The following is a 252,544-nucleotide window of genomic DNA, read 5'->3' as shown; positions in this document are numbered from 1 at the left end:
TTGAAATCGCCATGGGACAGGTTGGCATTTTCTCAAAAAACACACAGTCGAAAGAACATCTGATACTTTTTTTGAAAACCTGTATTCAGGATGGGTTTGTAAAACGTGCTAATTTTGACGGATTTTCAGGCATTTGCATCCTTTACGCTGATGCTCCCGGCAAACTCGTAATTTGCCAATTGAGAAATTCCAACGGTTTCGATTCAATTAATCAGACTTAAAATTTTCCTTGTGAGGTATTTTTCAATTGATCATAAAAGACACCTTTCACTACGCGTAACGAAACGTTTAATATCGTTTAGAAGGCAAATGTTTAAGCTTCCTGTATGTTCTGGAGTTTATTCTGCCGAAATTCTTCTGTGACGTAATTTCTCACTGAAAAAAAAATTTCGGGGGACACGCGCTTTTCTGAGAAGTCAAAAAAGCGCGCAAATGAAATGTCCGTTTCAATTTGGTGCAAGGTGAACGCATTGAGTCTAGTCCAGCCATTCAGTGTAGCAGATTACGGGTGCGAATTGGCCATTAACCGGCTGCTAATTCGATTGGCGGGAAACGCGGGGAGAAAACCCGGCCATAAACAGATCACTTGACGTGCGACGAGTTATCCCGTGTCTTCAATCTATTTACCATTCAATTTAATGTGGGAATAAAATATGTATATTTCGATTAAATAACTGGAGCGAAATTAAAGGAATTCCGAATCAAGGGGTGGGCAAAACGTCCTCCCCGGGGATTCGATTCCACGTGATGTCACCGTGTTGCCCCTCTCTTGAATTTTAGAAATTGGCGGCGGGATAATTATTTCGTACTCCGCAATCAAAGCTGTGGAAAGCCGATGGGGTTCGGTTTTTTGTGTCCGTCGCTATGCTTCTGGCAAATGTTAAAGCTCTCGGGCGATAATACTGGAAGATACGGTGTCGCTTTGAAACTTCATTACGTCAAGAGTGCTCGTTGAACTGAGGTGTTGTGAAAGAAAATGAACGCATCGCCATCTACAGTATTGGCGGACCTCTTGAACGTCGAAGTACTTATGGCATGAGCGCGTGTGGCCCCTTTTAAGACAAGTTAAAGCTGACTGGCAATTAGACCCAAGATCGAGAACAATTTGGCAACGTTAACTGACCAAAACTGCCGACGGGCACAACACGGGAGAGAGAACATACTCGGGTTAGCCTCGTTATCGTTGCATGAATAATATTGCAAATGTCTAGTTGAGGGGAGTGACTTCATCATCTGCAATTGTCAAATGTGCTCGGGTGTCCTGAGTGATCGACCGCCTCGGTGAAATACAAATTAATTGCCTTCTTGTCAATCCACGCTAATTCCTCGGATCGTCGCCGTTAGTGGGCTTTTCTTCGGGCCCCGCTTGGCCACTTTACCCGGCAACCTTATCATTTTCGACGCTAGACGTCTAGCCCTTTTTTCCCTCGCTCATCAGCGCCAGGTTCTGACGTTTAATGAAAGTCATCAGGATGTTAAGATTCATCAGATCGGGGGGATGGCTTTACCACCCGGCGTCGGGGGACTTCTCCGCTGAAGTGATCATTAGTGCGCTCGCTGTATCTCTCTCTCTCTCCAGACCCCGATTGTACACGAGCCTTAATGGTCACTGAATGCGTCCTCTAATAGCAGACCCCGGTAACTCACAAAATGAGAGGTTGCCAACTTTCGCTATTTTTCCCCGAGTCGCTCTCACGGCTCCTGTAACAGCTTGGCCTCTATTTGTAATGCTAATCTGCCGACGATTATCAAGAGATGTCGGCGAAAATCATAGACAAGCCACGCTGATGTCTTTTCTTTCCTCTTTAGAATTCTCTCCTCCCCCATCGATATTTCTCTCTGTGTTCTCCATCCTAGCAGGCAACTCGTTTCCCGGACAACGCTCTCGAGATGCGTTCAAAAGAGAGAGGAGCAGAGCGCACGCCCTGTCACTCATCCCTGGCCGGCGTTTTTCTTTATCAACTCCGTGGTTTGGTTTGAAACTGTCAGAAATGTCAATAATAAGTTTCTTTTTGTCATCAGTCTCTCGCTACAGAAGCTTTCTGTCTCCGTCAGTTCAACTTTTGAATCTTTCATGATCTAGTGCCTCAGTCAGACTGGAGCAGATTAAATGGATCTTGCTTGATTCCTGTTAGTTTTTCTGCAGATCGCGAGGAATCTCAAACGATTTCCTATATTTTTTCCCTACTCAGTCCGCTACGAGCCCAGGCCCCGCTCAATCACATCCAGCGCCCTGACACGGAGCAGTATCAAATTTCCTCTACGTCTCTCCCGGTACATCAGTCGCAGGAAGTTGATCACTAGTCCCTTCCCTGTTCCTACCTGTTTTATGGGAATTTAACCGTGAGTGCTTCCCGCTTGTAATAGACATTTAAATGACGCTGTTACCAATATGTATTTTGTATATTTCCACTTCGCAACACCCGACCCATGTACATTAACCCCGGCTGGTCCAACCGCATGTGCAGGTATGCCTTATTTGGCAGTTGAAAAAAAACGTAATAGCTTCACGACTAACAGAGGTTGGGGACTCTGAGAAAACACACAATCAAGCTATTCTCATTTTCATTTATTTTGTTCCAAACTGACGCGTTTTAAATTACAGACTCGGTCACGTGGCTCTGGAAATCTAGTCGCGGAACAAAAGTAAAAAGAAATTGGGAATTTCTGCAGATAGTCTCGGCTATTGTACGCCTCTTCAAATTCGCTCGCTATCGGCCACGGCGGTCGGAACTTGATCAAAATTTCTACGAGGCGATTTCGTCAAAATAAGCCCTTTCGCTGGACTTCACAAAGAAAGTCAATATCTTGAGTTTATTTGAAGTAAACACTGCTCCGGTCTCCTAGGCTTAGGGGACTGACGTGGTGTCAAGCCTAGTGGTGTGCTTATATTCTAGTGAATAACTTTGAAACTGCGTAATCCTATCAAAATTCAGAAATCTCCCAGAAATTCCCCGTATTGAGTTTTATTTTCATTTCATTTCAGATTTAACCTCGCAAGTAATGCACGAACCCCGGCTATATCGGCAGGCTACGTTCGTTTAACGATGGAAATCGTTCAACGGATGAACATTGGAAAGAAAAAACCCGCAACGATATCCTACATGGCAACATGGTGTACATCGATATACTGACTCGAACACCCCATTCCTAGCTTTCGGACAGTTAAGAAGAATAATGGCAAATGAGACATCCTCGTCCGGTGATATCTAGGCTTTACATCCTGCTAATAGCCAGTTATCATCTTCACACCTCGTTCACGGAGATATTTTTTCGGCGGTAATATAGAGAGGTTGCATGTATAGAAACGTTACATTGCCATTGCCCTTGTTCTTGTAGGCACATTCTTGAAATGGTTTCAGTAAACGTAAATAAAACCCGTTAAAACATTTTTTACTTCTCTTACTGTTTATTTGTATCTCAAACTGTATGGATGGAATGGCTATTCAACTTAGTTGTAAGACTTTTTGTTTTTACTGTTACATGTCGTTTGGTTCCCCATTCTTTACTCCAATTCACACCGACACAACAAATAGCTCGAATGCTTCCCTCCTTTGACGCGAAAATATTCAGCAAATACTTCAAAATCACTTTCTGGGCAAGAACATCCAACTTCAAACACTAAACAATGCAGCAGCCCGCCTTATATTGTAATCTGTTGAAAGTCGCGGCGTAGTCACTACAGAAATATGCAAATTACGATGGCGGCGGGTTCTGGTTAGTGGCAAATATATCTGGGTATATAAAAAGCAAACCAAAAGTGATAAAGAAGGGCAAAAATTAGAAAATTCGCACAAGAATAATTTGTTCTATTCCTACACGTTAAGCCCTCTTGGTTTGTATAATAAAAGGGTTGTGAACTTTAGGTAGCTATAACCCGTACTTAGCTGGCTTTGATTAACTGCCCGTAATGGGCATTATAACGTTAAGAACAATTTCTATTGATGAGATGTGTTGTGATACTCTGTCAACGAGGCACAGATCCGACCGCATGTCGTCATCCTCTTCTCAGCTACAAACTTTGCGTCGGGTAGATTATTTCTATGCTTGCCAACCCTAACAAGCGTACAATTTTTGAACCTGGCGGCATTTCCGAGCACATGAACGTCCATCGGACCAAAAAAAGAAAGGTTTTTGCGAAGAATTTTGGAATTTTGCCAATTTAGGCTGATTTTTTTATCGCCATTTTAACAATCGTCTGATTGACCCGGGCTATGTTTACTGCGTTACTATTATAGTAACGTCGAACTTGTGGTGACTTTTAATCAATTGGACCTTTAACACGCACAAAAAATGTAGATAAAAATAATAGGGTAAACACCTGCGAAAGTAGAAGGTAAATAAAGTGGTGGGCATATACGGTATTCCGTTATGGTATGATCGGTTTGTGGACAGTAGGCGGGCCGACTAAACGGTGTTCTATCGTCGAATATGCTCATGAAATTATTTGTCCTGTGTTTTAAGCCACACATTCTATTGTGTATTGTGTTCATATACGTCGCTCTGAATTACGCCTTTTCATAAGTTACTCCCAGATGCGTGTTAGTAGCCTACAGCATGTGTTATAATTTGTGTATTCCATTTGTTCCAGTGATAGCCGTGTTGGCAGACAAACCCCAACAAAAAACCATTAGACGTCCACTTTGGCATCTTGACTCGACATCCACCTGGCACAGGTGAAAAAAAGCGAGCTTTTATAGCCCACAGGCCTCAAGTTATTTTTCTCCGGCGCAGCCATTTTGCGTTTTTTCTTTCTCCATATTGTCTCTTCAGTTTTTTTCTTAAGCGTTGAAATCCACCATAATACACCGCATTCACCGCGGGCAATACACACTAGCTCACATGGCCATCCATCCATCAAGCACTCGCACTGACTAAAGAATGCTCTCTCTCGCTTTCTTACCTCGGGTTACTCTCAGACAGTATTCTCAGTTGGAATTTTCCTTTTTTTCATTTTATACTTTCCCTTAATTAATGATCTCATACAGGCTATTTGCGCGAGGTTAAATGTTGTTTATTTTAGACATTGAAAGTACGAACCATTTTCGCTCCTTTGTGCCGAGGGTGCTGTTTTGTGTATCACAGACGATTGGCTGTCTCCGTGCGAAATTGACATGCTCGGATAAATAGTTCGCGGTTGATTTTTTGAACAGACGGCAATTTCTGAATCTGCCTCCTTGACGTTGATCACAACTGTCTGGTTTTCATTTTAGAGCGAATATCACGCGCTCTGTTTTTACCGTCGGTTCTGATCAAAACTGATTCAAAGTTAAGTCAAAATTACGACAAATATGATTTGTTTTAGCAAAATTTGCCGACGGTGATAATCTCTGATCTGAAGTAGATACGAAACTCGACTCCTCCGTCCGGGGGCAACATTGTCCTCTATAATCCGGCATCTTGTCTCCATCAATTTTACCTGCTCCCTAACCTTTGCATTACGCCTTCATGTAAAAATGGACGGCCTTGTATGCGCCACAGTCGGCTTTCATTTTCTATACTTCAGGGAGAAAAGTGGTTTTTAAGCGATGTTTTTTGTTTGCTTTATTGAGTTAGCCAATTTCTAGGAATATTCCTAAAATACAAAATCTTCCAACATCATACTTTAAACTGCGATCACGCTAGTTCATGGTAAATTAAAAGAATACCCTAAAACTGTAAGATACGTCACTGACAAGCTATGTACATCTAAAGTTAGGTATGTCTAAAAACGGTATTATTACCTTGTTATTACAAAGGATTAAAGTAACCGGTGTACATAACTTTGTCAGGGAAAACGTCACCGAAGCTTTGGCAATGGAGAGAATGAAAACTGGTGACATTGACAGTTAATGGATTAAAAGAGCGCCATGTCATCAAAACTAAACAATTTCTTGTCTTGGAACTGCAGTCGCATAAGTTGTGATTCGCCGACTGGCTTTCGCCGATCTGGAAACTTTTCACCCAAAATAGTGAGAGAGCGACACATCTGACATACGGGTACTGAAAATTAGAAAGACATGCCATCTGGCTTGGGATGCAAGTCTCCTGGTTTCGAATCGAGTGGCCCAAAATTATCCCATTCTCAACTGGAAAGATAGATATCACACAAATCCCAGTGTCCCTTGCAAGAGATGTCACGTCAGTTATAGGACACAGGGCACTGTTCTGGCAAAACAAGCCGCTACGACCAGGGGCGGCTAAGTAAATACCCCCATTGTTCGTACTTCTTGGGCCACATCAAAATGTCAGCTTATTTCTGACATGAGGTCAGTATGTTGAAACCGACGTGTCACGAGAGCTTTCTGTGTGACTGGTGCGCCTTTCAAAAAATGGAATTCAGCCTCAAAGGAAGATGAGCCTTTCAGATTAGCCCGTGCCTGCAACTCGCCTTGTCTCATCAATGATTGGCGGTGGCATGAGGAGAAAGGAAAATCACATGTAGGGGAGGTGAGAATTGTGCTCGGTGGACGAAGACCTTGGTGAGCAGCGTTGCAGCAAAGTGGTGAAGTGAGACCCCAATCGTCAACAAGTAAGCTATGTTCAAAGAAAATAAAATTCTTCGAATTATGACCGTAGATTTTGCGCCGAGCGAAGAAATTCGTTTGCTTTGTCTTGATAAAAGTCGCCGAAGAAAGTTGTTATGTCTTAAAAATTATGCAAATCTAGTGACATCAAATTTGAATATCCAGGTACAATGTTTGAAGCCCACAGTAAAAAATATGATATCGTTTCTTCATTTCAGGTTGGCATACATTTTGCTCTTGAAGTACCTTTAAATCACTTGGAAGCACTCAAGTCTCATTCCTCGCAAAGAGACAAAACTCTTATGTAATAGACCTCCAGGATGGATTCCTTAAGAAATCAATGAGTGGATCACTGGAGTGTCTGTATCCCTTGGAGATGCATCCAACAATTTTTTAACAATCTAAACTCTTTGTGTGTTTGTTTGCGATATCTTTAATTCAATTGTGAATAGTCAAATTTAAAAAAAAACCTAGAAATTCATGATGTTTCTAAGATCGTTTAATTGGATAACACGCTAAATCAGGACAATTGAGCCCAGCTTACAAGTCTTCATTCACCGGATGCTGATTGCACATGACAGTTTGATTCCCGTCCTACTTTGAAATTCAAATCAGCCGAAAGCGACTGAAAATTCCCGCCATTTGAATTTCGAAAGCAGCTTTTGAATATTTCATATCGGTCGCTTCCTCGGCGGTGTACAGTAGCTGATGTTCTTTTAAAAGTCAAGTATTTTTCCTATCAAAATCCACCTTGTAAACAGCGAGATTCCTTTCAAATTCGAGAGTACTTGCGAACACAAATGCATTACTGCACACATGCTATGTTTTTAAAGAGACATTTTAATGGGGGAATTGGTATGACCTAACGCCAGTTCCGTTTCCCAACTGTTTTGTTTGAATTTGGAGTCACCATTTTCTGCGAAGTGTTATTCAACTCTTGTGGAAACGTTAGAAAACACCAGCAATGAGCCGGGCCTGTCACTTTAAGTGACATTGAGTGGGTACACCGTGTTATTCCCCCCTTCCTTTGTTCTCGGTACTAAATATAGCGCGCAAAAATTCGACCACATTTGGTCGCTTCCTCAACAATTTCTTTCAAAATTCGTCAAAATTTTCGATCGACATCGATCACGTTCCTTCATGATGTCGAATCAATCTAAAATGAACGTATCTGTCATTGTGCCGAGCTCGGGGAAGACTTTGTGTAAGAGTTTGGTACAATAATAAGGTGAAATGAATGCCCTATAATCGATTGCACAAAAATCACCACCTTTCACATGGCGCTGTTTTGCACACAGCTGACATAGCTCGTAAATTCACTCAAGTTTGAAACCCTCCCAAAAAACGTCCCGAAATGCACCCAACACGTTCTGAGAGAGGCGCTTACCTGAACTCCTATTGGATGGCGCGCAGTGTCCGCCATTACGGACGAGCGACAAAGTGACTTCATCACTGACTTTCTGACAAGTTTGGCAATCTGCGCCCCGTGAATGACTCCAGAAGAGCTGGTGTCTTGCTTACAGAACATAGGGGATAAAAACAGGAATACAAACAAGCCATCAAATAGGGACGCTTGAACGCCTTTGTTCCATACATGGCCAGCAGAATTGTTCTTTTCCGTTCGGCATAAAGTACACTCAAAAACCAGACTAAGAGATTTGCCAATAGACTTTTCTGCCTTTTTGAAAAGGTTTTAATAGCAGCCAAGCATTGCCCTTTGAAAAGAGGCGAAGCAAGGGTTATAATCTCTCAGCCCCAAAAAGTTTGAAGTTAAAAAACTCGGCTTCCGAACGTCTAGTTTGGTATTCCAGCGTAAGCTACACTTCGTAAGACTCATGCAAGATGCATGTAGCCAGGGTGCATTCCATTTATTCTAAGTGCCGTTTTCTCTATATCGCTGCTATGAATGCGTCCCAGTATAACATTACTGGCTGCTTTGCATTAGAAGGGAACCGTTGTGCTGGCTATACCGACCTGAGTCACAGCAGTCAATGGGCGCACACACAATTCCCCCTCTCGCTCTCTTTGGCTGCGCCTTTGACCATTTTTTGTTCTGCCTTTTTTTCGCGAAGAGACACCCGACACAATCGCTCGCTTTGTGCTCAGTGAGAGAGGGTCCTCGGCTGGAGAGGAGCGATCTGCAAACAGGCTGTCGATCTGTCAAAAAAAAAATACTCAACGAACCGACTGTCGGTTTGTGGAGTCCTATCCGGCATAGCCCCACTGCCAGCGGACTTTTTTACACCGGACAGCATTATGTGATCCACACTGGAGATTTACAAGGTAAAGTAAGTTATATTCCCCTAAGAAACGAACACAATGGGAAATGGGAATCTTGTCAATTTCGCCCGGATGAAATCTACTCAGAAACTGAAGAAGTGGTTGTACTGACATCGTGCCTCATCTTTTGTGCATGCTGACCGCCGGCAATTCAGTTCATGCGGCCTGTACCAGAAACAAACAATACGCCCTGCTAAGACGCGAGCCTTGCAAATTTTTTATGTACAAATGTCGTCTTCTTTCCTCAAAGGTTAGAGTTCACTCCCTCGCTAAGTTCTCCTCTACCTTCGTGTGGTGTTTTATGAGTGCGGTTCTCTATATTTTATCGTCACTGGGATGGGCTAATCTTCGCGTTAGTGCGATGCATTGTTCAGAAGTAGGTGAATAGCACCCCAGTGTGTATTAAAGTATTACAACAACACCGTACAAGCAGTTAACTTTAGAGTAACTTCGAATCAGGATTTTGTTTTCAACATCCTTAACAGGGTATAGCGCAATGACGACCCTCCCCCCCCCTCCCCACCAACTACCTTTGAGTCGGAACTGAAGGGTGAAATTCGATGTCGGGTCGCTTGCTGCCTGTCGATCCGTCGACTCCTTTCTTTTTCATGAATTTTTCATCAGCTTTTCTGTGAAGTCGCCGGTTGTCAGGAGAGGTGTGACGGGGAACCGTGGTTTTGTGAATATTACATCTGCGTGACATGTCCATATTGCACGGAAATTTACAGCACTCAGACGAGGCGTTGGCCTTTGCCCCGAGTTCAAACTCGTTAGACGCACCTTCATCTTTGCGGAATACACGTCACTGTAGTGCAGGCTCACTTTTTTTTTAGTAGAGCATACACACGACCCACGACATAAATTCCATTCTTGTCAGTCCCACTAAAACTCCCCTCGGTGTCATCTATGTAAATTAGCGTACTCATTCCTCCCCAATGGCAGATTTTTGCTAATTTCAAACTTAAACTTGTCAAAGGGCAACCTTGACATCATTGACAGAAAACACAAGCATTCCAGTTGCCATGGCGATAGCTAGACGTTCAAAAAGTTACCCATTCTTTCTAGCTTATTGTCATTATATGAGCAAGTTTACTTTTCGGTGAATTGTTTTTTTTTATTCTGTCCTTGTAGAAAAGATTTAAATATACACTTACTACTATTTTAGAATATATTTTCAAATTCAAGTCATTACTGACAGTGCAGAAACCAAAGTTCCAGAAACGGAACTTCAAAAGATAATGTGCAGATCATCCAAATGCAGACTTTTAGCTGCTATTGTTTTGCTTAAAAAATGCAGGTACTCATAGATTTAGTAAGCGACACCCCAAGATTGCAAGCCGTTAAAAATAACCACCGCGCTCTGTACACCTCTCCACGGTGTGAACCAATAGTTTACTCGGATTCAATTCGAAAATATCCACTTGCTTTCGGATTTATCGTTAATTTTTCAGTGAAAGTATAGTAAAACGTGAATTTCGTTGCAATACCATCCTGTACTGTGTTTATTTCGTTAAATATACTTCCAGTGATCATATTAATTCCAAATGTGTTTATCATAGAATTATTGAAAATAAGACACTCTGATGAAGAAATATTCATTCTTTAGGATTAAAATTTACTTGGTCACCTTGTAAAGCAAACGTGGCGTTTCTTCATAAATTATTGCTGCGGACTTCTTCGGCGTCTGAATCCGGCTAGGTTGAAACGGTACGACCTACATACTTCTAGATTTTTTGACGGTTTTACGATATTTAAAATAAAAAAAAAGCGACACAAGTTTATGGTATCATGTGTCTATGACGAGCAGTGCCCGTATCTGACTTTTTTTAAATCTCTTGCTAAACATTAGCAGCAGTATTTTTAACCGGTGCAATTATGAACAACAGAGTAAATATGCCTGGCATGACCTCGTTCGCAGTCGTGAAAACACCAACCCTCATCGACCTCAGCAAAACACCGAGCGATGAATTACCATCAGCCACCGTATCATCGAATGGTGATACCCGTCGCAAGACGTCCGTCGGTATCTCCATCGTTGGGGATATTACATCGGTGCTTGACATTATATGCCCGCTCAAGCGTTTTTCTTAGCGACTTTCTTTGGGTGTAAACAAATCGCGCGGTTCCATCAACGAAGGGCTCTGTCACCATACTGCATTGATATCCTAATATCGACCTGACCGACTAGCCCATTGTGTGCCTCCTTCAAGTGAAAAAAAAACCCAAACAATACCTGCATGTTAAATGAAAATATGGAAGTTCATAGTTATTTGTTTAAAACAGAATTTCTTATTAAAATGCATCTTGCTTCGATGCAGGTTGCTTCTGACAACGCCATCGTTCGTGCGTTCCGACGTTTGACGGATTTGCAGGTATACTTGCGTTATGTAATAAACCGGAGATATTAAGCAATTAGTTAAAAAAAAGAGTGCACCGGTCCCCGCTACTCAGCGGCTGCCGCTGCAGTTGAGAACATTACAACTTGCGGAAATCAATTGAGATCGTTTACCGTTCAGTCCACGCAATCGAATTTTAATTCCACTAAACGTTGAAAATTATGATATATATCGCACATATATTTCCATCAGTGGCATAAACGCTTTCAGATTGAAGTAAAACCTGCGAATATCGCTGCAAATCTCCCCGAATGATAAACTGAACCAACTTGATAAATGAGCGGCAGTTGCAGGACTTTCCCCCTTCTATCTGTCGAGCTTTCTTTTTTTTTATTTTTAGTGTAGAATCTGTTTTGTTTTATTTCGAGTGATAAGAGATTGGTGATGGGTTCGTCCCTGTGTGGTGGGCAGCGGACATTTGTGTCTATTTCTGGCTGCCGTACTGTTAAAATTAAAACCTGCACCTAATTGTGGTTTAGGGCTGATCACAGCCTCGCTACATCAAAATGTTTGTTTTCCAATTGGTTGTGATTTTCTTATTTTTAATGAGAAATGGTCAAAAAAAATTCTAGCACCGCCTTTTTAGAGGTTTGCGCTTGAAAACACGGTCGTCTTTCCTCGCTTTTATCTCATTTTCACACTGCATAAAATATCTCTCCATCCTGGAAATTTACAACCAGCGATAAGAGCTCAAAATGTCGACAAGGTGTCGGAAAATATACGACAATATATCGACATAAGAACATCTCTCTCTACCTGGCTTTCATTTTAAAACTGCGTTACTTGGTCGTGAATTTGGCGGTCTGTCACTTTAAAACTTTACTCACCAAACCAACAATGTTTTAAAAAAATATGCCAGAAAAATATGCTTTGATTCGATAGAGTTGAAAACGATCGGATCGAGAAAAAAAGATAGAATCGAAAATGCCCCGCGGATGTGGCGGGGCGTTTGGAAATGCAACAGTGAGGGATTATTTTTTACCAATATTATTTTCCGAAATTGTTGAACTTTGTTCATCGGAACATAAACTAGAGATCATGCGAGTAGACGTTGTGACGAGTTAAGTCTCCTATATTAGATTGCCAGTGGAGGATAGTGTGTGATGCATTACATAGCCGAGCACCGCCATGCCTTGGGGCGTTCGCTGTATATATTTTACACGCCGATTACTGTTCTTCAACCAATTTAAAATCATCCGAAAAAAATCGAAATTTCAATAATTCTCGCGAAAAGAACAAAAAGGATTCGTGCTTACTGGAACAACAATGCGACCATTCATCATAAACGGGGCTGTGATTCCGGGCAATAAAAAAAACCTGCTTGTTTTCGTGCGAATTCCGCTGCAAGCCAAACTCATTGCCCAATCTTTCCATCTTCACCTTCTCCCCCGAAAAATTGAACACTCTGATTTTAAAAATCACACGCTGGAATCGGAACAATAAAACAAAGGAAATCGGGAGCCGGAGACGGCGAGTCTGATGAGCGGGTAGTCGGTGCTGTCTTAGCTGCAGGGAGAGAGAGTGAGTGAGTGAGAGAGAGAGACAGAGAGCCTTCTGGTCGGGGTTGTTTGTATGTAATAGACAAAGCGTGAAACGAACACGGCAAAAGGGTGGTGTTGTCGGTAGTTATTTCAAGCCGGTGTGGTTGTCCAGTCATGCATGCCAAACTGCAAACACATCGCCTTCTATTGTGCTGGCATTTTCACGGATCTCAAAAGAGGGAAGAATAAAAGGGCCAAATCTGCGTGCAAAATGTCTTAAATAACAGGCAAAGTCATCACAAACGCCTGCTAAATTCATTGAAATTTGTCCCGCTGTACACATCAAAATATGATCGCAGCGAAAAAAACAAGCCTCGGGTAGTGTATTTGAACAATAACGCTGTGATGGTGTCAGTAATGGTGTAAATTTCATCTCCAGTTCCAGTGCTGATATGTCTCCGTGAGACAAGATTATGTGGCGATTTCGCCCGCGTTATAGCTTCTGAAGGCGTCTCTGTCTTCACGCATCCACGCTTCTCAGGTAATTCTGCCTACGATTAAGATGCAGGGGCCTTGGTGAGTGTACAGCCCCGTGCCACCGCAGTTTGCCCATACACCCCGTCGCATTACACAGTGCCTGTGCTCTGTGTGCTGCAAAAATCGCAGAGAGAAAATCAAGATGGCTGCCAAGTTTCCGGGTCAGCGGTGCTTGTCAACGGCGAGCCTGTCGCAATCTGTAAGCAGAACCGCGTTAGACAAGGGCAGTCCATGTTCAACAAATCGAACGTGTCTGGGAAAAGCGCGAGGCCTACCCCGAAAAAGTGTAAGGCGTCCCACAGAAGATGTCTTCAACGAACTAGACAATTGAAGTCGCCGGCAGAGCGGCATCCTGCATCTGCCCGTCTACCCTACTACATCCCTATGACAAACTTTTGAAATATTCATGTCAACCTTAACGAATGGGATAGATCGTTACTGATTTATAGCTCCCTGGAACACCACGGATTCCCATCATTTTTCACTGCTCCGTGGAATAACTCCTTGTCAATTTCCGAAGAGAAAAAACAAACCTAAACTGAAAAGGTTCCACTCCCTCCTCTTTCAATACATTATATGTGTGTCCCCCATTATTTCCAAGCATCTGCACTGAGAACACACACCAGGCGTATTTCTGCGACTTGTGGTGTCAGGAGTTGTGCAGAAACCTGCGAAGATAAACTGCAGGCTTCGAGAAAATAGCAAAATAATTACCAGGAGACACTATCTCGTTTTTAAAAGAGCATTTTTTTATGCCCCACGAATCGGATGATCTCTGGCGTGATTCAGAATAAGCTGTCATTCCTGCAATTGCAAACCCCGCGATCCATATCATCATATAAGCCATCATGTCTCATTTCCGTTTGTTGTCGTCGTCGTGTCGATTGTTTTCTTTTCTAGTTTTGCATCCGTTGTTTTTGTTGTTGTTGTTGTTGTTGCTTGATAATTATGATTTATTGATATGATTGGAAAGGTGGATTTTTTGTCGCACTAAAATGTCACCGCGCTTTCCAACCTTTTTACGATCGTCGTCATAGATGTCCAATGCGTTAATCGAGCATTTTTGCAAACGCAGTACTTACTACATTCTGTTTTGTCATTTCTTGTAAACTTGCGGACGCGTCATTTTGCTGATATACATGACGAGCTACACGTACATCTTGTTTCTTTTGAGATACCGTTGCAGATCTCCCACGCTTGCACACGCCTGACGATTTTTTTTATTTCAATTATGGCCCGACAACCTTGTATGGCCGTAAAATGTAAATATCGCATTTGCATCTACAAAAAATCAACAACAACATACAAAAGTAATTGTTAGTTTGGTGGTCACATTTTTTGTGGGGAAAAGACTCCGGATAACATATGCTTGATCAAACTCCTGCCTGAAATTGTCAATACAACACAACAAAATCAAGCCTCAATATGCATCTGTGCCAATGAAAGCCATGTGTAAATGTATGCATATTCATTGTTCCTCGAGTGTTGAATCTGTGGTGATCGTAGTGAGTGCTGACAAACGACTTTATCATCCGTTTAAAATAATACTCCTGTGGAAATACACACGGCCTTGTCAATTCGACTACCCAAGTTTTTTATGACATTTTCAATTTCTTTATTTTACGTTCGTATGTGTATGTTTCTATGCTAATTTCAGAGATACACAGACATGAAGCCGAAGTTAAACATTCGCCGGGATGAAATGCGGAATGGAGTAGGGATGACGCCCATATTTCTGGATTTCGGTGTGTGTAACTCTCACCCGGGGCTGAAACCAGCAAAATCATCAGACAACGCGAATACAGCAGCTTCTCCGGCCAAAGGTCAAAGACCTTTCTCTAAGGTTTAAATTTTATTATTTTGAAGACTTAAATACTTACGTAGTATTATTTTCCGACCACCAGATGTTGGTCACCGTGCCGGCTTCAGATATAGCATTCAAGTCGTTTTCAAAAGAAAACAACGCAAATATTCATGAGGGATAGTCCATCAACAAGTACAAGATATTGTATGTCCATTTTTGATTTTGCTTAAATAGAAATAAATAATTTAGGAATATTAATTTTGAGTCCCCAAAAGGCTTTGAATTATTTATCATCGAAAAGTTGTGTGTTTTTTATTTTCTGAAATGGTGTAATAGTTTCACAGGCCTTTGGATTATAGAGAGTGTAGGGATGGGTTTTTTTTGTAACGTAACGTTGCAGCCGTCAGGCGTGTTGATTTGTCACTTCGAAGCTGGCTGGTTGATTCTTCACTCAAATTGGGTTTTAGCCCAGCCATTGAATGAAAGGTCAGCATCTCTGAGTGGCATTCCCGTGGGGGTGGGGCGCAACCTTGGACTAATTGTAAACGTTTTCAATCGGCCTTTTCATCTTTGCAGTTCCTAATTCTTCGATTCCAAATTCTTGCAGTGTAAAAAGACATCGCAAAAAATACCCCCTTTTTGAGGGGAGGGTCACTCTCTCGCAGAACAGAGTGCACGTCAAAATGGCTGTGGCATGCAGAACTGATCGTCTACGTTTCCGATTGTGATGTCTGGGACTTCGCTATACACACAAAAGCCCTGTTTGACACCCACTTATCCTTCGCGATATTTACTGCCAAACACTGAGTTATAAAACGGTGTACACATCAGCTTGTGAGGGGCATTGTCCGCACATCAAAACCACACTCCCTCCATCCACTATACAAGCTCTCACCCACTTTGCCTGACCACATAATTCACACATCTTGACGTTTCAATCTCGCAGGAACATTCCTCAGATGATGACATTTCGCTTTCATAAAAAAATAGAGTTCAGCAATTTCGCTTTCGCCTTTAGAATGTCTAGATCAGATAGGAATAGCTAAAGAATATAATAACAGCCATATGGAACTATTACTGTATAGACTTGATAATGAGATGGACGTTGGCGCTTTACACCGCTGTCTCAAGGCCTTTACGCAAGTGTTTCAAGTCGACAATCTCTTTCTCGCGATGCGAATGGTATAATACACAAATTAAACAATTATGCGCTTTTAAGACGTTTTAAAACTCGCGAATTTTCGTCCAACCGTTGGCTTAGATGTGTGTATCTGCTAATTTGCTGACACAAAAACAAGAACCCATTTCAAATATAATGCATGTATAATTCGAGCTTCCGTTCTTTCGGTGTTGTGTGTGTGTTTGTAAACACAACCTGTTGTGTACCACATTTTGTCCATAAGACAGTCCAGCTGAAAAGCAACCAACGTTTCACACTTGGGTGGCTCTGTCTTTCATTGACAAAACAGCCCCAGGAATGGCATCCAGCATTCCGGGGTAACTCTGTGAATACCTTATAAGGACTGGCAACTGCAACCGTTGATGATTATTTTATCATTTTACTTGTTGACGTCAACAAGATTGTTTTGTTCTACTCGCCAATAACATGTCAACTCACAGTCTGTACATGTCCTGTAAACTGCAAGATCAATGTTGACAGGAGAATGAATTCTGGTCCGGACTAGAATTCAAATGTAAACAATAACTGTGCATTTTTCACGAGTTGCTGTGTTGACAAGCTAAATAATGGATATTTAAGCATGCTTTGAGGGCAGAACAAGAACTTGAATTTGGCATTAATGTCAACTAGTGAAAAAAAATATCAATTGTTATAGCTATTTATCCTTTAATTTACAAATCTTCCATCCTAGGTCACTAAGTTTGTATAGTTAGTTCAAATAGTATTCCACACTCGGTGTAAGCCAATAAATGTATTGATCAGCATCGCAGTAGCACACCTCAGAATTTCTTAGCATCAGAGTCTGTAAACCCCCTATACAGCTGTGTCTCTAAGTAAGCCGATCATAAGCAATTAAGCCAGATGTCAAACAGAAGGAAATAAAATATGTTTGATGACGATGTGGCAACGAAAATTAACATATTTTAATCGATGTTTACGAATGCATCAAAATTATCTTCAAATTGTTCACCATCAATTTAAATTTTTCACACAGCAGATAACTTTTACTGAAACTGCCATCTAACAAAAATGTTCATCTTCAATCTCTTCCCCCCCCCCCCTCCGCCCCCAATCCGAAAGTGTGAATAACGTGTCGGGGAGAACTTGCCGTTTCTAAGCAACCAGAGCGAGTCGATTGTCACGAAGTGTAAACAAAACACATTTTACCACATACCAGTAAAGGCGCGAAAATGAGGAGAATGTTGATTTCAGCGACATAAAACGCACACAATACAGTGGAAGCCGTACCCGTGATGCCTTTATTCCAACGTGTTACAAGACTCCCCGGTAAAAACAAACCTCGGCGAACCTAAAACGACTCTTGTGTCAGGTCCACCTTTCATCTTTCTTATTTAATTCACGCTATTATAACAAACCTAAAAAATTGGCGCATAACAAAGATAAATTTCATCATCATTTATTTTTATTCGGCTGAGTTTAATCTACTTTTGGCACCTATTTAAATAATTCGCAGAATTTTTGCAACGCTATGTGTCACATTTTCTCAATAACCATTAAAAATGATAAAATCTGTTTCTCAAAGGAGATCATTGACGTGGAGACAAGACTTCAACGCTGTGACGGTTTCAAACTTTTTTTCTCTCCCAAGCTGATAAATAATGCATGAATTTCGATACAGCGTGCATTTTACAACCATCGGAAATATTGTCCTTAATATTATCGCCGCTAAAAAGGGTTCCGCTCTGATTACAGCAAATCTCTCAAAAGCCCCGTTTATTCTTGATTTTTTGAAGATTTCGTTAGACTTATAGAAGTGTCACAGATTGAACCCCAGCATACAAACTCTTACTTAGTACCACCGTATATGCCAAATCATATGTACAACGAAAATAAGTTAATATTCTTTACAGTGGAAATCCCCTTCGCGGTAAATTCGACTCTGTAATTAAATTCGGAGTTTACGCTTGGTAAATTCGCCACGTTTTTTTGTATTATGATCACATTCTGAGTCTGATAGTCTTCTCCGGAAGTTTCTGCGAAACAAAAAAAAAATCCGACAAAATTATTAGTGAAGATTTTTTTTGTTTGTTTGTTCAATTCCAGCTTTATTCCAAGACTTCTGCGTGACTTGGTATGGCGTCATTCTGTGCTTTGAGATGTTCCGCGTTGGCACTGCAGGTTCGGCCTCTGACCGAGGCTCGCCGAGACTTTGCCAAATGACATGGCGTTGTCTGTGAGGGTGTAAAATGTATGCATATCTCGCTAGTATAACAAAACGGTGATGGGTACTGGCTCAGAATTTAGCCGAACTTCAAACTTCTAGCTTGACTCAGACTTCTCCGAAGTTCATCTCGGTTCGACTCGGTTTAGATAAGTCTCGTTCAATGTCGAAAGCTGGTTTATAACCTTGATTAAAATGTTGTCACCACATCGCTTGTTTGTACTGCATTGCCCAACCAATGCTGAGGGGTTGTTTCTGTCCATTTTTAATCGCGGTGTATTCCTTGGACGTTCGCCGGCAAGAACACTCCCGCTATCAATTTACCGAGACGACACCACCGCTGCCGGATGTGAGCTCTTCCATTGAGGGTGACTGCACTTCGACACTTTGTGGTCCAAAGTTCGCACGAAGCCCGGCCTGAATATGGACCTGTGTAACAAATGAAGAAGAAGATGTCCAAACGTGAGTGTACCATCATTCAAATCGGCACAATCTAAAAGACTCCTAAATGTTTAAGTCGCAGTTTTGCACACTAAAAGTTTCCTTGTCTTAATCTAAACTTTTTCTAATCACAACGAACTTGAACTACACAAGACAAAAGACTCCCTCACAAATTGCCCCAAAGTAATAAAACGCATGCATTGTTTTGGGGACTGCTCGACAGCGACGCAAAACGAGCTGCGCGTTTTTACCTTGGTTTGAATATTAGCATGTTATCCCTGAACGCAAAGGAATACTTACTGTCAAATAAAGAACAACATTCTTAGCCCCATACGCTGTAACTCACAATCTATTTCCATGATATTTATGTTCTGTTTATGAAATACATTTTCATGTCAGACTCCCAAAAACATCGCAAAGTGCCCAGCATTCAGCTTTTCAAAAAAAAATTCTGCATATGTATGATAGTATGACAAGTGTTATTGAAGGCGACTGAATTTTAGTTGGGAGTAGAATTTATTTGTGAACTGTTGTACATAGTATACAGCGCACTGCGTTGCTTGTACTTGTCCTTCAAGAAACGTTAGGTGGAAGGAGCGGGGAAATGTACACGTTTTCGTAGAACACACAAAAAAGAGGAAATGTCATCGAAATTTACATCCTTCGTTTCTCCGAGGCATTGTGTGCTTCGAGGTCTGAAACCCGTCCTAATGTGTTTATGAAAAGTGGTCGTGGTTCAGGCTCGTGAGGGGGGAAGGAGGAATTCTGAAACGAACAAAGCGATATGCAAAGAATATTAATGAGAAATAGGATGCGAAGACGCCGATGTTAAAAGTCGTTGCAATGCAACACGGGAAGGCTACGTTCCATTCCCCCCTGAACCCAAGCGCCCACTTATAAAAAAAAATGACAACTCGGGCTGTTTGTTTTGTTCTGTGACCGAGACACTCGTCTCCTGGTCTGTTTTCCCTTTCTGATCGCGTCGGCCGATGACTCGTCCTGGGAATACGCCGAGCCAGCGAGTTCGCTGGAAATTTTCGGCTGACTGAAGTTTGGAGGGGTCCTCACCTTCCCGTGTGCGATGTCCGTCAGCCTCCTGTATTAGCCGTAGTTGTATGGTCCCATCACTAATTCATGCAGCTCACCATCAGCACCCAGTATTCATCAAACCCTAGATTAATCTTTTATTTCAAACTTGTAATAAAGCGACACGAGTTTTACTAATTAAAAGGGGTCGGTAAGTGGATGACACGACGGTCGTTCTGTCCCTGGCTTAGCTCTGTCATGCTTCTGTTTTCGATCTCGCTCTTGGATATTGAAATGTTATTCGTGCGGAAAGGATAATAACGACTATTTTGCTGTCATGGACGTCATAATTGAAAAATGTCCAGCCAGTCACTAATATTTTGCAGCTGATATCTATAGTCACATTTCTGTTGTCTTGTTTTCTACAGTCATTGAAACCACTGGAGTATTTTTTGCTATGGGGTTTTTTTTATTAAACAGAAAAAAAAACGAAGTTTGCAAAATTATTTCTCTGAAAGATAGCAGATGATTGATAAATGATATTTTTGTATGCCACGAAATATAAAAGGAAGCCCTTTTAAAACACCAATTACGTACATCTGGTATGTAATGATACTTTTGTTTTTTGATCAGTGGAAACCAACGCCAAAAACCTGCAACGATGTTCTGTTTCACACTCCACGACACATATCAAGCCCCAAAGAAATATTTCAAATTTTTATGACTCTGTACATTTCATAATATTTAATTGGTCATAATGGATCCTGCCGCAAGGTGCGAAATCCATGCGCGTTTTGCCACTCGAGGGGGAAAGGGAATTTTTCTCGAAACGAATTGTCATGAAAACCCGTAATGTAACAGCTTCGGGGGTACGCTTTAAAGATTTAATGAGTGCATCTTGTAAAGATAGTGTTTGTAACAGCTCGGATGAAAGAGCACAATGGACGCATATTCAATAATTCAAACTGTTATGCTGCATCGGAAATTATCGCAGCACGTTAACACGATCTTGTTTCTGTGATCAACGCCCCACCGCCTGACCAGGAAACGGTTTCGTCGTTTTTGTTGTTTGTTTTTTTTTTATTATTGAAACGGTTGGCTTCCGCGATGAAATACGACAAGAGCGGAACCATGTCAACAACGAAATTTGGACCACCATTTTGAAGCCAAGGTGAAACTGGTATCAGCGACTTGTAACAAGAATCAATGAATTTGTCGATTTCACTATGATAAGCACAAGTTGACTAAGTCCTTCACAGACTTACATATTTATTTATTTTTATCTATTGTGTTTGATTTTTATTTGTTGACTTTTAAAATAAAACGTCGATGTGCTTTGCATTTCTCTGGCTGTACCGCCCTCTACAATCAAGACGGGAGGACCATCTTTACTATTCACGAGAGCAGGTCTCTCTGGATGCAAGAAACATGCCCGCACACATTGTCTTAGGAAATGAGCAAAAGTTTTTGACGATATTAACGCTGAAATGGACATGGCGGAAATTCCCGAGTGTTGTCGCACGCGAGTTAAGTTCATATTAACAACTCGATGCTCAATCATACGTGTGAACATGATACACATTGAATTACGGCACAAACTCCATTGATTTTTAAGCATGGGTACGCGTACAACTGCACACTGCCTGATGAACAGACAATGAAGTGTGATGCATTTCCCATGTCAATTTCAACTCATGTTTTGAAATCGTTCTCTTGTAATGAGGTCGACCGGTTACACAGGTGACACCACTATCTACAAACACCAAAATTTCAAATCCCGGTATTTAAGAATGAGTTTTGTTTCAGACACTTCCGGTTCCGTGGTTTCATGTCGCCGATCTGTACACATCTAGTCGTGGAATGTATTTTTATGAATTTTTGCTCTATGTTGTGGAACGAGGTTTGAGATGCTCTCTCTTTGACGTAAGCAGAACTATGAAGGGCACATGACATCGCTGTACACATGCTAAGTGGAAATTCTAGTTCAGCCATGTCAGACTTGGCAACGACATCGGTTCGCATCCGAAGTGAACATTGTAGTACAACCGTGTTCACATGCGACGGCGGCAGTGTCGATCAAACATCGCGAAACGAAAGCACGTGGGATGATGCGGAGCAAGAGCCGAGATCCCTTCCCTGACATATCGCCCGAAGCGGCGGAGAATTTCCTCCGCGGGAACAAATGGAGACCATCCACCGAGGTTTAGTTCCCCAGGAAATGGGAGGTCTCAAATATTTTAGGCTACTGAGCTGAAAACGCATTAAGGGATTGAATTTGACTAAACACAGGTTGGCCACTGTTCGCTGACCCCTTTGGTCGCTGGAGAGAGTTCTATTGTGCGCCGATATGCATTGGAGAGATGGTGGTGTTGGGCCCCGCTGCCTGTAGATTGTACCTGCTCAAGCATGCATGCAGCCAGGGTTTTGTGATCGACTGAAGCATGAGTGATTTCTATCAAAGCGTATAGGGTTAGAAAAGCAGAAGACGAGACCGGGCAGTCGTCTGTTTTTGAAATGAGTCATACCTCTGTCATGCCACTCTCTATCCATTTGGAAATTTTCACCCAAGCAAGAGCTTTTCCCCCCATCGATGTTGTTCTCTGTTTCTTATCTCCAGTGTGCCAGCCGACTCCCCCGAGGTGCGCGGTGACGATTTGATTACTTAACGTGCGCTCGTACGTTTTGTCGTTTTTCGCCCTCCAGGTTCGACTTCTTTTCAATGGCTCGGCTGTTTGCGTTCGCCTTTGTTCGCAAGTGTCGGCAGATTTTTTGTGTGGTCTTCTGGACTTACAGGAGGCTGAACGCTATTTTAACAGGGCCGCTGTTGTTCGCTCCTGCCCCCCCCCCCTCCCCCCCCCCCACTCTTCCTCAAAAAGAGCACCTTTCAAACGGGACGGAAGCAGACGATCTTTCAAACCATAGTTCATCAATTCGAGACCAAGCATACCTTGAAAGAAATAGACCATGATTTTTTATAAGCCTATAAAAACTGCCTCATTTATTTTTACTCCCCGATGTTGTTATTTCGAACTTGGGTGAGAAAAACGGTGAATAAAAGCAACATTACGTCACGGCGGACATCGCTGAAGACAGCGACTGGCAGCATATTCAATATCCGAGAGGTTTATTACGGCACACCGGCCATACCGCCTGTGTGCAAAGCCTTTCAGGCTTGGAATTTGAGCCCCCTCCGACTCAACAGAGCATGTCCAGTTGAAGTATGTCAGCACAAATACATCTTTTTGTTTTCTCTACTTTCTGATAACAAACCGTGTCTACGGCGCCCTTTGTTTCTAATTTCAGGCTTTATTTCACTTTCTAAAAAACAATGTCTGCGCAAGCATTGTGGGCGCAACACAGAACACACAGATCCAGAAGTCAATGCCCCGGCTCGTCTCGTCTCAACAGCCCAGTTCGGAATGATTTACGACCTCATCTCGGCGTCGTGAAATTATCATCTCACATCGACGACGCTCGGTCTTTGTCGCCCAACAAATTTGGATGCTTTATGATGTTTGTTTGTTCGTAATTTGAAGGGAAAACAGCCATGCCCCTTCTAACTTCCCAGTTCAAAGTTCCCAAACTCACAATAGCGAGTTCCAAACGAAGCTAAGTCTCGTCAAACTTTATCTTTTCGACCGTAATTGAGATGTAAACGGCAAGTTTACATTCACTTTTTACAAATCATATGATCGATCACGTGACTCTCTTGGCGCGCGGGGGGGGGGGGTGTACCAAAACGTATACCCCCTCCTTCGAGTATCATAGTTATAACCTACTAACCAGTGTCCGTGTAAACTTGAAAAGCCACCATATTACGCGCTCATCCATGGATTTTGACGGTTTTGAACCTGGATACATGACAACCTCTGTTAAAAAGTAATTCTGGTTCGATATGAAAATCCCAAGTTTCATATTTCTTCTCCTGTGGTTTGGTCATGCGATCTTGCAACAGTCGCGCAGAGACCGATTCAACTGAGTAAAATAACGAGGTGAGAAAGAAAAGTTTCTTTTGTCAGAAATATCCCGTATCATTGAAAACACTGGGTGCATTAACACTAGTGTGTTTTCCAGTATTTGCCAACTTTATATTTGTTTGCAAGGTCATAAAATCTCTATATTTGCATGCTTTAATGATTGTTGGTAACATTCGATTTTTGCTGGCGTTTTGTAGTTATCTGCAGAGATGTGCCACTCTTTCTGAAAAAAACAAGAAATTCATCTATACTTCTGCTTTCCTTTTTTTCCAGGCCTGAACTAACTCTTTCAACTTCATTACTTTAAAAGCATTTCACAGGGTCAAGTTGTGTTGTTGTTGTTTTTTCCTTTCACCGGGGCCAAATACAAAATGTCTAACCAAATGTTTTGACGGGACAGGGAAAACAGGAAAGAGAGATAAGTAAAGACCAAAGCCAAATGCTCTCGTTGTCACATGTTCAATCATGTGTTCGATGTTTTCGCCGTGAAGGCCGTATGGTCATTCAGCGTTCATCGTTTCTCACACTCACAGTTGTTGTTCAATTCTTGTCAAATGATACGTAACCAGATTCTGATCGATTGCACTTTTATATTGGCACAACACTTGAATACCTCATATCTCTCTCTCTCCTCTCTCTCTCTCTCTCTCTCTCTCTCTCTCTCTCTCTCTCTCTCTCTCTCTCTCTCTCTCTCTCTCTCTCTCTCTCCCCTATAAGTTGGGCCAATACCCTTATTCAAAGCGATTACTTCAGCCGAAAGTCCCCAGTGCGGGGATTAAATGCAAGATTTAAAGCCCTGCCATAACCATCGAAGGTATATAAGTGACTTATCGCGGAGTCAACGACTCACGAAAATCAACAAGTATGACTAGTAAATATTACATAGCATCTTCACCTACTATGACATACATACATACATACATACATACATACATACATACATACATACATACATACATACATACATACATACATACATACATACATACATACATACATACATACATACATACATACATACATACATACATACATACATACATACATACATACATACATACATACATACATACATACATACATACATACATACATACATACATACATACATACATACATACATACATACATACATACATACATACATACGTACATACACACACACATACATACATACATACATACATACATACATACATACATACATACATACATACATACATACATACATACATACATACATACATACATACATACATACATACATACATACATACATACATACATACAGACAGACAGACAGACAGACAGACAGACAGACAGACAGACACACAGACAGACCGACAGACAGACAGACAGACAGACAGACATCTTTGATATAGCAGAGAGACATACAGATATGTAACTAGATATGTCTAGGGCGAGGAAAGAAAAAGTAGCATACATAGACAGACGTGCAAACAGAAAAAACAGACAGAGTAAACAGATTACTGGTCTATGGACGGTGTTCAGATATAAATGGACAGATAGCTGCGCTCTCATCAACACTTGACCATTATATTCCGAATAACTTGGGTGGGATGCTCGCTTTCATCCTTGAGGGGCTCACGTGATGCACATCAGAGTTAATCCACTTGACACTTGTGTACAGTCCTATAGACTCGGGGATTACACTTCCTCTTCGACCAGGCCAATGAAAAGAATCTCCTCGGTGGAAGGGTGCCACCAATTGGTGCGGTTTCCTTTCTTATGTCCCGCAAGTTACGAGTCACGCACGGTTGTCTTATAAAAAACACGAGAGGTGGAAAACTGTCCCAGGCTCGATCAATCAGCTGTAATCGGGACATTAATCGAGCCAATCAGGGCTGGTGATGGATGCGAGTCTTGAGACGAAATTGATAGGCGTATTCTGATTGACGGAGGAGGAGAATGTGTGAACGCGCGCTCAGCAGTGTTACTGTACTCAGTTCATTTTATCTGTCTGTACTTGGAAAGATAGATGCTAATTAATATTCGACATCCATGAACGAACTTGACATTTCGTTTGTTGATGTATGCGCGTAGATATATACGCTGCACACAATGTCAATGTTAATTCTATATATTTTTCTCAAACCCGGGAATGCTCTCTGTGTTTCTGTACGAAAGAGAGTTTTTCGACGTGACTGCGATTTTTTTAGACTAAATTGCGATATGTAATCAACTTTCTGAACATCGCTGCAATGTAACGATATATTTTGAAAAGTAGAACTTTCTCAAAGGATATTTGTTTCCGTTCGCTTTTACCCTCAAAGTTATTGTCTGGCCTATGCTCATATCATATCCGTTTCCATCAGATTTAAAGACAACCAATTACTATGCGTACATCAAAACTGAAAAAGTCTGTCTTAAAATTAGCACGGCGTTCCTAATCCAAGATGGCCACCACATTGATTTTGTATCGATGAAGACACGACAGTTAGTACATACAAATAGTATGTGATTGGATGTCTGTTCAAGTAAGTTTCTCTGGTCACTAAGCACGAGAGAAAAGTCACAATACCACTGATGTAGTGAAGGTCAAGTTTTGGTATTCAATGGCATGAGAGTTAAAATTATGAAACAATCGAGGAAGTAACAGTAAAAGCATCAGCATCAACTATTTAAAAATAACCTAACTTTAGCCTCGATATAGCTGTCATAGAAGAACTTTCGTCTTTCATTCAATGTGAAAGAAAATTACTCTGAAACACTCTTTCACAATCCTTAAAGGTCTTAAATGGGCCAGTAGCTTGATGATTTTTCCACTATTTTTGATTTCGTGTAAATGAAAGTTTTTTGTTCCCCTCTCTCAGATCATGGTGAGATTCACAGTATTCAGATAATCAACTCAGCCTGTACACGTGTAGACTGTGTTGTTATTGTTGACAAGTGCATTCTGGTCCGGACTACAATTCCAATGCAAACAATAACGGTGCATTTTACACATGATGGCCCTGTGTTGACAAGGTAAATGGTTGGTGTTTCAAAAATGATTTGGAGAGTAGAACAAGAACTTGCAATCGACATAAGAAACAAAAATCGTGGAAAAATTTCATCAAAAGTAACAAGTAATGGTCCTTTAACCCATGTATCTAGAAAAAGAAATGCCGTTGACTTGGTTTCGTATTTTCTTGATGTTTTTTGTTTTGTTTCTGTTTTGTTTTGTTTCGAGGGGGTTAATATAGCAACAATACAGCTTCTTCGGGCGATAAACGGATTATGTTATTATAGCTTTCCCTCAGAGTTAATCTCTGTGTATCAATGTCTGTCTGTCTGTCTGTCTGTATGTCTGTATGTATGTCTGTCTGTCTGTCTGTCTGTCTGTCTGTCTGTCTGTCTGTCTGTCTGTATGTATGTATGTATGTATGTATGTATGTATGTATGTATGTATGTATGTATGTATGTATGTATGTATGTATGTATGTGTGCGTGCCAGTGTTTATATTGTGAATTGTGAGTAGCTTGATAGATAGACGGGCGGAAAGGTTTCACAATGAATAGACGTAGAACGTATGTATGTAGGCATACATGTAATGCGTATCCATGTGTAGCCACTTTACCGATGTTCAAGTTTTACCGTATCTATGTCACGGGTGTATGTATGTTAGTACATGTATGTGACGCATATTTGTTCAAACCTGTTTCAGAAATGTTTGTCTTCTGGAGTTGCACAGACAGTCTCAGTGCCTCATTTACATATTAATTCATGCCCGCTGATTGACGGAGAACGCTTCGGTGGCACATGAAAGCTCCCGATACCGCGTGATATTACAGAGAAATTGCGATGTTTTTAATATCATTGTTGTCGCCAATGTCGTCACACCATACGGCGCAATAATCGATAGCATGTGTCGTAAATAGAGTTTTAAGACTCGATGTCGACACCGTATTTCAGACTTCTTCGATAACTTCTCTTTGATGACAGACGGGGGACATGCACGTTCCGTCGTCTTGTCGCAGAGTGTCTATTTCCACTTGTAACAATTCCTGTGCGTGGGCATACACCATGTTCGAAAAACACAAATATCAAACATCAAGCTTGTCCGGTTACTTGTTAACAGCTGTCAAATTACAATTTTATACAGCGTACTGTATCAGTAGTGGCAATTTGTTTTATGTGTTTTACTTCATGTTTGTGTGTGTATGTATGTATGTATGTATGTATGTATGTATGTATGTATGTATGTATGTATGTATGTATGTATGTATGTATGTATGTATGTATGTATGTATGTATGTATGTATGTATGTATGTATGTGTAAGTGTATATGGTTGTTTGTTTGTATGTTTGTTTGTTCGTTCGTTCGTTCGTTTATTTGCCAACTATGCGTTTGGTGATGTCGTATTTTCTTCTTATCCACCCTTTCTCCCTTTCAGTAATTTAAGCTTGCGACCATAATATCATTTCCACGCGTTTTGATACAAGAATGTTTACAGAATATGTGTGTCTCTGTATCACTTTGATTTGACTAACACAGGAGCTATGAAGACAACACAAATGTGTCTGTCTCTGTCTGTCTGTTTGTCTGTCTGTCTGTTTTTCTGTCAGTCACTAAGTCTGACTTACTGTCTATCCATCTATCTGTCTATCTTTATATCTATCTATCTATCTATCTATCTATCTATCTATCTATCTATCTATCTATCTATCTATCTATCTATCTCACTCCATATCCATTAAGGCTGTTTCCATCTTTCTGCTCTCTCTGCCTCTCTCTCTCTCTCTCTCTCTCTCTCTCTCTCTCTCTCTCTCTCTCTCTCTCTCTCTCTCTCTCTCTCTCTCTCTCTCTCTCTCTAGTACACACATATTTGTTCTACGTAACAGCCCTTGAATATCTTCACTGGCGCGTCTGTGAGCTCGGCTCGTTTACTATTAAACCTGACCTAATTCACCCCGTCTCTATTAGGTCACTATTTGAAATGTAAATACAATGTTTACTATGCGTTGCTCCTAGTCGTTGAATATTTCATCAAATTTACTCGAGACAGACACCACACAGACGACACTCACCGTACCGCTTCGGTCGAAATCAAACACGGGTAAGTGTTTACAATTAAGTGGGCCACTTGAGTTGGACTGCGTAGCTGAAGCCACGTGATTTTGCTCTATAATGCGCCTATTCTCTTTTAGGACAGCTAACAACGTTCCCAAGGACTTTTGAAGAAGGAATTTATTGCCGGTTTGTGAGCTGGGGGTGTTTGCTGACAAAACGGTAGGGGTTAACATTGTCGATTGGAGTTTTTTTTATATGGAGCCGTTTGGCTAGGCTTTCCTGTCTACTCGCCTGCTCTTGATGACTTTTGGCTTCAGATCTGCGTTTCTACGATTTGTTACTCATGCTACGTTCAATTTTATGTCGTCTTTTATGGCTTTATCGCCCGGCGTGCCTGCGACGGAAATTTGGCGGCAACGAGCTTGTTCGAGAGTGTTCTCGGCGGGGTTTGCTCGCTCCTCGTGGATGTGGAGAGTTGAACTTACGTCATGCCACGTCACCCTTTTCTCGTTTTTTTGGGTTTTTTTTGTTTTTGACATTGAACGCTTTAAAACCCTGTTGGCTGTACCTTTGTGAATTTTCCTCCAATTTTTGTTGTGTTTTAGAGGTAAAGTTTCTAGTTCCATTCCCAAATTTATACCGAAATGCCCAACGTTTATCTTGTCAACATAACCTATATACGATATCCAATATTATTGTTGACAACTGAATTCTAGTCCGAGGTAGAACTCAATTGCCTAAAAAAATGACATTGTATAATGTCCCTGCAAACTACCACAATTTTCTGTTATAGTATATACAGTGGGTTATGCTGGAAAGGCATCTTTGGGGATAATAACAAGAAAATTTACTTGTTTAATAGAAATTAATGATAGTACGGCCACACTCTTTTATACAACAAAAATGCAAAACCTTGAGATTATATCGCTAATGAAGATTACGGTACAATTGCGAGTACAGGGAACAATTATTACAGAATGGCTAATTTGACTTTAAAAATTTGAATATGATTAACCAACATCTGTTTGTCCATGTACAAAATTATCATACCTAAACACAAAGGTTGAAATATTCTCTATAGCTGAGCTACGACCTTTCTTTCGCACATGAAGTCATGTATGTATGTATGTATGTATGTATGTATGTATGTATGTATGTATGTATGTATGTATGTACGTATGTATGTATGTATGTATGTATGTATGTATGTATGTATGTATGTATGTGTGTATGTATGTATGAGTGCATCCGTGTATGTACTTATTATACAAGTGTAAGCGTTGATATAAATGTGTGAGGGTATTCGAAAGAATAGTGTATGGCACCTGTGTTTTATGGGTTTCTAATATTTATTCTTCCGATACCCGTCCTGGTTTTGCGGTACATTCTACTGACCTGTGACAGATAGTCTTAAAGGTGGGACATGGTGCGCACTCTGTGCGCGGCAGTGGCTCAACTGGTGATCAAGGTAATGACCAAATAATCGCAGACCACACTGGGTAACCAGGGTCAAAGGTCACTCGAGCACTTCACCTTTGTGACCGGTTCTGTTTAGCATACCAAGAGAACCCCTTAAAAGCATTTGTATTTCCACGTGGCATTGACGGGATTGGACATATTTTCGTAACCATGCTCTGATTTTCAAAGTTGCATGGACAACAAGCGTGTCCTCCCAACTCCTGTTCAAATGTTTAATAATCACTACCTTCTGTTGAAGAAGACCGTAGCACGTACATGTGATTCATTCTGTTTTTATTATTTTTACGGAGAGGAGCTCTAAATGCCAATTTTGCCTCCGTCTGCACCATTTCCATTGCCATGGAGACAGAATACGAGTGAAAATGAACATGATGTTAAAGTCTGCACGCAGAGACTTGTCCGGCCGCCTTCGCTGTTGAAATGCTACGCACTGGCGTATGTCACGATCTGATCATACGATACAGAATTCTCGACCGGCAGGTATCGAATCGTCGTTCGTCTCCCGCCATTCTCCCAAGCTGTTACTGACGTATTACACTGGCGACACCTCTGTACGGTGTACCCGGAATGTCCACTGAAGATGATATATAGGGCTTAGTGATCGGTCGTTTCACAGTGCAGTGTCTCGGCTCAAAACTTGCGAAAATTTTTTGAATGGAAATAATACTGCCTGCTAACTTCGAATAGACGGATACTTAAAGGAAAAGCCCAAAATTTGTGAAATATATAAACTGACGATGGCAGCAGTTTCATTTATTTATACTACAGGTGAATAATAACACGGGATTTTTCTGTCAACATTAGAATATATTACTCATTAGTTTACGTGTAGCACACTTTTGATAGTCCCTTAGATTTACACATTTTTAAAAATTATTTTGATTTGCTAATAATTTTCAACTACTGATCGAAGAGAAAATTGACTTGTATTTTCTAGTGATGTTTTCTTTCGTTATGTCAGAATTTCTTCTTTAAAGTCGTCGAACTCATCACTTGAGTCATTTTGTTTAGCCACGCCATGAGTGGAGTGCCAGTCTAGTCGTTTTGGATCCCTGAAAAAATCGTACTTGACCTTGATCAATGTGTGCATGGATAAGTGAGTGCGAGTTTGCCTGAATTGACCGCCGACTACGACGTCGGCGCCTTCATCACGAGTAGCCTTGGCTCGTAGAGGAAACTGGTGCCGCAACACACAGTCAATCTGAGAACACTCTCATAGCGTATCGGGTAACCCAACCTACCCCATATGAAGAGTAATAACCCTAAAGAAATCGTCCACACACGAAATGAAAGCTCAAACAAACAAACAAAGGAAACTTACCAAATTTTGTTAAAGGTTGTAGATCAGAAAGAACAAGTGGCAGAGAAAATCTCTTAACCCACTAACCTTACTTCCAGAAGCCATCTTATTGAAAATATATAGACTTTCCAGTTTTGTTTTGTTTTGGGTTGTTGTTTGTTTGTTTGTTTGTTGTTGCTTTCCGATACCGATACTTGACTGGAGCTATAAAACAGGGTAACGTAATGAATCGTCACACCAACGCCTTCCAATAAGCACTTCATCCTTGATGCTAATCACAAAATCCTCTCTCTGTCATTTATACTATTAAGCTTCTCATATAACTTCTCTTATTTGCATATTGCTATGACGCTCACCATCGCGGCTCAATGACTCCACTGTGACTCATCACCTGACCGTTTCACAAACCGTTCTTTGATGTTTGGCTTTTATCGCATCGACACCCGGGAGGTCAATCGACATTTAGTCCTGCTCCTGCTGCAGTTACGACTTCTGGTCCCCTGCTTGTTATTCTGTAGGAGCGTCACATTGGCCGGGGTCAGCACACCCTGAGGGAAGGTCAGGCTAGACTCAAAATCGACTAGATCATTTTTATTCTGTTGTTTACGAAATCCCATCTATCGTTCTTCATACTTTTTCCGTACATGTTCTAATTTTCAATGTTCGACTCTGCGACATAAAACAACTCCCGATCTTTCTCCGAAAAGAACCTCACCTGTACAGTTAGAGTGCGAATTCCACAGTCGGACGTAACCATGGAAATGGCACGCAGTTTCGTCATCGACCACTGCCAAATCAAAATAGACTTAATTACCGGACGCTCCGCATCGAGCGATTACTGAAGTTACAGTTTCTTGTACAAAAAGAGGTCTGCTGGTTATTTGTCCGCGACTTTTGATGAAAAATAAAACTTTTAGACGCCAGATGACTTCATATTTTCTTTTGTCTGTACAGCTGTAACTGACAGTTGAAGGAAATGAGTCAATTAAAATTAATATAACCATTTCACTTTCCTAATAAACTGAACTTGAAATGAGAATGCGCCATGTCAAAGGTCATTGCCCTAACTTTTAGGTTTTTCCACATATCTCTCCAGTTAGGTAATTTTCTTGTATGTATGTGATTTGTGCGTGCATTTTAGTGACTATATAACATAAATTACTTATATATAATATAATATACAAATATTTAACATATATATATATATATATATATATATATATATATATATATATATGTATGTATACAAATATATTAATTACAAGTGTACGTGTACATCAGCTCTAATAAATGAGAACATCAAATATGCAAAACGTAATTATAATACATAAATTATGTAATTTAATGTCAATATTGCGTTTATGATTTATTATTGGCATGCCATGTTTCCTGCAGCCTATGTTGCACAATAGCACATTATGTAATTCCGTATCTGTGTATGTTATCTTGTGGTATTTCATTAAAATCTGGCGTCTTAACACGCGTATGTTAAGCCTCTTGGTAATGCCATAATGGCTTGTAAATTTCGAATTCACCACCCCGACGCGATCTAATTTGTAATATTGAATTGTTTCGCGTCTCACTTTTAACCGTGCATCGGCGGTCTTAGCTTACTAAGAGTAGACGCTTTTGCATCGGTTACTGAGAGAACACAACGTGATGTGTCCCTGGCATGATCTCGTAACCCTTCTTTAAAACTCCCTAGGCCGTTGACGAATTGCACACCAGCAAACCAAGTACGGAGGAACTAGCTATCGCCGCGGGTAGCGTTGAACTGAAATCACCGCAACCCGTTCAACTGTGCCGCCATTTCAATAAATCTTCCATCGTATGTCATTTGCCAGATTACGTTCCCGTGTACTTGTTATAAAGCTTTATGCCCCTTGATTTTTCCCCACAAGGTGTTATTTTCTTAATACTTATATTTCGATATCTTTGTCTCGAGGAGTCTCCAATTATATTTTTCCTTTGGCATGTCCTTACTTGTTTGACACGAACGAGAAAAATAAGGTAGCTATAAAACAGAGAATGTTTGAATGGGTGCGAAGGGGGAGGAGAGAGATAGAGAGACAGACAGAGACAGAGACACAAGAACAGAACAGAGTCCCAAATCGCACACATTTGAATGATAATGTTGAGTCTCAAACCCATGCACCGCTTTCGAAGCATGCTTATGTCTATTACATATACAGTTTCAGCTTTTTTTCAAAGGTTCGAGATCTTAAAAGATCAAAGAAAAGTATCAGCCACACAGCTCCATCTGACGACACGCGGAATGAAAGGTCTTGATTTTTTGCGAAATGTGTTCCTTAAGGCGGACAATTCCCATTTCATAGATACGCGTCATTGGAGATAAGTAGATACAAACAAGGAGACGGGATATTTTCAGTCTGGGACGAGGTAAGTGTGATAAGTGTGATGTGAAGACCAATCAGAAATGACAGAACGATTAGAGCACGACAGTTTGTTCCACTCTAACAATTTCAGTATTTCTGCTTGGTTGATCCGAGCCTGGTATCTTAACGAAGACGGGGACTGCAAGAACTTGCAAACCACTCAATAAACTTTCGGTCTCATCAACATGGCCGCTTGCAATCATGGACCGACCTGCACATTACACACCGCATTAGGTAGGGGTTAATATATGCAAATGAGACGAGGGGAAAAGGCCTCGAGGAACGCGATCCATCAGGTCGAACGCCGTCGTTGTTAGGGTTACTCAGACGCTGAGAGTCGGTGAGAGGGGGAAGGGACTTCAAGGGCCTGACAAATGCATGACCGGTTGCTGGGCTACAAATATGCCATGCACGAGAGGAGAGAAATAGGTCGCCCTCAAATCGGTCATAAGTCTTTGCCAAATTTATGAAGATAGGCGAGAGTTTTGAGGCTCATTGCTGAGAAACTTTGGGCGCCAATATTAATCGTAAAAGGAGAAAATCCGACGATTTCCTGTGTGCCAGGACGTAGAGAACTCCTTTTCCATGGAAACCGCAGTAAAATGTGAAAAGATTCCAACTCAAGAAAAGGCATATAGGAGAGGTTGTTGTGAATCATCGAATTTAACAGCGAATCTTTGGCGCCAAAACGGGAAATAAAAATTGTCATCAATTTTATGTTGTCCGCGTTCACTTTGCAGCTGAGAATGACACAATAGTGACTATATCGCGATACAAATTAAAGGTGATCGCACCTGAATATACGCAGGATAAGTTACACTAACATCGAACTATTAAACTAAAACGTGGTATTACATTTACTCAAGTAGCAACTAGATAAATTTTGATTTACTGCGTCAGGGGTCAGAGGTCAACGATAGGCTAAGTTAAGACTGTATCAATAACTCTATGCCATTATATGACAACATCAATCTTTCACGACGACCGTAACGATATCCAGCAGTTTGATATTATCAGCGATGATAGATATACCGTTTTTGCTACATACAGTCTATTGTCGTTTGCTGCATCTTGGCGCCAAAAGACAAAAGTAGACGATGTTAACTACTGCGTTCAGTGCTTTACCTTATCTGAGCAACATATTTTCGTGAACTGAATCAATTGTCGTTCACTGAGATTTTGGCGCCAAACGTGGGGTCAGACAATTTTTACGGTTTCGAACAGTCGGTGATGGCAACAGACAAAATATCTATCACATCAATCTTCAGGATGCGATTTTACCTTTTCGTCATTAGTCGCTCTCACCCGTCCAGTTGATCTATATGTCTTTAATTCCTAGCCAGATTTTACCGGCTGTCAGAAAAGCCAATCTCCGTATTTTTACACACTCGTGAAGATTTTTAAAAGAGCATTAATGTTTCTTTAAAATGATCGACTTTATGCTAATTGGATTGCTATCTATCATCAGTTTTGTAGATAGGATGATTTGGTTATAGGTCGCTAAGACTCGACGTCATTTGAATCGTGGAGAAATAGACGTCAAAATACAGTAAAACTTTTGAAGTGATTTCCCAAAAGTTTCCAATTAAACTGGTGAACTTATCACAGACATTGTTATATAACTTCAACCAAGATCATATATTCTGAAAGATTGAAATCTTGTCAGAATTCTCGTCATTTTGTGAATATTAAAAACAGCAGCCGTTCTTTTCTTGTATTATTGGCACACACCAAAATCGGCGAAAGAGTTGTTCTAGATGGATGACAGACCAAGTGACCCATCGAAAGTAAACGACTTTCTCGCTATGCAAAAATACGTTACCCCTTTCCAAAATATGCAAATGAGTGAATGTGATCCCGGGTGTATCCTTTGCTTAGTTTAGGAGTTCAAAGTTATTGAAGTACGTTCGATAATTTCTACTGGGACCCCCTTACTGGGAATCGTGTGTCCTAGTCTTGTTTGCGGTAATTAGAAATGTAAACACAAACAACAACACTTTTCATTCACATTTGTTTTCAAGGGACTGATCTTCTGTTGAGGCCAAATATCTCCAACGAGAAGCATCTGTTGTAGTTGAGGATGATTTCTTCTACTTTTCCCAGTCACCAATGCTTGTTTTTCCGCTCTGCAAAATAAATCGAATTACATAGATCGGGTGTCAAAAGCACCACCGTCATTCAGCTACCTAATCGGCGCACGCGTACTATTCTTGTCGATCATCCCGTTGAGAGTTTGCATAGCAGCCCTGTGAGCAGGTGTTGCCGAGTCCCGGGTCAAAGGTCGCGACGTCGTATTCAAATCATGCCGCTTTAATTCTCGTCAGATACGAGATCATATCGGATCAGATTACGAGTGGTACACTTCACTTCCAAGTGGAAAACGGAAAATTTTGTCGCCTGCGATATCAAATGCTGGGCGCTCGCCGATAACAAGACGGAGAAGACGGCCGCATCTGAAACGATGAACGTCGCACGAAATATCGGAGTTTGACACTGCAAAGAAATCTGTATCGTTTATAAGATACTTTGTAACAACTAATTGAACCTGATTGGGTAGTGACAGGTCGTTACCATGACACAACTCCCAAGACCAATGGGACTGCTGATTACTCTTTTATTTCCCGATGAGATTTCCTTGTTTCAATTTCGAGCCAACGGTGAATCAACTCACCCGTCAATCAAAGCCCAAAACCAGCAAATCGCATTTCGCCGTTTTCCAATCAAGTGGAAGTGACACTGACATTTTCAACCGCATACTCGTCTACCCGATATTGATCGATGAACCGAGTTAGAAAATCACTTAAAATAGGGAATGTCCCAGCTTTCTGATTAACTTTGTCTCTTGATTACTTGAAGATAGTTTTCAATCGTTGCTGATCGCTCGAATATGCGTCTACAAAGTTCCCGTTGACGACATTCCCGGATTAAATGATGTCGGCGGATGGGGTGTTTTGCCTCGGGCAGTGTCTGTGAATCAAGTCTAATGACGATGTGTCAAAAAATAACAACGGGGTATTGTATCGTTGTTGTGTGTAACGCTGGAGACAAGTTATTCAGAAACCTGCGCTAATACAGGCCTTGTAATTAAGCACATGCATACATACGTAACAGATAGCTGATTTGCTACGATTTATTCCAAAAGTCACATGTCTTCCATTCTTCACGTCAACCCCAAAAATGGTGCAACTAGACCGAGCTATTCAACACCCAAGCCGGCCACATTTTCGGAGCACATATTGTCGTAAGAAAAGAGCTCGAGTGCGCACATTAATCGACAGGAAACGACACTCATAATGATGGCTGGGGCGAGGCAAAAGTTGGACAGTTTTTGTTCGCCAACAATGAAAACAAAACGCGCGACTTTGTAGAGTAGTGGAGATAGTCGGAAATCGATTACAATGCTTAACCCTGAAATATGATGGAAAAGATTATCACCACCCTCAAAAACTTTTAAAATGGCGTCGAATTTAATGTATCCTAGATTTTACGGTCTCTTTTGTCGTTTTGCTCCGGGCGATTTTTATAGCACACACGCTGGCCTTTTGACAGCTGGGCCTCAAGGGCTCTAATGCGCTCAGTATTGGACAATTGGCCCAGCAGGACAAAACTAACGCAGACTATTCCGAAACGTAAAAAGAGGAAATCCAGGGTCGTAGTTCCATGATTACTAGAGTAAATCATTTCATCCGTTAACGTTTCCTTCAAAAGTTACGAACTGGAAAAAAATTGAAGAAGTATGGGTGAATATTTTTAATGCTTTCGCATATGACACCGCGACAGGAAATTAAACAACAAGCGAAACTCAATGTTTTGATCACGAGTGATTTTTGTCTGTCACAAATGAAAAATTGTGTGAGTTTTGGCGGGACGCGTTTTGGTGACGTTGGATATACAGCGTGTCGTCAACAAGGCGACGAAATAGTGTACGCACACTGGTAGTGTATGCCGCCTGCTCCACTCTCTCTATTTCAGGCTCAAAGCCATAATATCGTTGGGTCTAATGAGTCAATTATCCAAACACGTTTATTGTGCGACTCCAATAGTTCGTACTCGGCGTAAAAGACGAGAGCTATTCATTGGGCTCGACCGGGAGAGGCATTATTTCACTTCTAACAATACGCTGACCCGTGGCACACGACATTTGTTTTTGAGCAAATAGCAACCTCCACCCCTCGCCAGCTGCATGCCTCGGTTGTATTAGCCGCGCTACAGCGCAAACGGTAGCAACCTTCCCTCCTTTTTAAAGCGAACGCACGGGACCGAGGGATGGTTGAGCCCGACGTGTGCGTTGAAAATGGGTTTGAAATTTCATTTAGGATATCGATACCGACCTAATGGTTCCAATCGCTTGTTTAATACAGTTTTAATAAACAATTTTCAAACTACAAAAAAGCGCGCAAATACATTCGACTAACTCGACGAGATGCCTATGTCTTTTCTAGCTATTAACATATTTTTCTCTGCGTGTACCAGAAGCTCTTTAAAATGGGAAAACCGACCATGAGCGCGAGATTTTCGCTCCAATTATACTATTTCGTTCGACATTATTCGGTAACAAAACGACAAAGTTGTCGACGTGTCTGTTGGCGGGAAAAGCTTGGACAAGAGATCAGTTTCATTTTTTGAAAGTTCAACATCCCAATCACCCCGGACAGTCCGAACACAACCCAGGATGCCGTAAAACGGCATCCCTCGACTCTCTCAAGTATTGACATGGCGGAACCTTCTTGACACGCGAAAAATAACCGCAAAATCACACCGCCAGTGTCATAAATGTAGAAATGTGGCAGAGTCTTCCCCATCTCCCAAGCTTATAAATAATGAATACCTAATTACCAAATTTACATAACGTTTGAACTGATAGAACTACTCGGAGAGGCAAATTCTATGTCTATATAATGAAAGGGTCTTGCGAGAAGTGAAACGACTGACCTACTTGTTTGATCTACAGTAGGGGACAGTGTTTGAAGACTGGCCCGGTAGTAAAGTGGTAAACGCTCTGGAACTGTTTACAACAAAGTAGAATTTGACAGACATGATTAGGTTAAACTCGCTGTCGTACAGAAATTTTCAACGATTTCTTGTTGACGTCTTTCAAATGAAACAGGCTCAGTAATTTGCTCTTAAAAATTACGCGCAATTGTTTTCGAAATGTGGGGCTAGGAAGTTATGTAACATTTCATTTTTAGAATAATTTATGATGTTTTTTGATCTATTTTTAGATTTGACACGCGTGCTGAGTAGCAAATGTTTTCAGTGACTGGAAACGTGGCGTTTTCAGTGAGATTTTCCTATTGCAATTTTGTGTGTGAGTTTCATGAGAAATTTTGCCAAGCGATCGATATTATGCCGGCCACCATTCGAAAATTAATTTTACAATAACTTGAATGTAGATGTGTGCGCGAGCTGTTTTCAACTATTAAAAGCCCTGTTCACTGAGTAGCCACTTACAAATGGCCTGGTCCTATCTCTAGGGCAATCGGGTTTTAAAGTCAACGCTAAACAGTTCTCCAAGAAGTGCGAGGCTTGAAAGTATTAAACGAAAGAAGAAAAAGCCCCGCCTACAGGCACTTCACCCAAACGACTCTCTCGAATGTGCGGAGCGAGCGTGTTTGAAATCACATCAGCACTGTGACGTCACCGCTCGTGGATTCTAGCCTGAGGTAAGTTTTTCCTAAACAAAATTTTCCCGCCAAATTGGATTTGGTTGTGTGTAAATTGCCCACTTAGCTCGGGATGTCCCAATTGGTGGTAAAGCGTCGCGAGGCCAGTAAGTGACGGGTTGATTATTCCAATTTAGAGAAAACAAGCTGTTCGCCCCACTGGGGGCAACATATCACGAACACATAGACTTGATTTCTCAGGTGTAGTCTCAGGCGACTAGAAATCAAAGAAACTCGGGCAATGTATGATTGTGCCCACCGCAAGCTGCCTCCTCTCTCTCTCTCTCTCTCTCTCTCTCTCTCTCTCTCTCTCTCTCTCTCTCTCTCTCTCTCTCTCTCTCTCTCTGCAAGTCAGCCTGAATGTTGTAGCCACCGCTGAAAAAGAAGCAAGACAAAATGCACAAATTAAGTCGGTTTTCTTGCATTGCCACGTTTGGGTACACTTCTGAATGATTGGAAGGCTGGTACAAAGCAAAAGATGACGGGATTGTCGATTGATGGGAGGGAGCCTTATTAAAAGCAACGGAAAACGACCCCGCGTTATCAATCAATTATGCAACGCTATTAGCAGAGACGACAAAAGCGACGAATATGTTGCCATGACAACGTCAACAATGATAACGCGCTCTTTAATGCGACAAGGGTGTCTCTTTCACGGATACGGCTGAAGGAGAGCATGCGCTACAAGGGGAGAAAAAGAAAGTGAAAGATAACGGCAGTGGTAGCACCCGGTGAAAGCGGAATGCCAGCCGGAGCTCTATAAACTGCCTCGTGTTTATAATAATCACGGTTTTACTGTACAATGGGAGATCCAGAAAGTTAACGGTTTAACGTTGCATAAAGTCTTTTGTGTCGTGTTAACAGTAAAAAATTTACCAGTCACTTTCTCTGGTTTCACAATTGTTGAGGAAGTAAAAATAGGAGAAGTACCAAGACCAGATGGTGTACTGTTAATAGCAGCGCCCGTACGGTTATGGGTATACCGAGTCGATAATCGAGGCTGCCACATCCAAGCCGCGACAGTTTACCAGTCTTGTCGGCCGATATTTATTTGTTAATTGTCTCAACGGCAGAAAAAAGTTATTGACCAGGTGCATACCAGGTGCAACAATTCTTTAAACACGTGATTTGAGGCTCTTTAAGGACTGGCAAGGTTACCCTCTTCCCGGGTCTTTGATGGTCTCGCGTCGGAGCGGATTCGTCACGTGACCTTGCCGCATCGCGTGTATCCGTAGCGCGATGCACGCGTTTCAATAACTTCCCCTCGGAGCGATCGGCCAGGAAGACGAATTAACTTGGATAGGTCCGAACTCTCGCGAGATAACGTCGCTAAATCCATTTTTAAATGGGGCGGCAGACACTGCGAAAGTGCATTAAAAGCTTGGCAGGTTGCGCCTGTGGTGCGGTCCGAGCGTTAGGGCATTCACAGTGATTCAGCTTAGCAATCCATTATAACCGTTAAACTGTCACATGACATCTCAATACGGTCCTTTCTAAACACAGATGCCTGGTTACCAGATAAGTGGAAATAAATTTGCCATCAAAAGCACATGTCTTGCACCAAAAATACAGCGCACCTGCTCGTTGACCAATCAGCTGATGAACTGCAAGTGGTTTCGACTACAACTCGGATTGCAATCTTGGATTAGCTGTTTGAAAAATTTTGCTTTTGAACAGCAAGAAAGTACAACTTGTCTCAACAAAGCCACTTCCTGTCTTGCGCACTCAGAAACAGTGGTCCGCACCTTCATAAATGCACAATTCACGAAAGTTTTCTCAAAAATTTCGGAAATAGCCAACTTGGCGGGAAGTGTTGTATTTGTCTTCTCTCACGTGACCTTCCCCTTTCAGTCGTTGTTGACTGTTGTTTTTTTTCCCATCGCTCATTGACGTCAAATATAGATTGTAACGGGTAGAGTTAAAATGTTAGCAAGTTTGAAGTTATCGGGAAAAAAAATATTTCCTTTAAATGTAGTCGGTTAAATGAAGAGGTCATTACACAACCGATATTCGTCATGCGGAATGATGTGTGTCTAACCATCTCTTGAACTACTTCACTGTCACTACCGTGGTATTATTACGCACAAAATGGCGCAACAACAAAATTACAGCGACAGTTGAACTTAATCTGAAGAGTCAGTGACGTGTAACATTGGACAACATTTGAACCTTTGAAAAGACTTCTAAGAGAAATATTTTGCGATTTCTCTTCAAAGCTATAAGTCTTGAAAATTCTTCATGCTCAAAACACAAAAAAATTGTAGTTAGAGCCTGTGCAACAAATTTATGATTAATCACAGATTTTCTCTGTATTCTATGGGTTTATGGCTGTTTTATCTCAGTGAATATATTATTATGATCTTGTATTGATTTTTTTTTGTTTTGCTAATAGTTTTGGCTAGTGAGTATACGTTCCAATAGCAGTAATGTTACGGACTCAGTTAATTGGCAGTTGAACTTTGTTCAGACAAAATAGGCGAGCGATTTTCTTTTAGAATTCATTCAGAAAATTGTTGATTAGCTTAAAATCGGATATGACGTCATTCTTCGCAATGATGGTTGTGTATAATGAGGCAGACGATCTGGACACGCTGCAGGTGCTGTCTTTTGTTAAAAGTTGCCACTACCTGTATTTACACCGATTGTGGGAGAGCGCATGCGCAGTGTTTGAACCACGGTCCCATGAACTTGTCCGCGGCCTAGATGACAGGCACACATATGCTTCAAATATTGTTGACACATTTGTGAGCGTTGCGTCATCGTAATGTGAGAAACATCTCGAGTAGCCACGACGCCCCTTAAAACTTCAAGAAAAGGGGCTTTGAACAGTCCCATTGAACATTATGGATTTGATATACAATATCATTCTATTGCTGACTTTGAATTTCAAAATGGTTGCAAACGTGTGGCGCAGTGACTCAATTGATTTTATGAAAACCTAATTATTCATAACATTATTCATAAATACATCGAGACCAACGACTACATTACATAAAAATTTGTTCTTAAGGCCTTTTTCTATCTCGATTAATTTCAAACTCAAGTGTTGGCGCCAAGTTACAAGAATTTTACCGGCGCTTGTCAAGCCTTCAGACATCGACGATTGTTCTGAAAGTCAAAAGTGATAAAAAAATACAATTGCAAAGGTGACGAAAATGGTTCACATTATTGTAAACAGAGAAAGAGAAAGCACTTGACGTAACTGTCATGTCTTGGAGTAGAAGACTCGATAACCCTTGTCAAAAACAAGGAACATTTCTCGTACAAAAGAGCTTGTTCACGTCTGTTCGTTCCACGCACGGGGATTCGTCAAAAGAGCAGTGGAAATGATTCCGAGTCAATTACTCTTGTGAGGCGGTCTGTTATCGATACCTCGTTGGGGAGAGGGCTTGACTCGCGGCTCAGAACTCCTCTCGCGGAACACTTGAAGACGGCGCATGGCGCCATGCGGAAATCCTTCAGCGAGGTCTTCAAAACCCGATTGATCGACTTGTCAGTTTCCCGCGATCTGAATTGCATGGAAAATGTGACTTTGTTTTAGTGGATTTGATGAATTGAGCGCTAGGTTACCGTCTGTAGGCATGTATCTGCCTCCTGGACCATACAGCATTAAAAAGTCACTGACCTGTGAGCAGACGACACATATTGAATGATTTTGTTCTTGTTCTAGCTATCACAGTCAATATGCTTAGTATAAGAAAATCAAACACGATAGCTCCATACCTACATAGGTCGATTAAAATACCAAATATTTCATCTTGAATATTTTTTATTCATCTCCGTAAACTTGCACTTTGCCCGACCTCTCTGTCTCCCCACGCCCCGTTTCACAATGGTTGCCCAGCAAACGGATGAAGGGCACCGTGTCGTTTCGAAAATTGACATATTCAATGAAAAATGTGTTATGTAATTGTGTTCCACTGTCTTGATAGCTTAAGGTAACGTGGCGATTTTTTATTCAACAAGGGGTTTTTTTTCAGAGATACTGAAAGACAGGGATTCTCTGAGTCGATATGACTTCTACAAACTTTCGACAGTACATGAGTCCCGCTACTGTCTTCAAACGCCCCTGAATTCTTCTTGAGTTGACAACGACATCGTTGTTCGCATGAAATAATAGCATCCTTTTGTCAGAGAGGAAACTCCTGCTTGCTACACTGCTGGACAACTGGCGATGAACTGTCTAAAAGATGATCAGATGTGTGCTTATTTGATGCGGCGCTTCGATAGCGAATCGAGCTTTGCATATTAATTGGAAGACGGACAGCCACCTAAAAGGGAACCGAAAAATTCTCACGACTTTAGAAAATTTACAGTAAACACCGAAAAGAAACGAAATAGTATTACATCGTTTTCTAGCTCGTGTATCTTCCTTCTAAATCCTGTCAAAGCCAAGTTCAAAATGGCCGTCCAGGATAATTAATTATTGGCGTGTAAGACTGAGAACGAAAGCTCAAGTTCACAGTTGTCAGCCGATCTCATGATGACCCGGATGAATACAGTGAATGGGGTGTCGTAGACTAGGACGACGCAAAGCATCTACACCTCATTTGTATGGAGTTGTAGTGCAACCCGTCGTTTCATCCCTGAGAAATAAGGATGTCTTCATGCCGAAAGAGGCTTACGCGAAATCACTCCGATTACTTGTAGGCCTAATCGGCAGGACCTCGTGAGATTCGCCCTAAAACGCTTCCCGCAAATAAACGCTAAATGTGACTCAACGTGGGCCTAAATTATTGATGAAGGGAAAGTCATATCACAAAAAGCGACATGTATTTAAAGAGAGTCGGTCGCTTACTAGCTTTTTTCTACATCATAAAAACGCCTTCCCAAAATCTGGAGTCGAGCAGCGATCATATAATGCACGATATACACACAGCTGAACTGTATACTTAGGTTTAACCCTATCATCACCATATTTAGGCCCAGACTTATATTGCCATCACTGTTCGATGTGGGCCTGTTTATAGGCAATTGGGGGGGGGGGAGGAGAAGGTTGGACTTGTGACTAAAACCTTTAGCTTGTTGGCAAATGGGTCTACCTCTAGCGGAAACAAATATGATACCTGGTTCATCACCTTCTTTATTGGGCCTTTCCGTAATTTCTTGGATTATTTTCGTTTTATAAAACAAGTGTATTTTGTATTCTTCTTCCTATCTGGAGCCTGTTTAAATGACAAGTACTAGCTTCGCCAGCTTCGTGTAATAAACGGATTCCACTCTGGACTGAAATGCGTTTTTCGTGCATAATTTTGTAAATTACCCGCACACGACGTGTACATTACTCACATTGTAGGCTTGAATACAGGGTATTTCGACATGGTTCTGGAGGGAAGAAAAAAGAAACCAACGTACAAACAGAACACAAATACTGACGATACATATGACAAGTTAAACCTGATGGAGTTTCAATGCCTCCTCACTGTTGGCGAAAGGAGAACGGTAGTTCCCGTTATGCTTTGGAACATCCAAACGTATCGGCCGGTATTGTTGACTTACCGAAACACACATGGCGAAAATAATCTCTAACGACAGCTACTTTGACCTTTTGACCTGTAGCAGGTTGACCCTATCAACAAAGCATATTGGAAGAACAAGTTTACCTCTTACCGTGAGGCTGGTGTCATTCCTGAAAATTTATATTTAGTATATTATCTCTATTTCCGCCCTCTTCACACAGATTGCTAAAAAATTCTCAGATTTGTTAAACAAAACACAACAAATTATCCTGCCCGTGTTTTCAGAGTGTTGCTTCAGTCGCATCATAAATATTGCATCTTCGTTTATTCTTGCATTCCGAGGATTTTCAATGAATAGAATATGTCAATTATTTATGCAGAGTCACAACGCCTCATTGTCAAAATCAAATCCGTGGATTCGCCGTTCATTAAAATGCAAAGCAACTTCTTGGAAATCTAGGACCGTGAAGTTTCGATGTCAAATAACACGATTGAACGATTACTTGTAGAAATTTACGGTAATGACTTTTTCTGGTCCGCCTCGCTTTGAATCAATCGCTTATCTCTACTCCCCCGCGCTCGCACTTCCTGCACACTTGGATAGTTCTACGCTATATCTCGGTCAATGTACAGAAATTGAAAAGTTTAGAATTTTTCGGTGGATTTTCTGAGTCATAGCTATCGGTGGCTACGGTTTAGCATCAGTCAGTTTGCTCTCCTAAATTAAGCACAGAAGCATTGCCATGACTTAGTGAAATAAATGTGCTACACGTACCATAACCGAAGTTATCCCTCAGTCATATCACATCATATCATATCATATCACGTCATGTCATGTCATATCATGAAGTGTCGTATCGTATTATATCGTATTATATCATATCATCTCGTCTCATATTATATCATGTCATGTCATGTCATATCATATCGTATCGTATCATATCGTATCGTATCATATCATATTATATCATATCATGTCATATCACATCATATTATATTATGTCTTGTCGTATCGCATTATATCACGTCATCTCGGATCATATTATACCATATTATACCATGTTATGTCATATCATATCGTATCATATCATACATATCATATCATATCGTACCATATCATATCATTTTATGTTATGTAATGTAACATAAACTTATGTTACATCACGCAATTATATCATGTCATGTCAGTTTGTGTTTTATTATGTCTTTTTAAATTTCTTTACATTATGGCATATTATTCCATTATATCTAATTATGTTGAAGTAGGTTATGTAATCCCCTGTTAAACATGTAATGTCATGTTATGTCGTGTGATGTTATTGTTGTTGTTTTGTTGTTATTATTGCTTGTTTGATTTGTTTGTTTGTTTGTTTGTTGAGTACACAAGTTGGATAGTCTTATGTATGAACATTATCGTTTTCAAAGTTTAACGTTTTTTGTTCTCTTCTGGCACGTCCGTGTGATAGTACACAAGTTGGATAGTCTTATTATGAACATTATCGTTTTCAAAGTTTAACGTTTTTTGTTCTCTTCTGGTACGTCCGTGTGATAATTATCAAAATAAATGTGGATGAACATACAATGAAAATAAACAGTTCCGCACGAGACAGACTTCAAACCATCCTCTATCTTCGTATTTGTAGTAACAGCTGCTCGTTGAAGAGTTGACATAAAATCTCGATAAATTGTGATGCACGCCGTTCGCCAGATCTTCAGCGAGATTACTCAATATACGAGACGCCTGGGACGAGGATATGTACAATTTTTAGGAACTACAGCATCTCGCGCGTGAGGGGAAGGAATTTCTCGTGCCGTCGAGATTGTCGCAGACTTGTTAGCTATTAAAACGGTCCGCGTCTTAGGTGTTGACCGATGCACGTACGTTCCATCAATTTTTCCTTCGTTACTTTTACGATCGGGGAAAATATACAACGTCTCGTCTCTGCGCGGAGGGATTTTTATCGGGCAACAAATCGAAAAACGTGACGTTTCAAGTGGCGCAGTCGTATGCATTGAGCGTGTCAGTTTTGATTTGGGGAATCTATGGATGAAAACAGGGAAGAAATTTCCCGGTTTTGATGTGTCGGAATCTGACATATGGAAGCGATTTTTTTTTACAAAACCAGAACAATAGATATAATAATTATAGCTGTAAAGTTTAACATACGTTAATAAAGTGGCCTTTCCTTTCGGTAAGAACTAAAAATTAGGGGAAACATAAAGATTAAGGAGACGACTCAAATCCGATTGTTTGAGTCGAAAATGCACAAAACAGCATTGAAAGTTAAACACAGAAGATCATCAAGAGGTGCCACATCGGAAATGTCACCGGCACGCACGCGCTTTCTTGAAAATCCGCGGCTGTAAAAACATCGCCGGCAATTCAGATGAGATAAAAACACACCATTTATCAGACAGATGTCACTCTCTGAGAACTTGCAAGTTTTTGAAGGTTTTTGCGGTCGTGTTGTGCCTGGCAGACGACACCGAAGGCGCCACCCCATAGCTGAGTCTGAGCCGAAACATATTTCTAACCAACTGGAACCTGCTGTGGTTTGTATATCTGCGACTGGCGATCTGCGAGAATTCGTCACGCTTTCGTAACTAGGCTTTTTTTTTCATTTCTGCGCACTTGTTGACGGAAAAAATTTTATCCTGTAATGCTTAAAGTTAACGGTGTGTTGTCAAACGCGGAAGGGTCGATGTCCCTTTATTTTGACACAATCCTGGTTCTGTGTTGGTAACATACCAAAGCTAGATTTCTGCTAACCGATTTGCCATGTTTTTCTGTCAAGGAAGCATTTCTTATGCATTCCACTCGGCATAACCAGTGATGTAATATTGCATTAATTATCTGATAGTCGGTGTAATCAAACCAATACGAATAATTTCTTCTGGCTGTGAAAAATGACCTAAACAAAGTCATTAAACTGCGCCTAAACATGTCTGCAGAAAGCACGCGTCCTTTTAAGGTTAAACGGATTCTTTGATAAATGAAAAAGAGTTTTGAAAGATCAAAAGCACCTGCATCAATCAAAGAAATCGCGGTTATTTCTAGGCGACCGTAGAGTCTTGAAAGTGATGTCATCAATTAAACGACGACACAAAAGAACATTTGCATAATAATAACATAAAAATGGCCGCCGACACCCTATCATTAACGGTGCTTTCCGACCCCCTGTCTGCAGAGCGCCAATGGTGTTTTGAGCACAGGAACTTTATGGATGTTCGATGAACACATTTCTTTTTCCTAAAGTGTTAGTTGGCGTCGTTTTGACTTGGTTGGTCTTTCATTTGATGAAAGAAATGATGGCGTGACGTCTGCGGATCGACTTTTCAACGCTATGCACATTTTTGTTCGACTTTTTTTTCTCGACAGAGAAACAGACCGACGACATCACGTTTATCTCCGTGATTCCCATCTTCCGCCTCAATGTGTTGGCTTCCAAAAACGCTGGGAATTAGAAGAATAGTAAAGACAGGCGGTAGAGAAAGAAAATTAACTCGCTAGGATCCGGCAGGAAGTAAACGTATTTGCCGTTCGCGCCTCAAATTCACCGCATCTGCCGTTGGTGTCCGTTGCCATGGTAATTAGAGGGCCTTGTCGCTAATAAGCCGACGTGGATATGTTTCGAAAGTATGTCACAATATTGCAAGTAATGTTGCAAAGATGTATTCAATGAAAATATCATGTAAATTTCTCAAAAAATATATTTAACCAAACATATATAAGTAATTGAATTAGTGCGTACTTTTAAGATGCATGTACAACATAATGTTCTTGGAAAGAGATTTATTGCTTTTTCTAATTTCGGAAATTTTGATAGCGCATGTTCGAAAATGGATTCGTAATGACTCGAAGCGCGGTAAAATATGATCTTTTTTCGTCGTTGATGTGTTTATTTCGCAAATCCATAATATTGTATGATGACGAATGGGAGAAGAGATAACAGGATACACAGTTGCATTAGCGCAGTTGTTGAAGCAGTCACACATGCACGAATCTGAGGCAATCTACAACTTCTCTCGCATTGTGCCAACAATCATTTTAATTTAATGTAATCCTTATTTTCCTATTATAGATATATCTCCCTTTCCAAATGTGACGGTATTTCATGACAAGGGAAATAAATTCTTCCAAGAAAGGTAAGCGCACGACTAAAGTTTTGCCAAGGAGATGTTGCCTGTACACTCGACAAAACCGCCGAGAGTGGTATGCAAATGAAGGCATGACCATATAAAAATACAACCGTGTTTAATACTGACTCGTCCGTCCACAAACGAAGGCGCGGTTTTTAAGTACTCCGTATGTCTACCAGATGCCTGAGTGACAGTATCAAGGTTACCTTGACAACGACACAGAGCGGTGACGAAGTGACTGATTTAGAAGCCATCAATTTAAGGACTCCCCGTTAAAACAAACTAGTCTTTATGTTGTTCTTGGCATTCGCTCTGTGCAATGAAGGTTTTGATAAAAGTTGAATGATCTAGTGATGGCTTGATTGATTGGTTTTGTGACTCGTGAAAATATTGTCAAATATTCTGTTGCAGTTATGCTCTGTTTAATCCTTCATTGACTAATATTGTTTATGCCTTCGTTCTCTCTTGTGTTTGTTTGTTTGTTTGTTGTTCAGCTTGTCTATCCTCTTCATGCCGCTGGTCAGTCAGTATTCCTCTTGTTTGGTAAGCATCATCTTCCCTGCAGTATCCAATTGCAACTTATCCACTGTCAGCCCATCGACTGGCTTTCTTTTCAACACTTGCTATTTTCTTTTCTAATATCTGTTTAATTTTTTTTTGTCTGTCTCTGTCTCTCTCTGTCTGTCTCTCTCTCTCTCTCTCACACACACACACACACACACACACACACACACACATATATATATATATATATATATATATATATATATATATATATATATATATATATATACATACATATATATGAAACTTAAGTAACAGATATACAGATATAATTACTTTGTACTTGAAGTAATTTGTATTATTATTTATAACACTATCTAGCACTGTAATTTCCCACGAGGACATCTGTATACTTCGAGGTATATATATATATATATATATATATATATATATATATATATATATATATATATATATATATACACACACACACACACACACACACACACACACACACACACACACACACACACCAAGTGCTTAGTCGCATTATTAATTCTAATAGTTTGTATTTCGATTTACTCACGGAAGATGAATAGATTATTATGTGTCTGTTTTACAGAACAAAATCATCAAATGTTGTCAAAAGTTGTAAGTATTGTTCTTTTAAACTAAATCCTCCACCTAACTATATACCTACCTGCCAGTCTACCTAACTACCTAGTAGCTTGTTATCTATCTATCTATCTATCTATCTATCTATCTATCTATCTATCTATCTATCTATCTATCTATCTATCTATCTGTCTGTCTGTCTGTCTGTCTGTCTGTCTGTCTGTCTGTCTGTCTGTCTTTCTGTCCATGTATCTTTTAGCTAACTGTACGTCTTTGTGCATACTTCCTTCTTTGCTGTCTATAAAACAATCAATCAATCAATCAACCAATCTATCTATTTGTCTATCAACCCAAGTCGCTTATCCGTCCATCCATCCATCCATAACCGACCTATCTCATTTATCCGTCCATCGATCAATCCGTATTCCCTATCCATTCACTTTATCTATTCGTCGATCTGTCACCAAATCTGTCCCGTGACTTGCTGACTAAAAACACAGCGCCGCGTACTTTCCAGTTCACACAACATCATTACTCTGAAAAAAAGTGCGACTTCCACCGAAGAGTTGCTCGCAACATTCGTCATTTCCCGCCATCAACTCTTCAATCCCATTCACCGTTCTCACGGTACTCGATATGAAATCATCCACAAACCTCTTACACTGCGTGACTTTGACAAGCTTTTCATAAGCAGACGATAATTTTACGGAAATGTCCCGCGCAAAGCTGATTTGTCACACTCCCCACACTTCGAGATGCCGTTGGTATTAAGGAACGACTTTTCGTGTCTTTCATCGGCGCAGCGTTGTAAGACAGAATGAAAAAACAGTTAGAATGAGGATTATGGGCAAATTATTATGTGCTTTAGAAGATTTTGCTTTTTTTCGGGATTTTTTTCGGTGAGATTTCATCGGACTTTGGCTTAGAAGTTTGCCGCTTTCAATAAGCGACAACTTGGTATTAGTCATGGTTTAAGATTAAATCGATATTTTCAAACGGAAAAAAGGGGAGTCTGTCGAATACCTAGTATTAAACATGTACCACGATTCGTTACTGCGCTAATTATGTTCCTGGCAACGCGAGAGAACAGACCTCGGCATTTCCCATCAGTGCTTCCTCTACGTGCGGAATCCTGATCAGAAATTTCGTGATACGCGACAAAAGTCAACGAGACAGTGAAAAAAGGACTGACAACTGACAACTGCTTATACTTTTCCCTTGTCGAGGATTCTGACCGATGTTTTGAATCTCAAGAGAAAGTACCAGTTCTAAGCGATCCAAGATGGTTTACACACAGACATACGCTTGCACGGGCCTGTTGCTCGATGCGTCTACTCAAAATCGATTTCTCCGGCCTTTCAGCCGCATTCGTGCGTTCGTCATTATGTAGATTACCCGCTATTGCGCCTCTGGTCGTCTGCTCCTTCAGACTTTAAGCTGGCGACTGCGGCGAGACGAAAGCGCATATTTACACAAAAGCCAGTTCACTGACGTCGAGGTGGCAAAAAAAACCCTCCACATTCCCCGGGGATGTCGCAGGAAACTCGAATTGGCACAATTACAATTGTCTAATCAGTGGACATTAACGTCGCTAATGACCATCACAGTCAAGTTAATTTTGATCAGAAATTTCTGACAATTCTTAATAGCACTGACGGCAAAGCCTAATCCGTTCTGATAGAGCTTGAGGTAATTAAAGCTGTCTTGAGAGTTGTCTTTTCACACTGATAAATACTACAATTAAAACAATAATGGCGGTCGGTGTCACAATTTGCCATAATTTTTCACCGTCCTCTTCGAAACAGCAATCACATCAAAGTTGATTGATGTGATCACATATCAATCACAGTTTTAAGGATTGTGTGGATACCTAACATGTATTATGTACAGATCTGGACATGTAAATGGTCATAACTGATATAACTATTCTTCGTGTTTTGTGAGGAAATTACACAGAAGGCCTATACCTATCTACATGCCTTCATACCTATATACCTTCACCTACCTACATAACTACCAACCCACATACATACATACATACATACATACATACATACATACATACATACATACATACATACATACATACATACATACATACATACATACATACATACATACATACATACATACATACATACATACATACATACATACATACTCTTGCATAGAGGGGATCGCATGTTAAGGGATGGAAATTTAAGCAAACTGCAATTTAACAGTCTCTTTGAGTTAATAAGAGATCTCGTCGAGTGATGTATGAAACCGAGTCGCTTGCTCGGTGAGTTAATGCTGTAGGTTGCGATTTCAAATCCGATGGAAATATTACTGAATAAACACATACTGTACATCCAATACAATTCGCACTCAATCAACAAACGCAAAGTGCTCATATCTCTTCGATTCACCAAAGTTTATCTGGAATCCGTGAGAGGTTATGTTGTTTATTTCAAAAGGTCACCGCGTCAGATTATTGTCCGCTGCAAGCCCCTTTCCCGTGGGCATTTGCTAATCAGTGCGCGATATCGCAATAATTATAATTTTCTGGTAAAATATGCTCATTGAAATGGACAGAACTGATAGAGAAATTAATCAATTTAATTGGGAATGTTTTTTGTCGGCTGGTGTTCGTTTCATAACGGTAATTAAAATCTGAGATTGCAACATCGCGCTGATGCCGGACGACGAACCGGGGTGACCTTTCACCCCGAGGTAAACGATGCCGACAATAGAACGACGCTCCTTTAATTAAGTCGAACGGTAGGGAAGTAATTGTAATCTAGTCGGAAGGTAGGGTTCCCATGCACCCCATGGATGTATTTTTTTAACCTACATTTTTGTAATCCTTAGGGTCTATATTTAATGAATTTTGATGTTCCCAAAATCAAATCGTGTCCCATGGGGTTCATTTGGCGCCATCTTTGCCGCCATCTTGGCCGCCATCTTGGATTTCAACAATGGGGTAGGGGTCACGTATCTACCGCTCGACGGAAACAGAAACAATAAAATACTATAAACGTTACATTTTTAGAAAGCCAAGATCATGGCCTTTTCATTGATATATAACTTAATAGGGATTAATTAATATTCGAACGTCGATTAGACTTTATATCGGCCATTGGCCGTAAATCGTAAAATTTGCTAAATTTCACACCCAATAATTAAGTTCCCGTTCCTCCAAACAATTTTTCATAAGGTATTTATATATTTTTTGGAAGAACTCAGTGCATTAAACAAGAAAAAACAAGATTAAAAGTATGTGTCTTGAGATTTAGTGGGTGCATGAGCTTGTTTTCTTATTACGCGGTATGCCACATATCCGTGTGTAACATAAGGGGTAGGGGTAATGTTTCCCTTTCTGTTTCGAATCATGAATGATGAAACCATAAAAATGTTACATTTTTTGAAAGTGCTGCATCAGACCTTTCTAAAAAATATATAGATTTATGGGGAAAAGTTGCATATTTAAAAGTTACAAAGCTTAAACCTTTCGGTTTGTGTCGATTTTAAGTGATTTTTTAAGAACGAAATTACAACATATGGGGTAGGGGTAATGTTTCCCTTTCTGCCTCGAACCATGAATTACGAAACCATATAAATGTTATACTGTTTGAAAGCTCTGAAATGGGCCTTTCCAAACATGTATAGTTTTATTGGGAAAAGTCCATATTTTAAACTTACAAAGCTTATGCCTTTCAGTTTGTGTCAATTTTAAGTGATTTTTTAAGGACGAAAATTACAACATATGGGGTAGGGGTAATGTTTCCCTTTCTGCCTCGAACCATGAATTATGAAACCATATAAATGTTATACTGTTTGAAAGCTCTGAAATGGGCCTTTCCAAACATGTATAGTTTCATTAGGGAAAGTTGCATATTTGAAAGTTACAAAGCTTAAGCCTTTCAGTTTGTGTCAATTTTAAGTCATTTTTTTCAACAAAATTTTAATATAAGGGGTAGGGATAATGTTTCCCGTTCTGCCTTGAACCATGAATTATGAAACCATATAAATGTTATACCGTTTGAAAGCTCTGAAAAGGGCCTTTCCAAACATGTATAGTTTTATTGGGAAAAGTCCATATTTTAAAGTTACAAAGCTTATGACTTTCAGTTTGTGTCAATTTTAAGTGATTTTTTAAACAAAATTATAATATAAGGGGTAGGGGTAATGTTTCCCGTTCTGCCTTGAACCATGAATTATGAAACCATATAAATGTTATACTGTTTGAAAGCTCTGAAATGGGCCTTTCCAAACATGTATAGTTTTATTGGGAAAGTTGCATATTTGAAAGTTACAAAGCTTAAGCCTTCAGTTTGTGTCAATTTTAAGTGATTTTTTTAAGGACGAAATTACAACACATGGGGTAGGGGTAATGTTTCCCTTTCTGCCTCGAACCATGAATTATGAAACCATATAAATGTTACACTGTTTGAAAGCTCTGAAATGGGCCTTTCCAAACATGTATAGTCTTATTGGGAAAAGTCCATATTTGAAAGTTACAAAGCTTAAACCTTTCAGTTTGTGTCAATTTTAAGTCATTTTTAAGAACGAAATTACAACATATGGGGTAGGGGTAATGTTTCCCTTTCTGCCTCGAATTATGAATTATGAAACCATATAAATGTTATACTGTTTGAAAACTCTGAAATGGGCCTTTCCAAACATGTATAGTTTCATTGGGGAAAGTTGCATATTTGAAAGTTACAAAGCTTATGCCTTTCAGTTTGTGTCAATTTTAAGTGATTTTTTGAATAATATGCAAAAAACAGTTAGTCCGTTGGCCAGGTATCGAAATCATCCCCCTCTAAGGCATTTTACCCACTATGATTTTCTGTTAGCTAGTATTCTCAGCTGTCATAATCTGCTTATTTTCCATTTAACTGATGGTGTGTGAGTGTAACGACTTGTTTGTGAAGGGCTGTCACGCCCTCAGTAGTAAAATAGGAATGGGTTAGGGGTAACATATTTACCGCTAGTCGGAAACAAAAACAAAAAAAACCCCATAAACAATACATTCTTAGAAAGCCCAGATAATCCCCTTACCATTGGTATACAAATGGGGATAAATCGATATTCAAACATCGATTAGATTTTATATCGGACATGAAATGTAAATTGTAAAATTTGCTTAATTTCAAACCCAATAATTAAGTTCATGTTCCTCCAAACAATTTTTACAAGGTATTTATATATCAGTTGAAAGAACTTAATGCAATAGAGAAGTAAAAAACATTAAAGAGTGTATCTTCTTGAGACTTATGGGGTGCGTCGATTGTTTACCTAATATATGGTATGCCGTACATCCTCTATAATATACATTTAAGGGATAGGGGTATGGGTAATGTTTCCTCTCCTACAAAACGCAGCGAATAAGAAGCCACATAAATATCATATCTCTGAAACACTAACGCAGCTGTTTTTCCAACAAGATATGGCTTGATGGGGTAAACTCAAAAATTATGCAGTGACAATGCCTAAACTCAAAAGTTTGTGTTACTTTACTGACATTTACTTGTTAAAAGGAACATAGAAAAATACTCTATAGGCATTAAATAGCACTAAAAAGCTAAATGGTGGTTAATAAAAGACATTTTACTCATTTCAATAACTCAAATTAGGGAAAGAAAGTTAACAGCTATAATATGTCAAAAATTATATATTCCAACCCGCAAACACTAAATTGGATGTCATAGTCGTCATGCAAAGTTGATATGACAGCAGCAACAAATCAATCCCTTTTCTTTAATTGTATCGCAAGAGATCTATAAGCAATAAAGCACCACTTTGAAAGGATACCACACGGTTTCGACCGGTAAACAACATATACGCACGAACTTCAGTCGTGTGTATAAGGAGTGAAATGGTCAAAACCGAGCTCGAGTGGTGTACCCAACTTATAGGGGTTGTTTATCGCTATATTATATCAGTATATTGAAACTTGTGATGAAAATACAAACAATGTGAAAGAAACCCACTTTGGAGATAGGAATGGCAAACTTTACAGTATATCGTAAATACATGCACAGTCACGTGACCGTCTGGGCAAATCAGAGCTCACTATTAATAGTGTTACTTTTAAGGTGGTTGGAAAGGCTAGAGCGTCAGTTATAAATTTCATCAAAACTATTAAAATGTAAAAGTAGTCAACATTCTCTGTGGAATAAAAAAAATAGACATTTGGTCACAAAGGCATTGCAGAGTTATAGCCTGTTAAAACTTCTGAAAAACTGACCAAATAAGAAGAAGTTGGGGAGTCCTTAGTGTATTAACTATGGTAGAGGTCCCCTAGCTTTTAATAAAATGTTTGAAAAGGGAAAGTCATTATTTGCTGTTTTTCAGGAAAGTTTGACAAGGCGGTGCTGGCATTCAGAGTGAGTGACTGCTATTGTAAATGCATTTTTAGATTCTTTGAGTGTCAAAGAGGTGTCAAAAGTGAGATTAACCAAAAAAACTGCTCCATGACTTCAAAAGAGGGGTGCAAATATGGCTTGTTTTCAACATTTTTGACAGAATAACAGTTTTCCTACATAATTGTATACCAATTTAATCCAACTTTGAAATAAGATATGGACATGGAATTTTTACAGCCTATTAACAAGCATACAGATAAGATTTGTACGGCACAATTTTCCTGTATTTGAGGTACTTTTTGAAAAATCACATTTTGAAATTTGAAAGAAATTTAATAATTTTTTGATATATAAACCCATGTAAAATCATAAAAACAAATTTTATTTACAAATCCTGCCGTACAAATCTTACAATAAATAGTGTCAACATATTTATAACTAATTTGGTAATATTAAATACTATCCAATTATTAAATTCAAATATGTAAAAAAAAATATGAAAAATTAAATTTTAATATTTACTGGTGCCATGTTTCAAAATCATGGCTGCAAATATACAATTTTTATATTCTTTGGAGAAAATATTAACTAATGGAGTTATCCTGAAAATTTGAACTAAATATCTTGATTCTAACACTTGAAACTTGACATTAACTCTGAGAAAAGAATTGGTGCAAAAATAGCCTTTCCAACCACCTTAATACCACACGGGAACACAAGAGAATCTTTTATCGCTGAAAACCAATCACCATTAATCCACAATATAGCTTCTCCATAATAAGATAATATGGATCGACAACACTTTACCTTCCTTACCAGAAACAAGAGATCATAACCAATTTTTCGAAATTATTTTACAACGCAGAACACTATATACTCCCAATGAGGATTACATTTTCGACTTGGTACTAAAATTCAATAGCAAAATAATTCTGGAACTAAAACCCGAAAAGCCAAATGTCACAGAACGCATTCAAATTACGCAACTAAATAGTAAACAGAAGGCGAACAAACACTCTCTACACCAAGCAATAAGAAGGCGAGACAAACCTCAGAAAATGACTAAAAAGGCTTATATTCCCATTGACACCTCAATGTTTAAAATGCCTTGTGAGTGAATCTATCATGAATGACATTTAACCAATGTTAGACCCTGACGTCTTTGAAGCAAAGACCCTACAAACGGACGTTTTAGGGTCAATGCTTGAAGATACCACTCCCACCAGCATGATCGAATCAGAGAGACTAGATTGATCTAACTTTCGAGCTATAGATCAGCCACCAGCAGCTGAGAAAAAATAAGTCAACATAATCATCAGAGTCAAGCGAGCTAGACAACGGCTTCACACATTATACACCACAGAGAGGACATTCTTACACAATTCACAAAAAGCGTTCAAAAGCTTCGTTAAAGGCATTGTTCGCGATCCCAGGGACGGGCATGGCTGGTTGCGTGGCAAATGCAAAATGTTAGTCATGCTGAATCAAGGTGTAATCAAGTAATAGCTTATTTATAGATTGGGAAAATCCTAATCCTGATAGTAATGATTGAATATAAACTTTGTGAAAAGTTGAGAAAATTTGCCACTTCTTTGATTTGTATGTTTTACATTCCATGTTGTACTAGCCTGTACTGTACATGAACAGTCAATACATCCGGCAAGTATTCCGTGCTGTTCTTTTATAGTTAGGTCCCCGCAATCCGAGATAAGTCTTTCTATAGTATGAACCATTCTCTTCGATTACTGTAATCTACTCCAATAAATTCCCATTTAACTCATTTGTATGATTACAGGGAAGCCTAAGCCTATCTCTTACAATCTAAGATTTGAGATATTTGACAACAATATGTATGCAATTTTCATATTTTTCATAGGCCTAAATAACACACAGAAGAAAGTCATACTCAATGTTTTGTCCAATTGAAAGTCAAATTTTCACCGAAACAAGTAGAGGTGGCAATCTGTAAGCCAAACGAGAATTAATATTAGCAAAGATGGATATTAATTAAGCCTTTCCTATTTCCGATCCCAGTTACTCATACAACGGGGTATAAGCGAAAGCCAAGAGTATCGAATGTGTTGAAACCTAAGTGGCCCCTATTCAGTACCACGTAGCCTACAGGTACACCTTAAAGAATACTTACCAGGCCAAAATACCGAGTGTTGAATTTTCTTCAAAAGTGGCAACACCTGGAAAGACACTGCGGCAACCAATATATCACCCTGATCTCTAAATATTTACCTCTACACCCAATAAAGCACCGGGACTCAAGACAGTTGTACATCACAAACTTAAGAGAGCGATCGAAGACACTCGCTACACAGAACGCAGGATGGAAGGCTGCAAAGACGATTCTTCAAATAGGCAAAAAAGAGGCTAAAAACAACACAACATTCACAGCAACGACGACAGGTCGGGTTTTCTTCCTATACTACTGTACAAAACCAAACCAAAGGGTCTTTCAAAGGCCACCGCACTTCCCTTAAAGCCGGCTCGAAATGGACTGGGATCATGATTAGTGCCCAGTTTGGTTGGGCGTTTTGGGGCATGGCTCTGCATAATGAGTCTGGTGGTAACGGTTGCGATCGTTCGCATTATCTGCGGATCTGTTTGCTCTCAGATCACGCTCAGGCTCGGACTAATATAGATACGTACAGCCTTCGTTTCAAGGTTCGTTTCAGTCATGCCATGGTAAATACTCGAAATAAAAAGAAAGGAAAACTATCAACTTAATCAAACAAGAGTTTGCTTGAATGAATTTACCGAAGTTTCAGGCCATATCAACGTTCGTTATGTTAATGATTCAGCTGCTGACCGCCATGTACATACGGAATATTGGCGCCATCTAAAGTCGAATAATTATCAAAAAAGTAAAAAGCTTATATCTGGGCTTTCTAAGAATGTATTGTTTATGGTACTTTTTTGTTTTTGTTTCCGACTAGCGGTAAATATGTTACCCCTAACCCATTCCTATTTTACTACCGAGGGCATGACAGCCCTTCACAAACAAGTCGTTACACTCTCACACACCATCAGTTAAATGGAAAATAAGCAGATTATGACAGCTGAGAATACTAGCTAACAGAAAATCATAGTGGGTAAAATGCCTTAGAGGGGATGATTTCGATACCTGGCCAACGGACTAACTGTTTTGTGCATATTGTTCAAAAAATCACTTAAAATTGACACAAACTGAAAGGCTTAAGCTTTGTAACTTTCAAATATGCAACTTTCCCCAATAAAACTATACATGTTTGGAAAGGCCCATTTCAGAGCTTTCAAACAGTATAGCATTTATATGGTTTCATAATTCATGGTTCAAGGCAGAACGGGAAACATTACCCCTACCCCTTATATTATAATTTTGTTTAAAAAATCACTTAAAATTGACACAAACTGAAAGGCATAAGCTTTGTAACTTTAAAATATGGACTTTTCCCAATAAAACTATACATGTTTGGAAAGGCCCATTTCAGAGCTTGCAAACGGTATAACATTTATATGGTTTCATAATTCATGGTTCGAGGCAGAAAGGGAAACATTACCCCTACCCCATATGTTGTAATTTTGTTCTTAAAAATGACTTAAAATTGACACAAACTGAAAGGCTTAAGCTTTGTAACTTTCAAATATGGACTTTTTCCAATAAAACTATACATGTTTTGGAAAGGCCCATTTCAGAGCTTTCAAACAGTATAACATTTATATGGTTCATAATTCATGGTCGAGGCAGAAAGGGAAACATTACCCCTACCCCATATGTTGTAATTTCGTCCTTAAAAAATCACTTAAAATTGACACAACTGAAAGGCATAAGCTTTGTAAGTTTAAAATATGGACTTTTCCCAATAAAACTATACATGTTTGGAAAGGCCCATTTCAGAGCTTTCAAACAGTATAACATTTATATGGTTTCGTAATTCATGGTTCGAAGCAGAAAGGGAAACATTACCCCTACCCCATATGTTGTAATTTCGTTCTTAAAAAATCACTTAAAATCGACACAAACTGAAAGGTTTAAGCTTTGTAACTTTTAAATATGCAATTTTTCCCCATAAATCTATATATTTTTAGAAAGGTCTGATGCAGCACTTTCAAAAAATGTAACATTTTATGGTTTCATCATTCATGATTCGAAACAGAAAGGGAAACATTACCCCTACCCCTTATGTTACACACGGATATGTGGCATACCGCGTAATAAGAAAACAAGCTCATGCACCCACTAAATCTCAAGACACATACTTTTAATCTTGTTTTTCTTGTTTATTGCACTGAGTTCTTCCAAAAAATATATAAATACCTTATGAAAATTGTTTGGAGGAACGGGAACTTAATTATTGGGTGTGAAATTTAGCAAATTTTACGATTTACGGCCAATGGCCGATATAAAGTCTAATCGACGTTCGAATATTAATTAATCCCTATTAAGTTATATATCAATGAAAAGGCCATGATCTTGGCTTTCTAAAAATGTAACGTTTATAGTATTTTATTGTTTCTGTTTCCGTCGAGCGGTAGATACGTGACCCCTACCCCATCGTTGAAATCCAAGATGGCGGCCAAGATGGCGACAAAGATGGCGCCAAATGAACCCCATGGGACACGATTTGATTTTGGGAACATCAAAATTCATTAAATATAGACCCTAAGGATTACAAAAATGTAGGTTAAAAAAATACATCCATGGGGTGCATGGGAACCCTACCTTCCGACCCGTAGGGAACTAATTGTAATATGGTACAAACAGATGAGCTGGTGTCAACTTTTTATGTTACTTTTGAGTCATTTATCTGACGTATTAGCGGAAAGATTTATCGCTATCTTACGACAAATGACAGATATTTAATTTCGACTGTTTGAGCTTTGCCACATTGTCATAATTTTTATATTCTTTCCCGCTCTATGCCAATAGAGAATAAAATAGGTTTCTTGTTTTTCGGAAATTAGAGTGATTTAGGGTCAGGCGGTGTATATTGAACTTTTCGGTTTGTTGGAAGAGCGAATCAGAGACTTGGTTTCATGAACCTGATGTTTGTTGCAAGTATTCGGCTTTAAGTATAGATAGATAGATATTGCCTTTTTTACGATTCCTTCCAAACCAGACATGTCGTTTAAAATTGTGTCGTCAAAAATCGTTACTGACCAAACGGCTCATTGTAAAAATGCCCAAATCAGTATTTTAAAACAAGGATTTTCACTCGCATGTTTACGAGTATCAAAACTTTGCAACCTAAAAAAGACTATGACACTTTTAATAGACTGACAGACGGGCACAAGCAAATGTGGATAGAATTAGGAAGGGAGAATAGAAGGTTGGAAACGAGTGGGCGGACAGGTAGACACACAGACAGACAGACAAACAGACAGACAGAAAAAAGAACACCGTTCAGTCTTATACTAAAATACACAGCTACAAATATACTAAGATTGTTACCCTCAACAAAATTATCAAATACGCAGGTAGTGATTGATGTAGAAAATTTGCATGTGGCAAAAAATTTACATATGGCTGAAAAAAGTGGCAATTGTCAACATTGAACAATGCATGCGCCACGTGCGAAATTAATATTTTTTCGATTCCCATATGTGACAGTCTTGACGTAAGATATAAGTTTTCTCTCTATCAACGATAACAGGTATCCAAAAGTCTATCTCTTTAAATCAAAACAGGGTGTGTCTTTTATCGTCGTACAAAAATTTACTGAAAAGATATTTTCACTCATGAGAGCAGTACTAACATATTATAGGCAGACGGTCGCTGTCATGTGATCGTGGCCGCGTCGTCTGGTGAAATATAGCCAAACCAGTGCATTGTTTCGTGTGATTGAGTGACGTTGCCATGGTTATTTGTAAAGGATAAATATTTCCGCGATAAGATAGAAAAGGTGAAGTTATTGACACTGTAGGAGATAATTGCGATAAAGCCCTCGTATTCGAGTTCAGTTTCGAATTCGAGCAGAGAGTGAGAGAAAAAAAATCCTTTACGGATTGGAGAATGTTTTTTGTGCGATTTCATCTGAATGTCTTGTTATCGTACTGAGCATCAGTTTCATTTTGAAATACAGCTATGAATTTTGAAGACGAGTTTTCAATTGAAAAAAAAATGCTGACAGACGACGGTGCAACCCTTGGGTTTCCTCAGATGATACGAATGATAGGGATGATAAAAAAAACCCACTTGAAAATATTTACAATAGTATCTTGACCGCCAGCTGTAAGGGTCGTTCCATCAAACGACAGTCACTGTTCACATCTTTCTCTCGAGTTTTTGAATGCCTGGTATCGGTCACGTGACAAATATCCACATCATCCTATTCGAAGGATTTGACGTTTTTTTCAAAGTTAACGACCACTGACTCGGAACACAGTATTCGCAAATTTGTGGGGGCAGCATTTTGAACATGTCTAAAATCATGATGCGCTGGTTACATATTTAAAACAATCGCAGGGCACCCATCAACTATCGTATATTTCTCGAATATGGTGTAAACAATTAGAGTGGATTAAAATTAGAATCTACCCGCAAATATGAACAGTATTGTGGATCTTTTTTGTCCTATGTCTATATTTGACTATTGAATTGTAAGAACTGCTTCACCTACCCATAGAGCGGCAGCACTTCCATGGTTTGTGAGAGAAAATTAACTCTCTCAGCGAATCGCAGCGTCCGTTACATAATTCAAACCCGAGGTTTTCACGTTCTTGGCTGAAAAAGCTGAGATGGGCAAGATGTTGACGGTGGAAACTGGATAATTGTTCGTCACGAAAAAGCAAGGTAGCATCCACCGGCACATTTGTGCGATTATACTCACATTGAAGCGCGTGATCATTTTTTTTTCTTTTCCATTGCGAATCGGCGGTGTCGGCAATAGGTCGGGACACAGATCCAGCCGCCGACTGCAGGGGAATTTCGAATCCCCAGACATCACGATAAAACACGCCATGCTGAACCCCACTTCGGGACAACTTGAACGTCGCAGATAAACTTGTGCAAGTCCCGATTTTACAAGTCCTTGCAATATTTCGGTGTACAAGGCTTACGTTTTCCGCATCGAGGAAACAGGGGGCCTCCCGTCTTTTCTTCCACCCAGCTCGTGTCTTTTCCGAGATTCCTGCCGCGTTTCAAATCGTCTGTGTAATATCCATGTCGATTTCTCCAGATTTCAGCCACGTCAAGACAGCGCGCGGAGTGACCTTTCGCGCGGCCACCTCGGCAATTTCAGCGTCTGCCGGCGAGGACAGCCGCCGTGGACAGCTTTACCTCGGCGCAACGGCATCGCTCGACTGTACCTCGCCCAGGCCGTTACATATGGAACGGCAATCCAGTATCTCTGTTGTTTTATTTATAAAGGTGTATTTACATTTCTATCAATTGGATCTACTATATTACTGTTGATTTCAAATTCCCCGTCTCTTTCTTTCAGATTTTACTGTCGTTTGGCGATTCTATTTGCAAGATAATGATCGTGGCCGGCAATAGGGGTCAGGGGTCGGCGCGAGTTTCGTGATGTACATTTCAAACATCCTACGCTATCACAGTGTAAGCAAGAATGACATGAAAATTTCATGATCTGTCTTTTTTCAAATAATTGCCGTGTTTCAATAAAACACCATTTTCTCTTTCATGTCATGTAAATGTGTCTTCTTTGTCGAAACCTTGTTCAACATATTTGAAAGTAATTTTCATTGGAAGATATTTTTTTTGTCTCGAGGTAGGTGAAAAATAACATGCACGCTGGTAAAAATAGCGGCATATTCTGATGCGTTGTTCAACATTCCTGCGCTCAATTGAGTGATGCTTGCGTACACTCATTTCCCTGGGTAAGACCGACTACTACCCTCGCTCTATTGCTCTCTTTCGCTCCATATTTTCAGACATGCTGCCCCGGCAAAATGTACCTGACACAGAAGTACAGATGTATGCCGTTCTATGTTGTGAGCTACCCTTGAGAGATAATCTTGACACTGACAAAACCATGTTTCATTGTCACCCCGTGGCAACGTCAGGTTTAGGAAGCACCGCCACGGACGAGTTCGGTCAACAGAAAGCATAACCTCAGGGGGAGTGAGCGAGGGAAAGACTATAATGCATGGCAGCTTTAGGAGGAACGGTGTTTTACGGTGTTCGGCATTCTCCCCTGACCTCAAAACTTCACCTTCCCCCTCCTGCCCCGAGGTATCTGTTGTGACTCTGAGGGGTGGGGTCAAACCCGACATCGTAGCGATTGAAAATTCCGACATGAAGACATATCAGCTCATTTTCTGAAAAAACTCGCGAAAATAAACGTCTAATGTCCGTACACTTGATGAAGTATCTAGCTTTGTAGCGTTGCCATCGAAATCGCGGCTGTTGTCCTGGTGATAAGGCGCGCTCGCGTGATGGTTAATTTCAGACATTTATTTAAAAGATTACGGCGCCTCGTCAGAAGTACAAAAACGAGAGAGAAAACGCAACGCCGATATATGGCTCTCCTAGGAAACGCTTATTTGGAATGATAAAACTATCAAGTGACTAAGAAATTGGACGTCGACGAATTGGTCTAAGTACGCCACACAGCCCTATCGCTATCGCTAATTTATGCGGCATTCAGCGACTTATTTGCCGAGATGAAATGAACGATACCTGTAAGTTTGGGCGATTAAGCATAGGGGGTCGTGACCCCCGTCGTCTGAGAGATGTGAAATTTGCGAGATTTTCAGGGAAGACTGAAAAGAGTAGCAGGAGCGACAATGAGTGGATCCTTTATGCGCATCTTGCAGTGATGCAGTATGGAATTCTGCTAACGATGTTTTGTGCAGTGTACAAGAATGAGACACAGCCTTGGCAATTAGTTCCGCGGACGAGAGTACTAGCGTTTTGTCCCTCAATGCATGAATTAATCACACCCTTTGTTACGTCTAGATAATTCAAAAAAAAAAACGCAAGCCGAAGCGAGATAAAAGAAAGATCTTGATTTTTTTTTTCATTTTTTTCCATTCTCAGTCTTGTGAATACGACACTATCGATTCAGGATAGCCGGGGACAAGGGGGAACAGGTCTTTCTCAAAACGCCAAGAAGGGATCTGGTTTTTTTTGTACCATTCACGCGCCTCGTCAAAAATTAATAAACAAAGTCACGTGGGCATATCTAAAACTCACAATCGCTGGCGAGGTCACGTGAATCTTTTTCAGAGAGAGGCGTGTGCATATTAATTGATTACTCCCGAGAGGGTGTTATTGTCGCTGGGCTCTAATTTCTCACTGAGAAGAATACTCCCTCTTTGGAAAGATTAGCGTGGAGTATTCTCCGCTGAAACTCCCATCTAAGTGCAAGAGAAGCAATCCGAGTGTATTTGACCGTTTCTTTGACGAATTTTAAGCGCACTCTTAAAGCTGATTTGTCAGGGTCGGTGTCGTGAATTTGTAGATGTACCGTGTCAAGCAGTTGATTTAAATACTGTGTTTAAATCTTGAAGAAGGCAGTGATTAACAGATTTACCCATGAATCAGCTAAATAGGCGCAGAGTATGAATGGAAAACACTGACTATAATTCCAAGAAATTTCAGAACAGTTTTACTCGTTTTTGTGTGTCAGTATTTTTGATTCGCTTGTTTTGAGCCGTTCTCCTGTTTTCGACGACTTCTGCAGTGACCCGTGCCAACGACACATTTCCTCGCACAAGGAAATCTTGATTTGCAGTCGTTAAGACTAGAAATTGACACGGAACTGAAATGAGCAATGCGTGATAAAGATCAGATGTTGAAGAAAGAGATGGATAACTAGCATTCCTCTGGGAAAGAATGATCGACCCAGATGAAATGTGTCATCGTGTCGTTTTCACATCAAAGTTAAAGAGCGTGGTTGGATTTGAAATGAACTCAGGGACGTAACATATCAGTAAAAATACAGATGACATCGATAGATTACCGGCGACTACAATAGAAAAGATACACGGTATAGCAGAGCATGAAAGCGTGAAAAATTATAACTAGCGTAACAAAGACTGAAACGAACCAAGGTTTTCATTTCATCAAGGAAAGTATAATTCTCGCTGATCGTGTTTCATTACTGAAAATGTAATTAATTTGAAGGCCTGTAGCCGCCAATCGAAATTGACAACACCGAAATGTACAAATCCTGGCAACCGAGCGAATATTATGGGTTATTTGGTTCCACCTGACTAGATATAACCATAAAGTTTAGACAATATTATTTTACAGCGGTTTTTGTGACGTTGAGGTCTCTGTGGTTGTCAAAACAAAACAAATGAAATGACACTAAAACTGAAAATATTATTTCAAGGACATCAATCGACCGATTCGGATAACGCAAATAATCCAAAGTATCTCTCTGTCTCTGTAATTCTCTCTTCCTCTCGTCTCTTGTCTTTCTCAGTCTCTGTCTCTCTGTCTGGCTCGCTCTCTGAAAATTTGTGCCTGAGTTTGAGACCCAAAAACTGTCATTCAACTGTGTGCCATTTGGCTCTGTCTCTGTCTCTGTCTGTCTGTCTGTCTGTCTGTCTGTCTGTCTGTCTGTCTCTCTGTCTCTCTGTCTCTCTGTCTCTCTCTCTCTCTCTCTCTCTCTCTCTCTCTCTCTCTCTCTCTCTCTCTCTCTCTCTCTCTCTCTCTCTCTCTCTCTCTCTCTCTCTCTCTCTCTCTCTCTCTCTCTCATGTTAGGACGTTCAATCACGAGACCTACTGTTGAGTAATGTACCATTTTTAACGTAAAGAAATTGTCAAAAGTGAACGTTCACATGAAGCTGTGTTGTTCCGGAGTAAACTGAACCCTCTGAGTGTTGTAATTTTTCTCATCAAAATTTTAGTGTAACATTTTACCCATTTTTATGAATTTTTCTATCATTTTTTCGATAATTTTGGACCACATGCACATAACTTTTCAATTACTACAATTTCTCACCAAAAGTTTGTGGGAAATCTGAAAAAATATTTTCTAAATCTTAAAAATGTTGCTGGCTATGTGATAATCTATTTATAAAGGCATCGAAAGTTGACTTTGGCGTTCAATGTGTTTATGACAGCAGCGTTTGCTGAGGGTAAGAAACTTGACTGTACAGTACGTGTAATGTGTTAATTGCCACGTTCCAGGCCATAATTAGCTAGAAGAAAGAACCGAATTGAAAGCGGAAATAAACAGACGTCCGTTACAATCTATCTTACTCTTTTGTTGAACGTACAACTATGAGGTATTCGGCAACATTAACAATTTTGTGAGCTTAACATTCTAATTTTTACGAATTAAAATTTGCATATTGAAGTTCCGTTAGAAAGCAAAATTCCCTACTCATTACTCACAACACTGATTTCGAGGAGATTTTGATATATTTGGAATCATCCATCATTATCTGTCACGTGTACCCCCCTCTCAAGCGAAAATGAAGTCGGCCCAGATGGAGTCTTTGAGACGCAATTAGACACAGGCTCTCCACTTTATCTCAGGCCCCCATCTCCGAATTGAAACGCAAGAGAGATTTCTCGGCGGCCATTGGGGAAAGATTTCAAGGCCGCAAATAATGACGACAGGTACTCCCGTAGAGAAGCCGGTTCTGTAATCTTAGTTTCGCTCATTCCGATCTCCATCCCCAAGCTCGCCAGGCACGATGGGTAAACAACCCGAAGCGACACTAGCTGAGTGTTGACATTGGCAAAAAAACCCAGTTGTATAAAGTCCTGAAATGGTCAATAGCAAGCGCTACAACTCTTTGGACTTTCAGTTTGTTTGCAAAAAAAAGTTAGTATGGAGATTTGAGCGGAACTTAAGAAAACAAGCTGCAATTCAGGTTACTACCACAGGGAAAACCTGGAGAGCGGGACCGCTCGGTCATTAGAGACTGCCGCAAAACGGTATATTTCCTTGCGCGAGTCCCAAATCAGCACAATTAATCTTGAGTCCGTATCTGCTTAATCAGAGATAAGGCAGAAACAAAACTGCGTGCCGGATCTCTCCTAATGAACTGGCCGCTTTTTTTCTTTTATACGACGATTCGTTACTCGCTTCGCGCTCAACTTATCTTTTAAATGACACGTTCTTGATGAGGTCGATTGCCTCGATGGGTTCCAGACATTTCCTTATTAACCTGCAACGGTTCGGTGTAAGCCAATTACGTCACTGGGTGAGAAGCTGATTCCCGGGGAAATTCGGTGACCTTTGACGTCTGCTAGTTTTTTGGGGAGGGCGGGAGAAAATGTAGAGGAGGATATCGGTGTGAAAGAGAGTCCCGGGAGATGGCCCCAGGCATATACATGTTATTGTGAACTCTAAAAAATTGCAAGAAAAATACAAACGTTAAAAGTAACAGGTATTAAGTAGAAGAGGTTATGCGCAAGCGCAGAGCGGGCCGAAGGTGGATTTATATGCAAATTCTCCCGCCTATAAGATGTAAATGTTGTTGCAAACAATATAAGAATGAAAAGTTCTCCGCTGAAAGCTAGTGGAAAATACAAAACAGATTCCATTGGTCATACAACATATAAAAACTGTTAGAAATTACAATGGACGTCAGAATATCGTATGGTACAATTTCTCTGGCACTTGAAACACACCAATTGATAATAAGGGACAGGAATTCAACTCTTGCACGGAGAGCGAGTAGTTGTGAGATTTTCCACTATTCTTTTCATACAGATATAAACCTAGGATTGATAGCTTGACTAACTATGTCGTGTTGCCGTTGATTAAAGGGATTACGGACGAGGCTGTCCCTGCCCCGCCTACGGTGAGTAACAAAGAACAGGGGATCGAAGTTCCGGCCTATCTCCTAAACAACCTTGACAGCTTGTCATGTAGCTACATTTGGCTAATAACGATTGAAAACAATACATGGTGCGTTGTACACTAATTTGTGATCGAAATTAAGCTAATTTTTAAACTTTTTATACTTAGATGATATACAGGCTGACGTCCTATTTCTCAGGACTGAGAAAAGTGAAGACAGTCGGTGATTTTTTTTTCATGTGGGGATCAAAAATTTAAAAAGGATGTGCCCGACACAGATCTTTCATTAGATCAGATTAGTCCTGCGCAATCCGATCGGGAAAGACTGATTTGTCTACCGAATCCCTTGCATGTTTTTTAAGTTGCATCTCAACCAAGGACAGTGTCTACTTTATTTAAAAACCAGCGACACAATTATCCTTCACCGATCTTGAACACAGCGATTCTGAGGCCGATTTTTATCCGGATAGGAAAAAAAAAAAGAAAAGTCTTCGATGCACACGTGCGTGTGTTAGACAGTGATGAACGCGTTGGATATCTCACCAAGGTTGGCTCGACTGAAGTGGACAGGCGGGGGAAGTCCCTCTGAAGAAGGGAAACAGGTCGTTGAAGTGTGTTGACTGTAGAGCAAGCGGATGGTGTCACGACGCGCAGAGGAACACTTTATATGCCAAGAGCTTTTTGAATGCATTCAGTATGTGAATTTCCCGCCTATATCACTCACAAACGACAGCAAGAACGCAAGATACTTTAATACCTTGTTCTACGCTGCCTCCCCTTCCACCGACAACCCTCTTTCCTTTCAAGATACTTTTGTTAATTTTGCTTACTTTCGTTTATTTTGTCCGTTTTTGCTTTGTATATTGTCATGATGCAGGTTGGACACATATATTATTATCATGCAATATTGCTCCTAGCCCTGTAGCATCTTGTTCAGATTGATTTCAAACGGAGCAAACCGAGGTTTGTCTCTCTTCCACTTAAAAATTACTTTGTGTGTTAGAAAGATAGCTATTACTATTTTGACTGACAGTGTCGAGTTTTTGGTTTGTTTTGTTTTTTTTCTGAGAGTATCGCCACAAAATAGACATCTCTTTCTGTAGGTTCGCGCGCGCATTTCAAAACCTACCCAACGAAACCCGTTATTAAGCCTCACATTTTTGAATTCAGAAATTATAGTGCCTAGCCGAGGATTTTGACAATTTTACCGAGCAAATGAAGTAACGCCGTTATCTTCACGGGTTATTTCACATATTACAATGCATCTGTTTATCAAACTCACGCTCAATCTACCAGTCGAATAAAACAACGAATCAAGAGAGATAGCTTGGTCCAATTCAAACCATTTTCAGGACAACTGAATGACCTACTTTACGTAAAAGGTAATTTTTGCTGCAAAGTGAGTGTTTTGTTCAAATGATACATTGAGCGAGGAAAGTCCCGTCCGCGTCCTAAGATATCTGAAATGAGGGCGCCACCACCGCCCCGCGAATGCCTTGCGTGTGCCCTATACCTTGCCTCGCCCTTCTCCGCGCTGGTTCGATGTTTATGGAATCCATCACATTTTCACTGTTATCATCCATCGCCCATCTCTTATTTTAAGTTTTTCTCAACCTCAGTAAATTTATCACGTGACTAAACCGAACAGAAAGGCCTTGAAGGACATTCTGAATGGTTGTCAAGTACAACTTTTTGTTGCATGACAGGACGTCACAGCCTGTGTCACTCCCGGATGGACAGGAAGACTTAATTCCACGAGATTAATCTTACGTACTCAAAAAATTCCGGCAATGTTTTTCTTATTTTCTTTTGCGTTGTTCAGACTGTTTTGTAGACTGTTTCAGTGCCATATTTTTGTCAGCCAAGCATGGCACCAATTATGACCAAGTCAGCAAACTTTGCAGGCTAACAAAGGGTACAAACGTCATATGCAGTACTGAACATTTCAAAGATAATGTGCTTTTTCATACTTGCTCAAAAGTCTTTGAACCTCCATTGGTAGGAATTTTTCATGTACTCTTTTCTATCAAATGACGTCATGCGCGCATTTTGGATTTCCGGCTGACGGGCAACGTGCGCGTGCCGCGTGCAGTGTGCAGTGCTATAGTGCAGACGACAATGCTATGCAATGCCTGACAATGCTATGCAATGCCTGGCAAATGTTACATGTATGGCTGTAATAATCGATCACATAGGGAAGATGGAAGGACGTGTTTTGGGATGCCGAAGGAAGTTGTACACAAGGAAGAAATGTCAAGAAAGTTGAGAAGACTTCGACGTGAAAAAGGCTTGTCAACCTGTAAACATCTGGTACCATGTTGTTTTGCCCGTCACTTGGTAACATCAATGTCGCGGATCGCATGTCAAGGTCACGTAATTGATAGAAAAGAATTTTATAATGTTTTTATTCTTCTTGTAAATGTACTACGTATACATTTTTTGATGAATTACATTGTACATTGTCCTCAAATCATTGAGTTTGCATGGCTTACACTTCGCATTTCAAGTTGACATACTTTCGCTAGAAGAATAGGAAGATTCACATACTATCGGAGACAAAGCTAGAGAAAATATTATGAAAACGCTACAGCTATTGCCGCATTTAAGCTATGATCTTTCAGACTACGGAATATCAGAAGGATAAAAGAAGCGAATGTACTCACCCACACTTACAAATGCCCTAAAAGTCAAAACGGCTGCAATTCACTACGGGAGAAATCATATTTTGGATTTTTCACAGAATAGGACTTATTGTTACCTTGGTTTTCTCCTTAGTTTGACAACTCACCGAAACAAACTGTGTACCAACGAAGATTTTGAAGAGTTCGAGTGATAAGGGTATATATCCCCGAGGCGAATCGCGACTAGCAGTACTACTATAAGATCAAAATTTAAACTTCTCTGTTTTGTCATTATTTAGATAATATCCTTTGATTGCTTATCTCAGAGATATAAAACAGACAAGTCTATAACTCATTCAAATAACAAAGCACTGCCCACAATGTAGCGTATAGCGATCATCTGATGGTTTAAAGTCCAGGATACAATATAATATCCTGGATTAATATTTATATTTCCTGTGGTTCATTGTTATGTGAAATGCTCTATTTTTACATGAATATCTATAGCCAGAAAATAGCGTTCCTCAAGTTCAAAGGTCAAAATGCACGATTCCTTAAAAGAAGCAGGTATGCGAAACGAATTGTCGCAAATTTGAAACGTATACGATCTTAATTTTATTGCTACAGTATTCTTAGTGTGGTCTATGGTATAAGCTTAACTGCCATTGAAAAGATAGTTTATTATATGGAGGTTTTGACTCTATGGTATGCCGCAGCAGCCGCTATAGTGTATTCTGAGAATTTAGATTTCATTGCTTTTATTATTTTAACCTTGAACTCAAATGTGTCGGGTTTATCAAAAACCATCGCCTACATCGCGGTGCGTTCGCCATTGGCAGTATTTGTGTTCCTTGAGAAACGAGCGTATTTCTTACTTTTCCTTCTGTCGATTTCATGACAGAGGCTGTTTCAAACCTTTGTCCGTGCCTAAGAACTCCAAACGGGCATGATTTACAAGCTTGTTGCTGGTACGATTGTCAGATATTTATTTATCGACACAACGAAGGATTTAATCACGATTTGAAGTTATTGATCGCCTAGGTCGACCATGGCGATCCAAATTACACCATCGATTTGCTTGTTATCGGTCAGTTCTGCCAGTGATTGCACCAATCACAGCTGGAGTGTTGAAAACAAGGTACAAAAAGTGTAATAATGATGTGCTCTTGGAACTCTCTGAGAGTGATTTGAATAAAACCATTTGATAGGAAGCATCAAGGTAATCTTGATGCCCGAGGATGATTGAACAATTAGTTTTTTTATTTAATCTGTTTTATTATGTTTCATTGTGATGTTCTGACGCTTTACTTTTCTCAGGAGCTGAAGGAGTTACGTTATCATGAATGTGAAACTGTGTGTTCATCATCATCATCATCATCATCATCATCAGCAGCAGCAGCAGCAGCAGCAGCAGCAGCAGCAGCAGCAGCAGCAGCAGCAGCAGCAGCAACATCATCATCATCATCATCATCATCATCATCATCATCATCATCATTCTCATCATCATCATCATCATCATCATCATCATCATCATCATCATCATCATCATCATCATCATCATCATCATCATCATCATCATCATCATCGTTTTCATCGTCATCATTACCGTCGTCGTCATCAATATCGTCATCATCATCAATGTCGTCGCCGTCGTCACGATCATGATCATCGTCATTATCATCATCATCATCACGTTGTCAAAGGACGATGCACACAATTGGAACAATTTTGATAACAAATAAGTATCGATCAAAAAGAATTACCTATTTTTGCAAAAATGTTACGAGAATCTAGCAGCAAGTTGCGAACAAACAAGAAAAAGCATAATAAAATGCAATTACGTATGTACAGATTTGTCGAACACGTTACAAATGTCAAGTAAATCAGACAATAGTTGATATTGTGATGATCATCGTCACTGACGTCCAGTTTTATCAACTGAAAGTTTGCATTTCCTTGTCTTCCGTGCAATGAGCAAATGACACTGTGCGCATGCGTTGTCCATCCAAGTGCATTTCCATTTTTCGTGCGCGGCAGTTTATCCACCGATTAAATAACGGAAATTACATCATCAAAGAAAGAATCAGAAAATGAAAATTATTGATGTTGAGGCTGTGCGTACAGTAGTGCTATCAGAGCTCAGGCTATGATATATGATGTCATGGTTTTTCATTAAAAGCCATGGCAACGAAAGGTTTACAAAAAATGCCCACTTAATTATCTGAATCAGAGAAGATTACGTTGGCTAATGTGTAAAGCCTGTAATTTTTTTATGTTTCGCGCCTTTTGGACCTTTTTGTGACTTCCTCTGTGTATGTCGTTTGCTTCGTTCCAGGGCATCGCAAAAGTACTACGCTTGCAAGGTTGCAGCCGTAAGGGAAAAGCTCGAAAAAAAGTGTGATTAAAGCTCAAAAGCGACAGGATTTTGTAAAGATTAGGTGGAACACTTACTGCTGTACACGGCGTATCTTGGAGGAACACACGCGTGATAAATATCACACCTTTGGTGATGCCAACGCGGTTGTGATCGTAGAACCCATCTCGTGAAAACAAGCTACTGTCGATGCAAGCTATCACCGATCAAAGAGACGAAGGAGATGCTTCTTGACGATGCGTAATATTCTCTCAGGTGCAGACGATCAGACAACGATAGACTACGTAAGCCAGTACACACATTTAATATTACTCGCAGGGGGAAAAATCCTGAATTTCATCGCATGAAACTTAAAACTCAAGTCATTATAAGAATATATTCAGCCGTTCCATTTAGATTCTGTCTCACTCGAGAAAATTTTATTATCCGTGGGCTTGTATGTATTTTAGAGGGAGTTGGATGAGGCACAACTCAAAGCGAGTCTTATTTTACCGCCTAACGCGTGGGTTGCTTGTTCTTTCTAACTTTTGTTTACACAATGTTACGTCACAGATTCGAAGTTTTATAATTACCTTATACGGAGCACTTTTTCTGCAGACTACAGCGGACAATTGTCCGACACTCGGTGTCATAAAAATCATTTATTTTTCAGCTTTTTGGAAAATATTGACGCTGTTTAAAATAGACCTGAGAAATGCACACAAAGCCGAACGCGCTCTCCACAAGTTCAAAACTGGATGGACTTGATGAAGTTGGCGAGAGGGAGGCTACAGCATTCAATCACGTGATTGGCAGTGTGTGCGAAATTCTGTTCGCATGGTTTTGAACACTAAGTTCATGACTTGAGCAGTTGATATTATACAAAACATAATAAAAACCGTGATATAGTTGTTCCGAATATTGCTGTCTAAACTTGAAAATGGCTTCATTTTTTAATAACCTCGCCCACTTTATTTCATATCTTCTAAACTTTCACTAGCGGTAATTCTCATCTCGTTCTATTATTTCAATGTCGGTTTCTTAAACTTATTACCGACCAATTTATATTTCTTGTTTGGAGGGCTAAATCAGTGACTGTAAGTCATGGGGAGGAATAAAATAGCCTTTTACACAGGGTGGCAGTAATTTTTGTCTGGGTGATGGACGTTTAATCGTCTGCGGGAAATTGGCTCGGGCTACCACGTCAGCGGAGCGGTAAGCAGGTGCGTCTGACGGCCGTGCGGTACGGCCAACAGCTGAGAACTACCCCCGCCCTCAGCATTTTTCTGTCACCGGATCTCCCGGTCCACGTCGTTCATCAAATTAAACTAATTCCGCCTTTGTTCGTGCTAATGGAATTACGCTTCCCCGGTACAACTTCATTTCTGCCCGTGGTGTTGAGTTACTTGTTCCATTTGATGGAAACCAGAAAGTGTGTTTTCCTTTCGTGATAGTCCGCCGTTCCAAGTTTTTGATAAACAAGAGGCATAGAAACGGCGAACGAAAGCATTACCTTGACTTTTCCGTATTTCAAGGCGTTTTGAGACCAACAGGGACCATTCACTATCGTGATATTTTAACACTCGATGCCTCTTCTAAAAGAACGCCTGGGAATTCTTTTGAATTTTACAACATTCTGCAGGTCTTAATGAAAAAAGTGACAGACCCTCTCATTGCTCACATATTTCGTTTTTCATCCTTTTTTTGCAGGACACGCAACAGTCTGTAACTGCCGTTCGAGCTTCGCCAATTCTCGTTTCGATTCTTACGCACCACACCCCTCGCCTTATCATTGTTTTACCCGTATTATGTTCGATGCTGGTGATACGAAGCGATATCAAACCATTAGCGACGTCTTCCCCGTTTTTGCGCTTTATAACGTCACGTGCAGGCGAGGACGAGAATGACTAGATCGAGCGAGAGCTTGAAAAATTCTCCTTTCAGCAAAGCAACGTTCCCCTTTTTCAATTGACATATTCACGTTCTGCCCGCTATTATCTTTCCTAAACCCCACCTGATTTGAAAAAAAAAACGCGATGGCATGGCATTTTTGTTGAGTTTACCGCGCTCGGCGGCGTGAAGAAAAGTACTGCGCACGATCTTTCTGTGTACGAGGGTAAAAGTCCGTGATTCTGCATGCAAAACAGACTTCAGGATGACAGCGCCCCTTGTATATACATGCCCGACGTAGTTGTGTGATCCCATAAAGAAATAACTGTAACAATTTCTCCATAAAACGCGGCGACATTGACACGCAGCTTCTTTTTGAAAAAAAAAACCCGACTTAATGCGCAGTCCCGGTAATTCATAAATTTTGCCCGTTTCAGTGCTACACGAACCCCCTCTAATAACATCTGCATCTTTAGCAGGGAAGGCCAGAATGCGTGTCTGCAAACAATTGGCGCGGAAAAATACGTCACGCCAGATCCAATGATCATCAAAACCGATTTGCATTTAATTTGTCAAAATGGGCGGTCTGTAACACCAAGGAGCCGAGACTTCCTATTGTGTCTTGTGCAACCTCGAAATCCAATATTTTAGGCATGATAAAAGTAACATGCACGTGCCTTTAATAAATCGGGCCCTCCAGCTTTTTATTTGTTTTCCATTATACCCCAATCCCGCAGGCTGTTTATACAGCTCCAATAGTAGATTTAAAGATGGCGGCGGGGCATGCCCCCAGGTGTTGGTCCGAACGCGTGTTGGCGGCTTTGTTCGTAAACTACCGTTCGGCGACACAATCGCATCTTATTGAAGGAAAGGAGCGTATTTCAACAACGCCTAGGGAGTGTTTGACTCGTGTATTGCCTGAAAAGACTAAAAATCACTCACATTTCCGCTGAAGTGTTTAATTCTGTGTTTCTACATAGGATATTCCTTGCGCAAATATCTTGTGTTCCGACCAAACAACAAAATGCATTGTAGCGTCAATATAACTTGATAGCTGCACGAGTTTCTAGCAAGAAGAAAAGAGTATAAAATAGAAGCGTTTTCGAAGTTGCAAATGTTATGATCGATAACGAGATAGCCACTGGCAACTTTCATGTCAAAATTTTTCAAAGTATTTTACATATGGTATGGCTCTCGCTTTCGTCACTGTGTGAAACATCAACTTCGAAACGAGAAGCGACTTTCACACAAAATTGGTGAAAGTCACCGAGAGAATTTAGAGACGTAGAGGGCGCTATCGTATCGATTACGCTATAGGGAGTGTGAAAGCGCGCCAGCGAATAATCACACTCGAGAGTTGTGTCAATATTAACAAACGGGTTTGTTATGAAGAAGTTGGAATGATAAATGCAAACACTGGAAAAAATATGTCATTTAAAAACAGAAACGTTCAGTTTCTGAAAGAAAATATTTTTTGAACAAAATCGCAGTGAAACCAAACAATTTTAAAGTTTGAAAACTTACATTAATACTGTGAAAGAATAGGAGTACGGTTTTTGGTATAACCTTTTTCATGATTTTGTCAGATAACTTCTTTTTGAAAACCTGAAAATGCGATCCTGAATATGATGCATGCAGGTACATTTTCACACAATTTGGAAGTTAAAACTTTTATTAATATTCTCTCCAAAAAAAACCTTGGTAAAAAACGATACTAATCCAACGGCGCCAAATCAATACGAACTATTGATATTATGCAAATTACCAATTACGAGACGTTGAAGTGACTATTACATCACTGCAGACGACCACATCTGGTGGCGATGACCTACTTTTCAAAGATCCAAATGGAACAATTCCCCCTTTTTTGATTAGAATTTGACTCGAGATTAGTATACCTTTATTTAGATAATACACATTATTGAACTAAGAAGAAAGGCTGCTCGATTACTCCGCAGACGATCAGCAAAATGTCAAATTTCTTTTCAATTTCGATTAATAGTTTGTAATTTTCCCGCCAAGTGCTGTCAACGACATTTCCCGCTTTCATTTCGAGAATCCTTGTGACAATTCTGCTCAAGGTGCGTGCGGTGGAAACACAACGAGATTTCAAATACCCCGGCGCAGAATATAAAAAGGGGCCATCCAGTATCGCCACCCAAATCAAAGTAATCACTTTAAAGCAATCTAGATGCGTCATCATGAAATGTGAACTTTCCGATAACAGTGGGATAGACTGGCGAACGTGATAAATACGAGGTACTCTCATTGCGTCGACGATCAGGTGTGCGCGTGAGCTCCAGAGGTTATCGGTAAAAAACGCACCGAACCCGAGAAAACTCAAAGCAATCAAGACGCCGAGAAAAACGAGGCTAACGTGATCAAATCGCCGCACGCGGCGACGCACTACGACTCAAAGTAATGAAAACTTGAAACGGCCCACGAGTTGTGTGATATGTCATTTCTCAACTAATTTGGGACCGCTTTCGACTACGTTACCTAATCAACAATCTCCAAAACATGCTTATTTTTGCCTAGCGTCGGTTTCGATAATGGTGAAGCAAGCACACGGCGACTTAAGTACACTGTGTGAAACGGGGCTTTATCGGAGACATGGAGCCGCGGAGATAACATTTTCAGACACACCCGTTGAATTCGACGCTTGTAGAGTTTTTGTTCACTGTGATTTAATTTCCACCGCCGATGACTTTTCCTTTGTTGACCCTCTGCGAAGAAAACTATCATACTCTCTAAGTTAATAAGAACAGTGCAAGGTTTTTTTGAGAAATACTTTTAAGGAACGTTGTACAAAATCAGAGTCCCTGCTTAGGTTATCAAGTTAGACACCGGAGATTCAATATCGAGTCATCAGTGCAATGGAGCAAGCTAAAAAAATGATTTATCACTCTCATTGCAACAATCAACAGAAGTTATTCTTCAGCCTGCTTTTGCCGCCATTTGTTTTGATAGCATATTTTTACGACATGCTGAGAATGTGCCTAGGGGATATAAATAGACATATTTCATGTCGGATCACCCAAGGACAAAGATTGCAAAAAATTAATATTTGACCTCAGTGGACTTGCGCGTTCAACAACACGCGCACATCCCCCCCCCCTACGACACATATACGCACACACACTGTAAACATACAAACACTTCGGTGTAGCAAAGTTCTTGTCAAATGGTAAGCACTTTCAGGACACATTTGCAAAAGATTCTGGACTTCTAATCTGAAAACAGCAAATCGCCACCCAGACCTTACATCCTGTAATTTCTATGACCGGGAAATGGCCAAACGTGAAACTTTGAGGGGAACCAATTTCAGGCCCCCACTCAGCTGCTCGCCAAAAAAAATAAGGCGAAGTACGCTCCCTCGTTATTTTAATTAAACTGGACACAAAGAACAGAGGGTGTTTTACTCTGGCCATTAATCTAATGTGAAATACGAAACTTGCAGACAAACGAAGGCAGCGAAGGCGACACTAATCCAATTACTCATAACAATAGTCAACACTATATCCAGATCCGTTTTTCGAAGACACTGCGGTTTCCAATATCAAAATTGTCCAGGCCACACTGGTTATAAGATTCTCACGACGAAACGTTACAGTCACACAGAGCTCATGCTGAAATTGACAACCTTGCTGCATGTTAGCGGTCATGGACGGGAAAAGAGACACGCGCAGACCCACCGACAGACAAACCGGCGGCTTACTGACTGACAGGCAGACAGACCGAAAGACGACGTAAGGGTCGACGGGGGAAATGCTATATGGGTTGTAGACTGATAAAGATAGGCACGTAAGTAGATAGATAGATAAATAGATAGATAGATAAATAGATAGATAGATAAATAGATAGATAGATAGATAGATTGATAGGCAGACAGACAGACAGACAGACAGACAGACAGACAGATAGATAGACTGACTGACTGACTGACTGACTTATTGGTTGATTGATTGATTGATTGACTGACTGACTGGCTGAAAGAAAGAAAGAAAGGAAGGGGAGGAAAGGAATATGCGACCAGAAAGACAGATGGGTAGACAGACAGACTGACTGCTGACAGATCATTGTGTGAATGGCTTATTGATCGATCGATCGATTGATTGATTGATTAAATTTTCGTCAAAGACAGTGCGAACGAAGCGACATTTTGACCGTTGTCAGTTTCATTTTCTTTGATCTTTATTTGTGTGTGTGTGTGTTTTCAATACGATCGGTCTTTCTCCAAGTTGTCTCCGATTATATTATCTTTGTTCAGACACATCTTATTGTTCTGCTGTGTGGGGGTTATTGAGTGGGGAAATAGGCATGGCGGAAAACGAGTAAATAAACCAATAACTGACTAAATACATAATTAATCAATTGTTATCTGACTCTTTACAACAGTATTTCTCTCGCAACGATAGTCGGAGCACCTTTCCGGCACGCTGAGTTTGGCGAGAGTCGTGTATTTGAGATAAGGCGGAGAAAGTGCCCCTGTTGCCATCATAGGCAATGTTAGTGTGAGGCAGCTTGCTTGTAAATCTATGAAGCCCAATATTCGTCTTGAGGCGCCTTGATGACTCTCGTTTGTTTCAGCAGGATTTCAAACAAATGCTTATCATTTCAGTTGCTAAAACCAATAAATTATTTTATTGACTTTTTTCTTCTGCTAGCTGCAAGAATAACTCTAAACTTGTATATTGGCAAGATTTATTTGCTCTCGAAATTTCACGGTGAAAAAATAGACGTCAATAATTCTGCTGTCTGTGACGTCACAGCAGTGTTCAAGACGAGACTCTTGCGTGTGCAAGTTGTCTACCTCGTTAAGATGAAATGCGCTCCATGGTGACTCATTGGAGACTAAAAGCATCCCTTTTCCCCAGTTGAAAGGTTTCTTCAGTTGACGCTAAATAAATTCACTTCAAACTTTACAGTAGCGGTAGGGCGGACGTTGCCACGGTAGGCTGGAATATCCATGGCCCCGGAAATACAATAAAGCCTTGGGAAATGCTATGCAGGTGCTGGACGTGTTTCTGTTTGCCGCCTTGAATCTTGGGATCGTCGAGATCTCACGAGATAATGAAGGGAAATTGTCAACGCTAAAACGCTTTCATCTTAAAGACAACCAAGTAGTTTGATTACAGCTTCTCAAATGCAGAGTTACAGACAAAGTTCAAATTCATTGCTATCAAAAGTAGATCATTAATATAGGTTATACACAAACTCTACGTTCATGTTCTTTTTCTGCCCTGCCTGACGCCCTCCCCTCCCCAGGAAGCAATGTTTTGCAGAGTTAGACGCAGCGGTTTCCAGAAACTTTTGGAGCGTTGATGCTTTAAAATGTCTCATATTACTACTTATCTGTGAGAAAAACTGACCGTGAAAGGTACGTTTCTAGCTTACTTTCTGAATATTGTTCATTTTGATTTGTGCACACTTGCTCTTTATGATTTAAAATTTATCGATAGATTTCATCCGAGTCTGTAATTGGCACAATCTACCTGTAAATAATTAAATAAGTAACACAAACTGAACCAAACAACACGTTTACGCCCCCTCCTAGCGTCTGTCCTGTCCGGTTATTGTGTCTTTGCAATAAAGTAACTATTTCAAAAAAAACTAATAAGATAGAGAATTGTTGCATTGTACACGGGCTTCTCAGAACATTTTATTGGTTTCTTTGATGTCCTTAGCCGAAAAGGCCTCGGCATTGTTTCGCTGATGTTTGAACGCGGTCATTGTCGGTAACTTCAATCGAGCGGCTGAAACGAACATGACTGTGATAAATTTAGGAAAAAAAATAACTTGAACAAGATACACCAGAGTGACAACTGATAAAGCAATGTAGTGGACTGAATGGCAATATTTATTATAGGTGGGCAACAAGGAGTGTGACAAGACGGTAGGTCGACGATGGTGTAGGTAGTGAAGGTGATGCCGTTGTTGTTGTTGGTGTCGTTGTTGTTGTTGTTGCTGCTGCTGCTGCCACTGATGATGATGATGATGATGATGATGATGATGATGATGATGATGATGATGATGATGATGATGAAGTTGGTAGTGGTGGTGGTGATGATGATGATGATGATGATAATGATGATGATGCTGTTGGTGGTGGTGGTGATGATGATGATGATGATGATGATGATGATGATGATGATGATGATGATGATGATGTTGATAGTGGTTGTGGTGGTGGTGATGATCATGATGATCCTGATGATGATTATGATGGGGTTGATGTTGATAGTTGTGGTGTTGGTGGTCTTGAGAATGACATTGATCATTCTTATGATGATGATGATGATGATGATGATGATGCTGATGCTGATGATGATGCTGATGATGATGATGATGATGATGATGATGATGATGATGATGATGATAATGATGATGACGACGACGACGACGATAAATATTTATCTTTTGAAATTTAAAATGAACATACTGAAAACGAAGTTGAGTCTGTTGAAAGAAAAAGCTCCAGTCTGTTGTTTTGCAGGAAAAACACAAAGACAGACATACCATGTAACAACTTCTTTCATAGAATACGGGGAGAGAAACGACATGCCGTCAGACAGACGGACAGAATGTTCGGTATATTACAAGCAGACTACCAAACAGACAGAGAGAGACTAAACGGCAACTTTTTTCCAAAAGTGGACGAAAACAAGAGAAGATTTTAGATATTTATGTGAGAAAAACTGGAAACCAGGACAACTGAAGAATCTAACGCCTCAACACTGTGATGGAAGAAAGAGAAGGGAGGAGTGGCATCATTTTATCGTTGTCGTCACAGCAAGCATCACGCACTTCATCGCAGGGAAATAAACTCCAATATAAACGTTTAAGAGATAATATGAGATCACGAACTGTTTCATCTTACTCACTTTATCGGCACTTGTGATGGCAAAATTACCCGCAGCGCGACAATACGTTTCCATGGCGACAGGGATGGGAGGATATATTTCGATTTTCCCTGACTGAATCGCGGGCTAATTACTGCCAACGTTCGGTATATTACAATTTAATGAAATGGCGTTGTCCGTAGTTGCTCCGTGCCAACAGGGGGTAAGGTAGTGCGGATAATTTATTCGGGTCAGCTTAGCGGCACGGACGAGATGATAAGTGCAGATTTATCTTTTATTTTTCCCCCGCCAACTATGGTATTGCTCGACATGCTACCCCTCAGATTAGCTTATGAGGTCAAAGGTCAGTCCTGAGTATCCTGTGAGTGGGATATGTCGGTTATTTCCGATCACAACTGAGCCGTTGACATCGAAATGACAATAATGGAATGTTATACTTTTGCTCAATGAGACAGGGCATCTGATCTCGAACAATCTCTCAACAAAAAAAGCTGAAGTGTTGCAAGCACTCTCCGAATAGCTGATAAGCATTCGTTTATTCCAATGACCTTTGAACTCTATATTTGAATAATATTGTAATAGTAAAAGTGTGAATTGCACAAAATGGCCGAGGGAGTTACTAAAGTCCGCGACACTGCAACTCTTCCAGTAGCCCGGTATATTCGCCTTGGGAACAAATATTCGGACTCTTATATTTTTACAATATTTTTCATAATCAACCGCTCGTGGAGACTCGTTTTGATGTTCTTTGAATAAATAAACTTTTCACCGTCTTATGTTTGTGAAAATTGAGTTTGATTTTCCATAGAGTTGCCACAGGGATGGCGGCCATTTTGAATTTCAAATCTTTGTAAATTTTTAAGGAAATTTGTTCCCATAGTAAAGAAATTTACACGGTAGCTCTGGGATTTTTATTCATGATTCTTAAAGAGAATCACCGAAAATTTTATCGTGGAAAGTTTGGGCAAAATCCTCGATCTCCATGAAAAGAAGTTTTCCAAAAAATACTGAATAACTTAAGGTAGTATACGCCTAGAAAATGAAACACTGAGATTTTTGTTCAAACTTTCCTCAAAGAATGTTTCAACTATTCTCTTTCAAAATCAATATAAAAATCGGGGGGTCACCGTGCAAACTTTGGTACTAGAGAAACAAATATCCAAGATTTGCCGATATCTAAAATTCAAAATGGCCGCCATAGTCAGAAATATTTTCTTACTCAGTATTGCAATGGATCTTGTTAATTTTGTTCGGTTTTTGCCATTTCTGTTCTTCAATTTAGTGCATTGTTTCTCGTTTCTTGTCTTCATATTTAATGCCAATTCATGCTGTACCTCGTTTTCCTTTAGGGCTGATCGTTCAGATTTCTATCTTTGTGAGTCGACTTTCATGAGGCCCTTGTAGCTTTACTGGTTATCGAGATGTTTATCTTTGCATTATGATATCGCTTTTTTCTCTGAAACTGCAAGGCAGAATCTCTCGGCGTATAATTTCCTTCCTGACATCCTTCCTTTCCTGTGTGTCGCAGTCCCGTTGTTTGTTTCTACTCCTTGATATATCCGGGGTTTTTTTCTAAAGTCTGATCAAAATACGTCAATTTTAGGGCGTGCAGCTTTGGAACGGCGAGCCATGCGCTCAGTTCTCGCTCTTAAAAATGCTGAAATTAACCAGCGTTGCCTATACGGGTGAAACCATCAGTATTTTAAAGGGGTTTCAGATCACGTGATGTATTGATCAATCATCGATCGTTATTGAGGTTTTGTTGATAAGGAAACTCGGTTTGACTCTCATGCGAAAGTTGAAATTGTGGAATAAAATTAAACATATCAAAGGATACATGTTTTGGAACAATAACTTCGGAGATGTATACCCCTAGAGTCGTCCCTCCGATATCCAAAGTGTAACTATTTTTGAAAGCCGACGCTGTATTTCAAATATGTTATCTGCCTCTTATATCGACAGTGCAATTCCCAGGGGGCGTCACAGTTGACAGTCTCAGTATATATGAAATTGATGAGGTACCATCAGCAGACAAAGGACGATGCGCACCTATAGCATCTATCACTGTATATTGTTTGCTCAAAGCCGCACCAGATTCAAGTTCTGTTTGAAAAAATATTCTACAGAACGGGCAGGAAAAGAATGCATCAAATCTCTCTGTCATGCTAAATCTTGGAAAATGCTAAATTTCAAAGATCGATTAATACTACCCATAATGTAAGCGCTATTTTTTTCCATTGATCATCATGGAGGTACGGGCGAGGAGAGTCCTCGCTGCTACCTCAGCTGTATTCGTCGCCCTTTCTTTCAATATTTCATCAGTTTGCCCTAAACTTGACGGTTTTTGGAGACACTGTTAATGGCGAGATACAAGTAAGGCTCCTCTCCACCAATCTGTCATTACACGTCTATGTTACTCTGTGCAACAATATGAAAACAAAAAAATATTAAAGCTCCGAAGATACTTTTATGGACATTTTTGAGTCCATAGTGTTGAAAACGTTCATCCAATCAACATTCTTTGACAATACACGTAAAATCACATGCCCATTACCTCATTGAGAGTTATGCTATCGAATGTTAACTTGACACTAGACTAGTCCACAGGTCGCTTGGCGATTGTGAACATTCTCAGGTAATTCAGTTTTTCGCAATATCTCAATCATGTCAACCATTTTTATCTTTTGTTACTGTTCCAGTGTTTGCTGTGGCTGTGTTCACGTTTGTGCTCGCCGAGCACGATTCCGTGATCACAGCAATCTGAGCATGTTCACTCCACTCACGCTGAAATTTAGTTATTTCATTGTGACGTAATCAATCTCACACACGTGGATGGGGCAAGTTCAACTTGACATGAAAGTATAGGTGTTAATCCTCAACGCACAATACATGGACTTTATCTACTTGTTATGCAGCCTTCTCCAATTCAGTGACATCATCTAAGTCAAAGTACTTGTCCATGTAATTATACTCACTTGATAGAAATTTTAATTGTTGAAAAGTGATGACGTTGATGCCGTTTGATAATGATCAAGATGGTAGTGATGATGATGATGATGATGATGATGATGATGATGATGATGATGATGATGATGATGATAGTGACTAAAGAAATAGTGACGACAGCGAAGACCATGACAATAATAAAAATGATGATGATGAAGTGATTGTGATGATGATGATGACAACGACGACGACGACGACGACGATGATGATGATGATGATGATGATGATGATGATGATGACCACCTAAAAACATCACTGTACCCACCACCACTACCGCCACCATCACCGCCACCACCACTACCACCACCACTACCACCATCATCATCATCATCATCATCATCATCATCATCATCATCATCATCATCATCTCCATCTCAAACATCGTCATCGTCACAGTTTTTGAACTCAAAGTAATGACGATAACTATGAAAAACGAGAGTGAAGATAAAGAGCATTGATTTATAGTCATATTTCATCATTACGTTCCTACATATCCTTATTGAATACTTATCGCCTTTCTTGAAAAAAGCGGGCTCTGCCTATTCTGAGGTACTTATAGTTCTCAAACCCAGAAGAGCTACATTTGAGAGAAGCTTAGACGATTTCCTTTGGTTTGACGTCTGTGAAACGGAGTTTATTTGACCGAAAGTCCCCCAAGTGTAAAATGTACATAATTTTCACTCAATCGGAACCACATCATTTCATTTCCTGCCTGCTTCGAGGATTTGTACATTTCGTTGTTGTCAATTTCGATTGGCCGCTACAGGCCTTCGAATTAATAACATTTTCTGTAATGAAACACGATCAGCGAGAATTATACTTTCCTTGATGAAATGAAAACCTTGGTTCGTTTCAGTCTTTGTTACGCTAGTTATAATTTTTCACGCTTTCATGCTCTGCTATACCGTGTATCTTTTCTATTGTAGTCGCCGGTAATCTATCGATGTCATCTGTATTTTTACTGATATGTTACGTCCCTGAGTTCATTTCAAATCCAACCACGCTCTTTAACTTTGATGTGAAAACGACACGATGACACATTTCATCTGGGTCGATCATTCTTTCCCAGAGGAATGCTAGTTATCCATCTCTTTCTTCAACATCTGATCTTTATCACGCATTGCTCATTTCAGTTCCGTGTCAATTTCTAGTCTTAACGACTGCAAATCAAGATTTCCTTGTGCGAGGAAATGTGTCGTTGGCACGGGTCACTGCAGAATACCACAATACAAAGTAGTTCCCTCGTATGTGGGGCTTAACACCTGAGTAAAATCCTTCCCAGTTTTTATACTGCCTACTGGCGTCGTGTACAACAAGGGCCTCGCTACCATTAACGAAAACGTCATTTTGTGCAAATCGCTTTTCCATACGTGCGTATATATGTACGTAGCTATGAGTTTACATGTATGTATGTATGTATGTATGTATGTATGTATGTATGTATGTATGTATGTATGTATGTATGTATGTATGTATGTATGTATGTATGTATCCCTCTATATATGTAAATATATATATATATATATATATATATATATATATATATATATATATATATATATATATATATATATGCATATTTTTAATCTATCCCCCTTACTGTGTATGCCTTTAATCATCGTTAGATGTCTGACGATGATTGCTAAGGATTCATAGTCTCACTTCAAACCTGTGTGTAAACACCAATGTGTACATTCCTTTATACAAGCGTCTATATATTGTATAATGCTCAGTATTTACATGAACGAAGTTCTCCTTCATTCCAAAGGACCGTGGATGCCTTTGAACATGGTAAGTCGAATTCAAAAATATTTGGCTGGCGATGCACGAGGTATCATGTTATCTTTATTTGTCAAAACGCCGTCACCGGGTTCACACCGCCGCTTTGATTAAGTCGGCACTCTCGGAGAAACGGCGTTCTTGCGATGGAGGTTTACAGCTTGGCCCATTTTATCATTTTCATATGGTTGTCGCTAAATATGTTCCCTTTGCGTCCCGTGACACCTCGCGGCAATAAAGCATTCACGGTGCCGCTACATTGCCGGCTAATTGCGCATTCTATATTCGAAAGCTGTTCAGCCCAAAACAGCTCGTTAACAGACATTTCCCGGCACTGTGCAACACCTACGTGAAAGATTTACTCTCCCTGTGTCCCTGTGCTTTTCACGCTCCAAGGAAAACCGTCACAATCACGAATCTCGCTGTCGATAAGGTCACGACCCCACGGTCAATCGGGAAAATCTACAACAGTAGTTTATTTCCATCGTCTGAAGTAGCGCTGTGGCAGATAAATCTTCAATGGTCGGATGTCCTCGCTCCATTGATGGTTTTTCTGATATTTCACTTACAATCGGTCTTTCAACAGAATGACACGATGACCGAGTATGAAAAACAGAAAATACATATGTTGTACTTAAACGCAACGTTTACATATAGTTTACATTTAAACTTGTCATCGACTTTCTGTGTTTAAAAGAGGCCCATTACACAGACTCCGCCTCTATATGAAAACCCCTTCGTGTAAAATGAAGATGGTTTTCCACGTACTTCCTAAATATCGATTTTGCAGTTTGTTCATTCCCTGTTGAGGGGAGCTTCAGAACGCTCTCTAGCACTGTCAAGAAAAAAGTCATCGATCACTTTTTGGATTAGCCAATCACCTGATGAGTATTTGAAATTCAAAATGGCCGGCATTCATGTTTACCCTTTGAGAAAATTACTCTTTTATTTTCGCCTTTTTACGAATAAGACCGCAGAAAGAAGGTTCCAAAAGCCCGAACGTCTTTCCCCAAAGGTTATTTTGCCCTAATCTTCATTTTACGAGCCGGAACCGATAAACAATAGCACAGTTTTAGGTCTACTTGCCGAATGAAAACTGATCAGAATTTCAACGCTATACAGCAATCCTTTATCGGGAGGTGCCTAACTATTTTTGAAAATGCTAACTTTACAGACGATCAAAATAGTTTCTACCATGCACAATGATTGAACATTGGACAGGTGCTTAAATGAGTAGGATAGATACCGTATGACGCTGTGTGCTAGAAGAATAATCATACCATCGCAATTTGGAGAATCATATAGATAGTTTATGTCAGCAAAGCTCTTTATAGAATAATTTTCAAAATACTATCAAAGGATGTTGTCTGAAATTAGTAAGCCACCAAGCACTTTGATAAGTGGGGGGGGGGGTTGTCAATTTGAAAGCAAATGGTCATTTTCCAATGGTAAAAGGCATTGAAACATAATTATTGCACTCTTGTGTTAAACACATGCGAACCGAAGTTCATTAAAGTAACAATTCAGAATGAAATAATAGCCTGGAGAGTGACTGTGTGAGGTATTTAATACCTTGTTCATGCGGGTAAACGCTCAGACCCAAAATGATACTCAACACTGGGGGGGGGGGGGAGATAGTCCGATCGTTCTCTCGAGTTTTATGCAAATTAGATGGTATACGTTGCAACAAAGGCACCCTTGACATACCAAAAAAGACACAAAACAAGTGGAAATAATCGAAAAACGTATTCACTTACAAGGAAATGAATTTCACAAAAGACACAAACATTATTAACTATTAAATAATAATGTTTTGATTCACTGAATAAATATTTGTATGTCGAAATTGACAAGACCGAATAAGATATTTTCTTCGCGTACATTTCGAACCCAACCAAACTTTTTGAGTCAAGTGACTGTCCGTCAAGTTATCTCATTTGCATACAGGAAGGTATACCATTGCGACTGCGATATAAAACAGACGGAAAACTGCTTTTCATTGGCTATGCCTTTCGAGGAGAATTTTATAACGTTAGGGACCGAGCACAATTAACGGCGGGGGGGGCCGGAAGAGAAAATGGGGGGGGCCACGAAAAAAATGAGTGTTCTTGGGGTGGGCCATGAAAATTCCAAGGAAGGTAAGGGGTGGCCACCAAAATTTTTACACCATGACAGACAGAGAATATTTTTCAGCATTTTTGTTCCTTGTTGAAGTTGGAGTTCCTTGTTAAACTTCTTGTAGCGTGATGAAATACCAAGTCTTGAACCTCACAATGCAGTTGTTCTGTGTAAATCAGCAATATTATGATTAAAATAGCACAACACAATATTGACAAGTATATTCCCTTACAAAACTGAACTGCCTATTAGCCAGTCCACATAACTGTGTGGAACAGGTGGCATGGCTATTTGAGGGAAAATAGGCAGTCCATAGCAGCCCAACCTGCCACATGCCAGTATTGGAAATACGACATGTTAAAATTTGAACATTCATCACAAGCTATGCATGTGAAATCAGGCTCAGCCATGTGAAGTAACCATTCATTAGCAGTCCTATTGAATTCATGACAGAAGGGAAGATTGTCAATGGATTGAATGGTAGCTTACACATGTGGCAGTAAAAATTTAGACATGCATTAATAAACTCCAAGGACTGACTTGTTTGTCAATTCTCATGTTTTCATATCCCTATTGTCTATTTAATTTAAATAAATTAGGCAGCACTCATGTGTAGAGTTGTTTTTACTTGAGTTAAGTTTTTCAGGTGAAATTACTCATGTTTGCACAATAGAAATGTCACATGGGTCACATGCACTGGTTACCAGTTAAATTGTTCTCAGACTTAAATATTTAGTGGATACAGAAGCAACGGTTTGCCATTTTAAAGTGACAGTGTAAAGCTGTAAGTTTTGATTTTGTTAATATTTTTGTTATGTATTACTTTATTGGTTCACAAATTTAAGTTGAATTAGCTCGTTGATATTATCAATACAACCAACATACACTTTGTGTGCATGTATATTATAAAAGTCCACGTGTTATTGTGTTCAATTAAAGTTTAGTCCAGACCAAAATGTGTTTACCAACAATAACAATGCTGACTTTACATAATACAGGTTGTGAACACTGGACATTTGAACGTGTTTTAGAAAATAGAATAACATTTGCAATACTGGCTAACATGATTTTGAAAAGAGAGAAAAACCTGTAGTCGATGTACGAAGAACAAAATTTCTGCCAAAATTATGAAGTTACAGACTATCCCTTAAATATAGTTAGAATTAATTTAATTCATCTCCATTCAAAAAAAAGAGACCAGGATTTTCAGCATAAACCAATGAATATGACAAGAGGGGAGTAATGCAGATGGCTGCGAACGTCTGTGAGTAGTAAATTAAATTAGATAAATCAGCACAGATCAAATTTTAAACATCGTTTATTTTTATTTTCAAAATGTGAAATAATTAACACATGTTCACCGCTAAATATTCAATATGATCGGAACCTGCATTCTATTGAAAGGTACTCACATGGTTGGATCTGTCAATAAATTTTGTCAGATCATCACACAACGACGAACACACTTGCGACGGTTCTGCATCTGCCATTGTAAAACTTTCGCGATCACAACTTACATAAACTTAATGGAAACGCAGTACAGGTACTGTTCATCCCCAAACCGTTCAAAAATCGAGCCGGATCGACTAACGGTTCTGACGATGTATGATGTCGTGACTTTGGAAAGAGTTGCGTTTCCGAGAGTGGACGGCACGCAACAGGGTATGAACGTAAGGGTCCCGTAAATGAGTATGCTGGAATTTAACAAGGCTGATCAGTATTGCAACGGGGTTCACTTAGTGTGCTGGCTTAGTGTGCTGGACTTCCGTATTTTAACTGATCTCTTCATATAAAGTCATTTTTTGCTTATTAGAAAAATCTAAAAGAACAGTTTACGCGTACTTGAAATGTCAAAATTTTGCGACGGTCACGACCCTTGACCTTTCGAATTTGACCAATGCTTTGTGTTCCCACGCGATCGTTATCGGACACATTATGCGTTGCATCTCTCAAATGAGATAACGCATAGTTTTTTCAAGTATTAACGGCTGTTCAAATCTCCAGCTGAATCTTACGAATTATGGCTGATTTCTCAGTCATTTCTTCCCCAGTGACGACACATTTTTAGTCAAAACAGCAAGTGAGTTAGGTCTATGTATGTTTCGGTGGACATTTCCCCGCGACATTGTTGGATGCAGTGACCGAGATAGCAAGTCGCCGTGGACGATAATTTTCATTGATCCGGTAAGTATTTGAAATGCATATTTATAAAGGGCAATTACGAAATTAGTATGCCTTATAGAGAGGCTTTTCTCTGCACATCGATGTTTCCCTGGGAAGCTTGGCTTTGTATATGGCCCGACATTTTTAACCTGAGCTTGAGGGCCAGTGGCAACAACTAGTCAAGTCAATACAACTTACACAAGCCCAATACATTTCTAGATATGTTACACTTTTAATGTGTTAATTTGCACTCGCAAAGATGCATGTAAAAATTCCTCTATGTGTATGTAACAAATCACACCATGTTCTGAAACTGTATTGTAAATTTGTTGTCTTAATAAATGTTGCTAAGTTCATTCTCTTCTTTCTGTTTCATTTCAGTGTGCATATCAGCCAAGGCCCAAGAGAAATTCGGCAAGAATAATCATGACCTACCTAAAGAAGTCTTCAATATCAAATTTCAAAACAAAATAGGACATGAAAGACGAGACTTGGCCAGAGCTAAATGAACTCTTTTAAAAACTAATCTTTGACTAAATCACTTTTCACTGTGTCTATGAAATTTGTTGAAGCCAAAAATTTATTAAATTGGTCATCAGACTTACAGATATAGGCCTATTTTGTGCTTTTTATTTTGAACGTTTGGAAAGGTGAGTCTGCTTGTGTTTGCTGTGATCAGGTGAGTCTGAGTTGCTTTTAACTCTGTTTGGCCTGTCTTAGTTTTAGGCCAAATATGGTTAAATTACATCTCTAACCAATTGTATCATATAATACATGTACACTAAAAGAGCCTGTGTAAAAAGTACTTGATTTCACTGGAATTTGATTTCACTTATTTGATATTTGCTTACACCTTGCAAACATGCAAATGTAACAATGTTTACCAAATTCGTAACAGCAACATCAATAAAAGTAAAATCAGGTGTCAAATCAGTACTTTTCATGGTGCTCTTTTTCTGCCAGGATGACCCTGTCATTCATATGTGCATTCAAAATAACCGTTCGTTCACATACATGTGAACAGTTCAAAATAACCATTCGTTATTCAAAATAACCATTCGTTCACATTTATGTGAATGGCTAGCTGAAATGAATGTGTACTGCCTAACTGCCTATTCCCTATGCACATACAGTTAGCCATGCCAACTAGCCATGTGAATGCTAATTTCACATGGTACTGACAGGCATTCCTGTTCTATAAGCTAGCTGTAGGTGTTACAAGTAGTAAAGCTTGAACATATGTTATTTTGTTTATTATTTATATATTTATTGTTTATTATTTATTTCAAGAATGCAAGAATGTTGTTTTCACTAAAGCATATATTAAAAGTTATAAGGATTATATATATGTGTACAACTTTGTACCCATGTAATCTTTCTTTTTTTTCGGGGGGGGGGGCCACAAAAATTTTGTTGCCGGTGATGGGGGGGCCACTAAATTTTTGCTGGTGTTAGGGGGGGGGCCTGTAAAAAATTTTTGCACCACATATTTTCTCTTCCAGCCCCCCCCCCCGCCGTTAATTGTGCTCGTTCCGTTATCACGTTATCAATTTTATAACGTGTATGCTGTGAAAGCCAGTAAAGAAGAAATATGCTAAAGACTTGGGTTAGAAAGCTTACATAATGATCACTAAGCCTGTCTGTATATCTGAACTTTAGAAAATATTTTTTTTCATTATTGGGGTATCAACGAACAAAATAATAGTAAAGCCACAAAAATATAATATCATATGCTACCAACCTATCTACTCTATCTTTCGTATCCACGTTACCTTAAATGTTCTTTTTACGGGAAAAGTCGTGTATTCTGTTTTAAAGCATTTCCCAATAAGAAAAATAAACAAAGTCATGATATAGAGATATCCTACTAGTCTTCGAAAGTCCATTTAAATTATTAAGTCCCTGTTGTGGCAAGGTGACTGCGTGTCGAATTAATTGACAGAATTACAAAGGAGACATTTCATGATAAAGTGATATATCTTCTAATCGATGCTCACTTGTACAAGATAGGGAAGAATGTATTATGATAGAATTATGAATTTGCATTACATGCCATATTTGAGCAATAACTACAACAGTGTTGGAGTGACTAGTATGGGACTCAGTAGCAGTTCTCTTAAATGACTCGTGGTACATGAACGAATCAAGCTACATTTCACCAGTGTATTAATTTAATGGGCGTGAGTTTTAAGCCTTGGAGCCTGAGTCTGTTACGACACTCATCACAGCGACGCCCTTCTTGGGCATCTGTGCACGCCTTTCGTAAGTCAGCCCATCTAAAGTGGATTTCCGGTTTGCCACAAGAGAGATGCGATGGCGGGGCACAGCTTGTAAATAGGCGGAGATGGGCTACATTTTGATACGAGAGCGGACGAGAATCAAATCCCTGACCGGAAATGAATCTTGTAAGTGTCTGGGGTAAGCCTTTCGATTTTGTATTCAGTGCAAGACCCGGGTTCAAGACTCATTTCGCCCTTCATACGTCCACTATCAAATATGGTCATCACAAGATCGATAATATTATGTTTGTATAATGTTAGGCAGGTTGATCGGTCGATCTGTTTGGCCGTCTTTCATCCTGTCTATCTGCCAATATGTATGTATGTATGTATGTATGTATGTATGTATGTATGTATGTATGTATGTATGTATGTATGTATGTATGTACTCACATGCATATATATATATATATATATATATATATATATATATATATATATATATATATATATATATATATATATATATATATATATATATATATATCTTAGAGTACATTTGAGTTCTCTACCGTAGTGTTTGCGAATAAAAAGGAAAACATAGTGCTCGCAAAATACTGGAATAACATACGAGTATCCCTTCAAGACCCATCAGAAGTGAAATGCCCAGTTAGGACTGTCATGCATGGTAGAGTAACATCGAACATAGCAAGAATGCAACAGGGACTTCTACGAGCTATTAACCGATCTGTCAAGTTTACGATGCGTCACTCTAAAGTGGACAACCGAAACCTTATTTTATTAATGACGCTCTCTGTTGTTCATCGTCAGTCGTCGTTGATCAAGAGAGAACGAAACATAATATTAGTCTGCTGATTTTATCATCGCGTCAGTGTTGTTTGTTTAACTTCGCGCTTTGTTCAAATGTCAAACTTAAGCGCTGAAAGAATAACAATGAACAGAGAAGAAAAAATTTTGAGAGGTATAAATGTTTATCTGTTTTCCACTATTCTAGTTTTGCGTGTGAAATAAACATTTCTTGTTCTAGTGTCCAAACGTCTTGGGTTCAACATTATGTTATCATAGTCCAAAAGTGTTGCTAAAGTTTAGAATTTAGAATTTATTTCTTAACCATAAAGTTGCCTGTTTTACAAATTGTATTTGTCGGCAGGGTTAAAAAATCTGTTTCATAGCTGACACTGGAAGTAGAAGAAAACATGCTTGTTTTGTGGATCAGAAATGATGAAATATTATCGAGCGTTACAGCGATGGTGATGATATGGGTGGATATAAAGTCGATATCGCAATGTCCAGTTAATGACTAAAGTTGACAGTGATGATATAGGTCAAGTCCCGTTTGTTTTACTTCAGCTAATTCATGGCTTAATTTGATTTACAGACACGTAAATTATCCAATCGAATGTGTCTAAGCGATGCGATGTTCTCTTCTCCCGGGAGACCTATTTGTCAAGTGACGGTCACCGGGAGATTAGCTCGACGGATACATGGGAGAGGAGAGGGAGGGAGGGAGGGAGAGAGAGAGAGAGAGAGAGAGAGAGAGAGAGAGAGAGAGAGAGAGAGAGAGAGAGAGAGACAGACAGAGAGAGAGACAGACAGACAAACAGACAGACAGACAGACAGACAGACAGACAGAGATGGAGATGACTGGCACAGACGGAAAGATATCGAGACACAGACACACAGTTACAAGGAGACTGGTCATAGATACAAAGATGATTTGATAGTGATAGACGGACAAACAATTTATAACGGTAACCTTACATTTGCATGAAGATCAGGCCAAGTAAAGAAGGGCAGACATACACTTGCTCGCCCTTTTCTGCGAGAAACTTTAGGACATATTCTCTTAGGAAAAACTCTACCTATCAAAACCTTGTCTTGTGCAAGCTACTTAAAAACAAGAGTTACCTTCGATATTGAACCTATTGGTTATGCAGCTCTTTATGGACAATGTTGGGGCAGTGCTACATTTCCACATTGTAGGGCAATATAAGCTGTAACATCTCTAGCAATCACAGTAATGGAGTCATGCGTACAAAGGTACATGCGAACAATTGTCGGAAAGTGCCATATCTGATTTTAAGCACTAGAGGGCGGATTTCGGGTGAATGCTATACATCAACTTCAGTCCTTCGTATAAGCTTAAATGTATTTATTGAGCTGTTTTTCGCTATGATCCTTTGTAATGTTTTCTTTTTGGTCATAATCCTGTTCTCCTTTTCTTTGTTAAGAGTGTTTCCTCTGTCGTCTGTAACTCTTTTGTTGTGCTGTAATAAATGTGTCAAAAGAATACTCCAGTCTTCTAGTGTAAAATATCCATACAAATCATACTTTATGCAAAGCAGATATTAAGAATTTTGACTTACTGTCATCGACACGACTGCACATATTTGAAGAATGATTTAATAAATTGCCCACTAGTATACCGACACTTCAGAAATCTCAGAACAAATGCCACTGAACTGTGAAGGTAACATTCAGCTGATACATGTATTTTAATATTTCACCGCGTGACTTGACATTTTCCCAGCGAAGTTTATCTCGATCAATACAGCACCTTTTATCGACATGATAAAGAACTTAAATAACTATAAATTGATATTGATAATCATACGTATTTACTATGCGTCGTGTTCCGTTTTGTGTTTATGTTTCTCTCTCTCTCTCTCTCTCTCTCTCTCTCTCTCTCTCTCTCTCTCTCTCTCTCTCTCTCTCTCTCTCTCTCTCTTTTGTGTTTTCCCTTTGTTTTTGGTCGTCTTTTAAGGAGGTATTTTGTTACCTAACCGGGCCTACAGTGTTCGTGCACCAGAAGCATTATCAAGATTTCGTTAATAATCCTACAGTATTGTGCGCCCTTTACGAACGCGCCACGCTTCTGAAGTCTGATCCGATTTCTCTCGGCGCATGACAAGAAACCAGAGTCATGTCAACTCTAAATCAAATGAAACGCGATAAAGGAGCATCAGTTTATCATCGAGATTTCCCAAGGGACGGAGCTAATTTTGGCCAGACAGACACAAATTTAATATTTCCCCGAAAGAAGTTTAATGGCAAATGTTTTCACTGTTAGAGATAAATGCGAAAAGGAGTGGAAAAAAACAGGTTATACTGCGAATTAGCAATCGATCCCACTCACCTTTGACCCCGCGGGGACAGAAAACGCTCGAAGGGCAAACAGATCTATTCTGGTAAGCTCGACTTCACAGAAATCGAAACGTGACAATTGCTAATGACCTGTATCGCGCGGAGGTCAAAGGTCATATGGACTGCCGTATCTATGGCGATCTTGATTGTCACTGTAGGGAGTACACCAACGGATAAAAGCAGGGCGCGAATAACAGGTTAGGTGTAATTCATTTTGTACTCGCAAAATCAGTTTTAATTAGCGCTTATCAGGCTACGTTTAATTACGCTGATAGACGATCGTAATTACCTTGGTAATATCGATGGTCGTAAGAGTGACATCATATCGAAATCTGAGACATGCAATTGACGTCGACACCCTCACCGTATTAGTGACATATATCGATCAGTGGACAACGGTATTACACATGCCCGGATTCTCCACCAAAGTCGCACGAATGAAAGAGAATTTAAGACAATTATTTAGTGGCGAAACAAAATCTTTACGGTGATTGAGTATCAAGCATATATACAGTTTCCATGGTGTAACCATGGCACATAGCTAGTCTCAATTTGCGCACAGCATTCGAAATAGAGCTGAATCCCCTCCCACCGAATGCAATGAGCGTCATTTGTCATGAATTGGTTTTAATTACCTACGGAACTGAGAGAGAGAGAGAGAGAGAGAGAGAGAGAGAGAGAGAGAGAGAGAGAGAGAGGAGAGAGAGAGAGAGAGAGAGAGAGAGAGAGAGAGAGAGAGAGAGAGAGAGAGAGAGAGAGAGAGAGAGAGAGAGAGAGAGAGAGAGAGAGAGGGGGGGGAGGGAGGGAGGGGGAGGGGGAAGGGAGGGAGGGGGAGGGGGAAAGTTGTAAACCGACTAGGCTAATGGGAGATTATGGCTGCTTTACATGCATTAAAACCAGTGCTTTGAAAAATGTAGGCACTTGCCACGTGATGCGTGCTCTTTGACCGCTGGCTTTCGTCCACTTGTGTGTAGGGTCTGAATGCAACAGCTTGGAGTATGTGTAGTCTTGTATATGACGATTTTAAATTTTCATAGTATATTACATTCCACAAGAAAACACTGAGCCATTCTTATTTTAAATCAAGACCCCAAAATCATTCATTTGTATATAATGGTGGAATCGTTTAAAATACACCGGCATTATAAATAAAATGACAGCCGTTTTGTGCCCCGCACATGTCACTATAGGAATAATATTGTGTCTTTTTATTATTAAATGTGCAGAATCCTATTCTTCCTTATTTTCCAAGGAACTCAAAACCTCTAGGGTATGCATCTCTATGATCAGTTTTTTTTTCGAATTTTTCGATTTTTCTAAAAGTTTACTTCAAAGAAATCTAGTAGATGTACGTAAAATGCTAGTAAGTGTTGAAAAGAGTATATGCTAATACTTGGCTTTTAACTCTCCTGAACGGCATTGTTTATCGATAAACTCAATTGATCATTTTATTATCGAACCTAACTTAGTCACAGTGATATAGCTTTAATGTATTTAAATTGATTTCAACATTTGACAACTTAAGGAAACTAACATGGTGAAATTTGATTTACTGTCCACCTGAGCATCAGGAAAGTTGACTAAAGCAAATCTCTTTACCTTCATACTAATTGCCCAGCTGAATTCATCCATACAACTTATTTGGTGAAACTGACAAAAACGATCCCTATTTGGCAAACCTGCACTGGGACCTAATTTGAGTCGTGTTGACATATGAAAACGATACTATGTACACATTACTGACTACAAGAAGTCATGTAAGGATGGATATCAGTAAGCGCTAAAACCTCTGAGAATCTGTCGATTTTCCTTCAACGATGTGAACGCGCATCATGCATCAGCCGTCTAATTCACCGACCCAATATTTATTTGAGCGTGATGGCCATTCCAATAAAGGTATTAGATTTATAGACAAGTCAAGCCCCCGATTATTTGCCAAGCCCCCAATTGATTCAAGCCTTTCGAAGTATTTAATAATAAGCCGTTTTGAAGACTGCTTTCGAATAGCAAGAAAACAACAACAACAACAACAATAATAACAACAACAACTATAACTACTATAACAGCAACAACAACAACAACAACAACAATAATAATAATAATAATAATAATAATAATAATAATAATAATAATAATAATAATAATAATAATGTCTAAATGCAGAAAAGAGATCGATCTAGCCTAGAGTGAAAGATCATCGGTTTTCTCACTAGACTTTTTAAATGATACTTTGATTGATAGGGCATCATTAACGAAAAAAGCAATACTTTTAGTCTAGCGTTTCAGAAGTAATTCATTTACGTAGTACGCGTCTCGACATTGAAAACCTTGTCCTGTTGCTTCAATTTTGCTTTTTATTTTATCAAAAATAAAAGTCGAGGGTCACCTTGCAAAATCTGGAACGAGAAAAACAAATGACATTGTATTTACAAAAATGCTTAAAATTCAATGAGGCACAGGAATATCGATGCCAGGGATTATGCAGAGTTATGATATTGAGTTGGCCACGTGGCAATCAGCCAACCCGGTGGCGCTTCAAGGATCACCAAAAACAACCCGGAAAAAACCTTTTGGGAAGATCTCACTAGTTTATAACCTATTATAATTGCTCTGTCACTCTTGAAATAACACTCTATCTTCAGATGAAAAATCACTATGAACTATCTATAAGAGATTGTTGGGTACATACCCGAATGAATACTCCCATTTCCTTAAATTGCTCAATTTTCTCATGATAATTTATAGTACCTTTTTGAAGTCATAACTAAATATACCTTCACGTTTCACTAAAATTCATCAACATATCCTTGGTCTCTCTCAGTGGCAAAACAATCGAAAGAGAATAGCTAGTTATGATAGAAGCATTTTAACTGTCACCCTGTAAATAATGGTCGGTCTTCTTGTATACGCTATTTTTATCAGCCTTCGACATTCTACAAATTTCCGTTGCCTGGCGTTCAGTACGTCAAATGTTAACAAATGGTCGACTCTGTGACATGTCTCAGCTTAAAATAGAAGACCTGGGTTGTCAGGTGATCGTGGTCAGTTTTTGCACACCTGAGTTAGGTCGTCTCGAGTCATCCGGATTAAAAGTGTACCAAATAATCATTCACTTCGAGAGAAGAAAAAAAAAGTCTGTAGACACAAGGTTTTGGAATCATTTTGATAAATAGAAGTAGTGAGAAAGATGGTAGATGCTTGTACATTTGCTCTCAGCACTAGACGTCAGCAGCCGTGGACGTCGGCGAAATCCCCTACACAACGTTCCGTCAGGCAAGGGTGTGGTGTCAGGCACGTCGAGTGGTGTTACAGCATGTGGCAGAGCACGTTCCAACATGAAGTATGGGGCACCTTCAGAAAGTAAGTAAAGGTGACACTAGTTTGAAGAAATTAGTGTTTTTACTTCCTTCCGTCTTGAAAATGGATTTTCAAGGAAAACAAATGCCTGCATTAATTAAGCTACCACCTGCGACTAACCAGGACAGGTCTCTGCTTTTATTGCGGTGAACATTTTTAAGCTTTTAAGCGTTTTATCTCGGCGCGGCGCGAACAGACTTTCAGCTGTTTTCACGTACCCTACATTATTCACACTTTGCATCCATTGCCGTTTGCGCAAGGTCACGACACAGCGGCAATTCTGGTGTCAATTATTGGGGACGCAAAAGAAACAGATCGCGAGTCGTAAACGTGATAAAACGAGAAAGTAGATGAGTGAGACGTGAGGCAAGGTGGGGTTTTTATTACCCTATGTATAAAAAATTTGAAACATTGTGTTGCAATGCGTCCTTATTTGTCCAGGCCACTATAGCGATTTTCAGAAAACGTGTATACAGATCTGTAACCTCTTCCTAAAAATATTTAAATGCAAAAATTGAAACACTTCACGTCACCTCGTCCCAGGATGAATAAAGGACAGCGGCTGTTAATGAAATACATGCATTGTGTTACCGAAATCATTAGAACACTGTTCTTAAGATTCACAAAGTAGATAATGATCTGTATATCTTTGAAGATGCTCCAGATGTCTTTCGTTTTAATGACACTGAACAACGCTCAGTCATAAATGTATATTCCCGGAGGAATTTCTCCAGCAATAAGTGGCATAAACGTTTTCAGTCTTTGGGTTCTATACCTCACTCTGCCATGTCAATTCTTCCCCTTCTTTGGCGTCCAACAGAAATTTGGTGTTAGTACATATATCCAATGTCAAGTTTGAAACATTCGCAGTTCAGACTTACGAGCAAGTTATCAGTGTATCCATATCTGGATATGTGTGACTGATGCCTTTTTACTCATAAATCCTATGATTGTCTGAAAACTTTCATGATGTTATCATATGGCAAGTGTAACCCCCTCCCCGCCCAAATACCCACCATTAAGCTCACTCCACTTCACCCGTTGTGTCTGGGTGATTTTCGTTGGAAATAATGCAAGACTTCGCTGGCACGTCGGCTATTCACTTAACACGTGGGTGTGCATAAACAGAGTCGTATATTAAACCTTCTTTCAGAACGTGCGAGAAAGTCCCCGGGGAAAAATTTAAAAGTCACGGCCTGGAAACCTTCTCGTCCAGAGCCCTACTAAGGACCCATGCCGACCAACACTAATCTCCCCGGTCATCTGTTCATCAAACAACGAATTGCAGAACGACAGTTTAACATTCATAGGTCGCTCAAAGATTCGCCAAGCCAGGATTTCCGTCACCAAGTTCATGCCAAGTTCGACACCGAAACCTAAATATCTGTCTCCATCGCAAGTTAACTTTTTAAAATGTGTGCCACCAAAGTTTCGGTTTCATCAAAAAGCCAAATATATTATGTGTATACCGTCGAGTTAAGGAAAGACTATTTACGAAGTTATTCGACAATACACGTTTATTGATCAGATTTCTGGACAGTAGCGCTCAGATGCGATTTGACGATGTCTGACTTGTCGTTGATCATCATGGCTACATATGCCAGACAAAAAATTACCTTACGCATCAAAATTTACCCATTTCCAGCATATCTGTAACCCAAAAGGGCAAAAGAAATGGCCATATCGTAGAAAATAAATATTGGGATTACATACTAAAACGCGGGTAATTCAGAATAACACTTGAAAGTGCTTATATTGACTCAAATTTGGAACAACAAAAGGCAGAAAATTCTGACATGCATGGGAGGCGATGTATGGTTCGAAGTAAGAACCCCTTGCCTCGAGCATCTACAACAAAAAGAAATTTACGCTTTTCATGACACTTTACTGGTCAGGAATTTCTCGTACTCAATAATGTCTTTGCAGGCAGTTAAATTTAAACACGGCGGAAGCACCTGGCGTCTTTCACAAGGACCCCGCAGGTACACGCTATCTGTGTTGTGTTACCCTTATGCCGCGCGAGGGCGCCATTCATAATATTTGCACAACTCGCAGCCGGCGACAAAGTTGCCCTTCGAACAAATACCTGTTTATTAATATTGGTATTCTTTTTTTTTTCTTTTCGTCCCCGATATTGTGTTCAGGGAGAAAACTGCTAATACCCCAGCGTTTTATCTCAATGTCGATTTGAGCGTTTTTGAAATGCTGATAAAATATCGATCAAATGAAAATTATAGGAATGTTAAAAGCGACGTGATTTGGTCGTCTGTGTGGTTTTGTGTTCTGAAGACACCCACTGATGTGACTCACAATTTGCAATTGAACGAATTTTTAAACGCGCTATTTACCACATACAGCTTGCCGTATTTGTCACGTCGACAGCCTTATTTTCCCATTTTCATGAAGCGCGGAGTTTTTCTGACTATTTTCACTCGCTATTTTGTCATTGATTTTTACTCCTCAAACTCTGCCATCCGTTTTAACTAGCAGCTGCGACAGGTCACTTTTTCACGGAGAACTTAAAATCTCGGGGACAAAGGTTGCGACACTTTGCTCCGTAAAGACCGTTCCTTCAAAAGGGGAGATTTTCCTAAAAGTACTCGTTAGTAGAGGCAATTGACGCGCCGAGGGCGTCCTTTGAAGAGACCGAGTGTCAGTTTAATACGCCTCTGATGACCAATCTGACACGTGTCGTCTGTCAAATTGGCGGGAAAATAGCTATAAAATCTTGAGAGGTTAGGACTTTATTCTAAACATCGCAGACAACTGAAAGCGCTATAGGATTCTCTTTACTACTAAATGGTTGCAAAATCCCCCGTAAAGTTAACCGTGTAAACGAAATTATAGTTTTAATATGAGGCGCACACAATGCATAATTATGGCCGGCTACGTTTGAATAATATGGCCCTGTACCGACAGACTTTGCAAATACGTGATTTATTGTAACAATTACACGTTAATACTGCCTTCGCTTTAATATTTTACAAGATAAGGTACAATACTTGTTCTAAATTCCGCTGGGTGAATAGCAGCGCGACGCGACCCTTTTCGACTGGGACAGCTGCCTGTGAAAAGGCCAGTGTGTATAGACGATAGCGCCCTCCGGCGAAAAACGACTTGCACAAAGGCGAGCGTGAGTAAGCCGTTGCGTTCATCTGCCCCGACAGGATACAGTCGACACTATGCACGGCATAGAAAAAAAAAGTTGTGTGATAAATTCTTGAGCATAAATGAACAGCTGAAAGACAGTAAAATGACTTTATAGAAATCAGTCAACCTATATCGTGTCAAGCAATAAAGGGCAGTGTCCTAGCATGCCGTGATCTCCACGCCTTATATCGGGGCATTCTGTGTCAAGCTAGCGCTAACCCCGAATCTGCTCGTTCAGCCTTTTATGAACTTCGGAAATATATCATTTTCCAAAGAAGCCAAGTTTATGAGTGTATCCGACAGATAAATATTCAAAGTAGTCTTGCTGAACTGATCGGACGATTATAAAATCTGAATTAAAATTATTAACCCTTCGAGCGCTGTAATTTTTTCAAGTCAAAATTTACCAATTTTTATGAATTTTTCTGTAAAATTTTTGATAAGTTTGGATCAAATGGACATCACATTTCATTAGCTAGAGTTTTTTCTCAAAATTTTGGCAAAAATCTGAGAAAAATTGACTTGGGTTTATTTTATACAGGAAAGAAAAATTGACTTTGGCGCTCAAAGGTAACATTTGCTTTATAATTAATTCTCGGGAATAACGAAATTGACGAAGTATAATACGTAACATTTATCACGTAAGTAATTATCGTTGTGTCACAGCACATATTAATTATTTATTGCTACATGGCATGTTATGTTTACTGAACATACCTATTTTTCAAATATTGATAATCGCGAATTAAATTTTCCATTTGTCAATGTGCAACGTTTCGTATAATTATATATATCTGCGGGATATTTCACATACTTATGCCGTATTTCAAATTACTACCAGATATTTTGCTACTAGTATTTCGGTGTTATAGAATAAATGAATATATGTCTCTACGTTGATCTCTTAAGGCGCCTGATTTGGAAGTGAAGAGATGACTAAAATTCCTCGACCGAACCTTCATCAAGGTAACGGAAACGAGAAGCACGGAAAACCGAAATAGGTGCTGGAGCAGGATTGAGTTGGAACAACCCCTTATTCGAGGTATGTAATTGACGGCGATGACTGTCACGCCACGCAGCGTTGCCGATAGAAAGGGGGAATTGTGGTCGATCCTGTGTTGTTTTGATTGCTACGGCTAGTGGTAGTGGCCCTAAACTCCGTGATTTGAGATATTTTGTCAGTAATAGTTACTAATTTTACCGTCATTTGGTACATACACTTACTTTGCATATTCATGAGGGAACTGCGTACCAGCCTAAGTTTTTAGGAAGGCGTTGTCACTCAAACTTGTTCGAAAAGTCGTCGGGAACAAATATTACTCCGTTTTCTGCTCGTTGAAGCCCCAATAGCTACAAATGTGTAATAAACCGATCTCAAAATCTCCTGTTTTCCAAGAGTTTTCTTTGAATAAGATCCATTAAAGACTGAGAAAGTGTATAACACTGTCGTCGAAAGTGGCATGTAAATTCAAACGTTTTAATCATTTTAGATTTCCTGCCATTTTCAAAAACTAATCATGTGACAGAGAAAATAAAGATTACAACATCAAAAGGTTGTTCATCATGTGTTGTGCATTCAAGTAAACGGTATCATACTTGTTTCTTTTATGATCACGATATGTATGTGCAGGACATACTGCATTTTTGTTCTTTTCCTTGGGGGCGCCATTTTATGAGTGAGACACCCGTTTATTATTTAACCTGTTAAAACGCATAGTCCAAATCAGCGTGCTGTGATACTTCTATACATGTCCTTCAATTGGCACATTTACACGAACCAACTTTGGTTTGATTATAAAATCATGAAAATAATGCATAAAATTTGCAGCTATTGGGGCTTTAAAATTGCGTTTCACTATTTCCCCCAAAGCACTGAAATAATCATATGAAGAATCAATATAACAGAATTGTATTGTGCTTCAAATGATACTGCATTGTATTTCCAATAGAGAGAGGCATAGCTTTCCAGCTCATATGACCAAACTCGGTGGGGGGGGGAGAGAGAGAGAGAGAGAGAGAGAGAGAGAGAGAGAGAGGATAGAGAGAGAGAGAGAGAGGAGAGAGAGAGAGAGAGAGAGAGAGAGAGAGAGAGAGAGAGAGAGGCAGAGAGAGAAAGAGAGAGACGCAGAGTGAGGCAGACAGATAGACGCGGGGATTGACGGAAACAGAGGGGATAGTCAGAAGCGGAAGGGGAGTGCGAACCTTTAAGTTAGCTTAAGAAAAAGAAGAATAGAAAGAGAAAGTGTATCATGACAAATTTTCAACCTAATGCTACCTATTTCGCTTTGTGATACAATCATATTGTCAATTTGCCGTCTACAGTCCCTTGTTTTGCAATCTTTTCATTCGACAGTAATTGACAACATGGGTAAATTAAGAACACGGCAAGGATATCTAGAATTTTTTGCACGGTCGAATAGAATGGCCCGAGGAAAGAAGCGGAAAAACACAATATTATCATAAATTGTGATGGTAATGATTTATGTGAGCACAAAAACTTTGTCGAAAGGATTCTGCATATTCTTTTATGTTCGTTGTTGTTTTTGTTGTTTTTTGTGTCCGTTCAAAAGAATGCATAAAGTGGTAAAGCTGTCCCGTTTAGCAAACGCTTACAACGAGACTAGACGACAGTCTTTCGGATAGAGCGTGGAAGCGCGCACTCATCAGCGGCAATAATATTTTCACTCATTCAAAGTCCGAACCCGAATCGAAATTTGCGTTTTCACTGCGAAAGTATGCACACGGTGTCACACTACGATAGTTGGCTTTCGATGTTGAGCTAACAAGTTCTGAGAACAATGTTTTTGAGAAAAATACGTGCTTGAAAGGTCAATACGCCATGGAAAAGTGTCCTATGTCACAAATAATGATATATGAGGTAATTAATATGAAGGTCGAGCTTATTATTTGGCAATTTTATGTGTGAATAGACTTCGTAATTTAATATTTTGACACTGAAAATATATATTTGTTTCCAATTGCCGTTGGCTTTTTTGTGTTTCCATCACAGGGAAATATAGATTTTGACCTTGACATAGCGGACTGATGACAATACGAACATATTCATTGGGTTTTACCGCGTTCTTCGTTTTCACTTCTAAATTCTCGGCAACCAAGTGCAGCGTGTAGCGTGACAACAACTATTGCATCTCAGATTGCAATGGATATTTCAAACTACCGAACTCGATGGGTATTTTTTTTTTGATGCGCTGAACTTTCTTGGATAAATATGAAGGCCAAATGGGCATTGTAAGGAAGGGTGAATGACCGCTGGCAAACCCTCCTTGAAATCACTTTAATTGAACTGTAGCGATCTGTCACCGGCGGCAGGTCTGCATATGGCAATTAAATGACACTGTTTAAATGACACTAATTACCTCTTTTTGAATCTGAAATTGTTTTGTTAACTACTATTTTGTGTTATTTTGAGTGAAATGCGCCAGTACCGGTATGTGAGTCGATGGTCAAAGCGGCGATACGTAGCTCAGCTCCCTGCACTGCGCCAAATCTGAAAACCCGCTGAACCTCTTGACGGAGTTGGTCACTGCAAATCAACAGCGAAGCTTTTTTCTGATAATCTGCCGGCCTCCGAGAATGGCTAAACAATCTTCAGCCAAGTGCGGTGTCGGAAAGCAGAATTTCATCACAACGCTAGCTCTGTTTCTTCTGATGCTTTTCTATCTCCTCTTCGGCGCCTGGCTCTTCCACTTCATCGAAAGACCGCACGAGGTCGTACACGTGCGCAACATGTCGGACATCGAGTCGCAGTTCCGAAGAGACTTGGAGGAAATAGCAACCTCCGGGGACAACGTTACCCCGAGAATCATGGATAAGACGTCAATCTACATCGAAAAGCTGGTGGAAGAGATGGGGTGTGGACACTCCGTGTTCGTCAAACAGGTCAAGACTAAGGGAACGAGCACAATTAACGGGGGGGGGGGGGGCTGGAAGAGAAAATATGTGGTGCAAAAATTTTTTACAGGCCCCCCCTAACACCAGCAAAAAATTTAGTGGCCCCCCCATCACCGGCAACAAAATTTTTGTGGCCCCCCCCCCCCCGAAAAAAAAGAAAGATTACATGGGTACAAAGTTGTACACATATATATAATCCTTATAACTTTTAATATATGCTTTAGTGAAAACAACATTCTTGCATTCTTGAAATAAATAATAAACAAATAAATATATAAATAATAAACAAAATAACATATGTTCAAGCTTTACTACTTGTAACACCTACAGCTAGCTTATAGAACAGGAATGCCTGTCAGTACCATGTGAAATTAGCATTCACATGGCTAGTTGGCATGGCTAACTGTATGTGCATAGGGATAGGCAGTTAGGCAGTACACATTCATTTCAGCTAGCCATTCACATAAATGTGAACGAATGGTTATTTTGAATAACGAATGGTTATTTTGAACTGTTCACATGTATGTGAACGAACGGTTATTTTGAATGCACATATGAATGACAGGGTCATCCTGGCAGAAAAAGAGCACCATGAAAAGTACTGATTTGACACCAGATTTTACTTTTATTGATGTTGCTGTTACGAATTTGGTAAACATTGTTACATTTGCATGTTTGCAAGCACTACGGCCCAAAAGTATGCCTCAGTGTACGGTATTCCGCGAAGCATTATTTCTATGGAACAGCGCTTTCAGCCGGTCGCTATTGACAACGGCGAACATTGTATCAATTTATTTTCAATAGATTATCGATCGAAAATCTGTTTGGGTGCCGCTCGTGCCGGGCGCTCGTGTGTTGAGGTCACGTCATAAACATTTCCACAATTACCCGTATATTGACTTATACACTTTAACATCAAGGTATCCGTTGGTTTCCTGTACTGAAAGTATATCGACGACACTTTTGTCAGTTTTGGTGATAGTTTTACGTACGTTTCAGCACATTTTGGCGCACTTCGGCGTAGTTTGGCGCCATTGTGAACGGGGAACTACACGCGAGTGAGTGAGACAACAATGTAACAATTTCGGACAAAAGAATATCGATCGATAACGTTCACTGCACGATTACAGTGGAAACTCTACGCCCGTTCGCCTCTGTTCTGTGTTATTTTTGCAGTTTACAGGAATTTTCATAGTTGATATTCGCCAAAATTTGGTGTAAGTTACAACAACCTGACAGGTTTTTGGTGTGTACAATTTAAGAGACGCTAACCGATTAAAATGCGTCAATATAAGACCCTGATTCTGCATATGCAAACGCCGTAAGATCGCCATTTTATTGAGGGCAAGAGCAAAAATTCAGCGATCGAAAAAATAAAATGCAACTAAAACATGTTTCGTGGAGAAATTCAAAAAACTAAAACGACAGGAATTTTGTATATAAATCAAAGAAACACTGTGCCGTTTTTCACTATCATTGGTTCAGAATTGAGAAATTTGAACGAGCGAGAGTTGTACGGTCTGTTCAATACATTAAACGCCATTGTTTTCTATGGGAAATCGAGCTGATTAGGGACATCGTAAAATGGAAAATACATCTGAAAAAAACCGTTGGTTTAACTTTTTCATTTCGCTGTTATTTTTTATAATATTTGGTATGACAGATATCATGAAGGGTGACTAAAACTCTATGGTTTTATTTTTTTGAGTTTCCCTCTTATTTTTATGAAATAACGAGTTGAAGATCGTTTTGCTGTTGACGGTGTTTTTACTTAATTTTGCATATGGCTGTTATCGCTTACGTATTTTTGGAATTCCCATATGAAATTCTTCCCAAAATATTGTAATTGTAAGGGCAGCATATACGGGAAATAGGACCTGTTACTCTTTCATTAATATTTAGCTGTGCAGCAAGGAAATACGGCGAAATTTTCAACATGACGCGGGAGGTGAAATTTACTCTGTGAACGCGCACTCCACGCATGTGTGGCGAAAAATCGGGACGCTAATACCGTACAAAATGGGGCGCCTTTGGGCCGTAGTGAAGGTGTAAGCAAATATCAAATAAGTGAAATCAAATTCCAGTGAAATCAAGTACTTTTTACACAGGCTCTTTTAGTGTACATGTATTATATGATACAATTGGTTAGAGATGTAATTTAACCATATTTGGCCTAAAACTAAGACAGGCCAAACAGAGTTAAAAGCAACTCAGACTCACCTGATCACAGCAAACACAAGCAGACTCACCTTTCCAAACGTTCAAAATAAAAAGCACAAAATAGGCCTATATCTGTAAGTCTGATGACCAATTTAATAAATTTTTGGCTTCAACAAATTTCATAGACACAGTGAAAAGTGATTTAGTCAAAGATTAGTTTTTAAAAGAGTTCATTTAGCTCTGGCCAAGTCTCGTCTTTCATGTCCTATTTTGTTTTGAAATTTGATATTGAAGACTTCTTTAGGTAGGTCATGATTATTCTTGCCGAATTCTCTTGGGCCTTGGCTGATATGCACACTGAAATGAAACAGAAAGAAGAGAATGAACTTAGCAACATTTATTAAGACAACAAATTTACAATACAGTTTCAGAACATGTGTGTGATTTGTTACATACACATAGAGGAATTTTTTACATGCATCTTTGCGAGTGCAAAATTAACACATTAAAAGTGTAACATATCTAGAAATGTATTGGGCTTGTGTAAGTTGTATTGACTTGACTAGTTGTTGCCACTGGCCCTCAAGCTCAGGTTAAAAATGTCGGGCCATATACAAAGCCAAGCTTCCCAGGGAAACATCGATGTGCAGAGAAAAGCCTCTCTATAAGGCATACTAATTTCGTAATTGCCCTTTATAAATATGCATTTCAAATACTTACCGGATCAATGGAAAATTATCGTCCACGGCGACTTGCTATCTCGGTCACTGCATCCAACAATGTCGCGGGGAAATGTCCACCGAAACATACATAGACCTAACTCACTTGCTGTTTTGACTAAAATGTGTCGTCACTGGGGAAGAAATGACTGAGAAATCAGCCATAATTCGTAAGATTCAGCTGGAGATTTGAACAGCCGTTAATACTTGAAAAAACTATGCGTTATCTCATTTGAGAGATGCAACGCATAATGTGTCCGATAACGATCGCGTGGGAACACAAAGCATTGGTCAAATTCGAAAGGTCAAGGGTCGTGACCGTCGCAAAATTTTGACATTTCAAGTACGCGTAAACTGTTCTTTTAGATTTTTCTAATAAGCAAAAAATGACTTTATATGAAGAGATCAGTTAAAATACGGAAGTCCAGCACACTAAGCCAGCACACTAAGTGAACCCCGTTGCAATACTGATCAGCCTTGTTAAATTCCAGCATACTCATTTACGGGACCCTTACGTTCATACCCTGTTGCGTGCCGTCCACTCTCGGAAACGCAACTCTTTCCAAAGTCACGACATCATACATCGTCAGAACCGTTAGTCGATCCGGCTCGATTTTTGAACGGTTTGGGGATGAACAGTACCTGTACTGCGTTTCCATTAAGTTTTATGTAAGTTGTGATCGCGAAAGTTTTACAATGGCAGATGCAGAACCGTCGCAAGTGTGTTCGTCGTTGTGTGATGATCTGACAAAATTTATTGACAGATCCAACCATGTGAGTACCTTTCAATAGAATGCAGGTTCCGATCATATTGAATATTTAGCGGTGAACATGTGTTAATTATTTCACATTTTGAAAATAAAAATAAACGATGTTTAAAATTTGATCTGTGCTGATTTATCTAATTTAATTTACTACTCACAGACGTTCGCAGCCATCTGCATTACTCCCCTCTTGTCATATTCATTGGTTTATGCTGAAAATCCTGGTCTCTTTTTTTGAATGGAGATGAATTAAATTAATTCTAACTATATTTAAGGGATAGTCTGTAACTTCATAATTTTGGCAGAAATTTTGTTCTTCGTACATCGACTACAGGTTTTTCTCTCTTTTCAAAATCATGTTAGCCAGTATTGCAAATGTTATTCTATTTTCTAAAACACGTTCAAATGTCCAGTGTTCACAACCTGTATTATGTAAAGTCAGCATTGTTATTGTTGGTAAACACATTTTGGTCTGGACTAAACTTTAATTGAACACAATAACACGTGGACTTTTATAATATACATGCACACAAAGTGTATGTTGGTTGTATTGATAATATCAACGAGCTAATTCAACTTAAATTTGTGAACCAATAAAGTAATACATAACAAAAATATTAACAAAATCAAAAACTTACAGCTTTACACTGTCACTTTAAAATGGCAAACCGTTGCTTCTGTATCCACTAAATATTTAAGTCTGAGAACAATTTAACTGGTAACCAGTGCATGTGACCCATGTGACATTTCTATTGTGCAAACATGAGTAATTTCACCTGAAAAACTTAACTCAAGTAAAAACAACTCTACACATGAGTGCTGCCTAATTTATTTAAATTAAATAGACAATAGGGATATGAAAACATGAGAATTGACAAACAAGTCAGTCCTTGGAGTTTATTAATGCATGTCTAAATTTTTACTGCCACATGTGTAAGCTACCATTCAATCCATTGACAATCTTCCCTTCTGTCATGAATTCAATAGGACTGCTAATGAATGGTTACTTCACATGGCTGAGCCTGATTTCACATGCATAGCTTGTGATGAATGTTCAAATTTTAACATGTCGTATTTCCAATACTGGCATGTGGCAGGTTGGGCTGCTATGGACTGCCTATTTTCCCTCAAATAGCCATGCCACCTGTTCCACACAGTTATGTGGACTGGCTAATAGGCAGTTCAGTTTTGTAAGGGAATATACTTGTCAATATTGTGTTGTGCTATTTTAATCATAATATTGCTGATTTTACACAGAACAACTGCATTGTGAGGTTCAAGACTTGGTATTTCATCACGCTACAAGAAGTTTAACAAGGAACTCCAACTTCAACAAGGAACAAAAATGCTGAAAAATATTCTCTGTCTGTCATGGTGTAAAAAATTTTGGTGGCCCACCCCTTACCTTCCTTGGAATTTTCATGGCCCACCCCAAGAACACTCATTTTTTTTCGTGGCCCCCCCATTTTCTCTTCCGCCCCCCCCCGCCGTTAATTGTGCTCGGTCCCTAAGTACAAATGGGATATGACGTCATCAATCGTCTTCTGCCTGACCGTGATCAGCACCATAGGTAACGTAACAAACGCTAATAATGTATAAGCCCCAATTGCTGTATCTTTTTGCATTCTGTTTTTTTGCCTTATCAAAAATACCATCCAACCTTGGGAGAGATGTTTTCGATATCCGTTATTAAGCTACATTTTCTTTGAAAATGTCGGTCCGTTATTCGCAGTTTTGTCACGTGCACTCACTCGCGGCAGCCACATGACTTGCAAGTCAACATGTTTGTAGCTGTGAAAATCTAACTTGTACGTTCATCGCCAATGTAACGTTTGACAAACATTCCGTAGTCACGCTTCGGTCAGCATTTTTACCTGAGTTTTCTATTGATTTCAAACCATCTTATCGAAAAAGATACTGCACGATACAGCTAGTGGGGATTTAAGGTAGTATGCGCCTCGAAAGTGAAAGACTTAAACTTTTGCTCAAACTTTCCTCAAGGTATATTTCAACCATTCTCTTTCAAAATCAAGAATAAAAATCGGGGGTCACGGTGCAAATTTTGATACTAGAGACAAATTACATGACATTTACCAATATCTAAATTCAAAATGGCCGTCGTCCCTGTGTTGACTCTATAAAGAAAAATAAAATTTTCGATTTTCGAAAAACTAAGACGGTGAAAAGTTTTCTTTCACCAAGAGCTCTAAAATGAATCCCCACAAGTGGTCGATCAGAATAGAATTGATAAAGTTTGAAAGCCCAAATATCTATCTTCGAGGCGCAATCCCACCTTAAGAGGTGCAATTTCTTGTATGCAGGTTGGCAAACTGTTGCGTCATTTCTATACGCAAGTATGTGACAAAGCACCATCGTCGACAGGTCGGGCATATTTGTGTTTTGACTTCGTTTATCAAGGGGGGTAGATGTAAGATGGAAGATCTTCATATGAGATAACCTGAATGAGGAAAGTTTTAAAATTGGATATCTTTACTTCTTTACGAAATTTTAAAGCTCCATTCTTTTATGAATTGTCTAGTATTTATGTAAATGCTGTTTCTTACTCTATTATAAAACCCATGTCAATGTGCTTCTTGTCTAATTTCTCTCTCTCTCTCTCTCTCTCTCTCTCTCTCTCTCTCTCTCTCTCTCTCTCTCTCTCTCTCTCTCTCTGTTGACGACGGAATTTTAGTCCGGACTGAAATTTCTTTTGTCAACAACTTTACAACAACATACATCGCAAAAGGTTAAAACTTTTGATTTTAATCCACTGTCGTTCTGGAGAAGACTGAGTAAATGTAGTTGTTTAAAAAACAGTAACAATGAAAGTGTTATAAGTTTTGGCTAGTGCACCTTTAAAAAGTTCCTTTTCAGTGGAGGAAAATATCACATCCCTTGTCTTCAACTCTACGGACTTGGATTATGTGCTGTACGCCCGCCCGCCCCGTCCTTGGCATAGGGTACTCGCGCGAATTTCCCTTTCCTTGCCTTTCCACGTCTTCAGAGGGGTTCGAACAGACACATTACAGACTGTCATGAGTGAATATTACCTGTGACTTATTTTTTTTCGTCGCCAGGATATGGTCACGTGGTTCCGGTGACAGAAACGGGGAAGATTGCGTGCATCTTCTATTCTCTCTTCGGAATACCGCTGTTTTTAGTCTTCCTGGCCAAGACTGGGCTGTTGCTTGCCGTGCCACTGCAAGCTTCCCACAAATATTTCTGTCATCTTTGCAAGATGGTTTCCTTGAGACTGCGCAGAGCCAGGTGTACCGCAAAACGGTGTTGGCGTAAAAATCGAGCACCCCAAATCGACCTTTGGATGAACAATACCACTGAGTGGTTCATCCTGCGTTCAATTGCCAGCGCTGATTTTGGTCTGGTGGACCCGAAAATTGAGAGTGACAAAGACGCTGCGGCTGAAGCTAGAAATCTTCGAAGGTGGACGCCGTATCCGATCGAGAATCTCGGACATAACGGGACCTCAACTTCGAGAAACTGTCAGGATGTCACCGAAACTTGGTGCCAATCAGGCGCCACGCTGGTATCATCTCCCGACGTTGGAGATCTCATGCTATCAAAAGGCACCCAAACTGTCGATGAAAGACGAGTTCCAGTTGGTGGAAACGATGGGACCCAAACCACCGCTTCTCCAATAAAATCTGGGTATTGCAAGATCGATCATCCGCGGACCAATAACGAGTGCCCAGACATGAAACCGAAACCAAGTCAGTCGGATTCAACTCGCAGGGTCAAGAAGTCGTGTAAGAATGCCATGAAACAACAGCGAGAGGTTTCGTTGGTGTTCCTCTTGTTTATAGTTGTTGCCTACATTCTCGGTGGCTCGGCCATCTTTGTGTGGGAAGAGAGTTGGTCCTATCTGGACTCTGTCTACTTCTCGGTGATCACGTTCACGACGATAGGTTTTGGCGATCTCATACCCATTTACGGGTCCGGTGACTCGCCCAGACTAAACGTCATCGTTCTTTGCAGCTATATATTGGTCGGACTGGTTCTCATGAGCGCCTGCCTGAACTTGTCACAGAACAAAATATCCTGCGTTGGAAGGAAGCTGCTGTCGGGTAAAATTGCTACGGCTATTAAGAAAACGGCGACTTTGAAGTCGAAAGTGGACAATCGTAGTGACAGAGAGACAGGGGAGACTGGCTAGGAAGAATTTTAGGAGGGGGGGGTCACAGCAAAAAGAAGGGGTGTACCGTATCTACCGCGACTTTGCCCCCGCCTTTTTTGCACCTCTAGTGGACTTTTGACAATGGAAAATTCAGTTGTGATACGGTATAAAATTTTTGAGCCCTGGTTTTGACCATTGCACAACTTTAGACCCCGATCAGCAATTGACCCCGGTCAGCAATTTTGACCATGTCGCAGAAAATTCAGCGTTCCTCCATTTAAGATACAATGCGCCTCGGGGGTATTTGCACGCTTAAACTTTTTAATATATACTTGTTCTGTCTACCACTTTTAGGGGCTCCATTTTAAAGCTGATGACGGGGGTAACTAAAATTTTCACAGGCTTACTTGAAAATCAAATCATATTTTGTCATCTTGCAAAAGTAAAAAGTAAAAGTGCAGTGTCATTCATTCCAGCGTGGTTGCCATACGGAGTCATATTGTGAAATAACGGAATATGAAAACTACAATTTGAAGAAGTATTGTAATTAGAGAGTAGAATTCAAGTCCTGAATCCCCCCGGGGGGGGGGGGTTTTTTATTCTCAGATATTTACAATACGTTCCTGTTCTGCTGTTGTCGTGAAGTCTATGAAGCTAAAGTGAATGGAACTTTCTCTGCCTTGTTTTGTGAAAATCGAAAAATTCAAATCCCCTACAGAGTTAACACGGGGTGTAGCGGACGCTTTTAAAGTAATATCAAATAGCAGTATTATATATATATATATATATATTATATATATATATATATATATATATATATATATACATATATTTTGCCGGTATTTTAGTTATAATATTTTAGTTTAAAAGTATTTGATGTAACCAAGGTAATTTTCTGTGCTCAGGGATATTTTGGTATATTTTGTTAAGTATCAGATAACTATCTATGTTGTAAGGGATTTATTTTTTGGGAGATTTATTATAACAGTGAATGTAGTTGTCTGTTACTGATAGGCTTTCATAGCAATAGGCCTACAGTAAAATACAATTAAAGTTGTGGCTTACAAGGTGATGTTTTGTTTTTATTTGCGTGCCGGTTTAACCTGTTTATCCAAAATTTCCAATAAAGTGGCCCACAATCCCCATAGATAAGGATAGGTTTGGATAAACTGTGCTGGTGAAAGTTATAAAGTTCTGAGTTTCTGAAATGCTGGCCCAGTGACACTGGAGGCCCTATGTCGGCCACGGGGAGGGTGCCACTGGGAGGGTGGGGGTGATTTCGTCATTCAAGACCGCAACTGCTCTGTTGTGAAAAACATCGATAAAATATCTGTAAATCATTTGTTCATAACGCGGGTGAAAGTACATCAAAACGGAGTCTGTTCAATTTACGTCGAGGCCTGTCTTCTTGCATAGAGGATACGGCTAGCTGGTTTGGAAATGTCCCGAAGAGAAAAGTAAAGTGAGCTCAATTTCAGATCTCAATTCAGGGCGGATATGTGGATTGACAAAAAATGTGAATACAATGAAATCACGTGCCACGTGATTTCTCTTCTCCAAATCGTAGACCAGGAAGGATAGAAGACGTATTCTTATATATATATACATATATATATATATATATATGTTTGTGTATATATATATATATATATATATATATATATATATATATATTATTATATATATATATACTGAGAATCTAGGAACTTGTAGTTGTCACTCTACAGGCTGTTTCATGCGCTAAGCAATCATCAGGAGTGAAGGTTTGGCGGCAATAGAACTGTTTATATTGTGTTGCAGGTGGGCATGCATATTCAAATAAGCGGTTGTGGCCAATGGCAAGTCAGTTATTACAGAGGAGGAATTTGCTGCGGTGTCTGCATTTTGAGAGGAATTCAGCACGTTTGTTGAGGGTTGATTTGCTATCTGAATAAATTATATGGAGTTTTTTCTGTTATGCAAAGGTTGCAGCGTTTGGTTTTATTTGAATAGGGGGGGAGCTCTGTCGATGATTGACCATTTGATGTCGTAGTTTATGTTGTTGCCTTTGAGCTTCCATATGAATTTTGAGAGCTCTGTGCTATTTCTGTGCTTGGGAGTTTTGAAAGTGTACTTGTGATACGTGTATCTTTGTTTGAAGGTTGAGTCCGTGAGTCCAATGTAGTGTTTCTGATCGTTGCTTGTGGTGACAGTGGCTTTGTATATTACTGAAGAGGTGAGGCAGTTTCCTGAAAGTGGACAATCGTCTTTTTTGCGGCAGTTGCACCACTTCTCTTGCTCCCTGTCTTTATGTAGTATTTGGTTGTTGTGGGCTTTGATTATACTTCCCATGTTTCTGGAGCAACTGTAGCTTACTTTACGTTGTTTTTATTGAAGAGCTTGTGTAGACGGTGGCCTTCTGGAAAGTGGGTCTTAATCAAGTTCAGGAATGTTCTGCCGATGTTGGTTTTCACTGCCTTGTTGAACGGGGGATTGTACCAAATGATTCGTCTGCTGCGTTTTCTTTTGTTTTCGTTGCTTGGTGACGGGGGCTCGTACTTCATTTTGTATGTGTATCCACTTTGTTTCAGCGCCTTTTCGAAGTCGGGGGCAGCTTTCTTGAATGTTGTTTCACAATCTGAGATGTTGATATTCTGCTGTTGAGATAGGTATTTGTTCCAGGATTGGCGGGGGGTGGTTGGATTGTCTATCGACGTAGAGAAGCTGGTTGTTTGGTTTGCTGTATGGTTGGTAAGAAGCATTTTCCAGATTGAATGTTACGTCAAGGAAGTTAGTGGTCTTGATATTTGCTTGGATAGTTATGCGGAGATCAAATGCGTGGAAAATGGAAGTGAGTTCCTTTTTTAGTTTTTCACATTGCCTTGCTGATTTACTGCTTGTGATGGCGAGCCCGTCGTTTCGGTAAAGACCGGTGTTTTCTTTGCCGAGTTTCTTGCTGAGGTGGGAGAGGATGTACAATCCGACGAGCTCACATATCTCAGCTCCGTCAAAACTTCCCATGGTTATGTCAAACATGTCTTCTGAGTTTCTCTTGGTCCATACGGAATCATTGTTGAACAGTGCGGATTTTCTTGAGTGCATTATGATTTCTTCTTCTTCGTCGGAGATGTCGGTGTGTTTCCGTGCGTGATGGATGGCTTCTGTTAGCAATTTCTTTGTGATTGACGGGTAGAATTCTATAATGTCAAAGGCGATGAAACTTTTGCTTGCTTTCCGTTGAATTCTTTTGAACCAGTTTATGACATTTGACGTGTTTTTCCATTGATTTAGATTGGTTTTGGAGAGTACATCCTGGTTAATGCGGTCAAGAAATGTCTTGCTTATGGTGCCGATTTCTGTTTTGGATGGATTGATGAGTCTGCAGGTTGGCTTGTTTATGAAATTGTCCTTGTGGTCTTTTAGGGTGATGAAGGCTTCTTTCTTTGCTATTGTTTCAACCCTGTCTTCGATGTGTAGCTTTTCGGTGATGGATTTGGCTGTCTTGTTGATTTCTTGGATGCTATCATCGTTCACTTTTTTGTATGATTTGGTGATGTTCTCGTGCAGGAGTTTATCGTAATGTTCCTTGGATGTTTTGTAGAAGTTAGTGGTTTTGTCGGCCGGGATGATAAGTTTATCATTTTCAGGTCTTGTTTGAGTCGCTTTTGGAAATCACACTTGACATCACGGAATTCTACAGTTTCTACCATTTTCTGGACATCGTCTTCAAAGGCCTTCATCTCGTCGATTTGGGGTGGGTACTTACTGGTTTTGAAACCGAATGTTTCCCTCCTCTCTTCGGTGTCTTCTGTTTTTTTGAGAAAGTGTAGTAGTTTCCATCTCATGCGCTTCAGGACGCTCTCTGTTTTCTCGATCAACCACTTCTTGTATTCCTTCATAGATGGTATAGGGATGTTTTTCATTGAATATCCGAAGTTTACTCGTTCCATGTGTGATGCCAGTTTTGACTATAGTGCTCGACACTAATGGGAGCAGTTTACGAAAATGGTTTGCTTGTCAATGCAGGCAAAGTATAGTGCTCAATGCATTTCTGCAGGGCGGTAATACTGAGAATCTAGGAACTTGTAGTTGTCACTCTACAGGCTGTTTCATGCGCTAAGCAATCATCAGGAGTGAAGGTTTGGCGGCAATAGAACTGTTTATATTGTGTTGCAGGTGGGCATGCATATTCAAATAAGCGGTTGTGGCCAATGGCAAGTCAGTTATTACAGAGGAGGAATTTGCTGCGGTGTCTGCATTTTGAGAGGAATTCAGCACGTTTGTTGAGGGTTGATTTGCTATCTGAATAAATATATAAATATATATATATATATATATAATATATATATATATATATATATATATATATATATATATATATATAAGTATACAGATGTCCTCGTGGGAAATTACAGTGCTCGATACGGAAAGCAGTGCGTTGTAAATAACAACAAAAATTACTTCAATACAAAGTAATTATATCTATGCCTTTTATAGGATCGGGACGTACCATTGTGTTCTAGGTGTCGTGGTGTTGAAATTCGATAAATATTATTTGTTTTAATGACGACAATTTGAGACCAAATATCAGAGTGTTTATTCAACAGCGAAGATTTGTTAACATTGATAATGCGTAGCTTTTCTGATATGCAAAGATTACACCGCTTGCTTATATTAGAGTAATTCGATGCTTTGTCGATAACTGACCATGACACGTCAGAGATCTGATCCTTAGAGACCAAATATGTTCTCATATTTTTTGTTACGGAACGATTACATGTGACTGGCGAAGTGCGTCATGAAGGTGTTATCAGTCAGGCCGATGTAGACCTCCTTATCGACCCCGTTGATACTTTTGCTTTTTAAACGACAACCACCTTTTAACGGGCATGTAGTTTGTTTGGTGGTTTTTTGTTTGTTTGTTTGTTTGTTTGTTTGTTTGAGAGAGAGGGGGGAGGGAGGGAGAGTGGTTTATATATCATGTATTGAGTACTAGGCTATTAAACAAAGTATCTTATGCACATTTTCTTGATATGTGACTGGAAATAAACTATTTTAAGCATCCTCTTCATAAAAAGTGAAATTATCTTTGCCACATGAGTGTCAAATGAAAGTGCTGCAACGGAAACTTCCATTATTTTGAGACGAAGAGTCTCATTGCCAGACTGACAGAAGCAGATTGGTGATGAATGAAGTTCTACTGATGCCTCTGGATCATGGACTGGGAGGGCGGGTCTTCGCGATAGGTGTATATATTAGTCGAACGTGTTTCATGGTAAAGATTTAGCTTTGCCAAGACTTAGCTTGGCCATGAGACAGGACTTTGTGCTTGTTTTGTTTTATGTAAACATTGTGACTGGCGAAAAGTCATGTCCCTTATATCATGTAAAAACTTTGAATTATGAAATTTGCAAATGAAAGTAACTAATTTACTGCGTTGTCGGCGATGTGCTTGAGGATTTTTTGCGACGTTCATGCTGTACCAGTTTCAAAAGATTAGGATGATAGAATTATATGTTATGAAGTCGACTTTGAGCTGCGTCACTTTATAAACTGGAACGTGAACTACATGTAAACGGAAAATAAAATTTGAAAACAAAACAAAACCCGAAAAATGTAACACTTGCCGGATTGTATAGAGAGGAAACGCATCCACTCCAGCTTTGAGATTTTTTACCATATTTCATTACCATCTGTTTCGACTTTTGTCCTTATCAAAGATCGCTCTTGCTTTCACTTTCGATGCGATGGCAGGGTTGGATAACATTATAATAATCTATTCAACGTTTTCCATTAAATTTGCCGGCCGCCCTCAACGTTCAAATTTAAACCCGAATCTGAATATGATAATAGCCGCATTGTCGTGTTTGCTGTCAAGTTCGTCGTCTCCTTCCAGCCTTATGTGATTCCCCAAGGGACGGGCTTTCGCGGACCAGTCATGGAAACAATTCAGCGATTAGCTCGTTCCCTGAGAAGTGCTAGGACAGTGGAGCTACCCGAAGGTAAGACCGCATTATTATGAACTCTTTCGGGAGACGAAATCGATGAAATCCACGCTGTTATGTCGGGCCGGCAAAGTAATAAGCTATCCGTGATCGTGCGGCAGAGATCAGATGCTAAACATATTACAGAACGTCAGCCTTGGTACAATCGAAAGATGGCTTACATTTAGGAGATTTTCCCTTTAACACACGAAGGTACAGTTTAATAGACAGTTGGCGAATGATTCGTATATTATAATTATCGTGTGACAGTTTGTACCCGGAAGTAAATACAGTCATCAGAGGTTGTTTGTGGTTGTAAATCGTGTATGGCGATCACACCGTTGGTGACCGGGTCGTCGACCGCAAGTTACCCTAATTGTGCACCGTTTGTTTGTAGTTTTCTTAGATGTTAGAGATGGGAAAACTTGGGGAAAAAACTCAAATTCATAGCAATTTTGAAAATTGGATTGTTGAAAATACCCTTAAATTATGATAGTGTTAATATGTACTGGCTTCCCAGACATGCTCTGCAGAGCATGATACTATGATAGAGCTAAAAACATCTAGATAATAGATATTTTTAACATCTGTACCGGGCTATGTCTGTATTCTACTTGTACCACGTTTATCCAAGACAGTCGAAACACCTCTTCAACTTAAACTCAGGTTTATCTCAACACAATTTGTCTACTACTGGAACATTTCAAAAAAAAAAAAGCTTTCTTTCAGAGAACATTTTTAATCTGTTTGAGAGGAGTTTATAATTTCTTTAAATATCAGTTCAGGCAGGGAGAATCCCTGTGCACCATCGAGAACTAAACAGAGTAGGGTAAGACCTTATAAGAAAGTTAAAAGCTTTGGACTTTAACAAGGTCATAATGACCTCCATCAAGTACAATCGATCAACCATATACTGTTTTGTATAAATTTTTTTCTCTTTGAATATCAAATCTTCTTCCCAGGCCTGTACTGACAGCTGCCTCTCATCACACGATTATTAAATAGATGCCTGATGGAAATGCCAATATTTCAATCCAGACAAGGACATGTAGTTTTGTTAAACTTCATGAAACAAAATTAAATGTTGACTACTGTATTTTGTTCTGGCCAGAAGATATCAAAAGAAATTGTTTTGAGGCATAGAAATTGAGTTATCTTAACATTATTTTTTTTCTCATCTGGTATTGTACTTTTGATCCAATTCCAGACAACACAGCTGCGGCATTTGTACTTATGCCAATGGTAATAGCCAATCAACACAGGTATGTATAACTAATATGATGGTTTAATATAGCATCGAAGACATTGAAAGTATCTATCATTGTATGCAATATCATGTTCCTTGAAAAGACAGTGATCGTTCATTCTTATCAAACTTTTTAAAAATTCCTGTCTGTATGAAATTGTATCCTTTCGATTGATAATTAGTATTTTTTCACTTGTTTTGACAGGTCCGTGGCAGAACTGTTAGCCAACTCATCATTCGATGTCAACTTTCCGTTTGGAAGAGCTCAGAGAAACCTTGTCCACATTGCAGCAAAGTAAGTCATGTTTAGCTGATTCCCTAGGGACCGTCTCAGATTGTCGCATAAGTTCAAGAAATGAAATTTCTTCGTTTACATCAAACCCCCTCACCCTCCCCTAAACGAAAGTTCAAAAGTACAAAATGTTGATGTCTACCTTAGAGTACAATGTAGCATTTTGCTCTAGCTACTGAAGAATATGTATCCACTGACAGCATTACATTGTCAAGTAATCAATCAAATTTGTACTGACCATAGCATGACAGGATCGAGCTGGAAACAGTTACAGCAAACTTTGCTGGTACAAGTGTGTAGTTTTTGCTTATTTTTATACACAATGTAAACAGTACTTAAAATCACAAAATAAAAGAGTGAAAGTGAAGTTTGCTAATTGAATGGAGGTAAAACCCTCCTCCCCCATTAATGAACGAATTTTGTGTTTTGAACTTATGCGACAGTTTGAGATGGTCCCTTAGGGTTCATTCATTGAAAAACCACCCGACTACAGCCGCACCTTTCATGAACTGAGCAATCATCATCAGTTGTTGTTATTAGGAAGAAATTTGGGACAAGTGTTGTAGAGATTATACGATGAGTATGCAAATTCCCAATTTCACTGATATCACTAATAAAGCTGTGAATACAGTTGATAACAAATAGAAATTTTCCCCATCGACAGTTGTGGTTCATATGAATGTATGAGTATACTGTTGAAGAAGGGAGCCGATGTGAACTACCAGGATATGTCTGGATGTACAGCGCTACATCTTGCGGCAAGGAATGGGTGAGTTGCTCACTTACTATTTAATCAGAAAACTTTAATTGTAAAGTTCATCACTTTATCAGTACTGAGCCCATCGTGAACTCATTCTGAACCCACCCTACACCCATACTACACCCATCCTGATCCCATCCTACACCCATCCTGAACTCGTCCCGAACTCATGCTACACCCATCCTACACCCGTCCTGAACCCATCCTGAACATATTGTTAACTCATATGACGCCATACTGAATCCATCCTGAACATATTCTTATAAACTCACCTTGACCCAGCCTGAACCCATCCTGAACATATCCTTAACTGAGACCCATCTGTTCTGTATGAACATCTTCACTCAAGTTTCAGTTATGTAGGCTTTTTACTGTTTGAATATGATCGTTCCCGTTTTAAACAGAGTTTTAAAACCCATCTTACTACAGTATTACTTGTTATTTTTATTTACTTTCCTGATTTGTACAAATGTGCGTTTTCATGATAATAGTTGTGTTCTCTTTTGGTGCAATTGTAATTGTTGTGGGCAGGTCATCAAACTCTTTCAGCTGAAGTCTGTGTTGTAACTTTATCCATGTTCTAACTAATTTGTCAATTTTCTCACATGATCAATCACTGCAGGCCGTCAGAGCTTCTAATTTCAATTTGTACTTGAACTTCCAGTGAAGAGTGGCACTGTTTGATTTTTGAGTTTGTACAATGGCGGTGCTTCATTTTGTGTCAAGCCAAATTACTTCTTTGAAAATTCCTTTTAGTATTGTAATGCACACGGGTGTAAATTAATTACCGTATTGTTTTCAGACAGAAGAAATGCATTTCAAAACTACTGGAATACAAAGCTGATGTAAATATCAGAAATAATGAAGGTCTAACCACAGTAAGTACGGCCGTGAGTCGGTTTGTCACAAGGACAGATCCTTGTGAATAAGCATACATGTATCTGTTGCTGTGTCATTGGAAAATGGCCCTTTGTTGTTCTAATAAAGGCACTCATCTCTATTAGGGCAAACCTTAAGAACAGTGGGCCCAGCCTCCATAAAGGCTCCCATAGCTTTTCGAAACAACTTGACCCCCTAGCATGATGTTGAGTTGTGAAATTGTTCATTGTGGGCATAAATCTGCTTCAATCCTGCTTTTATTAGTCATCGATGTACCATGGTGACCAACGACTTTGTATTCCAAGAGTTCACAGTCATGTGTACTTTACACGCAGGTTGTAAAACATGGATACCATATATCTCTGGGCAAAATTGAAAAATTCTATTCCAAAACTGGACAACTTCACCCGAATACACCACCGCAAATACTCATGTAGCTTGTGGATAAAATATTCCCAATATTTATCACACTGTGGTACACATTTATACTGCTTTTCATTGAACTCATTGCTATGGCATAACACACAGATTTCATTCAGTTTGTTAAACAGTGGTTAAAGTCAAGCCAAAATGCATCGTCTGTTATTAAAACAATTTCCAAGCTTATAAAAAAGTCATCAATAACTTACATAAGTGAAATAAATCTGGTTCTTTTTCCCGGTAAAATTTTCAGTTTATGTTCAATGAATTTTAATATAGAATATGTTGCTTTTTACTAGATTCACTATGTGGTTAAATTTGCAGTTTGTATTCAGTGAGCTTAAATTTCACAATATATGATGTTTTAACAGATTCACTGGTTAGCTGTCAACGGAAGAACTGAACTTTTACACGACTTGCTGCAGCATGTTACTGACGTTGATGTAGAGGTATGTAAAAATCTGCTCTTTGACTCTTCCAGTGAAATTTTTTTCAAGTTTTTTTCCCCAGAGTACTTCCTGGTACCATGACATCAAAAAAACCAAAGCTCATATTTTATCATACACAGAGTTTACGACTATTCCTCAACATTTTTGTCAACATTTGCAGAAAATTACAATTTTTTTGTTTATACACAAATACATTTCCTGCTTAGTTTCCTAAATTATATATTCATTTATGCAGAAATGAACATTTTTTGAGTATGCAAATTGACTTACAGTATAGTCATTATCAACAGAGGACATTCATTGGTCGAATCAAATGCCATGCATTATCTTGATAAAAATGTAAATCGATAATACTGAGATCCGAGTTGAGCTCGACCATAATCAGTTAGATAAATATTGTCACTGGTTCTATTGACTTTCCAAAACTGTTACCACAAATCGTAAAATGATAATCTGGTTGCTGTGTGGGCGTATCCCTGTATTCTGCATTTGTGTCATTCTAGGACGGAGAGACATACACAACAGAGGAACAGCTGTGCATGAATACAATGCTGCAATGAGATGCATTGAACATAGGGGAATTCATACCTTCATCATGAACATTATTTTAAACATCTTCGTTCTATCATACAAAATGTATGCAAAATAACTAAATGACAGAAATTTTCAATAAGATTTTGCAATATTTCATGGACAATGGCCATATTTTGTAGTACCAATATTTTGACGAAATCTTTGAAAATATCTTTCAGGGTATTTGTCAGTGATCCACAGCAGTAAATACGGACATGGAAAGAAAAAAAACTGCCTGAAATTCTGTCTACAGTTGCTAATTTTTATGCATATATTTCTATATTTAGAAATACAGCTAATAATAATGATCAGCTCCTGTTTATCCGTGTCCAATTCAATTTTTCATGGTAAAAATTTCGATACTAAAATATCTTCATATTTGTGCAACGTATGCGTTAGTTTAGTTTTACAACAACTCATAAACCTCAGCTCCGATAATAGATCTTCTCAAAGTCCCCAGAGTTATGAAGGAAATTCAATCATTTTTGTGAAAACAATTGTTTCTATGATTTACAAACTTACACCAGATAATTTTATTGTCATGCCTGTAGGATGGGCAAGGGCAAACTGCTCTTCACGTTGCATGTCAAAACGGTCACAAAAGTGTAAGTATTTTATATGAAACTTAGTAGATTTACTCGATAATGGGCAGGCAGGAGCTGAAAATATGTGTCACAGTTTGGGCAAATTGTATTATGTGAACGTAAACAGAAACGCCGAGTCAAACACTGAGTCAAACTTCAAGGAGAACAAAAGCCATATGCAAATATTTTACAATGTGTTGTATTCATGAATATAGTCTCTACGAATAGCTTCTGTCAGAACAAATGATTTCATTGTCGGCAGAGGTCACAACAACAATTATTCACAGATTATTTCATTACGTTATCATTTATTCTGTATTTTTTATGGTATGAGGTATTCAGTCTTCGTTATTTTGCTTCAAAAATGTAAATTTTGCTGACATCAACAATTTGGTTTAGAATTCAGTGCATGGGGTTAACTGTTACACAATGTTTCATCAAAAGAGTATGAACAAACTAGCAGGGTGGAAGGTCATTTAGGGGTCGTGAAAATGGCCCGCTTAACTATCCACAACCTTCCAGTTTCTTCATATCTGTATAAAATTTCATTACCCCATTGTCAGAGTATCATTTTATCAAACTCAAAAGGATTACAGAACACTTGAATGGATATAAATCAGGAAAATTTTTATGATCTTGTTTTTCTGTGTTTCAGACCGTTGTGTGTTTGTTGGATAACGGAGCCGATGTGAATAGGCCGAACATATGCGGCGCTACGCCGTTGTTCTTTGCTTGCAGGTAATTTGGGAAAATGAATCATTCTCAGAGAAAAGTACAAAAAAATCAAAGGATGTAAATGCCACGCGGTTGGTTCTGTTGTCAGCACTGCGTGTGACATACCAGGTGGTAGGGCACACCTGTGTCCATACATTTCAAAATGTCGGCGTGGGAACCAAGTTTCCAAAGAGCCCAGTTTTTTTTTTTGAAACCGCAAAAAAGTCATTCAAATTGCTCGTCTCAGTGAGGTACCGTATAAGATTGATGCATTCAATGCGGTATTATTAATGTGCGACCATTGTGAACGCATTCTGCAACAGTAGCTTCATAGCGTGTACTCACTGATTTATTCAACGGATAGCAATAATTGGCAGATGGGAATATCTGATTGAAGGTACTTTTTTCCATAGTTTGTCTTCACAGGCTATTTTCAACAACATTTACATAAATCTATATAGGTATAGCCAATCTGACGTTTTTTCCAGAAACCTTCTATTCTTTTAAAGTTTTTAATTTTAAGAGCGATATCAACATTTCCATACAATTTCATCAATTATGACCTTGTTTCCAAACCAATATGTGTACTCAGTGATCTGTCATATAAAATTGACCGAGGGGAATTGTAGTTGAACCTTTGAAAATGGTTTGGCCCACGCCCATTAACCCTTTGAGTGCTGTAATTTTCTCCCTCCAAAATTTTAGCGCGACATTTTTTTTTTCCCGTAATTTTTTTTGTAATTTTGGATTGAATGGACATCACTTTTCATTGGATACATTTTTTTATCAAAATTTTTAGGAAAACTGAAAAAAATTCACTGGGTTATATTTTTATGCAGCTAGGCAACAAAAATTGACTTTGGTGATTGTGGAGCTGTTTACAGAGAATTTGGGTTTAACTGAATTAAAGTACCTAAAGTACCCCAATTTCCTGTATACAGGTCCAAAATCACCATTAATAACAATGGGTTTGGGCTAAACCATTGTGATGAAAAGGTTAAGATCACGACTCACAAGCCCTGCTCTCATGTAGAAACTATCAGCTACTCAAAAAGATCTACAATACTGTACTCTCATAGTTTTTTACTTTTTCCATGCAACAGCCATGGCCAGAGAGATACGGCGCAGATACTGTTATCAAGGTCAGCCAAGTATTTACCGGACAACAATGGCCACACTCCCCTTGATATCTGTGTTCAGGTAGGATTTGAGCGCCTGTACCAACCTTTTCAGTATCTTTGTAACAATCAAGAAAAGCTAGATAGAAAAACAAAGCAATGATGCAATATTTAAAGAATCTGTTGATGCCGACGTCAGGCTTTTCTCAGCATTTTCCAGACATAACACAAAATATTGTAGATATACGTACAGTGACAGTACAAATATCTAGTCAGGTCCTCATGACTGAAGCCATCTGAAATCCAGTGCTAACTTTTACCCTATGCAACACTGATCACATAGATCAGTTTTACATTGTAACATGCAGTGATGAGTGAAAGTCAAATTAATGAACAAGCAAATTTCAGAAAAATCAATGACTGGTTGTAGAAAAGTTCAGAAGTTGTTGTTTCCAAAATAACACGTACAAAAAATTCATATTTCTGCATTGTTTTTGTTTCAAATTTTTCCACTGTCAGCACTTAGTGAAAGTATATGTACATGAAAATATAGTTGTTTGTTTCTGAGAGGGGATGTGGATTTTTTACAGATGGTGAAATTGATCCTTGCTCACAAACAATCACTTTAACTGTTATTGCCAATACTTAATGAGTGCAGATTGGTGGATGCAGATCTCTAGATATGAATTAAAAAGTTTGCTAAGGGGTCTCAAGCTGTGTACTCCATCCTATGACTCCCTAGAATACTTGTGATTGATGAAAATGCTGTCTTTACCCGCTAGTCTTAACAATTTTGTCATTTATATATTTATTGATAAGTCTATGGTATGTTTTTTCCTCAAATCATAGGGTGGTTACAGTGAGACATGTGAGGTATTGCTGCAGTTTATTCCCAGATTATTCGATGCAGTGATACAAATGGCAGCTGATGAAAAATTCAGAGAAAATACAGTAAGAGAAAGTTCTTTTTCACAATTGGAGAAATTTTTACAAAAATGTCATAAACGAAGTGTCAAATACTTTTAAAAATATGGCTGCTTCTTGAAACAGTTTTTCTGCATGAATAAATAACAAATTTATTGGTGATATGATATAATATTTCTCTTAAACATAATAATAATAAAGCGCATAATAATTGTAAAGCGCCTTGAGCACATGTACTTGTGGATATGTGCGCTATATAAGAACCCAATATTATTGTTATTATTATTATTAAACAAGAACTTCCCCTATAAAAGCCGGATTATCGTAAATCTATGCAAATGTTAAAAAAGCCACGCTACTGATGGGATGTGCCGTGTTTGGTCCCAGAATCCCATAATTTTGCCATGTTTCAGGCGTTCATTGTCATTGAATCTTGCATATGATGTTTGTGACTATAGAGTGACTAGACTTGAGGCGAAAATAAACTGAAAAAATGTTCCGTTTTTTGTTTGAGAACTCAGATGTTTCAAGATGTGTTCCCTGTACAACCATTTGACCTCTCTTTGCGTATGTCACGAAAGTGCCCATCATGATTATTCAAATTCATCACACGGTCAAAGAGATGCTATGAGAATTCATAAACTCCCGCCGAGTGTATGCAAATGTCTGCGTCATCAGTAATTCACCTATTGTGCACCCACAGTTCTGTAACTTCCAATTCAAAGCAATGCCCTGCAGTGGTTCAATCTTCACTCTGTACTCATTTTCTATGTCATAACTCTGGTCCTCTCATATGAATGTACATGTATATGGGATTTATTGTCCCCATTTTTCATTGGTATGTATCCCTTGCTCTTTCACCAGTTGTACAGAGTTCTTGAATACTTAAGCCAGGCAAGCGAAGGCCAGCACCACAGAATAATGGTTAGCCTAGGGGAGCTTGCCACCTCAGCTGGACACAAATTGTTAAGGTAAAGTGAGATTTCCTCGGCATGGTACCGTACATGTACATTAAAATGCAGGATTCGGTGTTCTGTTGCACCAAATTTTATAGTTAGTAGCAGCGCCCTCTAGTGGTAGAGAACAACAAAGCCTTGATTTTTGCCATTTACTCTGCTGGTTGAAACTGAATTATTTCATGTTATTATCAGTGAAATGTATTTTTCTTTAACATGTGAAAAGTATGCACCTTTGATAAGAACAGAATATAGAATTTGTCCCAATCTCTCCAAGTCGCCAATATACCTAATGTGTTCTATTCCTATTTACAGCGTTTCCAGTAATTTCAACACCCAGGTCAACAGTCTGTTACGATGTGTACGGATGTTATGCCGACTACACAATATGGTGTCGACCGACAACAAAGACCTGACCATCTACATGACACCAAACCCTAACAACACAACTTCACCATTTAAGGTACAGTGTCTTTAAACTCCAGAAATTAGAATTTTTTTGCAAAAAACATTATAGACAAATAGCTGTGCTTGGAGACACAATCTCCCCTCAATATCAGTCTTTGCGGAATGAGGTTTCTTGTTCTACTCCCAAACTCATATTGAAATGCGTTACATCACATGTTTCACTCCATGAATTTGTTTTTTAAAAGGCTTATACAGTAGTATTTAATTTAACATACTAACAGGAGAAGACATAGAGGATGTTCTTATTTTATAGAACAAAAGTAGTGAGAGTATTATGCCAGTTACAGCTATTGCCTCTCTTAACCTCACTGAACAGTCAAAAAACAACAAAATTAAATCATATCAGTGCTTGTCTGGTGTTATATCTGTGTTACAATATCACGTGAAAAAAAGAAGACCGCAGTTGGTTCTTCAGCCGCTTAATGATTTTCTGTCTGTACAATCCAAATATTTATTCCAAGAATTCAGATGAGCAGAACAAAAAATTAAGTTGTATATTAAGTCAAGAAAGATAAATGATTGTTTTAAGTGTATCTTTACATAAACAACTTTATCCAATAGCATGCGATGTGAGGTCTAAAGTTTGAACTCCATCCGTATACGCCCAGTGCCAGATTTGCAAGTAGACATTAAGGTAGTACGCACGTCAAAACTTGGAGATTTAAACATTTCATCAAACTTTTCTCAAGGGTTCTTTAAACCACTCTCTTTCAAAATCATGAATAAAAACGTAGCTGTACAAATTTTGGAACTAGAGAAAAAAATGTGTTACCCAAAATTTACCTATATTTGAAATTCAAAATGGCAGCCATCCCTAACTTAACTCTATGAGGAAAAAAATTTTTAATGTTTTCTCAAAAACGTGATAATGAAAATTGAATTTACTCCACAAGCTTCAAAATGAGTTGTCAAAAGCAGCATACAGGCAAAGTATTGTAAAAATTCAGGGATACAAGTAGCTATCTCCCAGGCGTATTCTACCTATGTCATACATGTGCACATCAATTTGTTTGATGATATGATCCAATATGACTGCTCTGCTAGTTTCTTTCTGTTTCATTGATAGCCCCTTGAACTGCTGTGGAACTCTCTGGAAGAATGGCTGTTCCTCATCGGTTCAGAGTTGAAGAGAGCTGAACAGGCCAAAGCCAGGGCATCAGAAGTTGCCAAATCAGTTGTCGACGGGGCACTTGAGGCTGCGCTGGACAAGCTAGCTTTTGACAAAGAGCACAGAGCCAGAACACTACGGAGGCTGAGCAGTGGAGGGAGTAAAACCGAACAAACAAATTCTGACAGGACATTGTCGGAGACCGATAACAATATTATGAGGTTGGTGATGTCTCATGGATCTGAGGCTGGCATGTTGAGCACAGAAAAAGAATCTAAATCTAGTGCTGGCCAGACAGCACCTGTACCCAAAAAGGACAGTGAGCAAACTAAATCTCCCAGTGAATCACAGCCATCGTCCAATCAACAACAGCAGACAGAACGTACATCGCAACAGATGCCAAACAGTTCTCATTCCAACGGATCGCAGTCTTCATTTATCGATAACTTGATTTCAGCGAGTTCCCTGACAGCTGTGGCTGAGGATAGGGAAAGTGCTGGAACGCCGCCTACAGCAGCTGTTCTGGAAAGGCGGAATAATCTGCTCACGGAGAGCGATAAGCAGAATGATAATATGCACAGTGCGCATGACATGGTGTCCGCAACAGCTGACAGACTCTGTGCCGTGACTCAGGCCTTCTACATGTGTTGCTCGTGTCAGTTTAAAGAGAGGTTTGTAGAAACTCCATTCCAGAATAAATAGATTAGTTTAATCTGTACTGTTGTGTATCAGCTACATGGCAATTATACTACTCCGGAATAAAAAGGACGCGATGCGTTCTACACACTCAGTACGCCCAAATATCACGTGACGCCGGTACAAACAAGCCCACATGTGTACGAACGCGTATGGAAATACACGTACGTCTATGCGCGTTTTCGCACATGGCTTTGTTTGTACCGTGGTCGATTCGAATTCCGGGTTTGGCCTATTATACCACATGGGGTTGGAAGAAGAAAGAAACACAAATATGTAACGTGCAGATCAAATTGCTATGTTCCTCACAAACACTTTCAAAAAATTCATTTTCAAAAATTCAGTTTTATCTGAAGTTTTAATTTATAATATACTTACAACGGGTAGAGAAAGTGCTGTTTCCCCTAAATCTATATTTCTTTACTCAAAATATCAGAATGTATTCTAGTTTGGTTTTTTGTCAGCAAATGTTGAAACAGTCTTAAGTTTACTAAAGCTACAAATGGTTATTGGATTATTTTTACCTGCAGGATGACATCGCCAAGGTTTATAGAGTTTGTTTGCCGCCATGATGCAGTGTTGAAATTCTTGGTCACAAGGTGTGTAAATTTGACATAATCCCCATCATTAACAAAGTTCTGTCAGAATTTCAAACCAATGGTTTTATTCCAGTTCTATTAAAAGAATATGGTGTTTGTTTATATGTCTTCCTATCAAGAATGCTTTGAAATTTGTATGCTTTTTCTTTTTGAAAAAAATTTGTCTGAGATCAAGACTTTCAAAAGATGCTGATTTTTCTCGTGTTGAAGAGAGCATCAGAAGTCTATAAGTGCATTGTGTTTGCTAAGTACACATTACTTTTGCCTACCCACTGCCTTCCACCGCCAATTTTGCAGAATTTTCACCTTGTCAGGATCCCCCCTTATGAAGAAGTATACTGCTACAAATTATCATAACTTTGTAGTGGTGCAGATAATGCATGCTTTAAATCAGTTGTGAAATGTTTTGCAAAATGACAAAGTTTGCAAAGTTTCCCTGTATTTTCAGAAAAAGAGCCGAACAAGATAATAACAAACCACTCATGATTAACCCTCTGAGTACTGTAATTTATCCCACCAAAATTTTACTACAACATCTTACCAGGTTTTATGAATTTTTATGTATTTTTTTATAATTTTGGACCAAATGGACATCACATTTCATTGGCTACAGTTTTTCATCAAAATTTTGGCAAAAATCTTAAAAATTTGACTGGGGTACATTTTGTAAAGGTGTTGAAAATTGACTTTGGCGCTCAAAGGGTTAACTTACAGGATCCATGCAAAAATGATTTATGTCGTAATATGTTTTCTGATTTTCATTTCAAATATTGTGATATGTTTTCTTATCAGCATAATATCATTCTCCCATAAATCGATGACAGAGTGTTTCATCACTTTGTTTTACAGAAATCCCATGATTATCTTCGACTACTTTGACTTCTTACTGGAATGCCCAGAACTGATGTCAAGGTTCATGCATATCATTAAATCTCAGGTAAGCTCTGTGCATTAATCATCCCCTTAACTTTGTGTCAGTCCATTTGATTGGCTGAGAGAGAGTCACATGATTTATCTTCATAACAAGTCTTTTTGCATCAGTGAATCCGATTGGTCAAAGGGTCTCGCATGCTTGAATCAAACAAATATGTCCATGTGAGAACAAAATTGTCCAATCGAATGGAGTTGAAGGGTAAAGCAGACAACTTATAATCTAAAATGTCCTGTTTTATATTCTGATATTCTTTCAGCCATTCCATTTAAGAAGAGAATGGTTCTATGATAATTTACATCCACTGGAAGATGAGGCTTCAGTACACCGACCACCAATAGATGATGATGTGCTTTTAATACACAGAGGTATGTCTAAGATAATTCAGAGACACTCCAAAGGGACCATCATATGCCTTCGATAATGAGTTCAGTTTTGTTTCAGGAAGATTCCTTATAAGAAAATGGTATTTCTACTTGCAGAATGTTGGGCCCAATTTTCCTCATAGCTGTAATGCACTTATGGAGCCTCTTTTAATGAATAAATCAGTTTGTACTCTTAGGATAGTGATGAATTGTAATATGGCTGTGCATGATGCTGAAATTCTTCACCCTTGCCACCTTGAATGGTTTACCACTTGCAAGAGTGTTTGACAAATCCTCAGCCTTGACCTCGAAGCTCAAAGATGCTACTGTCAATTTTTGAATTCAAAATTTGAGCTTAACTAGGGTAGGAGCGTATACATGGATATATCAAAATATGCTCAACATGTATGAGACGGGTTCATACACATAAGCAGAGTTTAATACTTGGAGGAATACGGTATTTGGCGAACTGTGATGGCCACTGATTAAATAATCCAGAAACAACAATTGTCATCTATTTTCTAGTGACAGAGAATAAACCAACATTTGTTTCTAGGTTAAATGTCAAATACTGGTAAGAATAAATCTGTGAACAAAGGATGACCTGACTTAACAATCTCAAATCTTTGACTAAAGTCTATTTTATATTTTGGTAGAATTCTAACTATGAATGAATTGAATTGACCATCAAGTGTATGTTTTTTACGACAGAGTCCGTCTTCAACAGTAGCTGTGCAGTGGTCACGCAAGCCAGCACTCACAAACTGAAACAGGGTATTGCTGTCAGGTTTTCTGGAGAAGACGGCATGGTAAGAAACAAGTCTGCACTTCCTGAACCCTTTGACACCCCTACACTTTGCTTTGGTATAACCCAGCACATGTGGTATGCAAAATAGTAAGAACATAACTACCGTACTCGTCCGAGTATAAGCCCCCGGTTCGGCACACTAAACAGCTGCAAAACTAGGGGAGGGCTTATACTCGAGCAACCCCATGTTATCTGGCATGGACGCATAATTTATGCTAATTTTATGCACGATTTTTTCAACACCACTCGATCTTTCTATCGTTTTCAAAATCGACTTACACATCCAAGAAACTGATTGTACAATCTCTGAACACAGAAGTGACATTTTGGTGAAATTCAGCGTCAAAAAACCCCCAAACTTGAAACAAAGACGTCATGTATGCTGCTGATCAACAGTAATGTGAACAGGCATGCATTGCTTACACGGAAAGGCAACTCAATATTCCAGTATCAAACTGTCTACATCTTGTGAAAACAACAACATAGCAGTGAAAATTGTAATAGTCACCAGGGAAAAGTCTTCACAAATAAGGGTTAATTGCTTCAAACAAAAGAAACTGCATGTTTCAAGCATGAAAACATCGTGGCTGTGAATGAAAATGAACAATGGCCGACGTGAGTGAGACTATTCTATTTAGCTACGGGGGTGAGTAGGTCAAAGAATCAAGATAGTACTGGGAAAACGTGTCATTTTCCTTACGATGCTGTCAAGGGAACTCCAGTTTCCCATTGTTTTAACATCATTTAATGGTTTCTTTATTATCTAAAAGTAATTTGCCAAGTTAAATGACCAAATATACTCTCCTAACCTTTCTGTATTTGAGTTACACTAGGGTAGGGGCTTATACACGGATGTAATGCATTTTCTAAAATCCTCTGAAATCAGTAGGGGGCTTATACACGAGCAGGGGCTTATACTCGGACGAGTACGGTATATCATTTTTTTTACAAGATTGCCGACACCACTGTTTTATAACAGATATTCCAAATTTCCCAACCAAACATATATGCATCTAACAGATTGTTTTTGTTAAAAGTGTTCAAGTCACTCATACATGTGTGTCCCCTTAAAATTTTTTACACAAAAACAAAATTTTATCATCAATCGAATTAATTCTGATTTCATTTCTTTATTATTCACAGGGTCAAGGTGTGGTACGGGAATGGTTTGATATTTTGTCCAAGGAAATTTTGAACCCAGACTACGCTCTGTTCACCCAGTCTGCCGATGGTAAGTTTTCACCGCCGCCCATTTACCATAATAAAGGTCCATCCGCCCTATTGAAAACAATTGGAATGTACCCAAGCCTGGTGGTGAAAAGATTAATAACCTGTTCATCCCCGATTCCCTGTATACAGGTCCACAATCACCATTGATAACAATGGGTTTGGGCCAAAACAATGTGGTGAAGGGGTTCAATATTTGTGGAGATCAAGATAGAGACAATAAAATATTCAACACATGAGCATTTTAACTGTATCTACATCGCACAAGGAGCATTAAAACAGTGTTTGTGAGCTACCGTACTTGCATTCTATGTGAAAAAGTACTTAGTGTGTATCAACAAATACAAAATACAACGAATACAAAAACTGGCTACAAATACTTGCATTCTATGTGAAAAAGTACTTAGTGTGTATCAACAAATACAAAATACAACGAATACAAAAACTGGCTACAAATAAAGTAATGTGATCACAGAACAATTAATTTAGCATAAAAAAACTATTCAGCACATTCCACCGTACAAAATTCATGATACAATGAGTTCTTTAATATTATATTACTAACTCTATAAAATTGTGGTATTGCAGAAACAAGTTTTCGAATTTTGTAACTCATGACATGAGTGGACTAATTTGTCACATGACTTTGTTGTGTATCTCTGTCAATAGGTTCCACATTCCAGCCAAATAGTAACTCCTCCATCAACCCGGACCACCTCAATTATTTCCGTTTTGCCGGTCAACTGATGGGACTGGCACTCTATCACAAGCATTTACTTTCGGTCTACTTCACGAGGTCTTTTTACAAACACATCCTGGGTAAGTCCACAGATTTGAGGCATTAAACTACTTATACATAAGGGATATGAAAGAAAACAATCCCTAGCTCTGATGAACAGTAATGAATTTCAATGATTTTCTTCCTGAGTCAAGAATAAATCATCAGGGGTCACCGTGCAAAGTTTGAAACCATAGAAACAAATTACCTAACATGTACCCATACTTGAAATTCAAAATGGCCGCCATCCCTGTTTTAACTCTATGGGGAAAAATCGAATTTCAAAAAATTTAGATGGTGAAAATATTTATTAGTCCAAGGACTTTAAAATAAGCTATCACAAGTGGTAGATCAGAAGAGAATTGCCAAAATTTGAGCGTCTGAATATCTGCCCCAAGGCGCATTCTACCTGAATGGAAACATTTGACGGACGTGCAGCTTTCATTCTATGGAGTTCAGGGGTTAGAGAAGTCTCACAGAAAAAATGCAAAATGTTCAACGATAGTATAATCGTTTATAATACAACGTAATTATCTTGCCTTAATCAGAGTACATGTATTATCAGGTAATGTTTGTATGAAAGTCTATCTACGGACAGACTAGACATCAGACGATAGGGCACTCTGTGTAAGGGCCGTGTCAATTTTTAGCATTCTTGTCCACCATCATCAAATGCAGAAAAAAAGGAAAAAAAGACACCAATCTGTATGGACAACAAACTTTTCAGTGTACCCAAATATTTACCATGAGAGTTTTTGCACCTTGTTCTCCAGGTTTATACAGAGAAACACTATCAATGGAAGTCTTTTTCAATGAGATTGATTTTAACACACACACTTTTCTTTCCTCCAAAGTCCCAACTCTTGTATGTAATGTACTGTACAGTTAGTTGCTTAGCCCATCTTTTCTCACCAGGCATCGTTTGCAAATTTGTTCTTGCTCTCAAAAACCTCACCGAATCATCTTATTTTCCGTTATTTTTGTGGATCAGGTATTCCCGTGAACTACCATGATGTGGCGTCCATTGACCCGGAGTATGCTAAAAATTTACAGGTAAATTATGTGCTGCTAGTTGTCAACCAAATATAATGAACGACCTCCATCTAGATGTGCCCTACTTTATCCTATTGTGTATTATAGGGTTTACATTAACGTAGTATGTACCCAGAAGCTGAAATTTTTTAATCAAATTTGTCTGAAATAAACTTTGGATCACTCTCTTTTAAAGTCAAGAATAACCCTTTTCCTGCCAGACAGTAACAACTGTATCACTTCCCCATCAGCCAAGTCAGTAAAAAGCGGTATTGAGCCAAAACATGACGTATTTTCACCCACTTGGCTTGGTATGTTATAGCATCTTTTGTCCAAAAAAAAATCAACTTTACAGTATTATGTTTTCAACAGCCTTCAAATGTACAGTATTGTGTTAAAATACACCATATGGAATACGTTGTGTTTCATTGATTTTAACCATCTTGACCTGGTGGTGAAATATGGACTTGGCAGGAAAAGGGATAAAAAATCAGGGGTCACTGTGCAAATTTTAGAATTAATGAAACAAACTATCTAAGATTTACCTGCATTTGGTATACATAATGGCCACTGTCCGTGTCTGGAATATATGGGGGAAGTAAAATTTGATTTTCACAAAAATAAGCATGTGAAAACTTTATATACTCTGTGAGGTTCAAAGTGAGTCCCCAGAAGTGGTAGGCCTAAAAAGGTATTGTATTTGTCCCTTGGGCACATTTTAACCTAAAGGATTTTTGTGAAAGTTGTTTCACAGTCATGTCACAGCTATTGAAAGATAGCGCTTGTCGTGTGTTTTATGTGTGTTTTTTTTATTTAGCTAATGTGCTATGTATGTATAACTGTACTGTGTACTGTATTTCAATGTTTTCAATTTTTGAGAATTGTGTATGTGCATGCAAAAGTGTGTACTTTGCACAATAATGTATGCAAAGTGCAGATACTCAAAAATTCAAAAATTTCCAGCAATCCTGAAAGAAGTTGACTTAGTCTATGAATATGTACAGTGTGTATTTTTTCTTTGCAATCACATCTTTCCGTTCATTTCATCAGTGGATCTTAGATCACGACATCACAGACATCGGATTAGAGCTGACTTTTTCCGTGGAGACGGATGTATTCGGTGCAATGCAGGAAGTGGAATTAAAGCCAGGGGGTGCCAATATCCATGTGTCCAATGAAAACAAAGTAAGGATAATAACATATGATAATATATGATAATATATGATAATGTATGATAATATATGCAGACACTGAAATGAAACTACACTCACCTGTAAACCAGCTTGGTTTTTGTGCAGTTCCCAAATTGTTTCTATCATTAAATTTATAGTGAAAATATTCATCTCTGCTTTTGTCTTCTATTCTTGCTTGATCAAAGTTCACAAAACCAACTTTGCATTTGCAAAAGCAGCAAACTTCAGGCCTGTAATAATACACCCTTACCAACTGTGAGAGAAGGTTTCTTGGATGAACTTATATATCTCTTTCTAGTTCAATTGGCAACATGTAAGGCAATCTTTGTAATTACTTTTCTTTTCCATACGCACAAAATGTAAAAGTTCTTGTTCAAGTTATCAATTTTCAATCACTGCCATATTTTTCTGCATACATTACATGAATTTACCGTTTTCAAAAGTCACACCGTCTGTTGTTTTTCATCTTCCACAAAATTCTCATGCTAAAGAATGATTTTGTTACTTTTCAGCATTGTAAGCTTTTCACCTGTTCACACCCAAATCCCAGTAGGCAGGTCTACCTTCACCATTGATAACAAGTGATTTAAAAAAAAAAATTTGGGTCAAAACATTGTGGTAAAAAGGGCTATATCATTGTAAAATGTACAAAAGTCAGCATAAGAGACTCCAAATCAATCTCACTTTTCTCCAAAGATTCTTTTATAGTCGGAGTACATGAGTCTGTTACTGTGCTATTCATTATGTATAGAAGTGTAAATTTCTTTATTCATAAAACTCATTTTGCTTCCTTTTCCTGTTTTGCAGGCAGAGTACGTACAGTTGGTAACTGAACTGAGAATGACCCGAGCCATCCAGCCACAGATTGACAGCTTCCTGAAGGGTTTCCATGACTACATACCCCCGGCATTGGTCCAACTATTTGATGAGTATGAGTTGGTAAGACACAGCATGTATCGGTCAAATGGTAATAGAGTTGTGTATACGATTCTTGCATTTATTAAGGTAGTATGAGCCTCGAAAGTGAAAGACTTAAACTTTTGCTCAAACTTTCCCCAGTGAAAATTTTAACTATAGTTGACTAAATCAAGAATAAAAACCAGGGTATTTGCGCAAATTTTGGTACTGGAGAAACAAATTATCAAACATTTGCCAATGTTTCAAATTCAAAATGGCCACCATCCCGGTGTTAAAACTACAGGGAAAAGTAAAATTTTCGATTTTCAAAAAAACTAAGAGAATAAAAATTTTTTTACTTCAATATCTTTAAAATGAGCCCCTTCAAGAAGTAGATCAGAAAAGAATTTGTTAAAAATTTGAAAGTTGGAGTGTCCGCCCCAAGGCACTATTTCCATTTGGTACTCTAGCTTACCCGTGCTGTAGAGGGTGTATATATTTACAGGTTAATGTTGCAGTAATTCATTGAAGCTTTGCCTTCACTGATCATCATTTTTTATGAGTATTTAGGCAAGACACTTTAGCTCATAAATTTATTTCTATTTTCAGCCCCCGTACATTTCCCTTTAACGTATTCAGACATTTTCTTATGAGCCATTATGTCAAGACTTTGTGAACACAACGTATTTTTTAAAAGTTACGAAATCGGTGATGAATACTGAAATAATCGTGATGCTACATCCATTCCGTCTGTCTGTCTGTCTGTCTCTGTGTCTGTCTGTCTCTGTCTGTCTGTCTGTCTCTATTTATGTGCTTTTCATGCCATATATGATATTTGCTACTACCAACAGGAACTGATGTTGTCCGGACTACCGGAGATAGACGTCCAGGATTGGATGGATAACTCAGAATACAACAGTGGAGTCACTGTGGATGAACCTCTCATCAAGGTAGTGTAAAACATCATACAAACAGATTTTTCCGTCGCTGACAGTACCCCAATGATCAGAGTTGTCTCACAATTGATGACTACGGTCTACAAACCATGTGGCTGTGTTCATAAAATTTTTGCAAACTTTTGAATGCTTTGAAAAATTAAGATTGAGAGCAGACCTAATATGTGCTCACTGTATTGAAGACGCTTGACATCTTCGGAAATCATGTGACTTAGTAGCTAGGCCAGCCTCGATTTTCATAGAAACAACTCACAATAAATGCAATTTGTAAAGAACTTCAAAATTGGTGTACGCATGGTTCCAGGAATTAATGTTTCTTGGTCGCCCAAAATTTGTAACATATAGTGTTACATAGTCACATAGTTATGTCGGTACTAATATTTACCGATGGGAACATTAATAGCACTACTCAGGTATTGCAGTGTACTTTTTTGCTGCTTACCAAAGTGAAAATCAATGATTGAAAACATTAATACACAGTGACTGATTTCCTTGAATATTTTCACCCGTATTCCTTGCAAACACGTCTGCAATCACCATTGGTAACACTGGTTTTGGGCCAAACCATTGTGGTGTAAGGGTTCAGTCTTAGGTTTATTTTATATCACTCTGATATTGCATTCACTGTGTCCTTCCAATTTCCATCTGAATCTTACTGCAGTGGTTCTGGGAAGTGGTCAATGAGTTCAGCCAAGAGGAGAGAGTGTTGCTCCTTCAGTTTGTCACCGGAAGGTAAGCCCAGATGATTGGAGTAGAGTGAGAAATAGAACCGAATACAGTAGTTTTGACAACATTGCTCCCCACTTGCGACTTTTTCAGTGCAATAGCGACATTGAATCCCTTCGCCCAAATGAGTCCATGTATTAAACTCCATTAGCTCAGAAATCATGTCAGTATTTCTACTGGTCGACTAGTCATTGCAACCTGTATCTTTCTAGTGTACAATGTTATTGTTGACAACTGACCTTAGGTCGGATCTAGACTTCATTCATCAACAACGACGTTGCATGCTGTATATTAGGCTTTGTCTTTGTCACGCTAACAATTGTATCTCAACATGCTTTAGGGAGAAGGACTAGAACATGTACTTGTTTTCCTGAAAAAAAATAAAACATTCTCAAAAGTTAAAGCTGTTGTCCCAATAATATTACATACAATCACATTCATTTTTTTCTCAGAACACCAACCATAGATAGACTGTAAGTTACCTGGAGGTCTTTCAACATTCCTATTTTGTCAACTTGTTCTTTCTTCACAGTTCCAGAGTTCCCCATGGTGGGTTTGGTTATTTATCTGGAGGCAGTGGAGTCCAACGGTTCAACATTTCACCAGTCCGTTATGTGCCAAACTTACTTCCAACAGCTAGTACTTGGTAAGTCAGGAGGTACATGCAGCGCTAGTATAGCCTTTTTTCCCACCAAAATTTCAGTGCAACATTTTACCAATTTTTATGAACTTTTCTGTAATTTTTCTGATAATTTTGGACAAAATGAACACAGCATTTCATCGGCCACAGTTTTTTATCAAAATTTTGGCAAAAATCTGACAAAAATTGACTTCGGTATATTTTACCGTACTCGTCCGAGTATAAGCCCCCGGTTCGGCAACACTAAACAGCTGTAAAACTAGGGGAGGGGCTTATACTCGAGCAACCCCATGTTGTCTGGCATGGACGCTTAATTTATGCTAATTTTATGCACGATTTTTTTCAACACCACTCGATCTTTCTATCGCTTTCAAAATAGACTTACACATCCAAAGAAACTGATTGTACAATCTCTGAATACACAAGTGACATTTCGGTGAAATTCAGCGTCAAAAAAACCCCCCAAACTTGAAAAAAGACGTCATGTATGCTGCTAGTGCTAGCTGATCAACAGTGAACAGGCATGCATTGCCTACACGGAAAGGCAACTAAGTATTCCAGTATCAAACTGTCTACATCTTGTGAAAACAACAACATAGAAGTGAAAATTGTAATAGTCACCAGGAAAAGTCTTCACAAATGAAAGGATAAATTGCTTCAAACAAAAGAAACTGCATGTTTCAAGCATGAAAACATCGTGGCTGTGAATGAAAATGAACAATGGCCGACGTGAGTGAGACTATTCTATTTAGGCGACGGGGGTGAGCAGGGTCAAAGAATCAAGATAGTAATGGGAAAACGTGTCATTTTTCTTACGATGCTGTCAAGGGAACTCCAGTTTCCCATTGTTCTAACATCTTTTAATAGTTTTTTTATTATCTAAAAGTAATTTTACCAAGTTAAGTAACTAAATATACTCTCCTAACCTTTCTGTATTGGAGTTACACTAGGGTAGGGGCTTATACACGGATGTAATGCATTTTCTAAAATCCTCTGAAATCAGAAGGGGGGCTTATATACGAGCAGGGGCTTATACTCGGACGAGTACGGTATAAGGGTGACGAAAATTGATTTTGGCGCTCAAAGGGTTAAATCATGAGATGTCTGAATGTTAGAGTCAGGTGTCAATTCTATAATGAGCTGATCATTCCTTTGATGTTTTGTATCGGCAAGCTGCTAAGATACCAATATTTTTGTAACATTTGATGCTACTACTAGTCAAATTAAAGTACTACACCCTCTAGAGTGAAAGAATAAATTTTTGCTCAAACTTTCCTCAATGAAAGTTTCAACCATTCCCTTACCAAATCAAGAATAAAAATCAGGGGTCTCCGTGAAAAAATTTGGTACAAGAGGAACAAATTACCTGAAATTTACCGTTATTTGAAATTCAAAATAGCTGTTATCCCTGCCTTAACTCTATGGGAAAAAAATAAATTTGTCAATTTTTGAAAAAGTGAGACGCAGAAAATTTCGTATGCTTCATGAACTTTCAAATGAGTCCCCATGAAAGGTACCGGTAGATGAGAAGAGAATTTAAGAATTTAAATAAAGAGTCTGAATATCTGTTCCCGGGGTGCATTCTACCTTGGGGGCAGTGACTCTGAGAGAGATTTGAAAAATCATCAATGCATTTCATTTCCCCTTCACTGTAAGCTCAGTATGGAATAAAGAAATGGTTCTCACCTGCAGACTTTAACCCTTTGAGCGCTGTAATTTTCTCCCGCCAAAATTTTAGTGCAAAATTTTACCAATTTTTATGAATTCTTCAGTAAGTTTTTGATAATTTTGGACCAAATGGACATCACATTTCTTTGGCTACACTTTGTAATCAAAATTTTGGCAAAAATCTGAGAAAAATTGACTGGAGTTCATTTTATAAAAGGGACAAAAATAGACTTTAGCACTCAAAGGGTTAATGTGATTATGACAGGTACAGCGGAAGAGGAAAACTGGAAAGGTCATTTTGATAGTGGTCACACACAATCTACCTTATGTGTGTGAACATGATTCTGTAAGAACTGGCTTGATATCATTGGATGAGATGATGACTATACTTTAACCCTTTCCCCACCATGATTTGGCCAAACCATTATTATCACGGGTAATTGTGGACGTGCTCACTGGGAATAGGGGTGGAAGGGCTATAATGTGCACATATCACTGCACCATTAACAACCGCATATTATCATTATAAGCTTTCAAGTATCATTGCTAATGTTTGCAAAATATGCGTAATGCCTTGCAAGATATGACGCATAATGTTACAAAAGTAAATATAATCTCTTACCTGTTTCTTTCAATCTTGCTTTGCAGTATCAATTTATTGAAGCTGCCCGAATATCCAACCAAAGAGGAACTGAAGAACAGGTTGCTGGTGGCTCTGCAGTGTGGTAGTCAGGGATACGCCTTAGCTTAAATGCCCAACTTAGGGGAGCTGAACCAGAATTCTGCAATCTTATTGGTCAGAAATCAGCCTAGTTTATTTAACAGTAATAACATATTTGCATATAGAGGCCCCCTAGTAGTATGCTACATTTTATGTTGCAACATTGTAAACATATGTGTTAAAGACCCCCTAGTGATGTGTTCTTCCATAAAGTAGACCCCCTTTCTCGCTTGCAAGAGTGAGATCTGATATGAATATGAATGGCTGTCCTATTTTATGTAGTTCTGTTTTGTATAATTTGTATAATTGGTTCTTTTAATATTGTCATGCTTCCTTGAAACTGAATAACGTAACAAGACAAAATGATGTCGACCTCACGACTTTCTACAAACACCAGCCTTATTCAAGTCAAGGCTTGTACAGGTGCCAAGCAATGTCCTGGTATGGGACTGTCCCATGTACATAAACGCTAATAGCTTTTCAACGCCAACTGTCTGTGCCATCAAAGGGTTGCCACTTTGATAGTTCTCTGTCTGATTTATGTCATATATTTTCAAACTAGATGTAAAATGTACAGATTGTCCATGATCTCGTCGTTGTCCAAGTCAATGCCAGTTTGTGTAGTGTTCAAACTCTTGGCTGTGTGCACCTATTAATCCCTGTATTTGCAATGCTTTCTCTGCATCGTTTGGTAATCTTTCTCCGTTCAACCACCTTTTCTGTCAAAAAAGTATACTTTGTGGGAATCATTCATAGTTGACTGGACACAAATAGTGACAAAGAAGGGTTCTCCACACACAGGTTTCACTTTTTTCAGAAAGTGTAATCGCATACAAAAGTTTAACTAGTTCTTCCCTTGAGGGCGCCATCACATAGAGTGAGCCACCCCTTCCACATCAACAAAAATGAAAGAAGAGCTACAGCAGGTATTGCGCAAATTTTGACGACGCTGAACAAAATGCTCTAATGAGAAAGCACCTGGTTAAAAGTCAGGATTTACAGGCGAAAACCTTTCAGTGAACTTTCAACTCTAAATCTCCCCAAAAATCTTCCGTGAATTTTTACAAAAAGGTCAGGATTCCATTGTTTTTCTACACACAAGGATCTTTATAAATTTGGACAATACTTTTGCAGTTACACCAAAGGTAGATTCAAATCATTGGTCAGAGTACAATCTAGCATTTTATCAGTCACTCCTGAAAAGTCTACCAACACAGATGTTAATGTGCACTTCCATTTTCCCCTAGACTATTAATACTCCTTCAACAAAAAAATTATTGATAAATCATAGACAGATAAATTTTAGAGCGCTTTTTGCAGAGAATAAACCGTCTAAAACGTATCAAATGTGTTCCTTTGTTTTTATATACAGTTGATGTACTTATTTTTTCAAGAACCCAGTCTATGTCATCTAACTGTTTAGAACGAAATAAAAATATTTATGTTTACATGCTTTCGTCTGATTTCAATCAAATCAGTTATGATTTCAAGGAAATGGATTTGATATTTTTTGTGTCAGGGACAGTTATTATTCCAGATTAGTGTAAAACCATTGTTCCCTTCTTTCAATTTTTGCCATCGACTGTAAATTGAGAATCAATTTCTGTATACTTTGCCATTAGTGACAAGCCATTATAAATGGTACTTACGAACAGAGCATGGCTGTATACGTTGGACTGTCTGCAACTGGTAAAAGAAACATACTGTAATGAGATTACAAAGATTTCCCCAAGCTTTTTCAGCCATAGTGGGGCCTCTTTGTGCGAGAGATCTATCTCAAAATGTAAATGGCAGGTGTACGTATGTGTGAACGAAAAATACATAGCGGTGTGAGAATGTCTGGATCTCAAGAAACGTTACATAGATCATAGGTGTAATTTTTAAAGGGGAAGTTCACCAAGGATGATTTTTACATATGTGGTAGCTCTGTGGTCATTTACCTCAGAAAAGCTATTTTCACCATTTATAACTCGCCTGATTTTTTACGAAAATGATAAAAATAGTACAGGAAGTTGCCCATGTAATTTGAATCATGGGAAAAAAGCCCCAAGCTTGGAGCTTGCATCATGTGATATGGAAGGGACCATCTTTGGATGGGTATGGCTCCCACATTGTCCACTCACAGTAACACAGTAGTAAACAGCAACACAAAATCTGACAGTGGACAGTTTATTATAAGTGATTCATCGTTTATGCAAGGATACTCAGTATAAACAAAAGTTATGTAAATACGCACAGCCTGGTTAAAGGCGGAGCCTCCCTTTAAAAGGGCGCCAAGCTATGGCGGCGTTCATTGTGTAAGTGGACACCATACAGGCAGCATGAGGGCACAGGCTCCAGAAAATGCCACTTTTTAGTTTTTTTCCGACCGCTAAAACACTGACAGACTGCCAAGCGGTCAGCACGAAGCTGCTGCCGATCGAACCCTGTGGTTATATTCAAATTCTAACGTGACTCTAAGACGTTTTTTAAGGAAATTCGAGTGTGGTGCTGGGGAATAAAATGACCATTGGCAATTTGAACCGACCATCAATCAAACGGTTATATAAGCTCTGTTTGCAGGATTAGCAAAATGTGACAAAAGATTGAGATCAGTTTGTGTAATTAATGTTATAGAAATCAAACATCGTACTGGCCAAGTGTTTGACTGGGAGGAGAACTGCACTAATGCGAGAACCTGGGATTGAAAAGTGCGGCTTTAAACATGGGTCAGTGGACAATGCCATACCCATGGGAAAATGGTGCCTTCCATATCACATTATGCAAGCTCCAAGCTTGGCGCTTTTTCCCATGATTCAAATTACATGGGCAACTTCCTGTACTATTTCTATCTGTTTTTGTAAAAATCATGTAAGTTATAAATGGCGAAAATAGCTTTTCCGGGGTAAGTGACCACAAAGCTAGCACATATGTAAAAATCATCCTTGGTGAACTTTTTAAGGTCATGCCTTTTTGTGTGGCACGCTATCACAATGTGAAGAATGGTCTCAGTGTGTTGTATGAGGAAAAACGACTGTATTTGTGGAAATGACTGCATGTCGATGTATAAACATTCTCTGCACGATGTAAGTGTACCTGGGTACAGTATAGCATACAGCAATCTCTGAATTGCTTCTCATGCACACAAAGTTTGAGTGAATCACGAGGTGTTAACTAAAAACAAGACAGAAATTGTTCCCATCTGCTGAAGTTTAATAGACCATAAAACCAAATGAAGGCACTGTTCTCACTCAATAGTACAGTTAAATGTGACTTCCAAATTCTACATATATTCCTTCGAAAATCCCTGAACTCTAAACAGGCGTCCCCGTTTTCAAATACATTGATACAGTACCTGAATCTGAAGCAAAATATGCTGTGGTTTTGACAAAACAGGGTTTATCAAACAGATAACCGCTTAATTGTCGTGAAGTGTCAACTTCCACTGACTTGCTAGTTAAAACTTTAATTAAACGTATTCGGTCACCTGTTTTTAATAGCCAATCATAGGTTTTGCGCAGGTGGCCGCTTTTTAAAAAGGACGCCCCCACACGACCAGCCTTGGCATACTTAGTAGCGTCATCTGCATGAACTTTGACGTATCAAATATGGAGAACCGACAGCTACAGGTGTTACCGGGTAGTACACTAAGCCCCGCCCCTTTACCATATGTGGAATATGCAAATTTATGGTGACTGTGTACCTTTTACTCCATGGGCTTCAAAATGAGTCCCCATGCACAAGTGATAGACTGAAGGGATATTTTATAAGTTTGAGTTTGGAATATCTGTTCCCGAGGCTCATTCTACCTTTAAGCTAATGGATGGAAGACAGGTCAATTTCTAAAGTGTATAGTTTGTCCTACTGCCTTGGAATACCGCACTTATGATATTCTAATCAACTGGCTTATTATTGTGAAATGGGAAATTTAATTTTCCCCTCAAGGATGGTGGCCATTTTGAATTTTAAGTGTCGGTTAATATTAGGTAATTTGTTTCACATGTATCAAATTTTGCATGGTGACCCCTGATTTTTTATTCTTGATTTAGAAAGGAACGGTTATTAAGTTTCCAACAAGTAGTTTGAGCAGAAGTTTTCTTCTTTCAATTTCATAGTATACACTGCCTTAACAGCTGGCTTGGTTTCAACATTCCCACTCCAGTTTTCATGTACATGTATCCTGGTGCTACAACACCATTGAAAATAAAGGATTGCCCCATCACTTGCTTTATCCTGTTCATCCCCAATGTCCAGTAAACAGGTCCACACTCACTATTGAAAATGATGGCTTTGGGCAAAACCACTAGGGCGAAAGAGTAAGAATACCATTTAATAGTGGATTTTATCCACCATGTCCATGTGCCCATACATGTACCTTTAATATTCTTCTTTTGTAAAACCACAGCTGTCTCAAAGATAATACAGTTCATAGAAAAATAAAGACATCTACGAGAGAAAACAACGAATGCATTAAATAATTCTACCTTGGAGAGAAAAAAGAAAAAGTTGCTCATCAAACAATGCTGTGTTCACAAATTGAACGTGATGTCAATATTCCACAGGGTACTTCACACAACTGCCATTTGCAATCTTGAAGGATATACCCCATGAGTAAAGCAACATGGCTGACACATCTCTTTTGCCATATATGGAAATATGCAAATTTGCTGTTGCTGCGTGATTCTGACAGCATTACAATCTTTGTTGCCATGGTTTCATGAAATTTAGGCAGAGGATTACAGAAGATTTGATATGTCACAATTGGTCTAGCAAATGTAAATGCAGCCAGTTGAACCCCAAAATCAAAAGATGCCTCAACATCAAAAGAAATTTGAGCATACTAGTATTATCGTTTCTTAAAATATCTATCTTCCAAAGATGATTATGATGGTAAGTGAAGTACCTCCAGAATGCGCACACATCTGATAATTATAAAGATTTATAATTTCCCAAATTATATACAGATATTTTCCCTAATAGAGGAAGACATTTCTTTTATAACACTTAAGTTTTCTAAACCTCTTCAGATTGATCGTTCATCATTTGAATTAAAAACTATATTTAAAAGAAATATTTCTTTGTTCAGCTATCCCCTTTTTCTCTGGTTGAAATTTTTTTGCTCTCTCCCTGTGATTTTGCACACATCTCTTCTGTCTCTTTTGCTTCAAAGCATCAAGGATTGTCAATTAGCATAACATCAGTTCATTTGCATCTAATTTGCATGTAAATGAAAAGAACATAATCATGTCTCTGTTGGTTGATTTCTCTATTGATATGACGTAAATGATTCACTGCCAAGTACATGGAAAAGATGCAAACCATATTGTGTGTACATTCGTTCCAATTTTTCATTCTCTTCACAACACCACCTGAGGGCAGCATTCAATCAAAAGTGCATGATCACTAATGGCAACCACTCAGACATGGCACAGCTATTATCAAAGCATGATCCCTCAATCATGCGATAGAGGGACTGTGCTCAAAGCAATCTTTAACTCCATTTCTTATTCTTAACAATGCTCATGACTACCTTGAAGGAGTTTAAAAATCAGACTGAATGACAAGAACCATCACTATGAACACAATCAAAGGATAGACATACTGCAATTGGCACTGGAGGTATACGTACACAGAAACAAGTTGAACTTATATAATATATGGCCACGGTGAGGTTAACTGAGGCCACGAGTACACTATAGGCAGTGTATTTTAAACTAAATGTAAATAGCATCAGACTATTTCTTTCCAGAAAGAAAAATAGAAACTATACAAGTAGGATTGATCATATCCAAGTTTGAAAAAGACATGTTACGATTCATTTGAGTTGATGAAATAATCACTGTCCATAGCTAAGGCTACATCATTTGTACTGTACGTTCTTGTAAAGACAGAAAATTTTCCTGATGAAGAAAAAAGATTGAAAAAAACTGTTTGTGCAAGATTTACAGTCATGATCTTGACTAGTTTGCATTTTAAAGCATCCACCACATCAAAATAATACCAATAAATCTAATAAAAATCATCCGTTGAAAATGCAGTCGTCTCAATTTATTTTTTATATATGAATGTATTAAATGCTTCACTTTGAGGTGTGGAAACAATATTTTTCCCCCGACGACATGATTTCGATTACAGATACTGTATTGTTGCAGTAATTAAAGCATACATTAACAGCTTGAAATGTAAATCCTGCTAATTAGGTTCACAGATCTTTAGTACTGCAACAGTGTGTTGAAATATGCCGTAACAGAACTGCTATATCCAATGAGCACAGCACGCTGATACATCAATACGAAACATGATGTTTGATCGGTCAGTGACACACAGTTCTGTTTACCAACCAATCATAGCAGCTGTCTCTTAACAAGATACAACTGTACCTGATTTGCAATATGAAACATGACGTTTGATTGGTCAGTGACATACAGTTCTGCCTTTACCAACCAATCATAGCAGCTGTCTCTTAACAAGATATTGTACTGTTTGGTGGATCACTTCCAGGCACAGAATATTACTACTCTGAGATTCTGGGACAGTATATCTAAGGTTAAAACAGAATACTATCAAGCTGTATTGATCGATGTCACTTTGCATATGGAAGTGACACTTACCATCAAAACCAGATTGTTTTTTTATATTTCAGTGTCTAGATTGAAAATTGGCCATCAAAATCTTGCAAAACAATAAGGTTCATGCTATAAATTTGAAAGATATTATAAAGCACAGTTTTCTTGATTTGTTTTCATGGTTGGATCACCCGTAAAATATATGAGCCGGTTCACATGTGATGCATCTTTGCACTGGAGTAGGATAATTAACAAACAAATAACATGATGCCATAGCAACAAATGTGTTTGTTTCATCTCATAATAACTCTCCATAGTTGCTGTGAGACATCTTATTGATGAATAATTCACTATGTAACAATTTCACCTGAACTTTCAACTTTTTATGAATCAGACACTACGAAAATGTTTTGCAAGATTTTGATGACTGCAATATCATTGTCAATATTGTGGTTAATCCCTACTATTGAGATAGTCTCTGATGAGTTTCTCCTTTTCAAGTCGTCTCTTCTTGGCTTCAAATTCTTTTCGCTGTTGCAATATTTTCAACGCCATAATTTCTTCCTTGGCTCTGCGAATTACCTGATCTTCGTTGGTGTACTCTTCGGGTTGTGTGTTGTGATTGTAGTAACCGTCTTTCACAGAATATCTGCTGGACTCATCTCTGCTTGCAAAAGAGTTTCGCCGTGCCAGGATGGTTTTGATGATGAGCTCCCGTAGTTTTGGGTCCAGTGCTTCGTTAAAGAGAGGGTCAGGGTCCCCTTTGTAGAAATCATGGTTGTTGAGTCTCGAATCGGGGCCCACGTCGTCGTTGTACGGGATTTCGTTGCCGTCAGCATCAATAACAACACCATTGAAGCCTTCGTCTGTGTTGATCTCATCCCCCACTATGTTATTGTCCATGTTTGGCGGCAAGTTGACACCAGCTGCCAGGTTTTGCAATTCAATGACGATCTCTTCGTTAGATGCCTGTTCACCATTGTAGATATTCGCGATCGTGTCAGGATCACCTTTCTCTGCGTCTTCCGGGTGAACTGCCGTGTTGTCCAGAGGCGTACTTGTCTGCTTGCTGTCTTCGTCTGACTTCTCACCAGATTTGCCCCCGGCATCAGCATCAGATTCTGGCCTCACTGGATCTTTGGTTCCGTAGAAGGTCAGGCCCCATTCGGTCAACTTGGCTTTCGGTTGCTTTTGACCTCTCGGCATTGTTTCCGGCTTGATAGGCGGCATGTACATTTGGATCTCGGGATCCGGAACATATCGGACTTCCAAAGTCCACTCTCCGATGGGATTCTCTCCCCAGTTGTGAACAGTCATGAAGGGCCAGTCTGTAACCCCTTTGTCGTCCTCATCCCACTTACGGGTGGACAATAACGAGGATATCGTTCCACTCGGCGAGTAGAGAAACAAGCTGATGTCGCCACGACGCGGTGATTCAAAACTGATGTGAGCTTGCGTGTGTTCAAGGTAGACCACAGAGCAGGCGTCTACCTGCATTGTGATATTTGTAGAATCACCCCTGGCCACCTCACTGAAATGATATGGTAGGAAAAAAAGAAATATTTTATTACCAAAAATCAAATGTAAGAAAGATTAAAAGACAATGCCAGTAATGGCAACACTTTCTGCCAAAAAGATGCCTTAAGTAACGTTAAAGAGCCTTGGTCATTGGCCAATTCCTCCTGTAGTTAGCTTGTCTTTTGTGTGCCTTTGACTCTTTTAACTTCTTTTCATTGAAATATGATACACCGTGTGCTTAAGGTAGTATGTGCCTCGAAAGTGAAAGACTTAAAACTTTGGCTCAAACTTTCCTCGAGAATCTTTCAACCATTTTCTTTCAAAATCAAGAATAAAAATCGGGGGTCACTGTACAAATTTTGGTACTAGAGAAACAAATTCCCCAACATTTACCGAAATTTAGAATTCAAAATGGCCGCCATCCCTGTGTTAACTCTATGGTGAAAAACAAAATTTTTGATTTTCAAAAAAAACTATGACGGTGAAAGTTTTCCTTTCTCCAGAGGGTTCAAAATGAGCCCCCACAAGTGGTACATCAGAAAAGAATTGGAATGGTTTGAGAGTCTGAATATCTGTCCCCAAGGCACGTTCTACCTTAATGGAAGAGTGAGATCAGATATCTGTTGAACACTATGGTAGACACAGCCTTCATTACAACTGATTTATGTAATTAAAATAAAAACTTCCCATTACAATCTTTGTTAAAACATGACACGTACACTGTGTAATAATGGGAGCGTGAAATCAGATATATCCCTTAGAACACTGATGTTGGACACATCTTCATGCCCGCTCATTTATGTAATTTAAAAACTTCCCAATGACAATCTTTGGTAAAGTACTACCTGTTGGCAATTAAGTTAAACAAAAATTTCTGCTGTGTGCATATATATTCATCTACTTCACACAGACAACAACTATGGGTAGACTTCTGGTGGAGGTACAATAGACTAAGACAGCAGATACAGCCTGGCAAAGGTGTATGCTACAAAGTTATAAAGTTGTAATGTCAAGACTGCAGAAGAAAGCCTTTACGTCCATGGTGTTTTGGCGGTGTGACCAGGAATTGTTTTAGGTAGGTAGATATTTCCAATGCTTTCAATATCATGTTTCAACTATTAAAGTTACTTCAGCTGCCTCTTGAGAGAGGAAATATTTCTTTAACCCATTCACCACCGTGGTTTGGTCCAAACCCATTGTTTTCCATGGTAAATCTGGACCTCTATACAGGGAAATGGGGGTGACAGGTTTAAACTGTATCAAGAGGAAACTATAGCAAGAATCGGCAAAATTACCCAAAATTTCCAAACAACTTCCAACACTATCGACAGTAGTCTTGCAACACTTAACCTTTTCACCACTATGGTTTGGCCCAAACCCACTGTTATCAATGGTGAGTGTGGACCTATTTACAGGGAATTGGGGGTGAACAGGTTAAACAAAGCATTGGCTTTAACACAACAGCTGTAATACTTACATGTTAAATTTCTTCCTGGGAGCTTCACAGGTTAGCTGGGGACCGACCTTTTCCCATGTGAGGGCCAGCTCAACCATCTTGCTGACGTCCAACAATCCAAAGCCAAATTTGTGATTCAGGTGAAAGCCAGCCCCGTTGATGTACCAGCCTTCTTGGGTCGGGTTAGGGATGTTACAGCCACGGGTGACGATGTGTTGAAGATCCCGCCATGTCAAGTTGGGACTGTGGAAACAAATTTCGAGGTGATTACGTAAAAGCTATTCACAATGGAGGCATTCACAAATATTTGGAAGCTACATAAAATTTTTTCCTCTTCATTAGAAATATAGAATATTTACATCTGATCAAAAATCATCTGTTCATGATTTCTCAAAGCACATTATGCAAAACCTCAGTATTATATGCACAAAAATACCAAACACTGAAATGTAAAAAAAAATTTCTGACTTTATCAACTCCCAAGATGATCCAAAATTTTCATTTGAGGATCACTAATGGTACAATACTACTGATGGTGATATGAAAACATTTAGTCATCAGGTCATAAACGGTTGTTTTAATACTTTGCTGTGGACCTTGGAAATCTTTGACAAAGACATGTATGGCAAATGACGTTCCAATGCTGTAAATCATGTCTTTTTGGCTAGCATCCATTTTTAGCACATTTAGCTAAGTCTGTCAATTTGTTGAATCAAGATGCTGCTCATTTAAGGTATACTGTCACCTGTTCCAATTTTGCCACCAGTTACCATGGAAAGAGAAAATCTAACCAATCACAGATTTTAAGCGTGTGGCCATGTTTTAAAAAACAGCGCTCTCACATGGGCATTTTGAATACCAAGGAACGCTCCTTTGACCATATACGGGCATATTTAGATTACAGGTGACTGTACACCTTTAACCCATTCACCCCTAATTCCCAGTAGACAGGTCCACAATTACCATTGATGACAATGGGTTTGGGCTAAACCATGGTGGTGAAAGGGTTAAACTTTTCCCTGTATTATGGTTCGGATATCTTTTGCGCTAACTTAAAGACCTGCTGATTGCTATGCAAATCCGAAAATGCCAAAAAAAAGCCTGCAGCTAATTCAAAGAGTTTTGACAGAATGTCAGACAGAGAGATGACTGATTGATGCGGATATTTCAGTCTGGGAAGGCACACCTATCTCGACACCTCCAGATTAAACTGTCGCTGACACCATGATGACCAAAAATAACTAATGAACAACGATACCTTTTTAATTTTTAGCTCGGTATGTAGGAGAAAAGAAAATTTAGAAAATAACAAGTTTGGAAGATTTATTCTTACTTTGCTTCCAGGACGACGGCAAAAGATCCGGATGCAAATGGCGCTGCACTGGAAGTTCCTGTGAAATGCTCTGTGCATTCATGATTCAGGTCTGTGGTTACCTTGTACATTTAACAATAAAATAAAGTGTATCAGATTGGCCAGAATAACATTAAAATTTTAAAGAGAAAACCAGTCATTTTAACTACTGCGTAAATATACACCGTTATGATATATTCACAAGCATTTTGACAAGTTCAATATATAGTTTGACAGTATCATGTACAGTGGACTTTTGTAGGAAGTAGTAATTGATCCTACCAGTTGCAAACAAGGAATTTTCAAAACATTTTTTAACTTTGTTTGCTTTGCCATAATACCTTATGAACTTTAGCAAAGCATGCATAATATTAATATTGGAATAAACAGTGGGAGTAAAGCAACTTAATAAGTACATACATGAACTTTGAACTTACCACCCAGTTCTCAGCTGACATGGTCAGGGCTCCTTCAGGTGGATTGTGGGTAGAGCCTACTAAAGTGACAGCCATGACTGGGGAGCAAGACTCTATGAAGAAAGCACTATGTCCCTGGCCAGTGATGGCACCGATAGCAATGGTGTAGATACTGCTGACGTAGCCATCAGCAGCACAGTCGTCATCTGTCAAACCACCATTGCCAGATGCCCAGACAAAGATACTACCTAGTCCACCACGACCCTGTAAAAAATTATGAATTAATAGTTATACAGAGAACAGGCAACAGATATTGAGACTCAAAATTTTCCAGTTCTTTTCTGATGTACCGCTTAAAGATTACAGCTCTTGAATTGAGAATTGGATATAGTTTTTTGAAAATCGAAAAATTAAATTTTCCCCCTGGAGTTAACAGAGGGACGGCAGTCATTTTGAATTTCAAATATCGGTAAATATTACATAATTTGTATCTTTAGTGCAAAACTTTGCATGATGAGCCCTGATTCTTATTGTTTATTTTGTGACAGAATAATTAAAAGTTATTTTGAGGAAAGTTCAAGCAAAAGTTTCAGTCTTTCACTTTCAAGGCACATGCTACCTTAGCGAGCAACATTTACACGTTACATAAGCTAAGAAATGCATGGTTGTGCTTATTAATCATCGGTTTGTCTTGTTACATGAGAAAATCTTACCTTCTTTCTATTTAATACTTACTTAAAAAGTGTGATGTAGACCTTTATTTACAAGAAAGCATTACACTCAAAGTTACTTAAAATTCAAGAAATTTCAGCAATTAGCCATGAACTTTTAGGTCCAAAATATCATTTTCACAATATCCATTTTACAATATATAATTTTAACAACGTAGTATTTTCATGATATCAAAGTATCTTGTCACTTTGAAAATTGTGGGCGGATTATCAATTTTCCAGGCCTTTCCAGGGTTCAGTTTCATTTTCAATGACTCTTCCAGGATATTCCAGAAATGTACAGACCCTGTTATTATTATTTATTATCCATTTATGTACATATTATAATGCAAATACATCTGAATGATGAGATGTCTGCACAAAACCTACCTTCATAGCGCCATCCTTCAGAGTCTCTGCTGTCATTTCACTGGGTCCTTCAAATGTTTCGCCATCGTCTTGCGGGCCCCAGCAACAGTTATAGATGTCCACATACTGGTAGTTGTAGCTCAGGGCTGACGATTCAAGAGCATCTGTGATTGGTCCGTCCAGAAGTCGGATACCTAAATCGCAAGGACAGAGAAACCAATAACATTTATCAAATTAAAGCTCACGGCTGAAGATTCAAGAGCAGCTGTGATTGGTCCATCCAGAAGTTGTTGGATACATAAATCCAAAAGACAGAGAACTCATAATATTTATCAAATAAAAGTGCTGTTACTTAAATTCAAAGTTATATTTGACAATAATTACACATTTACAGGGATTACATATGTATATTTACAAAAATCTAGGTTTGTTTTCCAAGCTGTTCACCCTGATCCGTTTAAATACGGTAGGTCCATGATCACCCTTGATAACAATGGGTTGGGGTGGAACCATGGTGGTGAAAGGGTTAAATCAGACATCAGCAGTCTGCTTGCCTTTTCAAGGTCTACCAACGTACTCTGTTTATGCGTCAACAAACACAGTGTTCAAATTTGTGACAAAAATTATTGAAATATTCACATGACCAAGGGGACCCTGCTAAAAGATACAGAAAGACACTTGGATGGTAATATGGTAATACCCTTTTCTGGGGACATTCAAATCATATCCATACCTAGACTCACTTAGTTAAAGTATGAAAAGCGTGTCGTACTCTGTTGCTCTACAGTAACAGAAAATATCTCCAGCGCCGTTTTCACTGACATGTACTCTTTGATTTTGTTATCCCGTATTGATAACTGATTGATTTGTTTTGAAAATAATCGTGTTCAGAGCCTAAACTGTCTACTTGGCAGCCCACAGAAAGATGATAATAGCAATATCCCTAGGCATACACCATCTGAAGATAGAAAGAAATATCATGCACATCATTTAAAAGTGATAACATTCCTAGTTTCACTGGATCATTCTCAAGAATGAGTAACACAAGAGAAAAAGTAAATCTAGATAATATGAATGGATGAAAAGTAATGTCTGTGTACTGACCTCCCAAGCTGACACCGTAGGCTACGCCAACACCACAGATTTCATTGTTGGCTTCTGCCGCTACCTCCCCTGCACACTTAGTACCATGGCTAGAAACAGTAACACACAAGAATGTCAGCTAACACTAGATGGCGCTATCCTCTGTTAGTATACCTTTGTGCCATCTTATGGCTCAAATTTGTTTTTAAAAAGTAATATATATACAGTCAACCTGTGTACAGTGGTCACACAAGGGACCATGGAAAAGGGACCACTGTATGGAGGTTGCATTTCTATAGAGGGTTGGTGTGGCATTACTTTGGATGCCGATGGTGTACCGAGTGGTGAAATTTGGGAAAGATAACAGTAAAAGTCATCGTTGATGACCACAGTCCCCCCTTGTTAATGGGTATTTTGATTACAGGTCCTCAGAGAGGATAGAGTCCTCTTCATTAGGTCTGTGATAAAAATACTTTTGAATGAATTCGCTTGATACATGTCTGAGTTATGGTTTAGGACATGAAAACATCGTAATAAAATGGTCGCACAGTGGCCATATTGGATCGCATCACAAAACAAATTGATGTGCATAGCTATGACATTGGTCGATGTCCTTGTACCAACTTTAAATAAAATCGGTTGAAACATGCGGATATGCCTGAGAAATGGCTCTGTACATGAAAAAATCGTAATAAAATGGCCTCCTGGCGGCCATATTGGATCGTATCACAAAACAGATTGACGTGCATATGTATGACATAGGTCAATGTCCTTGTACCAACTTTGAATAAAATTGGTTGAGATATGCCTGAGTTATGGCTCTGTACATGAAAAAATCGTAATAAAATGGCCGCAGAGCGGCCATTTTGGATTGTATCACAAAACAAATTGACGTGCACAGCTATGACATTTGTCAATAACCTTGTACCAACTTTGAATAAAATCGGTTGAAACGTGCCTGAGTAATGGCTCTAAATTGTAATAAAATGGCCGCCTGGCGGCCATATTGGATCGTATCACAAAACAAATTGACGTGCATATCTATGACATTGGTCAATGTCCTTGTACCAACTTTGAATAAAATCGGTTGGAACATGCCTGAGTAATGGCTCTGTACATGAAAAAATCGTAATAAAATGGCCGCCTGGCGGCCATATTGGATCGTATCACAAAAAAAATTGACTTACATATCTATGACATTGGTCAATGTCCTTGTACCAACTTTGAATAAAATCGGTTGGAACATGCCTGAGTTATGGCTCTGTACATGAAAAAATCGTAACAAAATGGCCGCCTGGCGGCCATATTGGATCGCATCACAAAACAAATTGATGTGCATCTGTATGACATATGAAGTAATCCTTGTACCAAGTTTGAATGAAATCGCTCCAGGCATCTCTAAGATATCTGCGTGAACGGACGGACGCACGGACGCACGCACGGACGGACGCACGCCGGACATGACCAAACCTATAAGTCCCCCCGGACGGTGTCCGTGGGGACTAATAATAACATTCAATATCATAAATCTCTGAAAATCATAAAACTCGCTTTAAATTTCTGAAACACTAGTGATGCAGGTATAAAAATAGGTAAAAAAAAATACAATCATTTCTTGCTTTCATTCTGAGAATTTGTTGACAGAGGTCATTCAGAGTCCGATATGCTGACCATTACAAACAGGTTTTGTACCAAATTGGAGCAATTACATGTGGCCACTGACCACACCAGACAGGTAGTGGTTCTGTGGAGGGCCTTTAACATGTTCAATGTTACAGGACTACCACAGGGTGACCACTATAAAGAGATGACCGCTCTGTAAGAGTTACCATTAAGACAGGTTTGACTGTATTTCTTGCTGAGGTTTGAAGAGTATAGGCTGGACATCATCTACATTATCTCAATGCATACAGTTCATTTGAAATAAGATCCCTGTCAAGATTGTTGAGATGTTGTACACATGAAAACAGCAAGCAGTCCTGTCCGGACAGCACCATCAGAGAGCTGAATACATCCATCTGCTTTGGTATGTACAGATGTAAGGGTACATGTACAATGCAAAACAAGAGCAGCTACAGTAAGCCTTTTATTCATACAGATCCCAGATTTTCATACACGCTCTAATTTTGACACACTCACTGCTAGAATTTCAAAGCCAACAGGAGGAAGGCTTGTACTCAGCAAAAAGTACCATTCATGCCAATTGTGTAGTATAAACAAAATGACTATTTTTCTGAAATCAAAGGTAGCTAATGTTTTTGCCATAGTGTAAAGGAGTTACTTTTCTTTTTTCTTTAAGGAATTCAAAGGGCACCTTTTAAAACTTCATGATTGAAAACAGCGTACATAACTTGTCACATTAACACATAGTCAAGTCTATACGACAAACTTGATTTTATGTGGCAAAGTCAACAAGTGGATTTGATCCATTACGACATTCATTAAGGAAACTTACTCATTTTCTCCCATGAGCACTGGGTTATCATCTGGATGGGGATCCAGATCTCCGTTCTCCTGGGTCGGACTAGTACTGTATGGATCAGTGATATTGTTGAAATCAAAGCTGGCCTTCAGATCCTATAGTGGACGAAGAAAAGGGGATTTCAAGATAAAATGGATCAGTCCAGCTGGCAAGATTAGTGAACATGGACAAAAGATTCTCATTAATCATCAGTAACCTAAGGGGGTCATTAAGACCGATAATCCATATATGCCGATCTGATAAGGTTAATGGTCCTGTACTTTTTTTAGCAATTATTTCTTGAAATGGTGTCAGCCGATAAGTTTTGTTATTGCATTATCACCGATTCAGTGGATAACATGTATAGTGGCATCATCACTACATTGAATTTCCCTCTGAAAGATTACTCAATGTAAGTCTCAGATATCAAGAACGAAAAATTCAAATAAAAAGATCTCAAGCATTTATGAACTTAAATGAAAATGTAATGCTGTAACACAAAATATATGAATTGGCATGTCCACTCACAAAATTATCATCAAGATCAGGATGGGTGCCATCAACACCTAGGGAAAAATAAAAAATATATCATCTTAGTTTTGAGTTCAATAATAACATAATTGACCCTCAAAGAGTTTCTAATTTATGGCTATAATGATATTTTCAATTATTGTCAAACTATTTCAAACATTGCCTGACAAACATGTAATATTCCTAAAAATATCAATTCTACTAAATTTATAAATGTTGATGCTTTTTATTATGAAATATTTAAAGCCACTCCTGCTATCAGTGGGCTGTTAAATTTGGGATCGAACACAGCAATCAGCATGACTCTGAAACTAGCCGAATAGCAGTAACTTGATTCTTTCCAATTGGTAAGGTGAGACCTATTATTGTATGCTGTCTAATTGCTGAAATGACCTGATGGTGTTAGAATTGAACTGACAAAGGAAAACACTAATTATCAGTAAATATGCATTAATGGTGATTTAGTACTGCCCAGTATGGTTAACCATCGTTACCAAAAACGAGTCATGCATACGTTTCCATTGATTATAACCTTAATTAAATTGACATGGCACGTCTGCAACAGTGTTTTTCACACACTAATTGCACAAAAATTGGAAGTTTAATGGGCGAAAGGACGTTATCAAAGTAGAACATATGCTCAATGGTGTTGTGAAGTAGTCTCGATAATGCGAGTATCATTTTGAATCATACCAGAAAACACAAGGACATTACACAGCTCCCATAACGTTGAACACGAATTATCGCAAAAACTACTGCGTATACAACACTGTTTCACAACACTTTTTATCACCTGAAAGTCATGTTTGGGTAATTGTCAATATATGTGATCATGCATAAAGATGACACCCAGTTGGGGAAATTGTCTCCTTGCAATATTATTATAGACGGATGAGACATTTATCAAAATAAAGACCAACAAACCAAGTGACGGGTTACCATAGAGATGAAGATGTACAATGTAAACAAAACATGCACTTAATAGTTACAGCCAAACAAACAAACAATTAAAATATGCAGATTGCATTTTTTAAATAAATGATTACAAAATTTGAGCTCAGGTGTTTGTAGCTGAAATTTTAATATCAGTTTCAACTACGCATTGTCAAGAAGACACATTTCTCCACTCACTTTTAACTAATCAACGCCCAAACACTAGACACTGATTTGTTTTTTTACTTCAAAGACTGGCCGTAGGATTTTATGTTTGGTTTCACAGGAAGTTATCCTTAATTAAATATTAGTGACTGACACAAATAGTTTCATTCAGTGTGTACAAGCATACAACTTTTCACGTAGAACAAAAAATACAGTAGCAAGCATCTACTATTTGTTAGACTATAAACATACCACAAAAAAATGAAAAATAATCTGTAAAACAAAGATAGATTAATTAATACTTTGAGCATATGGAAAACAAAACAAAAACACTACTATGAAGATATATCCTTCAAGATATTCATTATGTACTTACTTACATGTATGACACAAAATCCTTTCTGTGCATTCAACAAATAATCATACATAATATGTAAATATGGCGGTAGTGAACAGATTTACATACACTGCCTGCTGTTGACATATACATGTACACCACTTATTTAGGTATATCTCCCAAATGCTTATCTATCATATTGGAAACTTGAAGGCACCTAATCACATGACTGTCATGTGACTGACACATGGTGAACTCCCCCATGTTAGGACACAATAGTGTAGTTTGAAATTTATGTGGATATCTTGATTAATTAGCCATTTGCTATTTTATCCCCCAACCCTCCACTCACATATTATTTTGCATATCCGATATGATTTTCAACTTTTTTCTTGTTCAAAACAATACAATTTTTTTATATGGAGTTGGATTATGAAACAAATTTGCAGTGGCAGGTTTTACACACACTTAAATTAACTTGACACATCTTACTGAGATGTATAGTGTTCAACTACTTTGTCAGCAGAACTAAGATTTCTGTATTTTGCCTTTGATTACAATGCAACTGTACAGGGAAACAAAGGCGACAAAGTGTTTACTTTATCAGAATAAACAGAAATATGAAAGAGGTATAACAAACACAGACAATTTTTCAGATGCTGCAAGCAAACTTTACAATCAAGTATTGTTGGAACAGTTGAGGATCAATTGTTTTAGTTCAGTCGTGAGCATTTTGCAGAGACTACAAAGAGGCAGTAGATTCACATCTTACCATCATCTACGATTGTGACTTTGACCCCTTTTCCAGTATAACCAAGTTTCCATGCAGGCACCAGGTTCAAGTCCATTCCGGCTGCAGCACCTCCTTGCCCTGTACTGTGCTGTGAAACAGAATCAAATTCAATGTCACATTTTCAGAGGTGATTTGGTCACTTGTTTTGTGGGATGGATATCGAGGATTATAAAAACCCCAAATTTTGCATTTTGGTGACTGAAAATTGGTCAATAACGATGAGCCTAATTTGCTGTTTCATTGAAGAAAAAAATGTGTCACTTTTTTAACTGAATCAATATACAAAATTGAAACAACAAACATATCGCTTTTACTGACCATTTTAGCTTTCTTGAAATCTCATTTCAGTTTAGTATTTCATTTTGTTTTGCTTTGGTTTGACATAAATGCCAAAACTTTACCTTTCCTGAAAACATTGTGACAAAATTTGAATCAAATGTCCTCAATTATATACTTAGTTCTCCTTACCAAAGTGTTTTAGTTTTGTCTGAAACAATCAAAATGCAAGTACATCAAACTGAAACAATCAAAATACAAGTAAACCCAGCTGAACCAATCAAAATGAAAGTAAATCCAACTGAACCAATCAAAATGCAAGTAAACCCAACAATGAGTGAATGGTTTACAACCTGAAACACTCACCAGATACCACTGTTTAGGGTACAATGGATCATTAAACGGCATATTGAAATCATCACCAGTGAAATCCGGGGAAAGAACATCAACATGAGGGATAACAGTTTTCTGTGTTTTGCCGGGCGTTCCGTCCGCAGTATCCTCTGTCAAATCTTCCACTTCAGCGGCTTCCAGTTTCTTCCGGATGATTTCAATTTTGCGCATTCGATCCAGGATCATCTGTTCTAGTTCCTTGTTGGATCTTTTGACTCGGACTTTCAGTTCTTGTTGTACAGCTGATACAACCTGTTGTATATGAGAAAACCAAGTGAGTACATTTCATGTCAGACTACTTCATTAACCTTTCGAGAGCTGTAATTTTTCCCGCCAAAATTTTAGTGCAACATTTTACTAATTTTTATGAATTTTTCTCTAATGTTTTTGATAATTTTTGACAAAATGGACATCACATTTCATTAACTACACTTCTTTATCAAAAAAAAAATCTGAAAAAATTTGACTTGGGTATATTCTAAAAAGGCGACGAAAAATTGACTTTGGCGTTCAAAGGGTTAAGCAAGACATTGTTTCTGTGAAGGCATAAGCTTTTCATCTCGTTAGAATCTTTGGAGAAATAAGTAACATTGTGCAAGTTTTATCAGTGATTAAGGCCAAATAAATGTAACTGTCTTTTTCAGAAATGTATGAAATAATACTTTGATTATTAAAGAAATTAAATCTTGCTGGTAATGTTCGTCCTGTATTTGGCCAATTGAGTTTTATTACACTTACAATATCTCCAAAGATTTGAGAAATTCAACTTCAAAACAACTAACAAAAGGGCAAATGGAATGTTTAGATTGAAGTACTGGTAGTACCAGTGTTTAAAGCTATTCAGATTTTCAATGACGTCTGCAAATCACTGGAAGAGAGTGGGATTGACGAAAACACTTGAATATTTACTCAGATTACAATGAGGAATCAAACCAACCCTTTCATACCCATGGTTTGACCCAATCCCTTTGTTTACTATAGCAAAGTTGGGTCAGTACATTGAGTAATGGGTGCAAGAGGGGCAAAATAACAGGGTGAGAGCTTACCATAGGATGGGACTCTAACAATTCAGTCAAATCGTCAGCTGTACGTTTGGATCTTCTGGATTCACCAGCGTGCAGAAAATGATATTTTCTGTCATGATTACCAACCTGCATGAGAGATTCAGTCAATAGTCAGGAAATGTTCTCAACTTCTACTTACATGTAAGTTTAATGAACCCCTAAAAGTACATTCTTTTGAATCACAGATGTTAGAACTTAGAAGAGCATATCGCCACTAGTACATTTGGCAATCTATCTTTCTTGACACAACCAATTATACAGAGTACAAATAATGTAAATACTTGAAATTCATCACTATGACAACAAAGCAGACTGTGGCATATGTGTCACTGCCAAAAAACTTGTTGCTACAGCCAACCACAGACCATGATATCACTAAGGACAAGGTGGATTACTACATATTGACAAAAAATAGTATTTTGTTTGCTCTTTGATATGCTTTTATTGACATTAATAGCAAGCACCACTTATTAATTCATTGAAAAACTGTACACTGAATGTTTTCAAAGTTAAAATGATACGCTGTTTTTTCTTTGAATTTCTCTGATTTCCAAAGAGTTGTATTTTTTTTTACTTCAAAGCTCATTTTTGAAATGAATGTTAACCTCACTGTTTTGAACATGGGTACATTTTACTGATGTCTCAGCGTATTTGTCTCAAATCTGTACAAACTGTTGACAACTACAAACTCAACAATTTTCATGTAGCATCGATAAAAAGCCATGAATCATGCCATCTATTTACAAACGGCAGGAAGCAATGAGACCAGATCTCTGATCCAGAGTCACTCCTTTATTTTTTTTAAATATTGTTTGCTGTAGGAGACGTATCTCTGAATAAATTAAATACTTTTCAATTTTTGAATTTTTTTTTAACATTTTTTTTCTTTCGTATAACTGAGAAAAATCTCTGTCATCAAAACTGTGCTCGTATGCACATTCAACCCTTTCACCATAATGGTTTAATCCTACCCCATTGTTTTCTATGGCTAAGTTGGACCTCGACACCAGGAAATGGGTGACAGGGTTTAAATATAATGTTCATAACTTTTCACAAGAATTTTCAGTTTTTGTCAGTTTTAAAATAACTATTAATTGTCACACACTAATAAACCTGCACGCTATTCCACATTGATAATGGCAATCAATCAAACCAATAAAGCAACTTTTATTCCTTTTATAACAATTTAAATAATGCTAAATAAGGTTTCGTCTCATAAAGAGTTATAGAAATATTCAATATCTCATGTACAATCTTATTTGTCACTCTAAGCACATCTCTGGTAAAAAAGATTACATTATTTCCTACCAGTGCTTTGCAAGGCTTGGGACAGACAACAGAAATAAATTAATCCTGGAAATCATTTTAATAAACACAACAGCAAAGCTAAGAATCGGTGAATTTTACTGGTGTGTGTTAAAAGCAAAAGCAAAGGGTCAGGTTGACCTGAATAATCAGAAGACCCCTAGAAGAACAAGAAGAAGGTAGATTTTGACAACAAAAATTAAGATAAGTTTGGTATTTGCTCTCTTTGTGCTTTCCTGCATGGCTTTCCTTGAGCCTTGCTTAAAAAAAAAAACAAAAAAAACTACACTGCATTATTTTAAGCTTTTCAGACGATGACGACAAATTACCGTACAAGCAAGGAACACGATGTCTTATACTATACTGAACACCCTACATGTGACGCTATACCCTTTTGTAGATTTGATGACGTGGCTTGCAAAAGAACTGATCCCTGACGGTGATTTACATCACAAAAGGCACTGACGCATTCGACACAAGTGACTAATCCAAACAACAGTATCGCCAGGGCAAACACTGCTTTGGTCAAAACAAACATGCTAAATTTAGAATAAAATGGTTAGTGGCAGAGAAAGTGGTGTGGATATACTTAAAGCCCCAACTCAATTATCAGATTTATCTAATATAAATATTATTTCCTTGATAAAATATTCAATGGAAAACAAAAGAATGACAAACTGTTAATGGGCTGTTGACACATTCGCTAATGCGAGAACCTGGAATTGAGAAGGGCGCCTTTAACAGATTGTCTTTTGAGTTCTTCACACCGGAAAGATTATTTGAAGTATTAGACTATTTAGAGCTATATCTGCTTATGTGCAGCACATAATGCCCAATGTTTGTGCACTGACACATATGCTGTTTTGTTTCATATTTCTACCTGGTTTACACACACTGTATGGTACTGAACGATAATTTTTCATCATTTTGAGATTGACATTTTAATGACATAAAAATGATGTGTAACTGATATGAAAAATCAACGTTATATGCCGTATTATGAAGGTTAAAATGGAATTACATTTTTGTATCTTGTACGTACCTAAGATATGACATGTCCTACCAGTAATAAAGTATGCAAAAAATGTCATTATAATAAGATGGGGAAGGTATGACAATCAGTTTGTGGGAAATTTTCATTTTTTCAAAAATTTTGCAAATTGTTTTATGCACTTATGGTTTACTGTTCATTCAAAACAGATAATGTACATGTAGCTGAAGGAGTGGTGGCGTTTGTGTCTTATTTTGCTGAAACAGCAAGACATGCTGGTTTTTTTTCTTTTCCACCTGAAAAAAGTGGATTTATTTACTTGAGACTAAATAATTGATAATTTTTCATGTTTCATAGGTTTACACTTTGATGATGGCAAAACAATACTTATTTGGATAAATGTTTTAAAACTACAAGACAATTTTTTTGGCTTATAAAAATGGAATTACACATTTTTTTGGGTCCAGTACGTGAGATACATATGTACACGGAGAAGTCTGTATTATGAAACCTATGTAAACGTAATCCATGGAAATCAGCTGGAAGCGAGGATACTTGGTGTATGGAAAATTCAAATTTTTTAAATGAAATCATTTTATACTCTTAACTTACGTTAACCACTGTACATATAGAATGGGTAAAGAGCATGAAGGGTGATGTAACCACCAGTTTATAGTAGACAGCTTCAATTCAAACATGAAAAATTCAAATTTTATAGACTTGACCTCTAAGCCTTTTGTAAAAGACAAAACCATGAAAAAGCAGCTTTGTCTCTGGACTTTTCTCATATCTGCACTAAAGTGTGCAATTTAAAAAAAATTCTGAAAGGGAACATTTTCTCTCATAGACAATGAGAAGCAGCTACAATGTATAATCTTGGTGTGTTAATTGTTCATGCCATACTATAAAACAGACTGCTAGCCTACACAGGTTTATGAACATGAACTTACCTTTTGTAAGAAGGCAAAGCCATGGGTGGCAGCTATGTCCCTGGCCTGTTGTTCATCTCCGTTGATGGTCACAACCCACTCATTGGTGTATTCGATTTCCTTGGCGGCAGCATAGTGCAGTGCGACTGTTAGCAGTACCAGTAATAGTGGTACTGTGGTTCTCATGCTATTTCCTGGAAGGAAATAACATTACACTTTATCAATATCTTTATTAACCCACATCTTCCAGTATACAAAGCTTTACACAGAGTACATGTACCTATGGCAGACTTATTTGCATCATTAACCCTTTGAATGCTGAGATTTTTCCAGCAAAATTTTTGTGCAACATTTTACCAATTTAAATAAATTTTTCTGTGATTTTTTTAGGATTTTGGACCAAATGCACATCATATTTCATTGGCTACAGTTTCTTACCAAAATTTTGGCAAAAATGTGAAAAAAATTGACTAGGGCACACTTTATAAAGGCAGTAAAAATTGACTTTGGTGCTCAAGGTTTAACCATAGGTATTTCACAACCTGGTAGCACTGAATCTTCCAGTATCAAGAACATTCATCACATTGCTTGAGCAGCGCCATGCAGATATCTAAGCTCTTATTTTGTAAAATACATGTATGAAACACATCGTAAGACACTAGTGCTTTTATAAATACATAAATATTTAAATTGTTTAAAATAATGGAAAAAAGCCAGAATGTACTCTTGTAGAGGGTTCTTTACAATTTGTATGAAAAACACTGCGCCCAAACATTTACAAGATCTAAAATAAAAATCTCAAATAACCTGCAAAGCATCTATACATCAGCAGCGACTGGGTTACAGACGATTGAAAATAATTTTTGATGATTCTCATTTCAAAGATACTTTTTACAGGTTCAGCAACAAGAAGCACTTCAAATAAAAACTAACAACTTTACCCCCGTGAGATTTTTGTGTCCCTGCTAAACTGAAGATTATTTCAATATACAGCAGTGCATGTCCTTTTGCAAACAAAAGTTTACTGTGGCTTAACTTGAGTCTAAGTTGGAAAATATTCAAACCTCAACAAAAGTTATTTGGGAAAATGATGCGAGAACACAGAATCCGCTTGCTCAAAGATGATTAAAGTAAATGTGTAGATTTGACTTATATATTTACTTTATCAGTATTCTAGTCCTTTTTTCTCAAAAAGTACCGTTTACAATTTCAACACAGTTCAGTTTCGTCAAAGTTCTCGTAGGTATGCTCAACTTTTGAAGAACTTGCAAATCAAACAATCTTGTGCAAATTTGAATTTTTCATATTTTGACAAATTTCAGAAGCACAGAAGACATACTCTACAACATTTTAGTGGATAAACGATCATTGAAGTGAAGGATTGCTGTGTAGTCTGTGTATTGAAGCAGATAGCTTTCAAGGAAAGTGTACTCATAGAAAACCTGCTGATTCATTGTCGTCCATTCAGCACCTGGTTTCAGCCACACCCCCAATATTTCTTGGTGAAGGTAGCCAACAAAGGTGTTAAAGGCTACATGTATAATGGTTTACTCAGGCATAGATATATTTACTTCAGCAAAGGTAGCTTAATCAAGGGTCAAATGATGAGAATGTCACTAAGACGGTACCAATAGACATAAGTATGCTGACAATAGCAGACTGATAAAATGTACTGATGAATTATGACCCAGGTACCCGCATAGTTGTACAGAATCACAAAGCAGTGTGTATTTTCGATTATAGTCCTGGCTAACATTGTGTCAAGCAACTAAATATAACAACGGCTGAGAAGGCGCTGTGATTTTGGTTAAATATTCATATCAAAACTTTCTTTCAGCTTTGCAGTTGCCTGTTTCCATCCAATGTGTTCTCTAGTGTACAGCGCACAGCGATCATATCTACAAAGATGCATTACTGTATCGACTGAAAACAATACTCCTTCAGAAAAGGTGAAATATAGCTTCTTGGTCGGCTTTGACCTCTGATATATGTATGAAATGGTGGAGTGTCGGTGCAAGATAGAACAGCCAACAGGATTCTTCAACTTTTGGTTTCCAGGGATACCAGGGCAATTTCAGTGTTCTCCAAAGGAATTTTTGATTGCAAAGTGGCTAATTTGCATCACACTGAAATTTACATGTTAATGAATTTCTATTGTTTCACAGAAATTAAAGAGAAGTGGCCACTATATTTTACTGGGGAGAACAATGAATTTAAAATTTCAATTTTTATGTTTTTTCAACGGCAAACTCTACAAATAGAATGGTTTGCCATGCGGTTTTGATCATTGACTTCTTTAGGTAACATAGGTTGTAAATGTTTCTACTTAAGAATAAAGGATATTACAATGTGGAAGTTTTACAGACTCAGCATGCTAGAGAGATGACAATATGATTGCCGTACCAACCAACCATACAGTGATACACACATATCGAAAAACATGTACCTGTGCACGTTTGTGTACATGGTAATGGCTTTACCTATTCAACTCCAATCGAGAAATAACCGAATGAGAACAACTTGTGCAAATTCCAACTTTCTGGTAAACTCAATCTTTCGACACATTCTCTTGGTTGCAGCTGTGATCAAACAGCGGGGTAGACTGATTAACGGTTGTAATAAACGTCCATATTGGTTGCGCGAATCATTCAAGGCTGGTCTATTATTTTGACCAGTGGGATACAAACTGCTCATTTTTTTAATATGAAGATAGAGAAAATGTTAGAAAGCTTAAAGTCTGATATTTGAAAAATCTAAACAATCATTTTGGCTATGTCATAATTATATACTGATAAAAATTTTAAAAAATTGCAATATGATGGTATGTTTTCCGTCAACATCTATAGATCTTTATAAGGGTAAGTAAATTAAGAATCAAACTGAAATCATTAATTTCTTACATTTGAAAAAAAGTTCCCAAAGTGAACTTATTAACTCTCTGTTATTTTAGTGCAACATTTTACCAAATTTTATTAACTTTTCTGTAATTTTTCTCATAATTTTAGACCAAATGGACATTTCGTTGGTTACAGTTTTTCATCAAAATTTTGGCAAAAATCTGAAAAAATTGACTCAGGGGCAAAAAATTGACTGTGGCGGTCAAAGGGTTAAGGGTAAAAATTCAGTCACAACTGGGATAAAATTTGTTTTCCAGACTATAGAAATAGGGAATGACTATCCTACCTTGCATGCTCTCTCTATCCTACCTTGCTCTCTAACATTCGCATACAGTTTTGATTTGCAAATATTTTCCATTTTGTATTTACACATGTATGACCATACGTCACAATAGTGACACCTACATTATAATTGAATAATCTAAACATCTAATTATGCATGTTTTAGCTTGTTCCAAATCTGGAACAATAATTTCAATATCAGGGCGATAGAAAAGTTGATTTTCTTTTGTGAGCATTTTGCCTAATTCATGATGGAACGTGTTGTATTCATTATACACGTCTTTCATGTGGAAAAATGTTATGCATATGCATTATGCATGCCATTCATTCTTTGTACATGAAAATTGGACAGAAATTTCCGCAATATAACAACAGTAGCTTATTTGAATTCTTTGAAATGCCAAAAAGGGAAACTACAGTTTGTTCAATTCTGATACAACTGAAAGTCACATGATAATCGAAAATGATCACAGCAGCATTCAAAATAATTCAAACTCTCTATAAATTTTGTGAATGGTAATATATCAAACATTAATCAGATATCTTTTTCTGTTACTCTCCAATTTTCTCTGTGACTAAAACAAGAATTTCACAAACATAAATACCAATATGTTGGATAAATTCCATTGTTTCATACATGTATCCCAGAACAATACACATACGATGTATACTGTATCTGATGTATTAGACTAGACAAATATTGAATGATTTTTGTAGTTTAGTCGTGCAAACATTATCTTTGGAAAGCTGTGTGTGCCCAAACTTTCAAGTATTCGATTTTGGAAATTCTTGAAATGTTGTTGACACCGACAAGATAATACTGTTACTGCAGAGAAAACGAACAAAAGGGTGAACTCAGCAGTTTCGTTTAAACAAAATTTATTACGAAAACAAAACTAATTGCTAAGTTAGGGACAGAGTACAAGCTTTAAAAGTGTACAGACTACTTATCTCAGCTGGGACGGCAAAGCTCCAGTCTCAGAGTTGTAACAGTCAGTCGGATGAATGAACAGTCCTTTGGCTTGCAGGCTTGAAGCTGCACAAAGTCCACAGTATAAATCCAGCGTTGACAGTGAAGGTCTTGAAAAGTCTTGAGAATGACTACTGCTGGAGTTTAGTAACACACAAGAGACACGATCCCAAAAGTCTGACTGGAAGCTGTGCACGTCCCTTTTATAAAGGCATATAAGAACAATCTAGAACTTTTATTGACATGCTAATTACTGTTCTAAAATTATCTCCCTTACACAACTAATCAACTTTCCAGAACATTCCAAACATGACTAATTGAATTCAAGGTTGTGAGGTCATCAAGGGCAGTGACCTTGAGAATGTTCTAGACTAATTGAACTCAGGTCATGATGAGTGTGGGGGGAATGACCTACATAACACACCCCCTCTTCAAAAAAAAGAAAATTTTTCAAAGAAAAATCTTTCTTTTACAAATGTAATCTTGAAAAGGATTTAAGTACTCAAATTTGTTTTACTCTAAAGTAAATTTCTTGAAAGTGAACAACAATAAAATTTCTTGAAAGTGAACAACAATAAACTCTAAATACGAGAGAGACAGTCTGCAATTAAATTGTCTCTGCCTTTGATATGTCTAATGTCAAGATTAAAGTCCTGTAACATTAAACTCCATCTTAGCAATCTCTGATTTTTGCCTTTAAATTTCTGCAGAAAACAAGAGGGTTGTGATCAATATAAACCACTATTGGCTGATTTGAAGAAGTAACATAAACTTCAAAATGCTGTAAAGCTAATATCAAAGATAAACACTCTTTTTCAATTGTAGAGTAGTTTCTCTGGGATTTGTTAAATTTGCGTGAAAAATAGCAAACAGGATGATCTACACCATGACTATCCTCTTGCAATAAAACAGCACCAGCAGCCGTATCACTAGCATCTACAGCTAATTTGAATGGCAAAGTGAAATCTGGTGCAGACAACACTGGGGCACTTTGCAGTATGGCTTTAAGTGTATCAAATGCCTGTTGGCATTGCTCTGACCAAACAAACTTTACTTTCTTTTTAAGTAAGTTAGTCAAAGGCTCAGTAATTGTGGAGAAATTTGGACAGAATTTTCTGTAGTAACCAGCCATACCGAGAAAGCGCATCAGTTGTCGTTTGCAGTTTGGTATGGGAAAACTTGAAATGGCACTGATTTTGGCATCAACAGGTTTTACCTCACCCTGTCCTACAGTATGTCCGAGGTAAGTTACCCTAGCCCAACCAAACTCAGATTTGGCAAGGTTGACAGTCAACATTGCTTTGCTCAGTCTCTCAAAGAACTTCCGCATGAGCTTGATGTGTTCCTCCCAGGTGTCACTATACAGGACGACGTCGTCAACGTAAGCTGCACATCCGTCTAGCCCGGATATGACGTCGTTGATCATCCGTTGGAACGTTGCCGGAGAGTTCTTCATTCCGAATGGCATCACCTTGTACTGGAACAATCCGTCTGGTGTAACAAAGGCGGATATTTCACGAGCACGATCCGTCAGAGGGACTTGCCAAAATCCCTTCAGTAGGTCAAATTTCGTCACGTACTTGGCTTTTCCCACTCGGTCGATGCAGTCATCAATCCTCGGGATTGGGAAAGTGTCTGTCTTTGTTAAAGTGTTGACCTTCCTAAAGTCCGTGCACATACGATAACTGTGATCTGATTTGGGAACAAGTATGCACGGCGAACTCCAGTTACTTTTACTGGGTTCAATAAAGCATTGTCCAGCAGGTATTTGACTTCTTCCTGGAGATATTTCGCTTTTGTTGGATTCAGTCTGTATGGATGTTGTTTTACAGGCTTACTGTCCCCAACATCAACGTCGTGATAGATGACGTTTGTCCTCGTTGGAACATCTTGAAACAGGTGTTTATATTCATGGAGCAGTTCTTTCACCTGTTGTTGTTGTTCTGGCTGGAGGTGTGCCAACTTTGTAGACTCCAGCTTCTCCAGGATTTCTGAGTTCTGAAGCTTGACCGAGCCCAGCTTTGAGTTTAGAGTATTTTCACTCAAGTCAGTTTCAGTATCACTATCTTCATAATGGTTTGAACTGACTGCACTGACAGGCTGAGTTATAGTAGGATTATCCCTATCCAAATATGGCTTAAGCATATTTATGTGATAGCTGTTTTTGTTTTCGCCTGTCAGGTGTTATTATGATGTAATTTAAATCACTCAATTTCTTATCAATTAGATATGGCCCAAAGTAACGAGCATGGAGTGGTTTGCCAGGAATCGGAAGTAGAACAAGAACCTTTTGACCGGTTCAAACTTCCGTTTTGAGGTGCTTTTATCATATTTGGTTTCATTGACTGCTGAGATGACTCAAGATTTTCTCTGGCTAATTCACATGCTTTAGAGAGTTTTGTACGAAAATCTACACATATTGCAAAATATTCAGACAATCATCATCGTCTGATAGGAATTTCTCTTAACGAGCTTAAGTGGGCCACGGACTGTATGTCCAAATACAAGCTCAAATGGGCTAAAACCAAGAGACTCCTGAATTGACTCTCTAACAGCAAAGAGCAAAAAATGAATTCCTTCATCCCACTGCTTCTCTGTGTCAAAACAGTAGGTCCTAATCATGTTTTTCAAAGTTTGATGAAATCGCTCAAGAGCACCCTGACTTTCTGGATGATAGGCGGATGACCTATACTGTTTAATGCCTAGCTGATCCATTACTTGTTGAAAAATTCCAGACATAAAGTTGGAGCCTTGATCGGACTGGACACATTTAGGGAGGCCGAATAAAGTGAAAAATTTGACTAAAGCTCTCACTATAGTCTTTGTCTTTATATTTCTCAGTGGTATGGCTTCGGGGAACCGAGTTGATGTACACATAATTGTCAACATGTACTCATTTCCTGATCTTGTTTTTGGTAGGGGCCCAACACAGTCTATTAGTATCCTACTAAATGGTTCTTGAAATGCAGGAATTGGCTGTAAAGGGGCCTTTGGAATGGTCTGATTCGGCTTTCCTACCATTTGACATGTGTGACAAGTTTTACAGAAATGTGCTACATCCTGCCTGAGATTAGGCCAATAAAAGTGACTGAGAATTTTATGATAAGTTTTCCTGACTCCTAAGTGACCAGCCCAGGGGGTTTCATGGGCCAGGCGCAATATTTCAGCATGGTAGGGCTTTGGAACCACAATTTGATGTTTTATAGCCCAATCGTCATCAACCAAAACATCTGGAGGTCTCCATTTACGCATGAGAATACCAGATTTTGTATAATAGGAAACAGAGCTATCTGAAGTTTTACCTTCATCATCTACCCTGTCAAACAAAGACAAAATATCTGGGTCTTTGTGTTGTTCTGCAATGAGATTTGATCTAGAAAATGTCTGACTTTGGTCAGCAGTTTTACTGGAAGTTGCAAATCCACGAGGGATAACGGAATGATCCGTGTCAAACACCTGACTGAGAAAGGTGTCATTTAAGTCAACATCTGTGACATTATTTTTGAGAGTATTTTGATTCTCGGAAGTTTTCTTTGACATGGCTCGAGTAATAGCACATGAAGGAAATAAATCGGGTATCTCTTGTTCAATTGGCTCTGGATCCTGATCTAAAGTAGGATTATCAGTCACAAGTGGATTAGTAATGACCTTGTCCCCAGCAAGGTCGTTTCCAAGAAGAAGGTGAATCCCTTCAAAAGGCAAAAAAGGCCTAATACCTAAAGTCACAGGTCCAGAAACAAAGTCCGAAGACAAATAGACATTATGGAGAGGAACAGGAATGTAGTCATTACAATCTACCCCCTTAATAAGAACTTTAGAACCTGAAAATGACTTTTCAGAAAACGGCAGGGTATCTGCCAACAAAAGAGACTGGGAAGCCCCGGTATCTCTTAAAATTTTGACAGGGGTAGCGGAAGAAAAATCACTAGAAAGTGATATAAAACCATCATGAATAAATGGTTCGAAAATACCCATAATGCTATCTTGAGAAGAATTGACCTTGACCTCATTAATTGGGGATAAGAGGGGTTTAACCTCAGAAAATGTGTTGCACACATTATTAGACTCTAATTGAGTTGATGAAGAAATAAAGCCGGTGGGCTTAGATCCACTTTGACCACTTTGACCTTCACGTTTTCTTTTCAACTTGAACACTCTGACATTAAATGGCCGTCTTTCTTGCAATAATTACAAGAAAGTGTACCGAACTGTTTGTCAGAAGGAGATTGAGACTTGGGATCTGATGATGTGGAAGTGTTACTTGAATTTTGTGAACTGTTGTCATTTGATTTCTACTCTCCTTTGAAAAATTCTTGGATGAAAAGGAGGAGTTAAATGACCTGCATTGTTTCTGTATGAAAAGGACTGGGATGGTTTGCTGAGAAATGAAGATTTGTGGGTCAATGAATAATCATCGGCCAAACGTGCAGCAACCTCCAATGTATCTGCCTTTTGTTCATTGATAAACGTCTTGATGTCACTCCGAATGCACCTCTTAAATTCTTCAATCAAAACAAGCTGTCGTAATTTGTCATAATTCTGACTGACTTTTCAGAAGAGCACCAACGATCAAACAGTTGTTCTTTTGTTCGAGCAAATTCAACATAAGTTTGATCCTTCACCTTCTCACAATCCCTAAATTTCTGACGGTAAGCTTCAGGCACCAACTCATAGCCCTTGAGAATTAATTCCTTCACAGAATCATAATCTGAAGCCTGCTCTACTGACAACTGAATGTAAATTTCTCTGGCTTTACCCACCAAAGCACTCTGCAAAAGCATAGACCAGGACTCCTTAGGCCAATTCAGGCTCTGAGCAATTTTCTCAAAATGGAGGAAATATTTATCAACATCCTTTTCTTGGAAAGGGGGAACTAACCTGAAATGCTTAGTGATGTCAAACTTGTCTGAAGGGAAGAATTTTCCTGACTGTCCAAGCTCTAAACGTTTTATTTCTACCTGCAATCGCTGTTCTTCTAATCGCAATTCTTTTTCTTTCTGTCTTTCTTCCATTTCTAACTGCATTTGTATTTTTTCTTTTTCTAATGCCTGTCTCTCTTTTTCCATTTGTAATTCTTTCTCTCTCATTTGTAATTCTAGTTTCTTGATCTCCAAATTTGTCTGCATTTCTAATTCTAATTTTCTGAGTTCAGAGGTAGACTCGGGCTCATAATCTTTCAGGGTGGATTCCTCAAATGGCCTAAATCAACTAGATGTTTGGCAATACGGTACTGTATTTCCCTCTTGCGCATAGATCTTTTGACTTCTACTTTAAGGAAATTGGCCAGTGTTATGAGGTTGTCTTTTCTGAGGGAATTAAATGTGTCCTGATCAAGGTCATCCATAAATTCGTCTGGTTTAAATTCCGCCATGATTAAATTTCGCTGAGTTCACAGTATACAGTAGTTTTGAAAAGGCTGTCAAAATGTTGTCAAACGGCTCAAAATATTCGTATCCCGGACGAGCCCCCAATTTGTTACGTGCAGAGAAACGAACAAAAGGGTGAACTCAGCAGTTTCCGTTTAAACAAAATTTATTACGAAAACAAAACTAATTGCTAAGTTAGGGACAGAGTACAAGCTTTAAAAGTGTACAGACTACTTATCTCAGCTGGGACGGCAAAGCTCCAGTCTCAGAGTTGTAACAGTCAGTCGGATGAATGAACAGTCCTTTGGCTTGCAGGCTTGAAGCTGCACAAAGTCCACAGTATAAATCCAGCGTTGACAGTGAAGGTCTTGAAAAGTCTTGAGAATGACTACTGCTGGAGTTTAGTAACACACAAGAGACACGATCCCAAAAGTCTGACTGGAAGCTGTGCACGTCCCTTTTATAAAGGCATATAAGAACAATCTAGAACTTTTATTGACATGCTAATTACTGTTCTAAAATTATCTCCCTTACACAACTAATCAACTTTCCAGAACATTCCAAACATGACTAATTGAATTCAAGGTTGTGAGGTCATCAAGGGCAGTGACCTTGAGAATGTTCTAGACTAATTGAACTCAGGTCATGATGAGTGTGGGGGAATGACCTACATAACAATACCAATACAGGTATGATGTACATGTACAATTATCTTGTGTCGTTAGGACATTTTCAAGTGAGTGCGGCATCAAAGTGACTCAGAAATCACACCAGTGGACAACTGTATCTTCAACTCAAGTGTATTGATGAATATTATGAAGTGACTGACAAACATATCTGTACGGACATGTGAGAGTCATTTAACCCTTTCAGGCCTGACTTTCTGCTAACTTGCCAGACCAACCCCTATAATATACTAAGAGGTTTTGGCCTGAGAGGGTTAAACAGCCCTTTCACAAGCCAATTTTGGATCAATCCTGCAGTTTTTGTATACCCAGGCTCAGGCAGTGTAAATTGGGATGGATCTGTATAATAAATTTACATTCTAGTCTGCTGGCCCAGCTTTTATAAACAGTATTAGGTACAGATCCCCTACAATCAAATAGCAATTACCATTTTCCAGTGAAAATGTTCAATTATGATATTCCAATATTATTGGTATTTAATGGATAACATCATATAAAATGAAGCTTGGACAAAGTAGACAGAACTTCAAAGTTTTATCGCTTTTTCAACTGTTACTTTTAACTACCTACACATTTTGAAACTTCAGAAATTTGCAGAGTTGATATAAAGTTCTTACTATCCCAGTTCACCTTCTCTGTGAGGATTTGATATAAAGGGTCTTTTTCAAGCCGTTCGACCCTACAGTCTAACCTGTAAGACTTTTTTTTCATTGGTTTAACATTCAAGATTGAGATAAGTGCAACCATGGTTACGCTTTCCGCCACTCCTAATTCGCTTCTTTGACGTCACTAAAACAGCAAATACAAGTGTCACGAAAATACACCATCTCTCTGCATTTCGGATGCGCTATTTTGCGGGCATGCGGGCTGCGGGCTGCGGGTTGCGGGCTGCGGGCTGCGGGTTGCGGGCATGAAAAAATGTGTGATTTTTGGTATCATTTTCGCTAGTAGTTAGAATAAATGCTAAAATAGTATCTAGATGTATTTGTTTATGGAATAAAAGCCGTGAACTTCTTGAATAATGCCGTTATTTTAGCTTACATCTGGTAAAGCACCACCAACGTCAGAATAGTCCATTTCCCATCCAACATTCGCCGTTGCACAGCGCACTGCCGATCGAAGCTTTCGAAATGATATGACTGAACACGGATGAGTAATAATATGAACACAAGACAGATTTCACAACAACTCGCTATATTAACTTTTATGTAATGATTAGGACGGATAGTTTAAAAGTAAGTTTCGGATCGTTGACAGCACAGATGAACTGGGAGATGAACTTCGGTTCGTTGAAACTCGACACGCCTAATAATTTGTTACTTTTTCATAGAATGCCATGCCCTTCTCACACTTCAGATTAGTTCAACCGCCGATAAAAGCACAATTTTCAGAATCGTTTTCAATGCCGTTTAAAATTATTTTATTGTGGTGAACACGATAATAGTCCTAGGAAACTTTTCATAGTCACGCTGGATCAAATGCATATGGAGCGACTATCATGCTGCAGGTGCAAGTCATAGAATATGTTCATGATATTAGGAGATACACAATTATTGAGAGCTGAGAACACAAACTCATCCAAAAATATTCCTATTAGATCGATTCCTGAAAATAAGTCAACGCACCGACGTGTTTTTCCCGCTGAAATTCTCGAGTAAAATGTTAGCGGAATGTCGTTCTCTGTGGTCGTGACCTCGGTTGAACCGAAACGGCAAAGTAAGCTAAGTCCATTGTCGTACGTCTTTTTCTTTTTAAAGATTTCATGAAAAATACACGGCATTTAAATACACAACACTTCTACGCTTTTTGAAGTCAAATCTTTCCTTACACATTGCATTTAAGTAGGCATTGTTTAATTTTCTGTATGTGTTGCCCTAGAACCGAATTGTGAATAGATGCATTACAAAGAATTTACTTCCTATGGCCTGATACTAGAAATGTAACAATTTTCATTCCGCGATAAGTGGCGACATTTCCGAGGCGCGAATTTTTTTTGTCAGTCTGGTATTATTTCTCACTCACATCCATGGCAAGAAAGAAAAGTGATTTCAGATCCCAAATTATTTGTGATGGCCAGGCAGCTCGGAACAAATAAATTGGTCCTCGGAATCGCCGCTTTTAGTTTAGCAGATTTTGATTTTTTTTTCAGAAACATGACGTATTTTCACCCACTTGGTATGGTCTGTTATAGCATCTTTAGTCCAAAAAATCAATTTTACAGCATATATGTTTTCAACAGCCTTCAAATGTACAGTATTATGTTAAAATACACAATATGGATATGTTGTGTTTCATTAATTTTAACCATCTTGACCTGATGTTGAAAATATGGACTTGGCAGGAAAAGGGATACTGTACGATAGACCTGATCATGATTATTGATAATAGACACCTTCTAAAGGTTTTATTTCTTATATACTAAATGCCATATTACATATATTAGAAATCTAGCCATAATTCTAAAAACCCGCAGCCCGCAGCCCGCAACCCGCAACCCGCAGCCAGCAACCCGCAGCCCGCAGCCCGCACTTTAGCAGATACCTCTGCATTTCATTGCAATGAGTTCCGGGGTTGGTAAACGTGGCAGAGAGGTCATAATTTGTAAGACTTGAACACAGTTCTAATATTGGCATTTCTAAAAAAAAGTTGTCAGGGCGGGGGAATCGTATTGCTTTTGTAGACTTTTGCGATTTCGATTCACCGTTTGATTTCGACAAATAAATTGATTGCTATTGACAGTATTAAAATAAGATAGGTAAATCAAATGGTTGAGTCGTAAACTGCCGATTACATAGCCCTCCATAACTTCGTATTTGAAGCGTGGGGTGTCGTTACATCCCGAGTAGGGTATACATCTACCGGCAAGATAGGTACGCAGTACGTCGTGCGACTGCAGAAGCCCTATGCACTTGCACTGCTGAGTATGGGCTGGGTGCCCCTGCCCGGGCCGGCAGCCATTGGATTGCGTGTGGTGGAATGTCCGTCCGAGTACAAACTTTGCAGTCGAGCATGAATAGTTATCGCTGTCAGGCAGATTCGTAAGAGTGGTAAGTCGTGCTAGATATCTTACGGCGTATAGTCGAAGCTAAACTCAAGCAATAAACGTCTGAACAAAACAACACAGTGTATATGACACCGTGTATGACATTGATAGGCTGTACGATTCTTACCTTTCAATAGTGTCTTCCTCGATGACACTCACCCACCACCTCGTTCAACTTCGGAAGTTTGGTAGCTTTTTTGTCTTTAAAGTTTTCGTATTACCACATCCTCTCTTCTGACCAGTTTCAATACATCGTAAGGTATAACTCCTGGTTCCCTGACGGTCCGAGAAACGGTATGTGCTGTGTTGGACCACTCTATATCTAATCGTTCAAATCTCGGTCGACTCAAAACTTTCTTCACCAAGTACACAGTGATGACGTAGAGAGTAAATTTACATATGTTAGGCTATTCTCTGACATTGCTCTGGGCAAGCGCAGTTGATCAACCACCTGCGATCCCACAAACCAATACGCGATCGCGGCTATCACCACGGATCACGGGGTACGGCGGTATCACTCACGTACTCACAGGCGCAGGCGTCGATTGGTTGGACACTTGTGTGGAGGGACTGTGGCTGGACTATGTCCGGCAGGCTATTTGCTTATGTTTCAGCACCCATAGCGAGAACGCAACGTAGAGTGGCTACACGTCATGCGCGTTCCCCGTACGCCACAGTCCCTCCACCCACGTTTTGCACAGATGCGGACACGGTCCCTCCACAAAGGAGGGACCGTGATAGGGATCATAGCTTTGACAAAAAATGGAAAACAATAGTAATTTTCAACTGGACACAGAAATATTGGTTACAACAATCTGTGATTAAAACAAATATGATTTTCATTATTTTTATCATTTTTTTATCATTTTATTGCATAACAACACACTTCTGAAAGTACTGAACATTGCATAAAACATTGTTGTCTATGTCTGTACCTGCAGCTGCTGGGGGAAACATATAGTGTTGAATTATTGAATCATGGAGGTAGCAGAGATGATTGAATCGATGTATGATAATGGACATTTGGGTGTTATGCATAGAATTTTGAGAAGTTCGACTACATTTCAATTTTCAAAACGGTAACTTGGTCAATGTTCTACTTTTCAAAGCAGATTCACATTAGCCCCACACCAGCAAACATGGTGGGCCGCTGCATCAAAAGATATATTTCTGAAAAAACTTTCTACCTTTCAAAAGTTTTGTGCACAAACATGCAAGAACTGTGAGTTTGGGTGTAGGTAACCAAGAATTCCAGATTCTGTAAGTTTTTGAAGGTAGATACATTTCTTTATGTAATCCTTTGAGTGCTAAAGTCAATTTTTGTCGCCTTTATAAAATGTACTCAAGTAAATTTTTTTCAGATTTTGCCAAAATTTTGATGACAAACTGTAGCCAATGAAATGTGATGTCCGTTTGGTCCAAAATTATCAAAAAAATTACAGAATCATTCATAAAAACTGGTAAATGTTGCACTAAAATTTTGGTGGGAAAAATTACAGCACTCAAAGGGTTAATGAAGTGTCTTAAATATAGTAATGATAGAAAGTTTTCTCATCAACGAAGTTCTATTATCCTAGATTTGATAGTTTATGTGAAATAGAGAATTTTTTGTACATTTTATGTTCAGACAATAAGCTGTCTCTCAAGAAATACACTACGAATGCTAAGTTCCTCCAAGCAGCTGCTGGTCAAGAAGTTGACAATTTTTTTTGCAATGGTTAGTTTTTTTCTTGCTATACTGCACTTTCAAAAGTGGGTTGTTTATACAATAAACAGTGAAAAAGGGAAGTAAAACTTCTATCTTTATCGATGAACATCTGCTGGGGGTGGAGGGTAGTGAAATGCAAGACACAACAGACAAATATTAAATGATAATATTCAAGAAACATTTATTACTTATGATAACAATACAAGGTGGATATCATATTATGGCAAGACATTCGATGTTTTAGAAAAATATAGCTCCAGGTTTCATTACACACCATTGCTTGGAGTGACTTCGTACAATCAGGCACAAATTCCCTCAAGAGAAAAAAGTTCAGAACAGAGTATGCAAATCAAGATGCCATCCATTCACCTTAAAACCTGATATGTACACCTTTCCCATGATGCAATGGTCAAAGGCATGGTAAATGTTGAAGGTAAATTGCCCACAATACATTAGGAATATATTATTCAGGCAGCCTATAGGTCTGTAAAAGGTAGAGATATTGTTTTACTCTCTACACCATGGCAGCCACCTACTTTGTCACATGAACGTAATTGCACAACGTTTGGACAGGCATCAGTCAGTGTACCAAGAAAAAAGTTGACACTACAATTGTGAAGTACAGCACAACGGTGAAATAAATTTTGAACTTTTAACTTACTGTTGTGGATATTGCAGAGTGAATACAATTAGTAAAGCCGAATGTATGGTATACTGTACAACCTCATGATTGATCATGTGACCTACATGTGATCAAAAAATATGATAATGACTAAAGACTGGGTTTGACCAATTAGATCGGGGGAAGGGGGAGGGGCAAAAAAGAAAAAATTATACAGAGCAAGAAATTGCTGAAAAAATTTGCAGTTATGCTGCTGTTTGAGAAAAAAATAAGTATTCACCAGAAAGCTGGCTGCACAAAGTGGTATTTTTGGGAAAAAGTGTGCAAAAAGCATCTGCACGTTCAAATGCTGGCCACCATCCCCGCCCAAGATCTAAAGGGCCATCCCTCATATAGACCCATTTCCCTTTCTGTTTTTTAAGGTGGTACATTTGGTAATGTCCCTCAAGTGTGGGTTTAAAGCCCACTAAGATAGCCTGAAAAGTAAGTACTTCACAAGTCAGTGAAAATACAGGACTGAAATTACTTTTTTAATTAAGTTTATATAGCATCATAGTGTTACTGTCCACCAGGAAATAGTTACATGAACGGGTGAAACTTTCATCTGTAATTCCTCAAGAGTAGATGCATGCTTTCTGAGAACCGTGACAGTTCATCTAGTCATGAATTCAGGGTAGAATTTTAGCCAAAAAAGGGAACTTACTGCAACTTTTCACAGCCATCTTTTGGAAACATTCACATGCATGAACCTGGTACACTGAACCCCCACCACCACAAAATCATGGTACAGCCCTATTGTGTGTTCTCTGCATGACAGGACTGTTTTACTGGAAATAGGGGTGAAAGGATATTGAAGCAAAATTATACTCCTGCATTATACAATACAGAGAACATGATTTCCCACATCATATATTTGTAACTACATTCACTTTTTTCTAAAATTGCAAAAATTCATTGATATATGTTTTTTTATTATCAATTGTGACTCACATTTGCATGCTATGTTCAGTAGCTGACCCGTTGAGAACTTGTCTTGAATATCTCTGGAGATTTTCTTTTGAACAGAAAAAAAGTTTCACAAGAAACAAAAAGCAATAACTTATCTTATTGAACCCAGTAAAATACCATGGTGGATTAATACATAACCTACTAAGCAGATAGTTTTACACAACTCTGAGTGTATGACTATATAAACCATTCTACAATCTCACATATTTTCTTGCAGGATAGCAGGGCCTGGCACGAGTTTTGTTACAAAACACCAAATTATGTCTGTCTTTGGAAAGTACAGCGAAACCTGTCTTAACCAAACCCTGTCTAAACTGGAAACCTGTCTATTAAAACTGAACCCTTTTCCAAGTCCCATTCCAGTAGAACTCTTTGTTAAAAGGACCTCTACAAACCAAACAATTTTAACAAAATAAGTCTGCAGAAAGTTGATTTACTAAGAGCTTGAGCCCCCACAAGTAATAGACTAAAAAGTATCATTGTAAAAGTTTGAGAGTCTGAATATCTGTGCCTGAGGTGCGTATCAACCTAAAAACAAACTGACATTTCAATGTGAGCAGAGTGACACGGTATTTTCACAAACTTTGCTCTTTTGTGGATTTTCTGGATTAGGGGCAATCGGAATGATTACTCGCCTTCAGTGTGCATCACCTAAAATTCAGAAGCAGCTGTGAAACGTTGGATCCCACAGGTCACAGCCTGAAACCATCTTTTTTGTAATTCGTGCAATAATGCCTGTAGTTTCAGTCAATGAACGCAGGTGGCATCAAACTTCATAATATAAACCTCGTGTATAAACAGACGGATGATTAAAACATGCACAGCAAACAACTTAAGGTGTTAGTGCTCACAGTACCATACAAGATGCAGATTGTTATAAGCACGAGCAAACAGTACTACAAGTACTTTTTCACCAAAATTAAGGTAGAATGGGCCTCGGAGACAGATATTTGGACTCTCAAATTTTTTACAATATTCTTTTGGTCTCCAGCTTGTGGGGGCTCATTTTGAAGCTTTAATGAACTTTTCGGTACATTAGTTCTGGGAAAATCAGGAACTTCATTTTTCCGCATAGAGATAACAGGTAGGGCGGCCATATTGAATTTTCCAATATTGATCAATATTTGGTAATTTGTATCTCTAGCGCCATAAAAGGGAAGGCAGCTTGAGGATGAATGCACGTTTCATCTACTGTTCACGGGTTTCAACTATTAGTCCCCGACACGTTGCTTCACTGACGAGCCACTCTACAAGAATGCTCCACTTATCAACTATCTGTTTTAAGTCGCTAGGCTGTTTGACCTTCAAATACAGGCAATTTAAAAAACAACACGGTACACTCCACAAGGCTCACGTAAACCAAAGACTCTTCCGCTCCACTGTTTGTGCCTGAATCAACTCCATTCATAAAGTAATAACAAAAAGTTGTCTAAAATATTTAATGACTATTTCACAGTGCAATAAAGAATTGTGCTGAAACAGAACTAACTCATTATCTGAAGTGTACTGAAGTGATTTCCCCGACTTGCAATATTATACACATGGGTCAACGACTATCAACATGTTGTACTACAGTCATTTTGAAAATCGGTCTTTCATGCTATTATGAAACATGGTGAGAAAATAAACATTTGATTAAAAGCAGATTAAATTGCTGTGCAAATATAATGAACATTAGTGCGAGGTTATTGCACATTTAGCCCCTTTTAGTGCTGTAATTTTTCCCACCAAAAATTTCGTGCAACATTTTACTAATTTTTATGAATTTTTCTTTGATTCTTTTAATAAACTTGGACAAAATGGATATCATATCTCATGGCTAGAGCTTTTATCAAAATTTTCATAAAATTCTGAAAAAAAAATTGACGTTGATGTTGGCACTCAAAGGGTTATTATCATTCTGACATCTACAGTTGCCCGACATGAATTTCACTGTATAGAGTTGCTATGTTATGAATTTTTGACTTTTGTAAGGAACATAACCATGGGGCTTTGGAGTTCAGAAAGAAGCTGGAATGTTATTGATGTTACGGGTGGGAATTTCCAAACATCGGTATCTCAGCTAATTCCACCTTTTGCAAGAACTGATCACGAATGAAATCAATTATAAACAAATGAAAATTTCATGCACCATTGTTAGCAAATCTACCGAGCAATAAACTAGTGTTTGACAGCCAGGGACTTTCATGACAAAGCAGACAAAATGAGGACGACTCGATGGGAGTCAAGAAATTTCACAAGAGATGAGTGTTGATGCAAGCAACATGTACGTATCTACGGAACGGGGTTAGGACACAAACTTTATCTGGTCTCTTGAGTTGAGTCACTTTTCTTCTGTACTGTGAACAAGGTATTATCTTGACCAAATGAGATTTTCAGTCAACAGAGCTTTGGAGATAAACTCTTCTGTAATCTAAATCACGCCGCAAAATCTGTTCTTGTCTTTGGAATTGCCGATCTGTAAATGGTCGGTTTCGACAGGTCGGACTAAATTGCCAAGTCAAACACTTTGTCGAGCTTTACCATACAGGTTGAATACCCTCACTTCTTTGAAACCCACTTCATCTTTGGTTTTGTTTTTTTTAATACTTGGCATAATTCATGACAAAAAAGTTGATGAGCATAAAGACAAATATCACAGACTAAAATTACGCACTGTTTCCATGACAACTCAAAATTTCAAAATATGAAAAGATGGACGGGAAGACTGGGTGACGCTCACAATATATTTGAAATGAATTTACTATCTTACAGAAATGCTGATGCAAAATTAATAAATATAAAATGATTGCACTGTTAAAATATTTAATAAATATATATAAATGCTGAAGGATTTCTCTCATCGTACTATTCTGATACCAGAGAGTAATTGTCATCATCAAGGAATTAGTTTTCTATTTTTTTACTTTTGGTTGTTCAATTGCAGGTGTATTTTTGAATATCGTGCGTGCGAAACACTGGGAAAGCTGCCCATTTTGTCATGGCACTTGGCACAGACAGCTGTCACAGGTCGAATCTCCTCTAAACTTTGCTACGAACATAGTTTTGTATAGTCACTATGATACAGGGATTGAAGACCATCCATGGAAAGCAATGTTGGGGTGGGGGGAAGACTTTGCCTTCGACAAAAATTGCACATTCGATTTTAATATTGAGAAAGAAAATTATAAACTTTACATGGATGCATGCATCAGCAATGTCTATCTTTTCGTCACTATCTGTGAATGCATGCTTGCCCCCATACCTGTTTTATTTGCCGATGGTAGCACATGCGCCAAAGGCACGCAACACATCTCTTTGCAATTGGTACTGATTCATTGTAATTTACTGTGAATCAGCACCGGTCGCAAAGCAACGAGTCACGTGCCTGTGGCGTGTGACACGTGACCAAATTCCTTGAAATATTTTTCAGACAATTCTTCCCGACGTTCGACAAATAGCTTTGGCTTCAGATGTCATGTTTGGTGGGACATAAAACAGAATAGCAGGGAGAAACTCCCTGAAAATATTATAGATAATTGAAATTTTCTCTAGTATGAACACTGAGATGTAAAATTGTTTTAGAGAGTTGTAGCAATTCAGCATTCAAGGACTTTAGGAAATTTCAAAAAAGACACCTTAAAAAAAGGCAAAATATTACTATACATAAATATACCAATGTACATACGGAGATACACTGATGTTTTACAGGCCCTTGTATGTATGCAAGAATTGCTTATTCATTCATTCCAAGATCCATGTTACAGATATAAGGAAAATTCACCTATACGTTGAGATGACGACAAGGAGCATGACATAATATCTGTGTTTTTGTGAGGTAAAATTATATAAAATTGATGTGATTTAAAGCTTTCGGATTAAAAAAAAATTGTAAAACATGCTCTGAATGCAAATAAACCATTCATTATATTATATCAAACAAATATGGCGATGTAATGGAAAAAGACAACTCTACAGTCATTTCAGAAATCATGAGTAGAATGAATTCCGTTAAGCTCTGTTTGATGGAACGGATGTAAAAATTGGATGGCAGAGGCAGCTTCCAAGGGCGCCCTCTTGAGTTCAGATTCAACTACTGGCTAGTTGGCATCAGCAGACTATTTCTATCCTTTTTTGCGAAAAGAACAGAGCAATGAGGTACAATATCCCTTGATAATTAAAAAATATCTACTCCCTTAAAAGACATCTTTTATAAATACAAATCTAAATAAGAAATCTTTGGCAAGTTGGTTTAGTAAGCCTGAAAATACACAACTAGTGAGATGGGCATTGCAAATGCTTATGATGACGGACCGCAGGTCCAGCACCAGCAGTAAACATGGGCAATTTTTGCAATAAATCTTCTGAAGCAAACAATACTTAAACTCACATTCTAGGATAAAGTTTAAATCTCTACAATATACAACTATTGCACAACTTTTTTTCTTCTAGATTAATAAATATATTTTAAAATGGGCAAGAAGCATAATAAATACACTGAAAATATACAGATTCTGAAAATATTAAATATTTAAAAATTGTACATTAAGCCAATAATAATACCCTATAATAAATTGGTAGAGTCCGCACCACGGTTTTTAATAAAGTTGAAAGCTCTTTGATTTGGGCTGTACCACATCAATACAGGGAAGGCAGCTTCCTGAACCCGGCAGTCAGGCATCATTACTACACAACTGATTGATCGTTGCACTCATAGATTGCACTTGGACGTATACGCCTTTGAGTTCTCCCCGGTAACTTGGGCAAGAGTTTGAATGTCTTGGGGATGATTTCCCGGCAAGCCTCGCGGAATTTCTTGATTCTCCAACAATATATGATGGGGTTGAACGCGGAATTCATGTAACTGAGCCAGAGTATCGCTGTCTCAACGATGTAGTGTTTGCTGGTGGTTTCGTCAAATAGGATTATGAGTTGCGTTATGGCGTATGGAGCCCAACATATGACGAACACGATAAACAACAGCAAGATTGTCGTAAATGCTCGCGTCTTGAAGCTCATATCCACATTAACTCTTGCGGGACGAGTGATTCCTGTTAATCCTAGCTTATTAGCTTGACTGACACTTAGCGACTCTGGGTGATTTTGCACACGGCACGAGTTCCGACGAACAGTGTTGAGAATACAAAGATACGAGTATGACATGAGAAGAAATGGGATGTAGAATAACAGAAGGATTTGCAATATTGCATACACAGCATCAGCTACGCCTTCTGGTTTTCCCAGCATGCACTGAGCTCGTCCAAGGACAAAGGTATACTGGGACCATCCAAATATGGGCGGTATGCTAATCAGGCTGCTGAAAAGCCACGAGGTGCTGATCAAAATCTTGGCTCGCTGCGGGTTCAGTTTGTCCTTCCTGCGAACAATGATGAAGAAACGGTCGATGCTGATCGACGCCAGAATGTAGACAGCCTCAAAGCTGAAGAGCGTGTGAAAGAACGCCGTTATCTGGCACATGACCTCGCCGAAGACCCAATCAGTTGTGATGATGGTCACAAGGGCAAATGGCATGCTCGTGAGAGCGATCATGATGTCAGCAAACGCCAGATTTGCGAGGAGTAGATTGATAGCCGACCTCATGGCTGGTTTCTGGTAGACAATCAGACACACAATGCTGTTTCCCAACACACTGAAGAGAATCATCAAAACCATTAAAATGGCCAATGGTATCACGGCTGCCAATGGCAGCCCGACGCCATGGTTCTGTTTACTGATAGTATCGTTAGTTCTGTTGTAAATCTGAGCCACCATCGTCACAAGCGTACTGCTTCCGGTCATTTGTCTAATATTAGTCATTTCCGTAGTTAATTCTATCATCACTGTGGATGATGCATTAAGAAAACTGGAATTGGCAAATGTTGTCGATTCCAATTTAGCCATGATGCACGCAACCTCGTAAAACCGAGCCAAAACCGTATATTTACATTAAAGTGTGACCCGTAAAGCAACTTGATGGATGACTATAAATTATCCTTCTATAGTATGTAAATCTTCCAATGGCAATATCTTGGTGAACTTGGAAACTTCCAAAAGGCTGTCCTCAAAAGCTCGTAATTCTCGGCACATTAATATCCATGAAGAGAGACACAGACCCTTATTGCTTGAAGGCTTGAACCTTGTCAATTTTTTTAAGGTTTGGGAATAATGGCAATACTTGTTTCAGTTTGAATTAGCGTCAGATTGTGCTGATTGTCAATTGTTGAAAATAAAACGTTAATCGTACTCTCGGTATTTTTTGAAATCACACTACAGGAATGTGTAATTGTCTCGCATGTAAAGGCTGGATTATCGTTGTGAGATCGTTCCTTGCTCTGGGAATGATTAAATATTGTGTGGATACCATCACTGCTCCAAAGGAAGTCTGGTTGCCATGGCAGATCAACATCACACACATCAGGAATCTGAAAGATTACAATAAAAAAAACGATAAATATCAGCTGCACAGATAGAATTAACGCAACAATTAAAGTACAGGTATATTGTCAGCCTGCAACTAAAAATGTCTTTTGCATTGGACAACGTGTACCACATAACTGCTTTCTATAGCTACACGTATACTGCCTCTCAGATGCTAAATGTTTTTTCTGACTGCTAGAAATGGGATCATTAGAATCACAAGGGTGATTAAATAATTGTGCACTCTTAAACTCACCAATATTTGGCAGAATTTACTACTGAATTTGACTACAGACCTTTACATAAAAAACAATGGCGTGCCACAGGAGATTTGCTCAGACCAATGTGATCTCTCATGAGCAGAGTGATTATAATCTAGCCTCCTTCAATGCAAAGTCATTATACACATCTTCCAATTGAGATAATTATCCTCGTACCGCTGGCGTATTTCATGATGGCACGTGTAATCTGTCAAAAAAGGCACGTGTACAAGCCACTATTATAATGTTCCAGACCAATATCAGAACTGCATAATGTGTATTCTCCAGGGAAGCTGAGAAGCAAAATTTACTGATGACAGTGTCGAGTATACATGTAAACTCTCAACGTGCAATACACACTTCAATGCATTTTTTAATTTCTATACCTCTACCAGATTCTTATCACATTATACGGTATATCACACAATATCATATCAGTGTGTAAATTTCATCAATGCATCATTCTTACTGGACAGAGCTCAAGCTAATAGTCGTAATATACAAGGCTTGGGAGAGTAAAACAGGCCACTTAACCAAGGTCATTTGTTATCTTCATATTAGTGAAAATCTAGAACATAGGGCCAAAGTCCCTGAAGCTACTATAGACATGGATACAAAATTAAGTATTTCCTGACTGTATGAAATTATCTCACTAAGGTCATCCTAGGGACGCCGGACGCCGGACGGATACCCATCCCAATAGCTTCTATAGACTATAGTCTATAGTAGCTAATAAAAGGAAAAAATTCATGGTGAAGTTTTTGTGCAAAAATATGTGCCAACTGTTTACAATTTTTCAGATCAAAATCACTGATGTTTGCTCAATTCAAAATTGCTTTCTTCTCTTCATATCGTAAATCTATGTAGAGAATACCAGTTCAAGACATCATCTGCAGACACCTACTGGTATGTTGATACAGTATGATAGCAATCACCCTGTAAGCAGGCAGCGCACAGTAGATTTTGTACATTGTTACCGGTATATCATATTTGGCAAGCAGCTCATGCTAAATATACCTGGTGCCATTAAGGTAAAGGGCGACGAATTCGGACGCGCACACGCTTTAGAACATTTCTGCGCAGATTTAACTCCAGCCTGCCGCAAATGGGTCATTTTGTAGCGCATGTATTTAACATCACCTGTCATTGTTGAAATTGCGCTTTTACCTAATTTTTTGACCCAGTCTCTCAGTAATACATGTGACCTTTAACCTTGTCATATTTTGACCCCCTAGGAAGCTGGTTTTTATTCAATATGAGCGCAAAATTAACATTTCTCTCCCGTTTACGTGGCGCATATTACCCATTCACCTAGAGATATTGTAAAAAGTAGCGTGGTGACACCCTTTTATTAAATGTGTAAACTAAATGGTATTATGTCAGGACTTTATTCGCAAAGTTTGGTCAAAATGACACCATTCAAAGCGACAGGAAGAAAGTTCGAAAATTATGTAGTGATATAATTTCGATATCGTCATTTTGTAATCGATACTTATGTTAAAATTTCTTTACAAACATCATGAAAACTATACATTCGATAGATAAGGATCTTAAGTCTTGGAATTTATTAAAATTAACTCATTTGCTAAGCGTTTTATAATTGCTTTCTTTAGTTTAAGTGAATTATATCATTTTTATTTCTAACGACGCCATTTTAACTTCCGTTTCCATGGAAACGAGCGTGATGACCCCCATTTTTTATTTCATTTTTGCACTTGCACAACTTCCAAGAATATTTGTGCACAGTTTCAAGAAAATGACACCACAACTTAATTTTGACGTAATTCGTAGTACTTCACCTTAAATAAGATTCTTGAGATGTAATGGGTCTATGGTCACACAATGCTCAAAGCTCACATATAATAATACCTGCTTTGAGGGTTATAGTTTACTGGTAAGTTGCATTGCAGATCACTATTTCCTAAACAGTCTGTGCTAGCTATTATCCCCAAGTTTTTCACTTTCAGGTAGTATGCACCCCGAAAGTAAAAGACTTAAACTTTTACTCAAATTTTCCTCAAAGAATCTTTCAATCATTCACTTTCAAAATTAGTAATAAAAATCAGGGGTCACCATGTAAATTTTAGTACTAAAGAAACAAATTACCCATTGCAGATTTACCAATATTTGAAATTCAAAATGGCTGCCATCCCTGTGTTATCTCTATAGAGAAAAATAAAATTTTTGATTTTCAAAAACTAAAACTGTGAAAGTTTTTCTTATTCAAAGAGCTTCAAAATGAACCCCCACAAGTGGTAGATCAGAAAAGATTTGAGTTTGAGAGTCAAAATACCCCCTGCAAATATACCTTGTATTGAGCAAATATCAAGTTCTCTCCATGATTACCTCCCCTTATATTAAAAGTCTCAGTGCTGTAATCTTAATTTTCAAAAGACGTCAGACATCACAATATCCTGAATTATATTTGTGTTTTTATACATTTTTAGAAGCCATGTGATACTTCGTGAGGATTATATCACCATTTCATAACACCGAACATCTACATGGCCTGACATTTATACCTATAAGCGGTAACACGTACCAGTAGGCAGACGTTTACGACAGAAATTGATTTTGTGGAAAAGGAGTATGTTCAAATGGCTTGCTTTCCTGCATTCATGACGTTTAAAGTAAAGTACAAGATTTGTATGTAAAGTGGAGTTTGGTGCATGCAATTCAAGGCATAATGGTCTGGTATAGTCAAACACAATGAATGAAAACTGTACATCAGCTGGACTCTCCGAACTCTATGAACTGTAATTTACGATTATTTTTATTCTCTTTGTAACATACATAAAGTTTGTTTTTTTAGAACAAAAATAATATCTCAGTCTAATCTTTGAGTTCCTATCAATTTTAAGCTCTGCCATAGATTTCTGTGACTAAGATAATGACCTCTAGGTTTACTATGATCGTAGCTCATAATATTCTGCTCCTGGCACTTAGAGACGAATGTTTTTGAGATTTAAACTCACTGTGGTGACACATATTAATGGATGCATGGATGGGAAGCTAATGAATGAGAGTTTACACACGCTGAACAGCAAAGAGCTACAACTTTTGATTATTTTTTTCACTTTTTTTGTCTTTACAGTATCTTGTTCTAGTCCCTAAAGCAAGTTGAGATACATAGTAGAGTGACTGTGAAGAATTGTTTGATGAAACATTAACCCTCTGAGTGCTGTAATTTTTGCACGCTAAAATTTTACTGCAACACTTTACCAATTTTTATGATTTTTTTGGTAATAAAATTGTTTTTTTGAACATTTTTGGACCCAATGGACATCACATTTCATTGGCTACAGTTTTTTATCAAAATCTTGGCAAAAATCTGAAATAATGAACTTGGGTATATTTATTTAAGGCGACAAAAATTGACTTTGGCACTCAAAAATTTGATAAAAATTTGTAGGAACAAAAAGAGTAAGCTGCAGAAAGTAATATACACACATCTGTTTAGTCATGACAACAATTTGGACATGATTAAAAAATCATTCCAATTTCCAAAATCCATGTAATTGTATAATCTGTCTTTTGACTGACATCAGGCATCGGTGAATTTTTGGCCAGGATGCAAAATTTTACAGTATCCATCTGTCGGGTAGACTAGAAGAGCCATCGCTCGAGGCCGAGAATACTCTCTACGCTCCCCTCATCAGAGGAAGGAGCGTAGGAAGAATCGTTGAGCAACAGATCTCCCAGTTTGGTAGATGGAAATACTTGTGGAATTTAGGATTTGCTGAGATTAAAAGGGAGGTATACAATACATCCCTTACATGTGAGAGATATAAATATCAGGCAGGTAATGTTTTGTTCGGGTAGTCAATTTTCAAAGCTACCAGCCTAGAAATCTGGTTGATATTTTCTCAGAATTTTCTACACTGTATGATTGCGATACTATATGGCATGACAGAATAAAATTTTTATTGAATATTATGACATCACCCAGAACATTTAAAATACAACAATATTAGGTTCAACAACATAACTAGTAAAACCAGCTGATTTCACAGGCACCTGGTTCATTAATCTTGAACTTGTTGATTTTTATTCCACTATTAAAAGTGAAACCATTGATGACAATAATACTAAAACAGGTCATTTTGGGGGGTTTCTTAGGACTTGAAATCAGAAATCTTCTGGTTCTGTTATCCATGGAGTCCAATATTTGCTAGATTGAGCGATGGTTATGAACATTCCTTGCTGTTAATAACACACTTGTATACACACCATATTAAACCAGTAAACTCACTGCGCTATCAAAGATTATCTCGCAAGAATGTCGTAACACCAGAAAAACTCAAAGAGGAATCGTGATTTTTTTTCATTCAAAGTTTCTATCAGATGGTACCTTATCAATTTTTTTTCCAGCCTGTTCTTTTACAGATGACGCTGACCTCGTTCCTGATTATAATGCAGCGATGTTGTTCTAAAAATCAAATTTCCTGTATACTCATCAATTGAAAATGAGGCGCAACATCAGAGGAACTGTCAGGTGAAAGCAATGATAAAAATTAAAAATTGGCAAGACTGAAGAATCCTGGATCATGCTATGCCATATTAAAATTAAAAGGTTTCTTGTGGGGTCTTTCCTATTTACTGGCACCCAGACTGTTCACATTGATCCTTATGTCTTTTTAACTGTATCGGCATAATCAGTCGTACATTTTATTGCTTGCGACTGCCGCATAAAAGAGGCAAAGAGCTGAATGCACAATATTTCTGTGCTTGAGGCATATCGCCGCGCACTAAATCTGAATTCCTAAGGTTGCTGAGGTTGTATCATGCAACGACAAACACGAAGTCTGATAATTGTCACAAGGTTAAGGGTCCCAAAAAATCTTCACAAAAGATCTATAGCCAAAAATGCATGGTACTAGTAGTTTGTTAACAGCCGATGTTATGATGGAAACCCAAGAATAAATCTCATTCTAGGATATGATCATATGTAGAAGGAACTTGACCACAACTGAGGGAGCAGAATAAACAAGATTTGTCTGTATATTTCCGGCAGCAGCGGCCGCGACAGTCATGCGATATTTAGAAATAAACTTACAATTGCTTTCAGTGCTATTGCAAGCAGTGTTCTTGGTTCCTTTGTGCAAGCATGCATGGGAAATTTTTCATGCACTAGGCCGAGGTGAGTGTACAATTAAACGTTGGTTGTAAACCATACATGTATGATCTTCAATTGTCAGACAAAATACAATTATCACGTAAATGCATGAAAAGATCCCTCATGTGTTAAACGCAACCGACATCATTAACCTACCTCTGAACAAAAACATCGACGATCATCGACGCCACAGTTTTCTGGCTTTACTAAATACGAAGCAACTTTTAACAACTGCTGCCAGATCGGTTTGACGTCAGTACATTCAAATAAGAAACAGTTGGGTGATTATGACAAACAAAATGCGTTGGTGCCGAGGTACGTATATATTGCATCAAACGTCAAATGATGGCCAACTCCACACCTGAACTACTTCATTAATAAGCTGATGACTCTCTCGATAATTTGATTTCTCTGTTCTATCAAATTACGGCCATTACCAAACAGATCTCTACTAACTGATTTCATTCGGCCTAGCTGTGCTTTAAAAGCTATCCAATCCGGAAAATAAACTAAAAAATTGACAGTGTCTTAATTTGCGTGTGCCCGTTGCACTTATATATATCATGAAGACTGAACATTTGCTTCTTCAAAACTTTGCCAAAGGTTTAAAGCCAACATTAATGCAAGTAAGAAGGATAATTCCCTTACGTCAGGGATAATCTTTACATGCAAGATGGCATGCCATGCTGGATTAGAGCGTATGCTACACAATGAGGGTGCTCTGTTACATGGAACCTTTTCTGAAAACACCATAATGGAGTGATACGGTCGAACTGACAATCTAGATATGCTACATGATCAATAGCACCCACTCTACCTGATATTAATATATTAACTAGCCTGAGCAACACGCTTTAAAGTCATCGTTCACACAAAAGCCCCTAAGTCATACTGACAGCCGCAAGAAATGTGCTCAACTGTTAGATTATCAGATAGCATTTATACATGTAAGTCACTTAATCGATTCAAATACATGTACTTAAAAAGGGGAAACTGAAAAAGAATCTGAATCTAGGCAGGATCCGTATAACCAGATTATTAACTTGAGCACTGTAATTTTTTCCCAAAAAATATCAATTTTTATGAAATTTTCTGTAATTTTTTCCAATATTTTGGACCAAATTAACATAAATTTTCATGGGCTACATTTTTTGACCAAAATTTTGGTAAAAATCAGAAAAAAAATTGTCTAGATCTGAAAGAAATTGTTGGTGTTTTATTGTATAAAGGCAACAATATCGACTTTGGCACTCAAAATTTTATTTCCGTTGTACTGTATGATAGAGTAACAAAAACCATTAATACTCAGATTTTCAATGCCTGATATATTAGACAAGTTGTCTATACAGAGAAATTTGAAGCTTGTTATACTATAGCCAAAGTTTGTTGTTTGTTGAAAGGGCACAAACTGCAATAATTCACATTTAATGGTCCGGAGCATTAAAGAGATTTTGTTTCTGTCATCTAATTCCCAGTTTGATAAATGGCATATTAGATTTGGCTCACGAACACAGGCTGAAACAGATAATATTTCCAGCTTTTTAATGTGGTGTTCAGTGCATGAAATTCACCCTTCACTGAAAAATGAGAAAATGTTGAGTCTTAAATTCAGCTAGCAAATATTTGAAAGACGCTATCGCTGTGCATACAAACGCAATTATGTGGTTGTGTATTGTGTTGACATGACGTCTAAATGTCTGAGATGGTATCAGTAACCTGGCATTTAAGAGACATTTGAGTATGTGTGCTCATTTTGTGCAAACGTAGGAAGATAAAACTGTCAAACTTGACAACGTTGTCAGAGAGTTAATGATCGAATCTTTGTTATCAACATGAACGTGCAACGTCAAGTCCCATATTGCTAATCAAAAATCAAGAATGCCACAAACAATGTCACACACTTTTAAATAGAGAAATCATGTTGAACGAAGTTCCAAAATCCTAGATGATGTCTAAGAAAATAAAAGCGGGTTGATTGTGAACTCATGCAATTGGCTGAGTGCTATTGCAAAACAAAAAAAAATGTTTGAGAAGTAACAGTAAAAGACAATAACTTTTGCTCAAAGTTTCCTCAATGAAACTTTCAACCATTCTCTTACCAAATCAAGAACAAAATTCAGGGATAACTGTGCAAAGTTTGAAACCAGTGAAACAACTTATCTAACATATACTGATATTTGAAATTCAAAATGGCCGCCATCCCAGGTGGTAACTCAATGGGGAAAAATAAAATTTTCGATTTTCAAAAAAACTAAGACCTTGAAAACTTTTCTCCCTCCAAGAGCTTTAAAATGAGCCCCACAGCTGGTCAAGCAATAAAGAAATGTAAAAGTCTGAGATTCCGAATATCGGTCCCCGAAGTGCATTCTACCTTAAAGGGATAAGAGTTATCAAAGAAGATTATGGCTTGACTGTTTTGTTCTTCACCCGAGCAAAATGTCAAAAAATATTAATTATTTGATGTGCTTCAGGAACCTTGCTTTTGTAATCTCCCTAGTATGCCAAACCTGACAAACAAAATTCATTCAAGATATTTAGGGGAGGAGTTCATCTTCCTTTTACGTCAAATATACATTAAATTGATTGAATCATACAAGGAAGTGTGTTTCAATTTTTTTTTTGGACAAAATCAATGCACTATACGACACACTCAATTCACATTAGGGTAATGGCCACTCAGAAAAGAAAGTTTTAAACTTGGCTTTTACTTAGCTCCAGGAAGCTTTACAACTTTTCTTTCACATTTTAAATTAGGGGTCACAGGTGGGATTCTTTGTACCTTAAATACGATTTTGTACCCTGAGTGAGTCACAAATGTCTCAGGCGGTCAACCTTATTTTCAACATGGCGGCAGTCTACAGATAAAACACATATGATTACAGAAGCGCAAGTAAGGTTTAGGTTATACAGAAATTTCATACAAGGAATGCCTAAAAAGATGAAAGACGCATGCATTTAGCTAGTATAGGAACAATAAGATACTTTTTCCATGACAGGGATTATCTTTGCATTAAAGTATTTATTAGATCACTATCTCAAACTCAGGCTGTAGTAGAAAGTCGACTTTTTACCCACAATGCATTTCAATATTATGCAGTTTGACCCCTCAGGCTGTAGTAGAAAGTCGACTTTTTACCCACAATGCATTTCAATATCATGCAGTTTGACCCCTCAGCATGAGACAAACGCTACTTAAGGTAGTGAGAATTCCGGAAGCAAATTTTTGTAGATTTACAAATGATATTTGAGATTCCAAACATAGAAGATTCTGTTAGTCAACTCCATGGGAAAACAAATTTTTCCATTTTTTCGCTGAAGCAAATCACTTATTACAGTTACATAGCTTGAAAATGAGTCACATAAGCTGCAAATCATGTATTAACACCATGGGAATGTATCAATATATTACGTTTGTTTTCATGAAAGTCTCGTTAAAATATTGTAATGAACTTCTCATTCTACTGATTCAGATTAAAAAAAAAAAAAATTTTCAAGGATAGAGGCATTTAAATTTTAAAAATGCTTTGGCCAAAATGTTACATCAACAGCCCAAACCCAGCCTAAACTTAATGACCAGTGCCAGCATCAACTCTATGTTGCTAGGCAACGGTTGCTAGACGACGAGAGAGAAGCCCTATGGCAGCTGTTACTCAGCGGACAGGCCCCGGCACTCTGTAAGAGATACTGATTTATTTTCTGACCCCATGAATCCAAAGCTCGACCGAAAAAAAACATAGCTGTGTTTGTTGACCAAGTGAATTTTAGAAAAATTTCCATCACCAACAGCACTACACGATCCTTTTATCATATTGTACAAGAGAGAAAAGGATATATTGACATGAATTATATTATACAAGTATATTGATGGTGCAAATGCAGTGATCTAATTGGTCGAGACATGAAAGAAACCATGGTATATTCGTGATATACCATAGTTGGCACACGCGTGAACTCTTGGCAGAGCAAAAATCCTTTTTTGACGTTCCATCCCAGAATTTTGATATACTGTTATGACATAATAGCAATAACACACACCCAGCAACAGTATACCACTTGATTTTGACCATTTCACTTCATATATGCACTTGCTATCGCTCATGCATATATGTCGTGAACTGGTCAAAATCTCGTGCTATGCTGTCGCTGGGGGTGCTTTATTGCTTTATATATCTGAAACAATGAAAAATACCGTCAATGACGCTGTACCTTCTCTAATGTGTGGCCAGGTCAGGTAATTGGTTGTTGGCATGGAGTTGTTGGTAAATAGTTGATGATGTAGGGGCATGAGGTGGGATATGGACCCAAGAACCCAAAAGATGATTAAATACATCAATCAAAAAAATTCTAAGCTACTGTATAAACTGCCTAAAGATAGTTCAATGTGGAAAAAAGTTAAACAATTCAGAAATAAGAATTAACAGTCCAAAATAGTAATGACGCACTTCCTTACTGACCTGAGTGCATGTGAAATACACAACCTGGCATCTGTAAATTAAATGTATACCAAGTGATCATTTCCAGTCACTTTTAACTGTTTTTAATGGATTTTCCAAAGAGTCCTGTGGAAATGATGAAAAACGCCTATCTGGTCTTGTGTTTGTATAACCTCATGGCTGATAATTGTCATAGTATTGAAAAAAAAAATGAAAGTGAAGAAATTACTGTTTTTAATAGGCATATTTTCCTTGAAATACATGACCGTGTAAAGAATATATGCTAAAAGTGTTTAAGAGTAAATTTCTTTTCAAAAAATAATTTAATTTGTGACCAAAGGATTTTTATTCTTTGAGTTTACAAATTCAAACATTGCAATTTGTTCAATCATCTTGTGCAGTGCAAAATTTATAAAATGACTGAAAAACAAAAAAAATTGGCAGAATTACAGTCTTTGTGATGTAAAATTATGGGTTGACATCACGATAACTGTTAATCTGTTTGAAGTACTAATATACTATAATTTAAAAAAGAAAAATTCATGCAGAAACGGTAAAATATATTGTCAGCAATGTAGTGTTAATTTTGACTTTACATCAAAATATGCCTTTGCTGGATACCAAATATATAGGGCGAAATATCAGCCATGTTCAGCAAAATCCACACAACAGCATTGATCCTTTTCTAATTTGATTTGATTTGATTTGCTTATGTTATCCTTGTATGACAGTCAGTACAATATGGAACTTGAACACAACACAGTGAATAAGTATGCTGTAAATGAAATGGTGTGGCTGCATCCACATGCAGCAATAGGAGTGCCTTTGTCTCTCACCCCTCATTTCCAACCTGTCCCATCCCTGAAAAAATAGTTTGGTCTTATATTTATAATGTTAATAATTTCTGTATTTGTTAAAATGTGCGCATCTCAAAAACTTTTGATCATAAACATTTTCATTGTTTTTTATAGCTGACCAATCAGTTAACCTGTTTATTTTGAATATTTGCGCATTTTTCCTCAGTATTTGACATTTTCTGAATACCTTCTTATTCAGTTTGTCATTTTCTAAAAGTTTAAATGCTCCATTGTGTGGTCAAGCTTTCCACAAGCATCAAATGTGGTACTTCATATAGGAGGGTCTGCCTCTAGAGGGCGGGCATCATGAACACTCCTGTGTTTGTTGGTTAATTCCTCCACGTAGACTTCTGATTGTACTGTAAACATTGAACATGGCCGACGTCGATTTTCCTGTCTAAAACTTTCACTCATTTTCGTTCATATGACTCTGAAACTCCAGGAAACGATTGGGAAGAAAGGGTTATCTTGAAATATTGAGGTACTCGCCGATATTTTGCAAAATTAAATGAGAAAAAAATGCAAGGAAAATGCCGACAGGCTTACACAATGACAGTTTTCAGACTCGGAGGCATATGATCATCTCTGCAGATTATGCAACAGGCCCAGATCACGTGAGGCCATGAGGGGATATCCACGCAACTCAGTACCAAACAAAAGCGCTCACAGAGTGAGCAAACACAAAGTGAGTACCCCTAACGTCAGCTCAGTAGTCTGTAATAGATTGTAGTCAACTAAGAAACCTTGGAGAAAGGCTTAACACTGTGGCTATGCCGCTAAGTCCCTTTTGATTTTTGTCATAGCTCAAAATCGTTCTCCCACACCTCAACCAGAGCCGTGAACACCCCCACCAGTTTATGATATGACCCATCACAATGGCATGCCGTCAACGGATCTTGACAGACGGAAGTCTTGACAGACGGAAGTTCTTGACAGCAGCATATTGGTTTTCAACTCTAATACCTTCTCTGTCTATAAATAGACACGAGAAGGTAAAAATGATGATGGGAGTTGAAGGAGGGATCATCACCTTAGTAATGAAAGGAAGTACATTCTGGTATTAAGACATGTACATCACAAGTGTCCTTCCTAAGACACCTTGAAAAGCAATTACAGCTTATTTTGAACTTTTGATAAGATCTTTATAATTATTGTAAATTGTTCTCTGACGCATTTACATATGTTCTTAATCTTCGCCTTATCTTGAAGTGCAAAGTATCTGCCTCGCCAATACCAACATGTGCGCCCTGGTATACATGAATAATATGAGCTGTTATTGTTAACGACTGAATTCTTGTCTGGACTAAAATTCAGTTGTCAATGATAACACTGTGCATTACACACAGAGAATGTGTCAACAAACTATTACGAACTTTCTATTATCAAAGCCTCTCACTTTAAAAACTTTATTTCATTAGTTTAGAACTACTGATCTTTCACAGAAATTTGAAGTTCCTGCAGGTTCAGAACCTAGAAACAGCTCTCCTTCTAGAAATGAATTGTGAATCGTGTGTAGAAATCTTGGGAAACCTGTAGAACACTGGCCATACCCGGCTCTATCGTCTTTATAAAAACAATGGGGATTACTTAGGGGGCCCTCCCATGGCTTTGTGAAGCAGCGGGACCACCTAGGACTATGTTGATTTCCAAATGGTCTTTTTCATGTCCAAATGATAAATATATAAGTCACAGTGTATGTACAGTACAGTCTTTTGTACCAACTTTGAGTGGAATTGGTCTGAATGTGTGTAAATTATAGCTTTAAATTTGCACAAAATGGCTGCCTGACAGCCATACTGGATTGGATAACAAGATAAATTGATGTGCATACAATAATATGCTCTAGTGTGTTGCCCTCATACTGAGTTTGAGACAAATATGTCAAGCCATGTCCAAGAAATGGTTCTGGATGGCAGGATGGACAGATAATAAGACGCCTGGCTGGATAGACGGAACGTAAGACTTGTACGTGAGTCGCCCGCATTCTGGAATTTGTCAGTCAGGCACCAAAAAACAGATTCCTGTCTGACTACTGGGAAAAAAAATTTAGATTGAGCGTAAACAGATAATGCAATAGTTGCCTCTTAGGAAATTAAAATTTTTCGCAAAGATTGACAACAACCCCTAAGGATATTTTCTTTTTTATGTCACTTGTAAATAATCACTGTAATATCACACTAATTCTTAAAGCTGGCTGCAAGGAATGACTGAAAATAATTAATTTGACGTTGCCAAGGAAATGATAACAATTGTGATTAATGATTGTTAGATATCACCATGGAAACACTATTCATTTTTGCATTTTCTGGAGATCGGCATTACCCTACGGGCAATCCACTGTAAATGGGTCATCACCATAATTTCCCTAAAACCTCAGACTGCAAATGCTACCTAAGGAAGAACGCACCTTGGGAACAGATATTCAGACTGTCAAACTTTTACAATTCTTTTCTGATCTACCACTTGTGAGGGTTCATTTTAAAGCTCTTGGTGTGAGAAAATTTTAACAATTTCAGCTTTTCGAAAATCAAAAATTTTTATTTTTCTCCATTGAGTTAACATGGGGTCATTTTGAATTTCAAATATTGGTAAATATTGGCAATTTTGTCTCTCTAGTATCAAAATTTGCATGGTGACCCCCAATTTTTGTCCTTATTTTGAAAGAGAACGGTTGAAATACTCCTTGAGAAAAGTTTGAGGAAAAGTTTAAGGCTTTCACGTTTGAGGCACATACGACCTTGAAGAAGGAAACCTTATGATCTTTAAAACTATCGTCAAATGGCAGCCTTCCAGTTGCCATAATGTTCACTTATCCCAGCAGAGGCCTTGAAATACTCTTTTCCTGATCAAGTGTTGATGGGAATCAATCTCATCAAACTGCACTCAGGTTCCCCGAAATCTATGCTCATCTCATCGGAATCTTAATTCGATGATACCCCAGCAGTCGTTGCGCCCCACTTGTCTACTGCATTGTGGGTAATTGTCCCTGGCCTGAACTAACAGCACTTCCCCAGTGTGGCACCAGGGGACGAGTTAATGGCAATAACGGCTGTAAGAGGAGATATCTGATGTCAATCTCGCTGACTATAATGGCACTTTACTGGGAGGAACGAATTCCTAATGTGAGCCAAATTGCCTTTCATTGAGCGGTCAGACGGCCGCTCGTGCAGGAAGACGATTGTATGTTGCAGAAAATGGGGCAGAAAATTGACTTCATAAGTCAAGGACGGCCATTAAGAAGGTTTCGCTTTACACATGATACCGGTAGATTCAAGTTTTAAATGTATAAGCTGAGGCATTGTATTTCCACTCTTCCCTGACTGAACACACACTGGGACGTACATTTAAACCTTCTTCGGGCAGGCTGACGCAGGGTGCACTATTCCAGATACACTGCACACTTAAAGCCTCATTTCCGACAAAAGAACACAGAATTCAGTCTAATGACAGTGCTTGCTTGAATAATTTGCATATAATTCTTATCATTGATATATTGATCATAAACATTATTGCTGAAATTTTTTCTCTGAGACACACAATGTATTGCCTTTATATTACTAGTCAATAAACAATGTTCTTTAATAACAAATTTTCTTTTCTGTTCACACAATTCTGTCACAGGACACTCAAACATTGAAGAAATCCTCAGCTATCTAGAAGGAAAATTGCTGGTTATGCTGTAAAGGTCTCAGCCAATGAACTGTACATTGCCAACATTTTGTCTTACGATAAGAAATTACAGCAGTCCATTACAGAGCGTTGAAAAAATCTGTCTCGAGATACATCAATACCAATAATAAGCGTCAATTTGAAAGAACTTAAAGAAGTTCATCTAATGCTTATATGATATCCTTAATATTCAGTTGATAAAACTGAATTCCCAGAGTTGTGAAAAAAATTGGAAAATTATACATCGTTACTTACGGCTTGATAATGCTATGGCAAAAGATACATAACACAAATTTGGAGGAGGAAATTCTATTTTGCCTTGATAATATCTTTTATTGTTGGTTGTCATGGAAAGGACATCTAAGCTTAGTTTGCCTAAAGGCACACGATGTATGTCTGTTCAGTCGTTTTCATTTAGCTGCACTTTTGCAACACAAACAGAAACCTGATATCAATATGACAGGAAAGAAAAGGCACTTTGCCCAACAGACATCGTTTGATTATTATTGATGTTTGAAAGAAAATAGCAGTTTTTTTTCTAAGATTTGTGACGATAGAGGTAAACGGCATGAGAACCCCCATAACATTTCTGTTGTCGTCCATAAATATATTCTCATAGGAACCCCAGGTAACGTGACTGGAAAACCCTGGTGAAATTTACCAGTCTCCCATCACTGCATAGGCTGACATGATAGTGAAATAAACACTTGAGAAAAAATCTTTGCATTTCTAATATATAACGCTATGAATAGCACACATTTTGTGATTTCTTTTGAATGTGTATGTTATCAACTTATTAATCATTTATGAAGGTGACAGTTCTTCTGACCAGGGTTTGATCAAAATTAATGTTTTTCTTTCCTAGGTTCCAAAAATGAATAAATTGCTTTCCTCTTTTTCTGTTTCGTACATTTATTAGGTATTAGATGAAAATCGTTTTTTTCTTTCACAAATTATGAAGAGTTTAGTCTCAATCTACCGCTGGAAACAAAAACTGAATTGTCTGCTCCAAATATAAAGGAAGAAATCAACAAAACTGGTACAAAGTTGTGCAAATTTTGTGGGAAAACGCAGTGTTTGATCTGCTTATGAATTCAGCGTATAGTATTCAGTGAATTTTGCACACGTCATCAAATTTAATCATCCATGCACTGTAAACCACGAGTGCCTGGATTGAACAAGACCAGGGTTGATGCTACACACAGGTTTATTCTGTCCGACTGGGAACAGAACTCACTAATGCTAAACGCATGGGTTGACTACAATCCACTTTTGGTTTCATATTAAAGAAATCACAGGTGATAATGGCTTGAATTTTAACAGTTGCTGTAAGTTTTGGTGATTTTAATTCTCACTAGTTTTGTTTTTACAATATAACACTGTCTTCTGACTCCCAAAAACACGTTGAAATACATCGTATTCAGATTGTCAACTCGGTCTGTACATGTGCAAACTGTGTTGTTTATATTGTTGACAAGTGAATTCTGGTCCGGACTAGAATTCAAATGTAAACAATAACAGCGCACTTTAAACATGTAGGCGCTGGCGTGACAAGCTAAACAGTTGGGTTTACAACATGCTTAAGGGAGTAAAACAAGAACTTGCAATTGACACACAAAACGCGAAAAAATTATCAAAAGTTACAGGTTCTAGCCAACTTCTCTCCTCCTCCAGTTTTCAGTCACTCTAAATCACTGGGAGACTTTCACTTATACACTGTACACCAGCTGGCTCAAGACAAACCTGACCATCATCTGTCTGGTATCTGTACCGTACGTCCCTGTCTTTCAAGTTCCTCAAACTCAAAACTAAGTGCAGACAGCTACATGTATGAGGTAGTTTTGAATTTGTACCGGTAGGCCTAGAACTTGGCTATTCTATCATACATTACCATACTTCACATGCACATGAATGTACATTTGACTCACTTGAAATCATTTCTGACCTAATTACCTTTAATGTTCACTTTCTGCACCTTTAATGTACCAAGCTCTTTCCTTCGCCTGAAAGCCTGACACCTTTGAATTTGGTGTAATTGTACTGCAGTTCAGATCTGAGAGTCACAGGAAGCTAATATCCTGGAAAATGATCTAGGTCACAATAGGGAGGAATATTTTCATCAGGGACACACCGTTCTTGAAATAAGGTGTTTTGTAAACAATTTCTTGGTGGTCTAAGGTGGCCAGTTTTTGTCCCTCTACCATCAGGTAAATATGCAGAAAAGCCATGTTTTCACATTTGCATGCAGGGAAAATTTGGGGCGGACCATTTGATATCCTGTGGGGGAGGGCGGTCTGGAAGATTTCTGAAAAAAAAAAAGATTCCCAGTAAATGTCAATAAAAAAATCAGCCACACAAAGCTTGACAAAAAAGGTGAGAGAGTGGAAAAAAAATAATGACCAATGGATGAGGTAAAAACAAATAATGCTACCTCATCAATCTTCCAGACCCCCCTCCCCGATATCAAACAGTCCGCCCGTTAATTCACTCTTTTTTTCAGGGTGCAGAGACTCATTAGAGGGGAGTTTTTAGTTGGAAGACTGAGGGAAAGGGGATTTTGTAAATTTGATTCATTTTCCCCTCAAGATTTTAAGTGTGTTTACGATACATTAGAACAGCACTATAGCGTGTTAACACCTTTTATGCACCTCGAAAGGGAAAGACACTTTTCCTCAAGCTTTCCTCAATGAAAGTTTTGACCATTCTCTTACAAAGTCAAGAATAAAAATCAGAGGTCACTCTGCATAATTTGGTACCACAGAGACAAATTACCTTAGATTTCCCAATATCTTGGAATTCAAAATGGCCGCCATCCCTATATTAATTATGGAGAAATATAAAATTTTCAAAAAACTAACAGGGGGAGAACTTTCCTTACTCCAAAAGCTTTAAAATGAACCCTCGAAAGTGGCAGATTAGAAAAAACTATCAAACTTTTGTGAGTCTGAATATCTGTCCCAGAGGCGCATTCTACGTTGAAATTTCTAAAAAATCACTTGATAGGCTGCCAATGCTTCAAGAAAAACATCCTAAAAAGTCACAGGTACCACACTCCCTACTCATACTGTTACATACCAGGAAAATTTGCAACCAGTTTCATGCCTGCATAAACAGTCCGGTGCTGAACGGGTCTGTGGTTTTATCAATGCTGTAACTCACTATTTATGATTTCATCCTGAGAAAAGGCAATTGTTAAATACAATACCCAGCAACCTGACATTCACATGTCTGCCATTTCAAGCATGATGAATTACTGTAGTTTGAACGTAATTGTGTTTGATCCGCGAGTACATGCGTTAAATGTCAATATTTTGTCAAAAAAGAATCTGTCTGATCTTGACTGCGTGGTGTTCAAACCTCAATGTCAAATTCTCTAGTCAGAATCAAAACTGCACAGTAAGCAGATACTGTGTTAGAGCATTGAATATGTTCAACCATGCTTGAAAGGGCACGACAGTAAAATAGTGCTTTCGCAAATGACGTCCTTGTTCTCTTATCAATATGCAAAAAACCAATATTTGCCCGCAAATTTTGATTACATTTTGCTAAATTATGCATGCAAGGAAATTCAACATAATAGGCGACTGCTAATGTTATGATGTACCGTATATTTGCCCGCTAATTTAGATAACATTTTGCTAAATTATGCATGCAAGGAAATTCAACATAACAGGCGACTGCTAATGTTATGATGAACACTAAAAGACATATTAACGGCTCACACTACATGCTACAGCAACAGCCATCAAAGCAACAGTGACAAAATTTGTCAGCATTACAAGCAGCACTCAGTCCCATGTCGTGCGCGTGCAGCCACATTTAGTAGCTGCGAATGGCAAACAGCGTTATTTGCCTATGCTCCATTCACTCTAACTTGACGTATTTTCCGTTATTTTTGTTCAGCTGTAACCGACAGTTTCTTGTCCCATGCCGTGAAATCATGTCTAAATGCTTGGTGTTTAACTTTTAACCCTTTGAGTGCTTAAGTTTGCTCACTAAATTTTAGTGCAGTATTTTACCAATTTTTATGAATCTCTCTGCAATTTTTTTTTATAAGTTTGGACCAAATGGACATCACATTTCATTGCCTACAGTTTTTTTATCAGAATTTTGGCAAAATTCTGAAAAAATTGACTGGGTGATATATTATAAAGGTGATAAAAATTGATTTTGGCGCTCAAAGGGTTAAATACAGCATGTGTGTATATATAATGTTCAATCCAACGATTGAATTTTAGTTCGGAGAATTTACAATGTACTAACATTGTTGTCAAGGCCAACAGTTTGTACTTTAACATTTTTTACAATATGGGGAATTAAAAATGCACTTTTTTTACAAATTCACAAAACAAAAAAACTTGACTACATTATCAAAAGTTACAGCTATTGTCCCTCCAATATACGATTTATCCCTTTTTTTGTTGCATTGCAAAGTTTCTATTTCGGATACCTAAAAATTAATTTTGTCAGGGAGAACTGCTGTGTTGATGTTTAATAATAATTCCTGGCCTCCTCAGGAGTTTTGCATTGTACAGATATGATGAATGACTTGCACAGCTTGGCCGTTAAAAGTTAAATTGGATTAAAACGTGACCAGCAGTGTAAAAAATTCTGTCAGATACTGCAGTTTGATTTCTGAAACTCCTAGGCCCTGCTTAATTGCCAATTATCTGACATAAACGTGGCGATACAATTTGGCAAATAAAAGTTTGAATATACTGATATACTATATTTTATAGTAGATTTTTGGAAAAATCAGATAAAGTTGAAAAAGCAATATTCATTTGATAATGGGTCTGAAAGTCATAGACCGGCCATCAATTCCATTTTGGTTTTCATTTTGAATTTTATGATTCCGATGATTTCGACGCACATCTTTTAAATGTTTATATTCAACGTATTCTTGAAAATTCGTAACACCAGCTAACATGAACGTGATCAATGCCATTTCATTAGGCGGTCTTTAGTGTTCCTCGCACAAACCGGTTGCTATGGTAACCATGGCAACGACCTAATTGTCGGACCCAGAGCTGGGAGCGTAAAAAAAAAATACAGAAAATTATTAAAAAATGGCCAATCAATTATTGTACTTTAACTTGGTTACCAGGTATGTATTCTGCAAAGGTTTAATGTCAAAGGTCAGAGACAATCGGCTGGTGAACGCCTTGTGTTATAATTGCTCATTAAAGGGAGCGTGCCATGCTAAAACGTGTTACAGTAAATCACATGTTGAAACTCTGTATTTCATCCCTGGCCTGTATTGAATGATGTCAGCTAATTTTCAAGGTGTGTCTATCAGAGTATGTGTGCATCCGCTAGCTCTCTTCTTGGGTCTGCCAATAATCAATGCTGCGTTGAATATTCGAAAAAAATAGAACAAGAAATACAAATTTTGAAATTTTTTTTTCAGTAAATGTATGCTCCCATTGGTTAAAATTTAGCATCTATATTGTATCGGTACGTGAATAAAATATTCCTGCTGAAACTGAAATAATGACCACAGAAATGTGTGAGCAAAATTTGTGTAATGACGTACATGTATTATCTCAGCAAATCAGATTAAACTCAAACTTAGAGATTACTTGGTTTTTATATTTATTGTTCTTTGCTGGTGTCAAATTTGACAAAAGGAAAGAACGAATGAAAGTACAGATGGAGCTGTCTCTACATCTGATTTTAATCAGGAGTTATCATAGCCTGCGTATATGTGCCTTCTGATAGTGTGCTCAAGTTTTTATTGACGTCCAATCAATATTCAGAATTGTGAATAAATCTGACTTAAACCCTTTGAGCGCCAAAGTCAACTTTTGTTACCTTCTGAAAATGTATCCCGGTGAAATTTTTTTCAGATTTTTGCCAAAATTTTGATGGAAAACTATAGCCAATAAAAAGTGATGTCCGTTTGATCCAAAGTTATCAAAAAAATTAGAGAAAAATTAATAAAAATTGGTAAAATGTTGCACTTAAATTTTAATGGGAAAAATTACAGCACTCACAGGGTTAATAGTCTGAGAATAAGAAAATACAATTTCCTAGCAGAAGAGTTGAAGAGTGCCTTCTGTTGAATCTCACACACAAAATCCTTTATATTATTTCCTTGTCACAAAGGTTTGATTGATCTACCTGCCTTCATCACAAGCGAAGGTCATATTAATTCAAATTATCTCTAAAAACCACAGTGTACTAAGCCAGCCACGGCAAACAGCCCTGTGAGTTGAATGCATCATGACCATTCTTCGCAAGTAATGGAGTCTAAGTGATACATTCAAATTTCTATTAACATCGACAACACAACCAGGAAATTGCATTTGCCTGCATTGGTGTACGTGAGACTCACACACGGCAAAATGAACCTCTATAAGACATGTACGTAGGCGAAGACAAAGTCCTCATAAAAGTTGCACTTTTCAGACCATATTTCAAATACACTCCATAGTTTTAGATTTAGTGCTCTTTAAGACATGTATTTTCATGAACAGTGAATAGTAAACAACACCAAAGCTCAAAATATATACATTGACTCTTCTTTGTCTTGCTCTGCATCTGTGATCAACAATTCAGTGATTTGTACATTAGAAAAGATTGTGTATATGGTGTAGGTTGGCAGAAATTAGAAACTGCCAAAAGGTAAAAAACAGTGTTAGAAGATTTTTAATTTGTATTTAAACTATACTCTCTTAATTATATCATGATTTTGTGGCTAGAAGTTTGCCAGAATTTTTCCATACTACTGTATTACAATGAGCTTGTAACCTCCCTGCGACCATGTTTTCTTGAAGTAAAATATTTATTTGGTGAGGACTTTGCAAATGTAGAAACTAATATACAGTGCCTTTTCCTTACAGTTGAAAATACGTATATTATTTCACTCACTAAATTTCTCTTGTAGAAAATGAATCTTTCACTCTGGCGCATCCTTTGCGATAACTTTCAATGAATTTTCACAGCGTGATTTAAGCTGGACTCTTTGCGCTGGTTTTCTCTTCTGCTGTAATTTCTTTACTATGGACATTAAGTAGTTAATAAATTTAATAATGCTATCTAACTATTTCATCTTATAATTACCTGCAGTACACGTGTAAATATTCACACCTTGAATACGTCTTATTTTGAAAATGGCCTTTCGTTCCATAAAAAGAATACAACACAAGGTAATTGCCCCTTTCCCCCTCCCTCTCCCTTCCCCCAAGGAAGATGTTGGAAGGGGCTCAGGAGAATCAGTTGTCCCTGGTGCAATTGTAAGGGAACCAGTAAATACTACTGCAGCTGCTGTAGTGGTATTTTTATTACGGTGACATGAGGTACAGATATATACATCACACAAATAGGCAAACCTCCCAGCCCAATGGAATATACATGTCACTTTGTACCACAATGTTTGGACAAAACTGTGAATCCAAATCAATTCCCCAACGTTCAATAGGACAGGTTTATAATGCAGCAATTGAGATGATACTTGCTAGGCCACTATAGTACAGCACGCTTTTTGAAGTGTACAAATATCGGTATGTTGTTGATGAAGGTCAACACTGCATTTCAAGGTTCCTCTGAGGGTTGTTTGCACTTTCATATGATACACCTACTGAAAGTACTTTGGTAGAAAATGCAAGACTTACTATTTTGGACGAAATTTGAAGGAGGCTGATAGGGTATTTTACAACATCATGGCATTGGCGACTGTTCCCTGGGTTGCCCCAGGTTCGATTGTTAGAGGTTTTGAACAGCAAAGAGTCAAGTACTGTCGAGAACTTGACAACAAGTTGCCAGAGATGACACTAAGTGGTTGCCATGGTCCCAACAGGTGCATGTACACACTGGCAAAATGTCGTGCACCCATCACTTCTAGGAGTCAGTATCTCAATATAGAAACATGACAGTCCCTCTTTGTCATGGGTTGGAATCACAATCTTGAAGATTTGTCAAAAGTTGATATTTAGATGGGGAAGTTATGCTTCAGGTCAATACAGTTGATATAAACATCACTTTCAGATGCAAATCATGATGGGATAAAGATTACATCTTCTGGAGTGAACTATTGTAAATTTGACTCAAAGAACAAGTAGTTATTGTTTCTTAAATTAGCTAATTGTATTTTGAATAACCCTCCTATTGGCATCAAGAGTTGTGACACTGATTAATGTTAGTCCATTTTATATCATGGAGATTCTGTGGTGATGACATGTCCTAATGGCATTAAGTAAAGCCAGTTTCGTCTACAAATTGAAGTTGCAGGGAATGTTTTCATATTCATTTGAAGGAAAAATCCTGAAAGTGAAACGTTTCCAGAATGGGTTGTTAATACAGGACTGCATGCATTTCTAATTCAGAGTAAATTTGTGCTTTACCATACCACCAGACTGTTGTATTTTGCCATTGTTTTAAGTGGGATATGGGCAATTACCATCATTTTAGCCGTTTGAGAGCTGTAATTTTTCCCACCAAAATTTAAGTGCAAGATTTCACCAATTTTTATGAATTTTTCTGTACATTTTTTTATTATTTTGGATCAAATAGACATCACATTTATTTGGCTACAGTTTTCTATCAAAATTTTTGCAAAAATCTGCAAAAATTTGACTGGGGTATATTTTATAAAGGCGACAAAAAATGACTTTGGCACTCAAAGGGTTAAATTGGACATGGGCCATTATTGTTTTAAATTGGATATGGGTGATTGCAATAATGGGGTGACTGCCTTTGTTTGATAGGTGCCCGCTGTTTTTAATGGGATATTGGTGATTGCCATTGTTTACAATTGGATATCAGCAACTGCAATTGTTTTATGGATGCCTGCCACTGGTAGGTGACTATACCATTGTTTTACGAGTAATTACCATTATTTCCGATTGGATAAGGGCAATTGGCATTATTTTAATGGGATATGGGCGTTTACCAACGTTTCCAATTGGATATGGGCAATTGCCATTGTTTTATTGGATATGGGCATTTACAATGGGTAATGGTCATTGTCTAAAATGGAATATGGGCATTTTATTGTTTCCAATGGCATGTAGGCAATTGCCATCAGTTTTCACTTAGACATGGGCGACTGCCACGATTATTTCCAATGGAATGTGGGTGACTGCCAACCTAAGGAGTTTAATGCGAACACGCAGTTCAGCTCCTTTGATCAAAAAAGAAAAAATTCACTAGGGTCTATGGGAATACTATTGGTTTCCTTAAACAGCTTAACTCCTCTAAGACGAGAAATCTAATACAGACAGAGTGCTGAGTACAAAAGTGTCAAGTAGGTTAAGAATCAGAATAGATGCATGTGTGATTTCATCTTCAAGTGTGTATAGAGGCAATGCTGCCTGACGATTAACTACTTACATTTTTTTTTGGCTACCAGTGTATGAAATCTCAATGGAGACACATGAATAGAAGGCAGTGATTTGAATGTCGCTTTTACTGACTGAAAGTGCAGGTATAACACACGGCTATTTGTGACGGGACAAAGAAATGCACTGATACTGTACAATTATTGTAATGTTTGTTTCTGTAAAAAAACATCTTTTGAAAACTGTGATTCTAGGTCAATAGATCAGATATTTTTAACTGCACCCCTGAACAATCCAGTACCTACCAGTATTTTCAGCTATACTGGTATATATAGCATTTTCCTTGCAATGAATAACTACTGGTATTGTATGCGGTATACTGCGTACAAAGCACACCGAGTAGCTATTATTAAGACAAAGTTGTTAGAATATATGTGTACCGGTGCTTAGCGGGCAAATGGTTCCTACAACTGCGTCATTTCTTGTAATTCTGGGATTATAATTACATTGACCAATCAATCATGCTGTTTTCATGAGAACACAAACTGACCAATCAATCATGCTGTTTCATGAGAACACAAACTGACCAATCAATCACCATATTTCACTTCACTCACGTTCGTGCAAGATTTTCAAAAGATATGAGTATCTCGATAATGTGAGCATACAGCTTTCCCTTTGAAAATCTCTGATGGTGAAAGAAACCCTTTTTCAATAGCAGTTCTCTGGGACTGGTTGGCATTCAGTATTTAAACTCTTTTGCTGAGAACATATTTAACTCAAGTGCTTTGTATATTTGTACTCAAATCATCTATCAACTATGTGCAGCCAGGTGAATATATCCACTCAAGCGAAATAATTTTACAACATGATACATATAATATTTTTTACATGAAACAATGAAATATGCGGGTAGGGCCCGGCATAAAAATGACAGTTCATTTGGCACTCAAAATGATTGAATTTGTGGGATGAAAAAAGGCTTCATAACTCATTAAAGGGACAATTCATGAAGCTGAATCTTTTCATATAAAATTTTCATCATTGTTATTTTACAAAACAAGTTTGTGTTGTGTATTCATCTCCTTAAAGTCGGTGGACATGCAAAGCTCAGCAGTAAGCCATGGCTACAAGACAAATGCACTGCATACAATATGCAATGTCGTCATTGTCAAACAAATCGAATAGCCTTGACCAGAATTCAGAAGCAAAATTCCAAATAAAATTAGGCATAACGAAAACACAGGCTGTGTTGACGAGTAGGATACTGGGTATTTTGACATCGACTTTTGCACTAATTAAGAACTTGTATTTTACAGACAAAACAATTACTGTGTCAAATGCATCAAATATCAAAGCTGATGGAGCTGTACGATCAAAGTTTCGATGAAATATGATTTATCCATTCCTGAGCGACGAATCCCTGCGCACTGATAAACATTCCACTGAGCAGGAATTTGATCAACAAGCCATATTCACAGATCGCTTCATGGCAGAAAAAGAAATCATGCTGAGCGAAAAATCTGTGAGTACATATAAGACGCGCTGAAAGTCTTGTGTTTTCCAAAGTCTACCGGTAATTATAAGTGATCTCCTTCTTACGCTGCTTGAAGTTATCCGAGTTGCCCTTCAGAAATAATCTCTGAAACGACTAACGCAGGCAACAAATCACCCATACTACCCGATGGATGACCGCGCACCGCATGTTTCTGGCTTTCAGAAGATTATTGTAAGCATTTCTTTTGAGCACCAAAAATCGTCAACACTGAAATAAACTCCTACCTGATGTTGATACTTACAAACAAAATTGTTCACATTCAAGGAAACTGGTATGAGATTGTATTTTAAGATAAACATGGCAATGTCAAAAGATGATTGGTGATAAAGGGTTCTGGGGAAACTCTTATCTGATGTTGACAAACAAAATTGTCAAGTTCAAGGAAACTACATGAGATTGCCTTTTCAGATGAACATGGTAGTATTAACCCTTTGAGCACCAAAGTCTATTTTAGTCCCGTATATAAAACAAACCCCAGTCAATTTTTCTCCGATTTTTGACAAAATTTTAAGAAACAAGTCATCGTTGATGACACAGTCCCCACTTGTTAATGGGTACTTTGATTACAGGTCCTAAGAGAGGATAGAGTCCTCTTCATGAGGTCTGTGATCAAAATACTTTTTAATAAATTCGCTTGATACATGTCTGAGTTGTGGTTCAGGACATGAAAAAATCGTAATAAAATGGCCACACGGCGGCCATATTGGATCTTATCACAAAACAATTCAATGTGCATGTGTGTGACATAGGTCAAAGTCCTTGTACCAACTTTGAATAAATCGGTTGAGATATATGCCTGAGTTATGGCTCTGTACATGAAAAAATCGTAACAAAATGGCTGCATGGAGGCCATATTGGATCATATCACAAAACAAATTGATGTGCATAGCTATAACATTGGTCAATATCCTTGTACCAACTTTGAATAAAATCGGTTGAAACATGCCTGAGTAATGGCTCTGTACATGAAAAAATTGTAATAAAATGGCCGCCTGGTGGCCATATTGGATTGTAGCACAAAACAAATGACATGCATATGTATGACAAAGGTCAATGTCCTTGTATCAAGTTTGAATAAAATCGGTTCAGATATGCCTGAGTTATGGCTCTGTATATGAAAAAATCGTAACAAAATGGCCGCATGACAGCCATATTTGATCGTATCACAAAACAAATTGAGGTGCATATGTATGACATAGGTCAATGTCCTTGTACCAACTTTGAATAAAATAGGTTGAAACATGCTAGAGTAATGGCTCTGTACATGAAAAAATCATAATAAAATGGCCGCCTGGCAGCCATATTGGATCGTATCACAAAACAAATCGACGTGCATCTGTATGACATATGAAGTAATCCATTTACTAAGTTTGAATGAAATCGCTCCAGGCGTCTCTGAGATATCTGCGTGAACGGACGGACGCACGCACGCACGCACAGACGCACGCACGCACGCACGCACGGACACACGCACGCACGGACATGACCAAACCTATAAGTCCCCCCGGACGGTGTCCGTGGCGACTAAAAACTATTGTCAATGAAATGTGATGTCCAATTGTTCCAAAATTATCAAAAAATTACAGAAAAGTCATAAAAATTGGTAAAATTTTGCACTAAAATTTTGGCGGGAGAAAATTACAGCGCTCAATGGGTTAACCTTTAAACCCCCAAGTTCCTGTAAACAGGTCCACAATCACCATTGATAACAATGGGTTTGGGACAAACCATGGTTGTGAAAGGGTTAAAGGATGATTTGTGACAATTAGGCTTTGTATTGCGAATGAAGAACTGCAGCATTATTTCAATATCCATTATGGATGCTCAAATCTTGTGCAAAACTTGAAAAAATGCAGCTCATGCAAAACGTATAATTATACTGGCAATTTCGAGCTTCATAAATGCATGGATGTGCCTATATAATCAGAACACAACATTATACAGTTCATCACCTGACAACATAAAAACAAGTCACACATGAGTAGGCATGGCAACAAATCACCATACTAACCGAGGCCTTGTACTAACCTACACATGACCATGTTTCTAGCTTTCAAAAGATTATCATACACGTTTCATTCTTGTTTTCAAAGTTTGTTTTTCCTTAAACACCAAAACCCTAAATACTGAAATAAACTCTAATATCTGATGTTGATACTGACATGCAAAATTGCCAATTAAGTTGAAGGAAACTACAGGAGACTATATACCATGGCAATATCAAAAGGTGATTGGTGAAAATGCGCTCTGTACTGTAGTATTCCTTATGGACGAAGCAGCAGTTAACCATTTGAGTGCCATAATTTTGTCCCACCAAAATTTAAGTGCAACATTTTACCAATTTTTATGAGTATTTCTGTAATTTTTTTTTTATTTTGGACCAAATGGATATCACATTTCATTGGCTACAGTTTTTTATCAAAATATTGGCAAAAATCTTTAAAAAAAATTGACTTGGGTTTATTATTCAAAGGTGACAAAAATTGACTTTGACGCTCAAAGGGCCCCATTATGGATGTTCAAATCTCATTTACATCTTGAAATATCTGGATCATGTAAAACACACAAAGCATGGATGTGCTTATATAATCAGATGTCAACATTTCACAGTTCATCACCGGTCAACATAAAGCAAATTAGACCTTTTCAAACAAATTTATGATGGCTGTGTCTTTAAAAACGTGACGAGCCTCTGGGTATGGCAATCCCCGTGCTGTGTACAACATCCTTTCTTTACAGTTGTCAGTTTATCAGAGATCGTAATTTATCACAAAGTGTGCTGATTATTTTGCGCATGAAATGCTTTATTAATTTGTATGCAAATTTTATGCAATTCGTTGTCATGGACACAAACTGTAATATTCAGTGATTAATTCATCAGCATATCGCATTGAAAAGTCGAACTAAAAGACATCATTACCACTTTGTATACCACATTACAAAGCAAACCATCCTAACGATACCGGTAATTGCACTTCAGTGCAAATACCAAAAAACATTATGCCATATTCCTATGTTAATGAGTACTTTTTAACCAGAACTAATTTTTGTTTGCAAACAACTAGTATATATGAACAACCCAGATGTTGTCATATGCAAGTAATAGTTCATCATAAGACAATAGCTTCCCGGAATGGAAGATTTCACGGACAATAACTATGATATAGAAAACTGTAAATTTGTATCACAGATAGAAGAATATTAAATTTCTGAAAGTTTGGATATTTTTAACTATAGCATCCTCCGATATTTCTTTTCTTCACGCCAGTTTCAATCAGGTTTCAGCTCATTTGGAAAGTATTCGTTTGATGTTTGTATTTATAACTAGTCAACCTTTACCATTTGAAAATCTAAAAATAAGTTTTTTTAGAAAATATAGGTTATTTTGCAATACTGAGGATTCTATCTTACATTGATTGCAGAGACAATGCCCAGTGAAAGGCTTTTGCGAGACCTTAGTCCCGCAAATACACTAGCCTTTGACCCATAGATATGTAAACAGTACTCTAACCAATCAGAAGAGAGGGTGTGGCACTAGTAGCCAATGAGAAGTTGATGACATCATTATACAAGAAACCTACTTGCAAAAGTAGAAAGTTGGTTCATATCATTTTGCCAATGTTCAAACATCATACAGCATCATTTTTTGTGTTTTCTCTTGTATGTAATAATAACAGAACCACATGGTGAGACAGTGCAAGTGTGCCATTCTCAGTATTTTGATTTGAGCTTTAATATTAAGTTACAATATATTCGGCTGTCCCTACACACAGGATGGCTGTAAAATACATCATAAGCTCTAATGCACATAATAATAATAATACTTATATTAATTTCTTATAGAGTGCATTACATTAAAAAATCTCAATACGCTTCACACAACACTAAAAATACCGCAATTATCCGGTGTCGCTCAAATTTGATCAGAATTGGTACATACCAGTATGGGTACCGAAGATCAACAATAAATGTTGTTTCTATCTGTTCAGTGCAGGAAAATTCTACGTTGATGTTATGACAATGATTTCTGCACAGTACAACCAGAAAAACAACAAGAAATATTTAAACCAGAAAAACAAGAATGACAAAAGTAATTAAGGTCTGAAACTTTAGGTACTGGAGGTCAACTTTAGCAACATGCATAGCAGAAAGGCAGCTAGCCCTCCTTAGTTTGACCACAGACGGTCTTCCTCCCTCTACTGACGGTCTTCCTCCCCTCTACTGCATATGGTTTAAGCAGGTCTGTTAATATGTAACATTTCAATGACAATGACAGGAAATGACTCAAGTCAGTGGAGTATTAAGCCTGTTTCAGAATTTCGCTTTTTCTTACCTCATTTGCACATTTTTGACACTGATGTGTTCATTTGAACAAATTCACATCTCAACCCCTACATCTACCTGTACACCAAATACTGAGACGGTAGCTTTGGCGGTATGGGAGCCTTTGTGTGTGACGGACATACATCCGCACATACCCACAAATATACAGACATAGACGCCACTTAGACTCATCATATAAGCTCTTTTTGGTATTTATATATAAAACCAAATATGAGCTAAAAATGAAAGGGATAAAATAAACATAGGGCCAAAGTCCCTGAAGCTACTATAGACATGGATACAAAATTAAGTATTTCCTGACTGTATGAAATCATCTCACTAAGGTCATCCTAGGGACATGTAAACCAAATATTAAAGCTGTCTGACCAGCGGTTTTGAAAAAACAAGCGACTCAACAGTTGACAGAGCTCTGCTGTGTTATGTAGAGAATAACCTTTTGTGACACATGTATTGATGAAGGTGGACATCTTTGAAAGCTCATTTCAGGATGGCCTGACCAAAAATGGAAAAAAATTCTGTAAAAATACAGATTTGCATATTTCATCAGACTATATTAGTCTACAATAGCAAATAAACGAGAGTTAATTACATTCTAATTAAAGTAAACAAGACTTGCTTAAATCAAGATTTACGTCATAAAAAAGCAGCATATCTGTCAGGTTATAAAGAATCTTGAGCTGGTTATCTTTTAATATCAGTAGTTTCATCCTATTAACCAAGCACATTTTAACTTTCAAATTAACATTGTAAGTAAGTTCTGTTTGAATAAATTGAGACTGTGCGTACTCAGAGAAAGCACACTAAAGAGACAAATGTTTGAAACTTAAGAAGTTCAAGGCCATCAAAAGCATTATAAGGAATCATGTTACACTTTCATTGCACTGTTTACACAGATTGCATAATTGCTATAAATAGCACATGAGGAATCTTACAGCCAAGCTTTACCATAAAAACCCTATCACTTTGACCACTCTTTTAATTGACCACCCGTATGACTGGATGCTCTCATCTGCTGACAGAATTGCCAAACACACTGCAAACTGCATTCAGCGGCATTCTATGCAGTGGTAAAAATGCTACACAATCGTATTTCCACTGTATTGGTACAATGGTGAATCTGCCTACATTTCAAGATGAGTGAAAAATTATCAGCACACACATAAAAGGAAAACCACAAGTACACGGCGCAAAGAGCGTGACTGCATACTCTCAGCTGACGGCAGTCGATCACTGTAAACCTGAAGAATATCATTTCTCAAAGATACTCTGTCGAAGATATGATGACATGCCCCAAGACTTTTCTGATTTATGAACTGTTTGCAACCGAGTACAAGAGCTAGCGAATTCTACAGCAACCTGTATCAGCCAGTATTCAGTAGAAATTCCTAATGTTTGTTTACAAAAGAGGAGGTGCCAGTAGATTATTACCATTTTTAGAATCACATTTCAATTGATATTGTGCAGGCTGGAATGATGTACTTTGTCCAATAGCATGTTTCAAAGCACACATCCAGATATCAAAGGCAAAAAAGGTTCTCAATGTTTATAAAATTTTTATTGAACAGGTCTGAGCTGCCATTTTGCATTTTTCTTTTCTTCACAATTTTGAAAACTACTGATTTTTGACATTATCACTTACAATACATGATAAAGTTTATCAAAATTTAAGTAATTGATCCAAATTATATCTTTATGCGCATAATTGTCTTAGGTGCTGCCATGGCTACCTCCGTGGTGACGCAGAAGGAAAATTTCCTGGTAAAATGTCTGATCCCTGGAGAACACTGTAACATTCCATATGACTCTTTGGCCTTCAACACGATACTGTTGATGGTTTTTTAGGCTGCCTTCACATTCAGAAAACCAAAAGAAAATTTTTGTCGCATTTTGCAGAAAATTTTCCTCTTATCGCAAGGAGATGAAAAAAAATAGTAAATAATAAAATAAATAGATAAAGACTAACACATCAATAAATGAATAAACACACCATTACAAATACCAAATTTGAATAGAGATGAGTGTTCTTGAATGAAGTATTAATATTTGTTGGATAAATTTTCGTCAATCAGAGATACCTTGACATCTGTCAACGGTAAACGCGTTTTTCACGTTCAACATGGGTCATTTGTACCTTGTTTTTAAAGTTTCAGTTTTGGTTTCAAGACCGAATTGGAAGCCTAAATGAGGAATAGCTTGTTTTTCAAATTTAATGATCTCTCTGATATAATGTGTTGTTTTTCCTTGAGCTCTGCACTCCTTGGGGATTGTCACCCCTTCCAGTAAATCAGGGCGTGATTTACTTTTAGCAGGCATATTGTTTGCGTACTTTAAATATAACACAGTGAAAATGTCCATCCCCTGGGGCGGGGGTGGAGGTAGGGGTACCTTGGTCTCAGTACAGGTTTCTCGTTGCTCCTGTTTATCTCACTATAATAAGTTGGACTATGATATTGTCAATAAACCTTGGTGTCTTGGTTTTATCTAGTGGTACTGATTTTATAAGGATTTTTTTCTCTGGCGCCTGTGATAATCACATGCTAAGTTTAATCACTAAGTTGTATCTATGCATTTGATTGGCTAATGCCCCTACCCCAAACCCAGGGACAGGAATTTTTACTAGCCCCTATGGGTGCACTTAATTGATTTTCAATGGTTTGCCAAAAAATACGTTGCACAGTTAGGACGATTTTCTTTGTGCATTGAGAACGGCATTGTCTTCAATGGGGACTGTATGTGATTGTGTCACAGGTGGGTTAAGGTGAAAAAGTTAAAAAACTTGAATTATTGCGCATGGTGGTGCAGAGGTCGAGACAGACTGCACTGCAGCTTTAATACATAAATTGCATTTCTTTTTTCAGGTTGATCTGTACTAAGTAAACCACGCTTACTTGAAAACAGCCAAATTTTCGCATTTTCCGTAGCTATCTTTACTAAATGACAATCCTTTATGAGCTAAACCTGCTGTGGCAAGCCCTCTGCACAGATTACATTGACTACACTTTATACAAAGTTGGTCAATCTAGAGCATTGCCAGAATAATAACACTTTTAATCCATTTTCCGGTACACCAGTATATATATTCCTAAACATAGAGGAAGGGGATGTTAAAAATGTACAAAAAGTAAAAATCCAAATTAATTTTTGATTGATACAGATAAACATGTCTTTGATGTTATAAGTCTATGTTTTCTGTGCATCAATATTCATATTTCATAAATCTTTAATGTAGTTGCTTGCAAATGCATAAAATATCATGTATCCTGTATTTTGTACGGTACTCGCAATTACTCAGGTGAACGCCCCCATTGAATTCTGCTCTAGCTTTTCTGACAAGGAGAGTAGCCCTAACACCCCATCCCTCCTCCTCATTTCTAAATGGACAGGTCCAACTTGTCCAACAGAAAATAACAGGATTTGGCAAAACTAAAAGGGTTGACTGTACCGGTACCATAAAATGATCATGAATTTTACAGGAGCAAATCGGTATATATTATCAGCCTCTGAAGGTTCTCTCAAATGACTTCACCAATTCACCCCTAATATCCTGTAAACTGGTCCACAATCACCATTGATACGAAAAGGTTTGGGCCAAACCATGGTGGTGAGAAGGTGGTGTTAGGACACGGATTCCACATCAACATCAACTCTATTTAAACAACTGTGAAGAATCTTAATATGAACAGACACTGTTATGTCGTCAATGGTGTCCTTGCTACGACTGACATGACTCATTACAAATATAAGACCTAGCTTCACGGCAAGCTTGTGTAAGTGTTCTCAATCTTAATGACCTGATGTATTGCGATTTTCACACACTTTGTGGTGGCATTCCGAGTATAAATATTGCGTTATTCCTATTTTTAACATTTGTTGAATTTTGTTGAATGTTCACATCTCTGTCATGCTCGTTAAATTTCCAAAAACAGGACATATATGATTAAAACAAGTCCAAAAACTAAATTAAATGAATTTTTGATATTTCAAAATTGTACATCCGCAGTCAGTCTTCTGATAAGTAGTTATTGTTATTATTATTTTTATTATTATTCATTTATTTCAGGCACACATAGGCCCATATCAAAAAAGTAAAGAAAAGTAATCAAAGAATATTTATGCAAAAAGGATTAAAAATTTATCTTATATACATTATATTACTATGAATCCAAAGGGATGAGAACAGCAAGGAGTCAGAATCCATAAAACTGAATTATAATACTCTCACTTTCCCATCAGTGGACAGACGACGATATGATTCAATCAAACTTATTCAGTACATTCTCAATCAGATTCAAACCCACAACCTTTAGTATCAACACAGATCGCAAAGCCACAGATACATGCACATTACCAATCAAAACTGTTCCGCTGAATCCTTTGCCTCTGAAGGAGGTGGTTAAAAATTCAGTCCGGGCACTTTCAAACTCTTACTGCCAGGGAGACGATGGATAAACATCATCAAATTTCTGTGGTAATTAAGTTGTAGATAGTATGCCATATTGATCAGATATGGTCAGTAAATCACTAAAAATACATGAACTGTGAAAGGCATCTTTGCTATTCCATAATCTAATTATTCCGGTGGCTTGCCATGATTTCGCATGTAAATTAGGATTACTTGGTATCTCTTAAACCATCAAAATATGTCAACATGGAGACGAAACACTGAGGCTGGCATGGGCATGCAGATTTTCTGAAAAATGACAGCACTGCACTTTTAAAGGGAGTGCAAACACTCAAGGAGAAAGGTATATTTGACATATGCTGCCAGATCACGCCAATCTGACGAGGTCAGATACAGCGATGGCGATGTTGAACTTGTTCTTTTGCTGTTCTCATTAGCTGTTGGTGGGGAAGAGAGTGGCATCACTTATACATCTGATTTCAATTGGCTGGAGAATATGTTGAAAAGAGTGATGGATATTTCAAGTGAAGATAGTTTATCATCCTCCATAGAGATACTCAATTACAGTCCCTAAGGTGAAATTCTACCTTTTCACATGACATGGGGTCACCCTGTACACTTCCTTTTCAGAGCCAAAAATTGCATCGTATATCAATTAGCCGACCTTGGCAACGACATTTAAGGACTCATCAGAGATAAACCATTTGGCACAAAAGGTTGATTTCACTTTTGACTTCATCATCATGGACGGCATTTGTCTAAAGATCTATGGCTTGAAAGGACTTGACGAGTGGTTTTAAGCATAGTACTGCTGACAAAAAAAGCAAACCAAAGTTGTGTTATTTTTTCAAATTCATTCAACAATTTATCTTCCTTTTCCTTTTGATCACATGCATACATTAGCCACGACCTCATTACCTGGCAAGCTTTTTGTATCTGTAAGAGACTGTCAATAATACCCATCAACTCTTCTCTCCAGCCATGACATTGCTTAAAGGTATACAGTCACCTGTAATCTACATATGCCCATATATTGGAGCATTCCTTTGTATGCAAAATGCCCATGTGAGGGCCCTGTTTATAAAAAGTGGCCACCCGCTTAAAATCTGTGATTGGTTAGATTTTCTCTTTCCATGGTAACTGTGGCAAAATTGGAACAATTGAAAAGATACCTTTAACCTTGCCATTAAAAAGCCCTGTTACTGAATTTTTTTTTATTTACTCTGTCAGGCAACGAGCAAGAAGCCCACATACCAGTACATGATGAGGGACCCGTAACCCCTCTACTCGATTGAGCAATGTTGAGTAAAGTGCCTTGCTTGAGGGCACAGCACCATGATAAGAGTCTCAAACTGATCTGCTTCCTCTTATAGATATGTGCTAGTCCCCTACTACAGCCACAGCTGGGTATAGAACCACAGGGATGCCAGGATAAACAAACAATCACAAATGAACAAAACAAATGATCAAATAAACAGCCACAAATCAAACAACAACAAACAAACATACAAGTAATAAATAAGTAACAAATATATAGACAAATAAACCAACAAACTCCTAAACACACAAACAAACAAACAAACAAACAAATTAATAAAAAATGCAAGAAAAAACTATAAACTGAATAAGAATTAACATAATTGACTTAACAACATGATATTCAAAATGCGATGTCATTATCACTACCCACTATACTCCCACATAGAGGGTAGGGATACTGATGTCGCATTTTGAATATGTTACATTTGTTGTTAGGTCAATTATTTTCAATTCTTATTCAATTTAGTGTTTCTCTTATATTAATTAATTAATTAATTAACTAAACTATATCTATTTGTTTATTTATTTGGTTGTTATTTAGTTATTACTTGAGTATTTGTTTTTGCTTGAATGGTTGGTTGTATATTTGTTTGTTTTTATTTGTTGTTTGTTTTGTTTTTTGTTGGTTTTGTTTATGCTCCTTTGCTTGGTTTAGTTTATTAGTTTTTTGGTTGATTTTAGGTGTTTTTTTGGTTCGTTTGTTTATCCTGCCTTCCCTCTGCTACAGTAAAACTCACCGTCGCTCAATCCTGTAGGCCACAATGCCTCCGTGGAAGTTTTCAAGTGATGATTCTGCTGACAACACAATAACCCTTTGAGCGCAAAAGTCAATTTTTGTCAACATCATAAAATTTGCCCCCGTCAATTTTTTTCAAATTTTTTGTGAAAAATTTTGATAAAAAAATGTAGCCAATGAAATGTGATGTCAATTTGGTCCAAAATTATCAAAATAATTACAGACAAAATCATAGAAGTTGGTGAAATATTGCTCTAAAATTTTGGTCGGAAAAATTACAGCACTCAAAGGTTTAATCGAAAATGTCTGAAGATTGTTCATAAGTAACTGGGGATACTCCAAATCAACGAGTGGGAAAAACCCTTCTTGATTTAATTGGTTGATAATCATCTGGAAACGTTCCAGACAGAAACCTGAAAACTGTTGCACGAACACACATGTACCAATTACAAACTGAAAACAGAAACAGGCAGACATACAAAAACATTTCTGATAGATAGAACATGACAATAACTGTGACAACCAAAAAAGGAGACAAAATACATTTCTCACTTCATTGTAATAGATATCCACTGCAGAGAAACAAACTTATTAATATCACTCAACTGTACAACGCAATATTTACTGATATGAACACAGAAAATAATTTAATATATTTGATGAATACAGAAATAATATATTTACCGTAAGCAAAATATATCAAAGAATGCATGATGATTAGGCCCGTTGAATAACATTCTTTGTTTGCTGTCCGCATGCTAGTAGGCTTTGAAAGAAAATTAAGAAAACAAACACAATGTTAACACAAATAAAACAAATAAGAAATGAGCTTATGCCAATACACTTGTGTTTTTTGTCTGTGTTTTTTCTTTTACCTGGCTGGCTGGTAGGTTTTTCGAAAACCAAGGATGGCAAACAAAGAATTTTCTTTACATGGCCTTAGAGATAAAATACTCTGATATTCGTCGCACAGTTTTCTGTTTAAAAGATTTCCGCAGGGCATACTCTTTTCTTTCTCTAAGAGTTTTTGTTGTTGATATAGTTCTGTACTATGGTTTTGTTTGTTTGTTTGTTTGTTTTTTGTTCCATTTTGATGACTTTTTGACATGTAACAACCATTGCCCAACCAACAAAGGGTGTGACAAGTGTTTGATGTGACAACAAAGTGAAGTAAAGTTATGCTACCATTCTTTGAGCCGCGTACCAGCTTAATTCATCATAAACCATGGAAAACACAAGAGTCTATGTTACACACCAGCTTTTAAACCCTTTGAGCACCAAAGTCAATTTTTGCTGCCTTTATAAAATGTAACCCACACAATATTTTTCAGAATTTTTCCCAATTTTCGATCAAAACTGTAGCCAATGAAAAGTAATGTCCATTTGGTCCAAAATTGTCAAAAAAATTACACAAAATTCATAAAAATTAGTAAAATTGTGCACAAAAATTTTTACCGGAAAATTTATTTCACTCAAAGGGTAAATTCATCATAAATCATGGAAAACACAATTTAAGTCTATGTTACAAACTCTTGCAATCGCCAACATACCTCAACGGATTTTGTACATTTATCAAAATCATCATTCCTCACCGCATGCACATTTAAGATAATGTCTTTCAGTCGTTTGTACGTCACATGTTCAATTGTTACTGCTGTTGGTCAAAAATACACGTGTCATATCACGCTATCAATAATGAGATAATGTCTTCCAGTCTTGTGTAATTCACATGTTCAATTGTTACTGCTGTCAGTCAAGTACACGTGTCATACACACTATCAAAAATGAGAAAAGATGACTTAAGTTTGTATGAATTGAATTTTTAATCCATTTAAAAGTGCAGCTGGCCCATGAATGACAAAATAAAATTGTTGCTCATTTCTGGATTCTCAAACCAATCACCTATGTGATTCTTGTCAACACTGCTCAATATTTTTTTTTTGTTTATTCTCATCAAAAGAGGAGGAGAAATGACTAATCGGCCTGACTTCAGGGTTACTCTTCACAGCTTTGTGATTTCAAAAATATTACTCATTCAGTTACGCTGCGACTTTGAACAAACAATTTCTAGTCAAAGTATTATAGCAAAGTGCATATCCATGAACAGAATAAAGGAACAGCCACAACACTGATGGAAAAACCTTCCCCCGAGGGCATATACATCCTTTCATGATGGAAATTGTCAATACATCATTTGAAAGTGATGACCTGTCACACGCACTATCGCGATATTTCCATCAATATTTGAACCCCTTCACCGCGATGGTTTGCCCAAAACCTATTGTGTTTAATGGTCTCTGTGGACCTGTTCACAGGATATTGGGGGTGAGCAGGGTACTATGGTACACAGCATTGTACTCAGTTGATTTTTAAACGAAGCCTTTTCCAGCACTCCATCACGGAGTTTCCTGTAATTTCTCAGCAATATTGTCACAATTTTTACCCTCTCACTGTCATGGTTTGACCCAATCCCATTGTTTGCTGTGGCAAAGATGGATCTCTACATTGGGAAACAGGGTGAGAGGGTTAAAATTATCACGTTTTTCTGATGCACCTGATAAGGGATATATTTAAGAAGAGAGACTGATTACAGAATGAAAACAAAATATCAGCTGCATGTCCGAATAATGAATGACATTTTTTTGATAATTTAGTATTTGATATAAAATTTTCTGTTTTTTGTTTTATTTATTCCTTTTTAAGCCAAAGGTTTAAAGTTCACAGCTCCGTTCGATGAAACGGTGGTTCAAACACTCTCAATCAAGGTCAACATGATTTGTGCAAGGCCCATTAATAAATACTCTGAGTTTGAATATATGGACTTTTTCTCGAAATATCAAAATTACACTTGACATTGTTCACTAAGTTTGAACTTGAGTTGGCAATATGTTATATTTAAGGGGTGCTTTGGGTTTGAAAAACAAGTTTTTGAACTAGATCTTACTTCATCGACAAAGAGGTATATCTCATTTTGTGCAGAGTAGACATAACTACTTGAGAATAGCCTTTTTTCACTCAGGCTGCACATAATATTCAATCAAACGGAGATACAAACCCCGGCATACTTTTTCTTGCTGTTGTTACTGAATATTCAAATTGAGAACCATAAGTAAACCTTAAGGATATGAGAAAAAAAAAGGCCTGCATTCGTGAAGGACAATTTCTACGCAAACGACAGCCATGAAAATACGACAGTGAATGGGAAATGTACATGACCGGTCATACGGAGATTTGTTTCCAGCCATTCTCATTATGGGATCCAATTGCAGATGTGCCTGGGAGTGTAAACGTGACCAAGCTGCAAGCAGCCGCAGCAAAAATCTCTAGGTCTATTTGATTTTTCCAATTTCAAACAAAACCATTTCATTAGATGTTTCACATATATTATACTGCATGACAGAGAATGATCACCATCGGTATACAATTTATCACCCCTCGGTGACCTGGTGGTGGATATTAATGTTAGATCGAGTGATAATGGCTCGTTTCTATTCCTTTGATCCCGTTTATTAATTTTAAAGCTTTTATACCGCATATAGCTTTCCCAGAACAACATCCGGCGTGCACATTTAAATCCTAGAAAAATAAAACTTGCATAACCTATAAAAAGTAGAACAGGTGTCCCATTTGCCCACTTAAGTATAAGTTTCCTAGTTAAGGACCCAAGGCAACTTTTCATGAGTTTTCACACATTGTAAATTTTTACGTATGTAAACTTCTTGAAGTAGAATATGTGATTATAGCTCTCCATTCCATTTCAATAAAAGTTTTATCCGCACACTTGCACAACAGCTTATGCAAGCAAGCAATAATGGCGGTAAGCATTTTTGGTTTGTGGTTTTACTAAATATCAGGGCTGATGTGCAGCGTCTCGGAGGCTGATATCCAATTGGGTAGCCGAACCTTACCGTAATAATGAAAAAAAATACAAAAAGACTCCCCAAGTTGCTGTGAATAGTGACAATCGACCAATCAGATATAACCTTCCGAGGACACTGCACATCAGCAGAAATATCATGGAGGTAACAGTCTATGATCTCCATGTAAATATGAATTATTCACACCGTCTGTTACATTGTGTTATGTCTGGTCAACTGAAAAATTTAAAGGAACAAATTAAGTTTGACATTCCCTTAACCCTTTCACCACCGTGGTTTGGCCCGATCCCATATTGTTATCAATGGTGGTAGTGGACCTGTTCATGGGGAATTGGGGGTGAACAGGTTAAGGCTTGCATAAAGATCAAAACATTTTGGAAATTGTAAAGGTCATACGTGAGTCATACTGTAGTCTTTTGTTCGAACTGCAAAAAGCTAATAGCACAACAGGTATATATGTATCACTGACACAATTCGTCTTACAAGAAGTTCTGTTGAGTCAAATGAATAAAAAAAATTGTACAGGGCAGGAAATTTTTTGGAACATATTCTTCATGATGTTTCTATTTCATATTGAAGATTGTCTTAAAACCAGAAACAAGTGACAGCAAATTCAGTTTTTCCCTTTAATTGCCCCACAGATCTACAAGTTTGGATCATTTTCAATTTGTACATATATTTTGGGGGCATTTTCCCGAATAAATTTTAGCAAAATTTACAATTAATGGAATCTGAACCACTGAATAAAAAATATCAGTGATTTTTTAAATCAATTTTAAAAATGGTGAAATTGCCCTGTGAGCCTGAATTATGGGGTCAAAAGCAAAACCCAACTACATTTTAAATAATATCTGATAAAATGTCTGGACCCTGACTGATGATTTCACACCAATAAAATGTAATTAATTGTGCTGAATACATCTTGTATTTGCCAGAGAGTGGCAACCGCTGTTCTACCCTTCCATATGCAAAGCTGTGCATCCCAATAAAATCTGGGATTTGTGATAAATTAACCTTTTATCAAATGAATTCTTTTTTTTTCAAATCTAATTACGTTTATATTCAAATATCGTTACATAATTTGCCTGATTGGTTAGTGATGTGGGAGCCGATGGATTACTAATAAATGTGGTTCAACGACCGACGTTGAATGTATTCTTGTACCACTTGTTAATTCAGCCATGGAATTGGGAAACTCAAGATATTATCTTTAATTCTCTGAACAAAAATGAATCTACTGCACATAAGCAAATTGATCAAACCACAAGCTTCGTCAAATTCATTGAGATCGTATTTGTTTTGTGAAAGCACATAATATTTGGACCAAATTTCAATTTTGGAACACTCATTTCCACACATAGTAACACCCAACAGATAAAATCCATGTACGGTGCTGAGCGTCACCTTTTTAATTCCCTGTGAAAAATTTCAAAATTATGATGGTAACAATCTAACATGTTTTTCAATCATTATTATTATTTCAAAATGGGTATCCTGAATCGTGCTTAAATCACCATCAGAAATACCTAAAACATGATTATGGCTGAAAAGCAGCATTTGTTTGACTTAAAGCTTTTTTTCCATTCGCACAAAATTGAAAAAACACTATGCACAGTCCTTTTATTTTGGCTAATAAAATATCAAATCCTTTCAAAAGCATCCGTACACAAAACGCACACACAGTTGAAAACCATATGTTTTCCAACATTCCATTTGTCAGACACGGTGTCACTGACATCAAAACATTATACATCAAAAAACACACAAAGGACAGCAGCGATGACCTTCAAAATATTCTTTTGAGCTTTGAAAATAAACTGCCGAATAATTACGCTTTCTGCAAATTTGAAATGCCGCTGATGGACTCGCATATAAATCGCAGCGCTCTCTGTTCAATTCCGTTCAGCGAACAGCGATGACTAAAGAGAAACATGACAAAGCATCACTGCAATCACGAACACACTGAAAGCCTACGTTTGTATACACTCACCTCTATTAAATCAAGAGCAGTACGATCTGTAAGGGTCTTTTTTTCTCACTGGCAGATCAGTGTTCATGATCTCAGAAGCCAGGGGGACTGCATGGATGAGCTCAGCCACACTGTTTCTATATTCCAGTCGGTTACTGTTCATCAAAAATGCCGCGGTCGATCCTCAGTGTACTGCCGCGTACATCACATCTGGCAGAGGTCATCATCATCATCATCTCCGGAGAGAATCTGGTTACAGTGTCACTGAGTCAGGCTCAAATATTCCTTGTCACAGCACACCATCAGGGAGGGTTGTCATCGGATATATATAACGGCTTTTGAATTACTCTCTCACACCTGATTGCTTGTCTCTTTGACGTACATGACACTTAACGATGTATGTGAGTGTCAGCTGGGTTTTTTTTGCGCAAAATGACACCGACTAATCACAGTATAAACTCTTCAACACACACGTTAATGACAGCTCTTTCTCTCCTCTGTTCCAGATGAACAAACCAAGATGATGGCAACTTTCCTCTTCTCATCCTCATCTTAGTCCTAAATGAGAAAACAACATGATCAGAGAGTGTCTTTTGTTGCTGGAACACGTATACGGGCTCAGCGCTTTGGAAGGAGATATTCCTACAAGCTATAGCTGCCGCAGTGGTCTTGCTCCGGAGCTGCTGTTTACATTGACTTGCAGGATCGACTGTGGAGTGCACAATGGCTTCCTGGGATCTCATTACCCATCATGCAACGTTCGATTGATGTAACTTCCTCCTTGTCATTTTGATGAGCACACTGTATGTAGAGGGAATACCAAGAGAAAGTCTTTCACTCACTTTTGCCGGAAAATCAAATGAGTCAGATTTAAGCAGAGCGAAATTTCAGATTTCATTGCAGTAAAGAAATTAATAATGGGCTTGCATAACACATAACTGTTAATTTAGCCAGCTGACTATAAAAAGAAATCCAATTAGCCTAGAATAATGTAAATTGAAAAAAAAAATTGTTCAAACAGTGGCTAAAACTATGAAATGTCAAACACTTTAAGGGAAGCTCTTACAACTCGTATCATCATAAGATATTCAATGTCAAGTCATATGTACACAGCCACTAAAAGACATTTTACTAGGAGTAAATGTTTTGAGATTTCTGGAACAATGGTATTATATTTCCAGTAAAATGTACTGTATCATTGTTGGTGTCGCTTAATTAACTTGAGCAAGTACTCTGTTATTTTAAGCTGTACCAGTATTTTTAATAACGTCGGCAAAAGCAGATCCACTCATTAATTTGTCCAGTTTAGCTTCTAGCTTTTGGAGAGAGGAATTTTCAAACCATGGAAGGAAGGGATGTTCTGAATTAGCTTGCGCTTTCCAATTGAATATTGCAATGTCACCCAAAATGCCTTTAAAGTATATCTTGTAAAAATTCTTCATTAGTCAGCTCCCCCCACCCCCTCCACCCCCCACCCCCACCCCCCAGAAATTTTTCAGGCAATCATGAACATCAGGCATTGCAACTGTACATATTGAGGCCTGGACAGACAGAAAAAACCGACACGCACGTACACACTTCAACAAGAAAGTGAAGTCTGTCATCGCAGATGGCTACTCTGAGAAAAACTTCAAGGAAACCTTGCAATGCCACATCACTTTGTTACCACGGTTACAGCACTTGACATTTCTTCATCAATTTGATTGCCGGCAGTGCCCACTGCATCACTTCTTGCCTAACATTTTCAAAAAAACCCAATTGCTCTGAGTGGATGCTAACGAGAACTACTTTTGAAAAAATGAAGGGGAACAAAAACATTGTGTAAGTCACTCTTTTTGCTGATTGCTTTACGCAAGCAAGCAATACAGAATTCTCTCTTTTTCAAAAATCTATACACGGCCTGGTACTTTTTAAAGTCAGCTCTAGTAGATATTTGGGTTTTCCTTGATTGATTAACAGCTTTCCTGTATCTGCTATATGCAAAAATCACAATCTCAAGCATCTTCGATCACATACTATAGGCAATATGCTTCAGAGAAAATATCTTAAGTGTTGAAGAAGTACACACATAGATATATTCCGTTATTATAGCCAAAACGTGGGACTATGTGCCCCAGGGCAGGTGACCATTTGCCCGACATAGGGAGGGCAAATGGTCTCCTGCCCCAAGGGTACATAGTCCCTTGTTTGGGCTATAATGTTTTCATTACACGCCTCTCTAACAGTTTTTCACTCCAAATTTTTAGGTTAAATACAAATGACAATCATATGCTTTGTTTCCAGGACAGATATTAGAACTCACAAATTTTTACAACTGTTTACCAATCTACCACTTGTTGAGACACTTTTTAGAGCACGTAAACATTTCATTGTCTTAGTTTTTTTTTTCAATTTCATTTTTTCTCCACAGAGTTCACACATGGATAGTTGCCATTGTGAATTTTAAATATCAGTAAATGTTAGGTATTTTGTTTCTCTAGTACCAACATTTGCACAGTGGACCCTGATTTTTATTCATGATCTGGTAAGAGAATAATTGACAGTTTCATTGAGGGAAGTTTAAGTAAGTATAAGTCTTTCGATTTCAGGAATATTCTACCTTAACCATCCTGTTTGGTCCACACACCACAGCCCTTGGGGTGACTGCATCAAACTGGTCAAAAATGGGAAAATCCGTGGGCATTTAACTGTTGCGCAATTGATACTTTAACGGCAAATAGTACTGTATGTGCTTTAAACACCATATTACCAGTTCTACCATATTAGGTATTAAATGTTTAATACTTCACAGCTTTTGAGAAAGGTCATCAAAAGTGGCAGCTAATTGTTCCTTTTGAGCATCAATTAGCTTGAATGCACGTTGTCCTTCAAGTATGTTGCAAATATTACACCAGATCATCGACAAGTACATCTCTCCATCACATTTAAACCACTGGAAACTACATTTCAGAGGCTAGTAAAAGACAATGAAGAAATTAAATTTTAACTGTCATGGGTCAGTTCCGAAATAACGTCGAAATTTGTTGACAAGGTCACATGACATGTTCAATAAAAGTTCAAGAGGCTCAGTCTTAAAGGAGTAGCTAAGTACAATCATTTTTCAGACATATATGATATCCCTGTATGGTTACAGGTATCTCTAAAAGTGTTTTGCCAAGGGTTCTGCTGTTCCCCTAATTCTAAGTGGAAGTATTATTTACCGGTTCACTAACCTTAACATAAATACTGCCTGATATACATCAGCTGTATTAGTTGATCTCGAGTGCTTGCATTTCTGATATGCATGCCATTGCACAACAATTTAACTGCATTTCTGAATGTTTTATTTTTTCAGTAACAACCTGCAAAGGATTTCACATCTGGGACAGATATTTGGACTTTATTTTTTACAGCACCGTTTGTATGTTGCTTGCAATAAATACAGTTTTAACAATATTTCTGTGGTAATCAAAAATTACACTTTGCCCGATTGAGCTTTCATAGGAAATCTAGGACTAATATCTGTAATTTTGAATGTCAAATATCATTGAATCTTACGCGGTTTTCTCTGATACAAAAATTTGCAAGGTTACTGGAAAAGCAAAGTGATTTTGGAAGATGTTTTCTTAACGTAGGGCCAAGAAAAATAAAGTTTGTTTCTAATTCTAACATATACAATTGCTGAAATCATGCAGTGACATGTTTTCTTTTTTCCTCTCAATATTCGTTTTATTCTTCAACCAACAAATATATGTCCGTCATGTATTTTTGCGTTAATTTTTTTTTTCAATTCATTTCCTCATGAGCAGAAAATAAAGGTTGACACGGCAAGTCTGAATTGATGCACGTTTTTTCTTGGCCTAGTACCGTATAGTACACACCCCAAAATTGATAGACTGAGATTTTTGCTCAAAATTTCGGCATGGAAACTTTAACCTGTTCACCCCCAATTCCCTGTAAACAGGTCCACACTCACCATTGATAACAATGGTTTTGGGCCAAACCATGGTGGTGAAAACTTTAAACCCTTGCCTTTTCAAATCAAGCAATGAGAATCTTGGGTCACCATGCAGAATTTGTTACAAGAGAAACAAAATACTAAATATTTACAAAAACTTTAAAATGGCCACATCCCTGTGTTATAGGGGGGGGGGGGGGTGCTGCACCCACCACAGCATATTTTGCTCAAAATTTTAATTGCTTTGTTAACCCAACATTAAAATATTGGTTAGGTTCACCTTTTAGCTTGTCAAGCAGTCATAAGTTGCATGATAAAGAAGTGTTAATTTATGCAAATGTGTGCAAATCACCCGACTTCCTGGCTTCTCTTTTCTCCCAATTTCAAGATTTCCAAAGAATTTAACTCCACTCTGGCTGGGTCAAATTTCTTGAAATTTTCACATTATTTTCTTTTAAATGCTACATGTATATGACAAAACAACTATATTGTTTGCCAGTAAAGTTCTTACATTTTGTATAAGAGGCATTTTAATTTCACTTATCATGATTGTTTTTTGCTCATGTGTTAACACACGTGAGCATATGTGGCAGCGATGTCTGTCTGTCTGTCGGTCCGATATCTCAAAAACCGCTTATCAGATCAGAATCAAATCTGGTACATATATTCAGTTAGCAAATGGCAAGAACTGATTAGTGTTTGGTGGGTGTGGCTTGCATACTTTTTGCTCATTTGCATAATTAATGATTTTAGAAAAAACGGATATACATTAAAAACGACTACACACAATTTGATGAGATTTGCTACAAATGTTGATCACACCAAGATATATCAGCAGTGGGAAGCATTAAGGGGTGACATGAAAGATAGTTGCTAATTTGCATATTTAATGAACTTTCCTAATTAGGGATATATGTCTGATTTGACTCGATCAAACTTGACCAAACTTGGTATGTATATTAAAGTGGCACTCCCACTTGGTAACATTTTTAAACCACATTTTTGTAATGCCAACGGTCGATATTTGACGTGGTGACTGCGCGCGGATCAGGAGATATCATTATTGAAAGTCATTAAGCGTTTTAACTTTAGCCAATTCCTAATTTGCATATTTAATAAACTTTCCCAATTAGGGATATATATCTGAATTAACTTGATTGTAGTTGTTGAAACTTGCTATATACATCAAAGATACTGTGATATAACATTATTGAAAATCAAAAGACATTTTTACTGCAGCTAATTCCTAATTTGCACATTAAATGAATTTTCATAATTAGGGATATTTATATATAATCCCATGGTATTTTTCTCTGTTTGATGTCATCGTATACGAGTGTTTTTCGCGGAGCCGTACAACTTCGAGCCAAAGGCGAGAAGTTGTGCGGCTCCGCAAAAAACACGAGTATACGATGACGTCAAACAGAGAAAAATACCACGAGGGATTATATATTTATCACATGAACAGTCTTCTTATTTTTCTTTTAACGTAGATGGATCAAAATTATCATAACAAACTGCATGAATTTCGTCGCGATTTGTGTTTTACTAAAGCGGATTACTTTCATTTAAAGAGTAAAGCGGCCCGTCACCCAGGAGATACTTTCATTCATAAATCCCATCAAGCTGAAATTTGCTACATTGAAGGGTATCTCCACCAACCAGACGTACGGATTTGGTCACGTGAACGTGTCAATCATTGTCATGCCAAGGCAAGGCAAGTTGGCCATCGGCGGACATATCTTTCACCGTGCTAGCGACGGATAACCATAGTATTCAGAGTTACTTAGAATATTTACAATTATATTTATGACGTAAATGAGACGACACGATCGAAACAGTACTTATTCTCAGAGATGCCGTGGCTTTCAAAATATCACACAAGTTTACGACCTTTGCGAGCGCGAAAGATTCCGTTCGATGATAGGCCTACACTCATTGCATGTCTGTGCCCGCAACGTTGCCGTCACCGGTCTCTGCCGGTGTCAACTCGTCAATCCCGATCTCGGTCATCAATGTTTTCGTCTTACGAACTTTGATGTTTGCATTGACACATATCTCGTCCATGGATACATCCTAATTTTGTTGACGGAAACTCTGTTTTGAGTGTTGTCTGAGTCAACTTTCGAAGTACATGGGATTCCATAGCGCTGCACACAGCTCGACGACCACAGCTTATGTCTTCGCTACAGCATTACAACATGCCGCGCTGCAAGTTTGATTCCGAGCGAGACTTTACGGAGTTTTTGTGTGATTAAGGAAAGTGATCGTTGTTAGTCGAATGACTTTAGGCTTGTGCCTCCTATGTCGCTTTCCCGAAGATTATACGGTACTCATTTATTCAGTTTGAGGTGTAGGTTTCGGTTTTATCGCCAACCGGGGTCGCCAGCTACGACGTCCACACGACTCAACTTGAGCCGAGACGTTACTGAGCCATTAAAATAACGATCGTCGGTATCTCCATTTGATTCTCGGGAAAAGCTACTGTTTTAGCGACTTGAAATTTCGTTGGACAAATATGCCTTCTATGTTTCCATGTCTGGATTTATCGGGTCACCTTTTTGTAAAAATAACGTGCGAGCTAGCACGGCATCGATCACAACAAATATGTTCGTGTCGCGACGCCTGCATGTATGAACGGTACCATGAAAGAAAAAAGTTCCGGTTGATGACGTACAACAGGGGTAATTCGGATTTCTTATCCGTCCTGTTCTACGTCACACAGGTGGGAATTCGGGCCAGTTCATGTGATAATTATCTGAATTGACTTGATCAAAATTGATGAAACTTGCTATGCACATTAAAGACACTATAATGCAATATTATTGAAAGTAATTAAGCATAGGTTTACGAGGATTCAAAGATAAGTTGATAGGGTATGAAGTCAGGACGTGAGAATTCAAAAATAGTTTGACAGGGTCTGAAGTTAGGATTGAATCTGAAGTTGAGACCCGATGATGCATAATCAACAGCAAAACAAAGTTCGCAGATTAGGTTAGGCCCACACTTTTCAAAGTAAAGTTGTGAGGATTTGAAGATAGTTGATAGGATCCAAAGTTAAAGAGGCACTCCCACTTGGTAACATTTTTAAAGCACATTTTTTTAACGCCAACGGTCGATATTTGACGTGGCGACTCCGCGCGGATCGCGAGATTTCGATAAAAACATGTCATCTCCCGAGCGTATTTTTCACATCCAGAAGTTTTACGATTGTTTCTGGTTATGACCCGAAATCCCCCGAAAGTGTGTTGTTGTGCTGATTGACGATATTCTAAGGAGTCAAAAAACGTTCGAATGACGCAATTAATTTACCTCCTACTGCGATGACTTTATATACATCATTATCAATGCCTTTACCTCTGGTAATTCTTTTTTAAAACTTCACCTTAGTTTTTGTCGTTTTCATTATTTTCAATCAGTTATATTAAATTTTTAAACAATACCACATAGATATCAGTTTTTATGTGTAAAATATTAGTTGCCTCTGATGACTACATTTTGTCGTCTGCCACACAGTTACGCGTGGTTTGATACATAGTGGCCGCCGCGTTTGGTACGCGCGCATACCACGCGGCGGCCACTATGCATACTATGTACCAACCGCACCTATCTGTGCTAGTCACCTATGCGAATTCTGGTGGAATCAGCAAACTTTGTTTTTCGTGTTTTTGCAGAGTCAGTAGGACTCGGCTTTCTCCCATGGGACATGACCGCTCACCGACGCGAGTGGTACTGCTGTGGCGTACAGCAGCATCAGCATAGACTCGTACTCCATAGCTTAGTTGACAATGGCCCCAGTGCCGAACGTTCTAATGTTCGGAAGCTGAATTCAGGTGGGCCACCGGAATTCAAACTTTAACTTTTTTGAGGACATGTTTTTATCGATATCTCGCGATCCGCGCGCAGTCGCCATGTCAAATATCGACCGTTGACATTAAAAAAATGTGTTTTAAAAATGTTACCAAGTGGTAGTGCCTCTTTAAAACGCAAGGATTTGCAGATTATGGTTGACAGGATCTGAAGTTTGGCGCTGCCTGAATCTGAAGAGTTAGGATGTGGGGATATTTGATCGGAGGTCGATAGGATCTGAAGTTAGCTCGTTAGATTCTGAACGCAGGTGGACAGTCTCTGGCTGGTAGCCAATGCTGATTTCAAAGATTCATGTTCATTGCTAAGGCTGATTTTGAAGTTTCATGTTCCTGTTTTCGATCAAAAATCTAGGGGGGGGGCACTGCCATTCACGAGTGCACGAACATATAATATTGGGCGTTACATTGCTACACACAGCTAAGGAATCACAGAGCCATACCTCTCCACTTGACTTTGAATCCTCACAACCTAACATTGGTAAGCATGGACCTGAGTAAATGTGAGCTTAGTTTTGCCTTGTAAATTTACAGTAAATTACTTATTTTTTGCCAAATATCGCCAGTGTTTTCAATCAAATTTTAATTTAACCTTGCCATCTGTAGTATGGACAATTTTTCAAGCTTTGCAAAGATGGGTCAACTGTTCTTGATGGTCATCGGAGCACGATGGAGCACGATTTTTTCGATCACCATGCATTTCCCGGTACGATTGACCCTTCACTCAAAAAAACACGTCCCGGATCAATCATCGAAAAGTTAACCAAAAGCTGGAAAAGAGAATGGAAAACATCCAATAACTCTTTGTCAAACATGGTCAAGGGGACAGAAAATCAGAAAATATTCCTGAAGAAATCCTTAAAATTATTAACAAGGGAGAACGTCACAAATTGACTCAGGATGAGACACATCCGGTTAGCCAACAGTTGCGCTTGATCGGCACTGTGGATCTGTTTGGTCAGATAACTCTCAGCATAACATTTCAAAGTGAACCCACATAACCTTTAACCCTCATTACATATACAATATGTGATTGGTTCTCTCCTTGACCCACATTACACATACGGTATGCCATTGGCTCTTCCCAATATCCTCTACTGAGACATAACCCAGACTACTAATGGTGCATCTATTCAAGTCACACAGACCTGAAGGATAATTTACAATCTACTTGCTCACACAGGATACACAAATGCTGATCAGGGACTCATACCACTGAATCCTCCCTCCTTGATATCATCCCTACGTCTCATCAGGACATATTACAACCACTATTAGCTTTGGACCGCCAAATGATTGATCTGAACGCCGTCGTTTAAACTGCCTGCATTTATCAGTTTTCACTGTGTGGGGGTCCAGTAAAAGTCAACACAAGAACTTTTTTGAAACAGCTGATAACGTCTAGACAAGCTGATGTTTGATAGTTAAAAGAGTTCTTATGTTGACTTTTGCTAGACCCCCCCCCCCCCCCCACGGACAAAACTGGTAAGTGCGGGCAGTTTAAACAATGTTCAGTCTAATTGTTTGGTGGTCCAAGCTATTAATGGTTGTATCATTCATTTTGACATAAGCATACCTATTTCTGGGAACTTCCAGCTCATAAATCTTGGGATTTTGCAAATTTGCTTCACAGAACAATTATCGAAATCATGGTTCCTCTATCAACGTGTCTAAATTATTTATTACACTGTGACGAGTACATTTGAAGTAAAAAAGATGGCAATATTGACCCAAAAATTTATATAATTATGCAACTTTCTTAATTATTTGAACAATAGCTTTCAAATTCAAATCAAGGGAAAAACCTAGAAACCAAATTTGAAAGCTATCAGATGAGTGCTTTTGGACATTTCACAGGAGGAAATTCGTCCTTCATCCATATATGCAAATTTTTTCATCCTTGGAACAAACATGAATGAGGTCAACCCTAGCATTCAAGGCCATTTCTGTCAGTTGCGGCAAATATTTTCCACAAATAATTATACCTGAATATTACCATTGAGACATTTGGTATTAGCTATGTACATGTATATTACATCTGGCTAAATCCTGCACCGGTAGAAAATTTCTACTGGATGAACTTTAACACTGTGCATCATGATTGTAACATTAAATCTTAACACTTTGAGTCAGACATATTTTTAGTCGACTTGCCTCATAATATCAGCAAGTCGATTTTTCAAAACATCATGGAGAGTGCATCATTTCCTATTTTGATGCAATATATAAGCCATGAAACCAGTAACTTATCAAGTTTGTCATGTAACACATTTAATCATATGTCTACCATAGAGAACAATAAAATTTTGTGTGCTAAAAAGCTGTATGGAACACATTTTTTTTTCTGTAACAAAACAATTTTCTCTGCCTCATGTCAGATAATAAACTTTTGTCCTCATTTATACTTTCAAGAATTTTGCAAAAATGTCATTTGAAGGTAGTACGCACCTCAAAAGTGAAAGACTTAATCTTTTGCTCAAACTTTCGTAAATGAAACTTTCAATCATTCTCTTACCAAATCAACAATAAAAACCAGGGGTCACAATGCAAAGTTTGGAATAAATGATACAAATTACTCAACATTTTGAAAAATTTGAAATTCAAAATGGCCACCATCCCTGTGTTAAATCAATAGGGTAAAAACAAAATTTTAGATTTTCAAAAAACTTAGACGGTGAAAGTTTTTTTTTTTTCAAAGAGCTTTAAAATGAGCCCCCATGAGTGGTAGAACAGAAAAGAATTGTTCAGGGGGGAACTTGAAAGTTTCAAAGTACCGTGAGGGAGGACCGCCAACTTTTTACCAAAGCAAATCACACTCAGTCTGAAAAAAAACTCAGGATTTGGCAAAAAACAAATTCATTCAAAAACCTGTTTTCTGAGGTTAAAAATGAAACAACTTTGTTTTGAACCATGACTGCTGATAATACATAGTTTATCCCTTTACCTGCCGGACAGTATCACTTTCCCATCTGCTGAGCCAGTAAAAAGTGGTATTGAGCCAAACCATACGTATTTTCAAACATTTGGCTTGGTATGTTATAGTCTGTAAAAATCATGTCTAGTATTTCCCTCTTCAGGGACTTCAAATATTGACTTTTTTTGTTTAAATGCACCATATGGGACATGTTTTGCTTCACTAGTTCTAACATTATTGCACTTTAAATCACCGAACTCTTGTCAAGTAGATTTATATCGAAAATTAGATATAAATAGTGGCTATTTCATATATGTACCAGTATATAGAGCTTCAACTATGTAAGTGATATATATATATATATATATATATATATATATATATATATATATATATATATATATATATATATATATATATATATATATTTTTTTTTTTTTTTTTTTTTTTTTTTTTCCAACACTCAGATCTGTGAAAATCCATGACCTTCTTGTGTCATTTCTCCAGCTGCCAAAATCTAATGAAAAGCCTGAATACAGTATATTAAATGCCAAATGGTTATTGAAGGAAAATATATGTTTCTATGATAACCACTAACTGAGGTTTGGACTTTGGCCTAACACTTTCAATTGACTTTTGATCGACGATCCAAGCAACACTGCATCCACCTGTGGTGATTGTTGGGGACTCTAAGATAGATATCAGTTCACTTCACATGCATGAAAATACTAGAAACGAGTACATCCTATGTACGTCACGCACGTACTGTACATGACCAGTCAGCAAGGGTTAGAAAATATCGTTGTGAAAAATGCTAAGATGGCAGAACTAAGCGTTTGTATCCCCGCCCCAACACAGCCCTTCGCTTGCCATGGCAACATTATGAACACCTGACCTCAGCAGGTCAAAGGGTCAGTAAACTTGTGATAGCCGGCCGAGTTTGGCACGCAGCGTACAAAAACTTCCTGCTCATCCGTCTGCGCATGTATTTCTGCGCGAACTCCACTGAGCTTCAATGGTGATTCCTATGGTTAGACCCCGCCAGGGGACTACACACCGATACACTCGTAACATGCCAAGTTTTATTAGTTGTCGTCGTAATTCTTTATTCAAACAGCAAAATAATGATAAACATGCAAATTTGTGATATATCTTAGAGGTTAAATTAATCCAAATGTGCAAATTTTAAACAATTTCTTTGTTTTCCTTTGGCATCATAAAATCACAGAAGTACATAGGGTAAGTGACGGGGGTCACGTATCGACCATGTTCGAAAATGGTGTCAGGCAGTAAATGGAAGAGTGTCACTGACCTGCTTCGTTGATTGTGTAAAATTTAGGGAAAAGTGCAAATTCCACCGAAAATCGAAGAAATTACAGCATAAAAATGTTATAGAATAAATGACATATTAATTGGTGGTTACAAACTTCAATTTTGTTGCTCACATATCAGTTTAATCAATCATTCACAACCTCCAACAGGGGGTACCGACGACTGATGGAATATTTAAACTTTAATCTCTCTCGCGAGACTGAAACGGGAGTTTAAAGAATCGCAATTTTAGTCAAATTTGGGGATTTTTAACACATAATTTGTATACCACCAAATTCCTGAAATCGTAGAGAACCTGGAGCCCCAAAATCATGCCGTTCTTCGACCTATAGCATGATAACAGGGCAAAATCGTGCAAGTCGACAAGATTTTACTATATAGGAGAAAAGGATGAATTCACAACAGTTCAGTTTTGTCTTAAATCCTGTGAAAATTTTGAGAAATTGATGTATGTACTGGTGCAGTCTGGTGCAATCTGAGATGGGTTTTTGATTTGTCATTTACTAGTAAAACTGGTAGAGAGAGGGTATCCCCCCTCTCACATCAAAAATTTCGAGAAATTGAGGAGTAGAATGGTGCAATCTGAGAGCTGTTTCAATTTATTTCGGACAAAAAAATTGAGTGACCCCGTCCCTTCTTCCTCTCCACATTTTGAGCAACCCCCTTTAAGTTTTCAATTTTTTGAGTGACCCCCTCACTCCCCCCCCCCCCCCCCGGGTCGTTAAATAATGACGGCTGCCCGCACCTATATGCAAAGCACAGGCGCTCCTTAGCTGGGTAGTCTGCTAAGTAGATCGATTTTCAGATCGATCTATTGATCCCGTAGTCGATATGCCCGCCACTGCAACCTAAATACTCACAAGGTGTGCAACACAATCACTCAAAAAACACGCGATCTGGGTTTTCAACTGGCCGTGCTCTCACACAAAACATTCAGAACTACACTTCCATATACCTAGTTGGATCACAAATTTAACCATCTCCTCGAAAATCACGCCGATGAACGTGTTACTCGCATCATCTTGAAGAAATCGGCCGTGTTTTGAGACCAACCGCAGTGAAATGTGGCCTGCAGAACGATTCTACCATATGATGTAATTTATTCCACTACTGATTGGCTAATCAACGGCCAAAACAAAGGTCATGGCAAGACGTCACTGGTTAAGTATAGTTGAACCAATCAGCAGTGGAAAAAATGACGTCATATGGTAGAATCGTTCTGCAGGCCGCATTTCACCGCGCTTGGTCTCAAAACTCGGCCGATTTCTTCAAGATGATGCGAGTAACACGTTCATCGGCGTGATTTTCGAGGAGATGGTTAAATTTGTGATCCAACTAGGTATATGGGAGTGTTGTTCTGAATGTTTTGTGCGAGCGCACGGCCAGTTGACAAATCGGATGGTGTGTTTTTTGAGTGATTGTGTTGCACACCTTGTGAGTATTTAGGTTGCAGTGGCGGGCATATCGACTACTAGATCAATAGATCCATCCAAAAATCGATCTACTTAGAACACTTCCCAGCTAAGGGGCACCTATATGCAAAGCTACGACTGCGTGGTCCCATGATCCCATCTGATATCTGTATTCCCACTGAACTCAGGATTTAATGAATCGATCTTTAAACTCAAAGTATCTAGTCTGAGTCGAACAATACAATGGCTGCCTTTCCCTGAATAACATGATGTACCTCCATTCATGTATTCTCCGCAGGGTCGTCCCTTCAGATTCCGTGGATCACCATGCGTCGACTTAAACCGCGAAGGCCAGTTTCCTATCTATCCGTATGTGATGTGATCGACGCGACTGATGATCCTGTCGTCTATCAATTTTGCGACAGTCTCCAGAGTCTCGATAGCGACGGTCGGGTTATTAAACTTCTTACCTGAATCAAAGTCGTTGTCAAAGCGCCACAATCCAACAGGTAACCCTCGGTGAGACTTCGTAACCGTGTGTTCAACCAGAGGCTGCTGGCAAATTTATCTGGATCACTCTGCCATCAACTGTTGCATTTGACCACCACATATGAGGGCGCCCTTGACAATGAAAAGTCTGAAAAGTGACGTAAATCAGACGTAAATGCTCATCACAGGCGTGCATCCGGATGCAGGGCGTGCATCCCAGCAACATTGTCAGCGATGTAAAGTATGCACTCTATAGTGACACGCTAGGTAAACATCTGCTGCAGTACAGTAGCTCGAGGTTTTGCCTGGGTATTTGGGTCGGACGGCAAAACCAGCGCTACAGATCCAACCATCCAGAGAGAGTGCAGGTGCCGAACGTCTGGACGTTCGGCGCGCCTTGCAAAGTTATTCGGCGAATCCGGCGTTCTTCTCCTTACCGGTTTACCTTCTAATACTATTTTGCACCTACCCGCTCAAGGATGTCTCGCTATTTATCCAAAGTACTGCCGTTCGGCAGGATTTTGTGTGCCGATCGCGGGTTACTCACTGAATGGGACGCCATGTTTGAAAGGGATGACGTCACAGTCTCGCACATCCACGTTCCTATCCTATTAGCATAACATGCACACATTTACGTTGTACGTGTACGCTGCAGCGCTGCGCTGGTTCTTTCAGTTTTCATAACTACTGACCGGCCGAACTCCGAAATGAAGATCCACTTCCTATCCTATTAGCATTATTGTAGCGATATCAACAAAACGCCATCGGATATTTGCTGCGCTATGTAAAAAAGTTACGCCAGATTGACTTCATGTTCGGGAATTAAAAATCTTTGTACGTGTATAATTAAAACGAAGCTAAACAAATAAAAATTAAACAAAACTCAAGTAAAAATTAAACGAAATAAATACCGGACGGCTCGGTAGTGCATCTCTTTAATACATAGTTGCTTTTATGTACACAATAGAAAGGAAATAAATGTAACTTCATTGTTACTAATATAGCTGCACACGCGATATCGCACACTGCTGCCTGAAATTATAACAATTTTTATTGATGCATGCTCGCCTGGTCGCTGTTGCAGTTTTTGCGGAAAATGCGGACAAGCATTTAATTTTGTGCAATGGAAAGTTACGCGAGGGCTTAATTTTCGGGAAATAAAACTCCGCGTATAAATAAAACGAAGTTAAACAAATGAAATACACTGAAGCAAAATTCATTAAAAAATACTGTAACACCGAAAATTAATGTCGGGCCTTCTTTCTCGGTCATATCTCCGACCACTGAGTCAAGGTACGAGATTTTGTCGATAGAATGTTCAAATGTGAATTTGAAGTAAGGTACATGGCCCTTTCCAGCGTAAACCATGGAAATGTCGTGTCTGAAACGTTTCCATCGGAATATTTGACCGGAGTGGAGATTTAACATAATTTTCTCCGTTTCACGGAATCATATGCCAGCTATTTCTGTTGAGGCTGCTGGTGAGCCCACGTTCCATTCACAGATTTGTTTATACTGTATTGTCCGTTGAATTAAAAAAAAATATAGAAAAAAACCAGGATTTGATATGCTTGACTGGAACAACAAGTAACTTGGGAACGTTTTGATAATAGAGTGTCCGATCATTCCGTTATTTGTATACAAGAGTATGAACGTATTATTTTCGTTACGGGGTCGGGGAAACTGTAAGTTACCTCCTCATAATTTTGTCCCCATATCCATCGTGTACTTAAGTCGCGCTGCGTTGGTTTACACACCGTCCCTCAATGGAGGGACGGTGGTTTACATTAATACATGTGTAGTTTGAATTTTCAGCGGTCTATTATTTTCTTAGAATGTAATCTTTCGTATTCATAATTGCTATGCCTCTTCCTATATTGAAGGTTTTTTTGTTTTCTTGTTTGTGTTTAATCTTCCATTAGCTTTTACGTGTTCCGTGTCGTTTAATACGTTGTTTAGGTTTTCTTTCATTCTTCGTTTGAGAAACTTCAGTTTTTTTCATCTGTTGAAATTTTCTGTTTGTGTTGGTCTTTACGTCGTCTTGTGTGCGGTGATGGACAATGGGTTTATTCAACGGTAGTTCGCTTTTAATATGACGTGGTGGCCTTGGAAAAAGGCCGTCGGTTTTGGTTTTATTCAGTTCAATTCAACTCAGTACAGCTTTATTCATCCTAAACATGGGCAATAAAAAAGTGCGAATAAAACACAATACATCAAAATATTAAATATACAAAAAGTACATAGATACAGAGCGGTGACCAAAAACATACACATGAAACAGTTTACAAATCATTTAAAAGCCGTAAAGTAATGGAGGAAATGAATAAAAACTTGCGCCGGTTTAACCTGCAAGCAGGTTCCCGAGTGTAAAACGCCGACCGGAGGGTCGCTCCGAACAGAATATGATGAATATGACAGAATATTATTACTACAGTTAACAATTGCTCGGGCTTTTCCTAAGTACTAGCTGATCATAAAGTGACAGACTTCTCTTGATATTCTAATTTTAAGGTAAGTGATAAAATTCTGTAAAGTTAATATGTCTTTGATTGTCAGATGAAGCCACCAGATGAGCGAGAATGAAACAACGCTTTCACTGTAATGGATAAGATTTATCTATCAAACATGAAGGAAAGCAGTTTCCTTAAAAATAAATCGCTGTCGCCCTTCCTTCAGGATAGCATCAGTGTTTAAATCCCATTTAATTTTTTTAGAAAGTATTCAACCAAAGGTGGGTACACTTAGAGACAATTTCGACTTCTTATCGCACACAAAGGTTGTCGGAGGGTTTCGTTCTTGCCTCCTCGGACATCGATAAGAAATATCACACACAACAACACTTAGGAAACAACAGATTACTTTATTTTTTTGCCTTTGAAAAGTTGCTTACCTTGTTCTTGGCAGCTTCCCTCACTTTTATGAAAACCTTGTTTGCTTTTCGTTTTCTGTCTGCTTTTGCTGTTTCGTCGATGCTGTTGTTTGTATTGTGGCTTTAATAGCGTGATCAAATAATCATTTACAATCACTTTCATGAATAACATGCACGTACGTATTTGCACATTATAACATTTCTCTGTAATTTTGTTCATAAAAAATTATCATATAATATCAATCGTCTTCATTTCGGAGTTCGGCCGGTCAGTAGTTATGAAAACTGAAAGAGCCAGCGCAGCGCTGCAGCGTACACGTACAACGTAAATGTGTGCATTGTTATGCTAATAGGATAGGAACGTGGATGTGCGAGACTGTGACGTCATCCCTTTCAAACATGGCGTCCCATTCAGTGAGTAACCCGCGATCGGCACACAAAATCCTGCCGAACGGCAGTACTTTGGATAAATAGCGAGACATCCTTGAGCGGGTAGGTGCAAAATAGTATTAGAAGGTAAACCGGTAAGGAGAAGAACGCCGGATTCGCCGAATAACTTTGTAAAGCGCGCCGAACGTCCAGACGTTCGGCACCTGCACTCTCTCTGGATGGTTGGATCTGTAGCTCTGGTTTTGCCGTCCGACCCAAATACCCAGGCAAAACCTCGAGCTACTGTATTGCACGCTAGGTAAACATCTGCCCGACGGACACGAAATTATATGCAAATGTATGGCTTCTCAGAGGTGAATGAGTTAGGAAAGAATAAAACGTATTAAAGCTTACCCCGGATAAGCGCAAGCTTATGTGTGCTCTGAAATTTATTTGTTTCACGGCTCATTTGCTTATTCATGTTTATCCATATTTATATATTTACTTTGTGATTTTTTTTCTGTTATTTCTTCTTTCTACGCTTTCATAGAGCGAACTTCTTACTTATCTGAACACTGGACAGGCTTTGTCTGCAAGAATGGCTCTTGCATTGAATAACCAAGACCAGATGCCCTCGTGGGGTCGTTGGCAACTGTAGTGACTCCATTAACTGTTATCTTTAGAAAAAGACGTGTCAACTGTTGCCTTCCTCCATACGATTTAAAACGCTAAAAATGAGGGTAAACATTGTATATCAATGTCGATATATGATTGCCATTTGAAAACCGATAACTTTTCACCCGTCTGATTTCCTGTCATAGACGTACTACCATCCATACACGATCCCTTATATTACCCCAAACGACTCCTATAATGTCACTCGATATTGTCAAACTTTTACTTTATATATGTAATTTTTTCCAACTTTCCCTGTTACTACCACCTTACCCATATGATTACTTCTGCATGCCCCTTAGTTTTTTTAACAACCGCTACCGCTAATCATCATCATCATCATCGTCATAATCATTCCCACCTCTACCACCATCGATCGATGTTATCACTACACTATTATATATACTACAGTGTCATCACCGTAATAACGATTTATAATCAGCAGCAATAACAGAATAATTACAATTCCCTCAACAACAACAACAACAACAACAACAACAACAACAACAACTTATCTGACCACAAACACTAGCACCATCACAATGCACGCAATCGATATCATCGAACTAACACTCCTGGATTCCAATAAGTGATTAAACAGATCTAGTGTCCGCTCACTTGGGTTGCTACAAATTTAGGCTTACCCTAATCGAAGAGGAAACGGAACGGAACGGAACGGAACGGAAGGGCATACAAAATGGATTTTTTTTTTTTTTTTTGCGATGTGTGACAGTATGGCGT

At 38.4% G+C, this 252,544-nt stretch overlaps 4 protein-coding genes and 4 long non-coding RNA genes across 11 annotated transcripts in view; 4 read left to right on the top strand and 4 right to left on the bottom strand.

The window, feature by feature from the left end:
- LOC139142372 (uncharacterized) overlaps nt 1-8,124 on the bottom strand; it is a 49,198-nt gene extending 41,074 nt beyond the window's left edge. The window contains exon 1 of the long non-coding RNA XR_011554375.1: nt 7,894-8,124. This is a non-coding gene — a long non-coding RNA (uncharacterized lncRNA). The remainder of the gene's footprint in view (nt 1-7,893) is intronic.
- A 176-nt stretch (nt 8,125-8,300) lies between these two features.
- Nucleotides 8,301-15,262, top strand: LOC139142371 (uncharacterized). Its single transcript, XR_011554374.1, has 2 exons — nt 8,301-8,789; nt 14,858-15,262. It is a non-coding gene; the product is annotated as an uncharacterized lncRNA (long non-coding RNA).
- A 13,563-nt stretch (nt 15,263-28,825) lies between these two features.
- LOC139142373 (uncharacterized) lies at nt 28,826-49,599 on the top strand. Its single transcript, XR_011554376.1, has 4 exons — nt 28,826-28,872; nt 28,964-29,045; nt 48,503-48,760; nt 49,206-49,599. It is a non-coding gene; the product is annotated as an uncharacterized lncRNA (long non-coding RNA).
- Nucleotides 49,600-110,340: 60,741 nt separating this feature from the next.
- LOC139142369 (uncharacterized) lies at nt 110,341-111,831 on the bottom strand. The gene is made up of 2 exons (XR_011554373.1): nt 110,928-111,831; nt 110,341-110,564 (listed from the first exon to the last, which is right to left on the bottom strand). It is a non-coding gene; the product is annotated as an uncharacterized lncRNA (long non-coding RNA).
- Nucleotides 111,561-116,586, top strand: LOC139142368 (potassium channel subfamily K member 18-like). Of its 3 annotated transcripts, none has more exons than XR_011554372.1 (2): nt 111,561-111,700; nt 112,948-113,195. XR_011554372.1 is itself a non-coding variant. In XM_070712289.1 (2 exons), the coding sequence occupies exon 2, from the start codon at nt 114,929-114,931 to the stop codon at nt 115,859-115,861; it is 933 nt and encodes a 310-aa protein (XP_070568390.1). In that variant the 5' UTR covers nt 111,573-111,700; nt 114,768-114,928; the 3' UTR covers nt 115,862-116,586. The 3 variants fall into 3 exon arrangements, 2 of the variants coding, with proteins under 2 accessions (XP_070568390.1, XP_070568389.1); XM_070712289.1 differs by lacking the exon at nt 112,948-113,195 and adding an exon at nt 114,768-116,586 and having other exon boundaries at nt 111,573-111,700; XM_070712288.1 differs by lacking the exons at nt 111,561-111,700; nt 112,948-113,195 and adding exons at nt 113,204-113,260; nt 114,768-116,586.
- A 5,057-nt stretch (nt 116,587-121,643) lies between these two features.
- On the top strand, nt 121,644-146,961 carry LOC139142367 (E3 ubiquitin-protein ligase HACE1-like). The gene is made up of 26 exons (XM_070712286.1): nt 121,644-121,803; nt 122,993-123,047; nt 123,237-123,326; nt 123,988-124,092; nt 124,886-124,961; nt 125,754-125,831; nt 126,956-127,009; nt 127,644-127,726; nt 128,806-128,902; nt 129,670-129,771; nt 130,609-130,715; nt 131,016-131,163; nt 132,235-132,947; nt 133,503-133,571; nt 134,421-134,508; nt 134,762-134,870; nt 135,579-135,676; nt 136,819-136,906; nt 137,572-137,721; nt 138,672-138,733; nt 139,763-139,897; nt 140,713-140,844; nt 141,654-141,752; nt 142,420-142,490; nt 143,017-143,130; nt 145,441-146,961. The coding sequence occupies exons 1-26, from the start codon at nt 121,740-121,742 to the stop codon at nt 145,541-145,543; spliced, it is 3,090 nt and encodes a 1,029-aa protein (XP_070568387.1). The 5' UTR covers nt 121,644-121,739; the 3' UTR covers nt 145,544-146,961.
- Nucleotides 146,962-148,684: 1,723 nt separating this feature from the next.
- LOC139142364 (neuroendocrine convertase 2-like) lies at nt 148,685-182,782 on the bottom strand. Of its 2 annotated transcripts, none has more exons than XM_070712283.1 (13): nt 182,511-182,782; nt 169,161-169,333; nt 165,897-166,001; nt 164,824-165,102; nt 164,161-164,269; nt 161,951-161,988; nt 161,417-161,538; nt 158,983-159,071; nt 157,900-158,072; nt 156,821-157,063; nt 156,366-156,466; nt 155,054-155,275; nt 148,685-153,589 (listed from the first exon to the last, which is right to left on the bottom strand). In XM_070712283.1, the coding sequence occupies exons 2-13, from the start codon at nt 169,323-169,325 to the stop codon at nt 152,512-152,514; spliced, it is 2,724 nt and encodes a 907-aa protein (XP_070568384.1). In that variant the 5' UTR covers nt 169,326-169,333; nt 182,511-182,782; the 3' UTR covers nt 148,685-152,511. The 2 variants fall into 2 exon arrangements, with proteins under 2 accessions (XP_070568384.1, XP_070568385.1); XM_070712284.1 differs by having other exon boundaries at nt 169,161-169,326; nt 182,511-182,771.
- A 1,465-nt stretch (nt 182,783-184,247) lies between these two features.
- LOC139142366 (high-affinity lysophosphatidic acid receptor-like) lies at nt 184,248-248,463 on the bottom strand. The gene is made up of 3 exons (XM_070712285.1): nt 247,872-248,463; nt 233,962-234,498; nt 184,248-192,122 (listed from the first exon to the last, which is right to left on the bottom strand). The coding sequence occupies exon 3, from the start codon at nt 191,599-191,601 to the stop codon at nt 190,387-190,389; it is 1,215 nt and encodes a 404-aa protein (XP_070568386.1). The 5' UTR covers nt 191,602-192,122; nt 233,962-234,498; nt 247,872-248,463; the 3' UTR covers nt 184,248-190,386.
- Nucleotides 248,464-252,544: the final 4,081 nt, after the last annotated feature.

Source organism: Ptychodera flava, chromosome 10 (genome assembly GCF_041260155.1).
Source record: "Ptychodera flava strain L36383 chromosome 10, AS_Pfla_20210202, whole genome shotgun sequence".
NCBI lineage: Eukaryota > Metazoa > Hemichordata > Enteropneusta > Ptychoderidae > Ptychodera > Ptychodera flava.
Note: the sequence above shows the minus strand (reverse complement) of the source record. Positions and strands in the feature narration are given on the sequence as shown.

Bases quoted from the DNA above. Each gene is read 5' to 3' on its own strand.
- LOC139142364 (XM_070712283.1), bottom strand. From the start codon at position 169,325: ATGAGAACCACAGTACCACTATTACTGGTACTGCTAACAGTCGCACTG. The intron at 166,002-169,160 runs GTAAGTTCATGT...TCTCTCATGCAG, and splicing joins GCTTTGCCTTCTTACAAAAG to GTTGGTAATCATGACAGAAA. The intron at 161,989-164,160 runs GTAAGATGTGAA...ATTTTTCCCTAG, and splicing joins AGTCACAATCGTAGATGATG to GTGTTGATGGCACCCATCCT.
- LOC139142367 (XM_070712286.1), top strand. From the start codon at position 121,740: ATGGAAACAATTCAGCGATTAGCTCGTTCCCTGAGAAGTGCTAGGACA. The intron at 123,048-123,236 runs GTATGTATAACT...TTGTTTTGACAG, and splicing joins GTAATAGCCAATCAACACAG to GTCCGTGGCAGAACTGTTAG. The intron at 136,907-137,571 runs GTAAGTTTTCAC...CTCTGTCAATAG, and splicing joins GTTCACCCAGTCTGCCGATG to GTTCCACATTCCAGCCAAAT.
- LOC139142366 (XM_070712285.1), bottom strand. From the start codon at position 191,601: ATGGCTAAATTGGAATCGACAACATTTGCCAATTCCAGTTTTCTTAAT.
- LOC139142368 (XM_070712288.1), top strand. From the start codon at position 113,215: ATGACGTCATCAATCGTCTTCTGCCTGACCGTGATCAGCACCATAG. The intron at 113,261-114,767 runs GTAACGTAACAA...TTTCGTCGCCAG, and splicing joins GACCGTGATCAGCACCATAG to GATATGGTCACGTGGTTCCG.